Source organism: Ranitomeya imitator, chromosome 4, assembly GCF_032444005.1.
Source record: "Ranitomeya imitator isolate aRanImi1 chromosome 4, aRanImi1.pri, whole genome shotgun sequence".
In the NCBI taxonomy this organism is placed as follows: Eukaryota; Metazoa; Chordata; class Amphibia; order Anura; family Dendrobatidae; genus Ranitomeya; species Ranitomeya imitator.
In genome coordinates, this window is record NC_091285.1 from 311,356,580 (window position 1) to 311,644,937 (window position 288,358).

Below are 288,358 nucleotides of genomic sequence, written 5' to 3' on the forward strand. Positions count from 1 at the left end.
ATAGGGGCAAAATTGTTTGGTGAATTGGAACGCGCGGGGTTAAAATTTCACCTCACAACGTAGCCTATGACGCTCTCGGGGTCCAGACGTGTGACTGTGCAAAATTTTGTGGCTGTAGCTGCGACGGTGCAGATGCCAATCCCGGACATACACACACACACACACACACATACACACACACACACACATTCAGCTTTATATAGTAGATGATCATAACTAAAACCCTAAAGTGCTAGAATAGCAGAAACCCCCCAAACCACCTAATTTTAAGAACACTCCTTACGGAGCAGGAGAGTTTTTACCTTACAGGTGTTTGCTTAACTGATTTCTTTATAGGGATGAGCGAGCACTAAAATGCTCAGAAGCTTGTTACTCAAACCAAGCAATTCCTACTGCTCACATGCTCGTTTTGAGTAACGAGTATAATGGGACTCAATGGGAAAATCCGAGCATTTTTCTGACAGTGAAAATGTTGAAATGGATGGAAAAAGTGCTGAACGGAAGGAGAACAGCATGGGGAAGACCCCTGAAAGCATCGCTGACTCCCAGATCACTGCTGCGAACAATGGTATCACACTTTTATTATACCCTAAGGACTGAAAATAAAACATTCAAAATCGAAGAGAAATTGGAGGATAAAAATGTTAAACATTCTTTCCGGTATAATGTCTTGTACAGTGGGGCAAAAAAGTATTTAGTCAGTCAGCAATAGTGCAAGTTCCACCACTTTAAAAGATGAGAGGCGTCTGTAATTTACATCATAGGTAGACCTCAACTATGGGAGACAAACTGAGAAAAAAAAATCCAGAAAATCACATTGTGTGTTTTTTTTAACAATTTATTTGCATATTATGGTGGAAAATAAGTGTTTGGTCAGAAACAAAATTTCATCTCAATACTTTGTAATATATCCTTTGTTGGCAATGACAGAGGTCAAACGTTTTCTGTAAGTCTTCACAAGGTTGCCACACACTGTTGTTGGTATGTTGGCCCATTCCTCCATGCAGATCTCCTCTAGAGCAGTGTTGTTTTTGGCTTTTCGCTTGGCAACACAGACTTTCAACTCCCTCCAAAGGTTTTCTATAGGGTTGAGATCTGGAGACTGGCTAGGCCACTCCAGGACCTTGAAATGCTTCTTACGAAGCCACTCCTTCGATGCCCTGGCGGTGTGCTTTGGATCATTGTCATGTTGAAAGAACCAGCCACGTTTCATCTTCAATGCCCTTGCTGATGGAAGGAGGTTTGCACTCAAAATCTCACGATACATGGCCCCATTCATTCTTTCATGTACCCGGATCAGTCGTCCTGGCCCCTTTGCAGAGAAACAGCCCCAAAGCATGATGTTTCCACCACCATGCTTTACAGTAGGTATGGTGTTTGATGGATGCAACTCAGTATTCTTTTTCCTCCAAACACGACAAGTTGTGTTTCTACCAAACAGTTCCAGTTTGGTTTCATCAGACCATAGGACATTCTCCCAAAACTCCTCTGGATCATCCAAATGCTCTCTAGCAAACTTCAAACGGGCCCGGACATGTACTGGCTTAAGCAGTGGGACACGTCTGGCACTGCAGGATCTGAGTCCATGGTGGCGTAGTGTGTTACTTATGGTAGGCCTTGTTACATTGGTCCCAGCTCTCTGCAGTTCATTCACTAGGTCCCCCCGCGTGGTTCTGGGATTTTTGCTCACCGTTCTTGTGATCATTCTGACCCCACGGGGTGGGATTTTGCGTGGAGCCCCAGATCGATGGAGATTATCAGTGGTCTTGTATGTCTTCCATTTTCTAATTATTGCTCCCACTGTTGATTTCTTCACTCCAAGCTGGTTGGCTATTGCAGATTCAGTCTTCCCAGCCTGGTGCAGGGCTACAATTTTGTTTCTGGTGTCCTTTGACAGCTCTTTGGTCTTCACCATAGTGGAGTTTGGAGTCAGACTGTTTTGAGGGTGTGCACAGGTGTCTTTTTATACTGATAACAAGTTTAAACAGGTGCCATTACTACAGGTAATGAGTGGAGGAAAGAGGAGACTCTTAAAGAAGAAGTTACAGGTCTGTGAGAGCCAGAAATCTTGATTGTTTGTTTCTGACCAAATACTTATTTTCCACCATAATATGCAAATAAATTGTTAAAAAAACAGACAATGGGATTTTCTGGATTTTTTTTTCTCAGTTTGTCTCCCATAGTTGAGGTCTACCTATGATGTAAATTACAGACGCCTCTCATCTTTTAAAGTGGGGGAACTTGCTTGCTGACTGACTAAATACTTTTTTGCCCCACTGTATATAAGGCAAAATGTATAAAGGATTTTAAAAACAATAATAATTTAAACCAAAATTGAAATTTTTATTTAGAAAAAATTGGAAATGTCAGTGCAGTTTATGAAGGAAGCAAGAACTGCCAACATTTTCATGGAAGATACAGAAGGGACTCAGATACACCCTGTATTAGACATAAAGGAGGACCTCATACACATCCTGTTCAAATTGTCATGTAGTAGTGCTCCTAGAACCATAAATGCTCTGCACTAAGTGCAAAAGCAACCAAAAATTTTAAGCAAGTTCATTCATACACCCTTGATGGCACCAGCTGTAGTGCCTCATTCAAATATTGTGAACAAAGTGTAGTTGTGGTACTCCTATACTCATAAAAGCTTTGCACACAGTGCAAAGCCTTCCGAAAATTAAAATCGGGGTTATCCATACACCCTTCAAGGCACCAACTGTAGTACCTCATTCAAATAATAATTGTAGTTGTGGTACTCCTAAACTCATCAAAGCTCTGCACACAGTGCAAATCCTACCAAAAATTAAAGCAGGGTCATCCATACACACTTCAAGGCACCAACTGTAGTACCTCATTCAAATATTGTGAACAAATTGTAACCGTGGTACTGATACACTCATGAAAGCTCTGCACACAGTACAAAGCCTGCCAAAAATTACTAGAAGGGTCATCCATACACCCTCGAAGGCACCAACTGGAGTGCCTCATTCAAAAATTAAGAAAGTGTAGATGTGGCACTTCTGCACTCATAAAGGCTCTGCACAGTGTAAAGCCAATAAAGAATTATCCATACACCCTTGAAGGAAACAAATGGAAGTCCTCATTGAAATATTGAAGATTAAAAACACCTTATGGGTTGCTGTCATCTGGTGTTGTGGAAAAGTCAGGACTGATGCACGCTTTGTTCATTATTATCAGAGTGAGCCTCTCAACATTTTATGTTGACATGTGAAAACACCTGTCTGTTATGACCTACCCCCCCCCCCCAGCAGCTATAAAAACACGCTCTGACAAAATGATAGTGGCAGGCCAGAACAACACCTCCTAGGCATAGAGACACAGCTCATGCCAGGTGTCCAGCTTTGAAACCCAATAGATGAAGGTCGCAGAGGAATTAGGGAGTATACTGTTTTTCAGCCAAGCATTGCTCGACCACCTTTAAAAATGTTTCCCTCCTTGTCAAAAAAAGCTGGTCATCAGGGCCTGGATGCTGGAGGGGTGTCATAAAATTGACACAGGCCTTTGACAGTGTACCCCTGCCTCTGCTGTACTTTGTCTCCCTTGCCTCTCCTCCTTGGTTGGGCAAAGAAGCTTGCCGCTTGCTGCAAGAGTTGTCTGATGGGAATTTTATCAACATATTTTCCACAATGACCTTCTGCTATAGCACCATTTTAGTAGACCTATCCATCTCAGTGTTACACCCGGTCCGGTCTCTGTACCTTTGCGGGGTCCCCGTCAGGAATCCCACTCTTTGCTGGCTCCACGCTGTCAGGATGCAGCTCCCCCTCCTCCTCCCTCTCCTGTTTCTTGGCGTGCTTCCAGCAGCTTCTCAAGCAGAGTGTTTAGGGCACATGCACGCTCGTTCCCAGTCTCTTATAGAGACAGCGCACATTTTTTAAAATATGCTTCTAGCAAATGGCGTGTTATCCTTTGCTATTTCTAGCTCCTCCACCATAGGGAGGGCGCCGGAGCAACAAGTATCCATTGTTGCTTACTTCCGGTTCCTGTCTGCATGTGCTCCTGTTTCGAGGGGTGCTTTCGCTTGTACTCCGCTTATACCAGTTACCCGGCTATCCCGGACGACGACTGGTCTATCTACGCATTCCCGTCTCATACCGCAAATCTGCCATCATCATCTCCAGACAACGCCAGTACCATTGGAACCAGCTTCTACCCGTACACCTGGTATCACCTGTTTACCTCCACATCTCCCGCTAACCATGCTTGTCCGATTGTCCTGCTGGGACAACTGCCACGAGTTCGGGGTCTAACTGGAGGTAGCACCCGTGTCCTCCAGGCTTCCCATTCTGTCCCTGTTCGAGGGGACTTACCACGGGTGTCTGGGGCTCATGTAGTCACGCCCCCTTCAGCAGTGGCGTATCCAGGGGGGGCAGCTGGGGCATGTGCCCCGGGCGCAGCCGACAGGGGGGCGCCAGCGGGCCGCCTGATGATGTGGCGGTCCAAGGAGGCTCCCCGTTGGCGGCATTCTGCTGCCCCCACAGTCTGAGATAATCCCGTTCTGTGAGCCGGCTGTCAAACTGACAGCCGGCTCAAAGAAAGTGCTGGGCGCCGTAGTCAAATCCCAAGGTGTACAGCGACGCCGCGGCTGTGCCGCCGCTGTCGCTAGTACCCTTGGCTTGCCTGGCTGTTGTGAACTGTGATCCCTTCTGACTACCGCTGAAGGACCGCTGCTGGCACTTCCGCATCAGTGAAGCGCCAGCAGCGGTGACGTCACTCTCTCTTCACACACAGACACAGCAGGGCAGGCGAAGAACAGACTGTTGCTTTGCGGTGTTGTTGGACGGTGGTAAGTGTGCTCCAGCTCCAGACCGCGGGGACCGGCTGGGTAATGGAGCTGAAGACACCTACCGAACCTAGATTAGAATCTGATAATATTTGATATTTAAGGGGGCTGGTTGGGTTGGGGGGTTGGTCGGCTATCTAGAGCCTGCAGCCAGGATAGGGAGGGAGCAGGGGCCAGGGGCAATGGTCGGTAGTAAATTGTGTGTGTATATATAGAAGTGAGAGGTGATGTGTGTGTGTGTGTTGTGCGTGTGTGTATATAAGTGAGAGGTGCTGTGTGTGTTGTGCGTGTGTGTATATAAGTGAGAGGTGCTGTGTGTGTTGTGCATGTGTGTATATAAGTGAGAGGTGCTCTGTGTGTTGTGCATGTGTGTATATAAGTGAGAGGTGCTCTGTGTGTTGAGCATGTGTGTATATAAGTGAGAGGTGCTGTGTGTTGTGCGTGTGTGTATATAAGTGAGAGGTGCTGTGTGTGTGTTGTGCGTGTGTGTATATAAGTGAGAGGTGCTGTGTGTGTGTTGTGCGTGTGTGTATATAAGTGAGAGGTGCTGTGTGTGTTGTGCGTGTGTGTATATAAGTGAGAGGTGCTGTGTGTGTGTTGTGCGTGTGTGTATATAAGTGAGAGGTGCTGTGTGTGTGTTGTGCATGTGTGTATATAAGTGAGAGGTGCTGTGTATGTGTTGTGCGTGTGTATGTAAGTGAGAGGTGCTGTGTGTGTGAATATAAGTGAGAGGTGCTGTGTGTGTGTTGTGCGTGTGTGTATATAGGTGAGAGGTGCTGTGTGTGTGTTTTGTGTGTGCGTGCATGCGTAGCAGAGATGTAAATGGTTTTGTGTGTACGTACGGGGAGGAGAGGTGAGGGCATACCAAGGAGTGGGAGTGTGATGAGAGAGTACAGTATAAATACTGGGCCCTATAGGGGGACACAGTATGAGAGGACAGTGTAAAGAGGGGGCCGGTATGGAAAGGAGAGGTTAGTGTGAAGAGCGTATACCATAAGCGGGACAGTGTGGGGGTCATATTTTGTGCAGACAATATAGTGAGGGGCAATGTTTTATACAGGAGCATTATAATGACAATTGTATCTTTAAGGGCGTCATGTGGAGATTTTCTGCAAAAGAGCGGAGAAGATGGAAGTCTGCAGAGACGGATGTGGATGAGAAAACTCATCATGGGGTCTGGACAAGATGAAGAAAGGAAGGAGAACGGCTCCAGAGACGACATCATCTATAAGGTACCTGGATGTAAATATTATTTGTGATACTAACTCATGTTTTTATTTATGTTAGGAGCATTAAAGGGGTTGTCCAGGTTTGTGATGAGTCTGCAGTCATTCTTTGTGACTGCAGACTTCTAAGTTCTCACAGTGTGCACTGCACGCTGTCAGGATTCTCTCGTGCTGGCGATTTACATACATGCGGTCACATGCTGACTAAACATGTGTGGCTTCACTCAATGAAAACGAACTGAGCGTGGCCGGGCACGTCTAGTCAGAATAGGGTCAGAAGTATCCAAATCACATGCTTGTGTTGACATGACCGTCCACCGGCCAGGGAGAATCCTAAAAGTGTGCAGTGCAAGCGTTGTGAGAATTCAGAAGCTGCGATGTCCTCGCCAGAGTACGATGGACTCCTCGCCAGAGACGGACTACACCTCAACAAACCTGGGAAACACACATTCGCCAGAAGACTCGCTACACTCATCAGGAGGGCGTTAAACTAGAAGAAGAGGGGACGGGAAGAAAAACATTAGACTTGAACAAAGAAGATCCAGGAAAACATACTCAGAAGGGAGGTAAGAACATTTCTAAAACAATCCACAGCGAGGAGATTGGAACAAAACAAAATCCTCTAAACTGCATGCTCGCAAACGCCAGAAGCCTGACAAACAAGATGGAAGAACTAGAAGCAGAAATATCTACAGGTAACTTTGACATAGTGGGAATAACCGAGACATGGTTAGATGAAAGCTATGACTGGGCAGTTAACTTACAGGGTTACAGTCTGTTTAGAAAGGATCGTAAAAATCGGAGAGGAGGAGGGGTTTGTCTCTATGTAAAGTCTTGTCTAAAGTCCACTTTAAGGGAGGATATTAGCGAAGGAAATGAGGATGTCGAGTCCATATGGGTCGAAATTCATGGAGGGAAAAATGGTAACAAAATTCTCATTGGGGTCTGTTACAAACCCCCAAATATAACAGAAACCATGGAAAGTCTACTTCTAAAGCAGATAGATGAAGCTGCAACCCATAATGAGGTCCTGGTTATGGGGGACTTTAACTACCCGGATATTAACTGGGAAACAGAAACCTGTGAAACCCATAAAGGCAACAGGTTTCTGCTAATAACCAAGAAAAATTATCTTTCACAATTGGTGCAGAATCCAACAAGAGGAGCAGCACTTTTAGACCTAATACTATCTAATAGACCTGACAGAATAACAAATCTGCAGGTGGTCGGGCATCTAGGAAATAGCGACCACAATATTGTACAGTTTCACCTGTCTTTTACTAGGGGGACTTGTCAGGGAGTCACAAAAACACTGAACTTTAGGAAGGCAAAGTTTGACCAGCTTAGAGATGCCCTTAATCTGGTAGACTGGGACAATATCCTCAGAAATAAGAATACAGATAATAAATGGGAAATGTTTAAGAACATCCTAAATAGGCAGTGTAAGCGGTTTATACCTTGTGGGAATAAAAGGACTAGAAATAGGAAAAACCCAATGTGGCTAAACAAAGAAGTAAGACAGGCAATTAACAGTAAAAAGAAAGCATTTGCACTACTAAAGCAGGATGGCACCATTGAAGCTCTAAAAAACTATAGGGAGAAAAATACTTTATCTAAAAAACTAATTAAAGCTGCCAAAAAGGAAACAGAGAAGCACATTGCTAAGGAGAGTAAAACTAATCCCAAACTGTTCTTCAACTATATCAATAGTAAAAGAATAAAAACTGAAAATGTAGGCCCCTTAAAAAATAGTGAGGAAAGAATGGTTGTAGATGACGAGGAAAAAGCTAACATATTAAACACCTTCTTCTCCACGGTATTCACGGTGGAAAATGAAATGCTAGGTGAAATCCCAAGAAATAATGAAAACCCTATATTAAGGGTCACCAATCTAACCCATCTCGTATATCTCGATTTTTCCAAAGCGTTTGATACCGTGCCGCACAAGAGGTTGGTACACAAAATGAGAATGCTTGGTCTGGGGGAAATTGTGTGTAAATGGGTTAGTAACTGGCTTAGTGATAGAAAGCAGAGGGTGGTTATAAATGGTATAGTCTCTAACTGGGTCGCTGTGACCAGTGGGGTACCGCAGGGGTCAGTATTGGGACCTGTTCGCTTCAACATATTCATTAATGATCTGGTAGAAGGTTTACACAGTAAAATATCGATATTTGCAGATGATACAAAACTATGTAAAGCAGTTAATACAAGATAAGATAGTATTCTGCTACAGATGGATCTGGATAAGTTGGAAACTTGGGCTGAAAGGTGGCAGATGAGGTTTAACAATGATAAATGTAAGGTTATACACATGGGAAGAAGGAATCAATGTCACCATTACACACTGAATGGGAAACCACTGGGTAAATCTGACAGGGAGAAGGACTTGGGGATCCTAGTTAATGATAAACTTACCTGGAGCAGCCAGTGCCAGGCAGCAGCTGCCAAGGCAAACAGGATCATGGGGTGCATTAAAAGAGGTCTGGATACACATGATGAGAGCATTATACTGCCTCTGTACAAATCCCTAGTTAGACCGCACATGGAGTACTGTGTCCAGTTTTGGGCACCGTTGCTCAGGAAGGATATAATGGAACTAGAGAGAGTACAAAGGAGGGCAACAAAATTAATAAAGGGGATGGGAGAACTACAATACCCAGATAGATTAGCGAAATTAGGATTATTTAGTCTAGAAAAAAGACGACTGAGGGGCGATCTAATAACCATGTATAAGTATATAAGGGGACAATACAAATATCTCGCTGAGGATCTGTTTATACCAAGGAAGGTGACGGGCACAAGGGGGCATTCTTTGCGTCTGGAGGAGAGAAGGTTTTTCCACCAACATAGAAGAGGATTCTTTACTGTTAGGGCAGTGAGAATCTGGAATTGCTTGCCTGAGGAGGTGGTGATGGCGAACTCAGTCGAGGGGTTCAAGAGAGGCCTGGATGTCTTCCTGGAGCAGAACAATATTGTATCTTACAATTATTAGGTTCTGTAGAAGGACGTAGATCTGGGGATTTATTATGATGGAATATAGGCTGAACTGGATGGACAAATGTCTTTTTTCGGCCTTACTAACTATGTTACTATGTTACTATGTTACTATGATGTCAGGATTCAGCTCTGCAGGTTCCAGTAGTCGTCACATGGACCCTTCACTCATATGTGACTTTCATACTTATGGTCTGGTGACAACGAGCTTCTCTGTTTTTCACTGAACAGTGAGAGCATTAGGGAGAGAGGCTCGTCGGTACATGACTAAGTGTGAAAATCGCATATGTCCTTGGGGGGGGGGGCGCCAAAATGAATTCTTGCCCCGGGTGCCAGAAACCCTAGATACGCCTCTGCCCTTCAGAGCCCCCCGGACTGTGGTCCCGAGGTTCCACATTAAACCTAAATAACAGCGAATGTGAACTTCAACTCCTGTGCCTCCGTTTCCATTCGTTACACTCAGGAAGGAGAGATGCAAGGTTCTCCTTCTAGCGTGGGTCTAGCAGGGGGAGCAACCAGTACTCTGTTTGGACCAAGATGAATATAATGCGAGTGTCACAGGAAAGGCAGCGGTACATAAAGTCGGCCAACACTTCCCTGTCTCCACCATGATGACAACTCTCCATTTACTTTTCTCTCTTTTTTTCCTCATTCCCCTCCTCAGCCAATCCACCTAGCAGACACGGGATGAAACTTGTATGGGTACTAGCCTCTGTTGTGCCAGCAACTAGCTCCTGTTGCTCCTCCTCCTCCACTTCCTCATTGTTACCCAATCCATGCTGAGCAGATGAGATGAGGCTGGACTAGGTAACATCTCCCTGTCTCATGTCTTCTTCCATCTTCACCTGGTCCACATGCAAAGCTTCATGTTTAATTGTAAGGAGCAAGTGTTTAAGTAGGCACAGAAGCAGGGTCGTTGTGCATTATGGCATTATTGCCGCTCACCATCTTTGTGGAGTCCTCAAGATTTTGGAGAACCAAACACATGTTAGACATCCATGTCCACTCTTCAGTTATTATGTACAGAGGCTGCCTAAAATACCGATGGGCGTCTTGAAGCTGGTATTCAACAACTGTCCATTGATGCTAACAAAGCCTTGCCAGCATGTGCAATGTGGAGTTCCAGTGTGTGGTGATGTCACAAACCAGTCAGTGTGCTGGCACTTGCAGGTGCTACTGCAGCATTGTCACAGCTGTTGTGGATTCTGTTTTTGGGCTCCCTCTGGTGGTTACAGATGGTACTGGGTGACTTGTGTTCTCTGCGGTCTCTGGTGTCCACCTGTTCTATCAGGATATGGGAGTTTCCTATTTAACCTGGCTTTCTTGTCATTTCCTCGCCGGCTATCAATGTAATCAGTGTGTCTTGTTACCTCTGCTTCCCGCTTCTGTATTCTTCAGGACAAGCTAAGTTTTTGATTTTCCTGTTCCACGTTTTGCTTAATTTTTGTCTTAGTCCAGCTTGCAGATATGTGATTCCTTTTTGCTGGTTGCTCTAGTGGGCTGATATTACTCCTCATGTTCCATGAGTTGGAACATGAGTTCAAGTAATTTCAGGATGGTTTTTTGTAGGGTTTTTCGCTGACCGCGCAGTTCACTTTTGTATCCTCTGCTATCTAGTTTTAGCGGGCCTCATTTTGCTGAATCTGTTTTCATAACTACGTATGTGCTTTCCTCTCATTTCACCGTCATTACATGTGGGGGGCTGCTATTTCTGTGGGGTGTTTCTCTGGAGGCAAGAGAGGTCTGTGTTTCTTCTAATAGGGAAAGTTAGTTCTTCGGCTGGCGCGAGACGTCTAGGAATCATCGTAGGCACGTTCCCCGGCTACAGCTAGTTGTGTGTTGAGGTTCAGGATCGCGGTCAGCTCAGTTTCCATCACCCTAGAGCTTGTTTTGTTTTTTGTGCTTGTCCTTTTGTGATCCCCTGCCATTGGGATCATGACAGTATAGCCGGCCAAAAAGTGGTAATCGTATTGGCTGAAGTAGGAGGAAAAGTAGTCTGAGGAAGTTTTTTTTTTTTTTTCCCCCCCTCAGAGTTTACTGCATAGCCTTAATTGCAGCTTGGCTGCGTCTTACCTCCTCTTAATCCTTGAATGGCTCTGACCTCAGCTGTTTATCATGGACGTCCAAAGTTTGGCTTCTAGCCTGAATAATCTTGCTGCTAAGGTTCAAAATATACAAGATTTTGTTGTACATGCTCCTATGTCTGAACCTAGAATTCCTATCCCAGAGTTTTTTTCTGGAGATAGATCTAGTTTTCTGAATTTTAGGAACAATTGCAAGTTGTTTCTTTCTTTGAAATCTCGCTCTTCTGGAGACCCTGCTCAGCAAGTCAAGATTGTTATATCTTTCCTGCGGGGTGACCCTCAGAATTGGGCATTTGCATTGGCACCAGGGGATCCTGCGTTGCTCAATGTGGATGGTTTTTTTCTGGCATTGGGTTTGCTCTATGAGGAACCTAACCTAGAGATTCAGGCTGAAAAAGCTTTATTGGCTCTCTCTCAGGGGCAAGATGAAGCAGAAATATATTGTCAGAAATTTCGGAAATGGTCGGTGTTTACTCAGTGGAATGAGTGCGCCCTGGCTGCAAGATTCAGAGATGGCCTTTCTGAGCCCATTAAAGATGTCATGGTGGGGTTCCCTGCGCCTACAGGTCTGAATGAGTCTATGACTATGGCTATTCAGATTGATCGGCATTTACGGGAGCGCAAACCTGTGCACCATTTGGCGGTGTCTTCTGAACAGGCACCTGAGACAATGCAATGTGATAGAATTCAGTCCAGAAGTGAACGGCAAAACTATAGGCGGAAAAATGGGTTGTGTTTTTATTGTGGTGATTCAGCTCATGTTATATCAGCATGCTCTAAACGCACAAAAAAGGTTGATAAGTCTGTTGCCATTAGTACTTTACAGTCTAAGTTCATTCTGTCTGTGACTCTGATTTGTTCATTATCAGCCATTTCCGTCGATGCCTATGTGGATTCAGGCGCTGCCCTGAGTCTTATGGATTGGTCATTTGCCAACCGCTGTGGGTTTAGTCTGGAGCCTCTGGAAGTCCCTATTCCTTTGAAAGGAATTGACTCTACACCTTTGGCTATGAATAAACCTCAGTACTGGACACAAGTGACCATGCGTATGACTCCCGTTCATCAGGAGGTGATTCGCTTCCTGGTACTGTATAATTTACATGATGTCTTAGTGCTTGGTCTGCCATGGTTACAAACTCATAACCCAGTCTTGGACTGGAAAACGATGTCTGTGTTAAGCTGGGGATGTCAGGGGGTTCATGATGATGCACCTCCGATTTCTATCGCTTCATCTACTCCTTCTGAGGTTCCGGTATTTTTGTCTGATTATCGGGATGTTTTTGAGGAGCCTAAGCTCAATTCGCTTCCTCCTCACAGGGATTGCGATTGTGCTATAGATTTGATTCCTGGCAGTAAATTTCCTAAAGGTCGTTTGTTCAATCTGTCAGTGCCAGAGCATACTGCTATGCGGGATTATGTTAAGGAGTCCTTGGAAAAGGGACATATCCGTCCATTTTCGTCCCCTTTGGGAGCAGGTTTTTTTTTTGTGGCCAAAAAAGATGGTTCCTTGAGGCCTTGTATAGATTACCGTCTTTTGAATAAGATTACAGTTAAATATCAGTATCCTTTGCCATTGTTGACTGATTTGTTCGCTCGCATTAAGGGGGCTAAATGGTTCACTAAGATTGATCTTCGGGGTGCGTATAATCTTGTGCGGATAAAGCAGGGTGATGAGTGGAAAACCGCATTTAATACGCCTGAGGGCCATTTTGAGTATTTGGTGATGCCTTTTGGACTTTCTAATGCTCCTTCTGTCTTCCAGTCCTTTATGCACGATATTTTCCGTGAATATCTGGATAAATTTATGATTGTGTATTTGGATGATGTTTTGGTTTTTTCGGATGACTGGGAGTCCCATGTTCAGCAGGTCAGGAAGGTGTTTCAGGTCCTGCGGGCCAATTCTTTGTTTGTAAAAGGTTCAAAGTGTCTCTTTGGAGTCCAGAAGATTTCTTTTTTGGGGTATATTTTTTCCCCTTCTACTATTGAGATGGATCCCGTCAAGGTTCAGGCTATTTGTGACTGGACGCAGCCTACATCTCTTAAGAATCTACAGAAGTTCTTGGGCTTTGCTAATTTTTATCGTCGTTTCATAACTAATTTTTCTAGTGTTGTTAAGCCTTTGACGGATTTGACTAAGAAGGGTGCTGATGTTGCTGATTGGTCTCCTGCGGCTGTGGAGGCCTTTCAGGAACTTAAGCGCCGGTTTTCTTCTGCTCCTGTGTTGCGTCAGCCAGATGTTTCGCTTCCTTTTCAGGTTGAGGTTGATGCTTCCGAGATTGGAGCGGGGGCGGTTTTGTCACAGAGAAGCTCCGATTGCTCAGTGATGAAGCCATGTGCGTTCTTTTCTAGAAAGTTTTCGCCCACTGAGCGGAATTATGATGTTGGTAATCGGGAGCTTTTGGCCATGAAGTGGGCATTTGAGGAGTGGCGTCATTGGCTTGAGGGTGCTAGACATCGTGTGGTGGTCTTGACTGATCACAAAAATCTGATTTACCTTGAGTCTGCCAAGCGTCTGAATCCTAGACAGGCTCGTTGGTCACTGTTTTTCTCCCGTTTCGATTTTGTGGTTTCATACCTGCCAGGTTCAAAGAATGTGAAGGCGGATGCTCTTTCTAGGAGTTTTGTGCCTGACTCCCCTGGAAATTCTGAGCCCACTGGTATCCTTAGGGATGGGGTGATTTTGTCGGCTGTCTCCCCAGACTTGCGACGTGCTTTGCAGGAGTTTCAGGCGGATAAACCTGATCGTTGTCCGCCTGAAAGACTGTTTGTTCCGGATAATTGGACCAGTAGAGTCATCTCCGAGGTCCATTCTTCTGCGTTGGCAGGTCATCCTGGAATATTTGGTACTAGAGACTTGGTGGCCAGGTCTTTTTGGTGGCCTTCCTTGTCGAGGGATGTGCGTTCTTTTGTGCAGTCTTGTGAAGTTTGCGCTCGGGCTAAGCCTTGCTGTTCTCGGGCCAGTGGATTGTTGTCACCTTTGCCTATCCCGAAGAGGCCTTGGACGCACATTTCCATGGACTTTATTTCGGATCTCCCTGTCTCTCAAAAAATGTCCGTCATCTGGGTTGTGTGTGACCGCTTTTCTAAGATGGTTCATCTGGTACTCTTGCCTAAGTTACCTTCCTCCTCTGAGTTGGTCCCTCTGTTTTTTCAGAACGTGGTTCGTTTGCATGGGATTCCGGAGAGCATCGTTTCTGACAGGGGATCCCAGTTTGTGTCTAGATTTTGGCGGACGTTCTGTGCTAAGATGGGCATTGATTTGTCCTTTTCGTCTGCATTCCATCCTCAGACGAATGGCCAGACGGAACGAACTAATCAGACCATGGAAACTTATTTAAGGTGTTTTGTTTCTGCTGATCAAGATGACTGGGTTACCTTTTTGCCGCTTGCCGAATTTGCCCTTAATAATCGGGCTAGTTCTGCTACCTTGGTTTCTCCTTTCTTTTGTAATTCGGGGTTTCATCCTCGTTTTTCCTCTGGTCAGGTGGAGCCTTCTGATTGTCCTGGAGTGGACATGGTGGTGGATAGGTTGCATCAGATTTGGAGTCATGTGGTGGACAATTTGAAGTTGTCCCAGGAGAGGGCTCAGCAGTTTGCTAATCGCCGTCGCCGCGTGGGTCCTCGACTTCGTGTTGGGGACTTGGTGTGGTTGTCTTCTCGTTTTGTTCCTATGAAGGTCTCTTCTCCTAAGTTCAAGCCTCGGTTCATCGGTCCCTATAGGATCTTGGAAATTCTTAACCCTGTGTCGTTTCGTTTGGATCTCCCGGCATCGTTTGCTATTCATAATGTGTTCCATCGGTCGTTGTTGCGGAAGTATGAGGTACCTGTTGTTGCTTCGCTTGAGCCTCCTGCTCCGGTGCTGGTGGAGAGAGAATTGGAGTATGTTGTGGAGAAGATCTTGGATTCTCGTGTTTCCAGACGGAAACTCCAATATTTGGTCAAGTGGAAGGGTTATGGTCAGGAGGATAATTCTTGGGTGGTTGCCTCTGATGTTCATGCTGCTGATTTGGTCCGTGCATTTCATAGGGCTCATCCTGGTCGCCCTGGTGGTTCTCGTGAGGGTTCGGTGACCCCTCCTCAAGGGGGGGGTACTGTTGTGGATTCTGTTTTTGGGCTCCCTCTGGTGGTTACAGATGGTACTGGGTGACTTGTGTTCTCTGCGGTCTCTGGTGTCCACCTGTTCTATCAGGATATGGGAGTTTCCTATTTAACCTGGCTTTCTTGTCATTTCCTCGCCGGCTATCAATGTAATCAGTGTGTCTTGTTACCTCTGCTTCCCGCTTCTGTATTCTTCAGGACAAGCTAAGTTTTTGATTTTCCTGTTCCACGTTTTGCTTAATTTTTGTCTTAGTCCAGCTTGCAGATATGTGATTCCTTTTTGCTGGTTGCTCTAGTGGGCTGATATTACTCCTCATGTTCCATGAGTTGGAACATGAGTTCAAGTAATTTCAGGATGGTTTTTTGTAGGGTTTTTCGCTGACCGCGCAGTTCACTTTTGTATCCTCTGCTATCTAGTTTTAGCGGGCCTCATTTTGCTGAATCTGTTTTCATAACTACGTATGTGCTTTCCTCTCATTTCACCGTCATTACATGTGGGGGGCTGCTATTTCTGTGGGGTGTTTCTCTGGAGGCAAGAGAGGTCTGTGTTTCTTCTAATAGGGAAAGTTAGTTCTTCGGCTGGCGCGAGACGTCTAGGAATCATCGTAGGCACGTTCCCCGGCTACAGCTAGTTGTGTGTTGAGGTTCAGGATCGCGGTCAGCTCAGTTTCCATCACCCTAGAGCTTGTTTTGTTTTTTGTGCCTGTCCTTTTGTGATCCCCTGCCATTGGGATCATGACACATAGCAGTGGCAGCTGTAGCTGATTTGCAGATATATGGGTGCTTACATGGCGTACCTTGACCAGAAGCGCTGGCAAATCTGGGTAGGTTTTCAGAAACCACTGAACTACCAAGTTGAGCATGTGGTCCAAGCATAGTAAATATTTGAGCTTGCCAAGCTTCACAGTCACCACCAAGTTGCGGCCATTATCACACACGTCCATGCCTGGTTAAAAGTTCTGTGGTGAGAGAATTGTCTGGTCTGTTATTTCTTCCAATAACTGCCGTGGTATGCGGTTTGTCTCCTGGACAAATTAGCTTCAACAGAGCCTGTTGCTGCTTTGCTGAGGCAGTGCTGCAGAGCTTCCACCTTCTGGCTGATTTGGATGACGTGCTCTGAGACAACACATTGGAGATGGAGGATGAGGAGGAGCAGTAGGGGGTGCAGTAACTGGTGTGAGAGGTGGAAGAAACCCTAATAGAAATAGGGCCAGCAATTCTTGATGTCGGTAGCACATATGCCGTGCCAGGGTGGGACTCGGTCCCGGAATCCACAATGTTCACCCATTATGCCGTCAGTGAAATGTAGCGTCACAGGCCAAAAGCGCTTGTCCGTGTGTTTGTCGTCAAGTGGACAATCCCAGTAAGTGAGTTGGTAAGGTCACAGGTGATAATACTGGACATGTGCTGGTATAAGATGGGAATGCCACACTGGAAGAAATAGTAACGGCTGGTGACCAAGTACCAAGGGACGGCTGCTGTCATGAGTCAGTGAATATCCTCCATGTCTACAAGCGTAAATGGAAACATTTTCACAGCAAGCAGCCTGGAAATGTGCCAGTTTATCGTTTGTGCCAGTTAGTGGGTGGCTGGGGAACTTCTTTTTTGTTCCAAGGTCTGGGGTAGGGACAGCTGAACACTGGGCTGGGACAGAGATTTGGAAGTGCCTGATGATGGAGCCTCAGAATGTGCAAGGACTGGTGCTGGGTGGGAGGCATCTGTGCCAGTGTCATGGATCGGGGATTTGCAAGCACCTATTACAGTGGAAGATGCAGTGGTGTCATTCCCTAGCACCAACTGTGGACTAAGGCATTTGGCCCACTGAGTCCGTTGCTTAGTTGACATGTGTCTGATCATGCTGGTGGTGGTTAGGCTCTTAGTTGTCAGGCCCATGCTGGTCTTGGCATTGCACAGGTTGCAAATCACCTTTTTTTTTATCCAAACCCTCTTTACAAAAGTCCCTGACTGGGGAACACCTCTTTGGCAGAGAAATTTATGAGTGTTGGTGCTCTGCTGAACAGTTGCTTGACTTCTCTCTCTGGTTACCCCACTGGCTCTTCCTGCCTGTTTCAATGATGCTGATCCCTACCCATCAGCACTGCTGGCCCCACTCTGCTTGACAACTTCCCAGTTTGGGTCAATGACTTTGTCATCCACCATCTCGTCTCCCACTGCCACATCCTGGTCCTCCTGACTTAACAATAATGTGACATATTGGCAAATGCGTGTCATCATAATTTACCTCCTTAGACAAAATTTACTGTTCCCCACCTTCATCTGTGGCTGCTCTAAGTTTTGTGCATCACTAAACAGCATGTCCTCTTGCCCCTCTTGGAACATGCAGGGTGAGAGCTAGAATCAAGAAATGATGATGTAAAAAGATCTGCGGAGTGTCCTAGTGTGGGATTACTGATTTCCTGTGACTCAAACATAGTGGGAGGAAGGAGTATCAGGGTGAGGATTAAGTGATCCAGACTCTTCGGTGATGAGATTGGACTGTGTGGAAGACTGGGTGCTGCTGGCAAGAATGCTGGAAGCATTATCTGCTTTCCAGCCAACCACCTGTTTTACACTGTTTCAGAAGGGGTGTCCCATGGTTCCGTGCAAAGTGGGAAAGGAAGCTATATGTCATAGATGGCATGTTGCTTGTGCTCCAGCAAGAGGCATAGTTGCACGGCCCCACGTCCTTGACGTCTGCATACACCATCATCAGCACTTCCACTTCTCCATTCCTAACAGCACGCCTAATGCATTTTATATTTGCTAGGTGATTAAAAAACTACATTTTTTAACCCCTTTCTACCATTGGACGTACTATTCCGTCCATGTGGGGTGGGCTCTACTTCCCAAGGACAGAATAGTACGTCCAGCGCTATCAGCCACGCTCACGGGGGAGCGCGGCCGATCGCGGCCGGGTGTCAGCTGACTATCGCAGCTGACATACGGAACTATGTGCCAGGAGCGGTCACAGACTGCCCCCCGGCACAATAACGCCAGGCACACTGCGATCAAACATGATCACAGTGTTTAGACGGTATAGGGAAGCATCACGCGTTAGGGTTGGGGCTAAAGTTAGGGTTAGGGTTGGGGCTAAAGTTAGGGTTAGGGTTTGGATTACATTTACGGTTGGGAACAGAGTTGGGATTAGGGTTAGGGGTGTGTCAGGGTTAGGGGTGTGGTTAGGGTTACGGATGAGATTAGGGTTAGGGGTGTGTTTGGATTAGGGTTTCAGTTATAATTGGGGGGTTTCCACTGTTTAGGCACATCAGGGGCTCTCTAAACGTGACATGGCGTCCGATCTCAATTCCAGCCAATTCTGCTTTGAAAAAGTAAAACAGTGCTCCTTTCCTTCCGAGCTCTCCCGAGCGCCCAAGCAGGGGTTTACCCCAACATATGGGGTGTCAGTGTACTCAAGACACATTGGACAACAACTTTTGGGGTCCAATGTCTCCTGTTACCCTTGGGAAAATACAAAACTGGGAGCTAAAAAATAATTTTTGTGGAAAAAAAAAGATTTTTTATTTTCATGGCTCTGCGTTATAAACTGTAGTGAAACACTTGGGGGTTCAAAGTTCTCACAAAACATCTAGATAAGTTCCTTGAGGGGTCTAGTTTTCAATATGGGGTAACTTGTGGGGAGTTTCTTCTATTTAGGTACATTAGGGGTTCTGCAAACGCAATGTGACGCCTGCAGACCATTCCATCTAAGTCTGCATTCCAAATGGCACTCCTTCCCTTCCGAGCTCTCCCATGCGCCCAAATGATGGTTCCCCCCCCCACATATGGGATATCAGCGTACTCAGGACAAATTGGACAACAACTTTTGGGGCCTAATTTCTCCTGTTACCCTTAGGAAAATACAAAACTGGGGGTTAAAATATAATTTGTATGGGAAAAAAAATAATTTTTATTTTCACAGCTCTGCGTTATAAACTGTAGTGAAACACTTGGGATTTCAAAGCTCTCATAACACATCAAGATGAGTTCCTTAGGGGACGTACTTTCCAAAATGGTGTCACTTGTGGGGGGTTTAAATGTTTAGGCACATCAGTGGCTCTCCAAACGCAACATGGCGTCCCATCTCAATTCCAGTCAATTTTGCATTGAAAAGTCAAAAGTCAAACAGTGGTTTACCCCCACATATGGGGTATCGGCGTACTCAAAACAAATTGTACAACAACTTTTGGGGTCCATTTCTCCTGTTACCCTTGGTAAAATAAAACAACTTGGAGCTGAAGTAAATTTTTTGTGAAAAAAAGTTAAATGTTCATTTTTATTTAAACATTCCAAAAATTCCTGTGAAACACCTGAAGGGTTAATAATTTTTTTGAATGTGGTTTTGAGCACCTTGAGGGGTGCAGTTTTTAGAATAGTGTTACACTTGGTTATTTTCTATCATATAGACCCCTCAAAATGACTTCAAATGAGATGTGGTCCTTAAAAAAAAATGGTGTTGTAAAAATGAGAAATTGCTGGTCAACTTTTAACCCTTATAACTCCATAACGAAAAAAATTTTTGCTTCCAAAATTGTGCTGATGTAAAGTAGACATGTGGGAAATGTTACTTATTAAGTATTTTGTGTGACATATCTCTGTGATTTAATTGCATACAAATTCAAAGTTGGAAAATTGTAAAATTTTCAAAATTTTCGCCAAATTTTTCACAAATAAACGCAGGTAATTTCAAAGAAACTTTACCCCTATCATGAAGTACAAGATGTCACGAGAAAACAATGTCAGAATCACCGGGATCCGTTGAAGCGTTCCAGCGTTATAACCTCATAAAGGGACAGTGGTCAGAATTGTAAAAATTGGCCCGGTCATTAACGTGCAAAACACCCTTAGGGGTAAAGAGGTTAAATGTGTTCACCTGTAGCAGGCCAAGCGGTTTTTAAACATTTCAAACCACTTTAATTTCACACAAAGGACATTAAACTATATGGATGACTATAGTAATTTTTTGGAACACAAAAAATTGGTCAACTGTAGCAGGCCAAGTAGTTTTTAAAAAGGACAAACCACCAGAATTTTACACAAAGCAGGTTAAACTGTATGGATGGCAATACAGTAATTTTTTTCACCTCCCCTCCTCCCGCCAAAAAAATGTGGTCACCTGCAGCAGATATATGTTAGCCTAGAGGCTGTATTGAATCATTCTCCTTGCTCCAGCTGTCCCTAGGTTAAATTCAGAATGTGTAGCATAGAAACAACAAAGCACAAGATTAGCCCTAGAAAGGCTTCGTTGTTCAAAATCAGCGCTTTTAGGACCTGAGAATCACGTCCCGGCTTCTGATTGGTCGCGGGCCGCCCATGTGACCGCCACGCGACCAATCACAAGCCGCGACGTCACCGCAAGCTATTAACGCGCTCATTTTTAAAAATGAGCGCGTTAATGGCTTTCAAAGACGTAGCGGCTTGTGATTGGTCGCGTGGCCGCGACCAATCACAAGCCGCGACGTCACCGCAAGCTATTAACGCGCTCATTTTTAAAAATGAGCGCGTTAATAGCTTGCGGTGACGTCGCGGCTTGTGATTGGTCGCGTGGCGGTCACATGGGCGGCCCGCGACCAATCAGAAGCCGGGACGTGATTCTCAGGTCCTAAAAGCGCTGATTTTGAACAAAGAAGCCTGCCGGTTACCCGCGCTGAGTTCAGGGGCCGCCGGAGAGGTAAATATATCAATATTTTTATTTTAATTCTTTATTTTACACATCCCTATGGATCCCAGGGCCTGAAGGAGAGTTTCCTCTCCTTCAGACCCTGGGAACCATGAGAATACCTTCCGATACTTGATGTCCCATTGACTTGTATTGGTATCGGATATCGGTATCGGCGATATCCGATATTTTTCGGGTATCGGCCGATACTATCCGATACCGATACTTTCAAGTATCGGACGGTATCGCTCAACACTAATTATTACCATGGCTAGTAAAAAAAAAGTAGAGTGTAAATTACTATACTACTTCTACCAAATACAGCAATATCCTCTATTTGGTCATGCCCTACTGTTTGGGCACTTGGCAGGGCTCAGAAGAGAAGTAGTACCATTTGGCTTTTGTGGTGCAGATTTCATTGGAGTAGTTTATGGATGCCATTTGAAAAGGCCCTAAAGTGAAAGAACAGCAGAAATGACCAAAAACTGACCCCATTTTACAAATTACACCCAGGGAATCAATTTACAGGTACTTCTCACAAAATTAGAATATCATCAAAAAGTTAATTTATTTCAGTTCTTTAACCCCTTCCCGACCCATGACGCCACGTAGGCGTCATGAAAGTCGGTGCCAATCCGACCCATGACGCCTATGCGGCGTCATGGAAAGATCGCGTCCCTGCAGGCCGGGTGAAAGGGTTAACTCCCATTTCACCCGATCTGCAGGGACAGGGGGAGTGGTAGTTTAGCCCAGGGGGGGTGGCTTCACCCCCTCATGGCTACGATCGCTTTGATTGGCTGTTGAAAGTGAAACTGCCAATCAGAGCGATTTGTAATATTTCACCTATTATAACGGGTGAAATATTACAATCCAGCCATGGCCGATGCTGAAATATCATCGGCCATGGCTCGAAATACTAATGTGCCCCCACCCCACCCCACCGATCGCCCCCGCAGCCCCCCGATCTGGCCGGTACACTGCTCCGGCTCCCCTCCGTCCAGTGCTCCGCTCCCCCCCGTGCTCTTGTCCGCTCCCCCCGTGCTCCAATCACCCCTCCGTGCTCCAATCACCCCCCTGCACTCCGATCCACCCCCCCGGTGCTCCGTTCCACCCCCCCATGCTCCATTCCAGCCCCCCCGTGCTCCATTCCAGCCCCCCCGTGCTCCGTTCCACTCCTCCCGCGCTCCGATTCCCCCCCCGTGCTCCGATCCCCCCCCGTGGTCCCCCCCCACCCCATCATACTTACCGATTCAGCCGGGGTCCCGTCCATCTTCTCCCTGGGCGCCGCCATCTTCCAAAATGGCGGGCGCATGTGCAGTGCGCCCGCCGAATCTGCCGGCCGGCAGATTCGTTCCAAAGTGCATTTTGATCACTGAGATATAATCTATCTCAGTGATCAAAATAAAAAAAATAATAAATGACCCCCCCCTTTGTCACCCCCATAGGTAGGGACAATAAAAAAATAAAGAAATTTTTTTTTTCCACTAATGTTAGAATAGGGTTAGGGTTAGGGGTAGGGTTAGGGTTAGGGGTAAGGTTAGGGATAGGGTTAGGGGTAGGGTTAGGGGTAGGGTTAGGGTTAGGGCTAGGGGTAGGGGTAGGGTTAGGGGTAGGGTTAGGGCTAGGGTTAGGGCTAGGGATAGGGTTAGGGCTAGGGTTAGGGTTTCGGTATGTGCACACGTATTCTGGTCCTCTGCGGATTTTTCCGCTGCGGATTTGATAAATCCGCAGTGCTAAACCGCTGCGGATTTATGGCGGATCCACCGCGTTATTTTCTGCGCATTTCACTGCGGTTTTACAACTGCGATTTTCTATTGGAGCAGTTGTAAAACCGCTGCGGAATCCGCACAAAAGAAGTGACATGCTGCGGAATGTAAACCGCTGCGTTTCCGTGCAGTTTTTCCGCAGCATGTGTACAGCGATTTTTGTTTCCCATAGGTTTACATTGAACTGTAAACTCATGGGAAACTGCTGCGGATCCGCAGCGTTTTCCGCAGCGTGTGCACATACCTTTAGAATTAGGCTATGTACACACGGTGCGGATTTGGCTGCGGATTCGCAGCAGTGTTCCATCAGGTTTACAGTACCATGTAAACATATGAAAAACCAAATCCGCTGTGCCCATGGTGCGGAAAATACCGCGCGGAAACGCTGCGTTGTATTTTCCGCAGCATGTCAATTCTTTGTGCGGATTCCGCAGCGTTTTACACCTGTTCCTCAATAGGAATCCGCAGGTGAAATCCGCACAAAAAACACTGGAAATCCGCGGAAAATCCGCAGGTAAAACGCAGTGCCTTTTACCCGCGGATTTTTCAAAAATGGTGCGGAAATATCTCACACGAATCCGCAACGTGGGCACATAGCCTTAGGGTTAGGGTTGGAATTAGGGTTGTGGTTAGGGTTAGGGGTGTGTTGGGGTTAGGGTTGTGGTTAGGGGTGTGTTGCGGTTAGGGTTGTGATTAGGGTTATGGCTACAGTTGGGATTAGGGTTAGGGGTGTGTTGGGGTTAGAATTGAGGGGTTACCACTGTTTAGGCACATCAGGGGTCTCCAAACGCAACATGGCGCCACCATTGATTCCAGCCAATCTCGTATTCAAAAAGTCAAATGGTGCTCCCTCACTTCCGAGCCCTGAAGTGTGCCAAAACAGTGGTTTACCCCCACATATGGGGTATCAGTGTACTCAGGACAAACTGCGCAACAATTACTGGGGTCCAATTTCTCCTGTTACCCTTGTGAATCTAAAAAAATGCTTGCTAAAACATAATTTTTGAGGAAAGAAAAATGATTTTTTATTTTCACGGCTCTGCGTTGTAAACGTCTGTGAAGCACTTGGGGGTTCAAAGTGCTCACCACATATCTAGATAAGTTCCTTGGGGGGTCTAGTTTCTAAAATGGGGTCACTTGTGGGGGTTTCTACTGTTTAGGCACACCAGGGGCTCTGCAAATGCAACGTGACACCCGTAGACCATTCTATCAAAGTCTGCATTTCAAAAGTCACTACTTCCCTTCTGAGCCCCGACGTGTGCCCAAACAGTGGTTTACCCCCACTCATGGGGTATCAGCGTATTCAGGAGAAACTGGACAACAACCTTTGGGGTCCAATTTCTCCTGTAACCCTTGGGAAAATAAAAAATTCTGGGCTAAATAATTATTTTTGAGGAAAGAAAACGTATTTATTATTTTCACGGCTCTGCATTATAAACTTCTATGAAGCGCTTGGGGGTTCAAAGTGCTCACCACACATCTAGATAAGTTCCTTTCGGGGTCTAGTTTCCAAAATGGGGTCACTTGTGGGGGGTTTCTACTGTTAAGCCACATCAGGGGCTCTGCAAACGCAACGTGACGCCCACAGAGCATTCCATCAAAGTCTGCATTTCAAAACGTCACTACTTCACTTCCGAGCCTCGGCATGTGCCCAAACAGTGGTTTACCCCCTCATATGGGGTATCAGCGTACTCAGGAGAAACTGGACAACAACTTTTGGGGTCCAATTTGTTCTGTAACCCTTGGGAAAATAAAAAATTCTGGGCTAAATAATTATTTTTGAGGAAAGAAAACGTATTTATTATTTTCACGGCTCTGCATTATAAACTTCTATGAAGCACTTGGGGGTTCAAAGTGCTCACCACACATCTAGATAAGTTCCTTTGGGGGTCTAGTTTCCAAAATGGGGTCACTTGTGGGGGGTTTCTACTGTTAAGCCACATCAGGGGCTCTGCAAACGCAACGTGACGCCCACAGAGCATTCCATCAAAGTCTGCATTTCAAAACGTCAGTACTTCACTTCCGAGCCCCGGCATGTGCCCAAACAGTGATTTACCCCCACATATGGGGTATCAGCGTACTCAGGAGAAACTGGACAACAACTTTTGGGGTCAAATTTCTCCTGTTACCCTTGGGAAAATAAAAAATTGCAGGCTAAAAGATCATTTTTGAGAAAATAATTTTTATTTTTTATTTTCATGGCTCTGCGTTATAAACTTCTGTGAAGCACTTGGGGGTTCAAAGTCCTCACCACACATCTAGATTAGTTCCTTTGGGGGTCTAGTTTCCAAAATGGTGTCATTTCTGGGGATCTCCAATGTTTAGGCACACAGGGGCTCTCCAAACGTGACATGGTGTCCGCTAATGATTGGAGCTAATTTTCCATTTAAAAAGCCAAATGGCGTGCCATCCCTTCCGAGCCCTGCCGTGCGCCCAAACAGTGGTTTACCCCCACATATGGGGTATCAGCATACTCAGGACAAACTGGACAACAATATTTGGGGTCCAATTTCTCCTATTATCCTTGGCAAAATAGGAAATTCCAGGCTAAAAAATCATTTTTGAGGAAAGAAAAATTATTTTTTATTTTCATGGCTCTGCGTTATAAACTTCTGTGACGCACCTGGGGGTTTAAAGTGCTCAATATGCATCTAGATAAGTTCCTTGGGGGGTCTAGTTTCCAAAATGGGGTCACTTGTGGGGGAGCTCCAATGTTTAGGCACACAGGGGCTCTCCAAACGCGACATGGTGTCCGCTAACAATTGGAGCTAATTTTCCATTCAAAAAGTCAAATGGCGCGCCTTCCCTTCCGAGCCCTGCCGAGTGCCCAAACAGTGGTTTACCCCCACATATGAGGTATCGGCGTACTCGGGAGAAATTGCCCAACAAATTTTATGATCCATTTTATCCTACTGCCCATGTGAAAATGAAAAAATTGAGGCGAAAATAATTTTTTTGTGAAAAAAAAGTACTTTTTCATTTTTACAGATCAATTTGTGAAGCACCTGAGGGTTTAAAGTGCTCACTAGGCATCTAAATAAGTTCCTTGGGGGGTCTAGTTTCCAAAATGGGGTCACTTGTGGGGGAGCGCCAATGTTTAGGCACACAGGAGCTATCCAAACGCAACATGGTGTCCGCTAACGATGGAAATAATTTTTCATTCAAAAAGTCAAATGGCGCTCCTTCCCTTCCGAGCCTTACCATGTGCCCAAACAGTGGTTTACCCCCACATGTGAGGTATTGGTGTACTCAGGAGAAATTGCCCAACACATTTTAGGATCCATTTTATCCTGTTGCCCATGTGAAAATGAAAAAATTGAGGCTAAAAGAATTTTTTTGTGAAAAAAAAGTACTTTTTCATTTTTACGGATCAATTTGTGAAGCACCTGGGGGTTCAAAGTGCTCACTATGCATCTAGATAAGTTCCTTGGGATGTCTAGTTTCCAAAATGGGGTCACTTGTGGGGGAGCTCCAATTTTTAGGCACACGGGGGCTTTCCAAACGTGACATGGTGTCCGCTAAAGAGTGGAGCTAATTTTTGATTCAAAAAGTCAAATGGCGCTCCTTCCCTTCCAAGCCCTGCCGTGCGCCCAAACAGTGGTTTACCCCCACATATGAGGTATCAGCGTACTCAGGACAAATTGGACAACACCTTTCGTGGTTCAGTTTCTCCTTTTACCATTGGGAAAATAAAAAAATTGTTGCTAAAAGATAATTTTTGTGACTAAAAAGTTAAATGTTCATTTTTTCCTTCCATGTTGCTTCTGCTGCTGTGAAGCACCTGAAGGGTTAATAAACTTCTTGAATGTGGTTTTGAGTACCTTGAGGGGTGCAGTTTTTAGAATGGTGTCACTTTTGGGTATTTTCAGCCATATAGACCCCTCAAACTGACTTCAAATGTGAGGTGGTCCCTAAAAAAAATGGTTTTGTAAATTTCGTTGTAAAAATGACAAATCGCTGGTCAAATTTTAACCCTTATAACTTCCTAACAAAAAAAAATTTTGTTTCCAAAATTGTGCTGATGTAAAGTAAACATGTGGGAAATGTTATTTATTAACTATTTTGTGTCACATATCTCTCTGGTTTAACAGAATAAAAATTCAAAATGTGAAAATTGCAAAATTTTCAAACTTTTCGCCAAATTTCCGTTTTTATCACAAATAAACGCAGAATTTATTGACCTAAATTTACCACTAACATGAAGCCCAATATGTCACGAAAAAACAATCTCAGAACCGCTAGGATCCGTTGAAGCGTTCCTGAGTTATTACCTCATAAAGGGACACTGGTCAGAATTGCAAAAAACGGCAAGGTCTTTAAGGTCAAAATAGGCTGGGTCATGAAGGGGTTAATATAAAAATTGAAGCTCATATATTATATATAATCATTACAAACAGAGTGATCTATTTCAAGTGTTTATTTCTGTTAATGTTGATGATTCCAGCTTACAGCCAATGAAAACCCAAAAGTCATTATCTCAGTAAATTAGAATATCTTATAACACCAGCTTGAAAAATTATTTTAAAATCCATAATGTTTATCTACTGAAATGCATGTTCAGTAAATGCACTCAATACTTGGTTGGGGCTTCTTTTGCATCAATTAACCAATGCGGTGTGGCATGAAGGCGATCAGCCTGTGGCACTGCTAAGGTGATATGGAAGCCCAGATTGCTTTGATAGCAGCCTTCAGCTCATCTGCATTGTTGGGTCTGGTGTATCTCATCTTCCTCTTGACAATACCCTATAGATTCTCTTTGGGGTTAAGGTCAGGCGAGTTTGAGGGCCAATCAAGCAAAGTGATACTGCTGTTTTTAAAACAAGATATTGGTACTTTTGGCAGAGTGGACAGGTGCCAAGTCCTGCTGGAGAGTGAAATTTACATCTCCAAAAAGCTTGTTGGCAGAGTGAAGCATGAAGTGCTCTAAAATTTCCTGGTAGACGGCTGCACTGACATTGGTCTTGATAAAACACCATGGACCTACACCAGCAGATGACATGGCTCCCCAAACCATCACTTGTGGAAACTTCACACTAGACCTCAAGCAGCTTGGATTGTGTGCCCCTCGACTCTTCATCCAGACTATTCCCCAGTTTGCAGCACTACATCGGTCATCTTTGGGTCATGTGAATGCTATTCCAACTTGCGGCTCACACTGGGCTCTATTGCCCATTTTCAACAATGCGAATGCTACAGAATTCTGACTTAAATCACGTTGTAAAGTTGAAAAAATTTTGCTCAACATGGATTTTAGAAAAAACGTAGCAACTTTTGTCTTGTTCACATCAGTTTCGCCTATGTCCACCAAAGTGGGCAGAGCTGGAGCAGTAAAGGAGCATAACACAGGAGATCACTGAATGACACAAGAGCTGTAGTTTTCTTTTGCTTTACTTGATGGTTGATAGTACAGACCGGGGTACTGGTAACAGATCGTAATGGAGACCCGGGCAGCCTGTAAGCAATTTTTGGATACACCTGGCCAGGTAGGTACAGAGGCCTTCCTTCTGTGCTGTCCTCCCTTTTTCCTTGCTGCCTAACAGCTTACCCTCCTGCTGCTAACTGTCTCTCTGTTTTTAAAAACTAACCGTTGCCCGCATGGCAGGCAGCTCGTGCGTGTTTGTCACGAGATTGTATGAAATATAATATGATTTTGGAGTTTGCCTGTCAAGCTCATGCTGCGGGCTAAACAGCCGTCCCTTCCCTCTGTGTTTCAGAATCTATGTGTAGAAGAGGTTTTTATTGCCCTGGCCATAAATTCCAAGCTTGGAGCAACTTACTTCCCCCCTCTCACCTGTCCAGCTATAACTGGTCTAGAAGTTGTCCAAAATCCATGAGGGTCTTTGTTCTAATATGATATTGGGCCAACGACTTGGGCTAGGAGAATATTAAATACATATTGCTAAAGTCCATCGGTGCAGCTATCCATCACGGTAAACGCAGGCTTCTAGTTCCAACAGGGACAGAGTATGGATTTCTCTGGAACTATGCATCTCTATAAACTAAGAGGTCAATAGCCTTGTGTGTGTTTTTTCATCACATTGTGGAGTGGAGGGATAACTAAGATAAGCCCCCCTGCACATGTGATAGCCGTCTGTTGGCCTAAAGTCACCCCGATCCGTGACGTGGGGGTAACGGTCATAGTGTGAATCGTAATGAGAGGGGGTAAGCACCAATATGTCACGATTCACACCGTTACCGTCACCCCCACGTCATGGATCTGGGTGACTTTAGGCCAACAGATGGCTATCACATGTGCAGGGGGGCTTATCTTAGTTATCCCTCCACTCCACAATGTGATGAAAACACACACACAAGGCCATTGACCTCTTAGTTTACAGCAGGGGATTATTTTAGGTATCCCACTGCTCTTCAATATACCACAAACTACAGGGATTTATGTATATCCCACTTACAGTTCCACTTGAAATTTGCAGCTCTCTGGCACCCCCCTTACTCTCAGGTCAGATTAGGTACTGCTCCTAGGGTAATTAGTCGCCAGAAAGGCTGCCTGCTATGTACTGGCTACTGGGCACGCTGCAGCGATGCGATTAACTACTCCCACTCAGGCAGGAACAATAATTATCAACGCCGCAGTCGCTACAATGACTCCCAACTACCCAGTACAAAGGTATGCTGCCACCAGCTTCGATTAAACGGGTCCAAAGCTAACCCAAAACAATAGCGTAATTCCCTTCAGAAGACTTAGGGTACGTTTTAGAGCAGGAAGAACGAATCTAGTATTAAATATTATACTCCATCAAAGGTTTAAGGCAGTGTTTATAAACAGTTATATAAAGATGTTACAATATGAGACAATTGAAAATATGTACAAGGTAATTATAAAAAAAACAAGGATTACATGAGAAATCAACACTTACATGTGTTCAGAGCATTGCAGGCAACCAGGCTAGTTTCCATAGGTCCCAATGTATCAGGCTAGCAGTCAGGGCTTCCCAGGTAAAACTCTGCTGACTCTGAAGGCTGGGCAAAGTGGAGTCACTTAAATAACCACAGCCTGGAACATCACCAACAGGGCTGGTTTACTCAGACTCTCCTCTATCTTCAGCCTTCTAGTTTTCTCCAAAAATTCTTATAATTTGTGTACTATCGGTCCAGAACATGTCAGAATCATAACACACCCAGCATTCACCTTATTTTAACATTGGCGTTCTAAGGAGACCAAATTTGGGCTTGATGCGATGCATAGTTCCAGAGAAATCCATACTCTGTCCCTGTTGGAACTAGAAGCCCGAGTTTACCGTGATGGATAGCTGCACCGATGGACTTTAGCAATATGTATTTAATATTCTCCTAGCCCAAGTCGTTGGCCCAATATCTTATCATATTAGAACAAAGACCCTCATGGATTTTGGACAACTTCTATACTTGTTATAGCTGGACAGGTGGGAGGGGGGAAGAAAGTTGCTCCAAGCTTGGAATGTACGGCCAGGGCAATAAAAACCTCTTCTACACATAGATTCAGAAACACAGAGTGAAGGGAGGGCTGTTTAGCCTGCAGCATGAGCTTGACAGGCAAACTCCAAAATCACATTATAATTCATACAATCTCGTGACACTGTTGTGCCAGCTCGTATTAGATCGGACCAGGAGACCTGCAGTCTCCTGCCCTTCGGATTTAGCTGCTGGGTCTTCAGTACCCATGCAACCACGGACTCCAATATCCGGTTCCTAGCACTTAGCTCTGGGGTGAGTTTAATCACAGCTCCACTCACCAGGTTCTGCTCTACTTCTCTCCTACTGACACCTGGTAAGGGGACCCCTCCTTGCTTCAAGGCATGACATTACTCCCTGTGAGGGAGGCAATGCCACTGTGGCAACCGGACTCCTGGGGTGCCACACATATACACATACAGTACATACAGTACAGACCAAAAGTTTGGACACACCTTCTCATTTAAAGATTTTTCTGTATTTTCATGACTATGAAAATTGTAAGTTCACACTGAAGGCATCAAAACTATGAATTAACATATGTGGAATTATATACTTAACAAAAAAGTGTGAAACAACCGAAAATATGGCCACCAAAGTAGCCACCTTTTGCTTTGATGACTGCTTTGCACACTCTTGGCATCCTCTTGATGAGTTTCAAGAGGTAGTCACCAGATATGGTCTTCCAACAATCTTGAAGGAGTTCCCAGAGATGCTTAGCACTTGTTGCCCCTTTTGCCTTCACTTTGTGGTCCAGCTCACCCCAAACCATCTCGATTGGCTTCAGGTCTGGTGACTGTGGAAACCAGGTCATATGGCGTAGCACCCCATCACTCTCCTTCTTGGTCAAATAGCCCTTACACAGCCTGGAGGTGTGTTTGGGGTCATTATCCTGTTGAAAAATAAATGATGGTCCAACTAAATGCAAACCGGATGGAATGGCATGCCGCTGCAAGATGCTGTGGTAGCCATGCTGGTTCAGTATGCCTTCAATTTTGAATAAATCTCCAACAGTGTCACCAGCAAAGCACCCCCACACCATAATACCTCCTCCTCCATGCTTCACGGTGGGAACCAGGCATGTAGAGTCCATCCGTTCACCTTTTCTGTGTTGCACAAAGACACTGTGGTTGGAACCAAAGATCTCAAATTTGGACTCATCAGACTAAAGCACAGATTTCCACTGGTCTAATGTCCATTCCTTGTGTTCTTTAGCCCAAAACAAGTCTCTTCTGCTTGTTGCCTGTCCTTAGCAGTGGTTTCCTAGCAGCTATTTTACCATGAAGGCCTGCTGCACAAAGTCTCCTCTTAACAGTTGTTGTAGAGATGTGTCTGCTGCTAGAACTGTGTGTGGCATTGACCTGGTCTCTAATCTGAGCTGCTGTTAACCTGCGATTTCTGAGGCGGTCCTCATGTGAGCCAGTTTCTTTGTAGCGCTTGATGGTTTTTGCAACTGCACTTAGGGACACTTTCAAAGTTTTCCCAATTTTTCGGACTGACTGACCTTCATTTCTTAAAGTAATGATGGCCACTCGTTTTTCTTTACTCAGCTGCTTTTTTCTTGCCATAATACAAATTCTAACAGTCTATTCGGTAGGACTATCAGCTGTGTATCCACCAGACTTCTGCTCAACACAACTGATGGTCCCAACCCCATTTATAAGGCAAGAAATCACACTTATTAAACCTGACAGGGCACACCTGTGAAGTGAAAACCATTCCCGGTGACTACCTCTTGAAGCTCATCAAGAGAATGCCAAGAGTGTGCAAAGCAGTCATCAAAGCAAAAGGTGGCTACTTTGAAGAACCTAGAATATAAGACATATTTTCAGTTGTTTCACACTTTTTTGTTAAGTATATAATTCCACATGTGTTAATTCATAGTTTTGATGCCTTCAGTGTGGATTTAAAATTTTTATTGTCATGAAAATACAGAAAAATCTTTAAATGAGAAGGTGTGTCCAAACTTTTGGTCTGTACTGTACAGCACATACAACATACAGTACATACTCAGCATACAGCTAATCCTCGAAGCCCTCTATCACCTGTAAAAAATTTAAAAATAATAAACCAACAGTATACTCCCTCATCTGATGTAACCAATTTAATAACGACTGTCCTACGACGATCTCCCATGGAGAGCTGTCACATCGGCAGAAGCGACCACTTCCCAGGGGCTCCGGAATACAATGACAGAAGGTATCCTTCCGCACTGTATCCCTCCGCCGCTGTGAGTACAGTAGAGTTCATACTGTCACTTGAGGCACCGCTGCGTGGGAAAATTCTCATGCAGCAGTGCCGTAAAGTGAGAGGCCATTGAACCCTCAGTGATATCATTGCAGGAGCCATTATCTTCTGACAGTGTATCACTTGAGGCCTATAGAGCTGTCACATCACCTGATGTGACAGCTCTATAGGGGAGATCGTCATGGGACTCTCATTATTAAATGGACTGCGTCGGACCAGGGAGTATTTGTGTTGGTTTATTATTTTTTCTTTTTTCCAGGAGATTGAGGGCGTCGCATGTTTTGGCAGAAAAATAAAGATGGCAAAACTGTGTGGTGTTTAATTTCATTAAAATACTTTATTTTGCCTGTGTGTGTTTATTTAACCCATTAACAACTATAGGATTAGTAATGGATAGGTGTCTTATTGACGCCTCTCCATTACTAAGCCAGCTTACAATTCAAAGGTGACATTAACCCCCTATTACCCCATATGCCAACGCTACAGGGCAGTGGGAAGAGAGAGGCCAAGTTCCGGAATTGGCACATCTTACAGATGCGTCATTTTTGGGGCGGCTGAGTGCTGGTGTTTGTAGCCAGGGTGGGTCAATATTCATGGTCCCTTCCTAGGCTATGAATATCAGCACGCAGCTGTCTGCATAGCCTTTTCTAGCTATTAATTATAGGGGGACCCCACATTGTTTTTATGGGGGTCCCCCTATTTTAATAGCCAGTAAAGGCTAAATATACAGCTGCAGGCTAATATTCATAGCCTGGGAAGATCCATGGGTATTAACCCCTTCCCAGGCTATAAACATCGCTCCCTAATCGCTAGCTTTCCCTCTCTGGTGCAGAAAATTGCACGGGAGCCTACCCTATTTTTTTCCATTTTTTAATAAATTAAACAGATATTGCGTTTAAGGCCGGGGTCACACTTGTGAGAAACTCACAAGAGTCTCTCGCATCAATACCCGGCACTGCCGCCGACACTCAGGCCGGGAGCGTGCGGCTGCATGTATTTCTATGCAGTTGAACGCTACGGTCCCGAGTGCCTGCGGCAGTGCCAAGTACTGAGGTGCGAGACTCGTGCTAGTTTCTCACAAGTGTGACCCTGGCCTAATGCAGATTTTGTGTGTGTCTTTCTTTAACTCTTTATGTACCATGTTATTATGTTTATTACTAAACATCGGGCTTGGGATTATCTATCTATGTATAGATATATCTATCTATAGATAGATGGATAGATATATCTATAGCTAGATGGATAGATATATCTATAGATAGATAGATTTATCTACAGATCTATCTATCTATAGATCTATCTATAGATATATCTATCTATTATCTATCTATTTTCTATCTATATATCTATCTATCTATTATCTATCTTTCTGTGTGTGTAAACATTATTCTTAAATAAAGTATGTAAATGAAGAGGTTGGACAATCAATGGCATCACAATTCTTTTTTTTGTCAATAATAGATCTTTATTTAGCTTTCAAAAACAGATACAAATCCGCATGAAAATCTGCATCAAAAACGCATCAAATCTGAGCGGATTTTTACCTGCGTTTTCTCCCAAGAGATGCAGAATCTGCACAGAAAATTTCACAGGCAAACCTGCAAGGTGTGCACATACCCTAAGACTGGTTTAACCATTGTATGCCCAAAGTAACAGCTTGAAAGCGTCCTGGGGTTAACAGATTCCCTTTATCACTGGTGGTGAGCAAATGATGAAACAAATATTTGTCTATAATATGACAGCACTTTAGTGTAAAACAAAGTTTAGTGAAGATAGTACACCTATTACCTAAGTTTATATGATTATTGTGAAATCATTTTAAAGTGTACCTATTAGAGAAGATCGGATCTGACAAGATTTGAGTCTCATGGATTTTTCTAGGAAATTTAATATAAAGCAAGTTTATTCTCAGAAAATTGAATGCCCCTTAGTATAAAAGATTCCAGAACATAGTAGAATTAAAATGTATGATAAAAAAAAACACTCACCTCACCCCTTATTGGCCCCCATACGGTCCTTGGCACCTTTTCTTACTGCTACTGCATGCCAAAACCTCGGCACTTTCACACTAGGCCAAAATGTCCCTGTGAGTCCATTGTTCACCACATATGAATGGTTGAAACCAGCACACCTTTTCCTGGTCATGAGAACTGCCTTGTTCAAGCAGTTAAATATGCTTAAAATATTTTGCATGATCAAATTCATGACATTTGCCACAAGGAACGTATGTTTCTTTGCCCAAACACAGTGCAAACACGATGCTCTGGCACTGTCGCTTTCTAACACGCTCAGTTTGTCGATGGAGAGCTAGCCAATGTGGCATTTGAAGTCCAATGCAGAGTAGAAGCTATACATCTGTATGACTATAAATTTATGGGTGTAAAAATTAATGGGGGTGCTGATGGAAGGAAAAGGTAAGTATAAAACGGACTAAATATGCATAAATTATTTTAAAAAATGGGCACGTGCAGTAAAAATCGAAGCAGTGGATGTGTAATAAAGTGTAGGATGAAAAGAAGAGCTGAATAAAAAATTGAATATAAAATACATAAAATAATAATAATAATATTTATTTTTATATAGCGCTAACATATTCCGCAGCGCTTTACAGTTTTTTGCACACATTATCATCGCTGTCCCCAATGGGGCTCACAATCTAGATTCCCTATCAGTATGTCTTTGGAATGTGGGAGGAAACCGGAGAACCCGGAGGAAACCCACGCAAACACGGAGAGAACATACAAACTCTTTGCAGATGTTGTCCTGGGTGGATTAGAACCCAGGACCCCAGCGCTGCAAGGCTGCAGTGCTAACCACTGCGCCACCGTGCTGCCCAAGACATAGAAGAGATATATCCAAAAAATTATGTTAAAAGAAAAATTTTAAACGCAATATAAAAAATGTTGGTTCAATAAACAGACTAGCCTGTGAGAATGAGTAAGGATGTAAATGAAAGGCCATATATACCACCAAAGAATAAGGGATGTAGAAAAATATGTACAGCCAAGTTGTATATAAGCAACAGTCCTTCTGAAGTTGAAGAAAACATCTTTCAATAGTGATGAAATAAACCCTGCATGACAAAGAAAACAGAAAAGGAGAATTTATAGCAAATGCATAAAAACGTAAACGAGTATAAGCTGACCCGAGTATAAGCCGACCCCCCTAATTTTGCAACAAAAAACTGGGAAAACTTAATGACTCGAGTATAAGCCTAGGGTGGAAAATGCAGCAGCTACAGGTAAATTTCAAAAATAAAAATAGATACCAATAAAAGTAAAATTAATTGAGACATCAGTACTTTAAGTGTTTTTGAATATCCATATTGAATCAGGAGCCCCATATAATGCTCCATAAAGTTCGTGATGGCCCCTGTTATGAACAGGTAATTCAGAACCACAATGGACATTGAAGTTCAGAGCACACAAAGTGACCTGACATTTACCAAAAACAAAGGACGAGCTCTGAGACGTGGGAACTCTGCTGACCGCAATCCCTAATCCTAACACACCACACTAGAGGTAGCCGTGGATTGCGCCTAACACTCCCTATGCAACTCGGCACAGCCTGAGAAACTAACTAGCCCTGAAGATAGAAAAATAAGCCTACCTTGCCTCAGAGAAATTCCCCAAAGGAAAAGGCAGCCCCCCACATATAATGACTGTGAGTAAGATGAAAATACAAACACAGAGATGAAATAGATTTAGCAAAGTGAGGCCCGACTTACTGAATAGACCGAGGATAGGAAAGATAGCTTTGCGGTCAACACAAAAACCTACAAACAACCACGCAGAGGGGCAAAAAGACCCTCCGCACCGACTAACGGTACGGAGGTGCTCCCTCTGTGTCTCAGAGCTTCCAGCAAGCAAGAAAAACCAATAAAGCAAGCTGGACAGAAAAAATAGCAAGCAAAAATAACACAAGCAAAACTTAGCTTATGCAGGATAGACAGGCCACAGAAACGATCCAGGAGGAAGCAAGACCAATACTAGAACATTGACTGGAGGCCAGGATCAAAGCACCAGGTGGAGTTAAATAGAGCAGCACCTAACGACTTAACCTCATCACCTGAGGAAGGAAACTCAGAAGCCGCAGTACCACTCTCATCCACCAAAGGAAGCTCATAGACAGAACCAGCCGAAGTACCACTCTCGACCACAGGAGGGAGCTTGGCCACCGAATTCACAACAGGCCCCATAAGATGCTCCATACAGACATTTGCCCCAAATAATGCTGCACATGGCCCCTTACAGATATTTGCCCCATATAACGCTGCACATGGCCCCATAAGATGCTCCATACATATAATTGCCCCATATAATGCTGCACATGGCCCCATAAGATGCTCCATACAGACATTTGCTCCATATAATGCTGCACATGGCCCCATACAGATATTTGCCCCATATAATGCTGCTCATGGCCCCATTAAATGCTCCATACATATAATTGCCCCATATAATGCTGCACATGGCCCCATAAGATGCTCCATACAGATATTTGCCCCATATAATGCTGCACATATTAATAATAATAATCTTTATTTTTATATAGCGCTAAGGCTGGTTTCACATTTGCGTATAAAAACGCAGCGTTTTAAACGCAAACACATTTGGTGAAAAAACGCGTTTAAACACTGCGTTTTTAGGCGCATGCGTTTTTGCATGTTTTAACACAAACGCTGCGTTTTGTGTTCGCGTTTTTGAAACGCATGATGAGAAGTGTGTGACAGCTGCCAATCATCAAAATCAACTAGAAAACCCACTATAAACAGAAATACCTAGGGTTAGGGTTAGGATCCCTAGTAACCCTAGGGATCCTAACCCTAACACACAAACTCTAACCCTAACCCTAAAACAAAAACTCTAACCCTAACCCTAACACAAACTCTAACACAAACTCTAACACAAACTCTAACACAAACTCTAACACAAACTCTAACACAAACTCTAACCCTAAACCTAACACAAACTCTAACCCTATCCCCTAAAACACAAACTGTAACCCTAACCCAAACTCTAACCCTAACACAAACTCTAACACAAACTCTAACCCTAACCCAAACTCTAACCCTAACACAAACTCTAACACAAACTCTAACACAAACTCTAACCCTAACCCTAGGGATTCTAACCCTAACCCAAACTCTAACCCTAACCCTAACACAAACTCTAACACAAACTCTAACACAAACCCTAACACAAACTCTAACACAAACTCTAACACAAACTCTAACCCTAAACCTAACACAAACTCTAACCCTATCCCCTAAAACACAAACTGTAACCCTAACCCAAACTCTAACCCTAACACAAACTCTAACACAAACTCTAACCCTAACCCAAACTCTAACCCTAACACAAACTCTAACACAAACTCTAACACAAACTCTAACCCTAACCCTAGGGATTCTAACCCTAACCCAAACTCTAACCCTAACCCTAACACAAACTCTAACACAAACTCTAACACAAACCCTAACCCTAGGGAACCTAACCCTAAGGACCCTAACCCTAACCCTAGGGACCATAACCCTAACCCTAACCCTAGGGATCCTAACCCTAACCCTAGGGATCCTAAGCCTAACCCTTAGGGTTAGGCTTAGGATCCCTAGGGTTAGGGTTAGGGTTGGGGGGTGGCTTTTCAGTGTGTATTCTTGTTTTTTTCTATAAAAACGCATGCAAATGCATGTGCTTAAAAACGCATGCGTTTACATAGATATCAATACGTTTTTTTTGCCGCAAAAAAACGCATGCTTTTTTGCGGCAAAAAAACGCCGCTAAGGCTACGTTCACATTTGCGTTGTTGTGTGCTGCGTCGGCGATGCAACGCACAGCGCACGCAAAAACACATGCAAAACGCTGCGTTTTGTGACCCATGCGTTCATTTTTATAGCGCAAAAAAAATGCAACAAGCAGCGTCCTCTGCGCCCTGATGCTTGCGCCCAAAAAATGCATGCCTCACAAAACGCAACAAAACGCATGTCCATGCAACCCCCAATGATAAATATAGGGGCGCATGGCGCATGCGTCGCCGCGGTTGCGCCCGACGCACCGCAAATGTGAACGTAGCCTAAAATTACTACATGTTGCATTTCTGCAACACAATGCATGCAGAGAAAAAATGCATGCGTTGTCAAAACACGTCAAAACGCATGCAAAAAAACACATGTGTTTTTAATGTTAAGGATAGGGAAAAAAACGCATGCATTTTTTTGCGCAAAAACGCAAAGAAAAAAAAACGCAAATGCGAAACCAGCCTAACATATTCCGCAGCGCTTTACAGTTTGCACACATTATCATCACTGTCCCCGATGGAGCTCACAATCTAAATTCCCTATCAGTATGTCTTTGGAATGTGGGTGGAAACCGGAGTGCCCGGAGGAAACCCACGCAAACACGGGGAGAACATACAAACTCCATGCAGATGGTGTCCAAGGTGGGATTAGAATCCAGGACTACAGCGCTGCAAGGCTGCAGTGCTATCCACTGAGCCACAGTGCTGCCCATGCACATGGTCCCATACAGATTACAGATATTTGCCCCATATTATGCTGCACATGGTCCCATAAGATGCTCCATAGAGATATTTGCTCCCATATGCTGTTGCTGCGATTAAAAAAAATAAAATGACATACTCACCTCTCGTCGCTCAGGCCCCCCGGCCACTTGCTATATTCACCTGCTCTCCGTTCCACCGCCAACCTCCGCTGTGTCTTCCCCGTCGTCCGCACTGACATTCAGGCAGAGGGCGGCGCGCACTAATCGTGTCATCACGCCCTCTGACCTGAGCGTCACTGCAGAGGACGCGGAAGGCGCAGCAGCGCCGAAGGTGGAATGGGGAATATCACTCACCTTCTCCTGGCGCGGTTGCCTGTTACCTGCTAACACTCTGGGAACTGTGACAATTATATGAGTGTAATGTATGGGCTCGCCTGCGGTACGGTACAACGGTATACAATCTTACAATCAATTACCCCTATCCGCCAACCAAATATCCCTATCCCATACCAATGTGACTTCAATGAATTCAGAGAATTAGTCTGTCCTCAACTATACCCAAAATACCCGAACAGTTAACCAACTGTGATAGCTATTTAGTCGTAAACAAAGTCTATCAAAGTTGAACCAGTTCTTCCACAGAAAATCTCTCCTGAAACAAAAAGAAGTTCAAGTTTGGTCTGAAGTCCATTGTGTGCCATGTTGGCACCTAGGCTTGGATTAGGATTCTTAATTACTGATCAAACAGGAAATGTGGCAGCAAATACAGAAGTATAAGACCGATTTTGGTAATAAACGTGGCCTGAAACAGTCAATATGCTTATTTATCTAACTATAAGCTCTATCTCAGCCTTGAGTATTTTGGCACCAGAATATAGTGAGATGTGTATACGGTTACCCAACGTGGCGGTGGCACAGTGGGCCTTAGTTTTCTTATTGACCCAGGTCTGCCCCGGACAAACAATTGGTGTATATGGATGGATGCGGGGTCCCCCCAGCAGGTGAACGGTACCACTGATAACTGTGACTTAACTCCTTAGCATCATCCAAAACCTTTCACGGTAGGTCCTGGCCTTTTTCATCTCTCAGCAGCGTTGTCTGGTCACAGACACGATCAGCTCCACTCTGCTGCTGCTCTGGTCTCGATTGGATGCTTCCACGAGAGAATGTCATTGGATTCCCCTCAGGCAAGTCCTCTCCCTCTTCTCAATAACTGCAGACTGCCCTTGAGATGCCGCACTTCCTCTTCCTGTATTTCATATCACATCGGATTGTAGCTCCACCTCTGATATTCAATATGTATGTTACAGTCTTTCAGTAATGCTTAGGCAGCAGCGTGATCTTGTGATAATATTACTGCAGATGATCAAACCTATTTACAACTGGTACAGTATTATACTGATGCAGGTACAGGTATACAGTTATGCCACAGTCTCCTTAAAGAAGGAAAAATTGTGAGTCAGTAGAAATTCCAAAAGATGTAAAACAAATTTCACCAATTTTTTCTCCAAGTTTGACATATGAAGAAAGAAACTTACTGATTGGAGTCCATCGGCATTATGTATAAAGAGATTCTATATCGCCTTTGAAAAGATACATGTCCTGTTCAAGATGAAGATCTTGCATTTTACTTAAGGCCCCGTCACACACAGCGACGCTTAAGCGATTCCGACAACGATACGACCTGTCTGGGATCGTTGCTGCGTCGCTATGATATCGCTGGTGAGATGTCAAACAGAGCGATCTTCCCAACGACGCAGCAGCGATGCGGCGACCTGTAGCGACCTGTACAACGATGTCGTTTGTCGTTGTGACCCTTTCACATGGCTGCTATGATAATGATACAGACCTCGATGAGGGACGTCTTGTGTGACGTTGTAGTCACACAGGCATGACTTTGTGTTGCCTTGTCCGCCCCCATTCAGTTAATTGGTGGTCACTACTGCGTTCTGATTGGTCGGCGGCCTAGCCATATGAGGCGACACGATAGCTCTTCCTTCCTTTGTTCCTGAGCGCGTGGTGGTGGATTGCAGATCGTTGTAGAGTTCTCCGGCCTGCGACTTCTAGCGCGTGGTGGTGGATTGCAGATCGTTGTAGAGTTCTCCGGCCTGCGACTTCTATTCGTTGCTATTCTTCGACGGTTCTTCGTAAATCTATACTTTGTGCACGGTAGGTATCATTTGGGGTCTCAAATGCGTTTCCATTCCCTTGGCACCTATTAATCTGCTATCTTTGCTCTGGAAGGAGGGAGGGAGTGCTTTGTTGGTATCTGTGTATATATACTTTAGCACATGGAGCCATTTTAGGCAGTCTTGTGGGCACAGAGTGACCGCAGACAGGGTTACTAGGCCTTATTTTTTAAATAATAAATTTGGCTCTATGCCGGCTCCATTTGCATGGCAGGGGTACACAGGCAGCATTGGTGTGGTCGGTGGAGGACTATTGGAAGGAGGGACTGCAGACTGGCAGAGATTATTAGGAGGCCAGGCGCATTGTTCTTTATTTTACATTCACAGTAGTGTGGCTCATACATAACTCTTTTCAAAATGTTTTTTAAAATTTTCCATATATGCTCACTGTATGCTATTCTTTCTTTCAGATGTCTTTCACTACCGAGGAGTTTGTACGGGAATTGATTGAGATGTATCGATCCCTGCCCTGCCTTTGGCAGATTAAATCCGCTGACTACAGCAACAGAAACAAGAAGAGGGAGGCATTTGCCAAACTTGTTGGTCTGTTTCAGCAGCATAACCCCAGCGAGAAGGTGGATGAGAGTGTTGTCCGGAAAAAGATCCAGGGTCTACGCACAGTTTATAAAAAGGAGCTCAACAAGGTGGTGAGGTCAAAGAAGTCTGGTGCCGCCACAGACGAGGTTTATGTGCCATCGTTATGGTACTTTGACTTGCTTGGCTTCACCCGTGACCAGGAGCTCCCGCGTACAATGGCATCTTCAATGCGGCAGACCCTGGATGAAGACCCTGTGATCCCGACTGACACCCCTGTTGGAGATGTAAGTACCTTATTTGCTTGCTTCCCTGTAAAAAGCTTTAAAACTTGGTCTCTCATGCCATAGTCGAGTAGAAAATAGTAACTAAGTTTTTCCCTCTTTTATTATGCTGCATTTTATCCAAGTTATCCCTTCCACTTCAGATAAGTAAAATCCTTAACCTTTTGGCCCCACTCAGTGCTCATACCGTTGAATGAAAAAAATCCTATCCTGTACTACTAGTTTCTCCCCTTAATTCTAAATTTTCTGTTCCTGCAGCAAGATCGGCATGATGATCTGTCCACCCCGACCAGTGAGGACCTGCTGGGAGATGAACCAAGCCGGGCGGAGGCTACTGAGGGGTCTACTGAAGACCCTGCACCCTCAACCCCCAACACACCTTATGTACCACGGCGGATAAACAATGGTCGTAAAAGAAAAGAAACCGTGTCGCCATCAACAGAGTTGGTCACTTTGGCGAAGCAAATGTTAAGCCAGCAGAGCCAAAGTACCGTTGACAGCTTTGCCAACTTTGCCGCTGATCGGCTAGGGAAGCTGCAAGACCAACAAAGGATACACGCCGAGAGGGTGATTTTTGAAACTTTGAGCAAAGCGGCAGCTGGACAGCTAGATGAAAGTTCAAGTGTGCAAAGTTTTATGGACCATTCATGGCAGCGAATGAATGAAACGTCTCAGGAAATGCGTGGCACACCATCACACCGTCAATTTAGATCACACCTGAACATGCCGCTTGCCCCTCCACCACAATATCCAAGGTTTTCTCATTCTTTTCTTGGGCAGTTATCATCTCCGCCCAGCCAAGGATTTTTGAACGGTGAAAACCATTATGAAGAATTATAGTTCCATTGAATATTTCAGGTTATAAGTATAATTGTAGTATAGTTAAGTTATTTTATATTAAAGAGTTAAATTTAAATGTTACTTTGTTAAAAATTGTTATAAATAAAATTGTTTTGATAATTCTAAACTTGCAGCCTGCTTTACTGAATTCAGCATATACTTATTTGCAGGTCTAGTAGGCGGGGTAATGGGCTGGGTGCATGTATACAGATGCATACATATAATGAGTGTACGTGATGAAACATGTTTGTTGTTTTTAACAAAGCGTACACATCAGGGGAGATAAACTGTTATTTTGTTTTATAAACAATATTAACATACCAACAACCTAATAACAAAATACAAAATAAACAAAATACAAAACCATCAACAAAAAAAAAAATTAATGGCTGCCGCTCTGCTGTTGTGCAGCCGCAAAACGATCCAGCATCACTCCGTGCTGTTTGACTTGCTCAGCCAGTGTCCCCTGTGTCACCATCATCCTCCTGTGTGATGCCTGGAGGTCCTCTAATGTTGGGATTTCTATGGAGGGAATGGTAAAACTTAGTTTGTACATGCATCTAATTATCATGTACGTGTTTGCTATTTAACACTTACGGTTTCCGGGTAAATCGGGTGAGGAAGAACTAAGGGACCACCCGGATCCTCTGGCATCACCGCCTAGGGAAAGATACAACACTTCATAGTACACGACAGTCCTATCCTTTTACGAGTTGTATGGACCTTTTTTTTTAGTGCAATAATTACCGGGGGGCATGACTTCACCCATGTCACGGAGTGATGCTGGCGAGCCTGTTGTTGGTGACGAGCCTGTAGTTGACTCCTGCTGGGGCTCCGGGTCTGCTGGTGCTGGAGAAAAATAAAAATATTACATTATTACATACCCGAGGTGCTGCACTGTAATTACTGTTGTAACAAATGTGCCGCAATATACAAGGCCGGATTTTTGGTCATATGATCAAAGGCCTCATTTGTATGCAGGACTGTGCACGAGGCGTGCGTAGCTGAGCCTGGTGTGTGTACGAGGCGTGCGGAGCAGAGCCGGGTGTGTGCACGAGGCGTGCGGAGCCGAGCCTGGTGTGTGTACGAGGCGTGCGGAGCCGAGCCTGGTGTGTGTACGAGGCGTGCGGAGCCGAGCCTGGTGTGTGTACGAGGCGTGCGGAGCCGAGCCTGGTGTGTGTACGAGGCGTGCGGAGCCGAGCCTGGTGTGTGTACGAGGCGTGCGGAGCCGAGCCTGGTGTGTGTACGAGGCGTGCGGAGCATAGCCGGGTGTGTGCACGAGGCGTGCGGAGCAGAGCCGGGTGTGTGCACGAGGCGTGCGGAGCCGAGCCTGGTGTGTGTACGAGGCGTGCGGAGCCGAGCCTGGTGTGTGTACGAGGCGTGCGGAGCCGAGCCTGGTGTGTGTACGAGGCGTGCGGAGCCGAGCCTGGTGTGTGTACGAGGCGTGCGGAGCATAGCCGGGTGTGTGCACGAGGCGTGCGGAGCCGAGCCTGGTGTGTGTACGAGGGCAGCAGAAACACTAAAAACGGTCGTGGCCATATACTATGCTAACCTATGTTAACAACACTCACCACGATGTGGAAGGCTCTGTGACCGGATGCTGGCTAGGCGCTCACTGGACCTGTATTGCAGATCCGCCAGCTTCTTACGGATTTGGGTACTGGAGCGCTGTACTCCAAACCTCTGGGCTAGGCCCCGACTGATCCTCCGCAGCACAGCCTGCTTATGGAGGACGGGATGCTCTCGGTGATTATGACACCCATAATCACGGGCATCTAATTCAGTAATTAGGTAACGCACCTCTGCATCACCCCAAGGCGTTGCACGACGCCTGGCCGCCATTTTGCCGCCACTAGTGAAAAGCAAGGCCGCAGCACTGTCCTTTAACCCGCCCACAACGCATCAGCGCTGTAAACCACGCCCACGACGCATCAACATCACCGCGGTTATTAGACGACGCTACTGCGTTCAGCGGCCTGTATTGTAATCTCCAGGTCGCACCGAAGACGCTACTGCGTTCTGAATGTGACGCATTCTCAATACAGCGTCTCCGGTTGCACTGGAAGACTGGAGTGTTGGTGGTTTCATGTATGGATATGTATTAATGTTTAGATAGGTATTTATATTTGTATGTCTGTGAGTATGTATGTGTATATGTAGGTATCTCTGTAGATTTCAATGTTGATGTATATGGATGTATCAGTAGACATAGGAATACACGTATGTATATATGGGCCCTTACTGCAGAAAGAATGAGAAACAAAGCTTTTTCAAAGTAAAACAAACAATTTATTAGACAAATCAGTGCAATAACTAAAACAGTGTATACATGTCAGTAGTAGCCCACTATAAGTTCTGATGCTGCCAAGTAACAGCACCAGGACCGTTAAAATATTGGCAGTAGTTGTCTCGGCAGGTCTTCGCATCGTGGGTGTTTCTGCCAGGTAACAATGGTTGAAGGCCTGCAATTGCGGGATCATTTGCGCGCCATTCACCGAGCTGCACTTCCCCATTTACTAGGCCCACAGAGTCCATGAAGCCAGGTGGACTGTACGCCAAAGCATCTCGACGGCGAAGGAAGTTGTGAAGCACACAACAAGCCAAAACAACAGAGTCTATCGATTCAAGCCTCATGTTAATAGGCGTGTGGAAAACTCTGATGCGATTGCCCATGATACCGAATGCATTTTCTATAACCCGACGTGCCCTTGACAAACGGTAATTAAAAATTCTTCTTTCCTCTGTTAGACTTTTTTGGGGGAACGGTTTGATAAGATTGGGATGAAGCGGGAAGGCCTCATCACCGACAAAAACAAAATTAAGGTTGCCTCTAGCCTCAGAGTTGGGAGGCAAGTGATGTTCACAGTTGTTCAAACGCTCTCCAAAGAGTGTGTGCTCTAAAACGCCACCATCGGAAACCCTTCCATTCATGCCAACATCTACATTTATAAATTCATAATTCGCGTTAACAAGGGCCATCAGGATGATGCTGAAATAGCCCTTATAATTAAAGAAGTAGGATCCGCTGTTCGGTGGTTGAGTGATCCGGACATGTTTCCCGTCCAAAGCCCCACCACAGTTTGGGAACTGCCAAAGCTACTCAAAATCGGAGGCAATCTTTTTCCATTCCTCCTCCGTGTTGGGAAACTGCATGTAGCTACGTAGACTGTGGAAAATCGCATCACATGTCTCTGGAATTAGAACGCTGATCAGGGTCCTTGAAATGGCTGAAGAAAAATGCAAGTCTTGCAGCGAGCGCCCGGTGGCCAGGAATCGCAGCGTGACTGCCAATCTTTCATCGGCCGGGATGACAGCACGCATCACTGTATCCTTCCGTTGAATCAGTGGAGTAATTCTTTCCAGTAAATGTTGGAAGGTTTCCTCAGACATCCGCAGATAGTTGCGGAAATCATGAGGATTCTTCTCCTGAAGCTCTCTTACAAGTTGCATGTGGGACAAATCAGACCTCTTCTGCAGCCATTCTCTGGTCCACATGCGACGCTTTCGTTTAGAACGCCTCTCTTGCATCCGGGCCTCATCTTGCCGCCGAGCTTCCTCAACCAGCAATGCAGCAAACACAACAGCACACTGCGCATTGTTCATGATGCTGCACACTGAAACACATAAAAGAAAAAGAAGATAAAGTTAATAAAAAAAAAAAAAAAAACGTTACCATGCATGACAGAAAACGTGCTGTATGGGTGTGCAAGTACAAGACCCCCTAAAATATCAGCCCGTGTAAAAGTATATGTACACAGATAGCAGACAAGCCCTCACTCCATCCCTCCACAGCAATGATAGCAGGAAATTATTTTTAGTTGCCCTATATAAAAATTTAGGGGGAAATGAAAACGCACTTGCGACCCCAAACAATACTTACCATACACAATGTATAGTTGTCAGAAGAATCCTTGCAGAACAGATTATCGAAATGGAAGAGGAGTCGCAGGCCGGAGAACTCTACAACGTTCTGCAATCCACCACGCGCTCAAGAACAAAGGACGGAAGGGCTATTATGTGTCGCCTCATAGCATGGCCGCAAACCAATCAGAACACAGTAGCGACCACCAATCGGAACAGAATGGGCGCGGAAAAGGCAACGCAAATGCACGCCTATATGTCGGTGCCTGAGTCGTCAATGAGGTCGTTGGTTAGGTGTCAAACAAAGCGATGTGTATTCCCCAGCGGGACCTCAACGATCAAAAAATGGCCCATTCCGACACGACCAGCGATCTCACAGCAGGGGCCTGATCGCTGCTACGTGTCACACATAACGAGATCGCTAGCAGGATCGCTGTTGCGTCACAAAACTTGTGACTCAGCAGCGATCTCGCTAGCGATCTCGCTGTGTGTGACGGGGCCTTTAGTATGTCTTTGATATCATGTAGATATGAGAGAAGTGTTTCTACAATTGTTTGCAAGTGATGATTCACAAATTTACATAAGAGCAAGCACGTCGCTCACTCCAGATACAATTGGTAATCCTGGACCACTTTTGACATTTTATGCTATTTTATCCTGTATTTTGTTTCAATAAAGTTTATATTATTCTAGTACAGTCATTCAATGTAGGTTTTGTTTTGAGCTGATATCTTCAGTTGAACAGAACACACACACCCATACTGTTAGACTGGACTGAATTGCACGACCAAGCCACCTTAATCTTAGTGCACCTTCCAGGGCTTCTGGTTTAGTCATCTCTTCTATCACAAGTGCTGCCTGAAAAGTGAATACGGTAGCGCCTGGTGTCTTGTGACAGAAGAAGATGACGTCGCAGGAACAGGCTCTGGTGGAGATGCGAATTAGCTTGAAACTTGCTAATATTACAAGTGAGTTTGTTGTTCTCATATGAGCAGATGATGCTGCTACATGTGCTGTTGGAAAACCATAGTTATTATTATTATTTATTATTATAGCGCCATTTATTCCATGGCGCTTTACATGTGAGGAGGGGTATACATAATAAAACAAGTACAATAATCTTGAACAATACAAGTCACAACTGGTACAGGAGGAGAGAGGACCCTGCCCACGAGGGCTCACAATCTACAAGGGATGGGTGAGGATACAGTAGGTGAGGGTAGAGCTGGCCGTGCAGCGGTTTGGTCAATCGGTGGTTACTACCGGCAAGGAGAAGGTGGGGAAGGGCGCATGGGGGAACACAGGAATGTGATGCCCCCTAGCGCCCTCTAAAGCAGGGAGGTGTGATGAGGGAACAGCCGCCATCTTGGAACAGGCATACTTACAGATTGGCGTGACTCCATTTTGTCTCCTGGTCTCAGGTCGGCAGCTAGGAGCGCTCCTGGCCCCCACCTTTTCTATGAATAAAGTTCCTATTAGTATGCTAACGGGCTGAGCTCAGTGTAAACTGTAGAAGGTATTTTAAAAGCTCACTGAGGAAACCACGCCAGCAGGGGGGGCTTGGAAATGCTTGGGGGCTTAATTAAAACACGCATGCCAAGTGGCCACTGGATACACATCTATTATGGCAGCCCAGCCAAACCGTCTCCAACATGGAATTGTGAATTATGGACGCATCGTCCGAGGTACAGGCTCATAAAAAATATTCTCCTTACCCTAAAGAAATTGTGCATCCAACAGTGTGACTCCCGTGATGGTGGAAGGTCTGAAACGCGAGATATAGGGATCAGCCTCCCACATGGACCGAATGGGTTCAGGTTTGATCCCAGTACGACCGGCAGAACAAACCACAGGCACTGGTACTGCCCGTGTGCTGATCCCATCATCGTGAGGGAAGTTATCCCATTTATTAGAAATTGGAATAAATCTTGCAGGGAGACAGAGGGGGTGGAGATTGCTAAGCCCACCCAGCTGCAGGCAGGGGGGCTCAGCCAGGTATAAGAAGAAGCTAAGGTCACTGGGAGGCTCTCACTCCACAGAAGAAGACTATGATGATTTCTTAAGGAACAGGGTATGCCAGCCAGAGGGGGGAGCAAGCACATGCTTTCTGGGGGCTGCCCGGCAACTAAGTTTTGGACCTGCGGAATGCTATGCCCCCCGGCTTCCACAAGCGACCTTCAACCTGGTAAATTGACCTCCAGCTTTATACCTTTAAGCCTTGTATTATTGTTGTTATATTGTACTCTGACTGTAACTCTTGATATATTTGTGATTGTATATTTCTTGTAATTATCTAGTGCGCCCTTAAGGCAATTAAATCATAAATTAATTTTGGGCTGATCCTTTTACTCTGATTGCGAATCTTAGAATACCCAGTGTGGGTAACAGGGCAGTCTCCCCGGCGGCCATTTGCTCTAGGTGCAGTTCCTTTACTGACCTGAGAGAAAAAGGGGGCGCCGGAGAGCTGGGCCTGTGTAGTGACGTCACGGATTGGTGACGTGGGAGGAAGGGGAAATCCTTCACAGTGAATCGGTAGTTCCCAGCCAAGTTGTGCCAGGATGTCCATGGACTATTTTTGGCTGCAGATCATGCACATTGCAGTAGATTGGTCTTCTGGCAACATAGGAAAAAATATTTTCATGCCTAAAATGTCAGCCCACATTCACACCACCACAACCAGAGCTTTCGGGAGTTTTTGAGCCTACTGCTCCAACATAACTAGTAGCTTTAAAAGAAAAAACAAGAAAAAATTGGAGCACACTTACCCAGGTAAAATGGTCACCACTTTATTAGGACTTAATACAAAAAGCAGGGAAGGGGGTGGACAAAAGTCGGACGACGGCCGTTTCGTGCAACACGGCACTTCAACGGGTCCTAAAGCTGAATGATCACAGGGAGGATTTTGTAGACGAAATGAGCCACAAGCTCCTCCCCTCATACAGAACATAGGTGGGAGTATGTTGTGAATTCTGTTGTCAAGCTCCCTCCTGTGGTCATGAATGGTACTTCGGCTGGTTCTGTCCATGGGCTTCCTCTGGTGGTTGTGAGTGGAGCTGCGGCTTCTGAGTTTCCTTCCACAGGTGACGAGGTTAATTCGTTAGCTGGCTGCTCTATTTAACTCCACTTAGATCATTGCTCCATGCCACCTGTCAATGTTCCAGATTGGTCTAGTTCTCTCCTGGATCGTTCTTGTGACCTGTCTTCCCAGCAGAAGCTAAGTTCCTGCTTGTTTTTCTCTGGTTTGCTATTTTTCTGTCCAGCTTGCTATTTTGATTTTTGTCTTGCTTGCTGGAAGCTCTGGGACGCAGAGGGAGTGCCTCCGCACCGTGAGTCGGTGCGGAGGGTCTTTTTGCGCCCTCTGCGTGGTCTTTTTGTAGTTTTTTGTGCTGACCGCAAAGTTACCTTTCCTATCCTCTGTCTGTTCAGTAAGTCGGGCCTCACTTTGCTAAATCTATTTCATCTCTGTGTTTGTAATTTTCATCTTTACTCACAGTCATTATATGTGGGGGGCTGCCTTTTCCTTTGGGGAATTTCTCTGAGACAAGGTAGGCTTTATTTTTCTATCTCTAGGGCTAGCTAGTTTCTTAGGCTGTGTCGAGTTGCATAGGGAGCGTTAGGAGCAATCCACGGCTATTTCTAGTGTGTGTGATAGGATTAGGGATTGCGGTCAGCAGAGTTCCCACGTCTCAGAGCTCGTCCTATATTATTAGTAACTATCAGGTCATTCCGTGTGCTCTTAACCACCAGGTCCATTATTGTCCTTACCAACAGGTCATAACAGTACAGGTGGCCCAAAGTATTAATGCATCTCAATAGAGGGATAAGAGAAGTTCTGAGACCATTTGTTTTTCTTTGCAGTGTGTTTTGTCTCTCTTTTCCCCTTTACTTCTGGGTGGTTCAGGATACAGGTGTAGATATGGACATTCAAGGTCTGTCCTCTTGTATGGATAATCTCACTGCAAGGGTACAAAACATTCAAGATTTTGTGGTTCAGAATCCGATGTTAGAGCCTAGGATTCCAATTCCTGATTTGTTTTTTGGGGATAGATCTAAGTTTCTGAATTTCAAAAATAATTGTAAATTGTTTCTTGCTTTGAAACCTCGCTCCTCAGGTGACCCTGTTCAACAAGTGAAAATCATTATTTCTTTGTTACGTGGCGACCCTCAAGACTAGGCATTTTCCCTTGCGCCAGGAGATCCGGCATTGCGTGATGTTGATGCATTTTTTCTGGCGCTCGGATTGCTTTATGATGAACCTAATTCAGTGGATCAGGCAGAGAAAATCTTGCTGGCTCTGTGTCAGGGTCAGGATGAGGTAGAAATATATTGTCAGAAGTTTAGGAAGTGGTCTGTACTCACTCAGTGGAATGAATGTGCCCTGGCAGCAATTTTCAGAAAGGGTCTCTCTGAAGCCCTTAAGGATGTCATGGTGGGATTTCCCATGCCTGCTGGTCTGAATGAGTCTATGTCTTTGGCCATTCAGATCGATCGACGCTTGCGTGAGCGTAAAGCTGTGCACCATTTGGCGGTATTATCTGAGCATAGACCTGAGCCTATGCAATGTGATAGGACTTTGACCAGAGCTGAACGGCAAGAACACAGACGTCGGAATGGGCTGTGTTTTTACTGTGGTGATTCCACTCATGCTATCTCCGATTGTCCTAAGCGCACTAAGCGTTTCGCTAGGTCTGCTACCATTGGTACGGTACAGTCGAAATTTCTTTTGTCCGTTACTCTGATTTGCTCTTTGTCATCCTATTCTGTTATGGCATTTGTGGATTCAGGCGCTGCCCTGAATTTGATGGACTTGGAGTTTGCTAGGCGCTGTGGTTTTTTCTTGGAGCCCTTGCAGTATCCTATTCCATTGAGAGGAATTGATGCTACGCCTTTGGCCAAGAATAAACCTCAGTACTGAACCCAATTGACCATGTGCATGGCTCCTGCACATCAGGAGGATATTCGCTTTTTGGTGTTGCATAATCTGCATGATGTGGTCGTTTGGGGGTTGCCATGGCTACAGGTCCATAATCCAGTATTGGATTGGAAATCTATGTCTGTGCCCAGCTAGGGTTGTCAGGGGGTACATGATGATGTTCCATTTTTGTCTATTTCGTCATCCACCCCTTCTGAAGTCCCGGAGTTTTTGTCGGATTACCGGGATGTATTTGATGAGCCCAAATCCAGTGCCCTACCTCCTCATAGGGACTGCGATTGTGCTATCGATTTGATTCCTGGTAGTAAGTTTCCTAAGGGCCGACTGTTCAATTTATCTGTGCCAGAGCACGCCACTATGCGGAGTCATGTAAAGGAATCCTTGGAGAAGGGTCATATTCGCCCGTCGTCGTCACCATTGGGAGCAGGGTTCTTTTTTGTGGCCAAGAAGGATGGTTCTTTGAGACCTTGTATTGATTACCGCCTTCTTAATAAGATCACAGTCAAATTTCAGTACCCTTTGCCGCTGCTGTCGGATTTATTTGCTCGGATTAAGGGGGCTAGTTGGTTCACCAAGATAGATCTTCGTGGTGCGTATAATCTTGTGCGTATTAAACAGGGCGATGAATGGAAAACAGCATTTAATACGCCCGAGGGCCATTTTGAGTACCTGGTTATGCCATTCGGGCTTTCCAATGCTCCATCAGTATTTCAGTCCTTTATGCATGACATCTTCCGAGAGTACCTGGATAAATTCCTGATTGTATATTTGGATGATATTTTGGTCTTCTCGGATGATTGGGAGTCTCACGTGAAGCAGGTCAGAATGGTGTTCCAGGTCCTTCGTGCAAATTCTTTGTTTGTGAAGGGGTCAAAGTGTCTCTTTGGAGTTCAGAAGGTTTCATTTTTGGGTTTCATTTTTTCCCCTTCTACTATCGAGATGGACCCTGTTAAAGTCCAGGCCATTTATGATTGGACTCAGCCGACATCTGTGAAGAGTCTGCAAAAGTTCCTGGGCTTTGCTAATTTTTATCGTCGCTTCATCAGTAATTTTTCTAGTGTTGCTAAACCGTTGACTGATTTGACCAAGAAGGGTGCTGATGTGGTCAATTGGTCTTCTGCGGCTGTGGAAGCTTTCCAGGAGTTGAAGCGTCATTTTTCTTCTGCCCCTGTGTTGTGCCAGCCAGATGTTTAGCTTCCATTTCAGGTCGAGGTTGATGCTTCTGAGATTGAAGCAGGGGCTGTTTTGTCGCAAAGAAGTTCTGATGGCTCGGTGATGAAACCATGTGCCTTCTTTTCTAGAAAGTTTTCGCCTGCTGAGCGCAATTATGATGTTGGCAATCGAGAGTTGTTGGCCATGAAGTGGGCATTCGAGGAGTGGCGACATTGGCTTGAAGGAGCCAAGCATCGCGTGGTGGTCTTGATGGATCACAAGAATTTGACATATCTCGAGTCTGCCAAACGGTTGAATCCTAGACAGGCTCGTTGGTTGCTATTTTTGTCCCGTTTTGATTTTGTGGTTTCGTACCTTCCAGGCTCTAAGAATGTGAAGGCTGATGCCCTGTCAAGGAGTTTTGTGCCCGACTCTCCGAGTGTTCCTGAGCCGGCGGGTATTCTCAAAGAGGGGGTAATTTTGTCTGCCATCTCCCCTGATTTGCGGCGGGTGCTGCAAAAATTTCAGGCTGATAGACCTGACCGGTGCCCAGCGGAGAAAAAGTTTGTCCCTGATAAATGGACTAGTAGAGTTATCTCTGAGGTTCATTGTTCGGTGTTGGCCGGTCATCCTGGAATCTTTGGTACCAGAGATTTGGTGGCTAGATCCTTTTGGTGGCCGTCTTTGTCGCGGGATGTGCGCTCTTTTGTGCAGTCCTGTGGGACTTGTGCTCGGGCTAAGCCCTGCTGTTCTCATGCCAGTGGGTTGCTTTTGCCCTTGCCGGTCCCGAAGAGGCCCTGGACGCAAATCTCTATGGATTTTGTTTCGGATCTCCCTGTCTCTCAAAAGATGTTGGTCATTTGGGTGGTTTGTGATCGCTTCTCTAAGATGGTCCATTTGGTACCCTTGTCTAAATTGCCTTCCTCCTCTGATTTGGTGCCATTGTTTTTCCAGCATGTGGTTCGTTTACATGGCATTCCGGAGAACATCGTTTCGGACAGAGGTTCCCAGTTTGTTTCGAGGTTTTGGCAAGCCTTTTGTGCTAGGATGGGCATTGATTTGTCTTTTTCCTCGGCTTCCCATCCTCACACAAATGGCCAAACCGAACGAACTAATCAGACTTTGGAAACATATCTGAGATGCTTTGTTTCTGCTGATCAGGATGATTGGGTGTCCTTTTTGCCTTTGGCTGAGTTCACCCTTAATAATCGGGCCAGCTCGGCTACTTTGGTTTCGCCGTTTTTCTGCAATTCTGGTTTCCATCCTCGTTTCTCTTCAGGGCAGGTTGAGTCTTCGGACTGTCCTGGTGTAGATACTGTGGTGGATAGGTTGCAGCAGATTTGGACTCATGTGGTGGACAATTTGACATTGTCCCAGGAGAAGGCTCAATGTTTCGCTAACCGCCGGCGCTGTGTGGGTCCCCGACTTCGTGTTGGGGATTTGGTTTGGTTGTCGTCTCGTTATGTTCCTATGAAGGTTTCCTCTCCTAAGTTTAAGCCTCGTTTCATTGGTCCGTATAAGATTTCTGAGGTTCTCAATCCTGTGTCGTTTCGTTTGACCCTTCCAGCTTCTTTTGCCATCCATAATGTATTCCAAAGGTCATTGTTGCGGAGATACGTGGCGCCTGTGGTTCCATCCGTTGATCCTCCTGCCCCGGTGTTGGTTGAGGGGGAGTTGGAGTATGTGGTGGAGAAGATTTTGGATTCTCGTATTTTGAGACGGAAACTCCAGTACCTGGTCAAGTGGAAGGGTTATGGTCAGGAAGATAATTCCTGGGTCTTTGCCTCCGATGTTCATGCTGCCGATCTGGTTCGTGCCTTTCATTTGGCACGTCCTGGTCGGCCTGGGGGCTCTGGTGAGGGTTCGGTGACCCCTCCTCAAGGGGGGGTACTGTTGTGAATTCTGTTGTCAAGCTCCCTCCTGTGGTCATGAATGGTACTTCAGCTGGTTCTGTCCATGGGCTTCCTCTGGTGGTTGTGAGTGGAGCTGCGGCTTCTGAGTTTTCTTCCACAGGTGACGAGGTTAATTCGTTAGCTGGCTGCTCTATTTAACTCCACTTAGATCATTGCTCCATGCCACCTGTCAATGTTCCAGTATTGGTCTAGTTCTCTCCTGGATCGTTCTTGTGACCTGTCTTCCCAGCAGAAGCTAAGTTCCTGCTTGTTTTTCTCTGGTTTGCTATTTTTCTGTCCAGCTTGCTATTTTGATTTTTGTCTTGCTTGCTGGAAGCTCTGGGACGCAGAGGGAGCGCCTCCACACCGTGAGTCGGTGCGGAGGGTCTTTTTGCGCCCTCTGCGTGGTCTTTTTGTAGTTTTTTGTGCTGACCGCAAAGTTACCTTTCCTATCCTCTGTCTGTTCAGGAAGTCGGGCCTCACTTTGCTAAATCTATTTCATCTCTGTGTTTGTAATTTTCATCTTTACTCACAGTCATTATATGTGGAGGGCTGCCTTTTCCTTTAGGGAATTTCTCTGAGGCAAGGTAGGCTTTATTTTTCTATCTCTAGGGCTAGCTAGTTTCTTAGGCTGTGTCGAGTTGCATAGGGAGCGTTAGGAGCAATCCACGGCTATTTCTAGTGTGTGTGATAGGATTAGGGATTGCGGTCAGCAGAGTTCCCACGTCTCAGAGCTCGTCCTATATTATTAGTAACTATCAGGTCATTCCGTGTGCTCTTAGCCACCAGGTCCATTATTGTCCTTACCACCAGGTCATAACAGGAGTAACCACCATGAATAGAAACATGAACAACAGTGCAATAAAACCAAAGAACACAATTAAAAACAATCTCTGTGAACAAGACCTGTAACGGAATTTAAACATTACCTGCAAAGAAATTAGGTGATTATAGGAAAACTGACATGTCGAGCTTTTCATTCAGACCGAGCGGTCCCGCTGCGTCTGTACGGAGAATCCACCTGGCTTCCCTGCGCAGAAGGAGGCGGTGCAAATCTCCACCTCCCTCCGGAAGCGAAACCTGTTCCAATCCAGCAAACCGTAACACATGGACATCGCCTGTATGGTAAGTTCTAATATGGTCTATTAACCTGGGAGCCCCCTTGCCTGTCCTTACAGAGTTAAAATGCTTTCTAACCCGTACAAACAACGGCCGGATAGTTTTGCCAATGTAAAAAAAGCCGCAGGGGCAGAAAATAACATAAACCACATACGCAGTTCTACAAGATATAAAATCACGCACTACGTGCTGTATATGCCCCACTTTAATCATACTACCGGTATGATGATAGGAACAAAAGTTGCACCGCCCGCACTTAAAATTGCCTTTTGGGACATTCTGAGTCAACCAATTACCCCGATCAGACACGAAACGATTGCGGACCAAACAGTCCTTGATGTTTTTACAGCGGCGGCTAGCAAACAACGGTCCCCTATCCACTATTTCCTTCAGATCACTATCTTGTCTCAAAATCTGCCAGTTTTTACGGATGGCTGCTCTGATTTGATTATCCAGTGGTCCAAATTTAAAGCTGAACATAAATTTTTTCTCCTGTTTCTTCTGCCTGGGGGATTGTAGATCTGCTGTAACCGCTCTATCATAGGCACTATTAAGGATAGAATGGGGATACCCCCGTTTTTTGAACCTATCAAAAAGCTCTACCGATTGTTGTGACGAAAAAGCCAAGAGGACCTACGTGGCAAGGTATATCGCCGGACAAGGTCTGTGCTGGAACCACGGAAGCTGCACCTTTTTTAGCCGAAGTGAATGATTTAAACAAGTGAATTTTAACTAGTAGCTTTATGTGCTCCTGGGCTGACTTCAGTAGAAGCAAATACACCCCTGGAATATTTAGATCTTTTGGATGAACATTGGCTCTGCACTTTATTGCCACCACCTTATGCCTCTAACGACATCAACTCAACATCTTTCTGATCTGGTTCACAGGTCCTGTCTACTACACAATCATCATTATAGTCATCATAGTCACCACCAATGACCCCGCTGACAGTTGCATCTGTGTGGGAAAGAGGTAAAGCTAAAATGATTAAGATTAAAAAAATAATAGGCAAATACTTTTCAAGAAGTCTAAAGACCAATGCGTTTATTACTAGAATGTATAAGCAAATGTGAATCTGAATTAGGAGGAGTTCACATACCAATATAATTGACTAACCCTAGTATATTATTGTGATTATGATTATGGTGTATAAATGAGAGATATCAGTTTTCCTTTGTTTGTGGATAGGTCAGTGAAATAACTTTGTTAATGTGACTTGTACTCATTGGAATGGTTGTGGTTCTGCCCTTCCTTTTCCTTAGAAACATGAGTGACATGTAGAACATACAGAGACTTCTGGAAAAAATGAATTGTCTTGTAGTATAATGTAAATTTCCTAAGCCTTCATCGTCGTAACATAATGGGAAAAATATAAAAAATATGCTTTCTCTATAAGTATCCCTATTTGAACTATCATGGTATTGATGGAATTGTGATGGGAATGGGATTATTTAGTGAACTATCTTTATCTGACATTTCTTTTTCAGAAATACCATATACTATATAGCATTGTAGCATCTAATATTTTTTAGTTTGAATTACAGCTTTCAGTAATATAGCTTTTAATATAATATATATATAATTTAATATAACTTACAATTACAAACATAACACACACCTACTGTTTAATAAAAATGAATGTTAATAGCAAAAAAGTATAGGTAAAATGTCATCTTTATCCCCTTAATCCCATATGACGTACTATCCCGTCCAGGTGACCTGGGACTTAATTCCCATGGACGGGATAGTACGTCATATGCGATCGGCCGCGCTCACGGGGGGAGCGCGGCCGATCGCGGCCGGGTGTCAGCTGCCTATCGCAGCTGACATCCGGCACTATGTGCCAGGAGCGGTCACGGACCGCTCCCGGCACATTAACCCCCGGCACACCGCGATCAAAGATGATCGCGGTGTGCCGGCGGTGCAGGGAAGCATCGCGCAGGGAGAGGGCTCCCTGCGGGCTTCCCTGAGACGATCGGTACACGGTGATGTGCTCACCGTGTACCGAGCGTCTTCTCCCTGCAGTCCCCGGATCCAAAATGGCCGCCGGGCTGCATCCGGGTCCTGCAGGGAGCACTTCCGGGTCAGGATCAGGCTGCAGCTGCAGCTCTAATCCTGCCCGGCTGTATGTCAGATCACCGATCTGATAGAGTGCTGTGCACACTGTCAGATCGGTGATCTGTGATGTCCCCCCCTGGGACAAAGTGAAAAAGTAAAAAAAAAAATTTCCACACTTGTAAAAAAAAATAAAAAAAAAATTCCTAAATAAAGCAGAAAAAAAAAATATTATTCCCATAAATACATTTCTTTACATAAAAAAAAAACAAAAAAAACAATAAAAGTACACATATTTAGTATCGCCGCGTCCGTAACGACCCGACCTATAAAACTGGCCCACTAGTTAACCCCTTCAGTGAACACCGTAAGAAAAAAAAAAAAAAAACGAGCCAAAAAACAACGCTTTATTATCATAACGCTGAACAAAAAGTGGAATAACACGCGATCAAAAAGACGGATATAAATAACCATGGTACCTCTGAAAACGTCATCTTGTCCCGCAAAAAACGACCCGCCATATAGCATCATAACCAAAAAAATAAAAAAGTTATAGTCCTGAGAATAAAGCGATGCCAAAATAATTATTTTTTCTATAAAATAGCTTTTATCGTATAAAAGCGCCAAAACATAAAAAAAATGATATAAATGAGGTATCGCTGTAATCGTACTGACCCGAAGAATAAAACTGCTTCATCAATTTTACCAAACGCGGAACGGTATAAAAGCCTCCCCCAAAAGAAATTCATGAATAGCTGGTTTTTGGTCATTCTGCCTCACAAAAAATCGGAATAAAAAGCGATCAAAAACTGTCACATGTCCGAAAATGTAACCGATAAAAACGTCAACTCGTCCCGCAAAAAACAAGACCTCACATGACTCTGTGGACCAAAATATGGAAAAATTATAGGTCTCAAAATGTGGAGACGCAAAAACTTTTTTGCTATAAAAAGCGTCTTTTAGTGTGTGACGGCTGCCAATCATAAAAATCCGATATAAAAAACTCGCTATAAAAGTAAATCAAACCCCCCTTCATCACCCCCTTAGTTAGGCTAGGTTCACATTGCGTTAATGGGTTAACGCTAACGGACAGCGTTGCACGGCGAAAATGTCACAATTAACGCCGTGCAACGGGTCCGTTAGCACAACCATTGACAGCAATGTGATTTTCGGGTGTAGCGCATCGCTAGAGCGTGCCATTTTCGGCTCGCGCTAGCAAGGTGCCGTTCTTTTGTGGCGCGCCTCAGACGCTGCTTGCAGCGTCCGCGGCGCGCCCGAGGTCCGATCCCCGATCTTCCAGAGCGGGGACGTTAACGCGACCACTAAACACGACACCTAAAAAGACATTGCGTTAGCGCAATCCGCTAGTGCTAAACGGATTTCCCTAATGCAATGTGAACCTAGCCTTAGGGAAAAATAATAAAATTAAAAAAAATGTATTTATTTCCATTTTCCCATTAGGGTTAGGGTTAGGGTTAGGGCTAGGGTTAGGGCTAGGGTTAGGGTTTGTATTACATTTACGGTTGGGATTAGGGTTGGGATTAGAATTAGGGGTGTGTCAGGGTTAGGTGTGTGGTTAGGGTTACAGTTGGGATTAGGGTTAGGGGTGCGTTTGGATTAGGGTTTCAGTTATAATTGGGGGGTTTCCACTGTTTAGGCACATCAGGGGCTCTCCAAACGCGACATGGCGTCCGATCTCAATTCCAGCCAATTCTGCATTGAAAAAGTAAAACAGTGCTCCTTCACTTCCGAGCTCTCCCGTGCGCCCAAACAGGGGTTTACCCCAACATATGGGGTATCATCGTACTCGAGACAAATTGGACAACAACTTTTTGGGTCCAAGTTCTCTTGTTATCCTTGGGAAAATAAAAATTTGGGGGGCTAAAAATCATTTTTGTGGGAAAAAAAAGGATTTTTTATTTTCACGGCTCTGCGTTGTAAACTGTAGTGAAACACTTGGGGGTTCAAAGTTTTCACAACACATCTAGATAAGTTCCATGGGAGGTCTAGTTTCAATATGGGGTCACTTGTGGGTGGTTTCTACTGTTTGGGTACATCAGGGGCTCTGCAAATGCAACGTGACGCCTGCAGACCAATCCATCTAAGTCTGCATTCCAAATGGCGCTCCTTCCCTTCCGAGCTCTGCCATGCGCCCAAACAGTGGTTCCCCCCCACATATGGGGTATCAGCGTACTCAGGACAAATTGAACAACAACTTTTGGGGTCCAATTTATTCTGTTACCCTTGTAAAAATACAAAGCTGGGGGCTAAAAAATCATTTTTGTGAAAAAAAAAAATAATTTTTATTTTCACGGCTCTGCGTTATAAACTGTAGTGAAACACTTAGGGGTTCAAAGTTCTCACAACACATCTAGATAAGTTCCTTGGGAGGTCTAGTTTCTAATATGGGGTCACTTGTGGGGGGTTTGTACTGTTTGGGTACATCAGGGGCTCTGCAAATGCAACGTGACTCCTGCAGACCAATCCATCTAAGTCTGCATTCCAAATGGCGCTCCTTCCCTTCCGAGCTCTGCCATGTGCCCAAACAGTGGTTCCCCCCCACATATGGGGTATCAGCGTACTCAGGACAAATTGGACAACAACTTTTGGGGTCCAATTTATTATGTTACCCTTGTGAAAATACAAAACTGGGGGCTAAAAAATAATTTTTGCGAAAAAAAAAAAAAAATTATTTTAACGGCTCTGCGTTATAAACTGTAGTGAAACATTTGGGGGTTCAAAGCTCTCAAAACACATCTAGATAAGTTCCTTATGGGGTCTAGTTTCCAAAATGGTGTCACTTGTGGGGGGTTTTAATGTTTAGGCACATCAGGGGCTCTCCAAACCAACATGGCGTCCCAACTTAATTCCAGTCAATTTTGCATTGAAAAGTCAAATGGCGCTCCTTCCCTTCCGAGCTCTGCTATGCACCCAAAAAGTGGTTTACCCCCCACATATGGGGTATCGTCGCACTCAGGACAAATTGCACAACAACTTTTGTGGTCTAATTTCTTCTCTTACCCTTGGGAAAATAAAAAATTGGGGGCGAAAAGATCATTTTTGTGAAAAAATAAGATTTTTTATTTTTACGGCTCTGCATTATAAACTTCTGTGAAGCACTTGTTGGGTCAAAGTGCTCACCACACATCTAGATAAGTTCCTTAAGGGGTCTACTTTTCAAAATGGTGTCACTTGTGAGGGGTTCCAATGTTTAGGCACATCAGGGGCTCTCCAAACGCAACATGGCGTCCCATCTCAATTCCAGTCAATTTTGCATTGAAAAGTCAAATGGCGCTCCTTCCCTTCCGAGCTCTGCCATACGCCCAAACAATGGTTTACACCCATATATGGGGTATCAGCGTACTCAGGACAAATTGGCCAACAATTTTTGAGGTCCAATTTCTTCTCTTACTCTTGGGAAAATAAAAAATTGGGGGCGAAAAGATCATTTTTGTGAAAAAATATGATTTTTTATTTTTACGGCTCTGCATTATAAACTTCTGTGAAGCAATTGGTGGGTCAAAGTGGTCACCACACATCTAGATAAGTTCCTTAGGGTGTCTACTTTCCAAAATGGTGTCACTTGTGGGGGGTTTCAATGTTTAGGCACATGAGGGGCTCTCCAAACGCAACATGGCATCCCATCTCAATTCCTGTCAATTTTGCATTTAAAAGTCAAATGGCGCTCCTTCCCTTCCGAGCTCTGCCATGCGCCCAAACAGTGGTTTACTCCCACATATGGGCTATCAGCGTACTCAGTACAGATTGTACAACAATGTTTGGCATCCATTTTATCCTGTTACCCTTGGTAAAATAAAACAAATTGGAGCTGAAATAAATTTTGTGTGAAAAAAAGTTAAATATTCATTCTTATTTAAACATTCCAAAAATTCCTGTGAAACCCCTGAAGGGTTAATAAACTTCTTGAATGTGGTTTTGAGCACCTTGAGGGGTGCAGTTTTTAGAATGGTCTCACACTTGGGTATTTTCTATCATATAGACCCCTCAAAATGACATCAAATGAGATGTGGTCCCTAAAAAAAAATGGTGTTGTAAAAATGAGAAATTGCTGGTCAACTTTTAACCCTTATAACTCCCTAACAAAAAAAAATTTTGGTTCCAAAATTGTGCTGATGTAAAGTAGACATGTGGGAAATGTTACTTATTAAGTATTTTGCGTGAGATATCTCTGTGATTTAAGGGCATAAAAATTTAAAGTTGGAAAATTGCGAAACTTTCTAAATTTTCGCCAAATTTCCGTTTTTTTCACAAATAAACGCAAGTTATATCGAATAAATGTTACTACTAAAATGAAGTACAATATGTCACGAGAAAACAATGTCAGAATCGCCAAGATCCGTTGAAGCGTTCCAGAGTTATAACCTCATAAAGGGACAGTGGTCAGAATTGTAAAAATTGGCCCGGTCATTAACGTGCAAACCACCCTCGGGGCTTAAGGGGTTATTACAGTTATCCACAAATGATTAATACATGGATTAAAAATAATTTCTTACATGCAGAACAAAATATCGTATTACATCCATGTAAAAATCAATGAGTGTAAGTGAACAGCAAAATGTCCAATTCATGATACAAAAGTACCAATGTGCAATAAAAATAAATATCACCGCCATGCCAACATATTTAGTTAAAATTATAAACCCATAGTATAGGAAACACCAACCATGACATTCGTTTCTGCTTGTGTCTTTTATTTTTCTTTTGGACAAAATATTCACAAATATACCGTTTGTATGTGTAGAAAAAGTACATAACGTACACTTTTATTAAAGAATAAAGTCACATGAAGTACCCTCAGAGCTCGCTAACATGAGCAGATAATGATCTGCTTACAATTATTAATAGATCGATTATCTTATAATCAAACAATTCGATCATAACTCGCAATGAGAAAATAATGCCAGACATGTGATTACACATGACAAGAATCGTGCATGAAATGGTTAAATAGTCATTGTTACATCGAGACATTGAACGTCCTGTGCTGCGATCAGAAAGACAGATAATCTGGAGAATTTTGTGCTCAACTCTCCATGTGCCCAATGATGATAAAAGTATTCTCAGAGTGATACCTTTACTGGCTAACCAGAAAATAATGTTTGCAAGCTTTCAGAGCACAGTGGCTCCCTTTTCAGGCAAGATTACAAATAGATTAATAAGAAAAGGAAACAACATTTAAATGATATTACAGCAGGACATTTGTTTCATGAGGTGGGAGGTGTGATGCCTCCTAAAGATAAGCCAAGGAAATCAAATTAGGCATGTTGTTACAAATGGAGAGGTGGTGGGAATTCAAACTGATAAAGATGTTCAAATGTTTGACACTCAGACTCAATTTAACACCTGGATTTATGAGTGATATGGATGCAAATTGTCTCTTCAGAGAGGAAGAGAACTAGAACTCTAGTGCCACCTATTGGAAGTAGCAATCCTAACAGTCAATGTCGACCCTTTACCGAGCCTTGTCACATGACTTAGGAAAATAGTCAAACAAGAATCTCAATTTGCAGACACTGTGTTTTGGGGTACTGCCCCTCATCAGTGCAAAGTGGAGATCTGGTTTGGCTGATTGAGAGGCGTCTGACCGGGATCCAAGAAGTATCATTTCTCTTTCCAGAGAGTGACATGATAAGCATGTCGAGGTGATGAGACTTAAAGCCGCAATGCTCCTCTGGGAAATATGCAAATTGTCTCTTCAGAGAGGAAGAGAGCTAGAACTCTAGTGCCACCTATTGGAAGTAGCAATCCTAACAGTCAATGTTGACCCTTTACCGAGCCTTGTTACATGACTTTGGATAATAGCCAAATCAGAATCTCAATTTGCAGACACTGTGTTTCGGGGTACTGCCCCTCGTCAGTGCAAAGTGGAGATCTGGTTTGGCTGATTGAGAGTGTCTGCAAATTGAGATTCTGGTTTGGCTATTATCCTAAGTCATGTGACAAGGCTCGGTAAAGGGTCAACATTGACTGTTAGGATTGCTACTTCCAATAGGTGGCACTAGAGTTCTAGCTCTCTTCCTCTCTGAAGAGACAATCTGCATATTTCCCAGAGGAGCATTGCGGCTTTAAGTCTCCTCACCTCGACATGCTTATCATGTCACTCTCCGCAAGGAGAAACGATACTTCTTTGATCACGGTCAGACAACTCTCAATCAGTCAAACCAGATCTCCACTTTGCACTGACGAGGGGCAGTACCCCGAAACAGAGTGTCTGCAAATTGAGATTTTGGTTTGGCTATTATCCTAAGTCATGTGACAAGGCTCGGTAAAAGGTCGACATTGACTGTTAGGATTGCTACTTCCAAAAGGTGGCACTAGAGTTCTAGTCCTCTTCCTCTCTGAAGAGACAATTTGCATATTTCCCAGAGGAGCATTGCGGGTTTAAGTCTCCTCATCCCAACATGCTTATCATGTCACTCTCCACAAGGAAAAACCATACTTCTTGGATCACTATACGGATATAATTCACACCTCCACCAGATGGAATCCAGATAACTAAGAAGTTCATTCCCACCACCTCTCCATTTGTAAGAGAATGCCTAATTTGATTTCCTCAGCTTATCTTTAGAAGGCATCACCCCTCTCACCTCATCAACAAATATCCTACTGTAGTATCCCTTAAATGTTGTGCCTTTTTCTTATTAATCTATTTGTAAATCTTGCCTGAAGAAGGAGCCATTGTGAAAGCCTGCAAACATTATTTTCTGGTTAGCAAATAAAGGTATTACTCTGAGAATACTTTTGTCATCATTGGGCAGAAAAGTACTCACATTGATTTTTCTGGCTAACACAGTACCACAATATAATTTGTTATTGTACATCGTGCTCACCGTTCAAATCCCATAAGTGATACTAATTATTTTGAGTACATGAATTTGCAAAGTTTTGTACAAACATTTCTGTTGATATCGTAAAAAGAATATTTAATCAAATTAACAAAGCAAATTCTTTTTCACTAATTACAAATTTGTTCTGGCTCTAGCTGCCATTATGTACTTGTTCTAATGCTCTGACTGTTACTGAACTATTTATTGACTTGGAACATAGTCAAGCATATCTAGGAGTTGATTTTCCGCTCCTTTTTGTTGGTCAAATCGCTGAATGAGCGAAAAATCTCCATTTACATTGCACAATTTGTGAAAATTGAATGAGAATTTAATCGCTCACCTAAACATTTTCATGCATGATGAACGTGCATTAATGTACACATTAACCAGTTGACGCTGATCTCTTGACGTTGATCTCTCCTTCAAACCACATATCCAAGCCCTTTCCACTTCCTGCTGACTTCAACTCAAAAATATTTCATGAATCCGTTCATTCCTCAACCAAGAATCTGCAAAAACCTTAGTTCATGCCCTCATCATCTCTTGCCTTGACTACTGCAACCTCCTGCTCTGTGGCCTCCCCTCTAACACTCTCGCACTCCTCCAATCTATTCTAAACTCTGCTGCCCGACTAATCCACCTGTCCCCCACACTATTCCCAGGCCTCTCCCCTCTGTCAATCCCTTCACTGGCTCCCCATTGCCCAGAGACTCCAGTACAAAACCCTAGCCATGGCATACAAAGCCATCCACAACCTGTCTCCTCCATACACCTGTGACCTCATCTCCCAATACTTACCTACACGCAACCTCCAATCCTCACAAGATCTCCTTCTCTACTCCCCTCTTATCTCCTCTTCCCACAATTGTATACAAGATTTCTCTCATGTATCACCCCTACTCTGGAACCCTCTACCACAACACATCAGACTCTCGCCTACCATCGAAACCTTCAAAAAGAACCTGAAGACCCACCTCTTCCGCCAAGCCTACCACCTGCAGTAACCACCGATCGAACAAACCGCTGCATGACCAGCTCTATCTTCACCTACTGTATTCTCACCCATCCCTTGTAGATTGTGAGCCTTCACGGGCAGGGTCCTCACTCCTCCTGTACCAGTTATGACTTGTATTGTTTAAGATTATTGTACTTGTTTTTATTATGTATACCCCTCCTCACATATAAAGCGCTATGGAATAAATGGCGCTATAACAATAAATAATAATAATAATCAGTTGCTCAACACATTCACATTACACAATTATTGTGAACGATAGGTTATTGTTAGGCCGGAGACACACTACAGCGAGATACGGCCGAGTGTCGCAGGTTAAAAGCAAGCTCTGGCACCGGCACTCCGGAGCAGGGCGTGCAGCTCCATGTATTGCTATGTGGCCGCACGCTCCGCTCTGGAGTGCCGGAGCCAGAGCTTGGTTTTAACCTGCGAGACTCAGCTGTATCTTGCTGTGTGTGATCCCGGCCTTACCGTTAGAATCTGACGGGTTATCAGCCAGTGTAAACAGGCATTTAGTCAATTTAAAGTGTGTGGGTTTGGATAACTTTTCTCTAATAGACTTTAGCATGGTCTTTAGATTAGTTTTCCCATTATGCCCCATACACATTAGATAAAAGTTGACAAACATACTGATTTTGGGTGATTGTAGCTGACCATCTAATGTGTAGGGGGCCTTGCAAATCTTCCATAAATAATTATATGCAAAGAGAGAAGGATTGGTGTTGCTAAATTTCAATGTTCAATCCTTTAATTCTCCAGAAGATAAGCGATCACCAGAAGAGTCTGGCAGTGTTTAGTCCTAACAAGGCACATAGATTTGGGTTGTCTTTGTCAAGACTCAGCTGTTGGGTGACCCGGGACCAGAGTCCCTATTCCCTGGGATACTTCTGACAGTGAAGATGCCGGGGCCTCCACCCTTGCCTTATTTCCTGAATCAGAGCCCCCCCCTGTCTGTTCTCTTCCCCCACCCAGGGAAGAGGGGAGCAACCATGCACCGCAGTACACCAACCTGACGAACAAGACAACATGAACACCTCTCCAAGCCATGCAGCATAAGCTAGCTGTCGCGGGGTTACCGCAACGAAGCGGAGCCAGAAGAACACAGTGTCTGGTTGCTCCTATTCTTCCGTTGAGAAGAAGCATTTCTCTGGTTTATTAAATGTGTTTATTTCTTGTAGCAGAGCAGGGGTTAATCAGCCATGTTGGAAATTCCTGTGTTCAGCTGTGCTTGGATGTTGGTTTGTGAAGGAGTGCTGGAGGAGTTATAAGCGACTGTTTGGTTTGTATGCTTGGTAATTCCTTATCCTTCCCTGTTTTGCTTTCTTCCCATTCCTGCACACCCTGGTGGATTCTTCTGTATATGTGAGTGAATATTTTGTGTGGAGTTTTCAGTTTACCCTTGTCTTTGTTGCCCTGTTTGTCAAGTTGTTGTACTGCGGTACACAGTAGCGCCCCTGCTTCCCTGGGTTGGGGAAGGGGACAGATGAAGGGCTAACTTAGGAGTCAAGGCAAGGGCGGAGGCATTTTTGTCATCTGAAGTATCCTGGGCAACAGGGCGAGCTAGGGTGCCCCCTAATGTTAGGGCCAGGATAGGAGACCCTGGTCCCAGGTCACTCGACAGCTTTGTCGTTTTCTAGCTCTGACAATGTTTCAATCAGTACCCAGATTATATAGGGATAGGAGTGGATAAACAAGCTCAGCTGAGAGCTCAGAGTCCCAGAGCTCCCAACATGGCCGATTAATCGGTTCTGCCAAAAGAAATTAACACCATTTAAAAAGAAGTGCTTCTTTTCAGTGCAGGAGTAAGAGCAATTTAGACGCTGCGGTCTTCTAGCTCCTCTCTGTTGCGGTAACCCCATGACAGCCTTTATGACATAAGCACCTAAACTTTAATACATATTACAAAGAAGACGCCCCCCGAGGAAGCAAGTGTGTGAAATGCATGTCGGGGCTCTCTATCCTGCGTCTAGGAGCAGGTGGGTTCATGTGTACCTGTCATTCCCCTTTATTACCTTTGGCCCTGTGTTTTCTCTGCATTTATCTATTAGGAGTTTCTCCTGTATAATCTTCTGTGTGTTACTCTTAGTTAGCCTATGAGAACCACAATAGTAACATCTTTCTGGATAACACGAAAATTTTACACTATAACAATATATATAATATTACATTAAAAGTACCCGGTGTACTAAAAAGCAAGTGAGTAAATCATCTAATATATAAAGCTGAATGTGTGTATGTGTGTATGTGTGTGTGTGTGTGTGTGTATGTCCGGGATTGGCATCTGCACCGTCGCAGCTACAGCCACAAAATTTTGCACAGTCACACGTCTGGACCCTGAGAGCGTCATAGGCTATGTTGTAGGGTGAAATTTTAACCCCGTGCTTTCCAATTCACCAAACAATTTTGCCCCTATCTACATAATGGGGAAAAAGTGAAAGGAAAAGTGTTGGACGCGTCGCAGCTACAGCCACAAAATTTTGCACAGTCACACGTCTGGACCCTGAGAGCATCATAGGCTATGTTATGAGGTGAAATTTTAACCCTGCACTTTCCAATTCACCAAACAATTTTGCCCCTATTTACATAATGGGGAAAAGTGAAAGGAAAAGTGTTGGAGGCAAATGGACAGCTGCCAGATGTGAACAAGGGGGACTTAAAGAATGAGAGTGATGGCGCCAAAGAGTATATACTGTACAGTTGCTAAGGTGGGGCCCCGACATGGGATACTCACCACACACGGGGATATGAACACACACACAAAATGCGCCACACACTACCACGTGCTTAAACACATATACCACCCTCAGCACACATTTCACCCCACATACACCAACCTCGCCACATAAAAGTCGAAACCCAAAAGTCGCCGCTCAAAACTCGCCACGCGCAAAACTCGCCACATGCAAAAACTAGGCTCACGCAAAACTCGCCACAAGTGCAAAACTCACCTCATGGAAAACTCGCCACACGCAAAACTTGCACACACGGAAAAATTGCCACATGCACAAAAGTTGCAACACATGCAACTCGACATACAAAAAGTTGCTACACGCATGTCACCCCACAAAACTCATCTCACAAAAGTCGCTATATGCATGTCGCCACACACGGCTCAACACACACAACTTGACAAACGAAACTTGCCCTAAAACACACAAAAGTCTGGTATTATCCTTCAAAAATAAAAATCTGATTAATAAGCAGACAAACTACAAGAGCAACAAATGTACCATATAGGAAATACAGCAGCTGTCAGTCACATGACCTGTCTATTATGTGTATGTGTGAGCTAATATATACTGCCAGGGGGAGGGCTTCCTGTGGACTGGGGATTTATCAGGCTGCCAATTTAGCTTACAAATACTGAAGTAAAAATACTGAGCAAATAAAGTGTGAACGAGGTCTAATACAGGAGGAGATGACACACAGGTATATACTATATACAAGGGAGATGACACACAGATATATACTATGTACAGGAGAGATGACACACAGGTATATACTATAAGGAGGAGGAGATGACATACAGCTACATACTATGTACAGGAGCAGATGACCTACAGGTATATACTATATACAGGAGGAGATGACATACAGGTATATGCTATATATAGAAGATGACATACAGGTATATACTATATACAGGAGGAGATGACACACAGATATATACTATATACAGGGGAAATGACACACGTATATACTATATACAGGAGGAGATGACATACAGGTATATACTATATATAGAAGGAGATGACATACAGGTATATACTATATACAGGAGATGACATACAGGTATATACTATATACAGGGGAGATGACACACAGCAGGTATATACTATATACAGGGGAGATGACACAGCAGGTATATACTATATACAGGGGAGATGACATACAGGTATATACTATATACAGGAGATGACATACAGGTGTATACTATATATAAGGGAGATGACAAACATGTATATACTGAGGTGAAAATGAGAGGTGTGAGGTGAAAATGAAAAGTTGTGAGTACAAAATGAGAGGAGTGAGGGAAAATAGTGGAGTGATCGGAAAATGACAGATGTGAGGTCGAAATGACAAGTGTTAGGGGGGAATAAGAGGAGTGAGGGAGAAAATGAGAGATGTGAGGGGGAAAATGAAAGATGTGATGTGGAAATTGAGAGGCGTGATGGGAAAATAAGAGACGTGAGGTGCTATAACTAACCACAGATATTTACTATGCCCAGGCAACGCCGGGCTCTTCAGCTAGTTACTCATAAAGTGAAGAAAACCAACACCATGGAGAACCATAAAAATCCTAGGCAAGAGTAATAATTGAAATGCCTTTATTAATACCAGTAGCAACAGCAACAAAAAATACATTAAAAGTGTGCACACAACAGAGCAATAATAGTAATACTTAGACCAGACTTAAAATTAAATAATATAATATGACCAAAGGTGACTAATCAGGCCCCAATGTAATGCCACCTAAGAGAACAACAATTCCATTTATGATTTTTAATTTCTAATAGTAATAAGGGACTAAAAAATGAGCGAGTAATGAATAAAAGCCAAAAATTGTGCAAAGAATGCCACATCAAAAGTGCAATTGTAAACTGATGATCTCCATATCGGAGTAAAGTGTAAAGTGGCAAACGTAGGGAGCAATAAATAAGTCCCACATATAATGTAATGGTAATCTTCAAGGGAAAATAAGGTGCAAAGTGCCAAGGTAGAAATATATGTGTATCGAGGATAGTGGGGTAATAGGTGGGCTATACCTTTAAGGTCAATGGTGTTGGTTTTCTTCACTTTTAGTTAGCCTATGGTAGCTTATGGTGCTTACCTATCTTATTAATTATTACACACAGGGGTTATTATTCCCCTATGATCTATTGCAGTTTTTGCACCTTGCACTTTATTATTATATAATTCATTTATTCAGATCTGTTTTTCTGCATAGGTCTCTGTACGCTATATCAAATTATTTATTTGGCTATTTTGGCTCTATTTGGTGGGGTCCTATATATAGGACTATTTGCACTTTGCACTTTACATTTACTGTACTATCTATTTAGTAAATATTATCAATTATTTTCTATAACTACAATACTGATCCAAATATGCTCCTTACTAATTAATTATCTATTAGAATAGCTTATGTGGTCTTATTGTGGAGTTATATCTATTACACTGTTGGCACTGTGCACTTTACTTCTATTTGATCTGGTTATTAGGGTCTGATTTGGTACCATGAACTTCTAGCCTATATACTTAAAGGGAACCTGTCACCCCGAAAATCGCGGGTGAGGTAAGCCCACCGGCATCAGGGGCTTATCTACAGCATTCTGTAATGCTGTAGATAAGCCCTCGATGTTACCTGAAAGAGGAGAAAAAGACGTTATATTATACTCACCCAGGGGCTGTCCCGCTGCTGGTCAGGTCAGATGGGTGTCTCCGGTCCGCTGCGGCGCCTCCTATCTTCATTACAAGACATCCTCTTCTGATCTTCAGCCACGGCTCCGGCGCAGGCGTACTTTGCTCTGCCCTGTTGAGGGCAGACAAAGTACTTCAGTGCGCAGGCGCCGGGCCTCTGAACTTTCCGGCGCCTGCGCACTGCAGTACTATCCTCTGCCCTCAAGAGGGCAGAGCAAAGTATGCCTGCACCGGAGCCGTGGCTGAAGATCAGAAGAGGACGTCTTGTAATGAAGATGGGAGGCGCCGCAGCGGACCAGTGACGCCCATCTGACCTGACCAGCAGCGGGACTGCCCCTGGGTAAGTATAATATAACGTCTTTTTCTCCTCTTTCAGGTAACATCGGGGGCTTATCTACAGCATTACAGAATGCTGTAGATAAGCCCCTGATGCCGGTGGGCTTACCTCACCCGCGATTTTCGGGGTGACAGGTTCCCTTTAATTCTGCTATCTCCTATTTGTAATATAAAGGAATTTTTAGATTATCAATTTATATATGCAGTATATTTACATATTAAGTGGCTAGTTTAATTAATCCTGCGACATCTTTCACCTGTACGTGGTACTAGTGTGTTGCCTGTTTATCTTACCTATTGGGTCTTTTATTTGTGTCTCTATTCATTGATTATCTATGATTGTTTTTTGATCATTTTTTAGAATATTTCTAATAAATTTACAAACATTTTTAGCTCATGTGTCCATTTCTCTTTGTTTTTTTTGTGAATTTTGCATGGCGGAGCTTATGTATTGCTTGCCTGGTTTGTTGGTTTACTACCTATTACAAAGAAGGTGGCAAATGAAAAAAGGATTGGATGGCACCAAGAAGAAGAAATTACGCGCCCACAGGAAAATGGGGTAATCGGTACCGGGTCCGGTGTTTCACAGGGGGATGTCGCAGTGGTGACCCGGTCCGTAGCCCTGGGCATCAACGTTAATAGTGAAAGGTTTTTAAAGGGAATAAAGATCCTGTTCGTGACGCCAAAAGTTGACGCGCCCAAAGGGCAGTGGGGTACTCGGTGTCGGGTCCGGTGTTTCACAGGGGGATGTCACGGTGGCGACCCAGTCCGTGGCCCTGGGCATCAACGATAAAAGGGAAAGGTCTTTAAAGGGAATAAAGTTTGTGTTCGTGACACAACCTGTGGTATTTGGTCAGTGGGGACCGACGCTGTTTTAAGGGGTCCTCTGGGGTAATGTTATGGCAGCTGAATGGTATACCTTCCCACAGGTGAAGTATATCCCCAGGGCTTCCGGTGTGTAGATGGAAGATGGTAAGAGGTGCAGTGAAGAACGAGGACAAAGGTTTGCAGTCTCTTTACCTTATTTACTGAAGACTTCAGCAGCCACAGTCCAGAGCACCAGATCACAGGGCAGGCAGGGTTCGGCCAGCTTGGAGGCAAGTTAGGAGTCCCCTTATCCAGGTGGAAATCAAAATCTTCCTCTAGTGCTGTGGTGTTGTAGTCCCTTACTGCCTATGGCTTCAAGTAAGGTCTTCACAGGTGTTCTCTTGCTCTCTCTGTCCCCCATATAGGATAGGACATGACCTGTATGACTGGTGACTTGAGGCGGTTTATAGGGACTCTAGCACGCCCCAGCCTCTAAGGGTGTCACCGTGCCTCCTGGGTACTAAGGCGGACAGGTAACGTGGAGTTCAGCTGTCCTGCCGGTCTCTGATGTAAGTCGTGGAGGGTCTTACGATCCTCGGTGTTCCGGCTACTGGTTTCTGCGCCTCAGAAGGAGGCGGCCTGCTCGGGGCTGGTCTCCCCCTGGTATCCTCTCCTGTGCTTTGCTCTCCTGCACGTTCACTGCAATGTATTTGGGTTTCTGAATGTCTCTTTCCGGGAACTGCTGCACTGCGGCTACACAGCTCCGTAAACCCTCTTCTGCCTCTGACTGATCCAGTCTGTTTCCTGGCAAGAATTCACTAACTTTCCTTACCGACAACTATCTATATGGGGAGTCACCTAGTAAAAAGGATCAAAAGCTCCCCCTGGTGGCCTGGAGTGTGAATGTGTTGCATGCTTGTGCTACCTGGTTACAGGTATCCCTTCTTGCCTTCATGCGTAACATCACTCTCCCCGTGAGGATAGCAATGCTACTGTGACGACCAGGACCCTGGGGCACCACAGACACATATGTGAGCATAGCCGTTTAAACCCCAATCTGATTTTTGTTAATGTGCAACCCAAACTTGGTAAATCATCCTTAATCAGGCATTTCTGTAGTGAATATGGACATTGCATAGCTTTTATAACTTGCAATGAACTAAGAAAACATAATAACTAGTGAACTGTGAGATGGCTATGAGATGTTTTTCCATTCCATTTTTTGCAAAAAAAAATCTTTGAAAAAATCAAGAGCATTCGTAGTATATTTCTCTCTATAATTATAGAATATGACTGGATGAAAACAATGTATACCACTTGAATGTACCTGGGATAAAATAGTACAAAACATTAGGAAACCGAATTAAAGAACCATATCCTGAGCTGATTTTGTAGAGTTTTTGGTTAAGGTGTATGGTGCTTCTAGTCATGATGGAAAGTGTAAGGTCACTAATGTTATTAGCAGTACAGTATTTAAGAAAAATTATTGGAGTTCCTATTTTTATCTGAAGTACCTCCACACTGAAGGTTCACATTTGTGAAGATATAGGTTTTGGATATCACATGCAGAAGTTTGACGTACTCCCTAAAAGCTCTCTTACTATTATTAATGATATGTTTATTGATTAAGTATCTGCACTGCATTAAGTTCTTATGTGCTGCAGAGGAATGTTCCACTCTGGGCTTTATCTTACATCATCCTAACACAGATTGATATTGTATATAGCTTCGTCTCCAGTGCACACATTTCCATGCAATTTACAAAATATAGGTGGAGCCACATGGCGAATTCGGCCACAACGTGGGTCGTGCAGTCAAAAATCGCTCTATGCTATTGCTCGATAGCAAGGTACTGCAGGTGAATGGGGTTGCATTGTGACTCAAAAGGTACTGGGAAATCTACAATAAAAACCATCTCACTAAGCAATCTATTTAATAGGATTCTTTACTTTTACTACAGAGTGTGTCTCAATCTGATTAGCATATTTTAAAGTAGCCTGAGATATACAAAAAACTGAGGACCACAGGTCTAAGGCCATATGCACATTGCCATAGACCAGTGTTGTACGTCTATAATATGTGTGCATCTAATGCCATAAGAGGTACAGGATGTTGAAGAGAGCCAGATAGGTCCCTAAAGTCTCAAAAACTAGCCCCAGTACCATTTAGAACACGGATCCATCTTCACAATAACGTCTGTCATACCTTAGACCAGAGGTGTCAAAATCAAATCCCGTGGACCGAATCCGGTCAGATATGCCATTCTCTGTGGCCCATGAGGTCAAGACGCAGAAGGCCCGCCCCTCCACTTTTGCCAGGACGGAGAACAGGTTGGAGTAGTTTTGAAGGCTGCCGTAGCTCAACACCTGCCCCTGTGCAAGGTCCGCCCCCTCTACTAAGAAATGGTTGCCTTCAACGTTGACAGAGCCAGTGCTTAGCAGAGGGTTCGGAGCCAGCACAGGAAGCTGATGCGATCTTGGAATTTGACATGATGCAGCCAACACATAAAAGAGGGGGCAGTCCCAGCACAAAGAGTGGGTAACATAGTAACATAGTAACATAGTTAGTAAGGCCGAAAAAAGACATTTGTCCATCCAGTTCAGCCTATTTTCCATCATAATAAATCCCCAGATCTACGTCCTTCTACAGAACCTAATTGTATGATACAATATTGTTCTGCTCCAGGAAGACATCCAGGCCTCTCTTGAACCCCTCGACTGAGTTCGCCATCACCACCTCCTCAGGCAAGCAATTCCAGATTCTCACTGCCCTAACAGTAAAGAATCCTCTTCTATGTTGGTGGAAAAACTTTCTCTCCTCCAGACGCAAAGAATGCCCCCTTGTGCCCGTCACCTTCCTTGGTATAAACAGATCCTCAGCGAGATATTTGTATTGTCCCCTTATATACTTATACATGGTTATTAGATCGCCCCTCAGTCGTCTTTTTTCTAGACTAAATAATCCTAATTTCGCTAATCTATCTGGGTATTGTAGTTCTCCCATCCCCTTTATTAATTTTGTTGCCCTCCTTTGTACTCTCTCTAGTTCCATTATATCCTTCCTGAGCACCGGTGCCCAAAACTGGACACAGTACTCCATGTGCGGTCTAACTAGGGATTTGTACAGAGGCAGTATAATGCTCTCATCATGTGTATCCAGACCTCTTTTAATGCACCCCATGATCCTGTTTGCCTTGGCAGCTGCTGCCTGGCACTGGCTGCTCCAGGTAAGTTTATCATTAACTAGGATCCCCAAGTCCTTCTCCCTGTCAGATTTACCCAGTGGTTTCCCATTCAGTGTGTAATGGTGACATTGATTCCTTCTTCCCATGTGTATAACCTTACATTTATCATTGTTAAACCTCATCTGCCACCTTTCAGCCCAAGTTTCCAACTTATCCAGATCCATCTGTAGCAGAATACTATCTTCTCTTGTATTAACTGCTTTACATAGTTTTGTATCATCTGCAAATATCGATATTTTACTGTGTAAACCTTCTACCAGATCATTAATGAATATGTTGAAGAGAACAGGTCCCAATACTGACCCCTGCGGTACCCCACTGGTCACAGCGACCCAGTTAGAGACTATACCATTTATAACCACCCTCTGCTTTCTATCACTAAGCCAGTTACTAACCCATTTACACACATTTTCCCCCAGACCAAGCATTCTCATTTTGTGTACCAACCTCTTGTGCGGCACGGTATCAAACGCTTTGGAAAAATCGAGATATACCACGTCCAATGACTCACCGTGGTCCAGCCTATGGCTTACCTCTTCATAAAAACTGATTAGATTGGTTTGACAGGAGCGATTTCTCATAAACCCATGCTGATATGGAGTTAAACAGTTATTCTCATTGAGATAATCCAGAATAACATCCCTCAGAAACCCTTCAAATATTTTACCAACAATAGAGGTTAGACTTACTGGCCTATAATTTCCAGGTTCACTTTTAGAGCCCTTTTTGAATATTGGCACCACATTTGCTATGCGCCAATCCTGCGGAACAGACCCTGTCGCTATAGAGTCCCTAAAAATAAGAAATAATGGTTTATCTATTACATTACTTAGTTCTCTTAGTACTCGTGGGTGTATGCCATCCGGACCCGGAGATTTATCTATTTTAATCTTATTTAGCCGGTTTCGCACCTCTTCTTGGGTTAGATTGGTGACCCTTAATATAGGGTTTTCATTATTTCTTGGGATTTCACCTAGCATTTCATTTTCCACCGTGAATACCGTGGAGAAGAAGGTGTTTAATATGTTAGCTTTTTCCTCGTCATCTACAACCATTCTTTCCTCACTATTTTTTAAGGGGCCTACATTTTCAGTTTTTATTCTTTTACTATTGATATAGTTGAAGAACAGTTTGGGATTAGTTTTACTCTCCTTAGCAATGTGCTTCTCTGTTTCCTTTTTGGCAGCTTTAATTAGTTTTTTAGATAAAGTATTTTTCTCCCTATAGTTTTTTAGAGCTTCAATGGTGCCATCCTGCTTTAGTAGTGCAAATGCTTTCTTTTTACTGTTAATTGCCTGTCTTACTTCTTTGTTTAGCCACATTGGGTTTTTCCTATTTCTAGTCCTTTTATTCCCACAAGGTATAAACCGCTTACACTGCCTATTTAGGATGTTCTTAAACATTTCCCATTTATTATCTGTATTCTTATTTCTGAGGATATTGTCTCAGTCTACCAGATTAAGGGCATCTTTGTCGGTGAACAATGCATGCAGTGATAGAAGTCAGCCTTCACAAATTATAAAATCAGTGATGGCAGTCAGCCTGCACAATCAGAGAACACAATGACAGCAGTCAGCCTGCACAATTGGTGAACAGAATGATAGCAGTCAGCCTGCACAAACGTTGAATGAAACGATAGCAATCAGCCTGCGCAAACAGTGAACGCAGTCAGCCAGCACATAAGGTGAATGCTGTGAAGGTAGTCAGCCAGCATAAACAGTGAACACAGTCAGCCAGCACAAAAACTGAATGTAGTCAGCTTGCAGAAAAGGCAAAATCAGTGAAAACAATCAGCCTGAACAATCGGTGACAGCAGTCACCCTGCACAAATGATGAAAGCAGTGAGAGCAGTCAGCCTGTGCAAGCAGTGAAATCAGTGATATCAGTCAGCCTGTGCAGTGAAAGCAATGATAGCAGTCAGCCTGCGCAAACAGTGAAAGCAATGATAGAAGTCAGCCTGCGCAAACAGTGAACGCAGTCAGCCAGCACATAAGGTGAATGCAGTGAATGCAGTCAGCCAGCATAAAACAGTTAATGCAGTCAGAGAGCACAAAAAGCAGTGATGTGAATGCAGTAAGCCAGCACAAACAGTGAATGCAGGCAGTCAGCAGAAACAGTGGGCACAGTCAACCAGCACATTGAATGCAGTGAACACATTCAGCAAGAATGTTTGTGGTTCCAGCTTTGATTCAGACCAGATGCAGCCAGTACTTAGGGAGCAGTCCATCTTGGACTTTATTGTCTGGTACAGCTCTCTTAGCCCCAATACCCAGAAACAGCCCTCTTAACCCTACTAATCAAGAACAGCTCTCTTAGCCTTAGTACCAAGGGGCAGCTCTCTTAGTCCTACTATGCAGGGTCAGTGCTCTCAGTAAAACTACCCAGGAACAGCTCTCTTAGCCCTACTCCCTAGGGACAGCTCTCTTATTCCTACTCCCTAGGGACAGCTCTCTTATTCCTACTCCCAAGGTACAGCTCTCTAAGCTCTACTACCCAGGGTCAGCGCTTAGTTCTACTACACAGGGACAGCTTTCCTAGCCCTACTACGCAGGGTCAGTGCTCTCAGCAATACTACCCAGGGACAGCTCTATTACAGCCTTACTCCCCAGGGACAGCTCTCTTAGCCCTACTCCCTAGGTACAGTTCTCTAAGCCCTACTACCCAGGGTCAGCGCTTAGTTCTACTACACAGGGACAGCTTTCCTAGCCCTACTAATCTGGAACACCATTCTTATAACTACACCCAAACACAGTTCTCTTAGCTCTACTACCCAGGGACAGCTCTATTATAGCCTTACTACCCAGGGACAGCTTGCTTACAACCTTACTGCCCAGGGGCAATTCTTGTAGCTATACTATGTAATACAGCTTTTATAGTCTTACTACCCAGGGACAGCTCTCTTATAGCCCCTGGCCAGTCTGTGCATTGTAGTCCGTGCGCGCATCGCAACTACAATGACGAGCAAAAGGGTAACAATGTTTTGAACTTCTAAATTTCAGGCTGTATATCTCACCATCCAATAATGCTTTGAATGTGAGACTATCATCATTTTATAAACAACTAGCTGAAGAGCCCGGCGTTGCCTGGGCATAGTAAATATCTGTGGTTAGTTATAGCACCTCACTTCTCTTATTTTCCCATCACGCCTCTCATTTTCCCCATCACATCTCTCATTTTTTCCCTCACACCTCTCATTCCCCCCTAACACTTGTCATTTCGACCTCACATGTCATTTTCCGATCACTCCACTATTTTCCCTCACTCCTCTCATTTTGCACTCACACCTTTTCATTTTCACCTCACACCTCTCATTTTCACCTCAGTATATACGTTTGTCATCTCCCTTATATATAGTATACACCTGTATGTCATCTCCTGTATATAGTGTATACCTGTATGTCATCTCCCCTGTATATAGTATATACCTGCTGTGTGTCATCTCCCCTGTATATAGTATATACCTGTATGTCATCTCCTATATATAGTATATACCTGTATGTCATCTCCTTCTATATATAGTATATACCTGTATGTCATCTCCTCCTGTATATAGTATATATCTGTGTGTCATCTCCCCTGTATATAGTATATATCTGTGTGTCATCTCCTCCTGTATAGTATATACCTGTATGTCATCTTCTATATATAGCATATACCTGTATGTCATCTCCTCCTGTATTTAGTATATACCTGTAGGTCATCTGCTCCTGTAAATAGTATATACCTGTGTGTCATCTCCTCCTGTATATAGTATGTACCTGTATGTCATCTCCTCCTCTATATAGTATATACCTGTGTGTCATCTCTCCTGTATATAGTATATATCTGTGTCATCTCCCCTGTATATAGCATATACCTGTGTGTCATCTCTTCCTGTATTAGACCTTGTTCACATGTTATTTGCTCAGTATTTTTACCTCAGTATTAGTAAGCTAAATTGGCAGCCTGATAAATCCTCAGCCAACAGGAAGCCCTCCCCCTGGCAGTATATATTAGCTCACATATACACATAATAGACAGGTCATGTGACTGACAGCTGCCGTATTTCCTATATGGTACATTTGTTGCTCTTGTAGTTTGTCTGCTTATTAATCTGATTTTTATTTTTGAAGGAGAATACCAGACTTGTGTGTTTTTTAGGGTGAGTTTCGTTTGTCAAGTTGTGTGTGTTGAGTTGCATGTGGTGACATGCATGTAGCGACTTTTGTGAGATGAGTTTTGTGCGGCGACATGCGTGTAGCAACTTTTTGTGTGTCGAGTTGCATGTGACAGGTTAGTGTAGCAAGTTGTGTGCAGCAAGTTTTGCGCATGGCGAGTTTTATGTGTGGTGCCTTTTGAGTATGTGCAAGTTTTGTGTGAGGCAACTTTTGCATGTGTTGCAACTTTTGTGCATGTGTCAATTTTTCCGCGTGTGCAAGTTTTGCATGTGGTGAGTTTTCCATGAGGTGAGTTTTGCACTTGTGGCGGGTTTTGAGTGAGCCTAGTTTTTGCATGTGGCGAGTTTTGCGCGTGGCGAGTTTTGAGCGGTGACTTTTGTGTTTCGACTTTTATGTGGCGAGGTTGGTGTATGTGTGGTGAAATGTGTGCTGAGGGTAATATGTGTTCAAGCACATGGTAGTGTGTGGCGCATTTTGTGCCTATGACGCTCTCAGGGTCCAGACGTGTGACTGTGCAAAATTTTGTGGCTGTAGCTGCGACGCCTCCAACACTTTTCCTTTCACTTTTTTCCCCATTATGTAGATAGGGGCAAAATTGTTTGGTGAATTGGAACGCGCCGGGTTAAAATTTTGCCTCACAACATAGCCTATGATGCTCTCAGGGTCCAGACGTGTGACTGTGCAAAATTTTGTGGCTGTAGCTGCGACGCCTCCAACACTTTTCCTTTCACTTTTTTCCCCATTATGTAGATAGGGGCAAAATTGTTTGGTGAATTGGAACGCGCCGGGTTAAAATTTCGCCTCACAACATAGCCTATGACGCTCTCGGGGTCCAGACTTGTGACGGTGCAGATGCCAATCCTGGACATACATACATACATACACACACATATACACATTCAGCTTTATGTATTAGATAATCTTGAAAATTTCATGCATAGCTTTGCAGCTATTTTGCATATGAATAGCAGATTATTTTCATGTCACTGCATTTTCAATGTTTTGCTCCTAAAAATCTAAATTTTAATTTTTTGTTAGTATTTTATAATTTGAATTATGGCTTCCAACACTGCCTGAATTCTTCCAGGTATGCTCTCGATAACATTCAATCATGTCTCTTTTGGAATCTGATCCCAGGTCTCTTTTAAACGTTCCTAAAGTTGGTGCATACTGGTCCACTCATTTGGGTATGCATACAGCCTTTTCTTCAACTCTACCCACAAGTGTTTGATTGTGTTGAGATCTGGAGACTGTGGGGACGAATCCAGCACTTGTACTTCATTGTCACTGAACTACAGGGTGGGCCATGAATATGGATAAACCTAAATAAAATGGGAATGGTTGGTGATATCAACTTCCTGTTTGTGGCACATTAGTATATAGGAGGAGGGGGGGAACTTTTCAAGATGGGTGCTGACCATGGTGGCCATTTTGAAGTCGGCCATTTTGGATCCAACTTTATTTTTTCCAATGGGAAGAGGGTTATATGACACATCAACTTATTGAGAATTTCACAAGAAAAACAATGGTGTGCTTTCTTGTAACCTAACTTTATTCTTTCATGAGTTATTTACAAGTTTCTGTTTGTTTGCAGCCATTAACATGTCGCAGAGGTTAACACGTGAGGAGCAGATAGAAACTGTGTTGATGTCTGGTGAACGCAGTACCCGGGTCATTGCAGCAGATTTCAATGCAAGACACCCTACACAAGAAAACTGTCTCCATTCTCATGTTATGTAGGTGTATCCATATAAATGGCCCACCCAAAAAAGTTTACCTCAGAGTCATCACTGAACATAATGTTCTGTTTAAACTCAGGGTCCTGTTCCAATTTTTGTTTTGCCCATTCTGCAAATTCAAATTTCTCTTTTCTTGGGAAATCTTCATGGCTGCTTCTCAATTCGAACCAGTGACCTATCACTTGGAAATCAACCTAATAATACACTGAGCTATTAGGGAATGTGATAACAGGCTGTATTTTGTAGTATAGAGGAAGAAAAATATTTTTCCACCACCAGGAGCAAAACAGTAACAATGCAGAGACATGACAAGAATCTGCATAACTAATTATATGCTAAATAGTTGCAAGTCAAATTTATGTATGATATAGCCAAGATGATTGTCTATAAAATGATGGTAATCTCACATACAAAACAGTAGTGAATGGTGAGATATGGAGCCAGAGAGCCAAAAGCTCAAAAAAATGTTACCATTTTGCTTGCCATTGTATACCTGACTAGTCCCTAGGTGTGGGTAGGGCTTTCTTTACTAGGAGCAATTTGGCTTTGCAAGCTGTATTCATGCCCCCTGTGCATCAATTTGATCCACTTTGTTGTCTCTTCAATGTATAGGAAGAAAACATACAATAAGCATAGGCAAGACTTCAAACACAGAAGAGAAGATGCGGTGAGTCAAGAGGATATCGATCATGCCAAGATGGGACTGATCACAATGTGTGAAACAATTGTGCTCTATGTAAAGTAACCCTCAACTATCCAGGTATACTTGGATATGAGAAAGGTGGCACTAAAAGGAAACTGTCCACGGATTATTGCTACCTAATCAGAGAGCAGCATTATGTAGAGACAGAAACTCTGATTCCAGCATTGTGATTTTATTAAAATGACACGATACATGTAGGGCTAGTTTTAGGCAAAATGGAGCCCTAGGCAAAGTTTAACCCCTTAGCGACCGCCGATACGCCTTTTAACGGCGGCCGCTAAGGGTACTTAAACCACAGCGCCGTTAATTAACGGCGCTGTGGAAAAAGTAAATAGCTCCACTCAGAGTCGGATTTTCTACAGGGTCTCGGCTGCCGGGGGTAGCCGAGACCCCAGAGAACATGATTTTGTACTGACCCCGCATTTGCGATCGCCGGTAATTAACCGTTTACCGGCGATCGCAAAAAAAAATTTCTCTGTCCTCCGATGTGATTGCACATCAGAGGACAGAGAAAAGGGGTCCCCGATCGCCCCCCGATACTCACCTGTCTCCCCCAGTGCTCCTCGTGGCTCCCGATGGGCGCCGCCATCTTCAAAATGGCGGGCGCATGCGCAGTGCGCCCGCCGGCCGGCCCCGGGAGAATCTTTGGGGTCTCGGCTACCAGGGGTAGCCGAGACCCCATAGAGCATGATCGGGGTCGGTTTTACCGACCCCTGTTTTGCGATCGCCGGTAATTAACTGTTTACCGGCGACCGCAAAAAAAAAAAAAGCAAAGTGTAATTCTCTGTCTTCTGATGTGATCGCACATCAGAGGACAGAGAAATATGGGGATTCGGGGACCCTATCATACTCACCGGTGTCCCTAGGTCCTCCTGCTGCTCCTCCTGGCCGCCGGGGAAAAGAAAATGGCGGGCGCATGCGCAGTGCGCCCGCCATCTGTCTCAATCTGCCGGCCGGCAGGAGAAGAGCAGTTGGGGCTAAAATTAGGGTTAGGGTTAGGGCTAGGATTAGGGTTAGGGTTAGGGCTAGGGTTAGGGCTAGGGTTAGGGCTAAATTTAGGGTTAGGGTTAGGGCTAAATTTAGGGTTAGGGTTGGGGCTAAATTTAGGGTTAGGGTTGGGGCTAAATTTAGGGTTAGGGTTGGCGCTAAATTTAGGGTTAGGCTTCTTTCACACTTACGTCGGCCGTCACAATGCATCGGCCGACATACCGACGCACGTTGTGAAAATTGTGCACAACGTGGGCAGCGGATGTAGTTTTTCAACACATCCGCTGCCCAATCTATGTCCTAGGGAGGAGGGGGCGGAGTTACGGCCACACATGCGCGGTCAGAAATGGCAGATGCGACGTACAAAAAAACGTTACACTGAACGTTTTTTTGTGCTGACGGTCCGCCAAAACACTGATCCAGTGCACGAAGGACGCGACGTGTGGCCATCCGTCACGATCCGTCGGCAATACAAGTCTATGGGCAAAAAACGCATCCTGCGGGTACATTTGCAGGATCCGTTTCTTGTCCAAAACGACGGATTGCGACGGATGCCAAAAGACGCAAGTGTGAAAGTAGCCTTAGGGCTAGGGCTTAGGTTGGGGCTAAAGTTAGGGTTAGAGTTGGGATTAGGGTTAGGGTTTGGATTAGGGTTAGGGTTGGCATTAGGGTTACGCTTGGGATTAGGGTTAGGTTTGGGATTAGGGTTAAGGTTAGGGTTGTGATTAGGGGTGTATTGGGATTAGGGTTAGGTTTCAGGTTAGGGTTGAGATTAGGATTAGGGGTGTGTTGGATTTAGGGTTTTGATTAGGGTTATCGTTAGGGTTGACATTAGGGTTGTTTTGGGGTAAGGGTTGTGATTATCGTTAGGGTTAGTGATTAGGATTATGGATCGGGTTGGGATTAGGGTTAGGGGTCTGTTGGGGTTAGGGTTGGAGCTAGAATTGGGGGGTTTCCACTGTTTAGGTACATCAGGGGGTCTCCAAACACGACAGCCAATTTTGCGCTCAAAAAGTCAAATGGTGCTCCCTCCCTTCTGAGCTCTGCCGTGCGCCCAAACAGTGGGTTACCCCCACATATGGGGCATCAGCGTACTCGGGATAAATTGGACAACATCTGGGGTCCAATTTCTCCTGTTACCCTTGTGAAAATAAAAACTTGGGGGCTACAATATCTTTTTTGTGGAAAAAAAAAATATTTTTTATTTTCACGACTCTGCATTCTAAACTTCTGTGAAGCACTTGGGCATTCAAAGTTCTCACCACACATCTAGATAAGTTCCTTGGGGGGTCTAGTTTCCAAAATGGGGTCACTTGTGGGGGGTTACTACTGTTTAGGTACATCAGGGGCTCTGCAATCGCAACATAACGCCCACAGACCATTCTATCAAAGTCTGCATTCCAAAACGGCGCTCCTTCCCTTCCGAGCTCTGCCGTGCGCCCAAACAGTGGTTTACCCCCACATATGGCACATCAGCGTACTCGGGATAAATTGGAAAACAACTATTGCAGTCCAATTTCTCCTGTTACCCTTGTGAAAATAAAAACTTGGGGGCTACAATATCTTTTTTGTGGAAAAAAAAAATATTTTTTATTTTCACGACTCTGCATTCTAAACTTGTGTGAAGCACTTGGGCATTCAAAGTTCTCACCACACATCTAGATAAGTTCCATGGGGGGTCTAGTTTCCAAAATGGGGTCACTTGTGGGGGATTTCTACTGTTTAGGTAAATCAAGGGCTCTCCAAACGCGACATGGCGTCCGATCTCAATTCCAGACAATTCTACATTGAAAAAGTAAAACGGCGCTCCTTCACTTTCAAGCTCTGCGGTGCGCCCAAACAGTGGTTTACCCCCACATTTGGGGTATTGGCGTATTCAGGAGAAATTGCATAACAAAATTTATGGTTACATTTCTGTTTTTACACATGTGAAAATAAAAAAAATGGTTCTGAATTAAGATGTTTGCAAAAATTTTAGTTAAATGTTCATTTTTTCCTTCCACATTGTTTCAGTTCCTGTGAAGCACGTAAAGGGTTAATAAACTTCTTGAATGTGGTTTTGAGAACCTTGAGGGGTGTAGTTTTTAGAATGGTGTCACACTTCATTATTTTCTATCATATAGACCCCTCAAAATGACTTCAAATGTGATGTGGTCCCTAAAAAAAAAATGGTGTTGTAAAAATGAGAAATTGCTGGTCAACTTTTAACCCTTATAACTCCCTAACAAAAAAAAATTTTGTTTCCAAAATTGTGCTGATGTAAAGTAGACATGTGGGAAATGTTATTTATTAACTATTTTTCGTGACTCTGATTTAAGGGCATAAAAATACAAAGTTTGAAAATTGCAAAATTTTAAAAATTTTCGCCATATTTCCGTTTTTTTCATAAATAATCGCAAGTAATATCGAAGAAATGTTACCACTAACATGAAGTACAATATGTCACGAAAAAACAATCTCAGAATCAGCGGGATCCGTTAAAGCGTTCAAGAGTTATAACCTCATAAAGTGACAGTGGTCAGAATTGTAAAAATTGGCTCGGTCATTAAGTACCAAATTGGCTCTGTCACTAAGGGGTTAAAATGGGGCCCTAAATGTTAACATATTGCACATCACACAAAACCATTTCAGTTGTATTTACATGCGCTGAGTTCAGGCCGCTAAATGAGTGTGATGAACAATATTGAAATCACTCAACTCTTGTTTCCCGGCCTCTTTCCACCGTCTGAGAAAGAATGATGGGGGACAGAATGATCAGTAATAGATCACTAAGGCCGGCTTCACACTCAGCGTATGAAAATACAGTCCGTATATTACGGCCGTAATACGCTGAAATGTCCCGAAAATAGTGGTCCGTAGCTCCTCCGTATAGGCAGGGTGTGTCATCGTTTTTTGCGCATGGCATCCTCCGTATGTAATCCGTATGGCATCCGTACTGCGTGGTTTTCTCGCAGGCTTGCAAAACCAACATACCGCTATAGAAATGATCCATGTGTCCCAAAAAGAAAAAAATATATATATATACGCTGTCTATATATATATATATATATATATATATATATATATATATATATATATATATATATATATATATATATATATATATATATGTCATTAGACACATATATGTATATATATTAATATTTTTTCCAGCGCTATACAGCTTGAAAGCCGGTAATTCAATTACCGGCTTTTTCTTTCTCCTTCCTAAAACCCGACATGATTTGAGACATGGTTTACATACAGTAAACCATGTCTTCTCTCCATTTTTTTGCAGATTCCACACTACTAATGTCAGTAGTGTGTATCTGCAAAATTTGGCCGTTCTAGCTCTTAAAATAAAGGGTTAAATGGCGGAAAAAATTGGCGTGGGTTCCCGCGCAATTTTCTCCGCCAGAGTAGTAAAGCCAGTGACTGAGGGCAGATATTAATAGCCTGGAGAGGGTCCATGGTTATTGGCCCCCCCCTGGCTAAAAATATCTGCCCCCAGCCACCCCAGAACAGGCACATCTGGAAGATGCGCCTATTCTGGCACTTGGCCACTCTCTTCCCATTCCCGTGTAGCGGTGGGATATGGGGTAATGAAGGGTTAATGCCACCTTGCTATTGTAAGGTGACATTAAGCCTAATTAATAATGGAGAGGCGTCAATTATGACACCTGTCCATTATTAATCCAATTGAATGAAAGGGTTAAATAAAACACAAACACATTATTTAAAATTATTTTAATGAAATAAAAACAATGGTTGTTGGAGTATTTTATTCTACGCCCAATCCAGTCACTGAAGACCCTCGTTCTGTGAAAGAAAAAACATAATAAACCAACAATATACTTACCCTCCGCAGATCTGTAACGTCCAACGATGTAAATCCTTCTGAAGGGGTTAAAACATTTTGCAGCAAGGAGCTTTGCTAATGCAGGCTGCTCCTCGCTGCAAAACCCCGGGGAATGAGTCTAAATATAGATCAATGAGCTATATTTAGCTTCATTTGCGGTGAGGCGCCCTCTGCTGGATGTTCATAGATCGTGGGAAATTTCCTAGAAAGCTCCCAAGCTTTCTAGGCAAGTTCCCACGATCTATGAACATCCAGCAGAGGGCGCCTCACCGCAAATGAAGCTAAATATAGCTCATTGATCTATATTTAGACTCATTCCCCGGGGTTTTGCAGCGAGGAGCAGCCTGCATTAGCAAAGCTCCTTGCTGCAAAATGTTTTAACCCCTTCAGAAGGATTTACATCGTTGGACGTTACAGATCTGCGGAGGGTAAGTATATTGTTGGTTTATTATGTTTTTTCTTTCACAGAACGAGGGTCTTCAGTGACTGGATTGGGCGTAGAATAAAATACTCCAACAACCATTGTTTTTATTTCATTAAAATAATTTTAAATAATGTGTTTGTGTTTTATTTAACCCTTTCATTCAATTGGATTAATAATGGATAGGTGTCATAATTGACCCCTCTCCATTATTAATTAGGCTTAATGTCACCTTACAATAGCAAGGTGGCATTAACCCTTCATTACCCCATATCCCACCGCTACACGGGAATGGGAAGAGAGTGGCCAAGTGCCAGAATAGGCGCATCTTCCAGATGTGCCTGTTCTGGGGTGGCTGGGGGCAGATATTTTTAGCCAGGGGGGGGCCAATAACCGTGGACCCTCTCCAGGCTATTAATATCTGCCCTCAGTCACTGGCTTTACTACTCTGGCGGAGAAAATTGCGCGGGAGCCCACGCCAATTTTTTCCGCCATTTAACCCTTTATTTTAAGAGCTAGAACGGCCAAATTTTGCAGATACACACTACTGACATTAGTAGTGTGGAATCTGCAAAAAATATGGAGAGAAGACATGGTTTACTGTATGTAAACCATGTCTCAAATCATGTCGGGTTTTAGGAAGGAGAAAGAAAAAGCCGGTAATTGAATTACCGGCTTTCAAGCTGTATAGCGCTGGAATAAATATTAATATATATACATATATGTGTCTCACTGACAGAATAGGTATATATATATATATATATATATATATATATATACCTATTCTATGTGTACACATTTATTCTACCTATTCTACTGGAAGCTGTCAGTGTGATTTTACTGTACACCGCACTGAATTACCGGCTTTTCTCTCTAACAGCGCTGCGTATTTCTCGCAAGTCACACTGCTTGTCCGTGTGAAATCCGTATTTTTCACGCTTCCATAGACTTTCATTGGCGTATTTCTTGCGCAGTACGGTGACAAACGCAGCATGCTGCGATTTTGTACGGCCGTAGAAAGCCGTATAATACTGATCAGTAAAATACGGCAGATAGGAGCAGGGGCATAGAGAATAATTGTGCCGTATTTTTTGCGAGTTTTGCGGACGTAGTTTCTGCGCTCTTACGTCCGTAAAACTCGCAAGTGTGAAGCCGGCCTAATAGTGATGAGCGAGTAGTATTTGTAAGTACTCGGAAATGTAGATTTCAGGGCCGCAGCTGAATGATTTACATCTGTTAGCCAGCTTGATTACATGTGGGGATTCCCTAGGAACTAGGCAACCCCCACATGTACTTATGCTGGCTAATAGATGTAAATCATTCAGCTGCGGCGCAGAAAACTAAATCTCCAAGCACTTACAAATACTCGGAGGACACCAGAGCGTGCTCAGGAAATCTCGAGTACCGAGTATACTCACTCATCACTAATCACTAACAGATCACCATACAGTATCATGTTATCAGCAGCATAACTACAGCTTATACCGGTGATGTGCTGCTGAGAACAAGGATTTTTGTTCCGGCATAAACAATCCAATCACTAGATGAACACGCAGCATTTTGCTTGTTTTGTATAATACACTCCATAGTCCTCCACATAGTATAATGTGCACCACAGTCCTCCATATTGTAAAATGCACACTTCATAGTCCTCCATATAACATAATATGCCCCATAGTCCTCCACATAGTATAATACACTCCTTCATATAGCATTATACACTTCCCATAGTCCTCCATATAGTATAATACATTCCTCATAGTCCTCCATATATTAAAATACACTGCTCAGTCCTCCACATAGTATAAAACACTCCTCATTGTGCTCCATATAGTATAATGCACCACCATAGTCATCCATGTAGGACAATTCACTTCCCATAGTATAATGCACCCCATAGTTCTTCATATAGTATAATGTATTCCCCATAGTCCTCAATACAGTAAAATGTTGCCCACATATAGTATAATGCAGCCACCCCATAGAGCGTAATGCAGACACCCCACAGAGTATAATGCAACCACCCCACAGAGTATAATGTAACCCCCATTGAATATAATGCAGCCCCCCTCATAGTATAATGTAGCCCCCTCATATAATGCAAATATAATACAGCACCCCAAAGAATATAATGTAGCCACGAATATAATATAATACAGCCCACCTCCCCATAGAATATAATGTTGCCCCAAAGAGCATGATGCAATCCTCCCTCACAAAATCTAATACAGCCCCCCCACAGAATATAATGTAGCCCCCCATAGAATATAATACAGCCCACTTCCCCATAGTATATAATGTAGCCCCCATAGAATATAATGCAGCCTCCCATAGTATATAACACAGCCACATAGTAATAACACAGCCTCCCCCATAAAATATACCCCCATAGTATATAACACAGCCGTATAGTATATAGCACAGCCTCACAGTATATAGCACAGCCCGCATAGTATATAGCACAGCCCGCATAGTATATAACACAGCCGCATATTATATAGCACAGCCCACATAGTATATAGCACAGCCCCCATAGTATATAACACAGCCCGCATAGTATATAACACAGCCCGCATAGTATATAGCACAGCCCACATAGTATATAACACAGAACACATAGTATATAACACAGCCTGCATAGTATATTGCACAGCCCACATAGTATATAACACAGCCTGCATAGTATATAACACAGCCCACATAGTATATAACACAGCCCGCATAGTATATAACACATCCCGCACATTATATAGCACAGCCCACACAGTATATAACACAGCCAACATAGTGTATATAACACAGCCCAAATAGTATATAGCACAGCCCCATAGTATATAACAGAGCCCGCATAGTATATAACACAGGCCGCACATTATATAGCACAGCCCACTATGTATATAACACAGCCCGCATAGTATATTGCACAGCCCACATAGTATATAATACAGCCCGCATAGTATGTAACACAGCCCACATAGTATATAACACAGCCCGCATAGTATATAACACAGCATGCACATTATATAGGACAGCCCACATAGTATATAACACAGCTCACATAGTATATAACACAGCCGGCATAGTGTTTAGCACAGCCCACATAGTAATAGCACAGCCTGCCTAGTATATAACACAGCCTCCATAGTATATAACACAGCCCCCATAGTATATAACACAACCCGCATAGTATATAACACAGCCCACATAGTATAAAACAGCCCGCATAGTATAAAGCTCAGCTCACATAGTATATAGCACAGCCCACATAGTATATAGCACAACCCACATATTAAATAGCACAGCCCACATCTCCCCCCCCCCGCGAATGGCCTCACAGTTCAGTACTCACTGTTATAGTAAAAAAAAAAAAAACACAATGCTCACCTCTCCTCGTGCCTGCACTGCTCCCTGCTCCTGTGTCAACAGTTGCACTGCCTGGCACACAGTGAGTGCGCAATGACGTCATTGCGCACCCGCAGTGTCAGAGGCAGAGCGGGGAATGATGGGAGAGGGAGCATCATCTGACGCTCTCTCCTCCATCATTGCTTTGAACTGTACCGGCAGACGACGGTATAGTTCAATGCGGCGGCAGGCAAGCCCCCCTGCCTCAAGGGGCCCCATAGTGGCTGCATGATGTGCCGCTTGCTGGGGGCCCCTGGGGAAGCGGGGGCCCTAGGCAGCTGTCTGGTCTGCCTGCCCCTTAACCCCCGGCCCTGCATGATCTAAATTCAGATTTCTGCCCTTACACATGCTGCTCTCAGAAAAGCCCGGGGACAGATTACTTTTAAAGGTTAATATTTCTGATAATAACAGCTATAGTCTCAAGTATCAAATATAATTGAGAATCTGGATTCACAATCTAAATTGTACTACGGCAGGTTCTGAGAGGTCCCTTTAATCTGCAGGGGAAAAAAATGCATTTTCCTTGGTGTGTCATGTTATAATTGGCATTCTGCCCTGGAAGCATTTCCACTGGAGTTAGAGGTTTCCTTTTTTAGTAGAATATCTCCATGGAGTTGCAGTGACAAAGAAATCAACACACCTATTACAACCCTGTGGCTGTTATTTTTGTGACATTTAAAGGGGTTGTTTCAAGCTCTTAACCTTCGTCATGCTGCATAATTTTACAACGTTAACAGGCTGCAGAGGTACAATTGTACCTTCATATATATTTTATTGAAATTTGGCCAATATATTCTAGACCAAAACTGCAGAGATGTCACGAAATTTCAGCCCTCTACGGCTTTTCGAAAAAAAAAGTTATTGCAATTTTAAAACGGAATAGTTACAATTGTACCTACTCAGCCGGACGAAGGTTAAATAGGTAAATCTGATCCGCCTCAGTCCTTTGGCGCTTCTCCCATGCATTTCTTGCACCCAGTTAGTACCAGCGACACTACCATGCCACTGGACTGATCTGTCAATCTTCAGCAGGAAACTGGGTGCCATAAATGTTACACTTCTGAAAATAATATATTAGAAAAGTCCTTTAAGAATTTACTACTTTATCATAAAACTTTTATTAATGCATCCTGCAATGTTTGAGTCACACACGTGGATCGCGGACCCACTGTGCCATGGGCTGGGCTTACCTAGGAGGGATGTAGCTAAGCAGCTATTTTTCATTAGAGCTCCTGATTGTGGAGACTTGAGCTACAGGTAGACACTAGGTACCTCCAATGTAGTGCCCGATACTGCAGCTTCTGACCCCAGGGGTCAGGATTGCATACATGGACTTGGGCTCGGAGTCACTGGCAGGACAGGATTTGGACACTGCTCAGACAAGACAGGTTCTGGGTCACTGGGCAGAATGGACAGAGACTCACAGTAACAATCAGGACATGATTGGACACTGTTCAGACAGCATGGGTTCTGGATCATCGAGCAGAACAGAAACAGACTCAGACACTGGCAGGACAGAATTCGGATACTGGAACAGGTTCCAACAGTACAAATTCTGGAACGCTAACCATGACAGGACACTGGTGATTGCTCAAATACCACCAGAACAGTTACAGGTCCAAGTACCACCGGAGCGCCTTCCGATTCAGGTACCCCTGGAGTGGTGTCAGGTTCAGATACAGCGGGTGCACCTACAGGGTTCAGGTACCACAAGAGCAGTGTCAGGCTCAGATACCGCCAGAGCGGCTTCAAGGTTCAGGTACCACTAGAGCGGTGTCAGGCTCAGGCACTACCAGAGCGGCTTCAGGTATCACAGGAGCGTTGTCAGGCTCAGGTACCGCAGGAGCAGGTTCAGGTACCGCCGGAGCGGTGTCAGGGTTCAGGTACTGCAGGTGCAGCTTCAAGGCTCAGGTACTGCCGTAGCAGCTTCTGGGTTCTGGACTACACAACACAGGATATAGAAAAAAGGTTCAGACTCATGCAACATGGGATACATGTCTCAGGCACCTCCCTACTGTGGAGAGTGTCTTATATGCTTGATGACGCCCATGGCTTGGGCAGCATGAATCAAGTGACAGGTTCTCTTGAAAAATAAGAACTGCTCAGTATTCACAACAAACATGGTTCTGTGATATTTAGCAAGCCATTCAATACTTGATTACAGATTATGGCTCCACACCCAGAGATGTTTCCACCCGTACTTACAAATGAGATCTGGATTCTTCACGAAGGTACAAGAAAAAGGCCTCAATAATTGGAAGCATTGAATTTGAATTATTTACTATAAATTCAAAATGGAAATAGATATAAACACTAATATAACTCAATATCCAATTGCTAATCCTAGGCGGGCACCATAATTACCTGGCAATTTGTCTTCCATGAGAGCATCTATAATTAGTAATATAACAGAGAGATTGTGTTACAAAATGTGCGAGTGAATAATGCCTTTGTGAAGAAGGTGTATGTGGAGCTCACTCTGGTCTCTTTTATCCTCTTTTACCTATGGAAGACACTTACAAGGTGCACCAATTCTTAATAACCTGCCCTAGGGTGTGTTCAAGCTTTCACAATTCTTATCACAATTTCAACAGTTTTGAAAATTCTCAAGTACATCAGAAAATATTTAAAAAACATGTTCCTTTAATATTGAGCTACATTTAATCTGTTTAAGTAAGCTACAGTATATTTCATTTTGAGTAAGCCACAATAGTATAAATATACATATAATTATATATATACCATATTTTCTGGTGTATAAGACAACTGGGCGTATAAGACGACCCCAACTCTTCCATATAAAATATGGAGTTTGGGATATACCCGCCGTATAAGACGGGGGTCATCTTATACTCCCAGTCGTCTTATACGGCGTGTGCGGTCCAGATGGTTCCCAGGGTCTGGAGGAGAGGAAACTCTCCTTCAGGCCCTGGGATCCATATTCATGTGAAAAAAAAAGAATAAAAATAAAAAATATGGATATACTTACCCTACGACGGCCCCCGGCTCTCAGCGGTGCAAGCGGCGGCCTCCGTTCCTAAGGATGCTTTGAGCGAAGGACCTGAGATGACGTCCATTGAAACAGCTATAGGTGTTTCAATAGATGCATTCTATGTTCTCTGTTCCTGTCATGTTCCTGTGGAGTATTTGTAAAAACATTAAAGCATAACTTTTTTATACGGACATATTGCACACACCTGAATTGCCGGCTTTTCAATGAACACGGTGCGTATTTCTCGCAAGTCACACTGATGGTCCGTGTGGTGTGCGAGTTTCTTGCACCCATAGACTTGTATTGGCGGTGATGGGAGCTGCCCCATATATTAACATTGGTCCGAGTGCTATGCAATTTTTTCTCGCATAGCACTCGTCTGTATTCCTCTCTAGTATGACTACAGCTAAAGGAGACTTCTGGTTCAAGCATAAACCCCAGTGTAATCGAGATAGTCTGAAGAGCAGTGCTGTCACGTAGAAGAGGAGCTGGATACCACAGATTTATTAAAAAAGACTTTATGGCAGTGCTTCTATAAGGCTAGGTTCACATTGCGTTAGTGCCATCCGTTTAACAGATCTGTTAAATGGATGCACTAATCATGATGCACAAAATCTTTTTTACTACAATCGCACTAAAGCATGCGCTAATGCATGGTACCATTGCTTCGGCATGCGTTAGTAATAGAGGTCTATGCACAGAAAATGCGTCCGTTCGCTGTTTATTAGACCTAATGTACCCGAATACGTGGTAAACCATGTTCGAGGGTGTGTCACAAAGTAACGCTATGAAAGAAGAAGAAAAAAGAAGCGCAAAGAGGTGCACACTGAGCCAGAATAATCAATATAAACAAATCTTTATTGAGACCACACTTCAGGGCTAAACATTAAAAACATACGTTAAAAACAGCATAAAACATATGCCTACACACACTACTTTCAATGTCCTCTGTATGGGGACATGATAGAAACCAGACCCCTTAGGACAAATAATCCTGTGATGTAACTCCGTGAGTGGAAAATAGAATAAGGTCAGAGAAATGCAGATAAGTATCCAATGGTGAAGTCCTGGCGTAGTTTGATAATGTCTAGGATGGATATCTGACTGTTGTCATATATAATAATACAATGATATCCAAAAATTTGGATGACAAGCTAATAGCATGCAGATATCTATTTTATATGTATGCTAAGTACTAGCCAATAAACCCTCCATGTGTTGTGGGTACAGCAATACACATAAACAATATAATATCATGATACATTTAGATGATAACAGAATATCGCCAGTACTAAAACCACAGACACCACCCACTGCATGTGAAAATAAACATGGTATATACTCACTAGGAGACAGGGTCTGGAAGCTCCCTACGCGTATCGCCACTCCTGGTGGCTTCGTCAGAGGAAGTAATGATACTCAAGTCGTGTCCAGCATATATAGCGTAAGTGCACTTACTCATTGGTCAGCTAATGCCGACATCTGAGTTCGGCAGTCGCTGGCCAATGTGACCAGTCAAAAGTCCTGAGTGGGGATATGTGAAACCTGTCCTTATTCGTTGAAGGTCTAATTGTATAACGATTCCCCTCCCCTCTCTGCTGTGCAAAATAAATTCCGATAGGTGCAATGAAGCCTGTGGGAAGTCCCCTTAGTTACAAAGCGTCTTAGAGACCTGACGTCAGTCCAATAGGTAACGTCCGTTTGTCGCGCCTGCGCAGTGCGACCAAAATACATCACTTCTTAGTTACAGAGCGTCCTGGAAACCAGACGCAGGTTTGCTACTAAAGGTCGCTTATTGCACCTGCGCGACGCACTGTTGTTGGAGCCTGACGCCAGCCCAATAATTAACATTTCCTGTATGCGCTTGCGCGGTACCTGCGGAGAAATCATCTCTATTATAATGCCTTTAAAAAACTCCATCGTTAATTAGGTAATAGAAAATCTCCTGTTGCGCCTGCGCAGTGCTGTCAAGATCCGGGAAAACCCTATCTATTGCGAAGCCTTACGGGCATCAGTTACCGGCTATATGATATACTACTTGTGCATCTGTGCAATGCAGTCTGCTAGTTACCAAGCATCTAAGAATCCGGACGCTGGTCCACTATTGTGAATATGTTTTACACCCGCGCCATGTTCCAATAGATAACGTCCGTTTGTCGCGCCTGCGCAGTGCGACCGAGATACATAGCATATTCGTTACAGAGTGCCCTGGAAACCAGACGCTGGTCTGCTAATGCTGATCGCTTAGTGCGCCTGCGCGATGCGCTGTTGCTGGAACCTAACACCGGCCCTATGATTAGCATTTACTGAATGCGCTTGCGTGGTACCTACGGAGAGATCATCCCTTTTATAGTGCGTTTTAGAACTCCATCTTAAATTAGGTAATGGTAGATCTCCTGTTGCGCCTGCGCAGTGTTGTCAAGATCCGGGAAAGCCCTATCTATTGCGAAGCCTAACGGGCATACAGATAAAAATGGACCCAGCTAAGGCAAAAGGAATCCTGTATATAGGAGATCCTCATTGAGGCCCCCTGGTGACACTGATCCCAACTGGTATATCCAGCGGGCCTCTAGTCTGAGCAATTCCCCCTGTCTGTCCCTTCTGCGAATATTGGGTGGAATTTTCTGTAGGCCGGTAACCCGTAGATCCCGAGTATTACTGGAATGGACCTGCAAAAAATGCATGGCTACTGTGGAGATCATTTTGCCTTTGGATATGTCTTGTTTAGCGCAATTAATATTAGAGATATGCTGTTGTACTCTTTTACGAAGCTCTTGGGAAGTCTGCCCTACATAGGTTTTGGGGCAAGAACATGTCAAAGCATAGATCACATTGGATGTTTTACAGTTCATATAATCCTTTAAATTATACTCAGTCCCATCTAGGGGATTGGCAAAACAGGAGCCCCTGCTTACCAGCGAGCAAATATTACATTCCCCACATGGATACATACCTCTAAGGGTACATCCCCTGCCCAGTCTCAAGGTCGCTCTAATAAAATGGCTCCTTGAAAGGGAGTCTCGTAAATTTGGTGCCCTTCTAGCTGTAAATAGAGGGCGCTCTGGTACAAGGTCTGTCACCTTAGGGTCCGTTTTCAAGATGTTCTAGTGTCTCCCGAATAATTCGGAGACTTCCTTCCAGTGGTTGTGGAATGTTGTTATATATCTCAGTTCATTGTCCACTTTTCTATTTCTCGGTTGTAGCAGTTGTGCCCTTGGGACAGATTTGGTTTGCTGTAGGGCATTTTTAATAATCGCTCGGGTAACCTCTTGCCTGCAGACGCATTGAAAGGGCCTTAGCTTGAGAACAAAAATCACTCTGTAGGGTGCAGTTCCTCCGGATTCTGTAGAATTGACCAGTTGGTAGATTTTTCTTCAGATGATGAGGATGAAAACTTTTGAAATCCAATAATCCATTAGCTGCCGTGTTTTTCCGAAACAGGTCTGTATATATGATGTCGTTTTGACGGATGAGTCTTAAATCTAGAAATTCCACTGTAGACAAGGATATTTCAAAAGTTAAATGAATGTTGTGTCACAAAGTAACGCATCATCGCTAACGCATGCCAATTTTGACATGCGTTAGGATGCGTTACAATAATGGAAGTCTATGGGCGCGTTAACGGATCCGTTACATTGTGATAATGCCGCTAAGTAACGGATCCTTTAAACGGATCGCCCAAAACACAATGTGAACCTAGCCTAAGGCTACAGGGCAACTTCAATTTAAGTGGCATGCGACTGTGACTTACATACCATTTGTATGCGATTTGACCAAATTGCAGCCCTAAATAGTATCCAAAGCAAGACACACAACTGCTTGTAATGTCGCACATATCTCCAGCCTGAATATCATCGGGCAGAATAAGTGGTTTAAAAAAAAAAAAACAATAAATTATTGAAAACCAAATCATGCCATAGGGTCATTTTTCATAAATGTTGAGGTCCTTTGAATGCTTGCATCCTAAGGCACTATTGATTTTCCTTATTCGGTAATCTGTATTCCATGTAATTTAGATGAAAAAAAACTGGTGGTTTATTTGGCAATGTGCATGGTAGCAACGTTTTGGCTCATTTATAATTGAGCCTTTGTCAAGCTCTTGAGATTGAGAAGTTGAAGCATTTAAGGGTCACAGCAACTCAGCCATGAAGTGTAGAGCATACAAAGTTACATAGCAGGGTGCTGAGGATCGCTGCTGCGTCGTTGGCGAGATCTCACTGTTTGACATATCACCAGCGACCACATAGCGACGCTTGAGCGATCCCTGACAGGTCGTATCGTTGTCGGAATCGCTCAAGCGTCGCTATGTGTGACGGGGCCTTAAGACTCCATAACTCTGCTGATCATATATTTGCACAGTTCAAAACCTTCTCTAGCACCAACTTTAGAACAAAGAAAGGAGTTTAATGGCATAAGTTTCCATGGCCAAACGGCTGCATGCAAGCTTTGCATCAGCAAGCACAATGCCATATGTTGGATGGAGTAGTGTAAAGTGCTCAACAAGTAGACTCTGGAGCAGTGAGAACTTGTTCTGTGGAATAATAAATCACACTTGTCTATTTGGCAGACAGATAGACAAGTCTGTTATTCAGAGAATTCCAGGATAGCGTTACATACCTGACTACATTGTGCCACATAAAATTTAGTCTATAAGGGATAATGTTATAGGATTGGTTTCAGAGGTTGTCCTAAGTACCTTAGTTCCAGCAAAGGAAAATCGTACATTGAATACTCCTCAAATTTTACAAAAATTATATTCTCCAGGATATAGATTTTTTGTAATTCGCTCTTGACAATCCAACTGCTGCCACCATTTTGCTGAACCATACAAGGCCATGGAAACAGTGAAAACAAAATAATCCTCACCTCACTGCTCACCCGTTCCACCTTCCCCACAGATCCTCCGTAACTCTTTTTTCCCCCTCCTCTGTCGTGTGCATCCTCTTCAATCCAGGCCGTGGTTTCAAGCTAGATAAGGCCCATGACATCACGGGGCACGTTATGGCGTCATGATATAACAAGGTGACAGTATTGCGTTCAGGGACATGAGAGGCCTAGTCAAGCTGGAAGAAACGGTCTGGATTGAAAAGACAGATTAGGATGAGGAAAAAAAAGTTGTGGAGTTATAGATGGTGCGATTCGAGGACGACAGAACAGGTGAGTAGTGAGGTGGACATTTTTTTTCTACATGATACATACGTATATTGTGGTCTGGGGTCTCTATAATAAGGAACATTCAGTTCATAGAGAAAAACTTCATAGCAAATCAATGTTCTCTGTATATCTTGTCAGAGTCAAAGATCTCTATTATTAACACATTTTAGAAAAATGGCATGAATACTCAATCTGCAATGTAACTTGCTATTATAAGGTACTACTACAAAAAACCCTTTAATCTGATGAAACCTCCCATTATTTCATGAAGTGAATGGGCGGCATGTAGGGTACACTGAGTAAAGAGACACTTTTTATGCACGGCCATGAACTCATTAGCACAAACAGATAGAGGAATTTAGGTCAAGAGGGATTGTTCTTACAAAATGAGGTATGCTGATGTGCTGCTGTACATGTCACTGTCTACATCTAGCTGCAAAATAATTATTCAGAATGGAAGTTTTGGAGAAGGTCAAACACAAGTTAGAGCAGCAATTGTTACAAAGAATCATTAATAAAAAATCATTCTGTTCTTACGTTTCTGAGCAGCGGTAAACAAAGTGCCGACCCCCTTATTTGCTGAGGTCCCCGAGCGTAGCACCCATGGACAGGTTGCACAAAGGACAATTTACAGGTGATTGCCCAGTCATGCACTATATAATAAGTCAATTATAAGGGGAGTTCATGCATTATTATATCACGCAAAGTACTGTACAAGAAAGATGTAATCCAACTTTGTAATATAGTTACCACAATTAGCATTCCCCTTCTATAACCTCTATTCAGGGAGCATGCAAATAGCCTATATTCAATGGACAGAAACTGTCATTATTTCAATTCAAGGGCCAATATCCTGTCACAATCCGAGTGTTGGTGTAAAGAATGATGCTATATAAAGAATCACTCCATTCAAAGTTTTTATCCTCTTAATATATTGCAATCATTATATTATACAGCACAGTGTACGTACAATTGCACATTTCACCTGTTACCCATGTCCAGCAACATGTGCACCCTCGCAGAAACCTCACACACCTAGATATCCACACTCTCTATGACTCTATTCTACCACTGGCATCCATATCCTCACTCCACGACACAGACAGTGCCACTGCTTTCTACAATGCCACTTTTGCATCAGCTATTGATGCGGTCGTTCCTCTCATTCATGACAGAGTGCGACGTAAAGTGTCCAGGGTGGCTCTGGCAAGTGTCCAGGGTTGCAGAGCGCCGTTGGAAGAAAACAAATTCGCAAGATGATTTCACTGCACTCAAACAAGCAACACTCACTTTCAAATCTGCTCTCACCTTGGCTAAACAGGCCTACTTCACAACAGTTGTATCTTCCTTATCCTACAACCCCAAACACTTATTCAACACTTTTAACTCCCTCCTCCGCCTACCACTGCCCCCTCCATTCTCCTTCATCTCTGCTGAGGACTTTGACGTACACTTCAAAAACAAGATTGACAAAACAAAGCATGTCAATATTATTCAACCACGCCTATCCTTAAAAAGCCAACCCTCGGCCCAACCGCTATGTTCAGCTGTCGCCCAATATCGCTGCTCCCTTTCACTTCCAAACTCCTGGAGCAGCACGTCCATGCTGAACTTTCCTCCCACCTCATCTAACTTGCTCTTTGACAATCTACAATCTAGTTTCTGACCCATCATTCCACTGAGACTGCCCTGAACCAACATTAATAAAGACTTACTTTCAGCCAAAGCAAAAAGACAATACTCTATACTCCTCCTTCTAGACCTGTCCTGTTGTGAATTCTGTGGCTGAATTCACTCCTGTGGTCACAAGTGGTACTGCAGCTTCTGAGCTTCCTCCCTCAGGTGTTCTGGGGAGCTCGTTAACTGCTTCATTACTTAACTCCGCCTGATGCTGCTATCCTTGCTCCTTGTCAATGTTTCAGTGTTGGATCTGAGCTTCTCCTGATTGTTCCTGTGACCTGCTGCTCTGTATAGCTAAGTGCTTTTTGCTTTTTTGTTGCTTTTTTTCTGTCCAGCTTGTCTTTTGTTTTGCTGGAAGCTCTGAGACGCAAAGGGTGTACCGCCGTGCCGTTAGTTCGGCACGGTGGGGTTTTTTTGCCCCCTTTGCGTGGTTTTGCTTTAGGGTTTTTTGTAGACTGCAAAGTTCGCTTTACTGTCCTCGCTCTGTCCTAGAATATCGGGCCCCACTTTGCTGAATCTATTTCATCCCTACGTTTTGTCTTTTCATCTTACTCACAGTCATTATATGTGGGGGGCTGCCTTTTCCTTTGGGGAATTTCTCTGGGGCAAGTCAGGCCTATTTTTCTATCTTCAGGCTAGCTAGTTTCTTAGGCTGTGCCGAGTTGCCTAGGTAGTTGTTAGGCGCAATCCACAGCCGCTTTTAGTTGTGTTTAGGATAGGTTCAGGTGTGCAGTCTACAGAGTTTCCACGTCTCAGAGCTCGTTCTTGTATTTTTGGGTATTTGTCAGATCACTGTGTGCGCTCTGATCGCTAAGCACACTGTGTTTCTGGATTGCCTTCATAACACCTGTCATTAGCAAACATAACAGTACAAGGAGCCAAACTAATGATTCTCAATAGAGGGAAAGAAAAAGTTCTGACATCATTTTTTTTTTTTTTTTCTGCTCTGTGTTCACTTTTTTTTTTCCCCTAGACATTTGGGTGATTCTGGACACAGGTGTGGACATGGATATTCAGGGTCTGTGCTCTTCAATGGATAATCTCGTTATAAATGTACAAAAAATTCAAGATACTATTGATCAGAAATCTATGTTAGAACCAAGAATTCCTATTCCTGATTTGTTTTTTGGAGATAGAACTAAGTTTCTAAGTTTCAAAAATAATTGTAAGCTATTTCTGGCCTTGAAACCTCATTCTTCTGGTAATCCTATTCAACAGGTTTTGATTATTATTTCTTTTTTGCGCGGCGACCCTCAAGACTGGGCATTTTCTCTTGCGCCAGGAGACCCTGCATTGAGTAGTGTCGATGCGTTTTTCCTGGCGCTCGGATTGCTGTACGATGAGCCTAATTCAGTGGATCAGGCTGAGAAAAATTTGCTGGCTTTGTGCCAGGGTCAGGATGATATAGAAGTATATTGTCAGAAATTTAGGAAATGGTCAGTACTCACTCAGTGGAATGAATCTGCGCTGGCAGCTTTGTTCAGAAAGGGTCTCTCTGAGGCTCTTAAGGATGTCATGGTGGGATTTCCTATGCCTGCTGGTTTGAATGAGTCTTTGTCTTTGGCCATTCAGATCGGTCGACGCTTGCGCGAGCGTAAATCTGTGCACCATTTGGTGGTACTGCCTGAGGTTAAACCTGAGCCTATGAAGTGCGATAGGACTATGACTAGAGTTGAACGGCAGGAATACAGACGTCTGAATGGTCTGTGTTTCTACTGTGGTGATTCCACTCATGCTATTTCTGATTGTCCTAAGCGCACTAAGCGGTCCGCTAGGTCTGCCGTCATTGGTACTGTACAGTCCAAATTCCTTCTGTCCATTACCTTGATATGCTCTTTGTCATCGTATTCTGTCATGGCGTTTGTGGATTCGGGCGCTGCCCTGAATCTGATGGATTTGGATTATGCTAAACGTTGTGGGTTTTTCTTGGAGCCTTTGCGGTGTCCTATTCCATTGAGAGGAATTGATGCTACACCTTTGGCCAAGAATAAACCTCAATACTGGGCCCAGCTGACCATGTGCATGGCTCCTGCACATCAGGAAGTTATTCGCTTTCTGGTGTTGCATAATCTGCATGATGTGGTCGTGTTGGGGTTGCCATGGCTACAAACCCATAATCCAGTATTGGATTGGAATTCCATGTCGGTATCCAGCTGGGGTTGTCAGGGGGTACATGGTGATGTTCCATTTTTGTCGATTTCGTCATCCACCCCTTCTGAGGTCCCAGAGTTCTTGTCTGATTATCAGGATGTATTTGAAGAGCCCAAGTCCGATGCTCTACCTCCGCATAGGGATTGTGATTGTGCTATCAATTTGATTCCTGATAGTAAATTCCCTAAAGGTCGATTATTTAATTTATCCGTGCCCGAACACGCCGCTATGCGCAGTTATGTGAAGGAATCCCTGGAGAAGGGACATATTCGCCCATCGTCATCACCACTGGGAGCAGGGTTCTTCTTTGTAGCCAAGAAGGACGGTTCGCTGAGACCGTGTATTGATTACCGCCTTCTTAATAAGATCACTGTTAAATTTCAGTATCCCTTGCCATTGTTATCTGACTTGTTTGCTCGGATTAAGGGGGCTAGTTGGTTCACTAAGATAGATCTTCGTGGTGCGTATAATCTGGTGAGAATCAGGCAAGGAGATGAATGGAAAACTGCATTCAATACGCCCGAGGGTCATTTTGAGTATCTAGTGATGCCGTTCGGACTTGCCAATGCTCCATCTGTGTTTCAGTCTTTTATGCATGACATCTTCCGTGAGTATCTGGATAAATTCCTGATTGTTTACTTGGATGACATTTTGATCTTCTCAGATGATTGGGAGTCTCATGTGAAGCAGGTCAGAATGGTTTTTCAGGTCCTGCGTGCTAACTCTTTGTTTGTGAAGGGATCAAAGTGTCTCTTCGGTGTGCAGAAAGTTTCATTTTTGGGGTTCATCTTTACCCCTTCTACTATCGAGATGGATCCAGTTAAGGTCCAAGCCATCCAGGATTGGATTCAGCCGACATCTCTGAAAAGTCTGCAAAAGTTCCTGGGCTTTGCTAATTTTTATCGTCGCTTCATCTGTAATTTTTCTAGCATTGCCAAACCATTGACCGATTTGACCAAGAAGGGTGCTGATTTGGTTAATTGGTCTTCTGCTGCTGTGGAAGCTTTTCAGGAGTTGAAGCGTCGTTTTTGTTCTGCCCCTGTGTTGTGTCAGCCAGATGTTTCTCTTCCGTTCCAGGTCGAGGTTGATGCTTCTGAGATTGGAGCAGGGGCGGTTTTGTCACAGAGAGGTTCTGATTGCTCAGTGATGAAACCATGTGCTTTCTTTTCCAGGAAGTTTTCGCCCGCTGAGCGTAATTATGATTTGGGCAATCGAGAGTTGCTGGCCATGAAGTGGGCATTCGAGGAGTGGCGTCATTGGCTTGAAGGAGCTAAGCATCGCGTGGTGGTATTGACTGATCATAAGAACTTGACTTATCTCGAGTCTGCCAAGCGCTTGAATCCTAGACAGGCCCGTTGGTCGTTATTTTTTGCCCGCTTCGACTTTGTGATTTCGTACCTTCCGGGCTCTAAAAATGTGAAGGCGGATGCTCTGTCTAGGAGTTTTGTGCCCGACTCTCCGGGTTTATCTGAGCCAGCGGGTATCCTCAAGGAAGGAGTCATTGTGTCTGCCATCTCCCCTGATTTGCGGCGGGTGCTGCAAAAATTTCAGGCGAATAAACCTGATCGTTGTCCAGCAGAGAAACTGTTCGTCCCTGATAGGTGGACTAATAAACTTATCTCTGAACTTCATTGTTCGGTGTTGGCTGGTCATCCTGGAATCTTTGGTACCAGAGAGTTAGTGGCTAGATCCTTCTGGTGGCCATCTCTGTCACGGGATGTACGTACTTTTGTGCAGTCCTGTGGGATTTGTGCTAGGGCTAAGCCCTGCTGTTCTCGTGCCAGTGGGTTGCTTTTGCCCTTGCCGGTCCCAAAGAGGCCTTGGACACATATTTCGATGGATTTCATTTCTGACCTTCCCGTTTCTCAAAAGATGTCAGTCATTTGGGTGGTCTGTGATCGCTTTTCTAAAATGGTCCATCTGGTGCCCTTGGCTAAATTGCCTTCCTCCTCTGATTTGGTACCTTTGTTCTTTCAGCATGTGGTTCGGTTGCATGGCATTCCTGAGAATATTGTTTCTGACAGAGGTTCCCAGTTTGTCTCAAGGTTTTGGCGAGCCTTTTGTGGTAGGATGGGCATTGACCTATCCTTTTCCTCGGCTTTCCATCCTCAGACTAATGGCCAGACCGAACGAACCAATCAGACCTTGGAAACATATCTGAGATGTTTTGTTTCTGCAGACCAGGATGATTGGGTGTCCTTTTTGCCGTTGGCTGAGTTCGCCCTTAATAATCGGGCCAGCTCGGCTACCTTGGTTTCTCCATTTTTTTGCAATTCTGGGTTCCATCCTCGTTTCTCTTCAGGACAGGTTGAGTCTTCGGACTGTCCTGGTGTGGATTCTGTGGTGGATAGGTTGCAGCAGATCTGGACTCAGGTAGTGGACAATTTGATCTTGTCCCAGGAGAAAGCTCAACTTTTCGCTAATCGCAGACGCCGTGTGGGTCCCCGACTTCGTGTTGGGGATCTGGTTTGGTTATCTTCTCGTCATATTCCTATGAAGGTTTCCTCTCCTAAATTTAAACCTCGTTTTATTGGTCCGTATAGGATTTCTGAGGTTCTCAATCCTGTGTCTTTTCGTTTGACCCTCCCAGACTCCTTTTCCATACATAATGTATTCCATAGGTCGTTGTTGCGGAGATACGTGGCACCTATGGTTCCATCTGTTGAGCCTCCTGCCCCGGTTTTGGTGGAGGGGGAATTGGAGTATATTGTGGAGAAGATTTTGGATTCTCGTGTTTCTAGACGGAAACTCCAGTATCTGGTTAAATGGAAGGGTTATGCTCAGGAAGATAATTCCTGGGTTTTTGTCTCTGATGTTCATGCTTCCGATCTTGTTCGTGCCTTTCATGCGGCTCATCCTGGTCGGCCTGGGGGCTCTGGTGAGGGTTCGGTGACCCCTCCTCAAGGGGGGGGGTACTGTTGTGAATTCTGTGGCTGAATTCACTCCTGTGGTCACAAGTGGTACTGCAGCTTCTGAGCTTCCTCCCTCAGGTGTTCTGGGGAGCTCGTTAACTGCTTCATTACTTAACTCCGCCTGATGCTGCTATCCTTGCTCCTTGTCAATGTTTCAGTGTTGGATCTGAGCTTCTCCTGATTGTTCCTGTGACCTGCTGCTCTGTATAGCTAAGTGCTTTTTGCTTTTTTGTTGCTTTTTTTCTGTCCAGCTTGTCTTTTGTTTTGCTGGAAGCTCTGAGACGCAAAGGGTGTACCGCCGTGCCGTTAGTTCGGCACGGTGGGTTTTTTTTGCCCCCTTTGCGTGGTTTTGCTTTAGGGGTTTTTGTAGACTGCAAAGTTCGCTTTACTGTCCTCGCTCTGTCCTAGAATATCGGGCCCCACTTTGCTGAATCTATTTCATCCCTACGTTTTGTCTTTTCATCTTACTCACAGTCATTATATGTGGGGGGCTGCCTTTTCCTTTGGGGAATTTCTCTGGGGCAAGTCAGGCCTATTTTTCTATCTTCAGGCTAGCTAGTTTCTTAGGCTGTGCCGAGTTGCCTAGGTAGTTGTTAGGCGCAATCCACAGCCGCTTTTAGTTGTGTTTAGGATAGGTTCAGGTGTGCAGTCTACAGAGTTTCCACGTCTCAGAGTTCGTTCTTGTATTTTTGGGTATTTGTCAGATCACTGTGTGCGCTCTGATCGCTAAGCACACTGTGTTTCTGGATTGCCTTCATAACACCTGTCATTAGCAAACATAACACTGTCCTCTGCTTTCGATACAGTGGACCACTGTCTCCTACTACAGATCCTCTTTTGCTTTGGCATCAAAGACCTAGCCCTATCCTGGATCTCCTCATACCTTTCTAAACGCACATTTAGTGTCTCCCACTCCCACTCTATCTCCTCATCCCATCCTCTCTCTGTTGGAGTCCCCCAAGGCTCTGTTCTAGGACTCCTACTCGTCTCAATTTACACTCTTGGCATGGCTTCCAGTACCACCTTTATGCTGATGACACTCAGATCTACCTCTCTGGCCCAGACGTCACCTCTCTGCTGTCCAGAATCCCAGAGTGTCAATCAGCCATATCCTCCTTCTTCTCTCACTTCCTCAAACTCAATGTGGACAAATCTGAACTCAAAATCTTTCCTCCATCTCACAGATCTTTGTTACCTGATCTATCTATCACAATAAATGACATCACACTTTCCCCCATACTGGAAGTCTGCTGCCTTGGAGTAAAGGTACCGTCACACTAAGCGACGCTGCAGCGATACCGACAACGATGCGGATCGCTGCAGCGTCGCTGTTTGGTCGCTGGAGAGCTGTCACACAGACAGCTCTCCAGCGACCAACTATGCCGGTAACCAGGGTAAACATCGGGTTACTAAGCGCAGGACGCTGCACAAAGAGGAGCCACCGCCCCACAGCACAGCACCCACGCGGCACAAAGAGGAGCAGCCGCCGCCGCTCCCAGCACAGAGACCCCACGCTGCAGCTACAATGAGGTAATGGGGGATACTCCACTCACACTTTCCTGTGAGATGCCCCCTCTTCGTCATCGGGACCACTCCCCCCCACCCACCATATACACATTGGTGTCTGCACCCGGCGTACAAGACGACACCCGGCGTATAAGACGACCCCTGAATTTTAAGAAGATTTTCAGTGGTTAAAAAGTCGTATTATAAGCCGGAAAATACAGTAGTTGCTTGCACCAGAAATTGTTTAGGGGCTTCATAGCAAAAGGGGTAAATACATATGCACATGACAATATTTGATTGCATAAATTTCATTTATGCCTATATTTTTCTCACTTCACCAACAGACTATTTAGTGCTGATGCATCACACACAAATCGGATTACAAAAATATTTAAACACAGGTTGTAATGTAGCAAAATATGTAAAACGCCAAAGGGGAGGAATACACTGCCACATTTTTTCCACAATACGGAAACGTACTGAATACCCACATCATATAAAACTAAAGGAACATTACCTCAATATAAAATTGTATCTGAACAAAAAACAGGAGGGTTTCATAGAGACCAGTATGGATATATAGTGATGAACTTTATGGTGCATTTACACCACCAAATTATCTGGAAAGTTTTGTGTGTAAGAAAACTCCTTCCTGATTATCCAATGCTGCAAACATGCCGACAATCACATGACAAATGGAACAAAATGCGTGCTTGTCAGACCGGCGAAAAAAATGAATCATCAGCACATTACTGTTTGTGAACATAGGATGTGCTGCCGACTACATGATACTGCATGGGGACAGGACTAACATATTAAGCATCGTTCAGTCCCGATCATTGGCCAACGGCCTTGGTAATGAAATATGCGGTACCCCCAGTGCAGTCACTCCATTGACCAAGCGATGACCCCTTATCTATTCAGAAACATGACCCCTGACCCTCTAAGGCCAATAACTGGCTGCAGGGTCTGCAGACTATATGGACAGGGCACCATCATTTCCATTTCTGGTGGAGACCCTCACCGATGCTAACACTGGAGGGCATTCAGGTGGAAAGTACCACTTGTTTTTATAATGATCCGATACCTTTTACGAATTTCAAAAAGTAGTCCTGGCAATTGCTTTCAATTTCAAATTTTGCATTTTCATTTTTTTCCTCCCCTTTTCAAATAGCCAAAAAATGTTAGTTTTCCTCCCACATAGTAATTTGCGAACTTGTTCTTTGATGAGTTCTTGTTTTGAATGCCACCCTTGATTTCACCATATAGTGTTGCAGCAAATGAAAAACAGCAATTCTGATTTTTCCCTCTTTACAGCATTTACCGATTTGGGTTCATTTTAATATTTTGATAGATGGGGCATTTATGAGCGCAGCAATACCAAATCTGTGTATTTTTTTTATTTTTAACTAGGATAAAGGGAGTGATTCCAGTTTTTATTACTTTTATACTTTTCACCCTATATTTTAGTCCCCTTAGGGAACTTGATCCTGCAATTGTTTGCTGGCTCTTACTATAGATTGTAGCACAGTATCGCTGCTTATAGCAGAAATCACAGTCTCCTATGGAGCCCAGGCACAGGACATCTCAGGAACATTAACATTACAGGCATGGAAGACTTCAGCCTAGTCCAAGCAGTCATAAGAAAGACTGAAACTGAAGAGGTTAACAGCAGTGATTGGCGGCAGCGCGGATCACTGCAGTTAGAGGCAATATAATATGGCTGGCATCTGCTCCAAAACCCTAAAGGTACATCATGGAGCATTAAGGGGGCTTTCCTCTTTTGGAAAATCCCGTCACCTGACTGCAGTTTGTTTAACTCCTTCACGACCTGTTGATTTTCCATTTTTTGCGTTTTCGTTTTTTGCTCCCTGTCTTCCCAGAGGCATAACTTTATTTTTCCATCAATATGGCCATGTGAGGGCTTGTTTTTTTGCGGGACGAGTTGTACTTTTGAGCTACAACATTCGTAACATATCGTGTACTGGAAAATGGGATAAAAATTCCAAGTGTGGTAAAATTGCAAAAAAAGAGTGCATATTCACACATTTTTTTTTACCATGTTCACTAAATGCTAAAACTGACCTATTAATAGGATTCTCCAGGTTAGTACGAATACGCAGATACCAAACGCGTATGTTCTTTTTTATGTAAGTGGTTACAAAAATCCAAAGTAAAAAAAGGCACAATTTTCTCAGACCTGTAGCGTTTCCATTTTTTGAAATATGGGGCCGGGTGAGGGCTTATTTTTGCGCGTCAAACTGACTTTTTATTGATACAATTTTAGGATAGATATGTTTTGATCGATTGTTATTGCAGTTCATTGGAATGTTGTGGTGACCAAAAAAAAGCAAGTTGGTTTTGATTTTTTCTCTTGTTACACCGTTTATCGATAGGATAATTTTACTTTATATGTTGATAGACCAGGCGATTCTGAACACGGCAATACCAAATATTTGTATTTTTTTATTGTTTTATTTTGAATGGCGTAAAAGGAGGGAGATTTGAACCTTTACATTTTTTAAAACTTTTTATTTTTCTACTTTTTACGTGCTTCAATAGTGTCCTTAGGAGATTTGAAGCTGCGATTATCCAATTGCTTGTGCTACAATGCAATGTGTATCAGAACTGAACACTGGCAACGGGGTGATGCTCTTATCAGATCAGCGATGACAAGCGCAGGGGTTTTCTGCAGACCCTCGGTTGTCATGCCAACTCATGAGCACTGGTGGTATCAATTAGGACACCGCACATACAGCCCCACTCTGTGGTCCCTGCATGAACCCTAATTACAGGAGCTAGCAATGGTGGTACCCACTAGGACACTGCACCTACAGCCCCACTCTATGGTCCCTGCATGGACCGTAAGTACAGGCGCTAGCAATGGTGGTACCCACTAGGACACGGCACATACAGCCCCACTCTGTGGTCCCTGCATGGACCCTAAATACAGGAGCTAGCAATGGTGGTTCCCACTAGGACACGGCACATACAGCCCCACTCTGAGGTCCCTGCACGGACCCTAAGTACAGGCGCTAGCAATGGTGGTACCCAATAGGACACGGCACATACAGCCCCACTCTGTGGTCCCTGCACGAACCCTAAGTACAGGCGCTAGCAATGGTGGTACCCAATAGGACACGGCACATACGGCCCCACTCTGTGGTCCCTGCACGAACCCTAAGTACAGGCGCTAGCAATGGTGGTACCCAATAGGACACGGCACATACAGCCCCACTCTGTGGTCCCTGCACGAACCCTAAGTACAGGCGCTAGCAATGGTGGTACCACTAGGACACTGCACATACAGCCCCACTCTGTGGTCCCTGCACGAACCCTAAGTACAGGCGCTAGCAATGGTGGTACCACTAGGACACTGCACATACAGCCCCACTCTGTGGTCCCTGCACGAACCCTAAGTACAGGCGCTAGCAATGGTGGTACCACTAGGACACCGCACCTACAGCCCCACTCTGTGGTCCGTGCACGGACCCTAAGTACAGGCGCTAGCAATGGTGGTACCCAATAGGACACGGCACATACAGCCCCACTCTGTGGTCCCTGCATGGACCCTAAATACAGGCGCTAGCAATGGTGGTACCACTAGGACACCGTACATACAGCCCCACTCTGTGGTCCCTGCATGAACCCTAAAGGACAGGCGCTAGCAATGGTGGTACCCAATAGGACACGGCACATACGGCCCCACTCTGAGGTCCCTGCACGGACCCTAAGTACAGGCGCTAGCAATGGTGGTACCCAATAGGACACGGCACATACAGCCCCACTCTGTGGTCCCTGCATGGACCCTAAATACAGGCGCTAGCAATGGTGGTACCACTAGGACACCGTACATACAGCCCCACTCTGTGGTCCCTGCATGAACCCTAAAGGACAGGCGCTAGCAATGGTGGTACCCAATAGGACACGGCACATACAGCCCCACTCTGTGGTTCCTGCACGAACCCTAAGTACAGGCGCTAGCAATGGTGGTACCCAATAGGACACGGCACATACAGCCCCACTTTGTGGTCCCTGCACGAACCCTAAGTACAGGCGCTAGCAATGGTGGTACCGAATAGGACACGGCACATACAGCCCCACTCTGAGGTCCCTGCACGGACCCTAAGTACAGGCGCTAGCAATGGTGGTACCCAATAGGACACGGCACATACAGCCCCACTCTGTGGTCCCTGCACGAACCCTAAGTACAGGCGCTAGCAATGGTGGTACCCAATAGGACACGGCACATACGGCCCCACTCTGTGGTCCCTGCACGAACCCTAAGTACAGGCGCTAGCAATGGTGGTACCCAATAGGACACGGCACATACAGCCCCACTCTGTGGTCCCTGCACGGACCCTAAGTACAGGTGCTAGCAATGGTGGTACCCAATAGGACACGGCACATACAGCCCCACTCTGAGGTCCCTGCACGGACCCTAAGTACAGGCGCTAGCAATGGTGGTACCCAATAGGACATGGCACATACAGCCCCACTCTGTGGTCCCTGCATGGACCCTAAGTACAGGCGCTAGCAATGGTGGTACCTAATAGGACACGGCACATACAGCCCCACTCTGTGGTCCCTGCACGAACCCTAAGTACAGGCGCTAGCAATGGTGGTACCCAATAGGACACGGCACATACAGCCCCACTCTGTGGTCCCTGCACGAACCCTAAGTACAGGCGCTAGCAATGGTGGTACCCAATAGGACACGGCACATACGGCCCCACTCTGTGGTCCCTGCACGAACCCTAAGTACAGGCGCTAGCAATGGTGGTACCCAATAGGACACGGCACATACAGCCCCACTCTGTGGTCCCTGCACGAACCCTAAGTACAGGCGCTAGCAATGGTGGTACCCAATAGGACACGGCACATACAGCCCCACTCTGTGGTCCCTGCATGGACCCTAAGTACAGGTGCTAGCAATGGTGGTACCCAATAGGACACGGCACATACAGCCCCACTCTGTGGTCCCTGCATGGACCCTAAATACAGGCGCTAGCAATGGTGGTACCACTAGGACACCGCACATACAGCCCCACTCTGTGGTCCCTGCACGAACCCTAAGTACAGGCGCTAGCAATGGTGGTACCACTAGGACACTGCACATACAGCCCCACTCTGTGGTCCCTGCACGAACCCTAAGTACAGGCGCTAGCAATGGTGGTACCACTAGGACACTGCACATACAGCCCCACTCTGTGGTCCCTGCATGGACCCTAAGTACAGGTGCTAGCAATGGTGGTACCCAATAGGACACGGCACATACAGCCCCACTCTGTGGTCCCTGCATGGACCCTAAATACAGGCGCTAGCAATGGTGGTACCACTAGGACACCGCACATACAGCCCCACTCTGTGGTCCCTGCACGAACCCTAAGTACAGGCGCTAGCAATGGTGGTACCACTAGGACACTGCACATACAGCCCCACTCTGTGGTCCCTGCACGAACCCTAAGTACAGGCGCTAGCAATGGTGGTACCACTAGGACACCGCACCTACAGCCCCACTCTGTGGTCCCTGCACGGACCCTAAGTACAGGCGCTAGCAATGGTGGTACCCAATAGGACACGGCACATACAGCCCCACTCTGTGGTCCCTGCATGGACCCTAAATACAGGCGCTAGCAATGGTGGTACCACTAGGACACCGCACATACAGCCCCACTCTGTGGTCCCTGCACGGACCCTAAGTACAGGCGCTAGCAATGGTGGTACCCAATAGGACACGGCACATACAGCCCCACTCTGTGGTCCCTGCATGGACCCTAAGTACAGGTGCTAGCAATGGTGGTACCCAATAGGACACGGCACATACAGCCCCACTCTGAGGTCCCTGCACGAACCCTAAGTACACAGGCTCTAGCAATGGTGGTACCCAATAGGACACGGCACATACAGCCCCACTCTGTGGTCCCTGCACGAACCCTAAGTACAGGCGCTAGCAATGGTGGTACCCAATAGGACACGGCACATACGGCCCCACTCTGAGGTCCCTGCACGGACCATAAGTACAGGCGCTAGCAATGGTGGTACCCAATAGGACACGGCACATACGGCCCCACTCTGTGGTCCCTGCATGGACCATAAGTACAGGCGCTAGCAATGGTGGTACCCAATAGGACACGGCACATACGGCCCCACTCTGAGGTCCCTGCACGGACCCTAAGTACAGGTGCTAGCAATGGTGGTACCCAATAGGACACGGCACATACGGCCCCACTCTGAGGTCCCTGCACGGACCCTAAGTACAGGCGCTAGCAATGGTGGTACCCAATAGGACACGGCACATACGGCCCCACTCTGAGGTCCCTGCATGGACCCTAAGTACAGGTGCTAGCAATGGTGGTACCCAATAGGACACGGCACATACGGCCCCACTCTGTGGTCCCTGCACGAACCCTAAATACAGGCGCTAGCAATGGTGGTACCCAAAAGGACACGGCACATACGGCCCCACTCTGAGGTCCCTGCACGGACCATAAGTACAGGCGCTAGCAATGGTGGTACCCAATAGGACACGGCACATACGGCCCCACTCTGTGGTCCCTGCATGGACCATAAGTACAGGCGCTAGCAATGGTGGTACCCAATAGGACACGGCACATACGGCCCCACTCTGTGGTCCCTGCACGAACCCTAAGTACAGGCGCTAGCAATGGTGGTACCCAATAGGACACGGCACATACAGCCCCACTCTGTGGTCCCTGCACGAACCCTAAGTACAGGCGCTAGCAATGGTGGTACGCAATAGGACACGGCACATACAGCCCCACTCTGTGGTCCCTGCATGGACCCTAAGTACAGGTGCTAGCAATGGTGGTACCCAATAGGACACGGCACATACGGCCCCACTCTGAGGTCCCTGCATGGACCCTAAATACAGGCGCTAGCAATGGTGGTACCCAATAGGACGCGGCACATACAGCCCCACTCTGTGGTCCCTGCATGGACCCTAAATACAGGCGCTAGCAATGGTGGTACCCAATAGGACACGGCACATACGGCCCCACTCTGTGGTCCCTGCATGGACCCTAAATACAGGCGCTAGCAATGGTGGTACCCAATAGGACACGGCACATACGGCCCCACTCTGTGGTCCCTGCATGGACCCTAAATACAGGCGCTAGCAATGGTGGTACCCAATAGGACACGGCACATACAGCCCCACTCTGTGGTCCCTGCACGAACCCTAAGTACAGGTGCTAGCAATGGTGGTACCCAATAGGACACGGCACATACGGCCCCACTCTGAGGTCCCTGCACGGACCCTAAGTACAGGTGCTAGCAATGGTGGTACCCAATAGGACACGGCACATACGGCCCCACTCTGAGGTCCCTGCACGGACCCTAAGTACAGGCGCTAGCAATGGTGGTACCCAATAGGACACGGCACATACGGCCCCACTCTGAGGTCCCTGCATGGACCCTAAGTACAGGTGCTAGCAATGGTGGTACCCAATAGGACACGGCACATACGGCCCCACTCTGTGGTCCCTGCACGAACCCTAAATACAGGCGCTAGCAATGGTGGTACCCAAAAGGACACGGCACATACGGCCCCACTCTGAGGTCCCTGCACGGACCATAAGTACAGGCGCTAGCAATGGTGGTACCCAATAGGACACGGCACATACGGCCCCACTCTGTGGTCCCTGCATGGACCATAAGTACAGGCGCTAGCAATGGTGGTACCCAATAGGACACGGCACATACGGCCCCACTCTGTGGTCCCTGCACGAACCCTAAGTACAGGCGCTAGCAATGGTGGTACCCAATAGGACACGGCACATACAGCCCCACTCTGTGGTCCCTGCACGAACCCTAAGTACAGGCGCTAGCAATGGTGGTACGCAATAGGACACGGCACATACAGCCCCACTCTGTGGTCCCTGCATGGACCCTAAGTACAGGTGCTAGCAATGGTGGTACCCAATAGGACACGGCACATACGGCCCCACTCTGAGGTCCCTGCATGGACCCTAAATACAGGCGCTAGCAATGGTGGTACCCAATAGGACGCGGCACATACAGCCCCACTCTGTGGTCCCTGCATGGACCCTAAATACAGGCGCTAGCAATGGTGGTACCCAATAGGACACGGCACATACGGCCCCACTCTGTGGTCCCTGCATGGACCCTAAATACAGGCGCTAGCAATGGTGGTACCCAATAGGACACGGCACATACGGCCCCACTCTGTGGTCCCTGCATGGACCCTAAATACAGGCGCTAGCAATGGTGGTACCCAATAGGACACGGCACATACAGCCCCACTCTGTGGTCCCTGCACGAACCCTAAGTACAGGTGCTAGCAATGGTGGTACCCAATAGGACACGGCACATACGGCCCCACTCTGAGGTCCCTGCATGGACCCTAAATACAGGCGCTAGCAATGGTGGTACCCAATAGGACGCGGCACATACAGCCCCACTCTGTGGTCCCTGCATGGACCCTAAATACAGGCGCTAGCAATGGTGGTACCCAATAGGACACGGCACATACGGCCCCACTCTGTGGTCCCTGCATGGACCCTAAATACAGGCGCTAGCAATGGTGGTACCCAATAGGACACGGCACATACGGCCCCACTCTGTGGTCCCTGCATGGACCCTAAATACAGGCGCTAGCAATGGTGGTACCCAATAGGACACGGCACATACAGCCCCACTCTGTGGTCCCTGCACGAACCCTAAGTACAGGTGCTAGCAATGGTGGTACCCAATAGGACACGGCACATACGGCCCCACTCTGAGGTCCCTGCATGGACCCTAAATACAGGCGCTAGCAATGGTGGTACCCAATAGGACGCGGCACATACAGCCCCACTCTGTGGTCCCTGCATGGACCCTAAATACAGGCGCTAGCAATGGTGGTACCCAATAGGACACGGCACATACGGCCCCACTCTGTGGTCCCTGCATGGACCCTAAATACAGGCGCTAGCAATGGTGGTACCCAATAGGACACGGCACATACGGCCCCACTCTGTGGTCCCTGCATGGACCCTAAATACAGGCGCTAGCAATGGTGGTACCCAATAGGACACGGCACATACGGCCCCACTCTGTGGTCCCTGCACGAACCCTAAGTACAGGTGCTAGCAATGGTGGTACCCAATAGGACACGGCACATACGGCCCCACTCTGAGGTCCCTGCACGGACCCTAAGTACAGGTGCTAGCAATGGTGGTACCCAATAGGACACGGCACATACGGCCCCACTCTGAGGTCCCTGCACGGACCCTAAGTACAGGCGCTAGCAATGGTGGTACCCAATAGGACGCGGCACATACAGCCCCACTCTGTGGTCCCTGCATGGACCCTAAATACAGGCGCTAGCAATGGTGGTACCCAATAGGACACGGCACATACAGCCCCACTCTGTGGTCCCTGCATGGACCCTAAATACAGGCGCTAGCAATGGTGGTACCCAATAGGACACGGCACATACGGCCCCACTCTGAGGTCCCTGCACGGACCATAAGTACAGGCGCTAGCAATGGTGGTACCCAATAGGACACGGCACATACGGCCCCACTCTGTGGTCCCTGCATGGACCCTAAATACAGGCGCTAGCAATGGTGGTACCCAATAGGACACGGCACATACAGCCCCACTCTGTGGTCCCTGCACGAACCCTAAGTACAGGTGCTAGCAATGGTGGTACCCAATAGGACACGGCACATACGGCCCCACTCTGAGGTCCCTGCACGGACCCTAAGTACAGGTGCTAGCAATGGTGGTACCCAATTGGACACGGCACATACGGCCCCACTCTGAGGTCCCTGCACGGACCCTAAGTACAGGCGCTAGCAATGGTGGTACCCAATAGGACACGGCACATACGGCCCCACTCTGAGGTCCCTGCATGGACCCTAAGTACAGGTGCTAGCAATGGTGGTACCCAATAGGACACGGCACATACGGCCCCACTCTGTGGTCCCTGCACGAACCCTAAATACAGGGGCTAGCAATGGTGGTACCCAAAAGGACACGGCACATACGGCCCCACTCTGAGGTCCCTGCACGGACCATAAGTACAGGCGCTAGCAATGGTGGTACCCAATAGGACACGGCACATACGGCCCCACTCTGTGGTCCCTGCATGGACCATAAGTACAGGCGCTAGCAATGGTGGTACCCAATAGGACACGGCACATACGGCCCCACTCTGTGGTCCCTGCACGAACCCTAAGTACAGGCGCTAGCAATGGTGGTACCCAATAGGACACGGCACATACAGCCCCACTCTGTGGTCCCTGCACGAACCCTAAGTACAGGCGCTAGCAATGGTGGTACGCAATAGGACACGGCACATACAGCCCCACTCTGTGGTCCCTGCATGGACCCTAAGTACAGGTGCTAGCAATGGTGGTACCCAATAGGACACGGCACATACGGCCCCACTCTGAGGTCCCTGCATGGACCCTAAATACAGGCGCTAGCAATGGTGGTACCCAATAGGACGCGGCACATACAGCCCCACTCTGTGGTCCCTGCATGGACCCTAAATACAGGCGCTAGCAATGGTGGTACCCAATAGGACACGGCACATACGGCCCCACTCTGTGGTCCCTGCATGGACCCTAAATACAGGCGCTAGCAATGGTGGTACCCAATAGGACACGGCACATACGGCCCCACTCTGTGGTCCCTGCATGGACCCTAAATACAGGCGCTAGCAATGGTGGTACCCAATAGGACACGGCACATACAGCCCCACTCTGTGGTCCCTGCACGAACCCTAAGTACAGGTGCTAGCAATGGTGGTACCCAATAGGACACGGCACATACGGCCCCACTCTGAGGTCCCTGCATGGACCCTAAATACAGGCGCTAGCAATGGTGGTACCCAATAGGACGCGGCACATACAGCCCCACTCTGTGGTCCCTGCATGGACCCTAAATACAGGCGCTAGCAATGGTGGTACCCAATAGGACACGGCACATACGGCCCCACTCTGTGGTCCCTGCATGGACCCTAAATACAGGCGCTAGCAATGGTGGTACCCAATAGGACACGGCACATACGGCCCCACTCTGTGGTCCCTGCATGGACCCTAAATACAGGCGCTAGCAATGGTGGTACCCAATAGGACACGGCACATACAGCCCCACTCTGTGGTCCCTGCACGAACCCTAAGTACAGGTGCTAGCAATGGTGGTACCCAATAGGACACGGCACATACGGCCCCACTCTGAGGTCCCTGCACGGACCCTAAGTACAGGTGCTAGCAATGGTGGTACCACAAGGACACGGCACATACGGCCCCACTCTGTGGTCCCTGCACGGACCCTAAGTACAGGTGCTAGCAATGGTGGTACCCAATAGGACACGGCACATACGGCCCCACTCTGAGGTCCCTGCACGGACCCTAAGTACAGGCGCTAGCAATGGTGGTACCCAATAGGACGCGGCACATACAGCCCCACTCTGAGGTCCCTGCATGGACCCTAAATACAGGCGCTAGCAATGGTGGTACCCAATAGGACACGGCACATACAGCCCCACTCTGTGGTCCCTGCATGGACCCTAAATACAGGCGCTAGCAATGGTGGTACCCAATAGGACACGGCACATACGGCCCCACTCTGTGGTCCCTGCATGGACCCTAAGTACAGGCGCTAGCAATGGTGGTACCACTAGGACACTGCACATACAGCCCCACTCTGTGGTCCCTGCATGGACCCTAAATACAGGCGCTAGCAATGGTGGTACCCAATAGGACACGGCACATACAGCCCCACTCTGTGGTCCCTGCACGAACCCTAAGTACAGGTGCTAGCAATGGTGGTACCCAATAGGACACGGCACATACGGCCCCACTCTGAGGTCCCTGCACGGACCCTAAGTACAGGTGCTAGCAATGGTGGTACCACAAGGACACGGCACATACGGCCCCACTCTGTGGTCCCTGCACGGACCCTAAGTACAGGTGCTAGCAATGGTGGTACCCAATAGGACACGGCACATACGGCCCCACTCTGAGGTCCCTGCACGGACCCTAAGTACAGGCGCTAGCAATGGTGGTACCCAATAGGACGCGGCACATACAGCCCCACTCTGAGGTCCCTGCATGGACCCTAAATACAGGCGCTAGCAATGGTGGTACCCAATAGGACACGGCACATACAGCCCCACTCTGTGGTCCCTGCATGGACCCTAAATACAGGCGCTAGCAATGGTGGTACCCAATAGGACACGGCACATACGGCCCCACTCTGTGGTCCCTGCATGGACCCTAAGTACAGGCGCTAGCAATGGTGGTACCACTAGGACACGGCACATACAGCCCCACTCTGTGGTCCCTGCACGAACCCTAAGTACAGGCGCTAGCAATGGTGGTACCACAAGGACACCACACCTACAGCCCCACTCTGTGAACACAGACGCTCACAGCCCGGACTCCCCTCTGTGCGGTCGTCTCTCCCGGCTGCTGAGGGTGTGGAGCGCGGGGCGTGCCCGGCATTCAGCGCCCGAATATTGAGTCCGCACCAACTCACCCCGGTAGGAGGGGGGCGCGGAGAGCAGCTGCACCGGCATCCAGGAAGTGTCTCCGCACCGCAGCTCGGAGCAGTCGCGGGGTCTCCCCGTACGGAGGAAGCATGGGGTTAGAGAAGGAGAAAGCCGACGCTCGCATCTTCATGGACGAGGACGAGTTCAACCGCTCCTCTGCCCCGATGCTGGCGGAGAAATCGTATGACAGTGAGCCGGACCGGGACCCGCACGACCTGAACGGGCACCTGAAGGTGAGTGCTGCGCAGATATAGCAGAGCCGAGCGGGTACTGGCAGACTCCCCGCAAGTCCTGCTCTGCCACACCTGTGTATGCCAGGGCACGGTGTATACCTGGTCCTATCTCTGTGGGCAGAACACATGGGTCTGAACTACAAGTAACAGCAAGTCCACATATAATAATAGTAATCTTTATTATATAATAATCTTTATTTCTATATAGCGCTAACATATTCTGCAGCGCACATTATTATCGCTGTCCCCATTGGGGCTCACAATCTAAATTCCCTATGAGTATGTCTTTGGAATGTGGGAGGAAACTGGAGAACCCGGAGGAAACCCACGCAAACATGGGGAGAACATGCAAACTCATTGCAGATGTTGTCCTGAGTGGGATTAGAACCCAGGACCCCAGCGCTGCAAGGCTGCAGTGCTAACCACTGAGCCACCATGCTGCCCACATACATGTCTTATCTGGTTTTTCCATTTATGTAGAGCAATAAAAAAAATCCAAAAAAGCCCCTAATTGTGACCCGACTAGCGGCTCAGTGTCACTCACCCTGCAGGGACTGGGTATAGCCTGGGTGGTACGGTGCGTCCGTGTATCATCAGACCTGCTGTCCATGACTGCCACGTTCAGGCGATCAAACTGGGGACATGGCTGGCACCGTATGCCCGCTATAGCGGTGGTGCAGAGCGTAAATTGGAGCAAACTAGAGTATGGTGGGATTTCTATTTGTCCCCTCAGATCTGTAGTATCCAGTGTGAACGAGCACCTAGACTAACATTGCACCCTGACACTGATGAGCGAAGCCTCGGGGAGGATGCGCGGCCCCTGTAATAGAGCGGAGTAGCCAGTGTGAACGAGCACCTAGACTAACATTGCACCCTGACACTGATGAGCGAGGCCTCGGGGAGGGTGCGCGGCCCCTGTAATAGAGCGGAGTAGCCAGTGTGAACGAGCACCTAGACTAACATTGCACCCTGACACTGATGAGCGAGGCCTCGGGGAGGGTGCGCGGCCCCTGTAATAGAGCGGAGTAGCCAATGTGAACGAGCACCTAGACTAACATTGCACCCTGACACTGATGAGCGAGGCCTCGGGGAGGATGCGCGGCCCCTGTAATAGAGCGGAGTAGCCAGTGTGAACGAGCACCTAGACTAACATTGCACCCTGACACTGATGAGCGAGGCCTCGGGGAGGGTGCGCGGCCCCTGTAATAGAGCGGAGTAGCCAATGTGAACGAGCACCTAGACTAACATTGCACCCTGACACTGATGAGCGAGGCCTCGGGGAGGGTGCGCGGCCCCTGTAATAGAGAGGAGTAGCCAGTGTGAACGAGCACCTAGACTAACATTGCACCCTGACACTGATGAGCGAGGCCTCGGGGAGGGTGCGCGGCCCCTGTAATAGAGCGGAGTAGCCAATGTGAACGAGCACCTAGACTAACATTGCACCCTGACACTGATGAGCGAGGCCTCGGGGAGGGTGCGCGGCCCATGTAATAGAGAGGAGTAGCCAATGTGAACGAGCACTTAGACTAACATTGTACCCTGACACTGATGAGCGAGGCCTCGGGGAGGGTGCGCGGCCCCTGAAATAGAGCGGAGTAGCCAGTGTAAACTAGCACCTAGACTAACATTGCACCCTGACACTGATGAGCGAGGCCTCGGGGAGGATGCGCGGCCCCTGTAATAGAGCGGAGTAGCCAGTGTGAACGAGCACCTAGACTAACATTGCACCCTGACACTGATGAGTGAAGCCTCGGGAAGGATGCGCGGCCCCTGTAGTAAAGCGGAGTAGCCAATGTGAACGAGCACCTAGACTAACATTGCACCCTGACACTGATGAGCGAGGCCTCGGGGAGGGTGCGCGGCCCCTGTAATAGAGCGGAGTAACCTGTGTGAACGAGCACCTAGACTAACATTGCACCCTGACACTGATGAGCGAGGCCTCGGGGAGGATGCGCGGCCCCTGTAGTAGAGCGGAGTAGCCGGTGTGAACGAGCACCTAGACTAACATTGCACCCTGACACTGATGAGCGAGGCCTCGGGGAGGATGCGCGGCCCCTGTAATAGAGCAGAGTAGCCTGTGTGAACGAGCACCTAGACTAACATTGCACCCTGACACTGATGAGCGAGGCCTCGGGGAGGGTGCGCGGCCCCTGTAATAGGGAGGAGTAGCCAATGTGAACGAGCACCTAGACTAACATTGCACCCTGACACTGATGAACGAGGACTCGGGGAGGGTGTGCGGCCCATGTAATAGAGCGGAGTAGCCAGTGTGAACGAGCACCTAGACTAACATTGCACCCTGACACTGATGAGCGAGGCCTCGGGGAGGGTGCGCGGCCCCTGTAATAGAGCGGAGTAGCCAATGTGAACGAGCACCTAGACTAACATTGCACCCTGACACTGATGAGCGAGGCCTCGGGGAGGGTGCGCGGCCCCTGTAATAGAGCGGAGTAGCCAGTGTGAACGAGCACCTAGACTAACATTACACCCTGACACTGATGAGCGAGGCCTCGGGGAGGGTGCGCGGCCCCTGTAATAGAGAGGAGTAGCCAATGTGAACGAGCACCTAGACTAACATTGCACCCTGACACTGATGAGCGAGGCCTCGGGGAGGGTGCGCGGCCCCTGTAATAGAGCGGAGTAGCCAGTGTAAACTAGCACCTAGACTAACATTGCACCCTGACACTGATGAGCGAGGCCTCGGGGAGGATGCGCGGCCCCTGTAGTAGAGCGGAGTAGCCGGTGTGAACGAGCACCTACACTAACATTGCACCCTGACACTGATGAGCGAGGCCTCGGGGAGGATGCGCGGCCCCTGTAGTAGAGCGGAGTAGCCGGTGTGAACGAGCACCTAGACTAACATTGCACCCTGACACTGATGAGCGAGGCCTCGGGGAGGATGCGCGGCCCCTGTAGTAGAGCGGAGTAGCCGGTGTGAACGAGCACCTACACTAACATTGCACCCTGACGCTGATGAGCGAGGCCTCGGGGAGGATGCGCGGCCCCTGTAGTAGAGCGGAGTAGCCGGTGTGAACGAGCACCTAGACTAACATTGCACCCTGACGCTGATGAGCGAGGCCTTGGGGAGGGTGCGCGGCCCCTGTAATAGAGCTGCTGTCAGCCTGTTGTGTTCCCCATTTCTGTTGCAGCTCTCCTTCGAGGATGTGATAGCCGAGCCGGACTCCACGCACAGCTTTGATAAAGTGTGGATCTGCAGCACCGCCCTGTTTGAGATCAGTAAATACCTCATCTACAAGTTGCTGACCGTGCTCCTCGCCATCCCGCTGGCCTTCGTCCTAGGACTACTCTTCGCCATCCTCAGCTGCCTGCACATCTGGTAAAGTCTTTACTATGGAAATGTAAATTCCACATAGAGATAAGAAATTCCAGCGGCCGTATAGAAATCCTGTGGCCACGGTGTGTGATGGCGGACAGTGGCTCTGTATTCTCACTGCCTGTTATGTCTGGAATGGAACATCTCACCATCATGGCACTTAGGCTGGGATGAGACATTAGCGAGATACAGCTGAGTCTCATAGGTGAAAGCGCAGCCCTGGCGCCGTCACTCCGGAGCGGAGCGTGCGGCTCCATGTTATGTTGTGCGGCTGCACACTCCGCTCCGGAGTGCCGACGCCAGAGGAGGGTTTTCTCCGGCGAGACTCGGCCGTATCTCGCATATGTGTGATCCCAGCCTTAAAGAGGTTTTCCTGTTTCAGAAAAACTCTGTTCCCCTCATGCAGTTAGCTTTAAATCAAAGCGAGCTTTACTCTCCCCTGGTCCAGCACTGAGTCCCTATGTCTGTTATCGTCTGCAGTGCTGCTATCTCGTCATCAATACTGCAGACAATCAGTGAGCTCTGCAGCTCATAACGTCAAATCAGGCAAAGTCACGGCACTCAGTGATCTAACAGCGGGAGTAGCGGCAAAGACTCATCTCTGGACCTGGGGAGGTTGAGAATAGCGGTCTGTTTTTTTACCACAAACTGTTTCAGAGGGCGAGGGCTTTTTGAAAACCGGAAAACCCCCTTAAGACAGGTTACATTACAGTAATGTGATCATTTCCCCCCAACTAATGCTAGGCCCAGAGCGCCACTTGTAGCAGGTCGGCTATACAATCCAGATTGGCACAATGGGCAAAGTAACATTAGGAGCAATCTTTGCCTGTGATCCCAGGAATGTAATAGCTCAGGGAGGAGCCGTCACCACCAGTGACTTCTCTGATAGCACGTGGCGTCCATTTTCTCTAGCATAGCTATCCTGCACCGTGTGTTTTTAGGCTGTGTGCCCACGTTGTGTTTTTTATGCTTTTCTGCCGTATTTTTTGCCGCAGTGGAAACGCTTGAAACCGCATTCCCATGCAATCCTATGGGATTCTGCAGCTGCTGTGCCCATGCTGCAGAGTTTCCCGCTGCGTAATCGCATAGTGGTAAAATCAGCAGCATGTTCATTATTTCTGCGGAATCGCGGCGATTCCGCAGCCATAGGGTTGCATTGAAACGCTCGCTTTACGCATGCGGCTATGCTCACCATGTGTAAAGTAAGCGCTTCACGTGCTGATGGTACCCGGGTCTGCAGGAGAGGAGACTCTCCTCCAGGCCCTTGGGAACCATAGAATTAAAATAAAAAATAGGGATATACTTACCTTCTCATGGCCCCCGGAGTCCTCCTGCCTCTCAGCGGTGCGCGTGGCGGCTTCCGTTCCCAGGGATGCATTGCACAAATCACCTGGGATGACGTCGCTGTCGCGTGACCGTGACATCACCAAGGTCCTTTGCGTAAAGCATCCCTGGGAACGGAACGTATCGGGAGCGACGCTGAGGAGATCGGGGGCCGTCGGAAGGTGAGAATAACCATTTTTGTTATTTTTAACATTCTATCGTTTACTGTTGATGCAGCATAGGCAGCGTCAATAGTAAAAAGTTGGTCACACTTGTCAAGCACTATGCGACCAACCTGTCAATCACTTTTCCAAGCGATGCGTCCAATCGCTTGTAAAGCGCAAGCATTCTGCAAGCTAAAACCGCTTGGTTTTTGCGTGAAAACGCATACGAATTCCGCATGTGTTTTACACGCGGCAGGGAGTTGCAGAAATGCTGCAGACATTTGCGCAGCATTTCTGCAACGTGGGCACATAGCCTTACAGTTGTCCATTGTGCTGTTTCTGTTACTCCCCTAGAAAATGTAGAGGTAAATTACAAGCTGGGTGTCACCAGTCCGCCTGTCAGTGGTGTGTCCGTACACTGTCACTGGCGTTGTGTATGTGCTGATGTAGGAATACAGCCCATTAATAAAGGAGATCAGTAACTCCCATTTTTTAATTTATTTATAAAATCACAAGAGGAATAACAGACGAAGGGAAAAAAACACAAAAAATAATTATTCAGAATTATTATTTCATGAGGAATATAAGGATTTAGATGTCAGGAGTAGTGATTGGTCCTCTTTAAAGGGAATGTATCAGCATGTTTTTGCTATGTAATCTTAGAGCAGCATGTTGTAGGGGCAGAGACCCTGTTTCCAGCCATGTATCACGTACTAGGCTGTAGTATTTTGCAGTTTCAATATAAGTGTTTTACCCGCATGAGATTATCACTAGAGGACTAGGTGCCTTGTGTCCCATAGTCAACTGCTCTATGTAACCACACTCCTTCCTGGCCTAGCTGCTTTCTGTCAATGCGCAGTGTACAGGGAAAGCTGCCAATCGGGTGTGTGTGGGGATATACAGAGCTCGGCATTTGAGCACCGCTACATCTACAGCAGAGAAAACAGGGATTGTATCAAATGACAGCAAGCAGATTAGCAAGTGACACATTGCTGGAATCAGGGTCTCAGCCTCTACTGTACATTATGCTGCAAAAACCTGGTGCCAGATTCCATTTAAGAAAGGCAGGTAAGTCATTCATTAGAGACAACTGTGTCCGATGCCAGCTATGTTCCAGGTTCTATTGTGACCAGAGTTCGGAGGGTGTTAGCTGCCATGCTGCTTCACCAGAGGGATGAAAGACCCTGGTCACTGGCCTGTCCCAAAATGTTAGAAAGGAATGGATCTCATTAACGTCTCATGGGTCCACTGGGTTTTCATTTCTTGCAGAAGAGGATATAGCAGCAGACTTAAAAAGGAAAAATGGAGCCTCGTGTGTGAATGACACATATGTAGTCTCTGCTCACACAGCGCTTGTCAGCTGCATACATTGGGAGGATTTCCAGGCATGCCCTCAACTTAAGGCCCTGACATGTAGCTGTGTGTAAAGTGGTATATGGCGCCAATAGACATTTTCTGTAGGTAGCAATAAAGGCATTCTGGAGTATACCAACCCAACAGACCGGATGTTAAAGGGACAGTCTGTGCGCCTGTGTCTGGTTACCGGGCCTATGGAGAGCTTATACGTGTGCACTGCAGGAGCAAATAAAAATTGTGCAAAGGAGATTTATCAATATATTACACAGAAGGGAATTCATTTCTGTGTCTGAAAGGGTTACTCCAGAATCAAAACTTACAATGATGGCAAAACGCTCTAAAAGATGTCTTTTGAGCTTTCCCAGTATCTGGTACTGTAAAATATAGAGCGTCTTCCAAAATGCCAGAATAGACACATTACTTCTTTTAACCTCTTGGGGGTTTCAGTTCTTCAAGCCGTTCAAAGGCATTCATTCATTGTATCATTTTCTGATGGGTGAACATGCCCAATGGCTAAAGGGATTTAGTCTGTTCAAACCAATTACAGGCACCCAGTGCAGCATGGTGGGGCCACCTTCCCACTTGCTTCATTTCCATCTCTATCCACCCTTCTCTGTCTCTATGAAGCCAGAGCTGTCAATCTAAGCAGAGGGGTTGAAGAATAAGCAGGTGGGAAGGTGCACAGAACTGTGTGGCCACGCCATGATGCACCGAGTGCCTGTACTTGGCTTAGACAGTCATTCTGTGCTGACAGTCCTATTCCTTGGCAAACAATATGCAGAGGCACTTTGAACTATATTTGAACCTAAAAGAGATCACATTCCAGTTAAGAAGAAATTGATTTATACAGTTTGCTTTTTGGCATACAGCAGCAGTCGTTTTATTGTCAGCCCTTATTACAAGAAGCAGGTAACTGAATAGGCCGTTCTGTATTTAGTATGGGACACTTACTTAATCCAGAGGGTGAAAGTCTACACATCATGCTATCACTCTCAGAGAACTGTCCAAAAAAGAACTACTTCAGCTTCAGTTCATGATATTAAGTAACTTTGTTTAGCCATAGAAACTTTATCTATTGCACTACAGGACTTTTTTTCTTAATTTGTGCTGTCACTAGTCCCCCAACATATATGATTCAACCAGTATCACCTTAGGCCATATGATCACGCAGTGGCCATGTTGTGATTCCGTTCCACGTCTTTATGATTTCCAAAGGGCCTCTCGGTCAATAGAAGTTTTTGTATGATGAAGATGCATTTACTACATCATAGGGTGAGCGGTTTAACAGAAGCTTATATCAAGTATAATGATGATGACTGCACAGTGCCTGTCAGGCAGTTATCGTGTAGAAGGTCACACTTCAGGCCTCTGACTGTATACTGATAATCTATTAGGTAATATAGAAGAATTTAGAGGGAAGAATACTCACATTGATGCCACAGCATGCAGACGTGTAAGGGTATGTTTCCATGTTCAGGAAACGCTGCGTGTTTGGCGCTGCGTAGAGCCGCAGCGTCAAACACGCAGCGTCCAGATGTTACAGCAAAGTGGAGGGGATTTCATAAAATCCCGTCTCCACTATGCGGTAAAACACGGAGGCGGCAGACCCGCGTAAACGGACATGCGTCGCATCTTTGAACGCAGCATGTTTGTTTACAACGCGGCGAGGCTCCGTCACCGCGCCGTATATTTACCATAGACTATCATTAGATGCGATAAAATCGCATCTAATGATTAGTCACATGCGTAGAGCTTACTACGCATGTCTGCCGGTTCACCTGTCCCGCCGCCAGAAGTCCCTCATCCACTGCAGTTCTCGCGATAACGTATGTTATCGCGAGAACTGCCGTGCACGTGACCGGAACTTACCGTATCTCTGGTCACTAGTCTGGTTCTCGCACACAGCTGATCAGCTGTTTGCGAGAATGCTGTAGTGTAGGCGATCGCTGGAGAGTTATCTCCGGCGATTATCTACCGGCTCTGCTGCATCTGGATGTCAGGCATCCAGATGTAGCAGAGCCAGACTCATCTACACTGTGTGCACATACAACATACAACACACACCATACAACATGCGACAACATGTGACATGCGGCAACATGCGACAACATTCGACATGCGACGACATGTGATTTGCGACGACATGCGACATGCGACATGCAACATGTGATGACATGCGACGACATGTGACATGCAGCGACATGCGACAACATTCGACATGCAACATTCGGTGACATGCGACATACAACATGTGACATGTGACAACATGCGACAACATGCGTCATGTGACAACATGCGTCATGCACCATACAACACATACATACCGTACATACATACATATAGACATACAGTACATTAAACATAGAGTAGATACTCACCATCACTTGTCACTTTGATCCCTGAAGCCATTGTCACCTGTAAAAAATATTAAAATAATAAACAAACACTATACTCCCTGATCCGCAGAAATCCAATTAAAACGAGTGTCCCACGACAATCTCCCGTGGAGAGCAGCAGCATCAGCTGATGCGACCCCTCTCCAGGGGCTCCAGGAATACAATGATGGTGGGTATCCTTCCATAATGTATTCCTCACAATGTATTCCTACGCCCCTGTGAGAAAATAGTCCCTTGTCTCACTTTTGGCATTGCTGTGTAAGAAAGTTCCCACGCAGCAGTTGCCATAAAGTGAGACCAGTGAACTAGAGTAACCTCTCAGTAATGCACTGCAGGAGCCATTGTCTCCTGTCAGTGTGTCACTGAGGGTCCTATAGAGCAGTGACATCACCCGATGTCACTGTTCTATAGGGGAGATCGTCGTGGGACACTCGTTATTAATTGGACTGCGTCGGACATGGAGTATACGGTTTATTATTTTACGTTTTTTTGCAGGCGATCGAGTATGGTAAGTATGGTGAAATTAAGAATAATAAAATACTTTTTTTCTGGCTGTGTCTTTATTTCTTTTTTAACTCTTTCACTACTCTAGGATTAATAATGGATAGGCGTCTTATTGACTCCTCTCCATTATTAACCCGGCTTAATGTCAACTTACAATAGCAAGGTGACATTAGCCCCTTATTACCCCATATCCCACCGCTACACGGGCGTGGGAAGAGAGGGGCTAAGTGCCGGAATTGGCGCATTTTACAGATGCGCCATTTCTGGGGTGTCTGTGGGCTGGTATATGTAGCCGGGGGGGGCCTCTCTAGGCTATGAATATCAGCTCGCAGCTGTCTGCGTAGCTTTTCTGGCTCTAAATTATAGGGGGACCCCCACGTCATTTTTTTGGGGGGGTCCCCCTATTTTAATAACCAGTAAAGGCTACGCTGACAGCTGTGAGCTGATATTCATAGCCTGGGAGGGGCCATGGGTATTACCCCCTTCCCAGGCTACAAATATTGGCCCCCAGCCGTTAGCTCTCCCCCTCTGGCGCAGAAAATTGCGCGGGAGCCCACGCCATTTTTTTTCCAATTTTTATTTATTTTTTTTTAAATTAAACGTTCATTCATAAACATCGGCCTTGCTATTATATATCTACTAGATGGTAGCCCGATTCTAATGCATCGGGTATTCTAGATTATGTATGTACTTTATTTACGAAGTGGTGTTTAAATCCCGCTGCAATATCGCTGATTGGTCGCGGCCGGCCAGGCGCGAGTAATCAGCAAAGCGTGGTTTAAATCCCGCACCAATTCATGGCCTGACTGCACCTGTCGCTGATTGGTCGCGCCAGCCGCCCGCGACCAATGAGCGACGCGGGATGGGATTTCCGTTATAGACAAACAGACCCTTTGACGATTATATATATATATACTAGATGGTGGCCCGATTCTAACGCATCGGGTATTCTAGAATATGCATGTCCACGTAGTATTCTAGAATATGCATGTCCACGTAGTATATTGCCAGCCACGTAGTATATTGCCCAGCCACGTAGTATATTGCACAGCGATGTAGTATACAGCACAGAGCCACGTAGTATATTGCCCAGCCACGTAGTGTATTGGCCAGTCACAAAGTATATTGCCCAGCTACGTAGTATATTGCCCAGCCACGTATGTCACAGGTTAAAAAAATAAAAAATAAACATATAATCACCTTCCGAGGGAGCCCTTGTAGTCATGTCGCCTGTGTGCAGTGCACTCCGCAGCTTCCGGTCCCAGGGTTGGTAGCGCAGGACCCGTGATGACGTCGCGGTCACATGACCGTGACGTCATGGCAGGTCCTTCTCGCGCAGGACCTGTAATGAGGTCGCGGTCACATGACCGTGACATCATGGCAGGTCCTTGTCGCATACCATCCTTGCCACCGGAACCTGCCGCTTGCATGGAGCGGTTACCAGAGCATCGCGAGGAGCGGGAAAGGCGGCGGTAGGTGAGTATATAATGATTTTTTATTTTTAACATTAGATCCTTTTACTATTGCCGCTGCATAGGCAGCATCAATAGTAAAAACTTGGTCACACAGGGTTAATAGCGGCGGTAACGGAGTGAGTTACCCACGGCATAACGCGGTCCGTTACCGCTGGCATTAACCCTGTGTGAGCGTGACTGCGGGGAGTATGGAGCGGGCGCCGGGCACTGACTGCAGGGTAGTAGGGAGGGACTAATCGGACTGTGGCCGTTGCTGATTGGTCGCGGCAGCCATGACAGGCAGCTGGCGAGACCAATCAGCGACTTGGATTCCATGACAGACAGAGGCCGCGACCAATGAATATCCGTGACAGAAGGCCAGACAGACAGAAAGACGGAAATGACCTTTAGACAATTATATAGTAGACTAGATGGTGGTTCGATTCTAACGCATTGGATATTCTAGAATATGGTTGTATGTATGTACGTTGCGCTGTGAGTGGGGGTTAAATTCCGCGAGACCGCTACGTCATCATCTTGTGAGACTGCAATGCATGGACCGGTCACTGGAGCGTCGCGAGGAGCGGGAAAGGCCTCAGCTGGATCCAGGGGCCGACGGAGGGTGAGTATATAATGATTTTTTTAATTATTATTATTTTTAACATTAGATCTTTTTACTATTGATGCTGCATAGGTAGCATCAATAGTAAAAAAGTTGGTCACATAGGGTTAATAGCAGCGTTAACAGAGTGCGTTACACCGCGGCATAGCGCGGTCCGTTAACGCTGCCATTAACCCTGTGTGAGTGCGGACTGGAGGGGAGTATGGAGCGGCCATTTCACCGATGGACTGTGCCCGTCGCTGACTGGTCGCTGCAAAAACAGCCACGACCGATCAGCGACTTGGGATTTCCGTGACAGACAGACAGAATAAAGATACATAGCTATATTAAACATCGGGCTTGGTATTATCTATCTATTATCTATGTATCATCTATCTATTAATATATCTATCTAGCTATCTATAGATATATCTATCGATAGATATATTTATAGATAGATAATAATAGATACGATAGATCTCTCTATCATCTATCGATCTATCTGTTATTCTGTTATCTATCATCTGTCTGTGTGTGTAAGCAATTATTCTTCAATGGAGTATGTAAATGAAGAGGTTGGACAAGAAATGACATCACCCTTTTTTTTTTTTTGGTATATCTTTATTGAACTTACAAAAACACACACAAATGCGCATGAAAAACGCAGGTGACCTGCCAGTCACCTCAGGTGCAGATTTGGTGCAGATTTTACCTGAGTCAAATCCTGATGCAATCCGGAACGTGGACACATACCCTTACTGGCTCCAGTCATGTGATTCTGTGCAGATGTAACATGGGATTTATAGCAGAGCACAGGGTATGTGCACACGTCAGGATTTCTTGCACAAATTTTCCTGACAAAAACCGGACATTTCTGCCAGAAATCCGCATGAGGTTTTTTCCGCGTTTTTCATGTGTTTTTGGTGCGTTTTTTCCCAAATGCATAGAATAGCGGGAAAAACGCAGAAAATCCGCAAAATTAATGACCATGCTGCTTTTTTTACCGCAATGCATTTTTTTTGCAGAAAAAAACGCATCATGTGCACAAAACATGCAGAATGCATTCTAAATGATAGGATGCATAATGTATGCATTTTTAATGAGTTTTTATAGCGTTTTTACTGCAAAAAAACTGAAAAAAAAAAACGCGAAAAAACCTGAACGTGTGCATATAGCCTAACACATGTAAGATGAAAGTTAGGAATCAAGATGGAGGCTGAAGGGATGAAAACAGGAGGTTGATGGACCTGCATGGCAGTAAGTATGCTGTATTTAAGAGAAGTGCAGCGTGTGATAGACAATTAGTTAGAGGTGTGGTTATAGAAGAAAGAAAACCTAGGAGTGATTAAGGTTTAACACTTGCGTAGCGGAGGGCTGCGTAGTTCCTCCATTAAGCCCCGCCCACTGTCGCACCTCTTCCATTCAGCTCTGCCTACGTCAGCATGCGTCCTGCGTACTTATCCTTAACACTGGGTACGCAGGCCATGCGGATGCCTCTGCATGCGTCGTTTTGACGCGTTGAACGCAACATGTTGCGGTCGGCGCAGCGTCAAAAAGAAGCATGTGGAGGCATCCGCATACATCTGCATGGCCTGCGTACCCAATGTTAGATAGGTACGCAGGACGCATGCCGACATAGGCGGAGCTGAATGGAAGAGGTGCGGCAGGGGCGGGGCTTAACGGAGGAACGACGCAACCCTCTGCAGCTCTACCCTACGCAAATGTGAACCTAGCCTGAGAGAAGTGCAGAGTGTGATAGACAATTAGTTAGAGGTTTGGTTATAGAAGGAAAAAACCTAGGAGTGGAAAGTGAATTTACCTGGACAATTCTGTATTACTCATATCTGCTCTATATCTGTTTTATTTGATAAAATAATTTGTTTTCCATGTGTGATTTGTAAATTTTTTGTTTTCAGGGTCGTGATGCCTTTTGTGAGAACCAGTCTAATGTTGCTGCCATCTGTACAAGCGGTATGGAGGGGACTGACAGACAGCTTTGTGGCCCCGCTGTTTGCAAGTATGGGGCGCTGCTTTTCAACGGTCAGCGTTCGAGTGGATCAGCCTTTTTAACCCGGTGATGATATGCAAGAATATATGAAAGCCCGTAGTGATAAATGTAGTTTAATAGACTCAGTTCACAGAAATTGCCTTTACCATCTACATGTGGACATTCCAGATGTGCTCCAACTGCAGTGTAACGCGTATCTGTCTGTCTACTGTATAAGTGCTGGACACCGGCAGCACCCTACTAAAACGACAGCAGATCATTGCCATGTCAGAAAGGATAGTACTAATTACACAGGCTGGGGCTGAAAAAAACAATGGGGTGCCTCCTAGAGAATGAAACCCTCATCCATCAGCTTCTTAATCCCATTGTTCTCTTAATTAATGGCATACCCATAAACCTCAAGTCCTGTCCCTACTTTGGCGTTATGTAATTAAGGTTCCTTATCAGGGGAGCTTTCTAAAAGATTGCTTTTCTCCCCCAAACTATAGAACTTCTAAGTAATTTACAAGTCTCTGGTTAATAGTCATCATCTAAAGGCCCCTTCACATTAAGCGACGCTGCAGCGATACCGACAACGAACCGGATCGCTGCAGCGTCACTGTTTGGTCGCTGGAGAGCTGTCACACAGACAGCTCTCCAGCGACCAACGATGCCGGTAACCAGGGTAAACATCGGGTAACTAAGCGCAGGGCCGCGCTTAGTAACCCGATGTTTACCCTGGTTACCAGCGTAAAAGTAAAAAAACACTACATACTTACCTACCGCTGTCTGTCCCCGGCGCTCTGCTTTTCTGCACTCCTCCTGTACTGGCTGTGAGCACAGCGGCCGGAAAGCAGAGCGGTGACGTCACCGCTGTGCTTTCCGGCTGACCGACGCTCACAGCCAGTACAGGAGGAGTGCAGAGCACAGCGCCGAGGACAGACAGCGGTAGGTAAGTATGTAGTGTTTGTTTTTTTTACTTTTACGCTGGTAACCAGGGTAAACATCGGGTTACTAAGCGCGGCCCTGCGCTTAGTTACCCGATGTTTACCCTGGTTACCAGTGAAGACATCGCTGGATCGGTGTCACACGCCGATCCAGCGATGTCCATGGGAGATCCAGCGACGAAATAAAGTTCTGGACTTTGTTCAGCGACCAACGATCTCCCAGCAGGGGCCTGATCGTTGGTCGCTGTCACACAGAACGATTTCCTTAACGATATCGTTGCTACGTCACAAAAAGCAACGATATCGTTAACGATATCGTTATGTGTGAAGGTACCTTTAGTTTTCATGATTACTAAGCCCATCGCCACTGGTTATTCCATGAAAAATTGCTGGAAATACATTTTCTCTTTCTGTATTAGTAGATTTATCGAGTTAGATACTCAGAATACTTTCTGCATTGTGGAAAGATTAGATAAGGATTCCAGCCAAAAATATTTCATACTTCTTACTATGGTTCAACAGTCACCATTCTAAGGATTGCTTGGGACCTTGTGGTCAGATCCCACAAAACTTGCATTTATCACCTATCCAGTGCTTAAAATGCATAAATATATATATATATATATATATATATATATATATATATATATATATATATATATATAAAATCTTGGAAGGGGAGTGTTGACACAAGGACAATCCTTAACAATAGAGAACTTGTAAATTGTCTCTGGATTGTCATAAATAATCATTTTACTTTTATGATGCATTATTGTATAAAGAAGCATCAGATTTATATGACGTATTTTATGGCCATTTTGTCAGCACAGCTTTACATGACATAATCACTTATTCCTGTATGCTTTACTTATTGATTCGCCAAGATCACATTGTTTCCATGTACATTAATAAGAACATCATATTTTCATGTATATTAACTGAACACACTGCAATATTTGCTTGTATATTTGAAATAAATATAATGGAATATTGTCCTAGTATAGAGTGTGTTATTTGTATGCTTTTTATGTCAGGCCAGTGTTTGTTCTATAACCCCCATACTGTGCCTAAAGGACACTATTTTGCTGACATAACCCAGATATAATGGCAACTAAGTGCCAGCTTACGTGTATAGAAGACGCCTTACTTTACGTCCTCCCCCTTCTTGCGTTCATCTTCATTTAACTATGTAGCTGAATGTAAGTGGATGCTGCTACGTGTGTGTGAGGTTTCCAGTTCCGAAGAGCATCTTGGTCTCTCCCCAATTATCCCATTGTACTCAGTGTTAGAACATGTGCATACCAACACATCGAGTGACATGCAAGAGCATGCTATTATAATAAATCTGCCGTAATTACAAGTAAACGTTTGAATCTCTTCTCTGAGGGCAAAAAAACATACATTCATCTAAATCTAGCGTACAGTTGAAATCAAAATTATTCAGTCTCCATAGCACATAAGGCTTATTAACAAATTGTCAAATTTCTTTTGCTGTTTGAAGTAAACCAATCAAGAACAATTTATATCGCTCAACACGATTAGTAAAACGTTTCTCATTTCTCCAAATGCAACACAAAATGCCACTTATTGGATGTGTTCGGACATTATGTTTTTTTTCTGCCTTGTTTAAAGCTACTGCGTTTTTGCAGCGGTTTTTGGATTTTGATTGCAGCAAAAAAACACATGTGAACACAGCCTTAATGGTTACTGTAGTCTCAGAATTAGGCTGGGGTCACACTTGCGTGTGCAATGTGAGAAACTCGCGGGAGTCTCTCGCATCAATACCCGGCAGCACTAACTGTCCAGTACGAACGCCAAACTTTTTAGTTTGGTTTCACTCATCTCTAATCATTAGACCTTCCATCAGTATAATGATCCCAAGTATACTTCAAGTACACGAGTGCTTTGCTTCAGAAGATGTTCTGGCTGTTATAATCTGCTGCAAATGTGCTGCATGGCCAGACTAATTCCTCATGGTCAATGTCCTCTGGTTCACCACTATACTTGAGTTTGCATTTTTCAACCGCCTTCTTCAAATTTTATGAACATTTGTCTGAGGATGAAGTCAGACGACTTTGAAGGCCACTATTCTAGCATATTTTTCTTTCTCAATGGGAGAAAGCACCTCCCTTTGAGAAAACGAAACACGCGTCGAGGCAGTGTGAGACGTTCCATCTCCATACACCATGTGATGGATCTTACTATTGATCTGTGAGTAAGAGTGACATTATTACGTACAGGTGCTTCTCACAAAATTAGAATATCATCAAAGTTAGTTTATTTCAGTTCTTCAGTACAAAAGTGAAACTCATATATAGAGTCATTACAAACAGAGTGATCTATTTCACGAGATTATTTCTGTTAATGTTGATGATTATGGCTTATAGCCAATAAAAACCCAAAAGTCATTCTCAGTAAATTAGAATACTTTATGAAGATATTCTAATTTTGTGAGAAGCATCTGTATGTGAGTCTGATAGCACTTTATCTCCATGCACATGCACTTTCTCCATCCAGATTTATCTAGTTATACTTAGAACTGGGCACCCTTTACAACTGACTTACACTGGGTGTCTTCTTACCCTATGTCAATAATAACGGTCTGTCCCTCCCTTTGGGTGGTCATCCTTTCTGTCCTCATGACCCAAACAGTATTGCGTATTTGATATTTTAATGATGATTTATAAATAAAAATTGTTTCCTTTTACTTCATCTGGCAATTTATGGTTACTCTGTTTTTTTCTTCTTCTTGTTTGGCATTATTTGGAGTACTCCACATATGTATTTCTTTTCTGTTATGGGGGAACTACATTATACTTGACTTAGTTCCTGTCCCCCAACAGACTAATGATGTGTTTTTTGAATATTGGATTAACCTTCTACATGATAAGTTCCTGACCTTATAGACTGATAATGTGCATTTTGAATATCTGGTTAACCATTCTATTTATACTGTCTAGTATTTTTAAAGCTAACCAATAACTGATATGTATGAGAGGGCAGTGATGTTCTACAGCTATCATGTGAATGATAATCATGATGTCATCACTAGTGATGAGCGCGTGTGCTCGTTACTCGAGTTTTCCGAGCATGCTCGGGTGTTCTCCGAGTATTTTGGGCATGCTCATAGATTATGTTTTTGTCTCCGCAGCTGCATGATTAGCGACTGCTAGACAGCATGAACACATGCCGGGATTGCCTGTTTGTTAGGGAATCCCCATATGTATTCAGGCTGTCAAATCATACAGCTGCGGCGACAAAAACATAGTCTACGAGCACACCCAAAATACTCGGAGAACACCCGAGCATGCTCGGAAAACTCGAGTAACGAGCACAAGCTCATCACTAGTCATCACTTATTTTATAATAACACATTTACGGCTTTTGACCTTTTTTCTTCTTTATATAAATCCTGGAAAATCTATGCAATAATGAATGACGGTAGAATTTTTTTTTACTTTAGCTACTTCTGCTTCACAAACTTTAGCTCCAGTTTGCAGATACTGTAATGTGAAGAATGATTAAATAGGGTGAAGTAGAGACATGCTGGTGGTTTACTGGGACTAGTGTTCCCTTTTAACGAATTTTCCCACAAGAAGATGTGGGTCAGAGACTAAATCCAGCCCACTCTTGATACATTTTGGGATTCTCAAAAGTAGACCTTCAAGGAGCAATGTCTCATGACTTGTCAATTACAAACTCCCTGGTTTCCTGATGAATAATTGCTATAGGAAATTGTAAAATTATACAAATAATTGAAGTAAATATGTTTCAACTTAATTTGTTTTTCCAGTTCTAGTACCCCAAATATTTTCCCTCCCTATATTAGAAAACTATACTTAAAGTCATCAGAATTATGAGCCAAAAAGGTAAAACCTTAACTGATTCACAGATGCAAAAATCATTTTCCAACTTATCTAGGTCATTGCCGCACCTAAGCATTTTTTATCATAAGAAAACGGAGAAGGCAAAGAAAGTAAAATGCTAAGAGATCCGAGGTGTGGATAATCCATGGAAATATAGTTTTATGATATACTTTCTCCTTTTGGGCTTGAACACAGTTCACATTAAAATGTACATTTGTCCAATGTATCTTTATTAAAAATGGCAACTACGCTACTTTCAATCCTTTTAACCATCTTTTCAGTGTTCCAGAAGTCCTGGAGTCCTTTTATATCAACAAGGAGAAAACAACTCCCTCTTCGATTGTGTGGCAGAGATTTGGGTGACAAGACCGGAACTAGAAAATTTGGAAAGATGAGATCATGTGAAAACCCATTTGGACACCTGAGATGGAAATACTATTTTAACCTCTTAAAAGGAACCTTTTAGGGGTATGAGCGCATAAACCCCAATAAAAATATATTTTTGAGAGAGATACTTTTTGAAATTCCAACCCGACATGAAAAGTAGATTTCCCATAAGTGGTTCAATAGAACTTTTTTTTTAAAGTTATTTTTAAAGGGGGGGGGGGGCATGTGCCAATACATCCATACCACTGCTTCCCTATGTAAAACCATGTTTACAGATTTATTTTAAAGGAAATCTGTCAGTAGAATCAATCCCCTAAGACGTCTATATGGGCATGCAGATCATAGGAAGCTGAATAAAGTTAAACCTTCAAGTCTGGAATATGACAACTTATTCTGAAGAAATCCTTGCTTTTCTTAACATGTAAATCAGCTGTTAAGATATATGGGCCATAAACAGATCTTCCTGAGAATCTGCCTCCAGAGCTTATTTTAAATAAAAGGGGTAATACCAGTGTGAGACATGTAATGACTGACAGTCTGCTCTCCTGATTTCACTGCAGAGCTGTGTGTGATAGACTAACACAGTACAGCAGAACTGAGTTTGTCTCATTACAAACAGCTGTAGCTCTCTTCTTGCAGTGCTGTCAGATCAGATGTGCACCCCTTCCCCAACACTGACAGCCAGTGACGTGGAAGCTGATGGAGTGTTAGTAGTAATCAGGCACAGTTCTGCAGCAGAGCTGACAGCACTATGAGAGCAGAGCTTAAACTGCAGCTTTTCCCATAATGTGGAGGCAAAGCTGCTGCAACCTGGGACAGGTCTCAGTTCAGACCAGTGGTGTGAACTGTCAATATTCAGGAGTGCACAGCTTCCCGGCAAACAGGAGACCGAGAGGCAAGGAAGCAGTGTGCTTCTTAAAGTTAACATTAGAACAGCCCTTTAACCACATCATCCTATTCGCTTACCAAAAACTTGAATTAGATTGGATGCTTTGTAGCCATTTTGACTTGGAAATATAAAGAGTTAATTACAATGTTATATTTTATGCTTTAGTTCAAAGAGAACCAGATTTTTTTATATTGTGATATATATAGACTACATTAGCATCCAATAATGTGTTCCTGTTGTGTTTTACATTTTGTAATGATGCCATGGCAACAAACATAAGTAAATCATTCAAAGCATGTGGGTGAATACTTTAGTGAAACATATGGAAGACAGATAATGTGGCTCATTATATAGCCAACAAACATTATAGCTGAGATGCCTCGTGTTTTACAGAACGGAATAGTTGTAGCAAATTCTACGGAAAAGAAAACAGACTGCTCTCAAAACATGTCCTATCATGGTCATTGCTGAAAAAGAAAAAATGAGTAGAATCTAACAAAAGTCACAAATAATGCCTCAGTCCACCCAACGTTGACAAAAAAATTCACATTTGCCAGAATCTATTTTTTTTCCACAAATCCATTGGACAGTCGCTTGGTTATAAAGAACTAGGAAGGGGTTTGGAAAAAATTTAAAAATATATATTTTACCTAGCCCTCGTGATTGCGTGATGTGGTATGTGTCGCGTGACATCATCATGTCATGGCCTAGTCAGAGCCGTAGATGCTAAAGTTGCTAGGTTTTGGTAGATGCCAAATTGGTCCAGTGAACACTGCAGTGGGACTGCGTGACGGGACAGGTGAGGGCCGGGTGAGTGTAACTTTTATATTTATGTATGTTACGATTTGAGATCTATAGAGGCATGAGATCATAATAACGTACATTCAATCTATCAAATAGATCCAATAAAAATCTAATTTTCTGCTAAATCGATTGAACTGCTGATTTGAACCTCAAATAGTGGGAAAAAAAGTTAATGATATGCACTGCTGGTTCTTTATCCACAATAAACAGTAGATGCGGCATCAGAGTCGTTTTATTCTCAACGTGCTTCCAAGTTTGCAAACCTCTTCAGGAGAACCACCAGTCCCTTCAGGAGAACCACCAGTGTTACCTGAAGAATCACCAATCTCTTCAGAAGAACCACCAGTCTTTCCTGGAGAGTCACCAGTCTCTTCAGGAGAACTACCAGTCTCTCCTTTAGAATCACCAGTCTCTTCGGGAGAACCACCAGTCTTTCCTGGAGAGTCACCAGTCTCTTCAGAAGAACCACCATTCTGTCCTGGAGAATCACCAGTCTCTTCAGGAGAACCACCAGTCTTTCCTGGAGAGTCACCAGTCTCTTCAGAAGAACCACCAGTCTCTCCTGGAGAATCACCAGTCTCTTCAGGAGAACCACCAGTCTTTCCTGGAGAGTCACCAGTCTCTCCTTTAGAATCACCAGTCTCTTCAGGAGAACCACCAGTCACTCCTTTAGAATCACCAGTCTCTTCAGGAGAACCACCAGTCTTTCCTGGAGAATCACCAGTCTCTACTGGAGAACCACTAGTCTCTCCAGGAGAACCACCAGTCACTCCTTTAGAATCACCAGTCTCTTCAGGAGAACCACCAGTCTCTCCTTTAGAATCACCAGTCTCTTCAGGAGAACCACCAGTCTTTCCTGGAGAGTCACCAGTCTCTTCAGAAGAACCACCAGTCTCTCCTGGAGAATCACTAGTCTCTTCAGGAGAACCACCAGTCTTTCCTGGAGAGTCACCAGTCTCTTCAGAAGAACCACCAGTCTCTCCTGGAGAATCACCAGTCTCTTCAGGAGAACCACCAGTCTTTCCTGGAGAGTCACCAGTCTCTCCTTTAGAATCACCAGTCTCTTCAGGAGAACCACCAGTCACTCCTTTAGAATCACCAGTCTCTTCAGGAGAACCACCAGTCTTTCCTGGAGAATAACCAGTCTCTACTGGAGAACCACTAGTCTCTCCAGGAGAACCACCAGTCTCTACTGGAGAACCACTAGTCTCTCTCGGAGAGCCACCATTCTCTCAAGAACTTGAATCGCAGCAGATTTGCTCATCATCTATTCACAAGTTTTTTTCCCAACGCAAAAATATGCCACAAGTAGGCCCTAATGTTACCATTAAATAACAGGTGAATAAATTCCCCGTAATGCCAATGTTCCCTACTTCATCTCTATCCGCAGTCAGATAGCAGTACAGAAATATTAAGCTTTACAGGCCACAATCATAATAAATCTCTTTCTGTTTTACAATCTTTTTATCCCTCTGCCTTTTTTGGTAAGAATCAATTCAACATCTGTACTTAGTGAAAAGTGACTATTTTTAGTGCACATTATCAAACTGTTCTAAAAAAAAGGCCAAATATTGAAGGTCTGCCAAGATTTCTCTGGATCCATCCTTTCCCTTGTAATATAGGCAGTGTGTTATTATTTCACATGGTCGGTTAAACCACAGTAATATTCTAAGAAGCCACTTCATTCACATATTCTGGTAAGTAGCATCAAGCCTTTTGTACAGAGCAATACTTTTATATCTCATGCTACTTTCATAGATCTATGTGCAAGGAAGGTAAATGGTTCCTAGCCAGCGCCGCAGCGTGTAATTTACACTCCGGGACAATCCTAGAAAAAGAATGGAATACTGGAAAATGTTTTCATGGAAACTTTTTCTGTTTATAGGAATGCTTAGCAGTAGTTGCCATGATTTCAAGAATTTTCCATATGTGGATTTAAAATGATATTAGAATTGCTATGAATGCATGTTATAGAATAAGCTAACCCTTACTTTTCCACAGTGGTTATAAGAGCTCTAAATTGTTCTCTACGCTTTAGGTCACTTTGCTTGCCAAGGATAATTTTATCTGATAAGTTCTACATGCCTCTGCAACTCTCACACACAAGCCTGTGCAAAGTTATTGCTGTATTGTATGAATATAATTATTCTAAGGGAGTACTCTGTCCAAAATATATTACATTGCTGTTCTTCTGCATCCGTTTACCACGATGTCATGTTTAGTCTCATTAAACTGCAGTGATATCATATTAGGGATCTGTCAGATATGAATCCCAAGTAGGCTTGTAACCGTGCAGCCTGATAAGGAATGTCCTGTATTCGACTGACTTCACAAACGTGGGTTTTGGTTCTTTTTGCTTTAAAACAATTGATGAAAAAATGGCAATGGTTTACTTAAGCTTGTGCAAGTATGGCATGTTTTCTGTGGCACGATAGCTGTACGGCAGTGTATTGATGGGTACAGTGATTATACTATGGAGCCACATGAACATTGCGCGACAGTATTCCATGGCCACTGGGCAGGAGCCCTGAAAACTGCTCCTCACCTTACAGCATCCACGGCCTTCTATTGATTAGGTGGCTTGGCGTGTCATCATTGTGTGCCTTGACATATATGTTGCTGCCAGGTCAGCTAACTTAAAGAAAGGTAAGGAACAGTTTTTAGGACTCACATCCAGTGACCACAGACATCTAATTCGATTTGCACATACTCTACCCCTTATGTTTAGAGGCAATGCTTTCAAAAGGCAACACCTTGATAAATACAACTTCCTGCAACGCCACCCTTTTTTTCTGATCAAATAACCTCCATGCAAAATTGGAGGTGAACAAAGGAGCAGTCGTGGCCTCATGCACTACTATGATGGGGCAATTATAGCCAGGTACGGACTGGGGATGAAATTCAGCCCTGGCATTTCAAATCACACAGGCCCATGTTGTCCCCATCACCAAGCACCAGATGGGATATATTACTAATATTACCCTGGATAGAGGGAAAACAAGATTTACTACAAGACCAATATGTCTTATGATACCCGTGGCCTGCTGGGGTAAGTAAAGGAGTCAGCGACTTTGTGCTCCGTCACAACTTTTAACAGTATGGGTGTCCTGATAACACAGATTTTGTTAACAATGCTGAAGACAAAGCAGCCCACAACCAGACATGCCCTTCTGGCATTCCCCAGAATTGCCAAATGGCCAGTCCGGCCCTGATTATAGCCCTGTGCAACACAAAGATCGCATGAGCTCTTATTGTAAGATAACCAGTCACTTACCCAGTGATTGTTTGCCCAGTTCTAAGATAGAAAGTCTCTAAATTGGATGCAGAAAGGCAAAAGGAAAATTAGGCAGTGTTAATGCAAAATGTTAGAATAAAATTAAGAGTTGGAAGCTAAAATGCTCACCTTAAATGTGTAGGAGCATGTATTCTCCTTAGATAGATTGGGTTCAGCCTCTTCATGGTTGAGACGAATCTGTGCTTGGATTGTAAAGGTACCGTCACACTAAGCGACGCTGCAGCGATACCGACAACGATGTCGATCGCTGCAGCGTCGCTGTTTGGTCGCTGGAGAGCTGTCACACAGACAGCTCTCCAGCGACCAACGATCCTGAAGTCCCCGGGTAACCAGGGTAAACATCGGGTTACTAAGCGCAGGGCCGCGCTTAGTAACCCGATGTTTACCCTGGTTACCGTTATAAATGTAAAAAAGCAAACACTACATACTTACATTCCTGGTGTCTGGTTAGGTCCCTCGCCTTCAGCTTCCAGCACTGACTGAGCGCCGGCCTTAAAGTACAGCGGTGACGTCACCGCTGTGCTCTGCTTTACGGCTGGCCGGCGCTTACCAGTCAGTGCGGGAAGCTGAAGGCGAGGGACATGACCAGACACCGGGAATGTAAGTATGTAGTGTTTGTTTTTTTTACATTTACAACGGTAACCAGGGTAAACATCGGATTACTAAGCGTGGCCCTGTGCTTAGTAACCCGATGTTTACCCTGGTTACCAGTGATGACATCGCTGAATCGGCGTCACACATGCCGATTCAGTGATGTCAGCAGGAGATCCAGCGACAAAATAAAGTGCTGGACTTTCCCCAGCGACCAACGATCTCCCAGCAGGGGCCTGATCGTTGGTCGCTGTCACACATAACGATTTAGTTAACGATATCGTTGCTACGTCACAAAAAGCAACGATATCGTTAACGATATCGTTATGTGTGACGGTACCTTAACACTCAGCCTGACCAGTAGGTCTCCTGACCTGAATTGCTTCATATGCATTTATGAGATAGTTGGTTCAGGTCAGAAGACCCTCCGGTTAGGCAATGTATTGCAATTCGTGCATAGGCCTCACATCACGGACGGGTGTACCCGGCCTTAGTTGTGAGTTGTTGTTTTTCCCCACTTATTTCCATTGTAACTCTTTCCTTCCATATGATAATAGTTATGTTTTTACCTCCTCTTTATAAAACACATTTCTACATATTCAGCACTCCCCAAAATTCACCATTCACAAGAACTATTCAGTTGAGGTGACAAAGCATGTAATATGTCAGCCAGATGAGCCAATGTGTGCATACATATCACTGTTTTGTTGAGGATGAAAAATTGAGTGGCTCACGGCACCTTATTTCTTTTTCCCGGTGTTTCGTAAGCCCTAGGGATGTGTCTGAGTTCAACACGGCTGTCATCTAAGCCAAAACCAAGCAGAACAAACATTGGAAGTGGGCCAGCAACAATCATGCTCTCAGCCACGTCCTTCCCCTCCTTTCGTAGCTGTGCCTTTACACAATGCAGGATTTTCCTCCCTTAAATCATACCTCACTGAAATCTCAATCAGAGCTCCTGGCAACTGACGGACAGCATGTCTGGTGGCAAATACATAGATGAAGAGGTAGGACTGCTCCGTGCATGTGCAAATACTGTGGCTTGGGAATTTTGAGGAGTTACTCCGATAGACACCTTCTGTGTAAATCTCTGGGAATCTTTACGTTTACATGTACCTGTCAAATAATAAAATCAAAATGATCTACGAACCAGACGGCATGAAAGCATGCAGATTATCAGGGCTTCGTGGTGAAAGTTGGAGGCTTTCTAGGTGGTACTGCCCTGGGATGGATCATTTTTAGCTGATATGCCTGACACTGGGTTATTGCCTCCTCAAAAATATATTTAAGCAATAATAACCTTTGCTTGGGGGAGTAGAGAATGGAATGCAACGTTGGCTCTCTACGACTGAGTATGCTGCTCTGCATGAATCCTTGGCATTCTTGTACCTATTGGTGTATTGAAAAGGCGTCTGGGAAAAATACGGGCAGGTGTACTGATATCCTCAGATACAGTTCACTGAATATGTAGAGAGTAACTGCTAACTGTGTGAGCGCAAAAAACAAGCGGAATTGTCTAAGAAAACCAAATTATAGGGTTCCGCTGGCAATACTGCAAGCCATCAAAGTCCATTTTATAGGAGGAACATAGTAGTTTGCCTCTCCCTTTTCAGGGTCTCAGGATTGAGGTTCATTCGTACTAGTAGGTTCAGTCCTGAAATGTTAATTAAAGATTCATCGGGGTAACGACTTAAATAGTATTGGTTTAGTTTTTGATCTTGAACAGTGGCAGTAGCTGGAATGCTCTCATGCCATAGGAATTAGTCCCTCACCTACTATTTATGGGCGAGGTTTGCCTCCGGTTAGTCTTTTTTTTTTTTTTGCTTAACTTAGAGAGGACCTTTCTGTGGATTTTTTATATTAAACTGAGTAACTCCTCTAATTACCACTGCTCCCCTGATTATGGAATATTTTTTCTTTTTTTTCTTTATACCTCTGTTGCAAAGTTTTACTCCCCCCCTCCCCAGAGAAAATAAGCAAATTTTCTTTTCAACCAACCGGGTGTATACCAGAGAACATCTCTGTCAGTATTTGCTTTTTCACCTCTATGACAGAAGTTCTATGATACAGTCCAGTGGATGGAAAGGAAAATTTGCTTTTTTATTCCTGGAGCAGAGGGGCAGAGAAAAAAAATAAGAAAAACTGTTGCAGAATCAGGGTGCAGCATTATCTGGAGGAGGTGCGCCGTTTAAATAAAAAAAAATACAGATCCTCTTGCATGGTTATACTTGTACACCATTGTGTCTTATAAAAGCGTATGACATATACATTTATTGAACAATGGAAATGCTAAGCTAAAAAAACTTTAATGGAAAAATCCCTTAAAGATAAGACAATAGTTTACTAAAATGCATTGTCTGGTATGTTTTAAATAAAGTTTTATGAAAAAAACATCATGTGTATAGTGGTCTCCAAGAACTGATTTGAAGCCTACATTTTAGTCAAGGACTACAAATTTTGACACTTCCTGTTTTCAGTAATATAAACTTTTAATGTTCTGCTTGCTTCAGCGTAACCTTGTGATCATAATAGTCTTTAAGAGACGCAAGAACATCTGAGTTATCTTATATTAATGCTCACTTTCATGGAGCGTGTAAGTTACGAGACTTGTCCTCAGGACTGACGAGAGTCTTGTTGGTCTGACTACCATCAATCAAACATTTAAAGGCTATAGACACCTTTGATATACAAAAAAAATGAGTTTTATATATGTTCATTTTGTAAATTTAATTCTTTCATTCAAGTTCTGAGCTCCTGACATGCAGTTTGCAACCTGACCTAACTGTCAGATTTTTGTCTCATGGGAGTGCCTTTCCCTGTAATATAGGCTGCATTCCCTGTAATATAGGTTGGATTTGAGGTTTATGTATCCAGGGTTCCACTGTCTTCACTACTAATATGTCATCACTGCCCAAGTATTGTACCTATTTCCTCTACGTGACATTTCTGCTTTATCTGTATCCTGTTTTCTGTACCCCATGGGATACTCTCCACCTCCACTGTCCACTGCACATTTATGTAGAACCTCCCCCCTCCTGCTATCACTAAACACTGAGAAGGGAGATGGAGAGCAGAGAGAAAAGATCTATTTGAAGCAGCTCTGATGGATTTGTAACATTTCTGCAAAGGACTCAGCAATATAAGGCTACTTTCACACTTGTGTCATGCACTGCGCGTCGCAATGCGTCGCTTAGAAGAAAAAATGCATCCTGCAAAAGTGCTTGCAGGATGCGTTTTTTCTCCATTGACTAACATTAGCGACGCATTGCCACACGTCGCAATCGTCATTCGACGGTTGCGCCGTGTTGTGGCGGACCGTCGGCAGCAAAAAACGTTACATGTAACGTTTTTTGCAGCGTTGTGTCCGCCCCCACCTCCCCGCAACTCACAATGGGGCAGCGGATGCACTGGAAAAATGCATCCGCTGCCCCCGTTGTGCGGCGCTTGCACAGTATGCGTTAGTACGTCGGGCCGACACAGCGCGACGGCCCCGTACCGACGCTAATGTGAAAGTAGCCTAAAGGGCTAACAGACACTTTGTCACCATTTTTAGAGTTGCTAGGAAGCAAAGAAACAATAAAATAACAATATGTGTGAAAGTATACATAGCCTTTAAGTCCGAAAATGAATGCATATTCCATAAAATTAAAGTCAAGTCAGAACTTGAAAATGAAAATGTGGAATTCTGGGATGTGAAGATGATATAGTATAATATGATGTCTTCTCACAGCTCCATAAGTATTGTCTGATACCTTGTCTCACTATGCACTGTACAGATGAATGGGAGGTAAAATGTAACAATGATAGTAAAGCAGTAGGTACCGCATGTATATGATGTACTTATTCATCTTATATACATGAAAAAGGTATACCAACAAAATTAAAAAAAGAAAAAGACATGCAAAACATGGTCACACATCCAATATAAATCTTTCTTATAGCATTAAGAAAAACAACACAATTAAAAACACTTAAAATGAGCAAACAGAGCCAGAATCCGGACCGTAACCAGCAATATGATTAAGGATCATCCAACAGGACTGATAAAGTATCCACATGAGCCATGGAAATAACAAATCAAATACAATGCACCAAATGAATGAACATTACCCCTAATTTAGAATAGGGCAATAATGTGTGAAAGAAAATACCATATATACTCGAGTATAAGCCGACCCCCACACTTTTGCCACAAAAAACTGGGAAAACTTATTGACTCAAGTATAAGCCTTGGGTGGAAAATGCAGCAGCTACCGGTGAATTTCAAAAATAAAAATAGATGCTCCTTATTGACCCATAAGATGCTCCATATAAAGCTGTGCCACATATAATGCTGCATACCGTTCATTATTGCCCCATAGATGCTCTGTATAAAGCTGTGCCACATATAATGCTGCATACCGTTCATTATTGCCCCATAGAAGCTCCATATAAAGCTTTGCCACATATATGCTCTGCTCATTATTGCCCCATAGATGTGCCATATAAAGCTGTGCCATATAGTGCTCTGCACCGTTCATCATTGCCCCATAGATGTGCGATATAAAACTGTGCCATATAGTGCTCTGCACCGTTCATTATTGCCCCATAGATGCTCCTTATAAAGCTCTGCACCGTTCATTTGTGCCCCATAGATGCTCCTTATAAAGCTCTGCCATATAGTGCTCTGCACGGTTCATTTGTGCCCCATAGATGCTCCTTATAAAGCTGTGCTACTGGTATATATAATGCTGCCTAGATAAACCCCCGATGTCACCTGAAAGATAAGATAAACAGGTCATATTATACTCACCCAGGGGCGGTTCCAACGCGGTCCAGTCCAATGGGGGTCGCGGTCCGGGTCCAGCGCCTCCCATCTTCATACGATGACATCTTCTTCTTTGCTTCCTGTTGCAGCTCCTGCACAGACGTACTTTGTTTGCCCTGTTGAGGGTAGAGCAAAGTACTGCAGTGCGCAGGCGCCGGGCGTCTCTGACCTTTCCCGGTGCCCACGAACTGCAGTACTTTTGGGGTGACAGATCCCCTTTAAGTTTCTGGTCTGACTTCTCTTGTGCAACAAGAAACAAACAAAGGCCTGGAAGCTTTTTGCACAAGGAATATCATTGTGGTTTTAAATAATCTAGCGGTAGGTAATGTAGAGAAAGATCGGACTTGATGGACCGGAGTCTTTTTTCAACCTAAATACAGTGCCTTGCGAAAGTATTCGGCTCCTTGGAACTTTTCAACCTTTTCCCACATCTCATGCTTCAAACATAAAGATACCAAATGTAAATTTTTGGTGACGAATCAACAACAAGTGGAACACAAATATTTAAAATTTTTGTGGAAACTCAAAAACTGAAAAGTGGGGCATGTAATATTATTCGGCCCCTTTACTTTCAATGCAGCAAACTCACTCCAGAAGTTCACTGTGGATCTCGGAATGATCCAATGTTGTCCTAAATGCCTAATGATGATAAATATAATCCACCTGTGTGTAATCAAGTCCCCGAAAAATTGAACCTGCTCTGTGATAGTCTCAGGGTTACCAAGGAACACAACAGGCAGGTCCGTAATACTGTTGTGGAGAAGTTTAAAGCCAGATTTGGATACAAAATGATTTCCAAAACTTTAAACATCCCAAGGAGCACTGTGCAAGCGATCATATTGAAATGGAAGGAGTATCACACCACTGCAAATCTACCAAGACCCGGCCGTCCCTCTAATTTTCATCTCAAACAAGCAGAAGACTGATCAGAGATGCAGTCAAGAGGCCCATGATCACTCTGGATGAACTGCAGAGATCCACAGCTGAGGTGGGACAGTCTGTCCATAGGACAACAATCAGTCGTACACTGCACAAATCTGGCCTTTATGGAAGAGTGGCAAGAAGAAAGCCATTTCTCAAAGATATCCATAAAAAGTGTTGTTTAAAGTTTGCAACAAGCCACCTGGGAGACACACCAAACATGTGGAAGAAGGTGCTCTGGTCAGATGAAACCAAAATCAAACTTTTTGGCAACAATGCCAAACGATATGCTTGGCGTAAAGGCAACACAGCTCATCACCCTGAACACACCATCTCCACTGTCAAACATGGTGGTGGCAGCATCATGGTTGGGCCTGCTTTTCTTCAGCAGGGACATGGAAGATGGTTAAAATTGATGGGAAGATGGATGGAGCCAAATACAGGACCATTCTTGAAGAAAACCTGTTGGAGTCTGCAAAAGACCTGAGACTGGGACGGAGATTTGTCTTCCAACAAGACAATGATCCCAAAAATAAAGCAAAATCTACAATGAAATGGTTCACAAATAACAGGTGCTAGAATGGCCCAGTCAAAGTCCAGACCTCAATCCAATCGAGAATCTGTGGAAAGAGCTGAAAACTGCTGTTCACAAATGATCTCCATCAAACCTCACTGAGCCCGAGCTGTTTGCCACAGAAGAATGGGCAAGAATTTCAGTCTCTCGATGTACAAAACTTATAGAGACATACCCCAAGAGACTTGCAGCTGTAATCGCAGCAAAAGGTGGTGCAACAAAGTATTTGTAACAACTCTGCTGGCATCACAGCATGGCCTCACATCTCTCACACAATCTTACCCACTGCTCCAGGCCATGATGTGGTTTCTGTTTAATGCCAGCTCCACATGTTCTGTGTCTCTGCTCTCTGCATGCTTCATGGCTATGTGTATAGGGGGTCGGCGCCTGAACTCTCTGGTTCTTATAGGAATCAGGTGCATCTGTCTAATCAGTTCCTGACCAATTATCAAGAGGCCTCCTGTATATAGTGCAGCTCCACCCTGTGGTCTGGGCCTGTGCAATGTGTTAGCTCAGTTAGTGTTTAGCTGCTGAGTTTGCCTGGCCTTGCTCTGAGTTACTCCCCCTCTGGAGGCTTTTCTCTGTGCTATTGCCTTGATCTTGTAGTCCGCCCTCCAGGAGGCAGAATATCCTGGTCCCTGTGTCTTTGTCCCTGTGTCTTGTTCCATTGCCTTGTCTGTACTTTGCCTTTTCTCGGTCTCCTTGTCTGTGGCTTCCTTCCCTGCTTTGTTTTTCCTTGTGTTCTCAGTCTGCTTACACTCCGCACTCTTGCGGCTCTGCACTCAGACCTTGCTTCGCACTCTCTGGCTTTGCTCTGTGGCTCCGCTCTTTGCGGTTCTATCTGGCTCCGCTCTTTGCGGTTCTATCTGGCGACGCCTCCTGTGTTTCTGCACTTGGCTCCGTCTCTGCTCTTGGCTCCGCCTCCAGCGTCTCCGCTCTTGGCTCCGCCTCCAGCGTCTCTGCTCTTGGCTTCGCCTCCAGCGTCTCGACCCTTGGCTCCGCCTCTTGCGGCTCCGCCCTTGGCTCTGCCTTCTCCTTCTCTTCTCTTAGTTCCACCTTCTACTTGTTACTTAGTCCTCCTGTCTGAACAGGTTCCAACCTGTTTCACATACCTGCCTGCAGACCGGTCCCAACCGGTTCTTCCAATGTTCCAGCCGTACCCGCCTGCCTACCAGAGAGCCAGCCGTGTCCGCCTGCCCGCCAGTGTCTCTGTTGTACCCGTCTGCCTGCCTGTGTCCCAGCCGTGCCCGCCTGTCAGCCAGAGTGCCAGCCGTGCCCGCTCCGTTCCTTAGTGGGATCAGCAGCCACAGCCAGACATCACCCTGGAGTGGCACCTTGTAGCTTCCTATTGCACAAGTCTGACCTCACCATCAGAGGCTCCAGCGAACACCTAGGAAGCTACTTAGTTACGCCCCTTCCAGGGAAGTTTGGTCTGTGGTCCAGTGGGGCCACACCCCCGTATGCCCGCACCAACCAGTCTGGGCGCGTGCGTGACAGTATTAAGTTAAAGGGGCCGAATAATATTGTACGCCCCACTTTCAGTTTTTGAATTTTCACAAAAATTTTAAATGTACAATACATTTCGTTCAACTTCACAATTGTGTTCCACTTGGTCTTGATTCTTCACCCAAAATTTGCATTTGGTATCTTTATGTTTGAAGCATGATATGTGGGAAAAGGTTGAAAAGTTCCAGGGGGGCAAATTCTTTCGCAAGGCACTGTAACTATGTAATACAAACACATGACCACACCAAAGGCAAGCCCGAGCAAGGCCTGTCAAGTTGACTACATCAACTCACACTTTTTCTACAAGAAGGTTCACCAAACAGACCAGGGTGATGCCTGACCCTCACCATCTGTAGGGCAGGTCCATGATAACATAAAAATATGTCTCAATTTGCTTTTCCTATGTCTCCTAAATTCTATATAACAATAGAATAAATACTAAATAAGTAAAGTAAGTTTCTATATGAGAAGTTGCAACTATCACTTTTGTGAAAATTGACTTCTAAATGCATCTCATCAAAAACTAGGGAGAACCAAGGTCACTGTTAGACTTGTGCCTACTAGAGAAAATTTTTCTTAGTGTAAAATGTCCAACTGTACAATAAGTATGGTATAATAATTTCTGAATCTGTGTGCAATTGTAGATATAGCTCACTTCATCTATAAAAGCTTGAAAGCTAGATGAAATAAATATAAGTCGAATCCTCTATCCCTCTGCACAGTTAAAGCTAGGATTTGTCTCTGAGCTACTTAATGGACCTTATGGTCACTTTTCATATTTCTCTTATTCGTACTTGCTCCCACTAGAGATTTCTAGTCCCCTGAATGACGTGGCTGACCTTGATATTGGTACAGGTTGTCTTCCTTGGTAGTAAAAAATAAAAGTTTTTTTTCACACATGACAAGTTATCATAAATCATTTTTTTAATTCCTTTAACATCAGAATAAGTACATTTTATGTAGTTAACATAAAAATGACTGACATCTCGCTGTTTTGGAATCTCACTTCTGTAGCTATTGTTTCTTGTATTTCCTTTCTCACTTCACCAATGGGACTAGTTTTCCTGTGGACGAGGATATGGGTATTATGACTTTTTTTTTCTCTTCTTTATGATGATTTTTTGTGTTCCTGTGTAAAGGCTGGAATTCTAATTTTCCAGTATGGCCAAGTGTTACCTTAAAAAGGACACTGTAGGTTATAGAAGGAATGTGTTGATTTTTTTTTTTCAGTGGTGTAAGTCAGCCATATGTAGCATGTAAAATGGCTGCACTGTTTCAAGTAAACTGTCAAGACCTTTGCACTTTAATGCCAATTTTTCCACTGGACAAATGGAATTATTGTACAAAGCTTAGCTTTGTTACTTTAGAGAAAACACAGCTGTTAGTGGAATTTACATAATTTTTTTTTACGAAAATCAGTGCAAGTATCACGCAACACTACAGAAAGAATAGTTTAAAAGGAAAATGTAGCTAAAATGAGTTTGTGAGTTTTCATAAATACTGTATATGTGAAAAGATCATATTTGTGGAGTACGTTAGAAAATTACTAATTTCCGGGCCAAAAGGTCTCTAAAGGCCTGGAAATTAGCCCATGAATTTCCAGAAACAGCTTACAAGATTTTCTTGTTCCTGGCCTGTCCCTGTTTACAGGACATGGCGTGTACACATGTGACTGCTGCAACCACTAGATGCAATAGTGTAACATCACCATCGCAGCCAGTGATTGTCAGCAGTGGTCATAAGTTGCTTTGACACAACAGCACTGCAGCTGTGGGAACAGTGACTTACGAGAGACCAGGAGCAACAGGGAATAGTAAGGTGAGTATTATTCCGTTTTTTATTTGTAAAACTAATAAAGCAAAGAAACATGTTAGGACCAAAGTATTTTCAAAAAAGGTAAAAAAAAGTTAATAGTTTACATCTGTATATTAATCTGTTACTACATAAAGTTAAACAGTTTATAAGATAAGATATATACGTATATAGTTATGTATATTTTAGGGGTTGTACTCACTTGGGTGCGTCAGGAGGAAGACAGGAGGCTTGTTCCATTAAAAGTTCATGTGGGTTTATTACTTCATAAACACAGAAACAAAAGAGAAAACAAACAGCCTTCAGATCAGGCAAACAAAATACACATGTCTATAGCAGGGCTCTGCTCCGCCAGGCCTGTGGGCACACGGGCTGGGGTAGCGTCCAGTATTTCGGCTCAGTCTAGAGCCAAACACACACAGGAGGCCTTCTCCATCCAAACATACAGACCATGTGCCAAACAACAGCCTCCATTATATAGGCTCTTAACCCCACCCGGAGGTGAGGTATGTGGGTAGCCAGACCCGCCCATCTCTCTTAGCTACCCGCAACCCGCTCATAGGTGCAACAACCAAACCTTTTAGTGCTTTCATGCACTAGAGAAAATACTCTGGATTACATCACAGAGACAAGCCATCTCTGCGACACATACCTCCCATCGACTATGCGACCCTTAGCCATACTACAACGTATATAAGTATATACAGTGGGTACGGAAAGTATTCAGACCCCTTTAAATTTTTCACTCTTTGTTTCATTGCAGCCATTTGGTAAATTCAAAAAAGTTATTTTTTTCTCATTAATGTACACTCTGCACCCCATCTTGACTGAAAAAATACAGAAATGTAGACATTTTTGCAAATTTATTAAAAAAGAAAAACTGAAATATCACATGGTCATAAGTATTCAGACCCTTTGCTCAGACACTCATATTTAAGTCACATGCTGTCCATTTCCTTGTGATCCCCCTGAGATGGCTCTACTCCTTCATTGGAGTCCAGCTGTGATTAATTAATGTGATAGGACTTGATTTGGAAAGGCACACACCTGTCTATATAAGGCCTCACAGATCACAGTGCATGTCAGACCAAATGAGAATCATGATGTCAAAGGAACTGGCCATGGAGCTCAGAGACAGAATTATGGCAAGGCACAGATCTGCCCAAGGTTACAAAAGAATTTTTGCAGTACTCAAGGTTCCTAAGAGCACAGTGCCCTCCATAATCCTTAAATGGAAGAAGCCAAACTGAGCAATTGTGGGAGAAGAGCCTTAGTGAGAGAGGTAAAGAAGAACCCTAAGATCACTGTGGCTAAGCTCGAGAGATGCAGTAGGGAGATGGGTATCACTGCAGCCCTCTACCGGTCGGGCCTTTATCGCAGAGTAGCCCAACAGAAGCCTCTCCTCAGTGCAAGACATATGAATGCCTGCATAGAGTTGGCTAAAAAACACATGAAGGACTCCCAGACTTTGAGAAATAAGATTCTCTGGTCTGATGAGACAAAGATAGAACTTTTTGGTGATAATTATAAGCGGTATGTGTGGAGAAAACCAGGCGCTGCTCATCACCTGCCCAATACAATCCCAACAATGAAATGGGTGTTTTTCAGCTGCAGGGACAGGAACTGGTTGCAATTGAAGGAAAACATGAATGCGGCCAAGTACAGAGATATCCTGGATGAAAACCTCTTCTAGAGTGCTCTGGACCTCAGACTTGGCAGAAGATTCACCTTCCAACAAGACAATGACCATAAGCACACAGCTAAAATAACAAAGGAGTGGCTTCAGAACAACTCTGTGACCATTCTTGACTGGCCGAGCCAGAGCCCTGACCTAAACCCAATGGAGCATCTCTGGAGAGACCTGAAAATGGCTGTCCACCAACGTTCTCTATCCAACCTGACGGAGCTGGAGAGGATCTGCAAGGAAGAATGGCAGAGGATCCCCAAATCCAGGTGTGAAAGACTTGTTTCATCATTCCCAAGAAGACTCATGGCTGTACTAGCTCAAAAGGGTGCTTCTACTCAATACTGAGCAAAGGGTCTGAATACTTATGACCATGTGATATTTCAGTTTACCTTTTTTTTAATAATTTGTCAAAATTTTTACATTTCTGTTTTTTTTTCAGTCAAGATGGGGTGCAGAGTGTACATTAATGAGAAAAAATGAACTTTTTTGAATTTACCAAATGGCTGCAATGAAACAAAGAGTGCAAAATTTAAAGGGTTCTGATTACTTTCCGTACCCACTGTATATATATTTGTGTGTTCACGTTGATCCAGTAATTGACCTAGACAGAATATTTATATACTACTTTTCATGTAATCTATGTAGTAATGATAATTTTAGAAGATACCTTCGTACAAGTCTCTCCCCCTTCACATGTAACACGAGTTTTGAAGAAATGCAGAATTTTCATAAATATTTAGTACAATAGAAACACAAAGAAATTGGTGGGCTGGATAACATTAAACCCCTAGTCATAAGAAGTACAGATAGGCTTACAAAGAGGTATAAGTTTAGTAAATAAATATGTGCTGTGTGAAGCAAACACAGAGCATAAGCTGATTTGGACTAAAGTTCCAAGAAGATATATGACCTGTAAGACAAGTCAAATAAAGTACAAGTGATAGATCAAATAATGTTATCAAAGGAGAAACACCAACCAAATGCCCAAAGCGAGTTTCACAAATGCTTTATAAGATGAGTTTTTTTTTGTTAATTTAGACCATTGTACACTCAACTACAAGTTTTTAGGGGCTTGGAGAACCGCACTAAATATCTCCAAGCAAAGTGCACAATTGGCCTGAGGCTCTTTGTTTAGGATATTTCTGGAAATGTAGGACCAATACCGCACGGCTTGTTAGGTTCCAAAGAAAACATATTGAAATGAAAATGGGGGCTGTAGGTAAATATGTTCTAGCAGGAGCATTACTATATACAGTTAGGAAAATAAGTATATGATTTTGCAAGTTTTCCCACCTACAAAGAATGGAGAGGTCTGTAATTTTTATCGTAGGTACACTTCAACTGTGAGAGACAGAATCTTAAAAAAAATCCAGAAAATGACATTGTAGGATTTTGACATAATTAATTTGCATTTTATTGCATGAAATAAGTATTTGATACAATAGAAAAACAGAACTTAATATTTGGTACAGAAACCTTAGTTTGCAATTACAGAGGTCAGACGTTTCCTGTAGTTCTTGACCAAGTTTGCACACACTGCAGCAGGGATTTTGGCCCATCCTCCATACAGAGCTTCTTCAGATCTTTCAGGTTTCGGGGCTGTCGCTGGGCATCATTGAATTTCAACTCCCTCCAAAGTTTTTCTATTGGGTTCAGGTCTGGAGACTGGCCATGCTGCTCTAGGACCTTGAAATACTTCTTTGGGAACCACTCTTTAGTTGTTCTAGCTAGGTGTTTCAGGTCATTGTGATGCTGGAAGACCCAGCCATGACCCATCTTCAATGCTCTTACTGAGGGATGAAGGTTGCCAACATTATAAAATAAATAAATTTAACACAAAAACCTAGGTAACTTTCTGATGATAGCTTCCCTTTATAATATAAATCTAAGCACACAATGGGACCTAGTATCATGGCTATGGGGGCTTGTTTGCACCCTTCGGGGACACAGCACCTGGGTATCATGCATTGACTACTAAAACTCACACATTCATACTAAATGTGTCCAGTTGTGAACCATGTAAACTCTGATGACATTATTGCGTTAGTTAATAAGAGGCCCCTTGTATTTTCTATAATGCCCTCTTTGTGATATTTCAATTTTTTGCCTATAGCTATGTTAGAAATTACTGACAAGGGTGGCTGCCAATGGTGGATAGTTTAATCTGCCAAGAATTTCTTACTTGTGAAAACATGAAAAGAGGATCTAAGGCCTGCAAAATAATAAAACATTTACAGAGAAATGACATATCCTGTAAACACTGTGTTATTAGGAAACATAAATGAGATATGTATTAAATCACACACATTTTAAAATAGTGAAGAAAGTAATTTAAAATATCCACAACACAGTTGTCTCTGACCCTTTGTATATTAAAGGGGTTGTCTGGGATGTAACTATTAAAAACCTGTCCGGAAGATAGGTCAGCAATATGAGATCAGTGGGGTCCCGGAACCCGGTATCCCCACTGATTGGCTAAAATCTTCTCTGGCAGCATCCAGATGTAAGTGATGTATGGGGTCGAGCGCACCAGCCCCTTACTTTGCAGCAAGTTATAAACTTGAACGGGAGAGTCACTTGAGGGCGAGATACATAACAGTTTTTGGCAGCACTAAAAAGTGCACGAGACTGTTGGACTCCACCCTGTAAGTCACTTATGTCCTGCTACAGCCGAAATACTACACTATTTTTCTCCGGTGAAATGACTGACACCATGATGGCAACCTTACTGAGTCCAAAAAGTGAGGTTGGCATCTGTCATGTCAGGGATCCAGCTGTTCTGTTATTTTTTTTGTTCTGTTCCTATGATGAAGCAGAACAATTGAAACAACTAACACACGTGAACACGGCACTGCCTTGTGTATCTGTCAGCACAAAGCAAAAAGCTGTTACTGGCAGACTGCCATAATGGCCGGACTGCACATAATATGTCCTGTGTCCACAGACATCACTTTATATCCCATATATCAATCCCATATAACAATTCCCCATTCATTACAAATCTGATACGCGCAGAACGCCACCCAAAATGTGGCTCATTGCAGTTTTATTGTACTGTGGAAACTCAGGAATTACATTGTGACAGAAGAACGTGATGACCTGAGTAGGAATGTGTCATTTCAAATGCTTATGGTGGAGTTCTTCAAGAATGTTGGGTCCCAATGTTGGAGCCATTGAGATTTTTGTAACTGGAATGAGATTGGCTTATTACACCAAATAAAATAACCACAACTACAAATCTATATTTATGACCTTAGCAGTCTGTTAACCTGAATTTTTTTTGAGGCAGACAAATTGGATGTGGTTTTCAAGAGAAACCCATGTCAGGAATCCATGTGGTTTTTGATGAGTTTTTCAGATACTACATGTTTTTTGAGGGTTTTTTTTACTCCGTTTCAAAATCATTTTGAAGAGGTTTTTGAAGTGTTTATTACACATTCTGTTTGCACCCTTTTGACTTGACATTGTAAAGCATAGAGCAGATTCAATCAGGAATCTGCATCAAAGAAGTGACATGACTTCTGTTTCTGTTGCAAGGTTTCAAAACTTTGTAGTGAAAAAAAACCTCAGAAAAATGTTTGCAGTATGAACAAAACTGTGGAATTCCCTTTGAAATCAATAGGTAGAGCATTCAAAGAATAGCTGAAGTGGTTTTAGATGTGCATTTTGAAGAAAGTCCTCTTCAAGATTCGCATAAAGAAAATTAAGTGTGACCATACCCAAATGATGAAATATCCACTTGCCAAGTTCACTAACATTTTGAATAATCATTTGGCTCCAAATTGCCCTATGACACTCTGAATTATTATTTCTTCAGCTGCTATGTAATATTGAAAAACATATCAAAAATAATAAATGACTTTTTTGTATTAAAAGACTAAAGTAATTTTTGGTTTCTAATACTATATAGTACTTTGCTGAGCCTACTCTTTAGAATAAGAATAAGAAACATTCAAGCCATTGAACGCCTTTGCAAGTGATTAGAACTAGATCTAATTTGTGGTTATAGGCTTTACTGCAGCTAAACTTTGAGAATGTTGGATGGTAAGCATGTGTCATCTACCAACTATGTTCGGCATGCAGGATGATTAATTTGCTGCCGAATCCCTTCAATGTTAGTCCTTTGCACCTCAAGAGCCTACTTCTCCATGATAAAGGCTATGTATACCTTTGTAAAATACTGTTGATTTTTTTTGTTTCCGAAATCCAAACTGTAAACTTAACCAACTAAATAGTCTTCGACTCTACAATACAAATAGATAGATGTTGGCCGAACGATCGTTCATTTGTCAGCCATCTCTCGCGACTCCTATGAGATGAGATGAGGCGCGAGTCCTCACTGTGATTTCTATGAGAGAATCATTGCCAGATGTGGAGCCATAACTTGCAATGGATAAAAAGATTGTTGGTCCAAAATAGGACATGCTTGATCCTTCTTCTCACATCTGATATTATGTGCTGGGGGGAAAGTCAGGAGGCCCTTATAAGCATTAAACTGAAGGCTAAACCCACCAATATCGAGAACAGAACAACAAGTTAACAGAAAATCTGTAAGTCACCTTGTCATGACAGTCTGACAGGGAGTTTGCATGTCTTTAATCTGTCTTTGGCTGATCTCCTCTCATTTGATGTACAGAGGTTTGAACAAGACTTCACCCACATAGGCATTTTAGGTGTTTTGCTACCTCAGGACCTGGCATTTCACTGTGTTTTTGAGGGTTTCCATTAGTTTATGAAAAGAAAATGCCTACAATTGTGAACATTTGGTTTTCTTTTTTATTGTGAAGCAAACAACATATAGGACAATATAATTCAAAACTTCAGTGTGCATAACTATTCACTCAGGTAAAGTCAGTACTTTGTAGGACCCCCTTTTGTGGCAATAACAGCTGCAAGTCGCTTTGGATAAGTCTCTATGAGCTTTCCGCATCTTACAAATAGGATTTTTTCCCACTCCTCAAAGCAAAACTGCTACGGTTGCTTCAAGTTAGATGGTTTCCTCTGGTGAACTGCAATCTTCAAGTCTGACCACAGATTTCCAATTTAATTAAGGTCTGGGCTTTGACAAGGCCATTCCAAAAAAGTTACATGTTTTCCCTTAAACCACTTGAGTGTTACTTTAGCAATATGCTTTGGGTCATTATTTTGTTGTGTAAGTTTTGTACCGGGGTGTGTTCCTCAGGCTACAGCGAAGTCCCGGGCAAGAAAACTGACTCCTACACAGTTCATTCTCTGTAATTAGTTTACTTAGTTTTGTGGGTGACTAAACCAGAAAATAAAAAACATTCAAAACATTATACAGACCTTCAACCAGGAGGCTTAGAGCCTTGTGCTGTAGAGCGTTACACGCAAGCAATCTGTACCTACTATACTATCTATAACTATACCTATTGGTGAGCCTGTCTAAATCGATCACCTGTTACCTGTTAACACTCTGAGAACTGGAACAATTATATGAGTGTAATGTACGGGCTCACCTGCGGCACAGCACAACAGTTTACAATCTTACAATCAATTACCCCTATCCGCCAACCAAATATCCCCCTCTCAAACCGATGTGACTTCAATGAACTCAGAGCAATAGTCCATCCTCTGTTGCTCTCTTTCCCTTCAGAGTGTAAGCTCTTTCAGTCTTGTCCTCTCTGTCTGTCTCTCCTATAAAGTGCAAGGAATTATGGTCAGCGAGATACTCCCTCTTTCCTCTTCCCAGCATGTATTTTCTGAGCAGCTACAAGCTTTTCAGTATTTAAAATCACAAAAATGTATTTGCTACCAATCAAATATTTGGGAAAAAGTTGTCGAAGTCCATAAATTAAAATTTTAAAAAATCCACTCACCTCAACTGGCTATAAAACAAAAGGATTTTGGTTATCTCCTATTAGCACCTTGAAACAATAGACATTGAAAAGCAAGAGTTAAAGCACCACTTTTTTGCTTTTTTCACCACTGGAGTGGTACTTTAAATGTAAGGCCCCCCTGTTTTTATACCCACCTTCTGGTGACTTCACATTTTACCGATGTCGCTCCCCCATCCAAGGAGCCATCTTGTGCTGGTAACTTCTGACTGTCTGGAAGAAGCTACATCACAAGCTCTCAATGCCAGACTATAAGATCCAGAAAGAGGCTCTCAAAGAGATGTATTGAAAAGTGACCTCTAGAGCACTCTATGAAACACGGAAGGTCACTTTTCGCTGGAAACCGATGTCAGCAACACTGGAAAAGGATGAAGGCAGTTGCAGATGAGTATGAGGCAGGGGGCAGTGTAACTAAATTTCAACCACCACTCCAAAAAAAAAAAAAGATTGGTGCTTTAAGTTGCATCTACAGCAGTGGTCCCCAACCTTTCTGACCTTGAGAGTCGTATTCAACTATGAGAAAGGATCACAAGCCACATCCAGCTCCCACCCCCTCACCATAGGGGCAACCAAAGCCCCCATTATGGGTATAATGATAACCAAAGTTTTTCCACATAAATCACCCCAAAAGCAGTTTACCAAGATTCAGATGTTCCCTCAATACCCTCATTCTGTATTCTCCTATCAAGCACTCCCAACACACTGTTGCATCCAGCTTCAATCACCTCTTCTGACAGGTTATATCATCCTATCTCCAGCTTACCATACATAAATTATCTCATCTAGATCTGCTCTTCTGTGCAATTCACTATTTTGAGATGTCCTCTTCATACCTCTTTGCTAGTCCTAGAGCTAATTCACCAAGCTTGCGGACAGCCCCAAGTCACAATTCATGGGACTACGAGCCACGTGTGGCTCCCGAGCTACAGATTGGGAATAGACTTAGTGGATTGGGACTTTCTAATGTGAATGGAAATAGGACACAGAACCCAAAAGAGATGTCCTACATAGTGAAAAAAAGTTTTTTTGTTTTTTTTTTTTATAATAAAAACAGTTTCATGCCGAATAAAGTCCCCGTACTCTTTAAATGTTAAATATATTTTAACCTTTTGTGGTCACAATTTTTGTTTTTATACCTCAAAAAAGGCAGAAAATTGCAGTACAAGGAGATGATTACTACAGTTTTGGCACTCTACCATTCGGAGTATTAGCTCAATAAAAATTGCATGTGTTTGTACTCTTCTGAGCGCTTCTGCCTTCTGAACTGTGCACTTTTGTACAGTCTTTTCAGCGATTGGTGGGGTTCTCAAAATATACTGTAGTTATGTACCCAAAGTAAGCAATAATCTTCACCAGAACGCTGCCTTCTTACAGTGGGAATAGTGTCTCCTAATGAGAATACCAGAGGCATTGTTTCCTTCCTCAGCCTGTTGTATTGCACCTTTGTTACATTTCTGGCTTGAAGTTGTCTTTCCATATTCAGAATTTCTACATCATTTAGTGGAGTTTGTCTCAGTATGGGAATAATTATGTTGGCTTTCCATACTCTGTTTAATTGACATTTCATGAATATGTTGGTGGGAGGTGATATTGTTTTCAAATAATAATCTGGTCGTAATCCTGACATCAAACTGTCAAGATATATTGATGATCTGTTAATTTCACAATTGGGGTGCAGTTGGACATTTCTCACTTTGTGGACGTTTTTTTCAATCAAGTGCAGATCATGGTTTACATTTCTATATCTACAATTGCAAAATAAGAAGGGTAACTTTCATGAGTTCGCTCTCCCACAAAATTTTAATATTGTTGTAATCAGGCTGTCATCCTTCTATCAGAATACAAATATAACCCTTAGGCACATTACTTAAAGCACTAGTGCTTATTGTTTAAAGAAATGATGGTCACCCTAAATAAAATTTATCAAGCCTGGAGCAGGTGTCTACACAGTACCTGTCATGGATAAGAGTTCTGATTATATTTGCTGGTGTTGTGTTCTGCAGCTGTCATTGTTGGGGTGACCACGTGGCTGGCAATGGCTGGTGGAGAGCATTTTTATTGGTACATTTATACAGTCTCTTCCATAAAATTGCACCGGAAATCACAGTATGTGCACGTACTGACTCCGGCATCATTTTATTGAAGTAATGTACAACAACGTCAACATAGCAGTGCGCATGCGCCGATCATAAGGATAATGTTGATGGCTGGCGTGTGCGCACTGCTATGTTGATGTTGTAGTAGAATTGTTCAGTAAAATGGCGCCGGAGTCAGCGCGTGTGAATACTGTGCTACCCGGCACCATTTTTTTAGGACACTGTGTCTGCAAACTGGCACATAGAGTGTCTTCAATAAAATGGCGTCGGAGATCACGGTATGCTAACGCGCTGACTCTGGCACCATTTTTTTGAAGTAATTTACTATAATGTCAGCATAGCAGTGCGCACGCGCCAGCCATGGGGATAATGGTGATGGCCGTCACATGTGCACTGTTATTTTTACTTTGTAATAGAATTCTTCAATAAAATGGTGCTGGAGTCAATGCATGCGAGTCCTGCGATTTTTGGCACCATTACACCGTGTCTGTGATTTTGCATACACAATGTCTTTAATAAAATAGCATGATATGTGCACGCACTGACTCTTCCGCTGTGTGCACGTGCTGAATCCGCATTTAACGCCCATCTGATGGAAACATCCACCGCTATCAAGCACCATTTTTGGTAAGACACTGTGTCTGCGAATTCGCACATACAGTGTCTTCAATAAAATGGTGCCAGAGATTGCAGTATGCGCACATACTCCGGCACCATTTTATTGAAGTAATCTACTACAACATCAACACAGCAGTGTGTATGTGTCAGCGATAAGCATAATAGTGCACTGTTTTGCAATTTCTTATGAGTACGTTGATACCCCATATGAAAGGCATGGCAGGGCTCGGAAGGGAAGGAGCACCGTTTAACTTTTTCAACACAAAAATGTCTGGAATCCAGAGCGAATGCCATGTCGTGTTTGGAAAGCCCCTGATGTGCCTAAAAAGTGGAAACCCCCCACAAGTGACACCATTTTGGAAACTAAACCCTTCAAGGAATGTATCTAGATGTGTGGTGAGCAGCTTGAACCCCCAGGTGCTTCACAGAAGCACAATGAGGCAGCAGAGTTACTTTGGACTCCATCTTGCTTCTGGTCAGCTATGTCCTTCTTTTCAGAAGTGCACAAAACTGTGGCGGACCGTGCTTTTATGCACATCTAAAAAGACAGACACCGCCGGATCACATGCCAGACGGTTTCAACAGCGCCTCCATCTGCCTCATTGTAGGGAATCTTCAGTTGGGGGTTCCACCTGAATCACATATTTCAGTGATTTGTGTAAGTGCTCAGTGCAGAGCGCAGGACAAATGTGAGCTGAGCCTTACTGCGATCTTTGGGAGGCAGAATGAACAAATCAAAATGAGGTGAAGAATTGGTCTTATTTCTTTTTTATGCCATTCCTCGTGTAATGTAAGTGAATAGATGACTTTATTCTTTGGGTGGGTGTGATTACAGCGATACCAGATTTATATATGTTTTTTCTGTTTGGCTGTTATTACACACTAAAAGACACTTAAAAAAAAATGTTTTCATATTTCAGCCAACCGAGTCATGTGAGGGCTTGATTTTTGCGGGACGAGTTTACATTTTTATTGGTACCATTTTCGGGCACACAACATTTTTTGATTGCTTTCTATTTCGATTTTTGGGAGGCAGAATTAACAAAAATCAGCAATTCAGGAATTGTTTTTTTTTCATGCCATTTCGCATGCCGTAAAATTGATAAGGCAAGTTTATTCTTTGGGTCAGTACAATTACAGCGATACCCCATTTATGTCATTTTTTATGTTTTGCCGCTTTTACACAATAAAAACTTTTATTGAAAAAAAAAGAATTATTTTTGTACTGTTATATTCTCAGAGCTATAACTTTTAAATTTTCTTGCTGATGGGGCTCTATGGTGGCTTGTTTTTTTGCGGGATGAGATGTTCTCTACAGAGATACCACTTTAATTTACATTTGCCTTTTTGATCGTGTTTTAGTTCACTTAGTTTTTTTTATGATGAAAAGGCATAGTTTCCTGCATTTTTTTCTGCGTTCCACTGAAAGGGTTAACTAGTGTGACTCTTAGGCTACGTTCACATTTGCGTTCTGCCGGGCTGCGTCGGACGCAGCCACGGCGACGCATGCGTCATGCGCCCCTATATTTAACATGGGGGCGCATGGACATGCGTTGCGTTTTGTGACGCAAGCGTCTTTTTTGGCGCACGCGTCAGAGCGCAGAGGACGCAGCAAGTTGCATTTTTTTGCCGTCCAAAATCATGCCAAAAAAGGACGCATGCGTCACAAAACAATGCGTTTTGCATGCGTTTTGGTTTGCGTTGTGCGTTGCGTTGCCGACGCAGCACCGCACAACGCAAATGTAAACGTAGCCTTAGGCTGCCATCACACTAGCAGTATTTGGTCAGTATTTTACATCAGTATTTGTAAGCCAACACCAGGAGTGGAATAAATAGAGGAAAAGTATAATAGCAACATATGCACTACTTCTGCATTTATCACCCACTCCTGGTTTTGACTTACAAATACTGATGTAAAATACTGACCAAATACTGCTAGTGTAACGCCAGCCTTAGGCTGCGGTCAGACTATGGCCGGCGTCACACTCAGCGTAGGGAAATACCGTCCGTATTTTACAGGCATAATACACAGAAAAGATCCCAAAACAGTGATCCGTATGTCATCCGTAGGCAGGGTGTGGCTGCGTATTTTGCGCATTTAAACCTCCGTATGACAGGTAAGGTGCATATGTTTTTCAAACAATCATGCTTCTTGGTCAGTCATACTACATTATGCATTGATTATATCAATCTGCTTTTTATTTATTTTTACTTCTGCTTTCTCACAACTTGCCCGCCCTTTAACACATTCTGGGCACTCTCTATATATCCACCCCTCCCCCATCTCCCATATATAACTTTGAGGCTTTACTGACATTTCTTACCCACTCCAAACCAGCCACTACCTCCATGCAGCACTCAAAACATTCATACAAATCATCCCACCACCTGCTCTTTCTGTTTTTTCTCCTTCTACTAGTTGCAGGAGACATCTCCCCCAACCCTGGGCCTCCCTCCACCAGCATACATTACTCTCCTCTAGCTGCATATAGAAACCCTGCTAATCCTATTAACATTCAGTGCATGCCTTCTCCTATCGCTTTCCACTGTGCTCTATGCAATGCACGGTCTGTGTGTAACAAACTAACTTACATTCACAATCTTTTCCTCTCTAATTCCCTTAACCTTCTGGCTATTACAGAAACCTGGATCCAGTACTCAGACACCACCGCCACTGCCGCTCTCTCGTTTGGTGGGCTGAAATTTTCACATACCACCCGACCTGAGAACAGACAGGGTGGAGCCCACGCCATTTTTTTCCGCGATTTAACCGTTTATTTTAACAGCTAGAGCCCCCAAATGTTGCACACAGACTCTACATAGTAACATAGTAACATAGTTAGTAAGGCCGAAAAAAGACATTTGTCCATCCAGTTCAGCCTATATTCCATCATAATAAATTCCCAGATCTACGTCCTTCTACAGAACCTAATAATTGTATGATACAATATTGTTCTGCTCCAGGAAGACATCCAGGCCTCTCTTGAACCCCTCGACTGAGTTCGCCATCACCACCTCCTCAGGCAAGCAATTCCAGATTCTCACTGCCCTAACAGTAAAGAATCCTCTTCTATGTTGGTGGAAAAACCTTCTCTCCTCCAGACGCAAAGAATGCCCCCTTGTGCCCGTCACCTTCCTTGGTATAAACAGATCCTCAGCGAGATATTTGTATTGTCCCCTTATATACTTATACATGGTTATTAGATCGCCCCTCAGTCGTCTTTTTTCTAGACTAAATAATCCTAATTTCGCTAATCTATCTGGGTATTGTAGTTCTCCCATCCCCTTTATTAATTTTGTTGCCCTCCTTTGTACTCTCTCTAGTTCTATTATATCCTTCCTGAGCACCGGTGCCCAAAACTGGACACAGTACTCCATGTGCGGTCTAACTAGGGATTTGTACAGAGGCAGTATAATGCTCTCATCATGTGTATCCAGACCTCTTTTAATGCACCCCATGATCCTGTTTGCCTTGGCAGCTGCTGCCTGGCACTGGCTGCTCCAGGTAAGTTTATCATTAACTAGGATCCCCAAGTCCTTCTCCCTGTCAGATTTACCCAGTGGTTTCCCGTTCAGTGTGTAATGGTGATATTGATTCCCTCTTCCCATGTGTATAACCTTACATTTATCATTGTTAAACCTCATCTGCCACCTTTCAGCCCAAGTTTCCAACTTATCCAGATCCATCTGTAGCAGAATACTATCTTCTCTTGTATTAACTGCTTTACATAGTTTTGTATCATCTGCAAATATCGATATTTTACTGTGTAAACCTTCTACCAGATCATTAATGAATATGTTAAAGAGAACAGGTCCCAATACTGACCCCTGCGGTACCCCACTGGTCACAGCGACCCAGTTAGAGACTATACCATTTATAACCACCCTCTGCTTTCTATCACTAAGCCAGTTACTAACCCATTTACACACATTTTCCCCCAGACCAAGCATTCTCATTTTGTGTACCAACCTCTTGTGCGGCACGGTATCAAACGCTTTGGAAAAATCGAGATATACCACGTCCAATGACTCACCGTGGTCCAGTCTATAGCTTACCTCTTCATAAAAACTGATTAGATTGGTTTGACAGGAGCGATTTCTCATAAACCCATGCTGATATGGAGTTAAACAGTTATTCTCATTGAGATAATCCAGAATAACATCCCTCAGAAACCCTTCAAATATTTTACCAACAATAGAGGTTAGACTTACTGGCCTATAATTTCCAGGTTCACTTTTAGAGCCCTTTTTGAATATTGGCACCACATTTGCTATGCGCCAGTCCTGCGGAACAGACCCTGTCGCTATAGAGTCACTAAAAATAAGAAATAATGGTTTATCTATTACATTACTTAGTTCTCTTAGTACTCGTGGGTGTATGCCATCCGGACCCGGAGATTTATCTATTTTAATCTTATTTAGCCGGTTTCGCACCTCTTCTTGGGTTAGATTGGTGACCCTTAATATAGGGTTTTCATTGTTTCTTGGGATTTCACCTAGCATTTCATTTTCCACCGTGAATACCGTGGAGAAGAAGGTGTTTAATATGTTAGCTTTTTCCTCGTCATCTACAACCATTCTTTCCTCACTATTTTTTAAGGGGCCTACATTTTCAGTTTTTATTCTTTTACTATTGATATAGTTGAAAAACAGTTTGGGATTAGTTTTACTCTCCTTAGCAATGTGCTTCTCTGTTTCCTTTTTGGCAGCTTTAATTAGTTTTTTAGATAAAGTATTTTTCTCCCTATAGTTTTTTAGAGCTTCAATGGTGCCATCCTGCTTTAGTAGTGCAAATGCTTTCTTTTTACTGTTAATTGCCTGTCTTACTTCTTTGTTTAGCCACATTGGGTTTTTCCTATTTCTAGTCCTTTTATTCCCACAAGGTATAAACCGCTTACACTGCCTATTTAGGATGTTCTTAAACATTTCCCATTTATTATCTGTATTCTCATTTCTGAGGATATTGTCCCAGTCTACCAGATTAAGGGCATCTCTAAGCTGTTCAAACTTTGCCTTCCTAAAGTTCAATGTTTTTGTGACTCCCTGACAAGTCCCCCTAGTGAAAGACAGGTGAAACTGCAGAATATTGTGGTCGCTATTTCCTAAATGCCCAACCACCTGCAGATTTGTTATTCTGTCAGGTCTATTAGATAGTATTAGGTCTAAAAGTGCTGCTCCTCTGGTTGGATTCTGCACCAATTGTGAAAGATAATTTTTCTTGGTTATTAGCAGAAACCTGTTGCCTTTATGGGTTTCACAGGTTTCTGTTTCCCAGTTAATATCCGGGTAGTTAAAGTCCCCCATAACCAGGACCTCATTATGGGTTGCAGCTTCATCTATCTGCTTTAGAAGTAGACTTTCCATGCTTTCTGTTATATTTGGGGGTTTGTAACAGACCCCAATGAGAATTTTGTTACCATTTTTCCCTCCATGAATTTCAACCCATATGGACTCGACATCCTCTTTCCCTTCGCTAATATCCTCCCTTAAAGTGGACTTTAGACAAGACTTTACATAGAGACAAACCCCTCCTCCTCTCCGATTTTTATGATCCTTTCTAAACAGACTGTAACCCTGTAAGTTAACTGCCCAGTCATAGCTTTCATCTAACCATGTCTCGGTTATTCCCACTATGTCAAAGTTACCTGTAGATATTTCTGCTTCTAGTTCTTCCATCTTGTTTGTCAGGCTTCTGGCGTTTGCGAGCATGCAGTTTAGAGGATTTTGTTTTGTTCCAATCTCCTCACTGTGGATTGTTTTAGAAATGTTCTTACCTCCCTTCTGAGTATGTTTTCCTCTAATAACATTACTAGTGAGGAATATGCAAAAAAAAGGGATATGAAATGGTTTACTGTATGTAAACCATGTCTCATATCCTGTCGGGTTTGGGAAGGAGATAGCAAAAGCCGGCAATTGAATTACCGGCTTTTATGCTATCTAGCGCTGTATGAAATATAAATATATATATGTGTCTCACTGACATACAGTCATGGCCAAAAGTATTGACACCCCTGCAATTCTGTCAGATAATACTCATTTTCTTCCTGAAAATGATTGCAAACACAATTTTTTTGGTATTATTATCTTCAATTAATTTGTCTTAAATGAAAAAACACAAAAGAGAATGAAACAAAAAGCAAAACATTGATCATTTCACACAAAACTCCAAAAATGGGCCAGACAAAAGTATTGGCACCCTCAGCCTAATACTTGGCTGCACAACCTTTAGCCAAAATAACTGCGACCAACCGCTTCCGGTAACCATCAATGAGTTTCTTACAATGGTCTGCTGGAATTTTAGACCATTTTTCTTTGGCAAACTGCTCCAGGTCCCTGATATTTGAAGGGTGCCTTCTCCAAACTGCCATTTTTAGATCTCTCCACAGGTGTTCTATTGGATTCAGGTCTGGACTCATTGCTGGCCACCTTAGAAGTCTCCAGTGCTTTCTCTCAAAAAAATTTCTAGTGCTTTTTGAAGTGTGTTTTGGGTCATTGTCCTGCTGGAAGACCCATGACCTCTGAGGGAGACCCAGCTTCTCACACTGGGCCCTACATTATGCTGCAAAGTTTGTTAGTAGTCTTCAGACTTCATAATGCCATATGTTGTGAATTCTGCTTTTGGGCTCCCTCCGGTGGTTGTAGGTGGTAATGCAGTTGTCCCTGGCCTGCAGTCCTGGACAGGTGTATCTGCTAATTGCAATTCTGACTGGGGTATTTAGGTTTGCAGGACTCATTAGTCCTTGCCAGTAGTCAATGTTTCTTGGGAAGTATTGGTTCTCTGTCTGGCTCTCCTGCTTAGCTGCCAATTCAGCAAAGATAAGTGTCTGTTTCTTTTTCTATGGCACACAAGCTGTGTGCTTGTTTTTTTATTGTATTCCTGCTCTGAGTTTAGTAGTTTCTGGAGTTGCAGATATACGTTCCATGTCTTTAGTTAGATGGAGGAATTTTTGTATAATCTGCTGTGGATATTTTTGGAAGGGTTTTAATACTGACCGCACAGAACTCTGTTCTATCCTTTCCTATTTTAGCCAGAGCGGCCTCTTGTGCTAAATCCTGTTTTCTGACTGTGTGTGTCTTTCCTCTCCTACTCACAGCCAATATTTGTGGGGGGCTGCCTATCCTTTGGGGTTCTGCTCTGAGGCAAGATAGTATTCCCATTTCCTTCTTTAGGGGTATTTAGTCCTCCGGCTGTGACGAGGTGTCTAGGTCTTGTTAGGTACACCCCACGGCTACTTCTAGTTGCAGTGTTAAGATCAGGATTTGCGGTCAGTATAGTTACCACCTACTCCAGTGTAGGTTTTCATGCTGCTCCAAGGCCACCGGATCATAACAGTACAACTGGCCAATAATGAGTTAAATGCATCTCAGAAGAAGGGAAGAAAGGTGTTGAGCCATTTTTTTTCCTTCAGTCTGCTTTGTCTTCTCTTCCCTCTTTATCTCTGGGTGGCTGAGGAGCCTAGTGCTAGCATGAATGTTCAGGAATTGGCTTCTCGTGTAGACCAGCTTGCTGCTAGGGTACAGGGTATTTCTGATTATATTGTTCAGACTCCTGTTTTAGAACCGAAGATTCCTACTCCTGATTTGTTTTTTGGTGACAGGTCCAAATTTTTGAGTTTTAAAAACAACTATAAACTGTTTTTTGCTTTGAGACTTCGATCCTTCGGTGATTCCATTCAGCAGGTTAAAATCGTCATCTCCCTGCTGCGTGGTGACCCGCAGGATTGGGCATTTTCCCTGGAATCTGGGAATCCGGCTTTGCTTAATGTAGATTCTTTTTTTCAGGCTTTAGGATTATTATATGTTGAACCTAATTCTGTGGATCAAGCGGAGAAGACCTTGTTGGCCTTGTCTCAGGGTCAAGAGGCGGCAGAATTGTATTGTCAGAAATTCAGAAAATGGTCTGTGTTGACTAAATGGAATAATGATGCTTTGGCGGCAATTTTCAGAAAGGGTCTTTCTGAATCCGTTAAAGATGTTATGGTGGGGTTTCCCACGCCTTCCGGTCTGAGTGATTCTATGTCTCTGGCCATTCAGATTGACCGGCGCTTACGGGAGCGCAGAACTGTGCGCACTGTGGCGTTGTCCTCAGAGCAGATTCCTGAGCCAATGCAGTGTGATAGGATTCTGTCTAGAACGGAACGACAAGGATTCAGACGTCAGAATGGGTTGTGTTATTATTGTGGCGATGCTTCTCATGTCATTTCAGTCTGCCCTAAGCGGACAAAGAGGATCGTTAGTTCATTTACCATCAGTACTGTACAACCTAAATTTCTGTTATCTGTGTCCTTGATCTGCTCATTGTCATCATTTTCTGTCATGGCGTTTGTGGATTCAGGCGCCGCCTTGAACTTAATGGACTTTGAGTTTGCCAGGCGTTGTGGTTTTCCCTTGCAGCCTTTGCAGAACCCTATTCCTTTAAGGGGCATTGATGCTACACCCTTGGCTAAAAATAAGCCCCAGTTTTGGACACAGGTGACCATGCGCATGGCGCAAGCCCATCAGGAAGATTGTCGATTTCTGGTTTTGCATAATTTGCATGATGCTATCGTGCTGGGTTTTCCGTGGTTGCAGGTACATAATCCTGTGTTGGATTGAAAGTCCATGTCTGTGACTAGTTGGGGTTGTCAGGGGGTTCATAATGATGTTCCTTTTATGTCAATCTCCTCTTCTTCACCTTCTGAAATTCCAGAGTTTTGTCTGATTTTCAGGATGTATTCGATGAGCCCAAGTCCAGTTTCCTCCCACCGCACAGGGACTGCGATTGTGCTATTGACTTGATTCCAGGCTGTAAGTTTCCTAAGGGTCGACTTTTCAACCTGTCTGTGCCTGAACATACCGCCATGCGGAGCTATATTAAGGAGTCTTTGGAGAAAGGGCATATTCGGCCATCTTCTTCACCGTTGGGAGCGGTGTTCTTTTTTGTTGCTAAAAAAGATGGTTCCTTGAGACCCTGTATTGATTATCGCCTCTTGAATAAAATCACGGTCAAGTTTCAATACCCTTTACCTTTGCTTACTGATTTGTTTGCTAGGATTAAGGGGGCTAGTTGGTTTCCGAAGATTGACCTTCGGTGGGCATATAATCTTGTTCGTATTAAGCAGGGTGATGAATGGAAAACTGCGTTTAACACGCCCGAAGGCCATTTTGAATACCTTGTGATGCCATTCGGGCTCACTAATGCTCCATCTGTTTTTCAGTCCTTCATGCATGATATTTTCCTGACTTATATTGATAAGTTCTTGATTGTATATTTGGACGATATTTTGATTTTTTCCGATGATTGGGAGTCTCATGTGAAGCAGGTCAGGATCGTATTCCAGATCCTTCGTGATAATGCTCTCTTTGTGCAAGGGTCTAAGTGCCTATTTGGAGTTCAGAAAGTCTCTTTTTTGGGGTTTATTTTTTCTCCTTTGTCTATAGAAATGGATCCTGTTAAGGTCCAAGCCATTCATGACTGGATTCAACCCACATCTGTGAAGAGCCTTCAGAAATTTTTGGGCTTTGCTAATTTTTATCGCCGTTTCATTGCCAACTTCTCTAGTGTGGTTAAACCCCTGACCGATTTGAAGAAGAAAGGCGCTGATGTGACTAATTGGTCCTCTGAGGCTGTTGAGGCCTTTCAGGAGCTTAAACGCCGATTTACTTCTGCCCCTGTGTTGCATCAACCGGATGTTTCTCTTCCTTTTCAGGTTGAGGTTGACGCTTCTGAGATTGGGGCAGGGGCCGTATTGTCACAGAGGAATTCTGATGGTTCCTTGATGAAGCCATGTGCCTTCTTTTCCCGAAAGTTTTCGCCTGCGGAACGCAATTATGATGTCGGCAATCGGGAGTTGTTGGCTATGAAGTGGGCATTTGAGGAGTGGCGACATTGCCTTGAGGGAGCTAAGCACCGTATTGTGGTCTTGACCGATCATAAGAATTTGATTTACCTCGAGTCTGCCAAACGGCTGAATCCTAGACAGGCTTGATGGGCCTTGTTTTTTTCCCGTTTTGATTTCGTGGTCTCGTACCTTCCGGGTTCTAAGAACATTAAGGCTGATGCCCTCTCTAGGAGTTTTTTGCCTGATTCTCCTGAGGTCTTAGAACCGGTCGGTATTCTGAAAGAGGAGGTGGTCCTTTCTGCCATTTCCCCTGATTTACGACGGGTTCTTCAGGAATTTCAGGCTGACAAACCTGACCGCTGTCCTGTGGGGAAACTGTTTGTTCCTGACAGATGGACTAGTAGAGTGATTTCTGAGGTTCACTGTTCCGTGTTGGCTGGTCATCCTGGCATTTTTGGTGCCAGAGACTTGGTTGGTAGGTCCTTATGGTGGCCTTCTTTGTTGCGTGATGTGCGTTCTTTTGTGCAGTCCTGTGGGACTTGTACGTGGGCCAAGCCTTGTTATTCCCGTGCTAGTGGGTTGCTTTTGCCATTGCCGGTCCCTGAGAGGCCCTGGACGCATATTTCTATGGATTTTGTTTCTGATCTTCCGGTTTCCCAGAGGATGTCGGTTATCTGGGTTGTTTGTGACCGGTTCTCTAAGATGGTTCATTTGGTGCCTTTGCCTAAATTGCCTTCCTCTTCAGATTTGGTTCCGTTGTTTTTTCAGCATGTGGTTCGTTTGCATGGTATTCCGGAGAATATTGTGTCCGACAGAGGTTCCTAGTTTGTTTCTAGGTTTTGGCGGGCCTTTTGTGCTAGGCTGGGCATTGATTTGTCTTTTTCTTCTGCGTTTCATCCTCAGACAAATGGTCAGACCGAGCGAACTAATCAGACTTTGGACACTTATTTGAGATGCTTTGTGTCTGCTGATCAGGATGATTGGGTGGCTTTCTTGCCATTGGCCGAGTTTGCCCTTAATAATCGGGCTATTTCGGCTACTTTGGTTTCGCCTTTCTTTTGTAATTTTGGTTTTCATCCTCGTTTTTCTTCTGGGCAGGTTGAGCCTTCTGACTGTCCTGGTGTGGATTCTGTGGTTGACAGGTTGCAGCAGATTTGGGCTCATGTGGTGGACAATTTGGTGTTGTCTCAGGAGGAGGCTCAACGTTTTGCTAACCGTCGTCGGTGTGTTGGTTCCCGGCTTCAGGTTGGGGATCTTGTCTGGTTGTCTTCCCGTCATGTTCCTATGAAGGTTTCTTCTCCTAAGTTTCAGCCTCGGTTTATTGGTCCTTATGGGATTTCTGAGATTATTAATCCGGTGTCTTTTCGACTGGCGCTTCCGGTCTCTTTTGCGATCCATAATGTCTTCCATAGATCTTTATTACAGAAATATGTGTTCCCTCTGTTGATCCTCCGGCCCCTGTGTTGGTTGATGGGGAGTTGGAATATGTTGTTGAGAAGATTTTGGATTCCCGTTTTTCGAGGCGGAAGCTTCAGTACCTTGTCAAATGGAAGGGTTATGACCAGGAGGATAATTCTTGGGTTTTTGCCTCTGATGTCCATGCCGGTGATTTGGTTCGTGCCTTTCATCTGGCTCATCCTGATCGGCCTGGGGGCTCTGGTGAGGGTTCGGTGACCCCTCCTCAAGGGGGGTGGGGTACTGTTGTGAATTCTGCTTTTGGGCTCCCTCCGGTGGTTGTAGGTGGTAATGCAGTTGTCCCTGGCCTGCAGTCCTGGACAGGTGTATCTGCTAATTGCAATTCTGACTGGGATATTTAGGTTTGCAGGACTCATTAGTCCTTGCCAGTTGTCAATGTTTCTTGGGAAGTATTGGTTCTCTGTCTGGCTCTCCTGCTTAGCTGCCAATTCAGCAAAGATAAGTGTCTGTTTCTTTTTCTATGGCACACAAGCTGTGTGCTTTTTTTTTATTGTATTCCTGCGCTGAGTTTAGTAGTCTCTGGAGTTGCAGATATACGTTCCACGTCACGGAAGGGAACAAAGTACTGCAGTGCGCAGGCGCCGAGCCTCTGACCTTTCCGGTGCCTGTGCACTGCAGTACTTTGTCTGCCCTCAACAGGGCAGAGCAAAGTACGCCTGCGCCGGAGCCGTGGCTGAAGATCAGAAGATGACGTCTTGTAATGAAGATGGGAGGCGCCGCAGCGGACCGGAGACGCCCATCTGACCTGACCAGCAGCGGGACCGCCCCTGGGTAAGTATAATCTAACGTCTTTTTCTCCTTTTTCAGGTAACATAGGGGGCTTATCTACAGCATTACAGAATGCTGCAGATAAGCCCCTGATGCCGGTGGGCTTACCTCACCCGCGATTTTCGGGGTGACAGGTTCCCTTTAAGTATATAATTCCACATGTGTTAATTCATAGTTTTGATGCCTTCAGTGTGAATTTACAATTTTCAATGTCATGAAAATTCAGAAAAATCTTTAACCCCTTCCCGACCCATGACGCCACGTAGGCGTCATGAAAGTCGGTGCCATTCCGACCCATGACGCCTATGCGGCGTCATGGAAAGATCGCGTCCCTGCAGATCGGGTGAAAGGGTTAACTCCCATTTCACCCGATCTGCAGGGACAGGGGGAGTGGTAGTTTAGCCCAGGGGGGGTGGCTTCACCCCCTCGTGGCTACGATCGCTCTGATTGGCTGTTGAAAGTGAAACTGCCAATCAGAGCGATTTGTAATATTTCACCCATTATAACGGGTGAAATATTACAATCCAGCCATGGCCGATGCTGAAATATCATCGGCCATGGCTGGAAATACTAGTGTGCCCCCACCCCACCCCTCCGATCGCCCCCCCACCCCCCCGATCTGGCCGGTACACTGCTCCGGCTCCCCTCCGCCCTGTGCTCCGCTCCCCCCCGTGCTCGTGTCCGCTCCCCCCGTGCTCCAATCACCCCCCCCGTGCTCCAATCACCCCCCTGCACTCCGATCCACCCCCCCCGTGCTCCGTTCCACCCCCCGTGCTCCATTCCAGCCCCCCCGTGCTCCGTTCCACGCCCCCCGCGCTCCGTTCCACCCCTCCCGCGCTCCGATTCCCCCCCCGTGCTCCGATCCCCCCCCCGTGGTCCCCCCCCACCCTATCATACTTACCGATCCAGCCGTGGTCCCGTCCGTCTTCTCCCGGGCGCCGCCATCTTCCAAAATGGCGGGCGCATGCGCAGTGCGCCCGCCGAATCTGCCGGCCGGCAGATTCGTTCCAAAGTGCATTTTGATCCCTGAGATATAATCTATCTCAGTGATCAAAATAAAAAAAATAATAAATGACCCCCCCCCTTTGTCACCCCCATAGGTAGGGACAATAAAAAAATAAAGAAAAATTTTTTTTTTCCACTAATGTTAGAATAGGGTTAGGGTTAGGGGTAGGGTTAGGGTTAGGGGTAGGGTTAGGGGTAGGGTTAGGGGTAGGGCTAGGGGTAGGGTTAGGGTTAGGGGTAGGGTTAGGGTTAGGGTTAGGGGTAGGGTTAGGGCTAGGGTTAGGGCTAGGGTTAGGGCTAGGGTTAGGGTTAGGAATGTGCACACGTATTCTGGTCCTCTGCGGGATTTTTCCGCTGCGGATTTGATAAATCCGCAGTGCTAAACCGCTGCGGATTTATGGCGGATTTACCGCGTTTTTTTCTGCGCATTTCACTGCGGTTTTACAATTGCGATTTTCTATTGGAGCAGTTGTAAAACCGCTGCGGAATCCGCACAAAGAAGTGACATGCTGCGGAATGTAAACCGCTGCGTTTCCGTGCAGTTTTTCCGCAGCATGTGTACAGCGATTTTTGTTTCCCATAGGTTTACATTGAACTGTAAACTCATGGGAAACTGCTGCGGATCCGCAGCGTTTTCCGCAGCGTGTGCACATACCTTTAGAATTAGGCTATGTGCACACGGTGCGGATTTGGCTGCGGATTCGCAGCAGTGTTCCATCAGGTTTACAGTACCATGTAAACATATGAAAAACCAAATCCGCTGTGCCCATGGTGCGGAAAATACCGCGCGGGAACGCTGCGTTGTATTTTCCGCAGCATGTCAATTCTTTGTGCGGATTCCGCAGCGTTTTACACCTGTTCCTCAATAGGAATCCGCAGGTGAAATCCGCACAAAAAACACTGGAAATCCGCGGAAAATCCGCAGGTAAAACGCAGTGCCTTTTACCCGCAGATTTTTCAAAAATGGTGCGGAAATATCTCACACGAATCCGCAACGTGGGCACATAGCCTTAGGGTTAGGGTTGGAATTAGGGTTGTGGTTAGGGTTAGGGGTGTGTTGGGGTTAGTGTTGTGGTTAGGGGTGTGTTGGGGTTAGGGTTGTGATTAGGATTATGGCTACAGTTGGGATTAGGGTTAGGGGTGTGTTGGGGTTAGTGTTGGAGTTAGAATTGAGGGGTTACCACTGTTTAGGCACATCAGGGGTCTCCAAACGCAACATGGCGCCACCATTGATTCCAGCCAATCTCGTATTCAAAAAGTCAAATGGTGCTCCCTCACTTCCGAGCCCTGACGTGTGCCCAAACAGTGGTTTACCCCCACATATGGGGTACCAGCATACTCAGGACAAACTGCGCAACAATTACTGGGGTCCAATTTCTCCTGTTACCCTTGTGAATCTAAAAAAATGCTTGCTAAAACATAATTTTTGAGGAAAGAAAAATGATTTTTTATTTTCACGGCTCTGCGTTGTAAACGTCTGTGAAGCACTTGGGGGTTCAAAGTGCTCACCACATATCTAGATAAGTTCCTTGGGGGGTCTAGTTTCTAAAATGGGGTCACTTGTGGGGGGTTTCTACTGTTTAGGCACACCAGGGGCTCTGCAAACGCAACGTGACACCCGCAGACCATTCCATCAAAGTCTGCATTTCAAAAGTCACTACTTCCCTTCTGAGCCCCGACGTGTGCCCAAACAGTGGTTTACCCCCACATATGGGGTATCAGCGTACTCAGGAGAAACTGGACAACAACTTTTGGGGTCCAATTTCTCCTGTAACCCTTGGGAAAATAAAAAATTCTGGGCTAAATAATTATTTTTGAGGAAAGAAAACGTATTTATTATTTTCATGGCTCTGCATTATAAACTTCTATGAAGCACTTGGGGGTTCAAAGTGCTCACCACACATCTAGATAAGTTCCTTTCAGGGTCTAGTTTCCAAAATGGGGTCACTTGTGGGGGTTTCTACTGTTTAGGCACATCAGGGGCTCTGCAAACGCAACGTGACGCCCGCAGAGCATTCCATCAAAGTCTGCATTTCAAAACGTCACTACTTCAATTCCAAGCCCCGGCATGTGCCCAAACAGTAGTTTACCCCCACATATGGGGTATCACCGTACTCAGGAGAAACTGGACAACAAATATTGGGGTCAAATTTCTCCTGTTACCCTTGGGAAAATTAAAAAATTCTGGGCTAAATAATTATTTTTGAGGAAAGAAAACGTATTTATTATTTTCACGGCTCTGCATTATAAACTTCTATGAAGCACTTGGGGGTTCAAAGTGCTCACCACACATCTAGATAAGTTCCTTTGGGGGTCTAGTTTCCAAAATGGGGTCACTTGTGGGGGGTTTCTACTGTTAAGCCACATCAGGGGCTCTGCAAACGCAACGTGACGCCCACAGAGCATTCCATCAAAGTCTGCATTTCAAAACGTCACTACTTCACTTCCGAGCCCCGGCATGTGCCCAAACAGTGATTTACCCCCACATATGGGGTATCAGCGTACTCAGGAGAAACTGGACAACAACTTTTGGGGTCAAATTTCTCCTGTTACCCTTGGGAAAATAAAAAATTGCAGGCTAAAAGATCATTTTTGAGAAAATAATTTTTTTTTTTATTTTCATGGCTCTGCGTTATAAACTTCTGTGAAGCACTTGGGGGTTCAAAGTTTTCACCACACATCTAGATTAGTTCCTTTGGGGGTCTAGTTTCTAAAATGGTGTCATTTCTGGGGGATCTCCAATGTTTAGGCACACAGGGGCTCTCCAAACGCGACATGGTGTCCGCTAACAATTGGAGCTAATTTTCCATTCAAAAAGTCAAATGGCGCGCCTTCTCTTCCGAGCCCTGCCGTGCGCCCAAACAGTGGTTTACCCCCACATATGGGGTATCGGCGTACTCGGGAGAAATTGCCCAACAAATTTTATGATCCATTTTATCCTACTGCCCATGTGAAAATGAAAAAATTGAGGCGAAAAGAATTTTTTTGTGAAAAAAAATTACTTTTTCATTTTTACAGATCAATTTGTGAAGCACCTGAGGGTTTAAAGTGCTCACTAGGCATCTAAATTAGTTCCTTGGGGGGTCTAGTTTCCAAAATGGGGTCACTTGTGGGGGAGCGCCAATGTTTAGGCACACAGGAGCTATCCAAACGCGACATGGTGTCCGTTAACGATGGAAATAATTTTTCATTCAAAAAGTCAAATGGCGCTCCTTCCCTTCCGAGCCTTACCATGTGCCCAAACAGTGGTTTACCTCCACATGTGAGGTATTGGTGTACTCAGGAGAAATTGCCCAACACATTTTAGGATCCATTTTATCCTGTTGCCCATGTGAAAATGAAAAAATTGAGGCTAAAAGAATTTTTTTGTGAAAAAAAAGTACTTTTTCATTTTTACGGATCAATTTGTGAAGCACCTGGGGGTTCAAAGTGCTCACTATGCATCTAGATAAGTTCCTTGGGGCGTCTAGTTTCCAAAATGGGGTCACTTGTGGGGGAGCTCCAATTTTTAGGCACACGGGGGCTCTCCAAACGTGACATGGTGTCCGCTAAAGAGTGGAGCCAATTTTTGATTCAAAAAGTCAAATGGCGCTCCTTCCCTTCCAAGCCCTGCCGTGCGCCAAAACAGTGGTTTACCCCCACATATGAGGTATCAGCGTACTCAGGACAAATTGGACAACAACTTTCGTGGTTCAGTTTCTCCTTTTACCATTGGGAAAATAAAAAAATTGTTGCTAAAAGATAATTTTTGTGACTAAAAAGTTAAATGTTCATTTTTTCCTTCCATGTTGCTTCTGCTGCTGTGAAGCACCTGAAGGGTTAATAAACTTCTTGAATGTGGTTTTGAGTACCTTGAGGGGTGCAGTTTTTAGAATGGTGTCACTTTTGGGTATTTTCAGCCACATAGACCCCTCAAACTGACTTCAAATGTGAGGTGGTCCCTAAAAAAAATGGTTTTGTAAATTTCGTTGTAAAAATGACAAATCGCTGGTCGAATTTTAACCCTTATAACTTCCTAACAAAAAAAAATTTTGTTTCCAAAATTGTGCTGATGTAAAGTAAACATGTGGGAAATGTTATTTATTAACTATTTTGTGTCACATATCTCTCTGGTTTAACAGAATAAAAATTCAAAATGTGAAAATTGCGAAATTTTCAAAATTTTCGCCAAATTTCCGTGTTTATCACAAATAAATGCAGAATTTATTGACCTAAATTTACCACTAACATGAAGCCCAATATGTCACGAAAAAACAATCTCAGAACCGCTAGGATCCGTTGAAGCGTTCCTGAGTTATTACCTCATAAAGGGACACTGGTCAGAATTGCAAAAAACGGCAAGGTCTTTAAGGTCAAAATAGGCTGGGTCTTGAAGGGGTTAAATGAGAAGGTGTGTCCAAACTTTTGGTCTGTACTGTATATATACACATATATACTATGTGTAGACATTTATTTGATCTATTCTATTCTAACCTGTCAGTGTGATTTTACTGTACACCGCACTGAATTGCCGGCTTTTCTATAGAACACCGGTGCGTATTTCTCACAAGTCACACTGTTGGTCCGTGTGTAGTTCATATTTTTCTTGCCCCCATAGACTTTCATTGGCGGATTTTTTTGCGCAATACACTGACAAACGCAGCGTGCTGCGATTTTCTCAGCCCGTAAAATACGGCCGAGAAATATACGACTGATGGAAGCTGCCCCATAGAGAAACATTGGTCCGTGTGCAATGCAAAGCTTCATAGACCTTAGTTTGAGCATGGTCTACAGAGGCGTAGCTAGGGTTTAGGTTCAGGGGGGGCGAAACTTCTGAGTGGGCCCCTAACCAGGTTACCTTGATTGCAACTCGGTGACGCATGCTAATAGTGGAGGAGAACCTCAGCAGATAACCGTGCTGTTACTGAAGATATAACGACCAACATAGATATTACCGCCATATGGTCAGTGGTAGATACCAGCCGTACAGAACATACAAGAGATCACAGCACAGTTACAGATAATGACTTACCGTTGACGTTCTCTGATGGAATCGTTCATTTTTCCCTTCTTTTTCATCTGGCCCAGACCAACATGACAATTTCTTTCAGCTACAACTCGTCTGCAGAGAATACAACAAAGACACATTTAACTTTTCAATATTCCTCTTACTGCACCTGATACCCCAATACTGAGCCGCTGCTGCTGTATGTGTCCCTATTACTGCACCTGATATCCCAATACTGAGCCGCTGCTGCCGTATGTGTCCCTATTACTGCACCTGATACCCCAATACTGAGCCGCTGCTGCCGTATGTGTCCCTATTACTGCACCTGATACCCCAATACTGAGCCGCTGCTGCCGTATGTGTCCCTATTACTGCACCTGATACCCCAATACTGAGCTGCTGCTGCCATATGTGTCCCTATTACTGCACCTGATACCCCAATACTGAGCCGCTGCTGCCGTGTGTGTCCCTATTACTCCACCTGCTGTGTGGTTCAGTGTGCTCTCTAAATTCTAAAGCACCCCTCTATAATATAGTAATACTGGGTGCAAGTGCCCTAGAAAACAGTGCCCATATTTTGCCCCCTAGAAAGTAATATTGCCCTGTGTGCCCCTTTGATAGCCACAATAACCTGAGTTCCCCTATAACAATAAGTGCCCACTTTACATTTAATAATGTCCCAAGTCTCCCCCCTGTACAGCTCCCCTATACACAGTATGATGCTCTGTTATACACAGTATAATGCACCCTCACTGTATAGTACCACCCACACAGTATACTGGCCCCTTAGTAGCCCCCAAACTGATGGCTCCAACAATGTATAATGAACCCCTCACTGTAATCTCCACACTGTATGATGGCCCCCTCACTGTAATCTCCACACTGTATAATGACCCCCACACTGTAATCTCCATATTGTATGATGGCCCCCTAGATAGCCTCCATATACAGTAGCATAATGCAACAAGTAGTCCACAATATAGTATAATGCACTCCCCATAGGCAGACTCTATAGCATAAGGCAGCCCCCATAGGAAGACTCTATAGCATAAGGCAGCCCCCATAGGCAAACTCTATAGCATAAGGCAGCCCCCATAGGCAGACTCTATATCATAAGGCAGCCCCCATAAGCAGACACTGTAATAAGGCAGTACCCCCATAGGCAGACTCTGTAGTATAAAGGCAGCACCACCATAGGCAGACCCTGTAATAAGGCAGCACCCCCATAGCCAGACCCTGTAATAAGGCAGCACCCCCATAGTCAGACTCTGTAATAAGGCAGCCCCCATAGTCAGACCCTGTAATAAGGCATCATCCCTATAGGCAGACCCTGTAATAAGGCAGCCCCCATAGTCAGACCCTGTAATAAGGCAGAACCCATAATCAGACCCTGTAATAAGGCAGCACCCCCATAGTCAGACCCTGTAATGAGGCAGCACCTCTATAGTCAGACCCTTTAATAAGGCAGCCCCCATAGGTAGACCCTGTAATAAGGCAGCACCCCATAGGCAGACCCTGTAATAAGGCAGCACCCCTATAGTCAGACCCTGTAATAAGTCAGCCCCCATAGTCAGACCATGTAATAAGGCAACCCCCCATAGGCAGTCCCTGTAATAAGGCAGCACCCCTATAGTCAGACCCTGTAATAAGGCAGCCCCCCATAGGCAGACCCTGTAATAAGGCAGCACCCCCATAGTCAGACCCTGTAATAACGCAGCCCCCCATAGGCAGACCCTGTAATAAGGCAGCACCCCTATAGTCAGACCCTGTAATAAGTCAGCCCCCATAGTCAGACCATGTAATAAGGCAACCCCCCATAGGCAGACCCTGTAATAAGGCAGCACCCCTATAGTCAGACCCTGTAATAAGGCAGCACCCCCATAGTCAGACCCTGTAATAAGGCAGCACCTCTATAGTCAGACCCTGTAATAAGTCAGCCCCCATAGTCAGACCCTGTAATAAGGCAGAACCCATAGTCAGACCCTGTAATAAGGCAGCACACCCATAGTCAGACCCTGTAATGAGGCAGCACCTCTATAGTCAGACCCTGTAATAAGGCAGCCCCCATAGTCAGACCCTGTAATAAGGCAGAACCCATAGTCAGACCCTGTAATAAGGCAGCACCCCATAGTGAGACCCTGTAATGAGGCAGCACCTCTATAGTCAGACCCTTTAATAAGGCAGCCCCCATAGTTAGACCCTGTAATAAGGCAGCCCCCATAGTCAGACCCTGTAATAAGTCAGCCCCCATAGGCAGACCCTGTAATAAGGCAGCACCCCTATAGTCAGACCCTGTAATAAGTCAGCCCCCATAGTCAGACCTTGTAATAAGGCAACCCCCCATAGGCAGACCCTGCAATAAGGCAGCATCCCTATAGTCAGACCCTGTAATAAGGCAGCACCCCCATAGTCAGACCCTGTAATAAGGCAGCACCCATAGTCAGACCCTGTAATAAGGCGGCAGAACCCCATAGGCAGACCCTGTAAAAAGGCAGCAGCACCCATAAAAAAAAATACTCACCTCTCTTCTTCCTGGTTCCTGTGCTGCTCCCGCTGATCTCCGGACCTTGGGCGCCGGGCAGTGACGTCATCGCGCCCGCTGTCAGTGTCGGCGACGGGGGATGATGGGAGAAGGAGCGCAGTGATCCTTCTTCCATCAATGCGATCAGCTGTATCAGCTAAATGCCGGTACAGCTGATCTTCAGATGACGGCGGGGGGCCCACGGCTGGCACCGGGCGCCCTGGGTTTCTGATCAGGGGTCCCATAGCAGCAGAGCAGGGAGATCGATTCTCCCTGCTCTGCCGCAGAATGTAACTGCGCACGCCGATACAGTTACACGCCGGGTGGGCCCCCTCAGAGCACCGGGCCCGGGGCGCCTGCACCCTCCGCCCCCCCGATAGCTACGCTACTGATGGTCTACAAAGCTTTCCCTAGCTTGTTTACACGGGAGTCATCATGACGACCCCGGGTCACCATGGCAATGATCAGGCCCCAATGATGACATCGCGAGGTCGCCGATCTGACAGAAGAGGGAGCTCCCTCCCTCTGTTTGTTCTTCTAAATGTTGTGAACGCTCTCCATTGCAGCACTTAGGGTGTTAACAGGGGGGCAGTGCTGGCATCAGCCCTGGCTGTTAGTGCTGGAGCTTGGCCACTAGCAGTGCCGAGCTCCTGCTATTATCAGGAAGGAGGTGCTGATATTTCAAATTGACTGATCGATTACGGAGCCCTGAGTGTGGGGACTGACAGCATGGGTCCCCGCACCTCTTCCCTTGCCGCTCAGCTGTCACTGAACTGTCACTGTGTATTTACACGCAGTAGCAGTTTAAAATCGTGACGGACCTAATGGGGGAAGTGACAACAGCTCATGACGTGGTATGTCCATCATTGGTCGTAAAGGGATTAATAGGACCTGACCTGCTGTACCTACGTGCTTGAAATGCGTAAGAATCCCTTCCATGTTCCATGCGCTGGATTTTTTTATATTTTTTATTTGAAAATAAAGAAATCAAGTGAATATGCACAACTGGTGGATTTCTCCTGAATTTTCTCTACCCTGTAGTGATTGTACAAAATATGTATGGAGCTTTGGTGTTCAGCTCTGTTCACTGTTGATATCTGGTCATTGCCAAATGCGATAACATCTGATCGGTGGGAGTAAATGGGCTTGGATCCCGACCAATCTTAATGATCTTGATGTAGATCACTCTGACTACGCTCTGAACCCTTGCAAGGAAACATCTTCTAATTTAGATTCATTAGAAAATCAATAGTAACCCACCACTTCACTTGTTAAAGGGAATCTGTCACGTTAAAAAATACTAGTAACTTGCAAATATGGGGTTAATCTGCAGGTCAATACTGTCCTAAACCTGCCCAGCGCCCCGCACTTGGAGTCACGCTGCTGGGAGAAAATTAACTTTATTCCCCCTGGGAGCATTCGGTGTTAAGTCACAGGGTGGCGCCAGCACTGAGTATGTAGAGAGGTGGCTGTAACTGCACCCCTGGCACTGACTGACAGCAACCCATCATTAGAACTGGCTGTCATTTGGTGCACGCGGCACGGTTACAGCCGCCATTCTACAATGGGTACGGAAAGTATTCAGACCCCTTTAAATTTTTCATTGCGGTCATTTGGTAAATTCAAAAAAATTCATTTCTGTTCTCATTAACGTACACTCTGCACCCTATCTTCACTGAAAAAAACAGAAATGTAGTAATTTTTTCAAATTTATTAAAAAAGAAAAACTGAAATATCACATGGTCAGAAGTATTCAGACCCTTTGCTCAGTATTGAGTAGAAGCATCCTTTTGAGCTAGTACAGCCATGAGTCTTCTTAGGAATGATGCAAAAAGTTTTTCACACCTGGATTTGGGATCCTCTGCTATTCTTCCTTGCAGATCCTCTCCAGTTCCGTCAGGTTGGATGGTGAACGTTGGTGGACAGCCATTTTCAGGTCTCTCCAGAGGCTTAAGTCAGAGCTCTGGCTGGGTCAGTCAAGAATGGTCACAGAGTTGTTCTGAAGCCACTCCTTTGTTATTTTAGCTGTGTGGTTAGGGTCATTGTCTTGTTGGAAGGTGAACCTTCTGCCAAGTCTGAGGTCCAAAGCACTCTGGAAGAGGTTTTCATCCAGGATATCTCTGTACTTGGCCGCATTCATGTTTCCTTCAATGAAAAACAGTCGTCCTGTCCCTGCAGCTGAAAAACCCCTCCATAGCATGATGCTGCCACCACCATGTTTCACTGTTGGGATTGTATTGGGCAGGTGATGAGCAGTGCCTGGTTTTCTCCACACATACCGCTTAGAATTATCACCAAAAAGGTCTATCTTCATTTCATCAGACCAGAGAATCTTATTTCTCATAGTCTGGGAGTGATTCATGTGTATTTTTTTTTTTTTTGCAAACTATGCGGGCTTTCATATGTCTTAGGAGAGGCTCCCGTTGGGCCACTCTTCCATAAAGGCCTGACTGGTGGAGGCTGCAGTGATGGTCGGCTTTGTGGAACTTTCTCCCATCTCCCTATTGCATCTCTGGAGCTCAGCCACAGTGATCTTGGGGTTCTCCTTGACCTCTCTCACTTAAGGTACCGTTACACTTAACGATTTACCAACGATCACGACCAGCGATACGACCTGGCCGTGATCGTTGGTAAGTCATTGTGTGGTCGTTGGAGAGCTGTCACACAGACAGCTCTCTCCAGCGACCAACGATGCCGAACTCCCCGGGTAACCAGGGTAAACATCGGGTTACTAAGCACAGGGCCGCGCTTAGTAACCCGATGTTTACCCTGGTTACCATTGTAAAAGTTAAAAAATAAACACTACATACTTACATTCCTGTCGCGTCCCCCGCCTTCAGCTTCCCTGCACTGTGTAAGCGCTGGCCGGAAAGCAGAGCGGTGACGTCACCACTGTGCTCTGCTTTACGGCCGGCCGGCGCTGACACTGGAGGACGCAGGGAAGCTGACGCTGAGGGACGTGACAGGAATGTAAGTATGTAGTGTTTTTTTTTTAACTTTTACAATGGTAACCAGGGTAAATATCGGGTTACTAAGCGCAGCCCTGCGCTTAGTAACCCGATGTTTACCCTGGTTACCAGTGAAGACATCGCTGAATCGGCGTCACACACGCCGATCCAGCGATGTCAGTGGGTGATCCAGTGACGAAATAAAGTCCTGATCATTCCCCAGCGACCAACGATCTCCCAGCAGGGGCCTGATCGTTGGTCGCTGTCACACATAACTATTTTGTTAACGATATCGTTGCTACGTCACAAAAAGCAACAATATCGTTAATGACATCGTTATGTGTGACGGTACCTTAAGGCTCTTCTCCCACGATTGCTCGGACCATATGGGTCTCTGCACTGCAATACACTTCAGCTGAATATGTGTTTGAGGTCGCACATCCAGTTGGAGTTTGCGTTGGCATCAGCAGGTCCCTCACCCTCACGGGCCCAGTCGCAACAACTGCAACGGCGATCATTACGCCCTTCTTGGATAATAAAGACAAATGGTGGACCCCACTGATTTACAATGGGCTCCTGGCATGAAGTACTGGTGTCTATCATTTTTATGGCAGAGAAGCCTGGGGCAGACATATCATTGGTGGGCACAGGGTCCGAGAGGTGAGAGGGGACATTTATACTTCCAAAGCAGCAGGAATTGTGCATTATGATCATCTATCGGACTCCAAAGCGCCCATATACTGTTCTTACACAGGGGCCCTCCTCTGGCTGTGCCTGCCTGGGGTCTGAGCTATCAGAAGGGAATGGCTCATAACTTTAGGAAACCTTTCCGTGGTAGTGACTTGTCTTGGGGGAACACAAGGGTTAATAGCTGGAGAAATGTGACTTCTTGCTTCACATGGAAACTGTGAGGGTGTGACAGCAGGGATTGCCTCTCTGGGAGGGGTGAGGGGGCTCGGAATCCCCGAGGATGAGGACTATTCCCGATGTGACGCCCCCTGCTGGAGAGCGCGGTGCGGGCGGAGGGTGTGGTGAGCGCGGGCTCTTATATACCGGGCGGCAGCCGGCGGACAGTGCGGACAAGCTCCCGAGCTCTGCTGCTCATTGGCTAAAAGTGTCTCCTTCTTGTCTCCCATCACTGCTGCGACCCACCAGGGAGTGCTCTACACGACCCCCATCATCCGAGACCAAGGCAACATCTACAAGCCCAACAACAAGGTCATGGCGGATGACAGCGTCAACGAGAAGGATGTCCACACCAAGGAGATCAACCTGGTGAACAGGGACCCCAAGCACCTGAACGACGAGGTGGTCAAGGTGGGTGGAGCGCTGAAGTCCTCTGTGCTGCTGGCTGTGTGGGGGGATTGTGCCTAGGGTGGGCTAATGTGGAGATAGTGTGCATCTCAGCAGTCTGCTTAGATACTCATGTATACATAGACTTATACTGTACTAGCAGTGTGCATCTCAGCAGTCTGCTTAGATACTCATGTATACATAGACTTATACTGTACTAGCAGTGTGCATCTCAGCAGTCTGCTTAGATACTCATGTATACATAGACTTATACTGTACTAGCAGTGTGCATCTCAGCAGTGTGCTTAGATACTCATATATACATAGACTTATACTGTACTAGCAGTGTGCATCTCAGCAGTCTGCTTAGATACTCATATATACATAGACTTATACTGTACTAGCAGTGTGCATCTCAGCAGTCTGCTTAGATACTCATGTATACATAGACTTATACAGTACTAGCAGTGTGCATCTCAGCAGTCTGCTTAGATACTCATGTATACATAGACTTATACAGTACTAGCAGTGTGCATCTCAGCAGTCTGCTTAGATACTCATGTATACATAGACTTATACTGTACTAGCAGTGTGCATCTCAGCAGTCTGCTTAGATACTCATGTATACATAGACTTATACTGTACTAGCAGTGTGCATCTCAGCAGTCTGCTTAGATACTCATGTATACATAGACTTATACTGTACTAGCAGTGTGCATCTCAGCAGTCTGCTTAGATACTCATATATACATAGACTTATACTGTACTAGCAGTGTGCATCTCAGCAGTCTGCTTAGATACTCATGTATACATAGACTTATACAGTACTAGCAGTGTGCATCTCAGCAGTCTGCTTAGATACTCATGTATACATAGACTTATACTGTACTAGCAGTGTGCATCTCAGCAGTCTGCTTAGATACTCATATATACATAGACTTATACTTTACTAGCAGTGTGCATCTCTGCAGTCTGCTTAGATACTCGTATATACATAGACTTATACTTTACTAGCAGTGAGTATCTCAGCAGCCTGCTTAGATACTCATATATACATAGACTTATACTTTACTAGCAGTGTGTATCTCAGCAGTCTGCTTAGATACTCGTATATACATAGACTTATACTTTACTAGCAGTGTGCATCTCTGCAGTCTGCTTAGATACTCATATATACATAGATGTATACTGTCCTAGCAGTGTGCATCTCAGCAGTCTGCTTAGATACTCATGTATACATAGACTTATACTGTACTAGCAGTGTGCATCTCAGCAGTCTGCTTAGATACTCGTATATACATAGACTTATACTTTACTAGCAGTGTGTATCTCAGCAGCCTGCTTAGATACTCATATATACATAGACTTATACTTTACTAGCAGTGTGTATCTCAGCAGTCTGCTTAGATACTCGTATATACATAGACTTATACTTTACTAGCAGTGTGCATCTCTGCAGTCTGCTTAGATACTCATATATACATAGATGTATACTGTCCTAGCAGTGTGCATCTCAGCAGTCTGCTTAGATACTCATGTATACATAGACTTATACTGTACTAGCAGTGTGCATCTCAGCAGCCTGCTTAGATACTCATGTATACATAGACTTATACTTTACTAGCAGTGTGCATCTCAGCAGTCTGCTTAGATACTCCTGTATACATAGACTTATACTGTACTAGCAGTGTGCATCTCAGCAGTCTGCTTAGATACTCATGTATACATAGACTTATACTGTACTAGCAGTGTGCATCTCAGCAGTCTGCTTAGATACCCATATATACATAGACTTATACTGTACTAGCAGTGTGCATCTCAGCAGTCTGCTTAGATACTCATGTATACATAGACTTATACTGTACTAGCAGTGTGCATCTCAGCAGTCTGCTTAGATACTCATGTATACATAGACTTATACAGTACTAGCAGTGTGCATCTCAGCAGTCTGCTTAGATACTCATGTATACATAGACTTATACTGTACTAGCAGTGTGCATCTCAGCAGTCTGCTTAGATACTCATGTATACATAGACTTATACTGTACTAGCAGTGTGCATCTCAGCAGTCTGCTTAGATACTCGTATATACATAGACTTATACTGTACTAGCAGTGTGCATCTCAGCAGTCTGCTTAGATACTTGTATATACATAGACTTATACTTTACTAGCAGTGTGTATCTCAGCAGTCTGCTTAGATACTCATATATACATAGACTTATACTTTACTAGCAGTGTGTATCTCAGCAGCCTGCTTAGATACTCATATATACATAGACTTATACTTTACTAGCAGTGTGTATCTCAGCAGCCTGCTTAGATACTCGTATATACATAGACTTATACTTTACTAGCAGTGTGCATCTCTGCAGTCTGCTTAGATACTCATATATACATAGATGTATACTGTCCTAGCAGTGTGCATCTCAGCAGTCTGCTTAGATACTCATGTATACATAGACTTATACTGTACTAGCAGTGTGCATCTCAGCAGCCTGCTTAGATACTCATGTATACATAGACTTATACTTTACTAGCAGTGTGCATCTCAGCAGTCTGCTTAGATACTCCTGTATACATAGACTTATACTGTACTAGCAGTGTGCATCTCAGCAGTCTGCTTAGATACTCATGTATACATAGACTTATACTGTACTAGCAGTGTGCATCTCAGCAGTCTGCTTAGATACTCATATATTCTTATACTGTACTAGCAGTGTGCATCTCAGCAGGCTGCTTAGATACTCATATATACATAGACTTATACTGTACTAGCAGTGTGCATCTCAGCAGTCTGCTTAGATACTCATGTATACATAGACTTATACAGTACTAGCAGTGTGCATCTCAGCAGTCTGCTTAGATACTCATATATACATAGACTTATACAGTACTAGCAGTGTGCATCTCAGCAGCCTGCTTAGATACTCATATATATACATAGACCTATACTGTACTAGCAGTGTGCATCTCAGCAGTCTGCTTAGATACTCATATATACATAGACTTATACTTTACTAGCAGTGTGTATGTCAGCAGTCTGCTTAGATACTCATATATACATAGACTTATACTTTACTAGCAGTGTGTATCTCAGCAGCCTGCTTAGATACTCATATATACATAGACTTATACTTTACTAGCAGTGTGCATCTCAGCAGTCTGCTTAGATACTCGTATATACATAGACTTATACTGTACTAGCAGTGTGCATCTCAGCAGTCTGCTTAGATACTCGTATATACATAGACTTATACTTTATTGGCAGTGTGTATCTCAGCAGTCTGCTTAGATACTCATATATACATAGATGTATACTGTCCTAGCAGTGTGCATCTCAGCAGTCTGCTTAGATACTCATATATACATAGACTTATACTTTACTAGCAGTGTGTATCTCAGCAGCCTGCTTAGATACTCATGTATACATAGACTTATACTTTACTAGCAGTGTGTATGTCAGCAGTCTGCTTAGATACTCATATATACATAGACTTATACTTTACTAGCAGTGTGCATCTCAGCAGCCTGCTTAGATACTCATATATACATAGACTTATACTTTACTAGCAGTGTGTATCTCAGCAGTCTGCTTAGATACTCATATATACATAGATGTATACTGTCCTAGCAGTGTGCATCTCAGCAGTCTGCTTAGATACTCATATATACATAGACTTATACTTTACTAGCAGTGTGCATCTCAGCAGTCTGCTTAGATACTCATATATACATAGACTTATACTTTACTAGCAGTGTGTATCTCATCAGCCTGCTTAGATACTCATATATACATAGATGTATTCTGTACTAGCAGTGTGCATCTCAGCAGTCTGCTTAGATACTCATATATACATAAACTTATACTTTACTAGCAGTGTGCATCTCAGCAGTCTGCTTAGATACTCATATATACATAGACTTATACTGTACTAGCAGTGTGCATCTCAGCAGTCTGCTTAGATACTCATATATACATAGACTTATACTTTACTAGCAGTGTGTATCTCAGCAGCCTGCTTAGATACTCATATATACATAGACTTATACTTTACTAGCAGTGTGTATGTCAGCAGTCTGCTTAGATACTCATATATACATAGACTTATACTTTACTAGCAGTGTGCATCTCAGCAGTCTGCTTAGATACTCATATATACATAGACTTATACTTTACTAGCAGTGTGTATCTCATCAGCCTGCTTAGATACTCATATATACATAGATGTATTCTGTACTAGCAGTGTGCATCTCAGCAGTCTGCTTAGATACTCATATATACATAAACTTATACTTTACTAGCAGTGTGCATCTCAGCAGTCTGCTTAGATACTCATATATACATAGACTTATACTGTACTAGCAGTGTGCATCTCAGCAGTCTGCTTAGATACTCGTATATACATAGACTTATACTTTACTAGCAGTGTGTATCTCAGCAGTCTGCTTAGATACTCATATATACATAGATGTATACTGTCCTAGCAGTGTGCATCTCAGCAGTCTGCTTAGATACTCATATATATACTTATACTGTACTAGCAGTGTGCATCTCAGCAGTCTGCTTAGATACTCATATATACATAGACTGATATTGCACTAGCACTGTGCATCTCAGCAGTCTGCTTAGATACTCGTACCTACATAGACTTATATTGCACTAGCAGTGTGCATCTCAGCAGTCTGCTTACATACTCATATATACATAGACTTATATTGCACTAGCACTGTGCATCTCAGCAGTCTGCTTAGATACTCGTACCTACATAGACTTATACTGTACTAGCAGTGTGTATTTCAACAGTCTGCTTAGATACTCATGTATACATAGACATATACTGTACTAGCAGTGTGTATCTCAGCAGTCTGCTTAGATACTCGTACCTACATAGAGTTATACTGTACTAGAAGTGTGTATCTCAACATTCTGCTTAGATACTCATACCTACATAGACTTATACTGTACTAGCAGTGTGTATCTCGGCAGTCTGCTTAGATACTCATATATACATAGACTTATACTGTATTTGCAGATATCGGCAGTCTGCTTGGATACTCGTACCTACATAGAGTTATACTGTACTAGAAGTGTGTATCTCAACATTCTGCTTAGATACTCATACCTACATAGACTTATACTGTACTAGCAGTGTGTATCTTAGCAGTCTGCTTAGATACTCATATATACATACTTATACTGTACTAGCAGTGTGTATCTCAGCAATCTGCTTAGATACTCCTATGTACATAGACGTATATTGCACTAGCAGTGTGTATCTCAGCAGCCTGCTTAGATACTCATGTATACATAGTCTTATATTGCACTAGCAGTGTGCATCTCAGCAGTCTGCTTAGATACTCATGTATACATAGACTGATACTGTACTAGCAGTGTGTCTCTCAGTAGTCTGCTTAGATACTCATGTATACATAGACTGATACTGTATTTGCAGTGTGTATCTCAGCAGTCTGCTTAGATACTCATACCTACATAGACTTATACTGTACTAGCAGTGTGTATATCGGCAGTCTACTTAGATACTCGTACCTACATAGAGTTGTACTGTACTAGCAGTCTGTATCTCAGCAGTCTACTTAGATACTTGTACCTACATAGACTTATACTGTACTAGCAGTGTGTATCTCAGCAGTCTACTTAGATACTCGTACCTACATAGACTTATACTGTACTAGCAGTGTGTATATCGGCAGTCTACTTAGATACTCGTACCTACATAGAGTTGTACTGTACTAGCAGTGTGTATCTCAGCAGTCTACTTAGATACTCGTACCTACATAGACTTATACTGTACTAGCAGTGTGTATCTCGGCAGTCTACTTAGATACTCGTACCTACATAGACTTATACTGTACTAGCAGTGTGTATCTCAGCAGTCTGCTTAGATACTCATATATACATAGACTTATACTGTATTTGCAGTGTGTATCTCAGCAGTCTGCTTAGATACTCATACCTACATAGACTTATACTGTACTAGCAGTGTGTATCTCGGCAGTCTACTTAGATACTCGTACCTACATAGACTTATACTGTACTAGCAGTGTGTATCTCAGCAGTCTGCTTAGATACTCATATATACATACTTATACTGTACTAGCAGTGTGTATCTCAGCAATCTGCTTAGATACTCCTATGTACATAGACGTATATTGCACTAGCAGTGTGCATCTCTGCAGTCTGCTTAGATACTCATATATACATAGACTGATTCTGTACTAGCAGTGTGTCTCTCAACAGTCTGCTTAGATACTCATGTATACATAGACTGATACTGTACTAGCAGTGTGTCTCTCAACAGTCTGCTTAGATACTCATGTATACATAGACTTATACTGTACTAGCAGTGTGTATCTCAGCAGTCTGCTTAGATACTCATACCTACATAGACTTATACTGTACTAGCAGTGTGTCTCTCAACAGTCTGCTTAGATACTCATGTATACATAGACTGATACTGTACTAGCAGTGTGTATCTCAGCAGTGTGCTTAGATACTCATATATACATAGACTTATACTGTATTAGCAGTGTGTATCTTAACAGTGTGCTTAGATACTCATACCTACATAGACTTATACTGTACTAGCAGAGTGTATCTCAGCAGTCTGCTTAGATACTCATTTATACATAGACTTATACTGTACTAGCAGTGTGTATCTTAACAGTGTGCTTAGATACTCATACCTACATAGACTTATACTGTACTAGCAGTATGTATCTCAGCAGTGAGCTTAGATACTCATATATTCATAGACTTATACTGTACTAGCAGTGTGTATCTCAGCAGTCTGCTTAGATACTCATATATACATAGAGTTATACAGTAGTAGCAGTGTGTATCTCAGCAGTGAGCTTAGATACTCATAATATACATAGACTTATACCTTAGTAACAGTGTGTATCTCAGCAGTCTGCTTAGATACTCATATATATAGACTTGTAATGTACTAGCAGTGTGCTTAGATACTCGTACATATATAGACTTATACTGTACTGCAGTGTGTATCTCAGCAGTGTGGTTAGATACTCATATATACATAGACTTATTCTGTACTAGCAGTGTGAATCTCAGCAGACTGCTTAGATACTCATATATACATAGTTACACAGTAATAGCAGTGTGTATCTCAGCAGTGAGCTTAGATACTCATAATATACATAGACTTATACCTTAGTAGCAGTGTGTATCTCAGCAGTCTGCTTAGAAACTTATATATATAGACTTGTAATGTACCAGCAGTGTGCTTAGATGCTCGTACATATATAGACTTATTCTGTGCTAGCAGTGTGTATCTCAGCAGTCTGCTTAGATACTTATATATACATAGACTTGTATATAGTAGTGTTGAGCTGAGGATCCGTGTGACTTGTTTCTCTGGGTCCCCTTCTCCTAGTTACCAGAGAGATGCCTACGGTTCATCTTTGGGCTCGGCCTACTTACCACAGAGATGCCTATGGTTCATCTATGAGCTCGGCCTACTTACCACAGAGATGCCTATGGTTCATCTCTGAGCTCGGCCTACTTACCACAGAGATGCCTATGGTTCCTCTCTGAGCTCGGCCTACTTACCACAGAGATGCCTACGGTTCATCTCTGAGCTCGGCCTACTTACCACAGAGATGCCTATGGTTCATCTCTAGGCACGGCCTACTTACCACAGAGATGCCTATGGTTCATCTCTAGGCACGGCCTACTTACCACAGAGATGCCTATGGTTCATCTCTGAGCTCGGCCTACTTACCACAAAGATGCCTATGGTTCATCTCTGAGCTCGGCCCACTTACCAGAGAGATGCCTATGGTTCATCTCTGAGCTCGGCCTACTTACCACAGAAATGCCTATGGTTCATCTCTAGGCATGGCCTACTTACCACAGAGATGCCTATGGTTCATCTCTGAGCTCGGCCTACTTACCACAGAGATGCCTATGGTTCATCTCTGAGCTCGGCCTACTTACCACAGAGATGCCTACGGTTCATCTCTGAGCTCGGCCTACTTACCACAGAGATGCCTATGGTTCATCTCTAGGCTCGGCCTACTTACCACAGAGATGCCTATGGTTCATCTCTGAGCTCGGCCTACTTACCACAAAGATGCCTATGGTTCATCTCTGAGCTGTCCTACTTACCAGAGAGATGCCTATGGTTCATCTCTGAGCTCGGCCTACTTACCAGAGAGATGCCTACGGTTCATCTCTGGGCACGGCCTACTTACCACAAAGATGCCTATGGTTCATCTCTGAGCTCGGCCTACTTACCAGAGAGATGCCTATGGTTCATCTCTGAGCTCGGCCTACTTACCAGAGAGATGCCTACGGTTCATCTCTGGGCACGGCCTACTTACCACAAAGATGCCTATGGTTCATCTCTGGGCATGGCCTACTTACCAGAGAGATGCCTATGGTTCATCTCTGAGCTCGGCCTACTTACCACAGAGATGCCTATGGTTCATCTTTGGGCTCGGCCTACTTACCACAGAGATGCCTATGGTTCTTCTCTGAGCTCGGCCTACTTACCACAGAGATGCCTACGGTTCATCTCTGAGCTCGGCCTACTTACCACAGAGATGCCTATGGTTCTTCTCTGGCTCGGCCTAATTACCACAGAGATGCCTATGGTTCATCTCTGGGCACGGCCTACTTACCACAGAAATGCCTATAGTTCATCTCTGGGCACGGCCTACTTACCAGAGAGATGCCTACGGTTCATCTCTGGGCACGGCCTACTTACCACAGAGATGCCTATGGTTCATCTCTAGGCACGGCCTACTTACCACAGAGATGCCTATGGTTCATCTCTGAGCTCGGCCTACTTACCACAAAGATGCCTATGGTTCATCTCTGAGCTCGGCCCACTTACCACAGAGATGCCTATGGTTCATCTCTAGGCTCGGCCTACTTACCACAGAGATGCCTATGGTTCATCTCTGAGCTCGGCCTACTTACCACAAAGATGCCTATGGTTCATCTCTGAGCTGTCCTACTTACCAGAGAGATGCCTATGGTTCATCTCTGAGCTCGGCCTACTTACCAGAGAGATGCCTACGGTTCATCTCTGGGCACGGCCTACTTACCACAAAGATGCCTATGGTTCATCTCTGAGCTCGGCCTACTTACCAGAGAGATGCCTATGGTTCATCTCTGAGCTCGGCCTACTTACCAGAGAGATGCCTACGGTTCATCTCTGGGCACGGCCTACTTACCACAAAGATGCCTATGGTTCATCTCTGGGCATGGCCTACTTACCAGAGAGATGCCTATGGTTCATCTCTGAGCTCGGCCTACTTACCACAGAGATGCCTATGGTTCATCTTTGGGCTCGGCCTACTTACCACAGAGATGCCTATGGTTCTTCTCTGAGCTCGGCCTACTTACCACAGAGATGCCTACGGTTCATCTCTGAGCTCGGCCTACTTACCACAGAGATGCCTATGGTTCTTCTCTGGCTCGGCCTAATTACCACAGAGATGCCTATGGTTCATCTCTGGGCACGGCCTACTTACCACAGAAATGCCTATAGTTCATCTCTGGGCACGGCCTACTTACCAGAGAGATGCCTACGGTTCATCTCTGGGCACGGCCTACTTACCACAGAGATGCCTATGGTTCATCTCTAGGCACGGCCTACTTACCACAGAGATGCCTATGGTTCATCTCTGAGCTCGGCCTACTTACCACAAAGATGCCTATGGTTCATCTCTGAGCTCGGCCCACTTACCAGAGAGATGCCTATGGTTCATCTCTGAGCTCGGCCTACTTACCACAGAAATGCCTATGGTTCATCTCTAGGCATGGCCTACTTACCACAGAGATGCCTATGGTTCATCTCTGAGCTCGGCCTACTTACCACAGAGATGCCTATGGTTCATCTCTGAGCTCGGCCTACTTACCACAGAGATGCCTACGGTTCATCTCTGAGCTCGGCCTACTTACCACAGAGATGCCTATGGTTCATCTCTAGGCTCGGCCTACTTACCACAGAGATGCCTATGGTTCATCTCTGAGCTCGGCCTACTTACCACAAAGATGCCTATGGTTCATCTCTGAGCTGTCCTACTTACCAGAGAGATGCCTATGGTTCATCTCTGAGCTCGGCCTACTTACCAGAGAGATGCCTACGGTTCATCTCTGGGCACGGCCTACTTACCACAAAGATGCCTATGGTTCATCTCTGAGCTCGGCCTACTTACCAGAGAGATGCCTATGGTTCATCTCTGAGCTCGGCCTACTTACCAGAGAGATGCCTACGGTTCATCTCTGGGCACGGCCTACTTACCACAAAGATGCCTATGGTTCATCTCTGGGCATGGCCTACTTACCAGAGAGATGCCTATGGTTCATCTCTGAGCTCGGCCTACTTACCACAGAGATGCCTATGGTTCATCTTTGGGCTCGGCCTACTTACCACAGAGATGCCTATGGTTCTTCTCTGGCTCGGCCTAATTACCACAGAGATGCCTATGGTTCATCTCTGGGCACGGCCTACTTACCACAGAAATGCCTATAGTTCATCTCTGGGCACGGCCTACTTACCAGAGAGATGCCTACGGTTCATCTCTGGGCACGGCCTACTTACCACAGAGATGCCTATGGTTCATCTCTAGGCACGGCCTACTTACCACAGAGATGCCTATGGTTCATCTCTAGGCACGGCCTACTTACCACAGAGATGCCTATGGTTCATCTCTGAGCTCGGCCTACTTACCACAAAGATGCCTATGGTTCATCTCTGAGCTCGGCCCACTTACCAGAGAGATGCCTATGGTTCATCTCTGAGCTCGGCCTACTTACCACAGAAATGCCTATGGTTCATCTCTAGGCATGGCCTACTTACCACAGAGATGCCTATGGTTCATCTCTGAGCTCGGCCTACTTACCACAGAGATGCCTATGGTTCATCTCTGAGCTCGGCCTACTTACCACAGAGATGCCTACGGTTCATCTCTGAGCTCGGCCTACTTACCACAGAGATGCCTATGGTTCATCTCTAGGCTCGGCCTACTTACCACAGAGATGCCTATGGTTCATCTCTGAGCTCGGCCTACTTACCACAAAGATGCCTATGGTTCATCTCTGAGCTGTCCTACTTACCAGAGAGATGCCTATGGTTCATCTCTGAGCTCGGCCTACTTACCAGAGAGATGCCTACGGTTCATCTCTGGGCACGGCCTACTTACCACAAAGATGCCTATGGTTCATCTCTGAGCTCGGCCTACTTACCAGAGAGATGCCTATGGTTCATCTCTGAGCTCGGCCTACTTACCAGAGAGATGCCTACGGTTCATCTCTGGGCACGGCCTACTTACCACAAAGATGCCTATGGTTCATCTCTGGGCATGGCCTACTTACCAGAGAGATGCCTATGGTTCATCTCTGAGCTCGGCCTACTTACCACAGAGATGCCTATGGTTCATCTTTGGGCTCGGCCTACTTACCACAGAGATGCCTATGGTTCTTCTCTGGCTCGGCCTAATTACCACAGAGATGCCTATGGTTCATCTCTGGGCACGGCCTACTTACCACAGAAATGCCTATAGTTCATCTCTGGGCACGGCCTACTTACCAGAGAGATGCCTACGGTTCATCTCTGGGCACGGCCTACTTACCACAGAGATGCCTATGGTTCATCTCTAGGCACGGCCTACTTACCACAGAGATGCCTATGGTTCATCTCTGAGCTCGGCCTACTTACCACAAAGATGCCTATGGTTCATCTCTGAGCTCGGCCCACTTACCAGAGAGATGCCTACGGTTCATCTCTGGGCACGGCGTACTTACCACAGAGATGCCTATGGTTCATCTCTAGGCATGGCCTACTTACCACAGAGATGCCTATGGTTCATCTCTGAGCTCGGCCTACTTACCACAAAGATGCCTATGGTTCATCTCTGAGCTCGGCCTACTTACCACAGAGATGCCTATGGTTCATCTCTAGGCACGGCCTACTTACCACAGAGATGCCTATGGTTCATCTCTGAGCTCGGCCTACTTACCACAGAGATGCCTATGGTTCATCTCTGAGCTCGGCCTACTTACCACAGAGATGCCTACGGTTCATCTCTGAGCTCGGCCTACTTACCACAGAGATGCCTATGGTTCATCTCTAGGCTCGGCCTACTTACCACAGAGATGCCTATGGTTCATCTCTGAGCTCGGCCTACTTACCACAAAGATGCCTATGGTTCATCTCTGAGCTGTCCTACTTACCAGAGAGATGCCTATGGTTCATCTCTGAGCTCGGCCTACTTACCAGAGAGATGCCTACGGTTCATCTCTGGGCACGGCCTACTTACCACAAAGATGCCTATGGTTCATCTCTGAGCTCGGCCTACTTACCAGAGAGATGCCTATGGTTCATCTCTGAGCTCGGCCTACTTACCAGAGAGATGCCTACGGTTCATCTCTGGGCACGGCCTACTTACCACAAAGATGCCTATGGTTCATCTCTGGGCATGGCCTACTTACCAGAGAGATGCCTATGGTTCATCTCTGAGCTCGGCCTACTTACCACAGAGATGCCTATGGTTCATCTTTGGGCTCGGCCTACTTACCACAGAGATGCCTATGGTTCATCTCTGAGCTCGGCCTACTTACCAGAGAGATGCCTACGGTTCATCTCTGAGCTCGGCCTACTTACCACAGAGATGCCTATGGTTCATCTTTGGGCTCGGCCTACTTACCACAGAGATGCCTATGGTTCATCTCTGAGCTCGGCCTACTTACCAGAGAGATGCCTATGGTTCATCTCTGAGCTCGGCCTACTTACCAGAGAGATGCCTACGGTTCATCTCTGGGCACGGCCTACTTACCACAGAGATGCCTATGGTTCATCTCTAGGCACGGCCTACTTACCACAGAGATGCCTATGGTTCATCTCTGAGCTCGGCCTACTTACCACAAAGATGCCTATGGTTCATCTCTGAGCTCGGCCCACTTACCAGAGAGATGCCTACGGTTCATCTCTGGGCACGGCGTACTTACCACAGAGATGCCTATGGTTCATCTCTAGGCACGGCCTACTTACCACAGAGATGCCTATGGTTCATCTCTGAGCTCGGCCTACTTACCACAAAGATGCCTATGGTTCATCTCTGAGCTCGGCCTACTTACCACAGAGATGCCTATGGTTCATCTCTAGGCACGGCCTACTTACCACAGAGATGCCTATGGTTCATCTCTGAGCTCGGCCTACTTACCACAGAGATGCCTATGGTTCATCTCTGAGCTCGGCCTACTTACCACAGAGATGCCTACGGTTCATCTCTGAGCTCGGCCTACTTACCACAGAGATGCCTATGGTTCATCTCTAGGCTCGGCCTACTTACCACAGAGATGCCTATGGTTCATCTCTGAGCTCGGCCTACTTACCACAAAGATGCCTATGGTTCATCTCTGAGCTGTCCTACTTACCAGAGAGATGCCTATGGTTCATCTCTGAGCTCGGCCTACTTACCAGAGAGATGCCTACGGTTCATCTCTGGGCACGGCCTACTTACCACAAAGATGCCTATGGTTCATCTCTGAGCTCGGCCTACTTACCAGAGAGATGCCTATGGTTCATCTCTGAGCTCGGCCTACTTACCAGAGAGATGCCTACGGTTCATCTCTGGGCACGGCCTACTTACCACAAAGATGCCTATGGTTCATCTCTGGGCATGGCCTACTTACCAGAGAGATGCCTATGGTTCATCTCTGAGCTCGGCCTACTTACCACAGAGATGCCTATGGTTCATCTTTGGGCTCGGCCTACTTACCACAGAGATGCCTATGGTTCATCTCTGAGCTCGGCCTACTTACCAGAGAGATGCCTACGGTTCATCTCTGAGCTCGGCCTACTTACCACAGAGATGCCTATGGTTCATCTTTGGGCTCGGCCTACTTACCACAGAGATGCCTATGGTTCATCTCTGAGCTCGGCCTACTTACCAGAGAGATGCCTATGGTTCATCTCTGAGCTCGGCCTACTTACCAGAGAGATGCCTACGGTTCATCTCTGGGCACGGCCTACTTACCACAGAGATGCCTATGGTTCATCTCTAGGCACGGCCTACTTACCACAGAGATGCCTATGGTTCATCTCTGAGCTCGGCCTACTTACCACAAAGATGCCTATGGTTCATCTCTGAGCTCGGCCTACTTACCACAGAGATGCCTATGGTTCATCTCTAGGCACGGCCTACTTACCACAGAGATGCCTATGGTTCATCTCTGAGCTCGGCCTACTTACCACAGAGATGCCTATGGTTCATCTCTGAGCTCGGCCTACTTACCACAGAGATGCCTACGGTTCATCTCTGAGCTCGGCCTACTTACCACAGAGATGCCTATGGTTCATCTCTAGGCTCGGCCTACTTACCACAGAGATGCCTATGGTTCATCTCTGAGCTCGGCCTACTTACCACAAAGATGCCTATGGTTCATCTCTGAGCTGTCCTACTTACCAGAGAGATGCCTATGGTTCATCTCTGAGCTCGGCCTACTTACCAGAGAGATGCCTACGGTTCATCTCTGGGCACGACCTACTTACCACAAAGATGCCTATGGTTCATCTCTGAGCTCGGCCTACTTACCAGAGAGATGCCTATGGTTCATCTCTGAGCTCGGCCTACTTACCAGAGAGATGCCTACGGTTCATCTCTGGGCACGGCCTACTTACCACAAAGATGCCTATGGTTCATCTCTGGGCATGGCCTACTTACCAGAGAGATGCCTATGGTTCATCTCTGAGCTCGGCCTACTTACCACAGAGATGCCTATGGTTCATCTTTGGGCTCGGCCTACTTACCACAGAGATGCCTATGGTTCTTCTCTGGCTCGGCCTAATTACCACAGAGATGCCTATGGTTCATCTCTGGGCACGGCCTACTTACCACAGAAATGCCTATAGTTCATCTCTGGGCACGGCCTACTTACCACAGAGATGCCTACGGTTCATCTCTGGGCACGGCCTACTTTCCACAGAGATGCCTATGGTTCATCTCTGGGCACGGCCTACTTACCACAGAAATACCTATAGTTCATCTCTGGGCACGGCATACTTACCAGAGAGATGCCTATGGTTCATCTCTGGGCTCGGCCCCCTTGGGTCTCTGTGATTGGATGCACAAGTTTAGTCACAATATTTCCCTTGACGTTTGCCAATATCCAAGAGTTCAGTGTGATGCTGAAATATAAAGGAAGGCGATGCTGTTTTGGCTCCATGTTAGGGGAGGAATGTGCTAATAATGCCTTTCCCTTTTTTTCCTGTTTTTGGTGATTTTCTCACATTATTGGGAAGTCTGCCATTCCAGAGATTGGCCACCAGGGGCATTTTAGGCAAATATAAACTCTGCTGTTAATAGCAGCACCACATGAAGAACCCATGTCATTTGTAGTACATCCCATGTTGTGAATTGGATTGTTTCAGTATGTCAGGATACGAAATATTACATTTATCTCAAGAAGTGTAAACGGATTAGCCATATCTCTTTGGAGACATTGTTTTTATTTGTACACTCTACTTTTTTCTTCCTTTATTCCAAGAGCTACAGCTTTTTTAGTTGTTTTTTTTTCCGCCATTGTTCGTTGAGTTTTAATTTTAGGGAGGTAATTGCTAAAAAAATTTTTTACTGTACACTGTGTTTATTAAACCTGCGATCACTTATACTGTATACTACAATACTTAGTTATTGTCACATATAGTTAAAATCATGGTCTCCTACGAAGACCAGAGATTGACAGCAGCATTTAAGGCTGCGGTCACACTAGCAGTATTTGGTCAGTATTTTACATCAATATTTGTAAGCCAAAACCAGGAGTGGAACAATTAGAGGAAAAGTATAATAGAAACATAAGCACCACTTCTGTATTTATTACCCACTCCTGGTTTTGGCTACAAATACTGATGTAAAATACTAACCAAATACTGCTAGTGTGACGGCAGCCTTAAAGGGACTCTGTCACCTGAATTTGGAGGGAACAATCTTCAGCCATAGGGGCGGGGTTTTTGGGTGTTTGATTCACCCTTTCCTTACCCGCTGGCTGCAATATGCAGGCATAATAATACAGCTGACACCTGCCCTGTAAGGAAGTGCTCTTGAGACTTCTCCATACATACATGATACATGACATAACAATAGGTCTTGAGGAGAGATGGGGTTAATATGGTGGATGGCTGCATTTCTAGTCCATCATAAGACAATGCACATTTGTCTTCTATATCAATCCTTCTTACTCGCTATGTGCACACGATGCGCATTTGCTGCGGATTCGCAGCAGATTTTTCCGCGCAGAAACGCTGCAGATCCGCACTGTGATGTACAGTACAATGTAAATCAATGGGATAAAAAAAATAGCTGTGCAGATGGTGCAGAAAAATCAGTGTGGAATTGCTGCGGATTTCAAAGAAGTGCATGTCACTTCTTTTGTGCGGATCCGCAGCGTTTCTGCACCCCTCCAAGTTAAAAATCTTCAGTGGCAAAAACCACAGAAAATCCGCACAAAATCCGCATCAATTCCACATAAAAACCGCTGCAAATCCGCGGCTGCGGATTCTGCCAGGAGATGCGGATTTTGTATAGAAAATTCTGCACCTCTTTTCCTATGTGTGCACATAGCCGAGCAGTGAGATGGACACAAAAGTACATGAACTTTAAAAGGGTGGTCCATGAGCATGGTGGTAAAAGTCTGCAGTCACTCTGTGTGACAGCAGACCTGTGAATCCTCACAACACGCACAGTGCACAATGTGAGGATTCTCTGGTGTTGGAGCCAGGAGCAGTGAGCATTTAGCCGCAAGTATATGATTTGCATATACAGGTGCTTCTCACAAAATTAGAATATCATCAAAAAGTTAATTTATTTCAGTTCTTCAATACAAAAAGTTTAACTCGTATAATATATAGAGTCATTACAAGCAGAGTGATCTACTGCAAGTGTTTATTTCTGTTAATGTTGATGATTATGGCTCACAGCCAATGAAAACCCAAAAGTCATTATCTCAGTAAAATTAGAATACTTTATAACACCAGCTTGAAAAATGATTTTAAAATCCGAAATGTTGGTCTACTGATATGTATATTCAGTAAATGCAGTCAATACTTGGTCAGGGCTCCTTTAGCATCAATTACTGCATCAAGGCGGCGTGGCATGGAGGTGATCAGCCTGTGGCACTGCTGAGGTGTTATGGAAGCCCAGGTTGCTTTGATAGCAGCATTCAGCTCCTCTACATTGTTGGGTCTGGTGTCTCTCATCTTCCTCTTGACAATACCCCATAGATTCTCTATGGGGTGAAGGTCAGGGGAGTTTGCTGGCCAATCAAGCCCAGTAATACTGTTGTTTTTAAACCTGGTATTAGTACTTTTGGCAGTGTGGACAGGTGCCAAGTCCTTCTGGAGAATGCAATTTCCATCTCCAAAAAGCTTGTCAGCAGAGCAAAGCATGAAGTGCTCTAAAATTTCCTGGTAGACGGCTGCACTGACATTGGTCTTGATAAAACACAGTGGACCTACGCCAGCAGATGACATGGCTCCCCAAACCATCACTGATTGTGGAAACTTCACACAAGACCTCAAGCAGCTTGGATTGTGGCCTCTCCACTCTTCCTCCAGGCTGTGGGACCTTGATTTCCAATTGAAATGCAAAATTTGCTTTCATCTGAAAACAACACCTTGGGCCACTGAGCAACAGTCCAGTTCTTTTTCTCCTTGGCCCAGTTAAGATGATTTTGGCGCTATCTCTTGGTCATGAGTGGCTTGACACAAGGAATGCAACAATTGTAGCCCATGTCTTGGATACGTCTGTGTGTGGTGGCTATTGAAGCAATGACTACAGCAGCAGTCCACTCCCTGCAAATCTCCCCCCAAAATTTTGAATGGCCTTTTTTTAACAATCCCGTCAAGGCTGTGGTTATCCCGGTTGCTTGTGCACCTTTTCCTACCACTTTTTCATTCCACTCAACATTCCATTAATATGCTTGGATACAGCACTCTTTGAACAGCCAGCTTCTTTAGCAATGACCTTTTGTAGCTTACCCTCCTTATGGAGTGTGTCAATTACTTCCTTGCGGACATCTGTCAACTCAGCAGTCTTCCTCATGATTGTGGAGCCTACTGAAACAGACTAAGGGACCCTTTTAAATGCTTGGGAAGCCTTTACAGGTGTTTTTTGTTAATTATTCTAATTTACTGAGATAATGACTTTTGGGTTTTCATTGGCTGTAAGCCATAATCATCAATATTAACAGAAATAAACACTTGAAATAGATCACTCTGTTTCTAAGGCTAGGTTCACATTAGCGTTTCTGTGCGCAGCGTATCATCTGCATGTGCAAGCGCATGCCAAAATGCATGCAAACGCATGGTTACGCTGCGTTTCTTATCCGCATGATCTTACGCATGACGGCAAAAAACGCTGCGTGTGCATGCATTTGTATGCATTTTTGCATGCATTTGCGTTGTTTATGCGCATGCGTTCAATAGGATAATTCTTTTCCAGGAGAATTTGCTGGAAACAAGACACACACAATGGGCGTGTCTCATGGGTTTTCTATATATAGACCCTGCACAGATGAGATCCTCATCTTTTGATGCTGTATTCAGCTGTAATATGGATCTTAGCGTGGAGCGCTTCAATATGAATCTGGATTTGTCATTGAAATTGGCTTTTGCTTTGGCTTGTGAGGAAGAAAGGAGAAGAGAAAGACAGAGAAGATGTCATCGTTGATATTGGCAACACCCCATTGTTGAAGTCCGAGAGAGCTGTGGAGCCTACCACTCAGTGTACACCCAGCTTCGTGAAAACCCGCAAAAGTTTTTCAAGTACACGAGAATGGCGGAACAGAGTTTTGAAGAATTGTGCTATGTATCCGAGGATCCATCACAACGCAGGACACACAGCCACGTAGAGCAATTCTTGCTGAGGAACATCTGTTGGTGACCCTAAGGTACGGAATTTTGAAAAATAAACACCTGTCATTAATATTATTGTTCTAAAAGACATGTACTGTTTTTTTTTCCCATTTTCTCTTCCACAGATTCCTGGCTACCGGAGAGACCTTAAGATCTCTACATTTTCAATTTCGGATTGGACTGTCCACCCTTTCTGGGATTGTTGGAGACACCTGCCGTGCATTATGTATCGTTCTGTGTGCAGAATTCCTCCCCATCCCACAACTGAACTCTGGCTGAAAAATTCTATGAAATTTGTAATTTTCTAAACTGTGTGGGGGCTGTGGACGGCAAACATATTCGGATTCTGAAACCTGCTGGAAGTGGATCCGAGTACTTCAATTATAACAAATACTTTTCCATTGTTCTCATGGTGATTGCAGATGCTGAGTGTCGATTTGTCGCCATTGACGTTGGCTCATTTGCACGAGGAAATGACTCGCAGACTTTCAAAAACTCTGACATGGGACAACGTTTTTATGGTAATGATTTTAATTTTCCACCACCACAACCTCTTCCGAACACTGAAGGACCGCCATTTGTTGTGGTTGGGGATGAGGCATTTCAAATGTGTGCCAACCTCATAAAACTCTACTCAAGTAGAGACTTGATTCACACAAAAAGGATTTTCAACTACCGACTGACAAGGGCACGAAGAACTGTGGAGTGTGCCTTTGGTTTGCTGGCATCTAAATGGCGCATTTTGGGTACAGCCAGCAATCTTAAAATTGAGACAGTTGATGAGGTTGTGAAAGCATGTGTTGTTATGTACAATTATATCCTGGCAAAAGAATGACCCCACTTAGAACTTGAGGAACCTGTTAATACCACATTGCAGGATTACCAAGCTCACCCTCTGAGGACTACAGTGGAAGTTGCCCAAATGAGGCATAAATTGGCTGCCTACTTTGTTTTCGGATATTGGACGCGTGGCATGGCAAGACGAAATGGTTTAAGCCGCTAAGTAAAATGTACCTGTAATGTTATGTACCTGTACCGTTTCTTGACTGTAAGGGTATGTGCACACGTCAGGATTTCTGGCAGAAATTTTCCTGACAAAACCTGACATTTCTGCCAGAAATCCGCATGCGTTTTTTCCCCGCGGTTTTGATGCATTTTTTGCGCGTTTTTGATGCGATTTTTCTTGCGTTTTTTCCAAATGCATAGAATAGCGGGAAAAACGCAGAAAATCCGCAAAAGTAATGAACATGCTGCTTTTTTTACCGCAATGTGTTTTTTTTTGTGGAAAAAAACGCATCATGTGCACAAAAATTGCAGAATGCATTCTAAATGATAGGATGCATACGTAGGCATTTTCTAATGCGTTTTTATCGCGAAAAAAACGTGAAAAAAAGGGGAAAAAACCTGAACGTGTGCACATACCCTAATACTAACACCTTGACTGTAACTTTAATAACAAAAACACCTTGACCTTGACACCCGTTAATACTTCACTCAACAATACACACATGTTTAAATAAAGGGATAAAGAAAACACAGGGAGACAGGTATTGTGAAGCAAAATAATGTTTGCTAAAAAAAATAAAAACAATTGGAAATTTAACAAACAAATAAATAAAAAAGGAAAATAATGTTACTTACTTTTGTGGTCTGCAAGAGGGAGTTACATTGTGGACCTGGGGGGTGTCGGGCTGTGAAGGTAGGCTAGGAGTGGTTGGGGAAGTTGTTACAGAGGAAGTGGCAGTTAATTGGAGGATTGGGTCAGACACATTGGGGGGAAGAGGACACGTTAGGAGTGGAAAACAAGTTGGAAGGCATTGACACATTACAAGGGAGAGAACTAAGGGAAGGTGTGGACAAACTTGAAAATAAAGACACATTTGAAGGTGAGGGTATGGGGTTGGGTAACGTCTCTTTCCTTTTCGCTTCCTGGCCTTTGTTTTGCTGCTTCCTCTGCCTTTTGGTTCCTGGTACTGCGTGGTAGGAGTGGAAGGCTGGGCTGCTGCACTTGGCTGCATGTTTGAAGAGGAAGGCTGGGCTGCTGCACTCAGCTGCATGGTGGAAGGGGAAGGCTGAGCTGCTGCACTTGGCTGCATGGTGGAAGTGTAAGGCTGGTCTGCTGCACTCGGCTGCATGGTGTAACTTGGTACTGTTGGAATAGTCCTAATTTCCAGCGGTGGTGGTGGATAGGTCACTTGGTGAGCTGACTGGTATCCAAGTCCTTGTGATGTTGAGAAAGGTGCTGGTGGATTCTGCCACTGATGCTGTGCTGGAGCTTGTTGCCCTGTAGGGAATGAAGTTTGTGCCTGCTGCTGATATCGGGACCGCTGCATGGCCTCAGTGTAAGCAGCATGACCGGCCTTCATCACATACATCTGGAGATCAGGACTAAGGTTTTCCATCATTTATTTATTATTTATCCATCACGTCCCGTTCTATAGGGAAAACATAATGCTATGCCGGTCTATTAAGGTCGGCTTCCAGGTGGTCAAGGCGTCTATGGATTCCCTGGAAAAGTGTGTTCACCTGAGTTAACCCACTATCCAGTCTTTCTACATCCCAGCCTGGAAGACCGAGCTTAAGTAAATAAACTTGGGCATGACTGACCTCTCCCAGGCCCTCTGCCGCTGGCGAGCAGACCCAAGTAAAGTAGTCGGAGAGGGATAGGAGTGGGGAAAACCAGATGGACCAGCTTCCTGTTCCCCAGCCTGTGAAACCTGCCTGGTTGCTCAATTGCTGGTGGATGATAGGGATTGGGCCTGTTCGTTGGCTGGTCGATGAGGGGCGTCTCCAACAGAGCACAGTCCAGGTTCTTTATGGAAAATAAATGAAAAACATTAGTAAAAAAAAAATAAAAAGTTGAACTAATAGTAAGACAACACAAAAGATCGTTGAGCAACCACAGGCTTCAGAAAAGAAAGCTGATGATGTTACTTATATTTTCAAGCAGCACCTCTTCGAACCCGTATCTCCTCTCTCATGTCCTTAGGCTGATTTCACATTTGCAGTTGTGTCCGCAGCGTTTCTGACACATACATTCTCGTGCGTCGTGATTTCCTATCTTTAGCATTGTATACGCAGGTGCATGCATTTGCATGCGTATGCCCGCGTTTGCTTACGCATGCGTATTTTCGTGGTGTGCGGCTGGGCGCGGCTAACGCACCATGTTAGAATTTTTTTGTGTAAAATTTCCGCCGCCATACGCATGCAGATGCTTGCAGAAGGAGTGCGTCAAAACAACGCATTACAGTCTATGGCAACACAGAGGAACGCAATGACATGCGTTCGCTTGTGTTTGCGCACGGGTCAATATACAGAAATCCCAATCAAGGAAATTCTCCTGGAAAAATGTTTCATAATAAACGCATGCACATAAACAACTCGAACGCATGCAAAAATGCATGCAAACGCTGCATTTTTTATCCATCATGTGTAAGTTGATGCAGATAAAAAACGCGGGGTTATCATATGTTTGCATGCGTTTTGCCATTTGCGGTTGCATACGAAACACTGCGGAATCAACCGCAAATGTGAACCTAGCCTTATTGAAGCGATCCTTCATCGAACGCCAACAGACTTTAATTCTCTTCACTGTGAAGGGGAAAAAAGGAAAAATGTAATTATAAAACAATGCACCTACATGAACAGGTTCACTGCTGCGTCAGACAACATTGCAATACTTACGAAAATCCTTTGTGGCATGTGGTGCGGCATGGTCCCAAGCACGGTGGCGCAGTGGTTAGCACAGCAGCCTTGCAGCGCTGGGGTCCTGGGTTCTAATCCCACCCAGGACAACATCTGCAAAGAGTTTGTATGTTCTCTCCGTGTTTGCGTGGGTTTCCTCCGGGCACTCCGGTTTCCTCCCACATTCCAAAGACATATTGATAGGGATTCTAGATTGTGAGCCCCATCGGGGACAGTGATGATGCAAAAACTGTAAAGCGCTGCGGAATATGTTAGCGCTATATAAAAATAAAGATTATTATTAAAGATTATTATTATCCAACAGCGATCTGGCCACTTCTTCCCAGAGTCGTCGGATCAAGGCCGAGACGGAATGATTCCGATCACGGGGGTCCCACAACGCTGCTCGCTCTTGCACAGCTTGAATAAGAACGTCATTATCGATATCCGGTTGTCCTTCCTCACGTTATGGAACCTATAGATGAAATACAAAAAAAAAATTTGTAAGTAAAACTGACAACAAATTCAATTACAACTCTAATAAAGGCTACTTACAACCCGTCTTTCCTCCTCAGCAATTTGAGGCCGACGACCCTGGGAAGAATCATTTCCACTCGACTGCTCCTGCTCTTCCGCACTGGAAGGTTCCAGTAGGAAAATACATGATTTAACACATGTATAGTATTGACAGTCAATACATACCAATCAGTAAATCAAATGTGATTGCATAATCAGTGTCATGTTTACTTTCGGAAGCTTCAGTGGAGGACATGTTGCAAGAGCAGGCAGGAGTCAATTGAAACTTGTTAAGAGCCAAACACAATGTAGCACAAAAAAAGAACAATGGACACCAATACTTACATTACAGGCAGTAGTCCAACAGCACAGCAGTCAGGCAGCACCAGGAAGGCGGCAGCACCAGGAAGGCGGCAGCACCAGGAAGGCGGCAGCAGGATCGGAGCAGCAAGCAGTCTACAAGGAACGGGAAAAATTAGTACAGAGTACAGACTGCAAAGACAAACAGACATTTTCAAAGTTTCTATACTTACATCCAGAGTCATGAGAGTAATGAAATTGCTGTATCCTCACCCCCTTTTATACCCCTTTGTTTTAGGAGTGGCTGAAACCAGTTCCTGGACATGTTCAGTCTGTAGTCCGCATGCATATCGAACACATGCCCTTGCTTACATATGCGTTCTCATAGACAGCAATGCGTTTTTTTGACGCACTCATCTGCAATCATCTGCACGTGCATGATTGCGCAATATTTGACCCCTCAAAAAATGCAACATGTTGCATTCGCCGGACACCGTGAATCGACGCATGCGTACGCATCCTCATATGAACGCATGTCACTGCGTACACCATGTTAAAGATATGTAGGCATGACGCATGCGGATCATACGCTGCGCACGCACAGAAACGCTATTGTGAACCCGGCCTAACAACTCTATATAATATAACAGTTTCACTTGTTGTATTGAAGAACTGAAGTTAACTTTTTGATGATATTCAACCGGGGGGGGTGGGGGAGGTGGGGGGGGGTTTGCGGCAGTGGTGGAGCAGCGGAACCGATGGCGGCAGAGGTGTGGCGATGCTGTGGCGGTGGCGAGTGCACCTGAGCGGGGTCCCTTCCTTAGGATGCCGGCGGCAGAAATGTGGCAACGACACAGCCGTGTCTTTGGCGAAACGCGCGTGAGGGCAGCAGGCTAGGATCTACTCCATTAATATGTGAGTTACAGCGGGGCACAGGCACTTTTTGTTTACTGCTTAGTTTGCACAGTATGCTCTGCAGCACTTTGTAGAATAAGATTACTGCATTAAGGTTCCAACTCATTTACTGATGATACCTACACCGGGCTGTTGGATTACTTATGCATATGTGACCTCTCTACTTATTATTCATACTCTTGCAAAGTGCTATATGTATATATGCTTTATGCCATGATAAACTTTACCATTAGCTCCTTTTCTGCATAATAGCTATTTGGATTTAATACTACACCCCAGCCTTACTCTGGTTCATTATTTCCCATTGTTCCTTCATTGGTAATGCTACTCTGAATTGATACAGGTTTTTATGTGATAAATTAATAAACTTTAGATGGTTGTTTAAAAATACTCTTCGACCTCTTCTGTGTTTTCAGACTCAGTGAGGTATTTTGCGCTATGGGATATATACTGTATGGCACTAGGACGCGTGATGTATACTTCTTGTGAAGGCTGCAGTGTATCCCACCGTATATCCACACTGAGTCCATCCTCTATGGGTCTACGACGATTAGTAATGCTTAGTCATGGCCTCCATAGTACTGTGGCCCTTGGCTCTCCATGCGTAATGATAGAGGGATGAGCTGGCATCCCCAGCGTAGCCGCTAAAGCCATATGAAGTTGGTTGCTGTGCACTGCTGGCATTCTTTAGCAGGAAGCCAATACTGGTGCCACGTGTGGATCATGGCTGAATGTCAGTCTGTGTATTGCAGTTGTCTATGTGTGGGCAGTTATGTCGCTGGAGGTTCCTATAGGTGCCTCAGTGACGTAATGGTCCATACACGGATCGTCATGCCACTAGACGAGCTCCAGGACTGCTGCCATACATGGCATAGCACTGTAGACTTGCAGCACTGGGGTCCGGGGTTCAAATCCCACCAAGGACAACATCTGCAAGGAGCTCGTATGTTCTCCACGTGTTCATGTGGGTTTCCTCCAGTTTTCTCCCACACTGCAAAGTCAAACTGATAGGGAGGTTAGATTGTGAGCCCCAATGGGGACAGGAACGATAATGTCTGTAAAATGCTGTGGAATTAATGGCGCTATAGAAGTGAATAAAATAAATAAGCTGCTATGTGTGCATTGGTCTTACAGACCACTAGTATCTGAGAGAGAAATCCTTGAGTCATTAACAAGTATTGCACCTCCATGCAGACAGTAGTGGAGGTAAAGTCACTTAGCACACGGGTATCTAGCAGGGAACTGATACATCTCTTCTAATTTACAGGCAAATGGTAGCAGCTATACAGATTGTCTTGTTCATTAGCTGCATTCTTTCCAAGTGAGCTGTTACACAAGTGTGACATTGAGGGAAAATATTTGCTAAATAAGTAAACGTGCCAGTGCCCCGGACAATGGGCCCGGATTCTGTATTGTCAGCTTCCCACTCGGCCGTTCTCTTGTCAAATTCCACATCTGCCAACTGCCCCAAGCTGAAATTCATTGGCACAAAAAACAAGTGTAATCAATATTCTGTATCAAAACTGATATACCGTATATACTGTAAATGCATTAGAGCTGGCTGTTAGTCAGTGCCAGAGGCATGGTTACTGCCACTGCTTGCTGATAGCCTGAGGTTACCGGGAGGAATAAAGTTCATTCCTCTCGGCAGTGGGACTCTCAGTGCCGACGCCGGGCAGCTTCAGAATTGTATTAACCTGCAGATTTATAGCGTTTTATTTTGCATGACAGGTTCCTTTAAAGAGTGGGACAAGTGCAATGTAACAAGTGTCATTTGGTCACTATTTCTCTCTGGTAAATTGTATCATTATTAGCATTTATCTCATTGTTCCTTCCCCTTAGGGTACCGTCACACTATACGATTTACCTACGATCACGACCAGCGATATGACTTGGCCGTGATCGTAGGTAAATCGTAGTGTGGTCGCTGGGGAGCTGTCACACAGACAGCTCTCCAGCGACCAACGATGCCGAGGTCCCTGGGTAACCAGCAGAGCACAGCGGCTGTGCTTTCACTTTCACTTTACGGCCGGCAGTCACTGAGTGCGGGAAGCAGACTGCAAGGGACCTGACGGACACCAGAATGTAAGTATGTGCTGTTTTTTTTTTTTTAGTTTAACGCTTGTAACCAGGGTAAACATCGGGTAACTAAGCGCGGTCCTGCGCTTAGTTACCCGATGTTTACCCTGGTTACAAGCGAACGCATCGCTGGATCGCATCGCTAGATCGCTAGATCGGTGTCACACACACCGATCTAGCGATGACAGCGGGAGATCCAGCGATGAAAGAAAGTTCTAAACGATCTGCTACGACGTACGATTCTCAGCAGGATCCCTGATCGCTGCTGCGTGTCAGACACAGCGATATCGTAACAATATCGCTGGAACGTCACGAATCGTACCGTCGTAGCGATCGAAATGTTATAGTGTGACGGTACCCTTAGAATATCCAAGTATCCAGTGTCCAAAGACATACTGATAGGGAATTTAGGTTGTGAGCCCCAATGGGGACAGGGATGATGATGGCAATATATAAGCAAATGTATTGTCGGACTGCACTCGGACAGCAAATATGCACCTGCCCTGATAGTCACATATGAGGGTTCTTAGGAATTCTCCTTCCCTTAACATCAGCCTATTTAAGATATATATATATATATATATATATATATATATATACATATATATATATATATATATATATATATATACTAGATTGTGGCCCGATTCTAACGCATCGGGTATTCTAGAATATGCATGTCCCCGTAGTATATGGACAATGATGATTCCAGAATTCGCGGCAGACTGTGCACATCGCTGATTGGTCGAGGCAACCTTTATGACATCATCGTCGCCATGGCAACCATTATGACATCTACATCGATACTGTGCCCGTCGCTGAAACAGAAACGTGAGATGTCTACGTCCTTTATGACATCATCGTCGCTGTGCCCGTTGCTGATTGGTCGAGGCCTGGCGGCCTCGACCAATCAGACGCGGGATGTCTACGTCCTTTATGACATCATCGTCGCTGTGCCCGTTGCTGATTGGTCGAGGCCTGGCGGCCTCGACCAATCAGAGATGCGGGATTTCTACGTCGATGCTGTGCCGGTCTCTGATTGGTCGAGGCCTGGCGGCCTCGACCAATCAGAGAGCCGGGATTTCCAGGACAGACAGAAAGACAGACAGACAGACAGACAGACGGAAAAACCCTTAGGCAATTATATATATAGATGTGTGTGTGTGTGCAATGGTAAAAAAATATGTTTTTTATATATAAAGCTTGTTGAATGCTGATCAATGTATAACTTGTATAACTTTAAATGCCTATTTGGAAATGTTGCAGAAGATGCACTTGGAGATGTGTGCGCGAATGGAGCCATCAACCAATCCCATTGATTCTATCCAGTGGCAGAATGCTTATTGCTTTCTTTCTATGCTTAGCTTAACAACATGCCTGCATGATGATATCACAGAGGGGATAACATAGGAAATAATTGCTTTTAGAAAGCTCCCAATTAAACAACTCATGCCATGAATCAGGTTTTCCACAATACTGAAGAACGCTTTCCCAAAAGTTTTAAATTGCTCACAGCTACGTGGCACTGAGATCCTCAGTGTGAGAAATGATTATGCTTCCAGACAATTCTATGGTTGTTTCTTTGTTTTTTTATGATCTGATACATATCATTACTTTTGAAATAAGTATGCCTAATATAAAGAAAGTATCATGAGCTAACGCAATCATTCTGCAGAATATTGACATATTTCTAACAACATATTTCTTTATCTGTACTTAGCATTTGATTTATGCTCCCTATACCCTCTGCTATTGTATGATTTCTACATTGGCAGGCCGTGTCAGTTTCCACAACATTTAGCCACACATCATAAGCTCTCCATACACATTGGATATCTGTCATTTTGCCCAACTTTCCCTTACACAAGAGCGCTGGCTCAGTCATGAGTGCCTGTGATACCTATGATAAAGCTGCTGTCAGACTTCTCTGGCGGTGTCTTATGTCAGGAAAAACAAATGCATTGGCAGCAACAAAATCATACAGAATCCTTCACTCCCCCAACAATCAATTGCGCAGTGGGAAAATACACATTAGATGGTTAGCTGACCCCGCCATTATCGACAGGTTTGGCTGAGATTAGTCTAAGGCCGGTTTCACACGTCAGTGGCTCCGGTACGTGAGGTGACAGTTTCCTCACGTACCGGAGCCACTGACACACGTAGACACATTAAAATCAATGCATCTGTGCAGATGTCATTGATTTTTTGCGGACCGTGTCTCCGTGTGCCAAACACGGAGACATGTCAGTGTTCGTGTGCAGTCCGTGTACCGTGCAGGAGACAGCGCTACAGTAAGCGCTGTCCCCCCCACATGGTGCTGAAGCCGCGATTCATATCTTCTGTGCAGCAGCGTTTGCTGTAAAGAAGATATGAATAATCCATTTTTTTTGTGGTTTTTCGTGTATAAAATAAAGGTCCATGTCCCCACCCCCTGTGCCCCCCCCCCTCCCCGGTGTTCTGAAAATACTCACCTGCCTCCCTCGTTGGCTGTCGCTGCTTCCTCTCCTGGCCGCACCTTCTACTGTATGCGGTCACGCATAAGGCGGTCCGTTACCGCTGGCATTAACCCTGCGTGAGCGGTGACTGCAGGGAGTATGGAGCGGGCGCCGGGCACAAACTGCAGGGGAGTAGGGAGGGATTAATCGGACTGTGGCCGTCGCATGACAGGCAGCTGCCGAGACCAATCAGCGAATGAATATCCGTGACAGAAAGAAGGAAAGACAGAAAGACGGAAGTGACCCTTAGACAATTATATAGTAGATATATATATATATATATATATATATACTGTATATATACCGTATATAGCACTACAGAGCACTTTATGTGTTACCACATTTATATTTCACTTGTTTGTTACTGAGTATACCTACTCTTAGATTAATCTTTATATTATCCTTACTATTATGACAATCCTCTGGTTTGAGTTACCCATATCCTGTCTAGTACACAAAGACTATTTCATAATTGGCAAGATACTTATTATGATTTTTGGCAGTTATCCCCCATTTTTCTCATTACCTTTGGTGTTTCATTCTTTTATATGGTCTTAAATTGTGTTGTCTGTATGTACTAAATAAAAATTATAGAATACATTTAGATGGCTTGCATCATAATCCTACACATAGTAGATTGGTTGCCCGGTCTTGACGAAATCATTGTGTTCGGCCACAATTCAGTTAATTCTTAAGGCTTAAACCTTCCCAGTCAGAGCAATTAAATGAAATAAGTGAAGTGTTTTGTTAGATAAAGACCATCTTTGTATAAGGGTATTATAACTAGAAGGTAAATGATAATCTGCTGATCGCTATGAGTCTCCGTAATGGAAACCCCACCAATCCTGAGAATGATGCTATGAAGTCCATCAGGGAGCAATTCACACCACTCCGTTTATTGATTATGGGATTGCCCAGATAGCTGAGTACAGTATCAAAGCTATATGTGGTAATCCCATAGTCAATGAATGGAGAGGATCAAATAATGGAAGGAAATAAGATGGAAATAGCCCTTTAAATTCTTGCATAATGTAATCGCACCACTTTCGAGCATGGACATGGCTAGTGTTACTCGTTCTGTTCATACAATCTTGCTTTGACAGCTTTGAATGAATTTTTCTTGTGTGCTTGTAGAAGTTCTTTCATATATGTCAAGCTATATTTCAGCCATAGTTTTCTTTTAAAATGACTCAGTTTCCATTTTTTTTGCTGTGATCACTTACACCTACTTGTTTCAACTCTCTGCAGAGCTTCATCTATATGAGTCGAGTTTTCCCAAACAGTTGTTAGGCAGCTGCAGGCAAGTGTACTGGAGTTTTCAGTTGGAACTTGAATCAATAGGAAAGAAAGTATGCGAAAAAAAAATGAAAATAGCATAATGTGTTTATGGAAATTTAGTAATGAAAAACAGTTCGGTGGAAAAAGTTTTACATGAAACAGAGCTAACATTGCAGCTTTTAACTTCATGCAAAAATCTGAAACCCTCTAAGGCATAGTGAAACTTATAAAATAAATAATCAGATAGTAAGTTAAGATGTTCGGGTATGTAAAGGGATTTATGTAATGCAGTAAAAAGTGTCAAATACTAAAGATCATCCCCTGCTACAACTTACTAAAGAAAGATCAGTGTTAGACATACTTCATGTGCTGAGATACTTCTTATACGTGAATTTATCCATAAAGTTGTATGGGCCCATCATATTGTTTGCCTAGGGAGGACCTTTTAGCATACATTTAGGTAATACACCCCATCGCCCATCGTTGACTACACTGAAATGCATAGATCCACTTCCTATGACGTGTGACCCATTTTAATTCATCCATTACTGAAATTAATCTATGGTTTAATAAAGGTATTAAAAACAAAATTGTGAAACAAGGGGCTAGAGAAGTGATAGTTTGTATATTAGTTGAACCAGTAACACAGTTTGTGTGTTGTTTAAAGGGAACCTGTCAACAGGATTGTGCACAGTAACCTACAGACAGTGTCAGGTCGGCGCTGTTATACTGATTACAATGACACCTTGGTTGATGAAATCTGTCTTGTAGTTGTTGTGTAATCTTTATTTTCAGTTTTGAGCTGATGATATGCTCGTGCTATGGCTTCTGATAGGTCACTGATCCCTTAGTGACCTGCCCCCTAGTTTGCATAATGAATATTGTATAAATATATTTAAAAAAAAAAAATCCCCTTCTGCAGACAGGTGCCAGCGGTGGCGCCTGCACTGTAGCATGATCGCACATATAAAGTATATGTAATCCTTTTCTTTCATGTTATCCATAAATTAAAACAACAGTTTGAAAATTACGCCAGCCACGCCTGCGCAGTAGCAGCTATCGGCGATCCCACAGCTGCTACTGCACAGGCGCCGGCGGCGCCATCTTGCTAGAGAAAAAAAGTCTTCCTCCAAGATGGTGCCGCCAGCTCCGGTGCAGTAGCAGGTGTCGGCGATAGTTGCTACTGTGTAAGCACCACTAGTGCCATCTTGGAGGAGGCAATTTTTTATCTCTAACAGAATGGCACCGCTGGTGCCTGCGCAGTAGCAGCTGTGGGATCGCCGATAGCAGCTACTGCGCAAACGCCTGCAGCACCATCTTAGTGGAGGCAATTTTTTTTTTCTCTAGCAAGATGGCGCCACCGGCCCCTGCGTAGTATCAGCTATCAAACTTTTTTTTTCAAGATTCATTCTGTAAACTAGGGGGCAGGTTACCAAGGTATCAGTGATCTGTCAGAAGCCATACAGATGAATACCTACTCAGATCACCACATGAAGACCCCCCACAGGCCGCCCTTGAGCACGAGCATATCATTAACTCAAAACTGAAAAGAAAGATTAAGCAACAACAACAAGACGGATTTCATCAACCATTTTAATTATCATCATATGATCATTCAGTATCATTTTAATTATAATGGCGCCGACCTGACATTGTCTGTGGTTACTGTGCACAATCCTGCTGACAGGTTCCCTTTAAAAGGTTTTACCGTAGGGAAACATTTTTTAACAAAAGGCTCAAAGTGGTTTAAAAAGTATAAAAACAACATTCACTTCATTGAAGGGGTTATCCAGGACTATATAATTTTTTTTTACTAAGGGCCCAAGAACTAACAGCCAGGTACTTGCTTACTCTCTGCCTGTTGTGACTGGCGATAATCTCTGCTGGCTCAGAGCACTTACAGACCAGAAGGATTCAGCGGCTTTCGCAGTTGTCAACAGAACAGTGGCTTATCTTCCGCTCTGCTTTGTTGCCAGGACTTGACTGTCGACATCGTACTGATTGACAACTGGCTCCCTGCAGTTAGGGAGCGGGGAGCCGTCTGTGAATCAAAATTAGATTGGCAGTCATGCTCCATTGACAGAGAAGTCCAGAAGAAGAGCTGGTCTCTTGACATTGAGAGGCTGACTCGCCTGCATTAGAGGTTGGTGACCGCCGGGTAGAACAGGCAGGTAGTTCCCTCTCTTAGCAGCTACCTGCCTGTTAGTTTTTAGGCTTATAGTAGAAAAAATATAATAGTCCTGGATAACTCCTTTGACCCCCTCATGACTCCTGTTCTAATTCTTAAAGGAGTCTTATATCTCCCATTTTGACAGGCAGCAAATGACAGAAAATCTCTCAGCCAATCACTGACAGAGGTTGTTCGCCAATGTGGCTAGTGATTGGCTGAGTGGATGTTTCCGGACACTTCCTGTTTGTAAACATGGAACTAAAAGTAACCAGTAAGCACTGGAACAGGAGGGAAAGGATCGGTGAGGTAAGTATAGCTTCTTTTCACCACTTTCAGACCCTTGCCGCTAGACAGTTAACTATTTTAAGAGTACAGAGGCTAAAATGGGGATCCATGTTTGAAGTCCCCATTGGTCTAAATAGTGAACATATGGTTCCGTTACATACGTTTGGCAATCTGCGAATCATCAAACTGACATATTTACAGAGTTTCCCTATTCTTTACAAGAACCCACAGCCTTTTATTTCTGTGGCTCATTGTGAAGGCCATACTTGTGACTCAGAGATCTCTTGTCCTGGTTATTTCCAGACGGCTTACCTGATACTCTCTGCTGGTTTACGGATCCATTTCAGCAAACCTTCTTCATTATGCAATAGTTTCTATCGTTTCGCATTGTTGCTAAGAAAATATTATTTATGAAAACATTGAAAGAATTTTTCTTCTGCGCTTGTCTACTGATAAACTTCTAATCTACAACTGAAAGGAGGAACATTCCAATCACAGCTTAAGGTGAAAGTGTTTCATTCTGTAGGGAAGATGATAAGCAGTGAATTTGGCACTTACAGGTCATGGGCAATGTTTCAGCAGCAGAAGGTAACCAGACAGTAAATTGTTTCATCTGGAAGAACAGTAAATACCCAATTATGTAAACTCGCAATTGCTTGGAAAAACGCAGCCCTATTTAGATTGCTAGATTATGTTACCTGTATGTTAAAAATGTATCAACAACTTTACAGATACATATTTAATATATGGTTGATACTGGAAAATTGTACTTCACCTCCCACCAATTATTACACATAGGAACAATGGGTAACCATCTACTCAAAAGTAACTGCTGTCCTAATTTTTATTCCCGAAATCAGTAGTGCATATGAAAATAAGCAACTTTGTAATATATCATATCAGAGAAATCTGTTAATTTCTCCTCCAACTCTCAATTCAAAGTTAATATGTAGAATCCGTATTCATTGAAGACAGATTTCCCCATTTTTCAGACAGGAGATGGCAGTTGGTGCCCATAAGATTCTATGGAAAGGGATAAGGAGTAAGGAGCTGAAGACAGATATGGACATAAGTTCTCCAGAAATGACAGTTACAGTTCTCCGAAGAATCTTATGACCACCGATTGTCATCTCCGATCTCAGTAATGGGAAAATCTGTATTCACTGAATATAGGTTTTACCTATGAATTGAGAATTTTAAGAATAAAAGATCAGTCCTGGAGGAGAAAGAAGCAGATTCCATTGATAATATCTGTTACAAAGTTGCTTATTTTCATGTGTGTTATTGATTTATACATCAGTCTTTAAGTGCTACTTCCAAGTAAAACCTTTGCTTTTGACCAGTACTCATAAAATCCATGAGTTGATTTTTATGTAATGAGAAAAAGATCATTTATAATCAGCTATTGCCTAATTGAGGATAATTTTTAAAAAGTCAAGAAATAAAATGTAATCACCACTGAAGGCAGAACAACTGTGATTCCGGAACATTTTAGGCCCTGTCTATCAAATTTCGAAATCTAATGGATGACTTTCTTTTCTTTTTCTCAGTAGACCTTGCTGTCTTTTTTTTTTCTCCTAAATCCACAGCTAAGCTTAAATGTATTTGTTGGGAGAGGGTTCTCTCAGATGTCCGTACTCCAAGGAAAATGGATTGTTCATGGTGGATTTTTCCGTTAATTATTTTTTCCCCTTCCTAAATCACCCAAGACGAAAATCACCAGAAATAACAGCTTAGAATATTTCCAATTTCACACATTTTTTACATAAATGTCTCCCTCCATTCAAACTGGCATGAGGTAGGCCCCCAGAGGTGGGACCCCGTTCATCATACAGTCATGGAATATTCTGTAGATGGGCAACATGTTGGGTCAGTGATTAGCACCGGTGCCTTGCTGGAGTCCTGGGTTCAAGTCCCACCAAGGTCCACATCTGCAAGGAGTTTGTACGTTCTCCACATGTTTGTGTCGATTTCCTCCAGTTTCCGTCCAAATTCCAAAGACAAAAGTGTAGATTGTGAGCCCCAATGGGGAAAGTCTGTTTTAGCCAAAATATAAAAAATGAATACAAGAACACTGGCTGCAGTATAATGGATGATTTTCATTACCACGTACAGTTGGGGGCATGCCTACATAACATCAGCCATGTAGATTATGTTTATGATTATCTTGATTTCCATAATTTCCTGAGACTTGTATGACAGTAATGAATTGCGGAGGACAAACGCACGTGAGTTGAGGGACTTGACGTACAATAAACTAGTGGCCATCTACATCCTAATATTTAGTTGTCATAAGCAAGAGCTCTGCTTTATGTACACCGGATGACAGCGCTGTGGATGGATGGCATAAACTTTGCCCTAGTTTGGAGTGAAAGATTTTGTTCCATATTAATTCTGATCCAGTTCCTATTTGAATGTTTGCGTAATATGACATCTACATCAAACCTTGAAATCTACGAGAAGACTTCGGATGGCTTTTAATCTGCCACGTACTGAGCTGTAAGACTAAACCAAGATAAAGCAGATGAGAAGTAATATAAACACGCATATATCATTTCTTCTGCTCTTGTAAAACAATATTTATGATGTACGGGACTGAATACATTTGAACGTGATGCTAAGGTGTTTTGACAGTTTTCCCAGGCCCCGCCATCTATTTTAAGGACTCAGGCCAGATCTGTGAGTGGGACGTAATGTTGGATGGAAGAGTCCTTTCTGAGCTGTGACTATGGGAAGGGTAGAGTTCTACTGGTGTTCTGTGCCGCTTGCAGACCAGATGGAGTCACATTAAGACTAAGAGATAATCTGTCACTTGTCATTAGCTCCTGTGAAGGAATGCACATGAAAGGACGTGGCACTGACTGTAACGCATGTTTGGAAACAGATCCACGGCCAGATGAAAACGTATGAAACACACACAAGAAATATTTCACTAGAGCACAGCTTCCGGATGTCATCAATAGAAGTCTTCTCTTATTATTAATATTTCCATAATATGCAATATTGTTGAATCAAATACAGAGTACATTGTCAGAATGTTGCCATTAATACCCTTTATAAGGAATCCTGTCAGTAGAATCAGCCCTCCCGAACCATCTAAATGGGGACGTAGGTCATAGGATGCTGAATAAAATTATACTTTGAGATCTGCGATCCGATGTCTTATTTCAGAGAAATCCACTTTTTTTTCTTCTATGTGTGTGTTGTAAAGATGTCCCTGAGAATCTGCCTCCAGAGCTTATTTTAAGGTGATAGTGTGAGACATGTAATGACTGACAGTCTGCTCTCCCGATCTACATGTCTCACATTTATAACGAAAGTTGAGCAGCTGTTCACTTTTATGTGTCTGAGCAATTGTCCAGTTGGCCACACTGTGCTACCAGAAAAAAATGGTGGCTACCTCTCAGTTTGTTCCAGATGAAAAGGTGTTTTTTTATCTTCACATAAAAAATAATAAACAATAATAATCCAAATGAAGGTAATAATTGAAAGTCTATTAAAAGGTAAAAAAAAATTGAATTTAGCAAAAAAAAACCAAAAACAAATCATGTATAAAGGGGTATTGCCCTTTTCTGCACTTAAGCATCTTTTTTTAACTCAGCCTGCGACTTATTTAATAAATGTTCTCAGCCACTTCTCGTTTATTACAGTAAACAATGGCAAAAGTCATTTTCTGTAGCTTGGGTTATATTCCCCATCATGTGCCATGCTGGGAAATACTTTCCACACTCTGGAACCAGTGTAGCACCATAAACTGTACAAAATAATTAAAAATATAAATACTGATGCGTTGATATGCCCATTAATAGTATCTCTATGTCTCTCCCCACCACCACGCACACATACACACACTTTTGATGCTGTGTACATCATGTATTTCAAATGAGAAAATGCCATGAAAACCGCATTCAAGAACTGTGTCTTATGCATGCACTGCTGCAGTCACAATTTTACACAGAATCATTTCCAACAAATACTTGCGTAAAAAAAAAAGACAAGGCTAATCTCACCAAACCCACATGTATCAGCATGTTGCATTTTTGGGTCATTGTAGTTCTTCTCCAAATGTAAATATAACCTTGGTTCAACATATTTCTACTCATATTTACTCAGAAGAAAGCAGAGCAGAACCATCATCCAATGAGGGTAACCATTGTACAGTGAACAGTAAAAAGGGTAACAATGTTTTGAACTTTTGACTTCCAGACTCCATATCTCACCATCCACTATTGCTTTGATCGTGAAACTGCCGTCATTTTTAATAGACAGTCATCTTGGCTATCTCATACATAAATTTGACTTGCAGTTATTTAGCATATGATTAGTTATGCAGATTCTTGAAATGTCGCTGCATTGTTACTGTTTTGCTCCTGGTTGTGGAAAAATATTTTTCTTCCTGTGTACCACAAATTACAACCTGTTCTCACATTCCCTAATAGCTCATTGTATTATTAGGTTGATTCCCAAGTGAAAGGTCATTGGTTTGAATCGAGTAACAGCCATGAAGAAAATTTCCCAAGAAAAGAGAAACAGCATCATCCAGCTCATCGATAGAGGTCTATTGGCCCAAAAACGTGCCAAACTGCATTATGTGATCGCCATCAGAGTTGGAAGAATATCAAATGAAGTCCGTCCATCCATTCAGAAGCCAAAAGGTGGACATTCAGGCAAAATATCGGAGTCAACAAGTTGGCTCATCCCAAGGTCTATCAGTTCTTGCACGACAAACATGGCCATGGAGGTGGTTCATATGCTTCATAATACTGAGATCATAGAGGACTATGCAAGCACTGTGCGATGCATGTTACACAAGCGTGGAATGGTGGCCGAAAAAAGGAAGCCTGAACTTCAAAATTGTCATAAGAAGCATTGGTTCGAGTTTGCAAACAAGTATGAAAAGTTGACATTTAAAGATTTGAAGCTGGTGATTTGGAGCGATGACACAAAAGTCAAAAGATTAGGCTCTCATAGGTGAAAATGGGTCTAAAAAACAAGGGAAAAAAGGGCTAGAGGATTGAGAAATTGAAGGAAATGTCAAGTTTTGTGGAGGAAGTCTGATGATATGGGGTTGTTTCACAGCCAAAGGTTTTGGATACTTGACCAGGATCGGTGGTGATCTCAATGATTTATGTGAGTTTCCTACAAGATGAGTTAATTCATACACTCAAATTCTCTTTGCATGAAAAGGGCGATATAGTGTTCCAACAGGAGAACAACATGAAGCATGCATTGATACTGCCAAAGAAATAGGTCAATGACAATGAATTAGAGGTGCTGGAATAGCCCCCTGTTGTGAATTCCGCTCTTGGGCTCCCTCCGGTGGTTGTAAGTGGCACTTTTGTGAGTTCTGCTCTTGGGCTCCCTCTTGTGGTTTCAAGTGGTATGGCTGCTCCTTGGAGTTAGCTGTCTTCAGCTGCCTCCACTTATCGTCTCTTCTGCTCGGCTATTTAGGCCTGGCTTTTTCCTTCAGCCAGTGCCACTTGTAAATGGTTCCTGGTTGGATTCACATCTCTTTGGATTTCCCTGTTATCCTGACCAGTTCAGCAAAGCTAAGTTTTTGCTTACTCTTTTCTGTCCATAGATTGTGGACTTATCCATTCTGTGCTTTCTATGTTTGTCCAGCTTATCAGTATGAAATAATTCTGTCTTGCTGGAAGCTCTGGGAAGCAGATTTACCCTCCATACCTTTAGTCAGGTGTGGAGATTTTTTGTAAACTCCGTGGATTTTTTGTAGTGTTTTATACTGACCGCACAGTATTCCATCCTGACCTATCTATTTAGCTAGACTGGCCTCCTGTGCTCATCCTGGTTTCATTCTGTGTATGTCTTTTCCCTCTCCACTCACAGTCATTATTTGTGGGGGGCTAATCTATCCTTTGGGGATTTTCTCTGAGGCAAGATAGCTTTCCTGCTTCTATCTTTAGGGGTAGTTAGCTCTTAGGCTGTGACGAGGTGCATAGGGAGAGTTAGGAGCATCCCACGGCTACTTCTAGTGTTGTGTTGAGCTTAGGGACTGCGGTCAGTACAGTTACCACTTCCTTCAGAGCTCGTTCCATGTTGCTCCTAGACCACCGTATCATAACAGCCTCCACAGTCCCTAGACCTAAACCCAAACACTTGTGAGGGAAATTACAGAAAAAACTGTATACATACCAAAGTGAGTCGACTAGTATGCACCAACTTTGGTAAGGTGTAGCAGAGACCCGAGATCAAATTTTGGTTGATACCTGTTTGAATCTGATCGAGAGCATACACAGAAGGATACAGGCAGTGTTGAAAGCCAAAGGTGGCTTTACTGACAAAATAAAATTAAAAATTTAGATCTTTAGAAGCAAAACAGTAACAATGCAGCGGCATAATAAGAATCTGCATAACTAATCATATGCTAAATAGTTGCAATTCAAATTTATGTATGAGATAGCCAAGATGATTGTTTATAAAATGATAGCAGCTCAAGTTCAAAGCAGAAGTGGATGGTGAGATATGGAGCCTGGAAGTGAAAAGTTCAAATCATTTTTACCCTTTTGCTCTTCGCTGTAAGCTCTTGTAGACTAGAAATTGATAAAATCTTAAAACACTTAAAAAGGATTGTACATCACATTGTATGCATGTGATAGCCGATACATATACGTATATATATGTATATACACTGCTCAAAAAAATGAAGGGAACACTAATATCCCACATCCTAGATATCACTGAATGAAATATTCCAGTTGTAAATCTTTATTCATTACATAGAGGAATGTGTTGAGAACAATAAAACCTAAAAATGATCAACGTAAATCACAACTAATATCCCACAGAGGTCTGTAGTTGGAATAATGCTCAAAATCAAAGTGGAAAATGAAGATAAAGGCTGATCCAACTTCAGTGGAAATGCCACAAGACATGGAAATTATGCTCAGAGGTGTGTGTGGCCTCCACGTGCCTGTATGATCTCCCTACAATGCCTGGACATGCTCCTGATGAGGTGGCGGATGGTCTCCTGAGGGATCTCCAACCAGATCTGAACTAAAGCAGTCTGGTGCAGCGTTACGGTGCACTCCAGCCACATGAAGTTTGGCATTGTCCTGCATTAGGAGGAACCCAGGTGTGGTTGGCCCTGGGTTCCTCCTAATGCAGGACGATGTCAGACTTCATGTGGCTGGAGTGTGTCAGCAGTTCCTGCAAGATGAAGGCATTGAAGCTATGGACTGGCCTGCTCATTCCCCAGACCTGAATCCAATTGAACACATCTGGGACATCATGTCTCGCACCATCCACCAACGTCACGTTGCACCACAGACTGTCCAGGATTTGGCGGATGGTTTAGTCCAGGTCTGGGTGGAGATCCCTCAGGAGACCATCTGCTGCCTCATCAGGAGCATGCCCAGGTGCTGTAGGGAGGTCATACAGGCACGTGGAGGCCACACAACTGAACATCATTGCCTTGTCTTGAGGCATTTCCACTGAAGTTGGGTTAGCATATAATTTGATTTACCACTTTGATTTGCAGTATCATTCCAAATCCAGACCTCCATGGGATATTCATTTTGATCATTTTTATGTTTTATTGTTCTCAACACATTCCGCTGCGTAATGAATAAAGATTTGCAACTGAAATATTTCGTTCAATGACATCTAGGATATGGTATTTTAGTGTTCCCTTTATTTTTTTGAGAAGTGTATATATGGAGAATTATTGCTGTCAATGGCTTACATGAGGAGAAACATCTCTAAGAAGTTACTTGGTATTTTCTAATAAACTATGCATCCAGCTGAGTAATTTATGTGAAGGAAGGATGGTCATTGCCAATTCTTTTTAATGTCTGCTTACAATAAAATGAAAATGAGATATGGAGGAAACAACAAAGCTCTCATTTGCGCACATCTAAACAAAAACGGAGGAAGTCATTGGTTACAGGGGCCATAGCTTTACAGTTTCTTTCATCATCAGCCAGCAATTGTTTAAAAAAGACAAACAAACAGCTCCCGTTATTACTTTGTCTAAGTCTTCTTCTGTTTCCTTATCCCTTGCTGCACAGATTCAGACAATTCCTGGGTATGGGTTGTCATGTTCGCTAATATGTATAATCACAAGGACAGAAATGTTTAGTTTACACAGTTGTGTAACGTATCAGGACTGTATAACAAAAAATTCCTGGGGTCTATGGATTGTTATCCCAGTCCTTAAAAGAACCTCTCACAGCATGTTATAGGATAGGAGTAGCTGGTACATTGATGTATAGTTTTGTGGGAAAGGATTTAATATTACCTGTAATTTATACATTTATATCCATACTTTCTACGTTTAGGGGTCCAGTGTGTGCTCTAACTTAGCTATTGACTTTTGTCTGTATGGACAGTTATACATCAGAGGCTATTAGGCACAGACTAGGACCTCCCGTTGGACTCCTAAACATAGAAATAGCATTAATAATTTACAGGTGATATTAAATCTTTTTTTTTACATACGGTAACTATATGTCAATCTGGTAAGATCCTCCTGCTCTTTACTGTGTATTAAGTCTGTTAGTTCTTTGTAAAAGTCTTTATTCTAGAAAACAGTGGTGGTCTGAGATCATAGACTTCACAAATCTCATCTTCATAGCAATCTATGACATCTGAAGAATATTTTGACTAGATTTCCCCTGTAATAACAGATCAGCGTTCCCAGTGTCCCAGTGATAATGGATGTGAACATGTATAGACAGGCACACTACAGCACTATTGTGCACTGCTAGTTATTGGCTTTGGGAAGTGTATCTGCAGAAGGTAAATATCAGTATCCCATGTGTATGCATGTAGTACCATAGCTATTATCTCAGTCATGTGTGTACTAGGGAACATTGAATTGAGCTATGACAGCAGAATGTCAATGAAAAATAAACATCTTATGTATTAATTTTCTGTTAAGCAGACATATTTCTTATCACTCTTTCCAGAAGGGATTTAAGACAAAACATAAGTGCTGTACAACGCTTCAAAGGGTATTCCAAAATCATAAATTAGTTTAGCTAAATGCCAAAGAACCAATACTTGCCTACTTATCGCCTCTATACCAGTGCCACCACTCTGTTTCTCTCCAATAATCCTTTTTTACTTGGTGCTGGTGTTCTGCAACAACTACAACAATTTCCTCCCCTAAATGCTTTATGCCACTAGCCAGCTGAGGCCGGTGATTGGCGACAGTCGTTACATGTGTAAATGGTACATCTTCACTGCAACCAAATAAAGAAAAACCAGGGGGGAATCACTGGACGGGTGCCAGGTATAATGACTGAAAACAGGTTCTTACCTTGTCACATTGCCTTCTTTTGGCCTATTAGGGTCTTTAAAACCTCTTTATATATAGCCTTGAAAAAATTAAGTTTTACCTTTCTACTTAAAGTTTAATAGGAATCCAGAGAAGAGAAATCTAACTCAAATCAATATTTGGTGTGATGGCCCTATTCTTTCAAAACAGCATCAAAGTATCACCTTTTCCAGTTACATTTGTACACAGTTTTTGAAGGAACTCTGCAGGGAGGTTGCTCCCAACATCTTGGAGAACTGACCACAGATCTTTTGTGGACGTAGGCTAGCGCCTTCTGTCTCCTCATGCAATCCCACACAGATTTATTAATGTTGAGGTCATGGCCCTGTGGAGTCCATATCATCACTTCCGGGAATCATTGTTCTTTACCCTGAATATAGTTCTCAGTTATGTTGGCTGTATGCATGTGGTTGTTGTTCTTCTGCAGAATAAATTTGGAGCTAATCCAATGCTACCCTGAAGGTAATGCATAATGGAAAAGTTTTTGCCTGGCTGTTTAGCACTACCTCCATGCCAAGTTCCTTCAAATCCTATGTGCAAGTGTATTTAGAAGAATTGATGCTACTTTGAAGGTAGAGTGCAGACACACCAAATATTTATGTGTTTTAGGTTTCTGAATTGTTCTTTCAATTTGCATTTTGTTGATTGATAAAGATAACTATTGGCAATTCTACTTTTGAAAGCATTCTTGCTTTACACGTCTGCATAAATTTTTGCACAGTGCTGTATATCTAAAAATCGAATATTTAAACTAAGCTTTCAGCATAGGGTGTCTTTACAGAGAATCCCCAATGTCATCTCAAATGCGATCAGTGTAGGCATCATTCATTAAAGGGGTTAACTACTACTTTTATATTGACTTATTTTTAGGGTAGGTCATCAATTTAAGGTCAATTGGGGTCCAACACTTAGCACCCCCATTGATTGAGTGGAATAGCACTGCTTAGTACACTGTTAAGTAACTATTACTGGGTACTGCAGACTAGCTCTTATTCTTTTCTATGAATATAGTAAATAATCACTCATAAGATGAGGTTTCAAGTGGTCTTTTGAGTAACTGTATTTGATTGCCAACCTTGCATAATCCCCCAAAAATTGCCTTACCTTCAACCTTAACTAATTTTTACAACTGGCATATAGTGATTAAATATTCGGCACAGATGGGCTGACTGAATAATTTGTAAATTACTACTAAAGTAAATATAAGTTTTTATTTATTTATTTTTGGAATTGACTTACTCCGCTCCATTAAGTGGATATTAAAATGCAGATGACATTTTCGGATGGCCCGACATGTCTGAATGTTATTAGGATTTTTTTTTTTTAATAAATTGAAAAATGTAAAACTTTCATACTAATAAAACATCAGTAGCAATTCTGAGAAATAATTCATCTAAGATTCCCTTTGATGTCATTCCGAGGAAATGACAGCTTCCTTAACCATTATAGCAGCTTGTTTTATACTGTTCCATTTCTCCATCAAACTTAAATAATTTTACTAAGATCCCTTGCATTGCTGATGGGCAAAATGTGTCGTCTTATTCTGATTACATATGACTTACTACCTCCGCTGATTGAGGTGAGGCCCTTAGACCATCTTCGTTAACTAACTGAGGGATACTCATTTCTGTAATTCATCATGAAAAATATTATCAAACTAAGGATTTGATGGGAGGAAAATATATATGTAAATTCTGGAGCGGTCCATCAGAGATGTAGCTAAAAAATTGGATGGAAAGTCATTTGCTAGTTCCCATGTGTAGCAGCGGCTTATTTGCAATTTTATTTGCGATATAGATTTACTTATTTAATATCAGATGAAACTAACTTTGCAGATTATTATGGCAATACGAATTTAATGATTTTTCTAGCTGTATAATTTGATAGGCAATTCTGTAACCTTTGAAATAGTTCTCACTAGAGAAAAAATGTGAACTCAGTCTGACCAGTTTGTATGTGTTAACTTTATCAACGGATATTGTATTTACTCATCTGTCAAGATAAAACCAAATGTTACTTTGTGTTTCTGGTGCTGGGACCAAACTTTCACATTAACATATTTTCTAGAGAAATTAAAATTACATAACTATAAGACATTTATAGCTGATGTTGAAGACTAAATATATTTGCTCTTTCATTACCACGATGTAGACACTCTCATCGGAACAAAATATGTTATTTTTGCCGGATGGCCCCAAACCCTTTCATCAGATATTGACTATCATGGGAGAATTGAGGTTCTTACGTCTATAAGTCTATGTCATCTAAGCCAGTGTCATTGTAATCTTACCTTAGAATCAAGTGGGATAGAAGAAAAGGTAACTTTAGGAGACATGATAACATAAATATTGGAAGCTTATTTCGGTATGTCCACACCTTGTACTAAGAGTTCTGATGGAAAATGGAAATGTTCTGATTACTATAGGGTAGTTTATAAATCAATCGGGAATATTTTTTTATAAATTTGTGGACTTTAAGCAAAGTAATAACAATGTGCAACAGCTGTTTAACTCAATAGGGGTTTTGGTTGTTTAGATTTTATCCATCATGTTGGTTACACTGGTCCTGGACAGGTCTTTGTGACTTTGCAATAAAGACTAAACACAAATTCGATGTGTAGTCCGATCCTACAGCCATGCATTACTTCCTTCTATCTGCCCTCTATTCTACTATATATTGGAAAGAGGCAGATGAAGCTCGGTAAAATGGAACCATCAAGACACATGGGGCCAAACTCATTATTGCATATGCACATTTTTTTCATCAAACTTTTGGTGTTTTGTACCTTTCTTTGTTTATACCATTTGCACCTTTTTTTTAAATTTCCATTTCTGTCTTTTTGGATTTTATATCTGTTTGCCTGGTTTGTTTGTTTTTAGTCCACCATTGTAGGTGGGGTTTAGGGTTTCCAGATGTTTTTGCCTGATTGATTATTTATGAGTTTTTGAAAAGTTGCAAAATTTGTCAAAAATGTACTCCTGTCTCCTCCTGGAGTGATTTTATGTAAATCAGGAATTATCAAGCAATTTTTCAGTCAATTTACAAAACGTGCAAGTTTTTCTCAAATGGTTAAAGACAGCTAAAATAACATTTTATGACACTGCTCAAAATATAGAAATTGTTTGTGCCATTTTTAAGAAACTGGAGCCAAAAATGACAGAGAATACCACAAGATAAAAAAAAGTAAAGCAATAGCAAAAAGAGCAACAAAAGTAAATACCTATATTTTGTTATTGATGTCATTATATGCCATTTATTATGACCTGTGACTCACAAATTGTAATTTGGGCCTTAGCCCTTTATGAGAGCTGTAGACACAAAATGGTGGCAAACGTTTGGGTAATACTATTTGTAAAGTTGCTTTATTTTTGGAATGCATGGAAAGCATTGGATAAATTCAACATGCAGAAAACATAAATTAAAGTATTATTTGTTGGAAAGCCATAATACTGTAATTATTTATTGCATTCAGTATTTAACACTTTATTTTTTCATTATTTAGATTGATTTTGAAGATGTGATTGCTGAACCTGAGGGAACACACAGTTTTGATGGCATCTGGAAGGCAAGCTTCACCACCTTCACTGTGACGAAATACTGGTTTTACCGCTTGCTGTCTGCAATCTTGGGCATTCCATTGGCGCTAATCTGGGGCATTTACTTTGCAATTCTGTCATTCCTGCATATCTGGGCTGTTGTGCCATGCATAAAAAGTTACATGATCGAAATTCAATGCATCAGCCGAATCTACTCCATCTGCATCCACACGTTCTTTGACCCACTGTTTGAAGCCATAGGAAAGATGTTCAGCTTTATTCAAATTTCTTTACGCAAAGAAATATAAGTGACTCTCAACAAAGTGCAGATAGTCAGAATTTATGTGTAAGTTTTAAAATCAATATTTTATGAGCACTGTCATAAAATCAAAAAGTCACTAAAACGTGTCCTCTTGGGCGAGTTTCTACCTATACAGAAGAATTTTGTCTAAAGAAGGTGTTAGCGTCCATGAGTCTCTTTGTTGGCGCAGTGTTTTCTTTTATACACATATTATATGATATGCTTACATGTTAAATCATGAAAATGTTACAAAAGAGTTTGTCTGATGGTAAAAGTATTATTTGGTAACAATATTCTGCAGTATTGATGAGTAACACTAGTAGATTTTTCATTGAGGCTATTTTGGAAAAAGTAAAGCAATAAATGGCAACACATGTAAATAACTATATTTTGCTATTGATTTCAGTATACTCCATTTTTATGATTTCTGTGCCTAGTTTAGAGTTGCAATTTTGTAAAGAAGAGCTGGCTCAAGGCCATATTAACTAAATAAAATATTCTTCCATGGTTTTATGTGACCGATCTATCAGTGTCACCGAAAAAAATGGATAACTGACATGTTAATAAGAATGATTAACAGCACTCCTGTGATGCCTATGTGAAACAAAGCTAACAAACACAATTCCTGCTTCATAATAAAAATACAATATGAGATATCTAACATATTGTAAAACATACGTGTGCTATATAGTGAATGACAATGATTTTGGTCGTCTATGACATCACCTGATAATATGTAGTATATGCTTTAAAAACAAAATATATGAAAAAGTTTTCCTTCTTCAATCCGTGCACTGCCCGACCTGTCTTTTCCTGGGATAGCTACTTACTATGTACTTTGTATTGTGAGATTCTATGCCACTTCTAATAATGTATATTTTGCTATGACCATCATACACTGTAAAATCTAACCTGAAAAATGATTTCATGGTGCAGAATATTTATGTAATAGCTGCTGCAAATTAAAGCCTGCGTCTGCCTGATATATAGTAGTACTAACCATAATATACCATCTACTGGGCTTGATGTATCAACCCAATGGTGGACCCTCCTGACGTGTCATTTGTGTTAATTCATTGATACATTCAATACAGTAACATGTCCTACTATTTTAACACATATTTGGAATTATAAAGTGAAATTAACATTAAATAATATAATATACGTAAAACAAATGTATTCACATAACTGGGTAAAATACATCTGTAAGTGTAGATATATGTAAAAAAGAGCAAGTCCAAGCGCTTCCTTTATTAATACACCGAAAGAGGAATATTGTGCCTTATCTGTCTACTGAAGACTTACTACTAGGAACAGTTATGTGTGTGTTGTACTACTCTTATACTATATATATTACAGATAAAGTGAATTAAAGTGCCTTTTTTATGGTGTATGCTGCTTTTATTTCAGCTGATTCTAAAGACTATGTGAACTTTACACATTAAAAGAAATTCTTGTTATCTTTTCTTTTCATTTTGTTGGCTATTAGTTTCTACAAAATAAAACTTACAAACAACATTATAAGGACAGAACCCGTTGACCCCCTATTCATGATTTTCAGTTTCTTTTTAAGTCATGTTTCTTTTATTATCTTGTGGAATTCGTTCCAATGATTTTGCACCAAATTCTTGAAAATAGCTGTTCGTTAATCTTGCGCAAAATAAAAACTCATCTTCACTTTTGTTTAAATCATGTTTATTGAGTGATGCAAGAAGAATAAAAGTAAACGATGCACTCTAGTATATCAGCAAAATACCAGGTAAAATTACACGTTAGACAAGAAATGCATTACAGCAACATCATGTATCTTGCACTTAACATTCTAAAAAGTAATACTACTGATTGATATTATAATATGTTGACAGTAAAGAACAATTGAAGTGAATAATAACCTATATTAATTCTCATTATGACTATTCAGTAATCACAATGCATATTCAAACTAAAGAAGGGGTGGAAAACAAACAAAGAGATTAGAGTAGAGAAGAGATAGAGGGGTAGAAAGAAGAAGAGAGGATTGGGTAGGGTAATGGGGCAGGGTGGGGAAAGGCGCGGCCATCATCCCGTCCCAGTTGTCAGGACGTAAACTGATGAATGACCTAATGATAAGCGAGAGCGAGTCATATATTACATCGGGCTTCAGAAATCCAGAGATCCAGGTCAGGGGTTTCCCTGAAAGCTATCCAGGGGGCCCATGTGATATAGGTTTTATTTACATTGCCTAGAGATTGATTTATTAACTGCTCCATCCTATAGATGTCATTGAGTTCCGCCACAAACTCCGCACGTGAGGGAAATTTTTCCTGTTTCCAAAAGCGTGGAATCAAGTTCCTAACCGCGGTGAGGAAGTGTCTGAGGATGCTCTTTTTATATCGTGAAATCGACAAATCACATAGGGATAGTAATGCTATGCATGGAGAAGGTTGAATCTGAATGTTAGACATCTTGTTATAAAGCTCAAAGACAGCCAACCATAAGGCTTTTATGGGGGGGCAATCCCACCAAATGTGCATATAAGAGCCAGTCTCCTTTAAGCATCTCCAACAAGTGTCAGGAGTAGTGGGGAACACGGCATGTACCATAGAGGGACATCTATACCATCTTGCCAAGATCTTGTAGCTCCTCTCCTGTGATACCGCGTATAATGACGATCTAAACGTGAAGAGAAGAATTTTTTCTCTATCCTCAGGCAGTAAAGGCTTTCCCAGATCACCTTCCCATTTCGAGAAGAATGCTGGTGATCCATGCAGTGGAGCCCTTCCCCCCTGGAAGATTTTATATAGCAGCGAGACAGTATGATCTGGAGGGCATGTTGATGTGCAAAGCATCTCAAAAGGAGTTAGCGGTCTGCCAATATTGGTTTGTTTAGAGATTGCGTAAATGAAACTTTTGAGTTGTTCATAAAAAAACCAATCAGCAAAGGGTGCTTCCTCCTCTGGAAATAGTTCCTGGAGGGATTTCATCCTGTTCTCTTTTAGATAGTCATGGAGAATGGGTTTGGAATCTTTTCTCTTGTTTAAATACATCTCTCTTTTTAGCCCCGCAGGGAAGGCAGGGTTGTCGTAGATTGGGATCAAAGGTCCTGGGAGAGTTGTGATCTTGAGGTCTGAGTTTCTATTTTTAATGAGAAGCGATATGTTTCGTGTAAGGAAGGGTAGGTGGGCGCCCGCTCCCGATCCACCCCCGGACCAGAGAATAATCTGAGAGTCACAGCCATTCAGATCATTCTCTAGCTTTACCCATTTTTTACTATTTATGTTGTGATAGAGGTCTAGTATACATGTTCCTAATGAGGCGTAACTATAGGTCGCAAGATCCGGGAGGCCTAGACCGCCTGTCAGTTTTGATCTGCTTAATAACGTGTAGGAAATGCGTGCCCGATTATGAGACCATATAAACCTGGTGATTATTTGTTTAAGGCGAGAAAAAAAGGAAGCTGGCAAGTATAGAGGTATTGTTTGGAAAAGGTATAAAAGGCGCGGTAAGAGGTCCATTTTTACTGCGTTGATCCTGCCTAGCCAAGACAACTGGAGCCTATGCCATTTTTCTAAATCTAGATTAACCTTTTGTAGGGCTGTTGTAAAATTGGTCTCAAACAATTTGGATATCTGGCTGGTTATTTTAACGCCTAAGTAAGTGATGGAGTCAAAGCGCCATTTAAATGGAAAGGTGGACTTTAGTTGTTCGACCAAGGGAAGTTGTAATGAGATGTTTAAGATTTCGGATTTGTGGGAGTTCATTTTAAAATTACTTAGGAGGCCGAATTTGTGCAGTTCCGAGATAATGTTTGGTAGGCTCGTAGATGGGGACGTGATGTATAGCAGAATATCGTCTGCAAAAAGTGCTATCTTATGTTCTTCGGAACGCTGTTTTATCCCTTTGATTGAGGGGTTATTTCTCAATGCCACAGCCAAATGCTCCATTGTTAGTATATATAAGAGGGGAGAGAGCGGGCACCCCTGCCTTGTACCATTCCTGACCGGAAACACGTCTGAAAGTTTGCCGTTGACCTTGACCTGGGCACTAGGAGAGGTATATAGAGCAGAAATTCTGTGCATCATATTTTCTTTTAAGCCAATTTCTTCCAGGGTTTGAAAGATAAATTCCCAGTGAACCCGGTCAAAAGCTTTTTCAGCGTCAATTGACATGATACACAGGGGGTCCCCCTCCCTGCTCGCTCTGTCGAGTAGAGAGATAGTTCTGATTGTGTTGTCTCTCGCCTCTCGCCCTGGAACGAAGCCTACCTGGTCCTGGTTTATTAGTTTAGGTAAGAGGGGGCATAATCTATTTGCTAACATTTTAGCGTATATTTTAATATCAACGTTTATCAAAGAAATCGGCCGATAATTATTACATGTAGAAAGGTCTTTACCAGGTTTGGGAAGCACTGTAATGTGGGCGGCGAGTGATTGAGCAGGGAAAGAACCTCCCGAAGAGACAAAATTGCAGGCCTCCAGAAACAGTGGGCACAGTGATGTAGTAAATGATTTATAGAAGCCCGCTGAGAACCCATCCGGGCCCGGGCTTTTCCCTTGTTTAGGGCGCTAATGGTTTCGGATACCTCTTCTGTAGAGAATTCCTTTTCGAGGTCGGCTAGGTCGCCTTCAGGCAATATGGGCAATTTGTGTTCCTGCAAGTATGATTTAATTTTATTATGAAGAAATTGTGGAGGTGCATCTTTATAATGTCCTGCTATATTGTACAGAGATTCGTAATATCTACTAAAGTTGGAAAGGATATCTTTAGTGTTGAACACTTTATTCCCTTCTTTGTTTTTGATAAAGGGAATGTAGGTATTAGGGCTGTGTTTGTTAAGGGCTCTGGCTAAAAGTTTACCACTTTTATTGCCGAGTTGGTAAAAGCGGCTTCTGAGTCTCTCCCTGAGACACTTGGACTTTTGATCTATGATAGTCAATAATTTCTGCCTAACTGAAGTAAGCCGAGCAAATGTACTGGCGTCGAGATCTCGTTTATGCTGATTTTCTAATTGGTGGATTTGATCTGTTAGGATAATTATTTCCGCCGCTCTCTCTTTTTTCAACCGGGCGCCGTGGGAAATGAGAACGCCTCTCACTACACATTTCAAAGCCTCCCATCTCATAGTGGGAGACGTGGTGTCCCCACCATGGTCGGCCACGAAATTCGCGATTGTCTGTTCAATCTCGGATTTACATAATGCATCCAGGAGCAGATTTTCATTCAAACGCCAGGAGAATCCCGATCCCAAGGCGGAATGAAGTGAAAGAGATAAGTAAATAGGTGCATGATCCGACCACAGTATCGACCCCACGTCCGCCTCCATCTGTAAGTCCAGTAACCTATGTGAAATAAAGAAGTAATCTATTCTGCTGTATGTGTTATGGATTTTCGAGAAGAAGCTATAATCCCTGACTGTAGGATTTAGAACTCTCCAGACATCTACTAGTCTCAGGCTGCGTAGTTGGGATCTAATTTTGTTGATAGAAGATGAAGAATAGGAGGACCTACCTGAAGAGACGTCCACCGCAGGGTCCATTGGAATGTTAAAGTCGCCTCCAAGTATCACAGGAGAGGAGCCAGCAAACTCCCCAAGACGCCTCTTGCATTCAGCTCCAAAAGTCTGTTGCCCTTGGTTTGGAAAATAAACATTGGCTATTACAAGTTTATACGTTGCCCATGAGATGAGTAGGAAGATATATCTGCCATTTTTGTCGATTAAAGAATCTGGAATTTCAGGCATGAAGGATTTGTGGAAAGCTATTGAAACACCTTTTGATTTGGAATACGGGTTAGAGCTGTGATACCATTTGGGATAATTTTTTGTGACACAATGCGGTATCACTCCAGTTTTGAAGTGAGTCTCCTGGAGCAATAGCACAGAGACCCGTTGTTTATGACTATCGAACAGGATCCGCCTCCTTTTCTCTGGAATATTTAGCCCCTTTACGTTAAAGGAGCAGAGTTTTATTTTATCCATAATCTAAAATTTTGACAGTTCCTCGCGACATCGTGCGCCCCACCCGCCGGGACACGGGATAGCCAGGTGTGGTAGGGGAAAAACAATGGGAAAGAGGGAAGAAAGACAGGGTAGGAAAAAGGTAGAAATATGTGAAGAACATAGGAAAAGGTGCGTTGAGATTGACGCACCAAGTCTGGTCTCGCATCAGTATGGCGGAGGCAACCAGAAGGGGAAGAGATAGCTCCCCCCCGTCCCCGAACCGTGCACCTCAAATGGAAAAAGGAAGCCGAGGAGAACACCGACCCCCCACTTCCCCATGAACTTGATAGGTCCTACGATCAAGAATCTACATGCATATGATATTCAAGCAAAGCAGAATAATAGTAATATTAATAGCATATCTAATAAGGTCAAGGTGTCTCGCTTATTGACAGAGAGTTGTAAAACATTAATAACATTCGCGATACCATAAATTTAAAGGTTCAGAACTTGAGCCAGACCCCCATGGCAGGCCGCCAGTATGTCCGCCTATCCGGCCAGGGGGATCGGCCCATTAACAATATACTAACATAGGACCTATCTAACTGCAGCAGAACATCTGGACACAACACAATAATTGCCAGGAACTTATTGAAACAAATGAAAAAAAAAAATGTAGAAAACAAAAAGAAGAAAGAAGGACTTCATGGAGGATCAGAAGGGACCTCATTAGAGAGCTTTTTCTTGGACTGAGGGACCTTGAGCCACCTTGGAGGAGCGTCCGGAAGTGTTGGGGTTGAAGGCCATTCTGGGAGATCTATTAACGGCAGTTCAAATGTTCCTAGGAAATTGGCCAGGTCCCCAATTCGGCGGAAGTATGCGCTTTTCCCGTTTTTGAATGCTGTTAGTTGAAATGGGAACCCCCATCTATAAGGGATATCTCTTTCCTTAAGAACTGCTAACAGGGGTTTTAGGGCTTTGCGCAAAAACAAGGTACGCCTGGATAAGTCTGATAGAAGTAAAATTGGTTGGCCTTCATACTGGAGAGGTCCCTTTTTCCTAGAGGCCATCATGATGGATTCCTTGGTTCTGAAGTAATGCACCCTACAAATGACGTCTCTAGGGCGTAAATCAGAGGTGGGTTTGGGACCAAGAGATCTATGGATCCTATCAAATTCAATGGTACTATCTTCACAATCACCCAGGATGTCTAGAAATATTTTTTGGACTGTGCGATCTAAGTCCTGAGGACTAACGGACTCTGGGAGGCCCCGTATGCGAATATTGTTACGCCTATTGCGATTTTCCAGATCCTCAAGGCCAGAAGACATTTCCTCCATTCTTATAGTATGGTCCATTAAAATTTCTCTATGTACCTGAAGTTCCTGTGAGATGTCATCCTGCGTCTTTTCTACATCCTCTATCCGTGATGTACACTCCTTCTGTAGGTTATGTATCTCCTTTTTGTACGAGTTCTCAAGCCTGCATGCAAAGCCTTCCAGGTCCATTTTTGTTGGTAGAGCTTTAATATATTTGCTTAGATCAGCTATATTCATATCTTCAGGCAAGTCTTTGTCTCCCTTATTGATATCTGCTGATTTTTTGGGAGAAACATGTGGAGCCTGTGACTCTCCCGAAGAAGAGTTGCTTTTATGTGGGGCTTGCGACATTGTTGATCTCGTGCTCCTTGTTTGGGTCGGCTGATTTAGAAACCGTTTCATATCCTCCGGAAGAGGTTCCTTATGCAGGCTTGTGGGGTCTTCAGAGATCCTTTTGTTTTTGCCCATAGATGTCTGCTGCTATCAATTATATCCCAGATAAGTGTTTAGGGGAACATGGGGGTGCAGCCATCACCACATTAGCCGTGGCCCCCCATCAGCAAGCCCCCTCCGAGATGCGTGCGTAAGTCTATAGTGCAACTGTTTTTAACTCTGGGCAGCCAAAGGGTTACTGTGTTATTCCACTATGAGTCTCAGGGGGGAGCAGGTGCCACAGGGGCTATGTAAATGTGTGTCGTTTTACAGGGTGTTAGCGTTGCTTTAAGCCTCCTCCAGCGTGACCCAGAAGCTGGTGGGTATGGGGCAGCAGCAGGGACGCAGTGCCGCGCCACGAAGGAGAGGTGGGCACAGACCGCCAGCGGCGCACACACACAGGCACTCCAGCCCCTTGCATGGGCAACAAGATGGCGCCGGGAGTGGCGGGAAATCCCCAGAATCTCCACCGCCGGCAGATTCTCACCCCCACAGACACCAATCCACCGGAGCGGCCGAGGGACAGTGCGCCGCAGCTGGCAATTCACTCAGCACCCTCTCCAGTGAGCGTAACCTCTCTTCTGACCGGCCGCACCAACAGGGGGCAGCGGCTGGAGCTCAGTGGTGTGCGGGTCCGCACCACTCAGAGGAATCCGGGGCGCACCGGAGCGCAGAGGCGCCGGCCAGCGGCTGTCAGCTCAGCAGGGAGCGAGCGAACAGTCAGGGAGAAGGTAGAGTAGCCGGGGAAGGGGGGTGGAGTGTACCTTCCCGGCGTCCCAGCAGCTTGCGTGCTCCCGGCCTGTGTAGCTTCCAAGATGGCGGCGTCTATGCCGCTTCCCCGTCCCTCCAAGGGGAAACGCTGGGCTTGTGCTGGGGCAGAGAGTTCTCCCTGCCCTCCGGGTAGTCTCAGGGCGATCGCAGCCCTCCCTTGCCGGTCAGAGGAGTCTTTGGGCTCGATGGGGCCAAAAAATCCCTGTGGAAAGCAGTCTCAGAGCAGGAGCTCTTGCGATGTGCGACTGCTCTCTTGCACCTTCAGGCCACGCCCCCTCATCTTCACTTTTGTCTTTACCCTTCTTTGTACCTTTTTGGCTTAAAAAGTTAAACATTTCGCAAAATTTAGCAAAAATTGTGTAATCATTTTCTGGGGAAAGAGAGGATAGAGGGGAAGGGGAGGATAGAGGAGAGAGTACGTTTGTGCCTAATTTTATCACTTTTCGAAAAGTGGCAAATACAGTAGAAAAAATGAGAAAACATTTTGAAACCCATCTGTGAACATAGAAGAAAATAGGCATAAAATAGACTTTAAAAAGGCATACATTGGAAGAAAATTGAGGTGTAAATGAAAAACGTGAAAAAATATTTTAAAAAAAAGTTGAGAATGCAATAATAAATCAGGGTCATTCCATGTCAAGTGAAGCAATGATTTTTACCACTATATTTTTAATTCTTTTGAGATTTTGTTATTTGGTAACAGTGTGACAGAGAATGCAAAATGTGAAGAAGAAAAAATTCTAGATATTTATTTTTTATTTTTTATTTATTTTCAAAGTTCGGAAAAAGTGCGAATTTCGGTGTTGCCTGCCTTTACATTTCTCCCCATTACTCAGGCTAGAAAAGAGATAGAGAAACAAAATAAACACCATTCTACTCAGAACTGTACAGGCTTTCACCAGATATGTCACACGAGTATCTTTAATAATATTTTACCTATGCAAACGCAAAACTTTAAAAACGCATTTCCGAATAAAAGTTTAATTTAAAAATTTCAAAAACTGCACATGTGCCTGCTATGCTCCTATCCACATCTGTACCAAAATACAAGATGGGATCGTGATGGGATCATATGTTAAAAAATAAAACTATTACAATGTCAGTTCAAAAATCTTGATTTCAGATCTGTTCAGCCTGTGGTCTAACAGTGTGGGGTCTAGATTTACCAAATAATCCATGATTGCTAGATATTACTGTATAATTTTATTATGTTACCACTTAGAAGCAGGAGAGGACAGAGGAGAAGCTTTGTTAGGGCTGAGAATGACCAGGGGTAGACGGTGACTGCAGAGCAGATGACCGGCCGGCAGCTCCAGCCTCCACAGACCGTATTCACACCAAATCTTATCACCCAGGAAACTCCTCAAATGAAGGGAGAAAAATATTCTTAACATCCAGTTCATGTATTGTACAAACCAGGACTACGAGGAGGAGGAGAGCTTGTTATAACATCGGTTACAGGAAGCAGAACTCATCACAGGGACTTGGCAATACCGCACTGTCATCCCATGTAGTGGAAATAAAGATAGTGACGTCCATGACGTGGTAGAAGGCGGCACAAGATCGGCAATGGATGACAACTGGTGATGTGACCTGTGAATATGATCGGCGCTGGCGGCTACTGGACTCTCCAAAGATTGTGAAAATGAAGACGTAGAAGTGACTTTTCTGCACTTTATGGTCCAGTGCCATCCTTTGTGCATCCTAGAAAATCAGACATTGTAAAAGTGAACAAAAATCAGATATAACTCAGGTGGAGCCGAGCACCATGACAGGCCGTACATACTCTTTGACACAAAAGGAAATGGCCATTGCTAGTGAGCCCTTATGGACAAGATGACATTTCACCCACTAGAAGGGACACATTGATGATAACAGGCCAGTGTAAAAACCTACTATTAATTGTTTGATTATTTCATATTTTATAGAACAAGGATTTAACTACTGTACTATTCTTCTTAAACACTTCAGAAATGACATGTTTAGTGATATAGTAGAAAAAAAAATTGTTCCATGTATAAATAGGTGGTAAAAATATTGGTTTTTAATCTTTTTAACATATAATTAGTATCAGACTGTATTTAGAAAACCACACTTGAGGATGTGATCACCTTTTATCTTTTGGCTTGTTCAAAGAATTCAGGTTGAAAATGCTGAGCATGATGATTAAGATGTATTTATTCTGGCACTTCGATATTTGTTTTTTGTGTTTCTTTATTGTTACATATAAATGTTGAATGCAATAAGTTGCAATTTGAAAAGAAAAAAGGAAGAAACTCATACAAACATAAAATCAGATGATTCAAGGCTTAAAAAAAAATACAAATTTGATAGATCCCAAGTTGAATCCCTGTACAAATATAAACAAGGACACGAGTAACACACATGCATGTTTTCACAATTTTAAAACATACGTTTTTTTCAGAATTGCACATCAAAATTTTTAATTTGATTTCTCCAAAACAAAATATAAAGAAACATAGTCTTGTGACATATCAAATGAAAGCTGGTATCGTTCTGAGAAAAATGATGCCTCTCCCACCTCTATATCTTAATTCTAGCCCGAGATATGATAAAAAATGTAAAGCCATACCAGGCCAAAATCCGAGCTTTTTCAAAACTTTAAAAATCTGTAGAAAATTAACTCATGAAGAAAAAAAATTATAAACTTTTAATTTGTAATTAACTAAAGTTGTACTTCATAAAAACTAAAAATAAAAAAAATCTAAAGACGTAAGGTAAAAAAAATATTCATATTTGGATCACTTGATATGGAATGACCCATCAGAGTGAATATAAAAAATATGGAATTGCCGATTACAAAAACATTTGTAAACATCATGTACATATGTGATTGTGAATACTATAGGTACTTTAGTAATGCAGTTTAGATAACTGATGACTCCCCTCCCCCCCCGTTACCCTTTCTTTTTTGCCTACTTCCTCCCCCTCCCCGATAATTGTAAAACCCAATAAAGTTTGTTTGAAAAAGATAACTGATGGCTGCAAAGCCCAACCAATTATACCACCATGATTGAGGGTAGACATTAACTGCGGGAGTAGTGTTTGGAAATGTGAACTGCCTTCAATATTTGCTTCTCACACAAACATCATCAATACAGAGTACAATGAGCGCCAGTTCTAGATGACCTACGTGGCAGTGAATGCCAGGTTTGTACCTTTGTGGAGCTAGCAAAGATAAGTAATAATCAGAATTCAAAAAATCTGATGCACACAAGAGGCAGGAGCGTTTTCCTCATCAACCAATCAGATTAAGACGAGCTTAATATGATAACTGCAAAATCAAGGTCCAACATGGGTCTGATCAACCAAACTACCAGCATAATAGGGTTTTTATGTTCTTTTTATGAGTCATCTGACCAATAGTCACGGGGACGTTGGTCATTATACAGTATAAGCACAGAAATATGCATGCACTACTTTAGCATGAAATTAGCGTTTACACGTTTTTAGTATTAAGATGGCGAATCCTGAGTGAATTGTTTGACTAATGAACTGAACTAGAAGAATCATAGAGATTTATATGGATCATTTTATACTCAGGTAGATTAAGGTAAAATAGCTTAGAATACAGACATCTGATTGGCCGCTAAGAGCTGTAGTTTACCTGCACTAGTTATCATAAGCGAAGACAGTACTATGTATTTGCACCATTAGCTGGCATGTTCACACTAGAAAGAATGAATTTATTTAGGCTTGGACAGTCTTGCAAAGAATTGTCACATCATTTTTAATGTTATAAAATGCTTCTCGTTGCCTGATTACAGGGGCATAGCTTAACCCCCAAATAAAAAATATGTAGAAGTGCACCGACCTTATTCCTTCTATAATGTTTGTGCGTTCTTATGTTTTAGATGGCCCATCACGCCCCGGTTAGGCATCAAGGCACAGATGAATGTGCTATATATATAGCTTTGATAACTATGTGTCTGGCTTCTTAACAGCTGACAAAAGGTTATCTTTATAAGTAACAGTGAAAAATAAAAATGGACGCTTTGTGTTCTGTTAGGATGGAACAACTTTTGGAATTTTAAATAGCATAAAACGAATCTCAGCAAGAATTAATGTCGTTTTTAAAGCGAACGGATCACCTCCAAAAGCGCAATTTACCCTCAGACATTGTAGTAATCTGCAGGTAAGTAATGTGTAAACCCAGTCCAGTGGAAATTAAAAAAAAGCTCCTCTCGATCCTAAGGATTCTTCATTTTATCAGCGCAGCCGGATATCGTGTTATCGTCCAAATTGGTCAATTATCCTGGAGGAGATCACCCCCATCCACGAGGCAGCAGCGGCTGATATCTTCAGGTGTTCATAGGAGTTGTGCCTGCACAGAACCAGCTCAGGTAAGCACCTTCCATTTACTTTCCTTACACCCAGAAGGGTATTACCCGATGGTCTTGTGTGCTTTTGTTCCCCTACAACTTTCCTATCTAAAAATCCAGTCTGGCAGATTTACTGGAGCAATGACCACAGGGAGAAAAGGAAGCTATAGCCTTCCATCAGCCATTCACTTCCAGCCATCGGTAAGGTGCAGGGAGTTATTACCATTACTGCTCACTGCACAGTAATCACTCCCCTAGCACTTTGATTGACAGCTTGCTCTGCAATATGTGTGTATGCAGAGCGCACTGTCAATCGGTTTTCCAGGGAATGATCACCATATAGTAAGCATTGACTATTACAGCCCCATGCACTGCCCTGATGACTGGAAACAAGGGACTGATAGAAGAGTATAATTTCATTTTCTGCCTGCAGCCACTGTTCTAGTAAGGTAGACACCCATTATCTGCAAATTACCACTATATCTGAGGTAAATAGCTTTTTTTTCTTTTAAGGCAGCAGGATCTCTTTAGCAGGATCTCATTTCATCCTTTTTGTCATTTCATTGTCATACGTTATAGGTATTACAATAGTCTTGCAGTAGAAGCACATGCCAGTTGTCAGTACTTACACGTTTCATTCATACAAATACATGAACACATTACAACAGAACGTGAACAGCGCTCAATCTGGTGGCCACAGGTCTTAAAGTTACATTTTTATGTATAATATTTAATGCATTTTGTAGATCTTTGGTTTTCTTGTATAAGCCAGCTAATTAAAACTAGTAATGTTAAAAATATCTGCATAATTTTATGTATCTGCCACCAAAACAGCTCTAACCAATTGAGGCATAGGCTCTACAAGACCTTTAAGGTGTCCAGCATTAACTTTTATTTTTAGCAACTTGTGCTACAGACAGTGGCCTTTCTATGGGACTGGCCCAGACATGCTAGCCTTCGCTCCGCACTCTCATCAGTAAGTCTTGAGTGCCCAGGAACCTTTGCTAATTCACTAGTTGCTCTTCTTTGGACTACTTTTTGTAGGCACTATCTACTAGCTACTGTTAATACCTTACAAGGCCTACCATTTTGGTGATGCTCTGTGCCAGTCTTGCCTTCACTATTTGGCTCCGGTAAAAGTTGGTCTCCTCTTTGTGTGTCTGTTCTTCCTGCCTCCAACGAATCAGCTTCAGGAACTGAGTATCCGATGACAGCTTGTATCGTCACAAAATAACCTTTATTCGTTTCACCTGTGAATGGTTCTGTAGCTAAAGCTGATATGTGTCTACTGTAAGAATCAAATCATATATTTTGATCACAATAAAGGCTCATTTGTTTTGGTTTGGAAAATAAAACTTCTTTTGTGCACTATTTGCTGCCTTTTAGTCTTCCAGTCGGGATCAGACATGTTGTATGGATTTGTGTGTTTTTATACGAATATCCATACCACTAATTTGTGCCATGTAGAATTCAGTAAGGGTAGCATTCCCATATAAATAAATTGTGGACTACATGCAGTATTATAGCTCTGGGGAACCCATTAAGATGTTGCGTGATGTCCTGCATCTGGTTTCCACTACATGCTGTATGTGATGTCATCTTTTTATGCTCTTCTATTTATATAATTGCCTTGTAATGTTTTCATTTCCTGTTCTGTCCAGATGTCACTGTATCCCAGAATTCCAAGTGGAGGAAGTTCACCGACCGCCATATTGGGACACCCAAGTGATAGGTGTCTCAATATGTTAACTACTGCTGGTACCAACCTATTGTGCGGTACCACCAGCGGAACATCGTCGCACCAAACACACACACACACCTACACGCACACACACACTATATGCCGTACGCACTACGCACACACACGCTGCCTGTTGTGCGGTACCACCAGCGGAACACCGTCACAAACACACCGCTGCCGGGATCAGCCGAATGATTTACTGACTGCCGCCATTTTTGTACAGGAGGAGCACATGCTCAGTTTTAATGTGACCACCGCTATCTGTTTGCACAAAGATGGCGGCGGTCTGACTTACTGCGCCTGCACGAATTACACGCAGGTGCAGTGAATCATTCGGCTGATCCCGGCGGCAGATGTGCGACATTTCTACAGGCAGAGGAAGTCAGTCACATTAAATGGGTTTTCCCACGAACAAAAATGGGAAAACCTCTTTAAAAAGCAAATATCAATGCCAACAAGGCTCCTCCTAAAAAGTACGCCAATGACAATGAAAGGAAAGTAGCAAAGGCACAACGAAGACAACAAAGAGCAAATGAGACTCTTGAAGAGCAACAGCATCTCGGGGACAAAAACAATGCATATAAGTGAAGGTGTCAAGCACATGAGTCCCCTGATGCAAAAGTCATTAGATTATCACAGGATGCCATTAGGCAACAACAGCGCTGCATGCCTGCCCCCATCGTGACATTACCGCCCTCCTGATGCAATAGCATTGGCCTCCATCTAGTTTTAGACATAATAGGTATAAAGCATCAGTACAAATGTAGACGATGACAAGGGATTTGTGGAAGACTATTTGCACAGTACTCTAATGTCATATAAGCTTGATATTTTCAGTGTAAAACCATTTCTGATTGAAACAGTGATATTTATAATGTAATACAATGGCTGCTCACTATCCCCAGTCCCACACGCCCGGTGCCTCGGGGTGATCCTCGACTCTGCCCTCTCTTTCAAGCCACATATCCAAGCCCTTGCCTCCTCCTGTCGTCTCAAACTCAAAAATATTTCCCGGATCCGTGCTTTCCTTGACCGCAACACTGCAAAAACGCTAGTGCATGCCCTTATCATCTCCCGCCTCGACTACTGCAACCTCCTACTCTCTGGACTCCCCTCTAGCACTCTGGCACCACTCCAATCCATCCTACACTCTGCTGCCCGACTAATCCACCTGTCCCCCCGCTATTCCCCAGCCTCTCCCCTGTGTCAAGCCCTTCACTGGCTTCCTATCGCCCAGAGACTCCAGTTCAAAACCCTCACACTGACATACAAAGCCATCCACAACCTGTCTCCTCCATACATCTGTGACATGGTCTCCCGGTACCTACCTACACGCGACCTCCGGTCCTCCCAAGACCTCCTTCTCTACTCCCCTCTCATCTCTTCTTCCCATAACCGCATCCAAGACTTCTCCCGTGCTTCCCCCATACTCTGGAACTCTCTACCCCAACACATCAGACTTGCGCCTACCATAGAAACCTTCAAAAAGAACCTGAAGACTCATCTCTTCCGACAAGCCTACAGCCTGCAGTGATCCTCAACCTACTGAACAGCCGCACAGCCAGCTCTTCCCTCTCCTAGTGTATCCTCACCCACCCCCTGCAGACTGTGAGCCCTCGCGGGCAGGGTCCTCCCTCCTTATGTACTCGTGTGCCTTGTTATCTGCTCATGTTTAATGTATTTGTCTATATTTGCCCCGTATTCACATGTAAAGCGCCATGGAATAAATGGCGCTATAAAAATGTATAATAATAATAATAATACATACGGCATGTATTCAGTGTACTGGGAGAGATGCACAATACAAGGTTTAACATGTTTAGAGTAAGTTATTTGATAAATGTATGGAAAAATGCTGTCATGAAAAATGTCAGTACCATTTGTTCCATGGGACGTGAGCTGCTCTTCAATAATTCACAGAGTACACAGAGGGCTTCCTGATGGTCATGTTGGGATTGGTTGATGAATTATGTTAACAAAAGCTTTAGTTTTAATAACCTTCCAAGTGTTAAGCACAGGAGAAAATGCTGCACCAAACCTACATATATGGCAATGTTGTACAGGACTTTCCTTCACTTTGTGAAAGGAACATTTTTTTAATGCTCCTTTTAAATAGGCTTTTAAATCTATAAATATCTATTATAACACTTAGAGATTTATGTATAATTTCATCCTAAATCAAATATCCTAAATCCAGTACCAAAAATAACTCCTGAAACCATAAATCACATTACTGGTATAATATGTTGCTGCACATAAACAAACATTGAAGTTTTATGAGCATTTATGTATCGTGGATATCATATAATATAAGGCTCCGTCAATTTATGTTTAGTCTTCTTTTGGATATATCGTAAATGATCCCAAAAGGTATACCTATGCATATTGTGCTCACTAAACTATCTCAGATATCTGTCCAGCCTCAGTTTGAAGACTTCCATTGAAGGAGAACTCACCACCTCTCGTGGCAGCCTGTTCCACTCATCGATCACAAAGTTCCGAGTGAAAAGTGATGAGCCAAGAAGCAACTCTAGAGGTAGAGGGAAAGAACCTTCCCAAGCCCTGGGTGCCAGTGATGAACCAAAAAGCAGCTTTAGAGGTAGAACAAAAAAGTGCACACAATAGGATGACCCTATTAGAGAAGAAAAAATATATTCAAAAATGGATTGCTGACCTAGCAAGATATGGGGTACCATCTTATCCCCTTAATGACCGCCAATACGTCTTTTAACTGACCTGAGATATAAGAGAATAGCCTCCCCATACAGATGACAATCCAGCATCTGTCGGTTGTACACTATAGCTGACAACTTGCTGCACCAGCCACGATCAGTATTTGCACCATCTAAATCTGTTTAACCCCTTAGATGCTGCTGTCAATAGTGACTACATCATTATAAATGGTTAACAGAGTGTGGGGGCTTCTTCTTTGTCCCAATTGGTGCCCTCAGATCATGATTTTGTTGTCCTGATGTTTGCCGTGGCAATTCATGACCAAATAGCGGCCTTAGAGTCTGATGGCTGTAGTAATCTGTTTAGAAGTTAGCAACATTTAGGTGGCAAAAATACACATTTTCATTTCTGTCATACCACTTTGCATTAATTCCTGTAAAGCACCTGAAGGGTTAATAAACTACCTGACTGCAGTTTTCAATATGTTTAGGGGTGCTGTTTTTAAAATGGTATCACGTTTGTGGGTTTCCCAATATATGGGACCCCTAAAGTCACTTCAAACATGGGTAAGTCCCTAAAAAAATAAATTTTGTAAATTTCTTTGAAAAAAATGAAAAATTGCTGCTACATTTTTAAACCTCCTAAAATGTTAGCAAAATAAAATAACATTTTACAAATGATGCTGATGTAAAGCAGACATGTGGGAAATGTTATTTATTAATGGTTTGCTGTTGTATGACTATCTGGTTTAAAGGGATAATCATTCAAATTTAGAAAATTGCTAATTTTTTAACATTTTTCTCAAATTTTTGATATTTTTTATAAATAAACACAAAAAATGTTGAACTAAATTTACCATTATCATAAAGTATAATGTGTCACGAAAAAACAGTCTCAAAATCACTGGGATTTGTTGAAGCGTTGCAGAGTTATTACCACATAAAGTGACACTGGTCAGATTTCAAAAATTTGGCTCGGTCACTAAGGGGTTAAAATAACAGTCACTGCTGCCTTGTGGCTGGGTGATAAAAAAATACTTTAAGATAGACTGCATGGCAGCATAAGCAGTTCCTGCTGCGATAGTAGTAGAAAATAGCTATTTTTATTTAACAACGCGTTTCAACGCTGAATTGGAGACTTTAAAAAAAAAAAATTACTGAACTTGAAAAAGACACTAGTTCGGCATTGAAACACATTGTTAAGTCTGTTTTCTACTACTACACCACTAGGAACTGTTTATCCGTCTGTGCAGTCTATCTTCAAAGTGTTTTTTTCCTACTGGTGAAAAGGCAAATCTTGACTCTGTTAGCTATAGAGCTAGAGACGCAAAATAAACCTTTGCCTCAGTTAAAGAGGTCTTTCCAGATTTGGAAGTTATCTCTTCTCAACGGGAGAAGGGGTAATGTCTAATTGCTAGGGGGCCCAACCGCTGAGACTCCACTGATCATGAGAATTCTGATTCTGAAGAGACTTGTGTGAATGGAATGGTGGTCAATCATGAGCACCTCCACTCCATTTGTTTTTTTTATAGATAACCAAGCGCAATGTTCAGTGGCGTTTAAGAATAAATGGAGTGAGGTGTGCATGATCGATCACTGCTCCCTTCACACAGGGATTTTTAGAATCACAGTTCTCAGGATGGTTGGGGTCCCAGTGGTCCCATGGATAGGGTTAATGGCTAAGGTTCTGATAAAAGCAACTGCAAAACTGCACTGTCACCAGCGGAAAAAAGGTTACTTCTATTCACCGGCGGCTGATGAGATGCTGTCACTGAGAACATCGAGAGTAGGTGCCATTGATGGGAATATACATCAGCTGACACATGTGCGCTATAAATAAATTAAGAAAAATGACGTGGGGTTTCTTCGCAGGCAAAAATTACAGCTGAGGGCTGCAGCCGTCAGCTGTCAGCGTTATGTTGGCTGGTTATCAAGAATATTTTTAGGCTGGGGGGCAATATCCATGGCCTCTTACCAGTATGAGAATACCAGCCCCCAGCTGTTTTGCTTTAGCTTGGCTTGTTGTCAAAAATAGAGGGGATTCCATGCCTTTTTTTTTTAATAATTTAAAAAAGGGTATATAAATACCCTTTTTTAAATAATTTTTAAAAAAAGGCATGGAATCCCCTCTATTTTTGACAACAAGCCAAGCTAAAGCAAAACAGCTGGGGGCTGGTATTCTCATACTGGTAAGAGGCCATGGATATTGCCCCCCAGCCTAAAAATAGCAGCCCGCAGCCACCCCAGAAAAGGCGCATTTATAAGATGTGCCAATTCTGACACTTTGCCCGGATCTTCCCACTTGCCCTGGTGCAGTGACAAGTAGGGTAATACTTGTGGGGTTGATGTCAGCTGTTTTATGGCCGCTGACATCAAGCCCACAGATCAGTAATGAAGAGGCGTCTATAAAATGCCCCTATTACTAACCCCATAGCTAGATTGTAAAAACACAGCATGAATGAAGCCCTTTAATTGAAATAATGACTCCTTTATCAATCTGTCTGTTTATCTATCTATCTACCTATCTATATAAATGACTATGTACGTGTGTGTGTGTGTGTGTGTGTGTGTGTGTGTGTGTGTGTGTGTGTGTGTGTGTGTGTGTGTGGCACACCAATCATTAAGCATCTTGCAAGAAGCTGAGCTGTGATTGGTTTCTATGAACAACAGTTTTCCTTGTAGACAGTTGTGGTAACTGAGGCCTATTATTCTTATCATTTCTATGGTGTTATTGTCCTTCTGTAAAGCTGGAAATAACATAATTTATTACTGTGCCGACACTAATCACCCTCTGCCACAGACTGCAGGGGAACCCATGGGGAGCCCAGTATCACACAAGATAGGATTAGATACATTGCTCAGCAGACTGTATCACACAAGATAGGATTAGATACACAGCCCAGTATCAGACAGGATAGGATTAGATACACGGCTCAGCAGACAGTACCACACAGGAGAGGATTAGATACATGGCTTAGCAGACTGTATCACACAGGATAGGATTAGATATACGGCTCAGCAGACAGTATCACACAGGATAGGATTAGATACATGGCTCAGCAGACAGTCACACAGGATAGGATTAGATACACGGCTCAGTAGACTGTATCACACAGGATAGGATTAGATACACAGCTCAGCAGTCAGTATCACACAGGATTAGATACACAGCTCAGCAGATAGTGTCACATAGGATAGGATTTGATACTTACTGTAGCTCAGCAGACTATCACACAGGACAGGATTAGATACACGATTCAGCAGTCAGTATTACACAGGAAAGGATTAGATACACGGCTCAGCAGTCAGTATCACACAGGATAGGATTAGATACATGGCTCAGCAGACAGTAACACACAGGTTAACATTAGATACACGGCTCAGCAGACTATCCCACAGGATAGGATTAGATACACGGCTTAGCAGACTGTACCACACAGGATAGGATTAGATACATCGCTCAGCAGACAGTATCACACAGAATAGTATTAGATACATGGCTCAGCAGACAGTATCACACAGGATAGTATTAGATTCATGGCTCAGCAGACAGTAAGGCCGGGGTCAAACTAGACCGTAATATGGCCGAGTGCAATGCAATAAAAAATCGCATTGCACTTAGACCAATATTAACCCCTTCATGACCTTGGGATTTTTCGTTTTTCCGTGTTCGTTTTTCACTCCCCTCCTTCCCAGAGCCATAACTTTTTTATTTTTCCGTCAATTTGGCCATGTGAGGGCTTATTTTTTGCTGGACGAGTTGTACTTTTGAACGACATCATTGGTTTTAGCATGTCGTGTACTAGAAAACGGGAAAAAAATTCCAAGTGCAAAAAAAGTGCAATCCCACACTTGTTTTTTGTTTGGCTTTTTTGCTAGGTTCACTAAATGCTAAAACTGACCTGACATTATGATTCTCCAGGTCAGTATGAGTTCATAGACACCTAACATGACTAGGTTATTTTTTATCTAAGTGGTGAAAAAAAATTCCAAAATTTGCTAAAAAAAAAAAAAAAAATTGCGCCATTTTCCGATACCTGTAGCGTCTCCATTTTTCATGATCTGGGGTCGGTTGAGGGCTTATTTTTTGCGTGCCAAGATGACGTTTTTAATGATAGCATTTTGGTGCTGATACGTTCTTTTGATCGCCCGTTATTGCATTTTAATGCAATGTCGCGGCGACCAAAAAAACGTAATTCTGGCGTTTTGCATTTTTTTCTCGCTATGCCGTTTAGTGATCAGGTTAATGCTTTCTTTTAATTGATAGATCGGGCGATTCTGAGCGCGGCGATACCAAATATGCGTAGATTTGATTTTTTTTAATTCATTTATTTTGATTGGGGCGAAAGGGGGGTGATTTAAACTTTTATATTTTTTTTCACATTTTTTTTAACTTTTTTTTTTTACTTTTGCCATGCTTCAATAGCCTCCATGGGAGGCTAGAAGCAGGCACAACGCGATCGGCTCTGCTACATAGCAGCGATCATCAGATCGCTGCTATGTAGCAGAATTGCAGGTGTGCTGTGAGCGCCGACCACAGGGTGGTGCTCACAGCTGCCGAGGATCAGTAACCATAGAGGTCTCAAGGACCTCTATGGTTACTATTCTGAAGCATCGCTGACCCCCGATCATGTGACGGGGGTCGGCGATGACGTCATTTCCGGCCGCCCGGCCAGAAATGGTAGTTAAATGCCGCTGTCTGCGATTGACAGCGGCATTTAACTAGTTAATAGATGCGGGCAGATCGCGATTCTGCCCGCGCCTATTACGGGCACATGTCAGCTGTTCAAAACAGCTGACATGTCCTGGCTTTGATGCGGGCTCACCACGGAGCCCTGCATCAAAGCAGGGGATCTGACCTTGGACGTACTATCTCGTCCGAGGTCAGAAAGGGGTTAACATATGGGGCCGCTCCCACCAGCCGACTTTTTGTCGGCCGTTTTCCTCGGTCCAAGACAATCGCAGCATGCTGCGATTGTCTCGGAACGAGGAAAACTCTCGGCTCACTCGCACCCATATAAACCTATGGGTGCGAGTGAGACAGCGCACACCACTCGGATATCATCCGAGTGATGTGCGCTATAAGCGGACCCCAGCAATGGAGGAGATGGAGAAATTCATTTCTCCGCCTCCTCCGCAGCTGTGCTCCGATCCTCCCTGTGTGAGAGAATCGGAGCACAGACACATGACACTCGGCTCCTGCTCTGCTGCGAGCAGGAGCCGAGTGTCATTAGCATATCGCATCCGATGATCTCGCATGTATGCCAGTGTGACCCCGGCCTAACACACATGATAGGATTAGATACACAGCTCAGCAGACAGTATCTCAGGATAGAATTAGATACATGGCTCAGCAGGCAGTATCACACAGGATAGATTTGATACACAGTTCAGCAGTCAGTATCACACAGGAGAGGATTAGATAAACGGCTCAGCAGACAGTATCACACAGGAGAGGATTAGATACATGGCTTAGCAGACTGTATCACACAGGATAGGATTAGATACACGGCTCAGCAGACAGTATCACACAGGATAGGATTAGATACATGGCTCAGCAGACAGTCACACAGGATAGGATTAGATACACAGCTCAGCAGACTATCACACAGGATAGGATTAGATACACAGCTCAGCAGACTGTATCACAGGATAGGATTAGGTACACAGTTCAGCAAACAGTATCACACAGGATAGGATTAGATACACAGCTCAGCACACATTATCACACAGGATAGGAGTAGATACATAGCTCAGCAGACAGTATCACACAGGATATGATTAGAGACACGGCTCAGCAGACAGTATCACACATGATAGGATAAGATACACAGCTCAGCAGACAGTAACACACAGGATAGGATTAGATACACAGCTCAGGAGACAGTATCACACAGGATAGGATTAGATACACAGCTCAGCAGACAGTATCACACAGGACAGAATATATACACAGCTCAGAAGATGGTATCACAGGATATGATTAAGGATTAGATACGCAGCTCAGTAACAGGATGTGCCAAAGGAGAGGCTCTTTTCATTCCAAGAATTCCATCTGATTTGCCTTTTGATTTTAAATGCCTCCAGTTTCCACTTTGACTGGCATTTGCAATGTCCATTAACAAGTCTCAGGGACAGTCCTTAAAAGTAGTAGGGATCGATTTGCAATCTCCATGCTTTTCTCATGGTCAACTTTACATGGCCTGTTCAAGAGTTGGTACTGCCAAAAATGTGTTCATCTTTGCACCGGAAGGAAAAACAAAAAATGTTGTTTATCAAAAGGCTCTTGAATGAGTTGAAAATAAAATACTTTCAATACTTTGGTAATCAATAATTTGTGTTGCAAATCTGTAGTGTTGAGTATATGATGTGAAATGTTTTTATGTGCACTATAATAATTATAATTTGTTATAACTAACCACAGTTAGTTACGATGCCCGGGCTCTTCAGCTCGTTTGAAATAAAAAAATAAAAAAACAAAGTTACATCCACCTTTACGCCTAATCCACAAATATTACCCTACGTGCCACTGCACCAGAGCAAGTGGTAAGAGTCGGGCAAAGTGCCAGAATTGGTTAATCTAATATATACGCCTTTTCTGGGGTTACTGTGGGTTGCTATTTTTAGACTGGCGAAGGGTAATATCCATGGCTTATTACCAGTGTGAGGATACCAGCCCCCAGCTGTTTCCTTTAGCTTGGCTGGTTGTCAAAAATGGGGGGCTCCACATCGTTTTTGAAATTATTTATTTAAATAATATAAAAAAATGACATGGGTCTCCTCTATTCTTGATAATCAGCCATGAGACAGCTGAGGGTTGCAGCGCTCAGCTGTCAGTTTTGCCTGTGCTGGTTATCAAAAATAGAAGAGACCCCAAGTCATTTAGAAAAAAAATACTCCCATCAGCGGCGCCTGCTCTCATTGTTATCAGCGAAAGCAGGCGTAGGCTGATGTGAAAAGTACTCTTTCATCAGCTGACGTCTGTGACCAGAGGTAACCTTTTTACCACCCTTCACAGCTGCTGGCTCAGGCTGTTATCTGACAGCATGGGAATCGCAGCTCTTTGACCGGCAGTAATGATCTTATTGTCAATCAGAGCAACCGACGTATCTCACGCTGTTATACACATGACAGCGTGGAAACCACCTGACGTTTGCGGTGCCGAACCCAAACAGTAATAAGGACTTCCAGGGAAGTCTGTTCAGGGTCCATGCACGAACATTATGTGCTCGGTACAGACCCCGAATTTTACTGTTCAGGTTCGCTAATCTCTAATCATTAGTTTACTGTGGGACTAGTAAATCCTAGAAGAAAAGATAACATGAAGAAGTAAGTAGAACTGGTATGCAGAAAATGAAGAAATTGCAATATGTATAGAAATACCAGGATAAGAAACAAGATATATAGGAAAGCTGAATAGAAATATGTTTGGAGGAGTCCAACCTTTAATGGGTGTCAGAAAGCTTTATAGTACTGGGTAGATCGGCGAGGAGTAGAAGCGAATGGTGGGAGAGGCTCTGCAGTTATCTTCTGCCTGCTATGGCCCTGATACTTCAAGCTTTGCCTTCAGTAATGTTCTGCATATTGTTGTCATAAGATAGAATGTTTTACGTTACGGTCGGCTTGATCCAGTCTGGCACTTTTCCTCCAACCACTCTAATTAACTAGACATTTTTGATCCAGCATTTGGGTCGATGGATTTTTTTCTGTTATCTGTTTTTTTTTAAACCCACAGATTGTTGTAGATGAAAATAATGAGTGAAAGGGAATTTCTGAAATACTCAAACAACCCTGTCTGGTACCAACAATTATTCCATGGCCACAGTCACAGAATTCACATCTGCTTCTTATTCTAGTTTTATATTTGAGCAACAACCAAGTCTCCTGGTAATGCCTGTGTGTTTTTATAGACGGATTTGTTGCCACATGAGTGGCTGATTATGAAGGCATCACTTGAAACCCCTGGGCCTCAATCAAAAATTGGTAACAGGGCTCCCACCTTCAAAATGTGATGTAAGATATTATGGTCTTTTTCTAATGAAAAGTATCTATCGATTCCCCTTTGGGAACAAGGACCAGGTGTGACTGCTACCTGTGCACCCCAACTGAAAACTAAGCTAATTAGACATTTACATTAATGGGTTTGTACAGAGTTATAAAAACATGGCTGTTTCTTTCATGAACATCACCATATTTGTCCATAGGCTGATTCTGGTATTGCTGCTCATCTCTATGGAAGTGAATGGGGCTGGAGCTGAGCTGCACACAACCTGTGGACAAGTATGGCATTGGTGTTAGAAGACAACAGTGTTGTTAATCCTATGTAACCAAACTGATGCTTGGGTGTAATAAAGCAGTGAGTAGTAAAGTATGAACCGATGAGCTTGAGTGGGGCTGTTCCCCTTCTGGTATCCTCTCCTTTGCTTCGACTTCCTTCATGCTCTCTGCAATACAATTCTGCCTTTCAATGTCTTTTTCCAGGAGCTGCAGCTCTGAGGGCATGCACAGCTCCGTTAACCTTCTATCCTCCTCAGACTCTGGTCTGGAACTGACTGAGCTGAGCCCAACCAGCAACTGACCAACTTTCCCTACAGACTACCAGTTATATGTATATGGGGAGTGACCTCATAAATAGGAGCAGAAGCTCCCCCTGGTGGTCTGGAGTGTGAAATGTGTTGCATGTTTGTGATACCTGGATGCAGTTATCCTTCCTTGCCTCCAAACGAAGCATCACTCTCCCCGAGAGGAAAGCAATACCACTGTGACGACCAGGACCCTGGGACGCCACACTGGACCACAGACCTGGAGGACATAGCACCCAGCGGCAGACAATAATCTGCAGAACTGTGAGAAAAGCGTTGAAAACAGCACCCAGCTGTGTCCTCTAAATTATTCCTGCACCACTTGCCCTGCACTACAACTATCACAACCACCATCATCACAATTAACACCTATATCTGCCCTGGGGACTAGCTCTGCCTGTGGAGAGATGAAACATCTTTGCTGCATCACCAACTGCCCCACTGGATCTGAACTGCAGCGTCGGCCATATTGACCGAATACTACGGGTGGCGTCACAAACAAATCCCCTATAAACTTTATTTCCCCTTTAATTTTAATTGACTTTTAGTGGACGCCCAGGGCCGCGCACCGGGTCACTGCTGCCATGACACATCCCTTTAAGAATCAGTCCAGTACCAAGTATCCCCACGGTCCTGGCGGGTGCTTCAGTACACAGGTGACATCAGTATGGTATTAAACAGCAGCAGGTCAGATAACTAGACTAGAGGTTGGGAACTCAATAATCTCACAAGGAAGGAGTATACCAGGGCAGGTTTATAAAGGGTATTTAATCAGGAGCCCACAGGATGAAGCAAATCAGGAATCACACAGGGTGGAGCCATTCAGGGCTGCCACCAGGAATTTCAGGGTGCCTTACTGGCAACATTTTTGGGTCTCCTTGAAACTCCACCCAGGCAACACCCCAACTCCACCTCCAACCCGCAAACCTTCCACAGTCCCACTGCCCTACTCATAGAAAAACTTCACATCTGCACCACGTTCTCACCAATCATACATTATCAGTTGCTGTCTAACACCAGATCACATACATAGCTAGCAGCTTTTGTTTTGGCTAAAAGATTTTTTAAGCTGCCACCATGTCAAGGTAGACTCTTCTGGCTTGGCCCTACTCTAGCCTTTTAAATATTTGTTAAAATATCCAAAGCTCTTTTTAGGTATATTTTTATTTATGTTTCTTTAATGGAATGTGTAACATATATTTTTTTAAATGAACAATACTACCACATACAAGGGACAAATATGGCCGGACTACATATTACCACATAGTGACCAAATAATACCACAAACAAGGGACAAAAACTGCACACCATGACCAGACCACATAATACAACCACATAGTGAATGAATACTACAATACTGATCATTAATAAAAGAAACACAATATTAATTTTACCATAAGTGCCATTACACACAGGAGCTTTGTATATAGTACAAAGTGTATAGTGTCAGGAGTGTCAGTGTGCAGGTAAAACAGTGATCAGTAACATATATAGTAGCTCTGTATATAGTGTCAGTGTATAGATAATACAGTGATCACCAGTGACATTATACACAGGAGCTCTGTTTATAGTGTCAGTGCACAGATAATACAGTGATCACCAGTGACATTATACACAGGAGCTCTGTATATAGTGTCAGTGTACAGATAGTTCAGTGGTCATCAGTGACATTATACACAGGAGCTCTGTATATAGTGTATAGTGTACAGGTTATACAGTGATCACTGGTGACATTATACACAGGAGCTCTGTATATAGTGTATAGTGTACAGGTTATACAGTGATCACCAGTGACATTATACACAGGAGCTCTGTATATAGTGTCACTGCACAGATAATACAGTGATTACCAGTGACAGTATACACAGGACATCTGTATATACTGTCAGTGTACAGGTAAAACAGTGATCACCAGTGACATTATACACAGGAGCTCTGTATACAGTGTCAGTGTACAGGTAATACAGTTATAACAGGTGACAATATACACAGGAGCTCCGTGTATATAGTATAGAGTGTACAGGTAATACAGTGATCAAAAGTAACATTATACACAGAAGCTCTATATATAGTGTCACTGCACAGATAATACAATGATCACCAGTGACATTATACACAGGAGCTCTGTATATATAGTGTCACTGCACAACAGATAATACAGTGATCACTAGTAACAGTATACACAGGAGATCTGCATATACTGTCAATGTACGGGTAAAACAGTGATCAGCAGTGACATTATACACAGGAGCTCTGTATACAGTGTCAGTGTACAGGTAACACAGTTATAACCGGTGACATAATACACAGGAGCTCTGTGTATATAGTATAGAGTGTACAGGTAATACAGTGATCACCAGTGACATTATACACAGGAGCGCTATATATAGTGTCACTGCACAGATAATACAGTGGTCACCAGTGACATTATACACAGGAAATTGGTATATAGTGTCACTGCACAGATAATACAGTGATCACCAGTGACAGTATACACAGGAAATCTGTATATAGTGTCAGTGTACAAGTAATACAGTGATCACCAGTGACATTATACACAGGAGCTCTGTATACAGTGCCAGTGCACAGGTAATACAGTGATCACTGGTGACATTATACACAGGAGCTCTACATTATGCCAGATGATATAAAAAGCAACTGTGTCCCCCTGCACAGTAACAGTGCCTCTCCTCCCCAACACTGAAACCAGTATCCTCAAGAATAATATCCTTTAATTAGCCCCTATAGTATTAATATCCCACATTTTGGACCCCACGTGTCCTCTCATTCTGGACCCTGTTGTGAGTTCTGTTTTTGGGCTCCCTCTGGTGGTTACTGATGGTACTGGGTGATTTGTGTTCTGCTGTCTCTGGTGTCCACCTGTTCTATTAGGATTTGGGAGTTTCCTATTTAACTGGGCTTTCTTGTCATTTCCCCACCGGCTTTCAAGGTTATCAGAGTGTTTTGTTACCTCAGCTTCTGGCTACAGTAATCTTCAGGACAAGCTAAGTTTTTGATTTTCTTGTTCCACGTTTTGCTTTATTTTTGTCTTGTCCAGCTTGCATATAATTGTTTCTTTGCTGCTGGTTGCTCTAGTGGGCTGTAATTGCTCCTCATGTTCCATGAGTTGGAACATGAGTTCAAGTAATTACAGGATGGTTTTTTTGAGGGGTTTTTTGCTGACCGCGCAGTTTACTTTTGTATCCTCTGCTATCTAGTTTTAGCGGGCCTCATTTTGCTGAATCTGTTTTCATACTGTGTATGTGCCTTCCTCTCATTTCACCGTCATTATATGTGGGGGGCTGCTATTTCTGTGGGGTATTTCTCTGGAGGCAAGAGAGGTCTGTGTTTCTTCTAATAGGGGAAGTTAGATCTTCGGCTGGTGCGAGACGTCTAGGATCAACGTAGGCATGTTCCCCGGCTATTGTTATTTGTGTGTTCAGGTTTAGGGTCGCGGTCAGCTCAGGTTCCATCACCCTAGAGCTCGTTGGTGCTTGTCCTTTTGTGATTCCCTGCCATTGGAATCATGACAGTATAGCCGGCCAAAATGTTTGGGCTGAAGTAGGAGGAAAAGTAGTCTGAGGAAGTTTTTTTTTTTTTTTTTTTTTCTCCTCTGAGGTTGCTGCCTAGCCTTAATTGCAGCCTGGCTGATTTTTTTTTTTTCCTCCTCTTAATCCTTGAATGGCTCTGACCTTAGCTGTTTATCATGGATGTCCAGAGTTTAGCTTCCAGCTTGAATAATCTTGCTGCTAAGGTTCAAAATATACAAGATTTTGTTGTACATGCTCCTATGTCTGAACCTAGAATTCCTATTCCAGAGTTCTTTGCTGGAGATAGATCTAGTTTTCTGAATTTTAGGAACAATTGCAAGCTGTTCCTTTCTTTGAAATCTCGCTCTTCTGGAGACCCTGCTCAGCAGGTTAAGATTATTATATCTTTCCTGCGGGGTGACCCTCAAAATTAGGCATTTGCATTGGCACCAGGGGATCCTGCGTTGCTTAATGTGGATGCGTTTTTTCTGGCATTGGGTTTGCTCTATGAGGAACCTAACCAGGAGATTCAGGCTGAAAAAGCTTTATTAGCTCTCTCTCAGGGGCAAGATGAAGCAGAAATATATTGTCAAAAATTTCGGAAATGGTCACTGCTTACTCAGTGGAATGAGTGCGCCCTGGCTGCAAAGTTCAGAGATGGCCTTTCTGAGGCCATTAAAGATGTTATGGTGGGGTTCCCTGCGCCTACGGGTCTGAATGAGTCTATGACTATGGCTATTCAGATTGATCGGCGTTTACGGGAGCGCAAACCTGTGCACCATTTGGCGGTGTCTTCTGAACAGGCACTTGAGACAATGCAATGTGATAGAGTTCAGTCTAGAAGTGAACGGCAAAACTATAGGCGGAAAAATGGGTTGTGCTTTTACTGTGGTGATTCAGCTCATGTTATATCAACATGCTCTAAACGCACAAAAAAGGTTGATAAGTCTGTTGCCATTAGTACGTTACAGTCTAAGTTCATTCTGTCTGTGACTCTGATTTGCTCATTATCATTCATTTCCATCGATGCCTATGTAGATTCAGGCGCTGCCCTGAGTCTTATGGATTGGTCATTTGCCAAGCGATGTGGGTTTAGTCTTGAGCCTCTGGAAGTCCCTATTCCTTTGAAGGGAATTGACTCTACACCTTTAGCTATGAATAAACCTCAGTACTGGACACAAGTGACCATGCGTATGACTCCCGTTCATCAGGAGGTGATTCGCTTCCTGGTATTGTATAATTTACATGATGTTCTAGTACTTGGTCTGCCATGGTTACAAACTCATAATCCAGTCCTTGACTGGAAAACAATGTCTGTGTTAAGCTGGGGATGTCAGGGGGTTCATGATGATGCACCTCCGATTTCTATCGCTTCATCTACTCCTTCTGAGGTTCCTGTATTTTTGTCTGATTATCGGGATGTTTTTGAGGAGCCTAAGCTCAGTTCGCTTCCTCCTCACAGGGATTGCGATTGTGCTATAGATTTAATTCCTTGTAGTAAATTTCCTAAAGGTCGTTTGTTCAATCTGTCAGTGCCAGAGCATACTGCTATGCGGGATTATGTTAAGGAGTCCTTGGAAAAGGGACATATCCGTCCATCTTCGTCCCCTTTGGGAGCAGGTTTTTTTTTCGTGGCCAAAAAAGATGGGTCCTTGAGGCCTTGTATAGATTATCGTCTTTTGAATAAGATTACCGTAAAATATCAGTATCCATTGCCTTTGTTGACTGATTTGTTTGCTCGCATTAAGGGGGCTAAATGGTTTACTAAGATTGATCTTCGGGGTGCGTATAATCTTATACGAATAAAGCAAGGTGATGAGTGGAAAACCGCATTTAATACGCCTGAGGGCCATTTTGAGTATTTGGTAATGCCTTTCGGACTTTCTAATGCTCCTTCAGTCTTCCAGTCCTTTATGCACGATATTTTCCGTGAATATCTGGATAAATTTATGATTGTGTATTTGGATGATATTTTGGTTTTTTCTGATGACTGGGAGTCTCATGTTCAGCAGGTCAGGAAGGTGTTTCAGGTCCTGCGGGCCAATTCCTTGTTTGTAAAGGGCTCAAAGTGTCTCTTTGGAGTCCAGAAGATTTCTTTCTTGGGGTATATTTTTTCCCCTTCTACTATTGAGATGGATCCCGTCAAGGTTCGGGCTATTTGTGACTGGACGCAGCCTGCATCTCTTAAGAGTCTGCAGAAGTTCTTGGGCTTTGCTAATTTCTATTGTCGTTTTATAACTAATTTTTCTAGTGTTGTTAAGCCTTTGACGGATTTGACTAAGAAGGGTGCTGATGTTGCTGATTGGTCTCCTGCGGCTGTGGAGGCCTTTCAGGAACTTAAACGCCGGTTTTCTTCTGCTCCTGTGTTGCGTCAGCCTGATGTTTCGCTTCCTTTCCAAGTTGAGGTTGATGCTTCCGAGATTGGAGCGGGGGCGGTTTTGTCACAGAGAAGCTCCGATTGCTCAGTAATGAAGCCATGTGCGTTCTTTTCTAGAAAATTTTCGCCCACTGAGCGGAATTATGATGTGGGTAATCGGGAACTTTTGGCCATGAAGTGGGCATTTGAGGAGTGGCGTCATTGGCTGGAGGGTGCTAGACATCGTGTGGTGGTCTTGACTGATCACAAAAATCTGATTTACCTTGAGTCTGCCAGGCGTCTGAATCCTAGACAGGCTCGTTGGGCACTGTTTTTCTCTCGTTTCAATTTTGTGGTTTCGTACCTTCCAGGTTCAAAGAATGTGAAGGCGGATGCTCTTTCTAGGAGTTTTGTGCCTGACTCCCCTGGAAATTCTGAGCCCACTGGTATCCTTAGGGATGGGGTGATTTTGTCGTCCGTCTTCCCAGACTTGCGACGTGCTTTGCAGGAGTTTCAGGCGGGTAAACCTGATCGTTGTCCGCCTGAGAGACTGTTTGTTCCGGATAGTTGGACCAGTAGAGTCATCTCCGAGGTCCATTCTTCTGCGTTGGCAGGTCATCCTGGAATATTTGGCACTAGAGACTTGGTGGCCAGGTCTTTTTGGTGGCCTTCCTTGTCGAGGGATGTGTGTTCTTTTGTGCAGTCTTGTGAGGTTTGTGCTCGGGCTAAGCCTTGCTGTTCTCGAGCCAGTGGATTGTTGTCACCTTTGCCTATCCCGAAGAGGCCTTGGACGCACATTTCCATGGACTTTATTTCGGATCTCCCTGTCTCTCAAAAAATGTCTGTCATCTGGGTTGTGTGTGACCGCTTTTCTAAAATGGTTCATCTTGTACCCTTGCCTAAGTTGCCTTCCTCCTCTGAGTTGGTCCCTCTGTTTTTCCAGAACGTGGTTCGTTTGCATGGGATTCCGGAGAACATCGTTTCTGACAGGGGATCCCAGTTTGTGTCTAGATTTTGGCGGACGTTCTGTGCTAAGATGGGCATTGATTTGTCCTTTTCGTCTGCATTCCATCCTCAGACGAATGGCCAGATGGAGCGAACTAATCAGACCTTGGAAACTTATTTGAGGTGTTTTGTTTCTGCTGATCAGGATGACTGGGTTACCTTTTTGCCGCTGGCCGAGTTTGCCCTTAATAATCGGGCTAGTTCTGCTACCTTGGTTTCTCCTTTCTTTTGTAATTCGGGGTTTCATCCTCGTTTTTCCTCTGGTCAGGTGGAGCCTTCTGATTGTCCTGGAGTGGACATGGTGGTGGATGGGTTGCATCGGATTTGGAGTCATGTGGTGGACAATTTGAAGTTGTCCCAGGAGAAGGCTCAGCAGTTTGCTAATCGCCGTCGCCGCGTTGGTCCTCGACTTCGTGTTGGGGACTTGGTGTGGTTGTCTTCTCGTTTTGTTCCTATGAAGGTCTCTTCTCCTAAGTTCAAGCCTCGGTTCATCGGTCCTTATAGGATCTTGGAAATTCTTAACCCTGTGTCGTTTCGTTTGGATCTCCCGGCATCGTTTGCTATTCATAATGTGTTCCATCGGTCGTTGTTGCGGAGGTATGAGGTACCTGTTGTTCCTTCGCTTGAGCCTCCTGCTCCGGTGCTGGTGGAGGGAGAATTGGAGTATGTTGTGGAGAAGATCTTGGATTCTCGTGTTTCCAGACGGAAACTCCAATATTTGGTCAAGTGGAAGGGTTATGGTCAGGAGGATAATTCTTGGGTGGTTGCCTCTGATGTTCATGCTGATGATTTGGTCCGCGCTTTTCATAGGGCTCATCCTGGTCGCCCTGGTGGTTCTCGTGAGGGTTCGGTGACCCCTCCTCAAGGGGGGGTACTGTTGTGAGTTCTGTTTTTGGGCTCCCTCTGGTGGTTACTGATGGTACTGGGTGATTTGTGTTCTGCTGTCTCTGGTGTCCACCTGTTCTATTAGGATTTGGGAGTTTCCTATTTAACCGGGCTTTCTTGTCATTTCCCCGCCGGCTTTCAAGGTTATCAGAGTGTTTTGTTACCTCAGCTTCTGGCTACAGTAATCTTCAGGACAAGCTAAGTTTTTGATTTTCTTGTTCCACGTTTTGCTTTATTTTTGTCTTGTCCAGCTTGCATATAATTGTTTCTTTGCTGCTGGTTGCTCTAGTGGGCTGTAATTGCTCCTCATGTTCCATGAGTTGGAACATGAGTTCAAGTAAATACAGGATGGTTTTTTTGAGGGGTTTTTTGCTGACCGCGCAGTTTACTTTTGTATCCTCTGCTATCTAGTTTTAGCGGGCCTCATTTTGCTGAATCTGTTTTCATACTGTGTATGTGCCTTCCTCTCATTTCACCGTCATTATATGTGGGGGGCTGCTATTTCTGTGGGGTATTTCTCTGGAGGCAAGAGAGGTCTGTGTTTCTTCTAATAGGGGAAGTTAGATCTTCGGCTGGTGCGAGACGTCTAGGATCAACGTAGGCACGTTCCCCGGCTATTGTTATTTGTGTGTTCAGGTTTAGGGTCGCGGTCAGCTCAGGTTCCATCACCCTAGAGCTCGTTGGTGCTTGTCCTTTTGTGATTCCCTGCCATTGGAATCATGACAGGACCCCACGTGTTCTCCCATTCTGCCTCATGTCTCTCCATACTTCCCCCATATCTCTCCATATTGCCTCCCTTGTCCCTCCATATTGCCCCCATAGTCATCCATAGTAGTATAATGTACCCCATAGTCATCCATAATAGTATAATGCATTCCATAGTCATATATAGTAGTATAATGCACCCTCATAGCAGTAAAATGCAACCCCATAGTAGGATAATGCACCCCCATAGTAGCATAATGCACCACCATAGTGGTATAATACACCCCCATAGCAGTATAATGCACCCCGTAGCAGTATAATGCTCCCCCATAGCAGTATAATGCACCCCATAGCAGTATAATGCACCCCCGTAGCAGTATAATGCACCCCCATAGTAGTATAATGCACCCCCATAGTAGTATAATCCACCCCCACAGTAGTATAATGCACCCTCATAGCAGTATAATGCACCCTAATAGTAGTATAATGTCCCCCCATAGCAGTATAATGCACCCCATGGTGCGGTTTAAAAAAAAAAAAAAAAGTTTCTCCTTACCTGGCTGAAGTCCAGTGGTGTTCTCTGCTAGATAGATCTGAGGCACGGACCGTCGTTCCGGCGTATGGCAGTGACGTCATATGAACGCTGACTTCAGCTACCGGCCTGCGATTGGCTGGTGGCTGTTAACTGTTGCCGTGCGTGAGGAACCTCCTGCACGGCAATAGATATTAACTGAACATGTGCTTGAGAACGCACAATCAGTTACTGAAACAACAGAATCCTGCCACTGGGCCCTATGAGCAGAAGAGAGGGGACCTGCTCAGGGTCTCTTCTGTTTGCTGAGCCCTATACACCAGTAAGGACATTAATGTCCTGATGGCAGCCCTGGATCCACTCAGGAACAACACAGGTATTAGTATCTGCATTAGAAACGAACTGTTCAGAGTTCAGACAACTCAATAGCGCAAGTGGGAGAGTTTCTGCCTGATGCACAGGGGGTGCTGGATTTGAGTCCTGACATACAGTACCTTGCGAAAGTATTCGGCCCGCTGGAATTTTTAAACCCTTTCCCACATATCATGCTTCAAACATAAATATACCAAATGTAAATTTTTGGTGAAGAATCAACAACAAGTGGTACACAATTGTGAAGTTGAATGAAATTTATTGGTTATTTTAACCCCTTCCCGACCCGTGACACCGCCCCAACAACTTTTGGGGTCCAATTTCTCCTGTAACCCTTGGGAAAATAAAAAATTCTGGGCTAAAAAACGTATTTATTATTTTCACGGCTCTGCGTTATAAACTTCTGTGAAGCACTTGGGGGTTCAAAGTGCTCACCACACATCTAGATAAGTTCCTTTCGGGGTCTAGTTTCCAAAATGGGGTCACTTGTGGGGGGTTTCTACTGTTTAGCCACATCAGGGGCTCTGCAAACGCAACGTGACGCCCGCAGAGCATTCCATCAAAGTCTGCATTTCAAAACGTCACTAGTTCACTTCCGAGCCCCGGCATGTGCCCAAACAGTGGTTTACCCCCACATATGGGGTATCAGCGTACTCAGGAGAAACTGGACAACAACTTTTGGGGTTAAATTTCTCCTGTTACCCTTGGGAAAATAAAAAATTGCGGGCTAAAAAATCATTTTTGAGAAAAGAAAAACATTTTTTTATTTTCATGGCTCTGCATTATAAACTTCTGTGAAGCACTTGGGGGTTCAAAGCAGGGGCGGACTGGCCCAGGTGGAAGAGGGGCATTTGCCCCCTGGGCCGGTCACTAAGCAGCTGATTAGGGGGCCGCCTTGTTTTAGCTGTGCAGGCGGCATCACAGTGGAGGAGACACAGACGCAGGCACAGCTCCCTGTGTGCGGCCGTCTGCTCTGCTGGAGTGGGGGAGCGCGGCTGTATCTTCTTCCGGCCGGAGAGGAGCTTGTGGGCGGCTCAGACAGGAGGCCGGACGGTGAGCTGTAGAGCTTCTGTGTGGTGAGCAGGGGACGCTGATAAGTCCAGGGCCGCTTCTGTATAGAGTCAGCGGCCGCTCTGCTGATCACTGAGATTTATTGCTGGAGAGTGAACTTTCAGGGTCACCCTGTTGTTATCAGCTCCAGGGTCACCAGATCTGCAGGAAAGTTCAATCTCCTGCAATAAATCTCCATCCCTGTACTTCAGAGTGACCAGAGACACAATACTGAATCCTGCCCTGGACTGATCCAGCCGGAGCCTGGTACAAAGAATTATAATACAGAGATCAGAGATTATACCGTGTACACACTATTCTAGATCTGTATTATACATACAAAAATGCGTATACTGTATAAGGCTAAGTTCACATTAGCGTTTGAGTCCCCTGCGTGGTGCTGCGACTTCTTTCCTTAAGTTCCACCTACTCTGCATGCCTATTAACATTGTGTACGCAGGGACATGCATTGTATGTGGATGCATCCGCGTGCATCATTTTGACGTCCCCTTAGAACAGAAGAAAATGCAACATGTTGCGTTCGGCAGGCACGTCAAAACGTCGCACCGCATACAACACATGTCCCTGCGTACACAATGTTAAAGATAGGTAGACAGGACGCATGTGGAAGTAGGCAGAGCTTAAGGAAACAAGTCCACAGCACCACGCTGGGGACTCAAACGCTAATGTGAACCCGGCCTAACAGTATATCAAATGCCAGTTATATGTTATGTTGTATGTGTTAGGGCCTGTGCACACGCTGCAGATTGTCGCAGATTTTTCTGAACAGATTTGTCACCAAACCGAAAGGGATTCCTAATGCCATCAAGTGACTGAGAATCCTGATGTCTCGTGCAAACATTCCTTATGTTTTTTCCTTGCAGATTTGGTAGATATGTAAATCTTCAGCATATCACTTTTATCAGTGCATTTGCTGCAGATTTCACTCAGACTCAGGCCGGCGTCACACTTGCGAGTTTTGCGGACATAAGAGCGCAGAAACTACGTCCGTAAAACTCGCAAAACATACGGCACAATTATTCTCTATGCCCCTGCTCCTATCTGCCGTATTTTACTGATCAGTATTATACGGCTTTCTACGGCCGTAGAAAATCGCAGTATGCTGCGTTTGTCACCGTATTGCGCAAATAAAACGCCAATGAAAGTCTATGGAAGCCCCAAAAATACGGATTACACACGGACCAGCAGTGTGACTTGCGAGAAATACGCAGCGGTGTTAGAGAGAAAAGCCGGTAATTCAGTGCGGTGTACAGTAAAATCACACTGACAGCTTACAGTAGAATAGATAGAATAAATGTGTACACATAGAATAGGTATATATGTATATATATGTCAGTAGACACATATATGTATATATATTATTATTTCATCCAGCGCGATATAGCAGAAAGCCGGTAATTCAATTACCGACTTTTGCTTTCTCCTTCCTAAACCCGACATGATATGTGAGATAGTTACATACAGTAAACCATCTCATATCACCATTTTTTTTGCATATTCCACACTACTAATGTTAGTAGTGTGTCTATGCAAAATTTGGCCGTTCTAGCTAGTAAATTAAAGGGTTAAATGGCGGAAAAAATTGGCGTTGGCTCCCACGCCATTTTCTCCACCAGAGTAGTAAAGCCAGTGACTGAGGGCAGATATTAATAGCCTGGAGAGGGTCCACGGTTATTGGCCCCCCCCTGGCTAAAAACATCTGCCCCCAGCCACCCCAGAAAAGGCACATCTGGAAGATGCGCCTATTCTGGCACTTGGCCACTCTCTTCCCATTCCCGTGTAGCGGTGGGATATGGGGTAATGAAGGGTTAATGCCACCTTGCTATTGTAAGGTGACATTAAGCCAAATTAATAATGGAGAGGCGTCAATTATGACACCTATCCATTATTAATTCAATACTAGTAAAGGGTTAAAAAATAAACACACATTATTAAAAATTAATTTAATGAAAAAATCACAAAGGTTGTTGTATTAATTTATTCTACTCTCAATCCACTCACTGAAGACCCTCGATCTGTAAATACAAAAAAAATAATAAACCAACAATATCCATACCTTCCAAGGATCTGTCACGTCCAACGATGTAAATCCATCTGAAGGGGTTAAAATATTTTGCAGCCAGGAGTTCTGCTAATGCAGAGCTACTCCTGTCTGCAAAACCCCGGAGAATGTAGGTAAAGTAGGTCATTGACCTATATTTACCTGCATTTGCGGTGAGGCGCCCTCTGCTGGTTGTTCCTAGATCGTGGGAACTTTCCTAGAAAGCTCCCAGGCTCGAGATCATAAGAGGGCGCCCTCTGCTGGTTGTCCTCATATGAACTCGAGTCAGGGAGCTTTCTAGGAAAGTTCCCACGATCTAGGAACAGCTCCGTCTCTGCAAGATAACTAACCCACTCTATGTACAGGATGCGGTGATTCCTCATGCGCATGTGCTCAATGAACACAGGCGGAATCACCACGCGTACAAAGGGGGACTTTGGGCGGAGCGGGGTATCCGCTGCGTCCAAAGCGCTACGTTTCCGGACCATGGAAACATACCCTTATACTATGTGTACAGACATCAGATGTTATATAGTAGATAATATTGTATGTGATAGTCAAATACCTGATGTCTGTACTCGTAGTATTATATACAGTATACCAGTCACATACTATCCTGTATATGACATCTGATGTTTGTAGACATATCACCCACCAGTTACATATCCTGTATACTATATGTAATATACTACCTGCACAGACATCTGATGGTATATACTGGATATGTGACTGGTGTAATATCTGATGTCTGTAGTCATTGTGTAATATACACCACTCACATATTATCCTGTATACATAGTGGGTACGGAAAGTATTCAGACCCCTTTAAATTTTTCACTTTTTGTTTTATAGCAGCAATTTGGTAAATTCAAAAATCTTCATTTTTTTCTCATTAATGTGCACTCTGCACACCATCTTGACTGAAAAAAAAACCAGGAAGGTAGAAATTTTTGCTAATTTAATAAAACAGAAATACTGAAATATCACATGGTCATAAGTATTCAGACCCTTTGCTCAGACACTCATATTTAGGTCACATGCTGTCCATTTCCTAGTGATCCTCCTTGAGATGGTTCTACTCCTTCATTGGAGTCCAGCTTTGTAAATAAACTGATAGGACTTGATTTGGAAAGGCACACACCTGTCTATATAAGACCTCACATTGCATGTCAGACCGAATGAGAATCATGAGGTCAAAGGAACTGGCCAAGGAGCTCAGAGACAAAATTGTGGTAAGGCATAGATCTGGCCAAGGTTACAACAGAATTTCTGCAGTTCTCAAGGTTCCTTATAGAACAGTCGCTTATAAATGGAAGAAGTTTGGGACCACCAGAAGTCTTCCTAGACCTGGCCGTCCAGCCAAACTGAGCAATCGTGGGAGAAGAGCCTCGGTGAGAGAAGTAAAGAATACCAAGATCACTGTGGCTGAGCTCCAGAGATGCAGTAGGGAGATGGGAGAAAGTTCCACAAAGTCAACTATCACTGCATCCCTCCACCAGTCAGGCCTTTATGGCAGAGTGGCCAGACAGAAGCCTCTCCTCAGTGCAAGACATAGGAAAGCCCCAATAGTTTGCTAAAAAAACACATGAAGGACTCCCAGACTGTGAGAAATAAGATTCTCTGGTCTGATGAGATGAAGATAGACCTTTTTGGTGATAATTCTAAGCGGTATGTGTGGAGAAAACCAGGCACTGCTCATCACCTGCCCAATACAATGCCAACAGCGAAATATGGTGGTGGCAGCATCATGCTATGGGGGTGTTTTTCAGCTGTAGGGACAGGACGACTGGTTGTCATTGAAGGAAACATGAATGCGGCCAAGTACAGAGATATCCTGGATGAAAACCTCTTCCAGAGTGATGTGGGCCTCAGACTTGGCCGAAGGTTCACCTTCCAAAAAGACAATGACCCTAAGCACACAGCTAAAATAACAAGGGAGTGGCTTCAGAACAACTCTGTGACCATTCTTGACTGGCCCAGCAAGAACCCTGACCTAAACCCAATGGTCATCTTTGGAGAGACCTGAAAATGGCTGTCCACCAATGTTCACCATCCAACCTGACGGAACTGGAGAGGATCTGCAAGGAAGAATGGCAGAGGATCCCCAAATTCAGGTGTGAAAAACTTGTTGCATCATTCCCAAGAAGGCTCAATACTGAGCAAAGTGTCTGAATACTTATGACCATGTGATATTTCAGTTTTTCCTTTTTCATAAATTTGTAAAAATTTCTACATTTCAGGGTTTTTTCAGTCAAGATGGGGTGCAGAGTGTACATTAATGTGAAAAAAATAAACTTTTTTTAATTTACCAAATGGCTGTAATGAAACAAAGAGTGAAAAATGTAAAGGGGTCTGAATACTTTCTGCACCCACTGTATAAAGAGCTGGTTGGTAACCCAGAGGACATTATTTGTTATAAATAGGGAAATTAATAGTTTTCATAGGGGCACCTGAATCAGAAAAAAACGTCATCTGTAAGTTACTATATATGACTGTACTGTAATCACATGTATGTGCAGGACTGTGATCTACCAATATATGGTTACTATAAGGTGGTATTATTGCTCTTTAGTAGCATTTTTGTTTTCTTTTTTTTATTTAGTAACAGCTTAATGTGTTTCAGTCATTATGTAGTAGAAGCTGTATAGTGGTGTCATTGGTATTTATATAAAGTGTTTTGTTATGTAGAGGTAATGGTAATATGATAATATTATGTATTCGCTGTGTAGTGGTTATGGTAGTTGACATTGTGTAGCCGTATTATTTGGCATTTTATAGCCGTAATTTTATAATATTGGTCATTGCATTGTGTGTTTTTGGTTAGCAACAGTATATACTGTAATTATACACGTATAGATGCTATTTTAAATAGCTAGAGGGGGGTCGTATAGGGAGACATGCACTTTGGGGCTTGGGCCCCTGATCTTTTATGACCCTAGCAACACCCCTGCCATACTGTGTGTTTTACATGTCCGTGTTTCTGGAGTTGTATGTATGTTTGTAACTCAGCTCAGTTATAGTACCATATGTAAGCAGTAAGCTTGGTTCTGGCACTGTATCAATATAATAATCTAGATTCTGGTACCATATGTATGCGGTAAGCTTGGTTCTGTTCCAATATCTACGTAGGAGTCTTGGTTTTATTGCTCTATCTATGTAGTAGACTTAGTAGGTGAAAGCTTGGCTCTGCTCCCTTATCTCTGTAGTAAGCTCCGTTCTTTTCCCATAGCTTTGTAGTAAGCTTGATTCTGCTCACATGTCTTTTTTGTAAGCTCATTTCAGTTCAGGTATGTACCGTATGTAGTAATCTTAGTTCCATTCTCGTGTCTATGCAGTCAGCTTGCTTCTGTTGCAGTATCTATGTAGGTAGTAAGCTTGCTTGTGTTCCCATATCTATTCAGCAAGCTCCGTTCTGTTCCCATATCTATATACCTTCCCATTTTTTAAAGCATGTTATTTCTGCTGCTTTAATGCAGGGACCAGAGATAAGCAGGGCAGGGGTGGTCCACCGCAACTGGTGGGCCACTGCCTTGTGATTGCCCCCCAGGCTAAAAAGTGCCAGCCAGCCCCTGGTTCAAAGTGCTCACCACACATCTAGTTTAGTTCCTTTGGGGGTCTAGTTTCCAAAATGGGGTCATTTGTGGGGGATCTCCAATGTTTAGGCACATAGGGGCTCTCCAAACGCAACATGGTGTTCGCTAATGATTGGAGCTAATTTTCCATTTAAAAAGCCAAATGGCGTGCCTTCCCTTCCGAGCCCTGCCGTGCGCCCAAACAGTGGTTTACCCCCACATATGGGGTATCCGCGTACTCAGGACAAACTGGACAACAACATTTGTGGTCCAATTTCTCCTATTACCCTTGGCAAAATAGGAAATTTCAGGCTAAAAAATCATTTTTGAGGAAAGAAAAATTATTTTTTTATTTTCATGGCTCTGCGTTATAAACTTCTGTGAAGCACCTGGGGGTTTAAAGTGCTCAATATGCATCTAGATAAGTTCCTTGGGGGGTCTAGTTTCCAAAATGGGGTCACTTGTGGGGGAGCTCCAATGTTTAGGCACACAGGGGCTCTCCAAACGCGACATGGTGTCCGCTAACAATTGGAGCTAATTTTCCATTCAAAAAGTCAAATGGCGCGCCTTCCCTTCCGAGCCCTGCCGTGTGCCCAAACAGTGGTTTACCCCAACATATGTGGTATCGGCGTACTCGGGAGAAATTGCCCAACAAATTTTAGGATCCATTTTATCCTATTACCCATGTGAAAATGAAAAAATTGAGTCGAAAAGACATTTTTTGTGAAAACAAAGTACTTTTTCATTTTTACGGATCAATTTGTGAAGCACCTGAGGGTTTAAAGTGCTTACTAGGCATCTAGATAAGTTCCTTGGGGGGTCCAGTTTCCAAAATGGGGTCACTTGTGGGGGAGCTCCAATGTTTAGGCACACAGGGGCTCTCCAAACGCGACATGGTGTCCGCTAACGACGGAGATAATTTTTAATTAAAAAAGTCAAATGGCGCTCCTTCCCTTCCGAGCCTTACCATGTGCCCAAACAAAGGTTTACCCCCACATGTGAGGTATCGGTGTACTCAGGAGAAATTGCCCAACAAATTTTAGGATCCATTTTATCCTGTAGACGTGTGGGAAATGTTATTTATTAACTATTTTGTGTCACATAACTCTCTGGTTTAACAGAATAAAAATTCAAAATGTGAAAATTGCAAAATTTTCAAAATTTTTGCCAAATTTCCATTTTTATCACAAATAAACACAGAATTTATTGACCTAAATTTACAACTAACATGAAGCCCAATATGTCACGAAAAAACAGGCTCAGAACCGCTAGGATCTATTGAAGCGTTCCTGAGTTATTACCTCATAAAGGGACACTGGTCAGAATTGCAAAAAACGGCCAGGTCATTAAGGTCAAAATAGGCTGGGACATGAAGGGGTTAAATTTTTGTGGAAATTCAAAAACTGAAAAGTTGGGCGTGCAATATTATTCGTCCCCTTTACTTTCAGTGCAGCAAACTCACTCCAGAAGTTCATTGTGGATCTCTGAATGATCCAATGTTGTCCTAAATGCCTAATGATGATAAATATAATCCACCTGTGTGTAATCAATTCTCCGTATAAATGCTTTTAAACCTACATAGAAAAGAAATACCAATAATATTTCAAAGTAAAGAGAAGGATACTAAAGACAAACATATAAACCCAAAAGAAAGTATCCAAAAAGCAATATAACAACATATAATTTTTATTTGATAAAACATAACACTACATGATTGTACAACAATATAATTAAAAAGCATGTACAACATGCTGGAGACGAAAATTAAAACAAACAATTTATTAATGAGAAAGTGTGTATATAATATCTATGTAAAATAATATAATATAGAAGGAGTGGGTTGTGAGCTGGTCAAAGATAGAGTGGAAATAGTTGATTAGCACCTAGCATGTATAATGCAACAAATTCATATTCATAAAGAGCACAGTACAAAAGTGAACCAGCTAATCAACGGTACCCTAGACTTATGCAACCATATATTACACTATATAATACTAATTAACTGTAAAGTGCATAGTGCAAAAATAGTTAAATAAAATGCAAGAAAAAAAGTTTATTATGGTTGCAGGGCACTATATGGCAGTGGTAAATCCATTGCAATTGATCAAAGCCATGTTCAATATAAAGTATAGATGAAGCAATTAGTAGCCCAGTATATTATCGGGCAATATATCAAGATATCCAAAGTAATGGAGAAACCATGAATATAAATAAGTGGCACATGATGATACTGACCAGGAGACACAGCCCACTCCCTCACTACACTCCAACGCGCGTTTCGCTGCCGCTTCGTCAGGGAGTGAGGGAGACAGAGTGAATGGGCGATATATAGCGGCGGCACAGCTGTAAATAATAATTAGAGGAGACGCCATAATTACAGGGCACCAGCGGCGCCGCCATTACCCCGGAGCCGGAAGTCCGTCACCGAGTGCGACGTAAGTCACAGTCGGCGGCGCACCCAGCAGCACCAGGGAACGCAGCACAACCGGCGCATGCGCAGAGCGGCGCACAGCGTCTCCACAGCCATGGTTAAGAAGGGCAAAATCGCCAGATACTAAGTAGATGATGGGGGAGCCAAACCGATGATCCAGATAAGAAATAACCAAGGATATATTAATAAACCTGAGAAAATAGTTGGGGAAAAGAAAAACAAAAATAATGAAAATCTGATTAGAAAGAAAAAAAGAGGGGAATATTAAAGCTATTCTGAAAGAAAATAAATACACGGATATGTGAAAAATAATAAAATTAAAAAAGGAAAAAATAAATAAATGACAAAAAATAAGGAAAAAAAAGAAAAAAGTTGATAAATAAATATAAAAATAAAAGAAATTTGATTATAAAGAAATAAAATAAAGAAAAAATATCTATGAAATACATATATATCTGTTGTCAATATAGTATGGCCCACCTATAGAGAAGCAATAGTTAATTGAGAAAATTGCATACATAAATATACATAACATAACTAAAAAAAACCACACGCACATATATAAACCCAAATAGAATAGAATAATTTTTATTAATAATAAATTGAAACAAAATTCAAAAGATGGACAGGCATCAATCAAGGCTGTAGTCCCAAACAGAATATGGTGAAAAACAAATATATACAATATGGAGATTGATCAAAGACGAATAATTACTTCAATTGAGGTTCAAAGAAAACTCCCAAAGCCCCATTGTTCGTTCAAACCATTTGGAGTCATACTATTAAGAAGCGTTATCCACCTGCATTCTTTCTGTGCAAGCTTGGTGCTTATATCACCCCTCCGATTACCAGGGTATAGGCGATCAATGCCTCTAACCCGCAGGAGATGAGATTGATTGTTGTGGAACTGTCGGAAATGTCTAGCCAATGGTCTGAGTTTCAATATGGTATCCCTATCATCCAGATTAATTTTCTCTGCAGCTTTGATGTCTCTGACGTGTTCTAAAGTGCGAACACGTAATTCACGTGTCGTCATCCCTACATATGTTAAATTGCAGGGACAAGTAGCCACATAAATAACCATAGAGGTCCGGCAATTAATATAATGCAAGATTTTAAATTCTCGTTTTTGTGTTGAATCATGAAACACATTGGTTCGAACTATGTGTTTACAGGCTTTACATGAGCCGCAGCTAACAGAGCCCCATTTAGGACCCCTAGATTCCCCAAAGTAATGTGATGTAGGTGGTACATAATGGCTGTGTACTAAAAAGTCCTGTTAAGTTTTTCCACATTTAGCCACAATAGACGGCTGTTTAGTGAGGATTCTTGATAATGACTGATCCCGTAACAAGATAGGCCAGTGTTTGTTGATTATATTCGACATCTCCCACAACCTCGAGTGGTAATTGGTGATGAGACGTACCTGGCCATCAATTGTCCTATTGCTTTTATTTTTAGAAGTCAAAAGCGATGAACGATTTGTACTTTTAGCGCGTGAATAAGCTCTTTGGATGTTATCCCTCTGGTAGCCACGTTGCAAAAATCTAGATGTAAGGTCCTGTGCTTGTTTCTCAAAAGCATCGTCTTGATCACAAATCTGATGCATCCGTAAGAATTGTCCAGTAGGTATGGCTCTAATGACATGAGACGGATGGGCAGATTTTGCATGGAGATCCTGGATACAGCTTTGGACAAAGGTGTAATATCTAAAAGTATCTGGGAAGGATTAAGGGTCTTATCACCATCTGTACCTACTCTATATCTACTTCCCAAAGTGCATAAGAGTATGATTGATCCTCCGGGTCGCCCCATTATTTCCGGCAATGGTAGCCTTGTTGAACCCGTCTCTAAATTCCTGGATTATTATCTTAAACCTCTTGTAGCAGAATTACCTTCATACATCAGGGACACTACCGAGGCGCTGCAGAGGTTGGATGGTATACATGTGAATAGGGACATGTATATAGTCACTTGCGATGTAGAATCGCTTTATACTGCAATTTCACATGAGGAAGGTATTCGTGCAGTTAAGCGATATTTGTCGAACCGTACTTTGGATGCCCCATTAGTCCAATTTCTGATGGAATTATTAGAATTTGTCTTATTCCATAATTATTTCGTATTTAAAGACCGTTTCTTTAGGCAGAAAAGGGGCGTGGCTATGGGGGCGGCTTTCGCCCCCTCATACGCCAACCTGTTTATGGGCTCATGGGAGCATGATTTCATCCAAAGTAGTGATTCGACCTCTTCAGGACTAGTGTTGTCATATATGAGATTTATTGATGACATCTTGTTCATTTGGCAGGGCTCTCACAGCGATTTGGTGGATTATCTTGACTATCTGAACAACAATGACAGGAATATCAGACTGACCCATACCATTCGGCAGGACTCCATCGACTTCTTGGATTTAAAGATTTCAATTGATGAACTAGGAAATCTACACACAGACGTGTTCCGGAAGACTACCAGCACCAACGCTTTACTCCATGCAAAATCTGCCCATCCGTCTCATGTCATTAGAGCCATACCTACTGGACAATTCTTACGGATGCGTCGGATTTGTGATCAAGACGATGCTTTTGAGAAACAAGCACAGGACCTTACATCTAGATTTTTGCAACGTGGCTACCAGAGGGATAACATCCAAAGAGCTTATTCACGCGGTAAAAGTACAAATCGTTCATCGCTTTTGACTTCTAAAAATAAAAGCATTGATCGCCTATACCCTGGTAATCGGAGGGGTGATATAAGCACCAAGCTTGCACAGAAAGAATGCAGGTGGATAACGCTTCTTAATAGTATGACTCCAAATGGTTTGAACGAACAATGGGGCTTTGGGAGTTTTCTTTGAACCTCAATTGAAGTAATTATTCGTCTTTGATCAATCTCCATATTGTATATATTTGTTTTTCACCATATTCTGTTTGGGACTACAGCCTTGATTGATGCCTGTCCATCTTTTGAATTTTGTTTCAATTTATTATTAATAAAAATTATTCTATTCTATTTGGGTTTATATATGTGCGTGTGGTTTTTTTTAGTTATGTTATGTATATTTATGTATGCAATTTTCTCAATTAACTATTGCTTCTCTATAGGTGGGCCATACTATATTGACAACAGATATATATGTATTTCATATATATTTTTCTCTTTATTTTATTTCTTTATAATCAAATTTCTTTTTTTTTAATATTTATTTATCAACTTTTTTTCTTTTTTTTCCTTATTTTTTGTCATGTATTTATTTTTTCCTTTTTTAATTTTATTATTTTTCACATATCCGTGTATTTATTTTCTTTCAGAATAGCTTTAATATTCCCCTCTTTTTTTCTTTCTAATCAGATTTTCATTATTTTTGTTTTTCTTTTCCCCAACTATTTTCTCAGGTTTATTAATATATCCTTGGTTATTTCTTATCTGGATCATTGGTTTGGCTCCCCCATCATCTACTTAGTATCTGGCGATTTTGCCCTTCTTAACCATGGCTGTGGAGACGCTGTGCGCCGCTCTGCGCATGCGCCGGTTGTGCTGCGTTCCCTGGTGCTGCTGGGTGCGCCGCCGACTGTGACTTACGTCGCACTCGGTGACGGACTTCCGGCTCCGGGGTAATGGCGGCGCCGCTGGTGCGTGGGTGAGTGCGGCGCCCTGTAATTATGCCGTCTCCTCTAATTATTATTTACAGCTGTGCCGCCGCTATATATCGCCCATTCACTCTGTCTCCCTCACTCCCTGACGAAGCGGCAGCGAAACGCGCGTTGGAGTGTAGTGAGGGAGTGGGCTGTGTCTCCTGGTCAGTATCATCATGTGCCACTTATTTATATTCATGGTTTCTCCATTACTTTGGATATCTTGATATATTGCCCGATAATATACTGGGCTACTAATTGCTTCATCTATACTTTATATTGAACATGGCTTTGATCAATTGCAATGGATTTACCACTGCCATATAGTGCCCTGCAACCATAATAAACTTTTTTTCTTGCATTTTATTTAACTATTTTTGCACTATGCACTTTACAGTTAATTAGTATTATATAGTGTAATATATGGTTGCATAAGTCTATTGTACCGTTGATTAGCTGGTTCACTTTTGTACTGTGCTCTTTATGAATATGAATTTGTTGCATTATACATGCTAGGTGCCAATCAACTATTTCCACTCTATCTTTGACCAGCTCACAAACCCACTCCTTCTATATTATATTATTTTACATAGATATTATATACACACTTTCTCATTAATAAATTGTTTGTTTTAATTTTCGTCTCCAGCATGTTGTACATGCTTTTTAATTATATTGTTGTACAATCATGTAGTGTTATGTTTTATCAAATAAAAATTATTTGTTGTTATATTGCTTTTTGGATACTTTCTTTTGGGTTTATATATTTCTCCGTATAAATGCACCTGCTCTGTGATAGTCTTAGGCCGCCGTCACACATGCGAGTTTTACGGACGTAAGAGCGCAGAATCTACGTCCGTAAAACTCGCAAAAAATACGGCACAATTATTCTCTATGCCCCTGCTCCTATTTGCCGTATTTTACTGATCAGTATTATACGGCTTTCTACGGCCGTACAAAATCGCAGCATGCTGCGTTTGTCACCGTACTGCGCAAGAAATACGCCAATGAAAGTCTATGGAAGCGTGAAAAATACGGATTACACACGGACAAGCAGTGTGACTTGCGAGAAATATGCAGCGCTGTTAGAGAGAAAAGCCGGTAATTCAGTGCGGTGTACAGTAAAATCACACTGACAGCTTACAGTAGAATAGGTAGAATAAATGTGTACACATAGAATAGGTATATATATATATATATATATGTCAGTGAGACACATATATGTATATATATTAATATTTATTCCAGCGCTAGACAGCTTGAAAGCCGGTAATTCAATTACCGGCTTTTTCCTTCTCCTTCCTAAAACCCGACATGATTTGAGACATGGTTTACATACAGTAAACCATGTCTTCTCTCCATTTTTTTTGCAGATTCCACACTACTAATGTCAGTAGTGTGTATCTGCAAAATTTGGCCGTTCTAGCTCTTAAAATAAAGGGTTAAATGGCGGAAAAAATTGGCGTGGGCTCCCGCGCAATTTTCTCCGCCAGAGTAGTAAAGCCAGTGACTGAGGGCAGATATTAATAGCCTGGAGAGGGTCCACGGTTATTGGCCCCCCCTGGCTAAAAATATCTGCCCCCAGCCACCCCAGAAAAGGCACATCTGGAAGATGCGCCTATTCTGGCACTTGGCCACTCTCTTCCCATTCCCGTGTAGCGGTGGGATATGGGGTAATGAAGGGTTAATGCCACCTTGCTATTGTAAGGTGACATTAAGCCTAATTAATAATGGAGAGGCGTCAATTATGACACCTATCCATTATTAATCCAATACTAGTAAAGGGTTAAATAAAACACAAACACATTTTTTAAAATTATTTTAATGAAATAAAAACAATGGTTGTTGCAGTATTTTATTCAACGCCCAATCCAGTCACTGAAGACCCTCGTTCTGTGAGTAAAAAAACATAATAAACCAACAATATACTTACCCTCCGCAGATCTGTAACGTCCAACGATGTAAATCCTTCTGAAGGGGTTAAAACATTTTGCAGCAAGGAGCTGTGCTAATGCAGGCTGCTCCTCGCTGCAAAACCCCAGGGAATGAGGCTAAAAATAGATCAATGATCTATATTTAGCTTCATTTGCGGTGAGGCGCCCTCTGCTGGCTGTTCATAGATCGTGGGAAATTACCTAGAAAGCTCCCTGGCTTTCTAGGTAATTTCCCACGATCTATGAACAGCCAGCAGAGGGCGCCTCACCGCAAATGAAGCTAAATATAGATCATTGATCTATTTTTAGCCTCATTCCCTGGGGTTTTGCAGCGAGGAGCAGCCTGCATTAGCACAGCTCCTTGCTGCAAAATGTTTTAACCCCTTCAGAAGGATTTACATCGTTGGACGTTACAGATCTGCGGAGGGTAAGTATATTGTTGGTTTATTATGTTTTTTTACTCACAGAACGAGGGTCTTCAGTGACTGGATTGGGCGTTGAATAAAATACTGCAACAACCATTGCAACAACCAGTGATTTTACTGTACACCGCACTGAATTACTGGCTTTTCTCTCTAATATATGTGTCTACTGACACATATATATATATATATATATATATATATATATATATATATATATATATATATATACAGTGGGGCAAAAAAGTATTTAGTCAGTCAGCAATAGTGCAAGTTCCACCACTTAAAAAGATGAGAGGCGTCTGTAATTTACATCATAGGTAGACCTCAACTATGGGAGACAAACTGAGAAAAAAAAATCCAGAAAATCACATTGTCTGTTTTTTTAACATTATATTTGCATATTATGGTGAAAAATAAGTATTTGGTCAGAAACAAAATTTCATCTCAATACTTTGTAATATATCCTTTGTTGGCAATGACAAAGGTCAAACGTTTTCTGTAAGTCTTCACAAGGTTGCCACACACTGTTGTTGGTACGTTGGCCCATTCCTCCATGCAGATATTCTCTAGAGCAGTGATGTTTTTGGCTTTTTGCTTGGCAACACGGACTTTCAACTCCCTCCAAAGGTTTTCTATAGGGTTGAGATCTGGAGACTGGCTAGGCCACTCCAGGACCTTGAAATGCTTCTTACAAAGCCACTCCTTCGTTGCCCTGGCGGTGTGCTTTGGATCATTGTCATGTTGAAAGACCCAGCCACGTTTCATCTTCAATGCCCTTGCTGATGGAAGGAGGTTTGCACTCAAAATCTCATGATACATGGCCCCATTCATTCTTTCATGTACCCGGATCAGTCGTCCTGGCCCCTTTGCAGAGAAACAGCCCCAAAGCATGATGTTTCCACCACCATGCTTTACATTAGGTATGGTGTTTGATGGATGCAACTCAGTATTCTTTTTCCTCCAAACACGACAAGTTGTGTTTCTACCAAACAGTTCCAGTTTGGTTTCATCAGACCATAGGACATTCTCCCAAAACTCCTCTGGATCATCCAAATGCTCTCTAGCAAACTTCAGACGGGCCCGGACATGTACTGGCGTATGCAGTGGGACACGTCTGGCACTGCAGGATCTGAGTCCATGGTGGCGTAGTGTGTTACTTATGGTAGGCCTTGTTACATTGGTCCCAGCTCTCTGCAGTTCATTCACTAGGTCCCCCCGCGTGGTTCTGGGATTTTTGCTCACCGTTCTTGTGATCATTCTGACCCCACGGGGTGGGATTTTGCGCGGAGTCCCAGATCGAGGGAGATTATCAGTGGTCTTGTATGTCTTCCATTTTCTAATTATTGCTCCCACTGTTGATTTCTTCACTCCAAGCTGGTTGGCTATTGCAGATTCAGTCTTCCCAGCCTGGTGCAGGGCTACAATTTTGTTTCTGGTGTCCTTTGACAGCTCTTTGGTCTTCACCATAGTGGAGTTTGGAGTCAGACTGTTTGAGGGTGTGCACAGGTGTCTTTTTATACTGATAACAAGTTTAAACAGGTGCCATTACTACAGGTAATGAGTGGAGGAAAGAGGAGACTCTTAAAGAAGAAGTTACAGGTCTGTGAGAGCCAGAAATCTTGATTGTTTGTTTCTGACCAAATACTTATTTTCCACCATAAAATGCAAAAAAAATGATAAAAAAACAGACAATGTGATTTTCTGGATTTTTTTTTCTCAGTTTGTCTCCCATAGTTGAGGTCTACCTATGATGTAAATTACAGACGCCTCTCATCTTTTTAAGTGGTGGAACTTGCACTATTGCTGACTGACTAAATACTTTTTTGCCCCACTGTATATATATATATATATATATATATATATATAGACAGTATATATATATTTTCTTTTCTTTTTGGGACACATGGATCACTTCTATAGCGGTATGTTGGTTTTGCTAGCCTGCGAGAAAACCACGCAGTACGGATGCCATACGGATTACATACGGAGGATGCCATGCGCAAAAAACGCTGACACACCCTGCCTACGGAGGAGCTACGGACCACTTTTTTCGGGACTTTTCAGCGTATTACGGCCGTAATATACGGACCGTATTGTTTTACGCTGTGTGTGACGCCGGCCTTAGGGTTCTATTTGAATCACAGAGAGCATCATGAAGACCAAGGAACACAACAGGCAGATCCTTGATACTGTTGTGGAGAAGTTTAAAGCTGGATTTGGATACAAAATGATATCCAACACTTTAAACATCCTAAGGAGCACTGTGCAAGCGATCATATTGAAATAGAAGGAGTATCATACCACTGCAAATCTACCAAGACCCGGCCGTCCTTCTAAACTTTCATCTCAAACAAGGAGAAAACTGATCAGAGATGCAGGCAAGAGGTCCATGATCACTCTGGATGAACTGCAGATATCTACAGCTGAGATGGGACAGTCTGTCCATAGGACAACAATCAGTCGTACACTGCTCAAATCTGGCCTTGATGGAAGAGTGGCAAGAAAAAAGCCATTTCTCAAAGATATCCATAAAAAGTGTTGTTTAACGTTTGCAACAAGCCACCTGGGAGACACACCAAACATGTGGAAGAAGGTGCTCTGGTCAGATGAAACCAAAATTGAACATTTTGGCATCAATGGCAAATGATATGCTTGGCGTAAAGACAACACAGCTCATCACCCTGAACACACCATCCCTCTCTGTCAAACATGGTGGCATCATTATGGTTTGGGCCTGCTTTTCTTCAGCAGGGACAGAGAAGATGGTTAAAATTGATGGGAAGATGGATGGAGCCAAATACAGGACCATTCTGGAAGAAAACCTGTTGGAGTCTGCAAAAGACCTAATACTGGGACGGAGATTTGTCTTCCAACAAGACAATGATCCCAAACATACAGCAAAATCTACAATGGAATGGTTCACAAATAAACATATCCAGGTGTTAGAATGGCCTAACCTCAATCCAATCCAGAATCTGTGGAAATAGCTGAAAACTGCTGTTCACAAACAATCTCCATCAAACCTCACTGAGCTCGAGCTGTTTGCCAAGGAAGAATGGGCAAGAATTTCAGTCTCTAGATGTACAAAACCGATAGAGACATACCCCAAGCGACTTGCAGCTGTAATCGCAGCAAAAGGTGGTGCAACACAGTATTAATATTGCACGCTCCACTTTTCAGTTTTTGAATATCCTCAAAAATGTAAAATAACCAATACATTTTTTCAACTTCACAATTGTGTTCCATTTGTTGTTGATTCTTCACCAAAAATTTATATTTGGTATCTTTATGTTTGAAGCATGATATGCCGTGCTGATGCATTGTTACGTATAGCTCAAGCGATCATATGATCAATGCTTCAAGTACTATTAAATGCAGTAAAAAGCTTATAAAAAAGTTCAAGTCACCCCCTTGAAAATAAAACAATAAAAAAAGTAAAAACTTCAAATATTTGGAATTGCTACGTTCAGAAATGTCCAATCTATCAAAATATTAAATGCATTAATCTGATTGGTAAACGGCATCATAAAAAAAAACCTACAGAATTACATTTTTTTGTCCACCTTAACAATGCAATAAAATGCAACGAGGCAATCAAACCATCATATCTGCCCCAAAATAATTTCAATAACAATGTCTGCTCAGGGTGCAAAAAATAAACTGTCACACAGTCCCATATCCTGGAAAATGAAAACATTACTGGTCTCGAAAAATGGCAAATTTTTTTTATTAAATTTATGAAATTATTTTGCCACTTAAATTATAAAAAAAAAACTATACTTGTTTGGTCTGTGTGCTTGTACTGACCTGGAGAATCATATTGTCAGTTTTACTGTATAGTGAACATGGTAAAAAAAACAAAACCCAATTGTGAAATTGCAATTTTTGTAACAATTTAAGGCAAAGTTCACATTAGTAAACGAATCTGCATGTTGCATTCCCGTGCGGTCGGCGGGCACATCAAA

General features: G+C 43.8%; 2 protein-coding genes and 1 long non-coding RNA gene across 4 annotated transcripts; 2 read left to right on the plus strand and 1 right to left on the minus strand.

Annotated features, from left to right (window-relative positions):
• Window positions 1-43,069: 43,069 nt before the first annotated feature.
• Window positions 43,070-43,526, minus strand: LOC138674090 (uncharacterized). The gene is made up of 3 exons (XR_011320475.1): window positions 43,425-43,526; window positions 43,275-43,337; window positions 43,070-43,199 (listed from the first exon to the last, which is right to left on the minus strand). It is a non-coding gene; the product is annotated as an uncharacterized lncRNA (long non-coding RNA).
• Window positions 43,527-119,477: 75,951 nt separating this feature from the next.
• Window positions 119,478-133,301, plus strand: CAV2 (caveolin 2). The gene is made up of 3 exons (XM_069764840.1): window positions 119,478-119,765; window positions 122,915-123,102; window positions 132,814-133,301. Exons 1-3 carry the CDS (start codon window positions 119,622-119,624, stop codon window positions 132,965-132,967), a joined length of 486 nt encoding a protein of 161 aa, XP_069620941.1. The 5' UTR covers window positions 119,478-119,621; the 3' UTR covers window positions 132,968-133,301.
• An 8,093-nt stretch (window positions 133,302-141,394) lies between these two features.
• CAV1 (caveolin 1) lies at window positions 141,395-235,799 on the plus strand. 2 transcript variants are annotated; one of them, XM_069764842.1, is made up of 3 exons: window positions 141,395-141,474; window positions 188,221-188,382; window positions 233,788-235,799. In XM_069764842.1, exons 2-3 carry the CDS (start codon window positions 188,287-188,289, stop codon window positions 234,127-234,129), a joined length of 438 nt encoding a protein of 145 aa, XP_069620943.1. In that variant the 5' UTR covers window positions 141,395-141,474; window positions 188,221-188,286; the 3' UTR covers window positions 234,130-235,799. The 2 variants fall into 2 exon arrangements, with proteins under 2 accessions (XP_069620943.1, XP_069620942.1); XM_069764841.1 differs by lacking the exon at window positions 141,395-141,474 and adding an exon at window positions 144,517-144,670.
• The last annotated feature ends 52,559 nt before the right edge of the window (window positions 235,800-288,358 follow it).

What these genes read in the sequence shown, in the direction of transcription:
- CAV1 (XM_069764841.1), top strand. Translation starts at nt 144,641, where the DNA reads ATGTCTGGTGGCAAATACATAGATGAAGAG. An exon ending in GCAAATACATAGATGAAGAG is followed by an intron (nt 144,671 to 188,220) that starts GTAGGACTGCTC and finishes GCGACCCACCAG; the next exon opens with GGAGTGCTCTACACGACCCC. An exon ending in TGAACGACGAGGTGGTCAAG is followed by an intron (nt 188,383 to 233,787) that starts GTGGGTGGAGCG and finishes TTCATTATTTAG; the next exon opens with ATTGATTTTGAAGATGTGAT.
- CAV2 (XM_069764840.1), top strand. Translation starts at nt 119,622, where the DNA reads ATGGGGTTAGAGAAGGAGAAAGCCGACGCTCGCATCTTCATGGACGAG. An exon ending in ACCTGAACGGGCACCTGAAG is followed by an intron (nt 119,766 to 122,914) that starts GTGAGTGCTGCG and finishes TTTCTGTTGCAG; the next exon opens with CTCTCCTTCGAGGATGTGAT. An exon ending in CTCAGCTGCCTGCACATCTG is followed by an intron (nt 123,103 to 132,813) that starts GTAAAGTCTTTA and finishes TTTTGTTTTCAG; the next exon opens with GGTCGTGATGCCTTTTGTGA.